General features: G+C 42.1%; 1 protein-coding gene and 2 long non-coding RNA genes across 13 annotated transcripts; 1 reads left to right on the top strand and 2 right to left on the bottom strand.

The window, feature by feature from the left end:
• Window positions 1-126,045: 126,045 nt before the first annotated feature.
• LOC122459734 lies at window positions 126,046-154,145 on the bottom strand. Its single transcript, XR_006280602.1, has 3 exons — window positions 154,100-154,145; window positions 141,176-141,323; window positions 126,046-130,652 (listed from the first exon to the last, which is right to left on the bottom strand). It is a non-coding gene; the product is annotated as an uncharacterized LOC122459734 (long non-coding RNA).
• A 6,547-nt stretch (window positions 154,146-160,692) lies between these two features.
• FAM53A (family with sequence similarity 53 member A) lies at window positions 160,693-255,905 on the bottom strand. 11 transcript variants are annotated; one of them, XM_043512664.1, is made up of 7 exons: window positions 255,419-255,526; window positions 252,214-252,266; window positions 226,078-226,326; window positions 216,340-216,394; window positions 212,700-213,502; window positions 184,220-184,327; window positions 160,693-161,909 (listed from the first exon to the last, which is right to left on the bottom strand). In XM_043512664.1, the coding sequence occupies exons 3-7, from the start codon at window positions 226,153-226,155 to the stop codon at window positions 161,568-161,570; spliced, it is 1,386 nt and encodes a 461-aa protein (XP_043368599.1). In that variant the 5' UTR covers window positions 226,156-226,326; window positions 252,214-252,266; window positions 255,419-255,526; the 3' UTR covers window positions 160,693-161,567. The 11 variants fall into 11 exon arrangements, with proteins under 11 accessions (XP_043368599.1, XP_043368602.1, XP_043368601.1 ...); XM_043512667.1 differs by lacking the exon at window positions 184,220-184,327 and adding an exon at window positions 250,276-250,377 and having other exon boundaries at window positions 255,419-255,522; XM_043512666.1 differs by lacking the exons at window positions 252,214-252,266; window positions 255,419-255,526 and adding an exon at window positions 255,667-255,905.
• Window positions 255,884-258,301, top strand: LOC122459733. The gene is made up of 2 exons (XR_006280601.1): window positions 255,884-255,970; window positions 256,709-258,301. It is a non-coding gene; the product is annotated as an uncharacterized LOC122459733 (long non-coding RNA).
• Window positions 258,302-288,358: the final 30,057 nt, after the last annotated feature.

The raw sequence follows: 288,358 nt of genomic DNA, 5'->3' as shown, positions 1-288,358 counted from the left end.
CATGAACAAGGCCAGCCATACTGCGTTTCCACAGCCACATCCTCTGCACCAGAGACTAAGGCAATGGTGACGTAGGAGCCACTATTGCACCTCAGCTCCACCTGGGGATCTCCCGACACCTGGAGAATCGTCAAATGGCTGAAGTGCCAGCTTTGGGGCAGTTTTGTGCTGGCAGAAGCGGGGCCGCAGGGTGGGGACCTTGCAAAGCTGCCCTAGTGCAGTGCCAGATGTGGCCCATTGTCTGTGAAGAGCCAGCAGTATGCTCAGCCTTGACCAAACACTAACCTTGGAGAGTCCCCGCCCGCAAGGAGTTTACAGGAACGCTAGCCTTTCGCTGCGGCTTGTGGTGACTAAGGCATTCTCCTCGCCCTTTTTGTCTTGTTACTCAGTGGTGCGGTGCGCTGTTTAAACATTAGTTATGGCCTGGAACCCCCCTGCCTAAGTGACTGCCTCGCTCCTTGTGAGCCACTGCCATTACTGGGGTCAGCAGGGTCACCTGAGCAGGCGCTTCCCCGGGAAAAAAGAGAGGGCTGCCTGCAAGGTGTTTTCCATTAGGGCCTCGTGCTTTTTGAATGGCCTTCCCCTGTGAGTCCATAACGGCCTGTGTCTGCTAACCTGCAGGTCGCACTTCAAGCCCCGGTTTTCTCCCTGGCGCTTAGGGAATTGGGGAATGGGCAAAACTAGGGTGCGTGGTGGTTGGGGCTGATTAAACTTTTGTTATATTTAGCTAGCCACTGGAGCCTGTTCATTTCCAGAGAAGTAATTGTGAGGAGTTTGTCAAGGGTGCCCAGCAGCTGGCCATGAAACATTCTTTCATTGAGCACAGTAAAAGTTTGAATAAATAAGAATAAAGGCTGTTAGCTTATACCCCAAAGTGGGCTGCCCTGCGCTAAGAGCTGGGGACCCCCAACCATGCAGTTTCTGATCATTTTGTAAAGTCTGTTAGGCGCTTGGAGATCTTTGAGTGAAAGTTGCTGTTTAAAGTGCCCCTTTTTATTATTATTTTTCAGGGTAATTGGAACTAGCACCAAGACCACGTCTCCCTCTATAACTAGAGGCAGCAGTTCCAATACCTGGGATGCTCTTGCTTTTTGCTGGAATGCAATAGCTGTGTATTTTCAGTGACGACCCCGTGTCTCTGGGAGCCAGTTCTACCAGCATTCCTTCCACTGTCCAAGTTGGATGCACTGCAGGGCCCAGCATACAATTTACTGTCTCTGTTCTTTTATCAGGTCTTTGCTCACTGTGGAATTTCAGCAGCAGAGCAAAGGTGACTGTACAGACTCATTTAGAAAGTCATTTAGTAAATATTTAGATCGGGGTGGCCAACCTGTGGCTCCAGAGCTACATGCGGCTCTTCAGAAGTTAATATGTGGCTCCTTGTATAGGACTGACTCTGGGGCTGGAGCTACAAGCGCCATCTTTCCAATGTGATGGGGGGTGCCCACTGCTTAACCCCGGCTCTGCCACAGGCCCTTCCTCCACTCCACCCCTCCCCTGAGCCTGCCATACCCGTGCTCCTCCCCCTTCTTGCCCCCCCCCAAGCCTCCTGCACGCCCCGAAACAGCTGATCAGGAGGTGCAGGGAAGGAGGGGGAGGCGCTGATCGGTGGGGCTGCCGATGGACGGGAGGTGCTGGGAGCAGGGGCGGGGGGGGGAGCTGATGGGGGGCTGCTGATATATTACTGTGGCTCTTTGACAATGTACATTGGTAAATTCTGGCTTCTTCTCAGGCTCAGGTTGGCCACCCCTGATTTAGATGGTTTTAATTAGTGTAAGGAGTCTCAGTGATAGGTACTGTACCTGTATAGCTACGAAGCTCCAATTCAGCAAAGCACTTAAGCACATGCTTAAATCCCATTGGCTTCACTTAAGCACATGTGCAAGTGTTTGCTCAATTGGGCCCTGAATAGATAGCGGCTGAACTGCTGGCCCTTCTGTGGTACAAATAAAACTCCCATGGCTTTAAACGGGAGCAGCATTCATGGAAGGAGCTCCTGTAGCCACTCTCCTTTTCTTGCCAAGTCTGATTAATGGTGATGGGCTGGGCCCCAGATCATTTTGTGTGGCTGCTAGAACTTGCTTGGTTCTTGTATGCCTGGACCTACTCCTTCACCTCTCATGCATCTCCTTCTCCCACGCAGTCTATACTCAAGCTATAACATGCTCAAAATGTTCTCCTCAGCTGCTTATGCAGCATCCGCGAGCAGCTGCTGATTCTAACATAAGGTGGCTAAGCCTGACTTAAAATTGACCTTATTCCTGGTGTAGATGCAGGGTAACGCTTTTAGCACCATTTTAGTTCATCATTTCTAGACTTGCAGGCGCCTACAACTTGACCAGTAAAATTGCGCCCAGCTTTTACCCTTCATCTGCACGAGCGGAAAGGTCAAGTTTAAATGGGGTTTAGCTAGCTCACATTAGTTAAGACCAACCTAACCTCAATCATTCTTCGTAGGCAAGACACAGCATGATGTGACCTTGGCCATGGCATTTAGCAACTCAGTTTCCTCCCCATAAAATTTGGTTAATAATTCCTAGGCACTCAGATGCCAAGGTGAGGAGCACTGTATAAGATGCATTTCAGCTGGGATTTTTCATTCTTTGCCCCCAGCTCTAGCATCTGCCTCAGGCAGATTAAAACTTTGCCTTGCTTTAAAGGAGCATTTCTGGTCTTGCAAAAACATAAGAGCAAGTGGTGCTAAATATTCATGCAATAAAGATAAGACACGCACACAACACACTACGCTTGCCAAGAGCTGGGGAATTCATGGAAACAGTCAATGCTTTTACAGTATTACTGGCGTGGAGTGAGGTAAGGCTAAAAATTAAATGGAGAGAACAGTCGTAACTTCTAGGCAAACACAATGAATGAACAATGAGGGGCTAGACACATATTAAAGGGCATAAATCTTTCATTCTTAGGCAGTCGAAGGACTTTGTTACCAAAGGATTAGCTTTATTGTTTTGGTTGGAATGGCAAGCAGATGGGGAGGTTACTGATGCAGATCCAGCTGCTGCAGGTGGTGAAAAACAGAGTGAACAGGATCCTACGCAGTGCAGCGGTGAAGGCTTTCTGATAATTAGGGATGACAACAACACTGGATAATGGAGCTACTGGCATGACACCATGTGGGTGAAAAAGAAAAGAGACACAAACATTACAGTTTTTACAAAAATGAAATAACAGCAAATGTACATCTTCATCTATCTGTCTCTCTCTAGCCCTCCTCCCACTGTATTCTTCACCCATCTTTTTTCAACTGTGTGTGTGGGTGCGTATGTGTGCGCGCATGCTGATCAGTGTTTTTTCACTCACTTAAACCAGATCTGAACTTGGCCCACAAGGGCTAGATCCTCAGGTCCACCCGAGCTGTGATCCACACAGGACAGAAGGGGGTGAGAGAAGCCAATGTGGTTTACATTAACTTTTGGATGCCCAGGCTTCTGGGGGCCAGCCGGGGATTGGTGCAGCCTGAGTTATAGACATCTCAGGGCTGCTCTGACTTACATTAGCAGTCATCTTCACAAGGTCAAAACTCAGACTTACAGTAGTGCAGATATTTCTGTCTATGGGAAATTAGGGGCGGTCATTGTCCCAACACTATTGCCCCTCAACACCACCCTCCACCCTGGCACTGGTGATGTATTCAGGGTACTACTTATTCCACATGTCTAGGAAGCATGAAAAGAAATGAGCTGCTCTGATCTTTCTGATGCTCACAGTCACATAACTGGTTCCATTTTACAGTCTCACAAATCATACAGGAGCCAGAAATCTTTCTTCATGCCTTTTGGAACATTAAAAGATTGCAGGACTTGGTTTCCAGCATTCCAAAGCCTAGGTAAGCTATGTAGGACTATCAGTTATTGGTAGGGACTCCAGATTCACCAAGTGAAGGCTGTAAAACTACAAGACGAAAAATTTTTAAAAAATAACCTTTCTGGTTGGCGATGATTGGCTTTATATGCTCTGTCTCAGCATGGACTAGTAAGGCAACTAATAAAACAAATCTTTTGCCCTTTGTGCCTCTTTTATCAGTTCTGTCTACTGTTAGTTCCCCAACTAGTGTGAGAAGACTCAGCCAACGAGTGGCTGCCCTCAACTGGGCAGGTGCAATCCCTGCGTACGCATTCTGCACATTATCACAGTCAAGGTCTAAGCAAGACCATCATGACCATAGGCAGACGTTCTGGCGGGTGAATCAATAAGGCACCTATTCTGGCCAAGGCAGTACGAACAGTACTAAGCTAATTTTAGCTAGCAGTGACAATATTTACTTATCTTATGCATCCTTTTGAGTCTCTGAGTAGTTTGGGGGGGTGGGACGACCGATTTGTGGTCTGACTCATTGATGTTTAGAGCTCTTTCTTTGAGGGAAACAAACTCAATGTAGAAAGTGATCAGTTTACCTGAGCTGGAACATTGTTTTTTTCTTCAAACATCACAGCAACGGTTGGGTGCTTTTTCACTTTACCAATAACCTCAGAAGCAGTTAGAAAACATTTTCCCTCTGAGTTTATGGAGAGACAGGGCTGTTAGCTCTGCAAAAGCATCACTGTTTACAATCATATCCTAGGGCTACAAGCTCTTCATATTACCCTAATCTTCCTGTCTGGTTCATCACTACCCAAGTCTTGGTACCACATCCAAGCAGCTCTCACAAGACTTTGATGTGCGATATTTCAGTGTGCGCACCTAAAGAGAAATGACAGAATCAATTAATTCCCCAAACTCTCCTAATGCTGAAAATCCAGCGCATTATATTTGCCAGTTGCACATGAGGCAATACCACATATAGTAACTGGAAGTCTTTATTAACTGCATGGCTCTCAAACAAACAGTGGGGGAAACGAGCCGAATCCTGCCCTCCCTTCTGAGCAGCAATGGCATGACCTCCAGTACCAGGCTTTAGACCCTAGTTATTTTTACTGATGCTACTGAAGGGCCAGCAAGGGCCATTTTATTCCCACATCTAGATGCTGATGCAAAGGGTCTTTTCATTCTCCTCTGGGACTGAGATTTGACCCTGTTCTTTGTTTATTCTTCTTTTGGGTTTGGTCAAAGGCTGTAAGATAGTGTTGATTTAAACTGGAAACACATGGATCACTTGGGCCTGATATTCTGTTTCCCAGAGGTTGGCTGGCTCTAACTTTTGAGCTCCATCCCTCCAAAAGGGGACAGTCAAACGTCGGGTTAGGAATTACCTAGACTCCCTGGAGCCACAGCCGCGCTGACTCAGCCTTTTATCTTTCTGACCTAGCTAAAGTGAATACCTTGCTGCTTAGGGCCTCAGCCTGCCACTCAGACAATGGCCTACACAGCCAGTGATGTTGTAATGTTAACAAAACATCAGTGTTGGCATTTACCCCCAGAGGTCCAGGTCCTAGAGGGTTTGTGTTTCCTGAGGCACACTCCCTCCCCCAGCACAGAGTGAGTCTCTTCCCAGTACCACCCCTTCATACACGCTCCCCTGGCTCTGAGGGACTAGCTCCTCCTCATCCCTCCCTTTGGGTGACTGTCTTCCAAGGGGAGCTAGACCAGACCAGTCGCCGTGCTTCCCCGCAAGTGCAGGGGACTTCTGTTGTGCCAAGTCCCTGAGGTGGGGGTGAAGTGGGAGTACCAACTCAGGAAGAAGAGTCATTTCCTCTTCTCTTCCACTATCATGGTTCTTATACCATTCCCTACCACAGAAAACTTCTGTTAGGGCTAGGCAAAACCTGGCCATGGGGAAAGGATGGGTCTTTCAGCTAAGGCCTTAAAAAGAGATGTCGTGTTTGCTCTGCATGCACACTAAAGATGCACTGCGGCTTTTCCTGTGGTCTGTAACTAACATTGCCCCTCTGCTGTCTGTGATTCGGCATGCAAGGTGCTGTATCGCTTCTTCTCTTCCACCCCACATGGCTCTGTATTTCAGAGACCTGTCAGATATGTTGCCTGTGAAGCACTTTGTGGACCTCTCAACAGTCCCAACTTTTGTGGCTTGTCCTCCTTTGACCCCCTCTCCCAGCTCAGAGACGATTTCCTGCACCGAGGGCCAGCTGGAGGCGTCCGGGATGTGGGGAGCAAAAGAGCAGGTTGGATGCTGCAGCGGGGGACACCAGGCAGCCAGCAGCCTGGTGGGCTGCTGCGGGGGGGGGGACCCCTGCAACCACCTTTAAATTATTCCAGCCTCCTTTGGCAAAATCCCTGTTCTCCAAAAGAACGTAGTATCTTCACTGGAGTTCATTCATTTCCTTTTACAAGAGGTACCTGACCAGAATATTCCTGACGATGTGCTCATGTAACATGCCAAATTTCTTCATATCTGATGCATTAAGTTCAGCTATATTTATCTGGCTTGCAAAAACTGTCATGTGATACAACCATCATATTTCCAATGGAAACCGCAGAGCAATTTTACTAGCGCTGTGTTAAGGCGTAGAGCTGTAAAATGAGATTAGTGCAATAGAAAGGTTTACTGTGTCCATGAGAAACCAGAGGGAAGCGTATCACAGGCAAGCAGTGCTAGATTAAAAGGCTCTTATCCAAAGGCATTGTGCCAAGGGGGTGTTGGCAGAGTAGTGTGTACCAACATTCCTGAGCCATTCCTGAGTTTTACCAGATTTCTGATCCAATCCTCCTCTCTGCCCAGCCACCTCTCCCCTCACCTGGGTCTTCCCACACACCCCAATGCAGTGATCTGCCTCATTCCATTAGTGCCTGTAAATCCTGTATATAGCACCAGGGAAATCCCAAGTTCAGAAGGTTATGTCTTCCTCTCTTTAGACACAGCTAATGCTATATTTATGCACCAAGGTGGAACTAGAGAGCTTTGTAGGCCGAAGAATCAGCCATAGGAGATGCAAGAATGACACTGTCATCTTTGCCAGTACCAAGCTGTTAACCAGGGACCTCCAGAGCTAAAAGCATGACCCTCTACATCCAGGTTGTGTAGCTAAAGATGTAACAAACTCCGACTCTGTGTGGATTAGGCACCTAGTGAGGGCTATAGCACACATTGACTGGTGGCTTACATCTGGATGCTCTGAGATGTTACTATTTCACCAAGCTGGCATGCAGAGAATAAGCTATTCCAAGCAGAGACTTCCAGCTGAAAGAGTGTGGCTCCTACTGGCTGATCCTGAGGATAATTGCTCATCAGCTCACTTGCTAGGTCTGCTTCCTATAGACCATGAGAGTCCCAGGTCCTATTTCAGTTGTGGCAATGAGCAGGGTGCATAGCTAGAAGTGTATCTAGCCACCAACTGAGGCACTCCGCTTATTGTCTTATAGTTAGAGGCAGCTGGGTAAGTGAACAGGGCTGTGAACTTTCCAGCTATCTGGAGCATGGTTTGAAATCATTCCAGCCATTTCAGATGATCTTTCCATTCTTGGTGGTACATAAACGCCTTCATATAAGTAAATACAGTATAGCGCCTCACTCTGCAGCATACGGATAAAGTCATGCACTGATCATTTTATTGTTGTAATTCCAAGCGGAAGGTGCCTGTATTGAAAAAATTCCATCCAAGGAAGCAAAATGTTTTCTCAGGAGATGCCCTCAGACACTATTTTTATTAAATGGTATCCTGATGCTAAATCAGAATTCCCTGGCCCCGGGACCATCACTGCAGTCTGATGTGTCTTCTCTTTACTTCAACCAAGAGGCCACTGATAAAAGCCAAGGATTTTCCTGCTCTAATGTCTGCAGAGCCCAACTGAGATTGGACGCTATTATACTAGCACTTACATACACATAATAAGTTACTGACCCTGCCCCAAAGAGCTTGCAGGCTAAACTAAAGAAGGATTATTATCAGCCCCATTTTACAGATGGGGAACAAGGCACACGGAACTTGCCCAAGGTCATAGGGGAAAGCTGTAGTAGAGCTAGGAATTAAATGCCGATCTCCTGCCTCCCCATTCTCTTCCTTAACCGCAAGACCATCTTTCCTCCCATAGTATATAGGCCCATCGAGCCATACATTTTAAGGGCAAATGTTACTCACTTACCTCTGCACTGAGCCCAATAACTTGTGTTTGACTAAAGCATGTACTCTAGAAACTCTTGAGCTGATGACAGCAAGAGAAGTTCCCTTGGTAGTTTGTTCGAATGGCTAATCGCCCTAATCTGAATGTGTCTGGCATTAACACCCAGCCATTGTTCTTGCTATACCTTTCTCTGCTAAATTAAAGAGCCCTTTCGTACTCCACATTTTCTCCCCTTCCTCTTCAGAGCAACTTTGTTTCTTGTCTCTAGAAGGAGCAATCAAGTTGAAGCATCTATGCCTTACTTGGTGTTACTCTTCTTCCTCCTGAGTCATGGGGATGTTTTTCTTTCACCTGGTGCCAGGTTTGTCAATATTTTATGTTTCCTTTGCCCTGCTGCAGCAGTTAGGAGGCAAAAGAAAATGGGAAAAGAAAGAAAGAAGTTTGTAAGTATAGCACTTTCTGCAGGCTTTTTCGAGGGGAATGGTAGCCATATGGCTAAAGCTTAAGAGCAGGAGTCAGAACTACTGAGACTGGCTGGACATCTCTGGAGTGCTGAACAGTTCCTGGCTGCCTGCCCCACCGGGTGACCGCACTGGGAGCTGCGCATCATAGTCTAACTCCACCTCTTCATCAATGAATACGTCCTCTTTCCACCTCCTCCAGCCAGGCGGAAGTATCCACGGGGCTGTTGGCAGTGGAGGTGGGGTCACCACTGAGGACAGTGTCCAACTCCTTATAGAGCTTGAAGGTCTTAGGTGCAACACCAAAGCAACAGTTTGCCTCCCTCGCCTTATGGTACGCCTGCCTCCGCTCCTTTATCTTTGCTCTGCAGTGCAGCGTGTCCCGATTGTAGCCCTTTTTGCACAAGCCTTGAGAAATGTGCCCAGCTCAAGCACAGCTGTGACTGCGCAGCCTCCTCTCCCCATATACTGAACAGATCCGGCAGCTCCGCAGTGGCCCAAGCGGGAGAGTATTTGCTGCGATAACCTGCCATGGTCACCTGGGAAGATGTGATGAGACCTCTCCAGGCTGAGCAACCAGGAAATGGAATTTCAAAAATTCCCGGGGCTTCTAAGGGGGAGGGGCAGATGGTTGTTTACCTGGATTCAGGGCAGTGTAGTTCATACTGCTGACCAGAGCGGTCAGGATGGGCATTGTGGGACACCTCCTGGAGGTTAATTAAAAGTGATAAAATCAAGTGTGGTGTCTAAACTGGCACTTTGTGGACAAACATTTTGAGGAAAAAGGCTTATGTATCTCATCAGGGTGGATGTATTTTGTTGCCAAAACAGGGCATTTTTTGCTGCCAAAAGTCACATTCTAGTGTGTACACGTTCACCATTTTGTCGACAAAAGCTGCCTTATGTCAGCAAAACTTTGTGGTGTAGACAAGGCCTAAGAAGCGCGCAGGTATCCAGAGGACTGATGGGCATATTTTCAAATGTTGGCATTATCCAGGCTGAGATGATTGTCTGTGGTTTGTGTCTACAGAGTCCAAGCCCCCAAAACTGGCTCTGTTCAACTGAAGAAAAGCCTTTTCTGTAACAGATCTTCAAATTTGTTCGGCTGAATAGATCGGACAAGAGCAGGGCGGGTGATGCAGTTCACCAGCCACGCCTAACTTCCTCTTTGAGTCGCTCACAACATTTCCAATGGGTGTTCACTTACAGCCTGTATCAATTCATTGTCCACTCTCCAGGGCAAATAACTACACTGGAATGACAGCACCTGAACCTCAGCCAATTGCTGAAAGAAGGGCCGCCAAGGATGTTAAGAAGTGGTGGAGGTGTCTTTGGCCAGTGCACCTAAAAGTGCCCTACACTCTCTTTGAGAAAACTGTTTTGTTTAGCTAAATCTTTAAGAACCATTTCTCACAGTGATGGGTGCTCTCCATCTTGATTAAGGAGCAGAAACATTAGCTAAGGTCAGTCTTTGCTAATGACTAGGGATGTGTAAGCTATGCAGCTAAACATGGTTGGTGCCCATGGACCAGTCAGCAGTAAGGAGCCACTGCTGGAAGTAGTCTCAGGCTGGGGCACCCGAACAACGGCTGTGGTGCTGTTGGCTGTAACTTCCTCCAGCAGGCAGGCTGAGGCTCATGGGCTTCAATAGAGTAACTACTCATTTATACTGGTGTGAGATCAGATTCAGACAGGTACAGCATAGCTGGGCTAAGCACACACTTAAGAGGGAGCCGTAATTGTCTACAAATGTTGGAAGAGTGTAAACTCCACAAAAGAATAATTTAGTGTGGTACAAGGGATCTAACTAGGAATCAGGGACATATTCTTCTCCGCGAGCTCTGGTATTTTTTTTTTTTTCACTCTGTGAAAATCAGATCAGATTTCTCTGGATTTCACATCTATATTGTGTATAGCAGTGCTTTGTTATCCTCACTATTAGCAGTCATTACAATTCAAGGTGACACAAATGATGAACTTATAGGCTTATGCAAAGCATGGAAACAGCACGAACAGCTTTTTTTGTTTGTTTGTTTACTCAGCACTTTAACATGTTCATTTTTCATTCCGGAGATCTTTCTGAACTCTTTGCTACTTGTAAATTATGGCAAGAGCTGTGTATCTGGGACAAAACTCAAAAGTCTTGGGGACAGATTTCTAAAAAGTCTCCTCCTTTTTGCCTCCATAAAATGGCAGGTGCAAACTGTGAGTCTTGGTTAAGGCAGTCAGAAAAGCAGTTCCTTAGACCTCAGTCCTCTTCCCCTTGAAATCAAGTGCAAAAGTCTCAGTGGTGCAGGTTCAGGCCTGCCAGACCAGTGATTCTGATTCAAAAGTCACAGTTTTCAGAGTAGCAGCCGTGTTAGTCTGTATTCGCAAAAAGAAAAGGAGTACTTGTGGCACCTTAGAGACTAACAAATTTATTTGAGCATAAGCTTTCGTGAGCTACAGCTCACTTCATCGGATGCATTTGGTGGAAAAAGTCACAGTTGTTTGTCTTCTCATCCTAGTCAGTGTGCTTTGAAGAGTCCTTGGTCTGGGTAGCTAGTGAAGTGAAAGTTGGCGGTCTTTCCAGACTAACTGACTTTAAACTAACCATGCTCTCAAGCACCAAGAAGATCTCCCACAGTCATGTGTGATTGTTACAAAACATACCAGGATTCAGCCTTGGGTTTTTTTATGCCAAATTTACCAGGACAATTATATATAATTAAAGATCATTTCAGTTTTTCCATTTATCCTCTCTGAACAAAACAATACATGGTTTGGCTGTGTACTGTTGGTATTTAAAATTAGTATGTCATGATGCATGAAATGTGTTTAAAGAAACAAAACAGGAAATCCTCCCTAGCATGCATGTTGCTGAGAAACCCTTCCTTGCATTAAGAGGCATTATAGATGTGGCCTTTTTTTTTTTTGCCCTTTCCTTTCCCAGAACCTTTTAATTCTAAATCAAACTAGGGATACAAGAGTAAGAGGGAAAAGGGCAGATAAGCCAAAGACCCTTGAAACCTGAATGGGAAAACAATGAAAATGTCCACAGATAAAGAATGTTCCCAAAGCCCTGAATATATTGTATTAGCTGGCAATACTATAACCTCTACAATCTTTACTGGATGAAAATAGGAAAGTAATGATTATAGGGTCACTAGGCTGAGTTCAGGAAGCACAATGGCAGCACTCAAAACAAAATTGAAAGGACACAGGAAGCAATTGCCCTAAAAGACGCATTTTGAATCTAATTTCTGCTTCTGTGGCTAGCTTGTTAACAGAATGATGAAAACCCTGCCTGCCATGAAAATATATTTACTATACGAGGGGAAAGCAGTTCTCTCTTGATTTTTGCCTTAAACATCAAGGGGAAAATTATATCAGATGCATGGTGACTTGGATAGAAAACAGAGATGCAATTGATAAGGTGCTTTGTGTTTCCAGTATGAGCAGACATGAGATGAAACCATGAAACACTAAAGGCAGCAACGGTGATATCTTAGCAATGAACAAAATCTCTCTCTATATATGTATATCTAAGACACCCACATGCTGTCCAGTGAGTGGGGTGAGGGCTGCAGAAGAACCTAAATAAATACAATCTAAACAAACAGAAGTGAAAATCAAGACACAGTGACAAAACTACATGTACAATAGATGTCAGTATACAGTTACCTAGAGAGGGTATTTTTTATTTTTACCTCTGTATTGATACTTCTTAATGATATAATATACTGCTGGAACTACGACAAATGTTTTGAAAACTAATTTTAACAGTTTAGAACAAATTATTAGAAAAAGTTTTTCCTCCTGTGTACAACTTGCTAAGGACAAATTTTCTCAAAAGCAGCCACTGGTTTGGGGTGCCCAATTCAGGCCATCTATTCCAGTCCAATTAGTTCTCTCAAGTTTAGCACCCCAGAAGTGGAGTCACCCAAAATTAGTGGCGACTCTCAGTGCATTATGGGAAGCTTTCAATCTGCTCTGAAGCAACAGATAGTAGCCACTGCTGGAGACAAGATACAGGACCTACTGGTCTTATATTCTATGCCAAACCTATCGTCCCATGTACATCACAATGATTCCTTTAAAAGTCTAAATCCTTTGAAGATGGGCTCTCTTCAGAGGGAGTAGCAGAACATAATGAAATGTTCATTAGCCACATGCTCACAAATTATAGGTAGATTTAATTGGTTTTGAAACAAACAATGGACCAAATTCAGAGCTGATGTATAAAGTGGTGTAAATTCCCTCACACCAACAGACTCCCTTATAGTCAGCTAGCCTAATTTGCATCCACTCAACCAATATGTAATGCGGACTAACAGTGTAACATACACAATGCATAGATAGAAATGATAAAAGAGGATGTTAGCTCAGGGGCCGCTTTATATTACACCACGTAATATTAGATCACTAAATTGGGCATGCTCTCTTATTAATATGAATGTCTTACACTTCTATTAAGGATCTCTACCTGATTTTTTACAAAAGGCAAGCAATAATTAAGCTTCACAGCACCATATAAGGTGGGAAAGCGAAGGAAGTTAAAAGAGGACACAGATAAACTAAGTGACTCACCTGAGGTCACAAGTCAGTGCCAGGAACTCTCTACTATCATTCTCTTGCTTTAACCACTTGACTACACCTCTCTTAGCACATCATTCCCAAGTTTCTACATTCAGTGCATATTTTTATTTTAAGCAGAGTGCGGATTTTGACAGGCCTGGCTATAAAAGTTGCTCTCAATAGCCAGAGATTCAAGCAAGCTGGTGAACATTCAGCCTGAACTTCACTTTACTTTCCCTTGCTATCAATATGAATCTGATATGACATTTTATTAAATGAGATGAGGATAATAAAAGGCACAGCATGTCAATAAATTTGCCCAGTATGTAATCAAATATGTACTTTAAACAGGTACAATTTAGTTTTATGGATCCATGAGAGTTAACTTTCATTTAACAAGGACAAGTATTCAACAAACTGCTTCTTTTACATGCATATGGGAGCCTCTGTTCATCTGCATTCTATAAAGCCTTGTTATTCTCTCTTGGTTATCAGATCTGTGATATCTAACAGAAAAGAAAATGTGTGTGATATCCGCCAGCTGGATTCCATCTGTCTTTTCTCCATGGGGATGCAGTTTCACAGTCTACATCCTATCTCACTGGCACACCCTCCCTACATGAGAAGCTAAGTGTAAAGTTTGGCTATGTTGATGGAAAAACAATATCTCTTTAGTGCATCACAACTATTTCCCTACCTACACAACAGTGGCATTCTTCTTGTTCTGGCATGCAAGATGTGTTGTTGCAATATATCACTAAACTTCCATTGAAAAAAGGAGCCTGGCAAAAGTTGTAAAGAGAGAGAGTGCACATGTCTGACCTGGACTTTGTGCATCTGTGGGGGGAAGGGAGGGGAGGGCAGGGGAGGGATGCACAAAAATATCAAAGGCCAGATCCTCAACTGGTGTAAATCACCCATGAGTTCAATGGAACCCCACTGATTTATGCCAGCTGAGGATCTGGCCCCATACTCTTGGTGGAAGAAAAAGCCTTACAAAATAAGAGCCTAAGTCTGCTCCCATTGAAGTCATGGGGAGCTTTTACATTCACTTCAGTCGACACTATAAGGGTCTGAGGCATTTCATAGACTCAGCCTCTCAGAGGATGGGACCTAGAATATAGCAACATTATTGCAAATCAGCCTGCCCAGTTTAAGTTATCTATATTGAGCAATACAGCGGTGCATAGACAATCCAGGAAGTTTTTGGAAAGCGTAGGGGACAATTTCCTGGTGCAAGTGCTAGGGGAGCCAACTAGGGGGAGCGCTTTTCTTGACCTGCTGCTCACAAACCGGGTAGAATTAGTGGGGGAAGCAAAAGTGGATGGGAATCTGGGAGGCAGTGACCATGAGTTGGTTGAGTTCAGGATCCTGACGCAGGGAAGAAAGGTAAGCAGCAGGATACGGACCCTGGACTTCAGGAAAGCAGACTTTGACTCCCTCAGGGAACAGATGGCCAGGATCCCCTGGGGGACTAACATGAAAGGGAAGGGAGTCCAGGAGAGCTGGCTGTATTTCAAGGAATCCCTGTTGAGGTTACAGGGACAAACCATCCCGATGAGTCGAAAGAATAGTAAATATGGCAGGCGACCAGCTTGGCTTAATGGTGAAATCCTAGCGGATCTTAAACATAAAAAAGAAGCTTACAAGAAGTGGAAGGTTGGACATATGACCAGGGAAGAGTATAAAAATATTGCTCGGGCATGTAGGAAAGATATCAGGAGGGCCAAATCGCACCTGGAGCTGCAGCTAGCAAGAGATGTCAAGAGTAACAAGAAGGGTTTCTTCAGGTATGTTGGCAACAAGAAGAAAGCCAAGGAAAGTGTGGGCCCCTTACTGAATGAGGGAGGCAAGCTAGTGACAGAGGATGTGGAAAAAGCTAATGTACTCAATGCTTTTTTTGCCTCTGTTTTCACTAACAAGGTCAGCTCCCAGACTGCTGTGCTGGGCAACACAAAATGGGGAAGAGATGGCCAGCCCTCTGTAGAGATAGAGGTGGTTAGGGACTATTTAGAAAAGCTGGACGTGCACAAGTCCATGGGGCCGGACGAATTGCATCCGAGAGTGCTGAAGGAATTGGCGGCTGTGATTGCAGAGCCCTTGGCCATTATCTTTGAAAACTCGTGGCGAACGGGGGAAGTCCCGGATGACTGGAAAAAGGCTAATGTAGTGCCCATCTTTAAAAAAGGGAAGAAGGAGGATCCTGGGAACTACAGGCCGGTCAGCCTCACCTCAGTCCCTGGAAAAATCATGGAGCAGGTCCTCAAAGAATCAATCCTGAAGCACTTAGAGGAGAGGAAAGTGATCAGGAACAGTCAGCATGGATTCACCAAGGGAAGGTCATGCCTGACTAATCTAATCGCCTTTTATGATGAGATTACTGGTTCTGTGGATGAAGGGAAAGCAGTGGATGTATTGTTTCTTGACTTTAGCAAAGCTTTTGACACGGTCTCCCACAGCATTCTTGTCAGCAAGTTAAGGAAGTATGGGCTGGATGAATGCACTATAAGGTGGGTAGAAAGCTGGCTAGATTGTCGGGCTCAACGGGTAGTGATCAATGGCTCCATGTCTAGTTGGCAGCCGGTGTCAAGTGGAGTGCCCCAGGGGTCGGTCCTGGGGCCCGTTTTGTTCAATATCTTCATAAATGATCTGGAGGATGGTGTGGATTGCACTCTCAGCAAATTTGCGGATGATACTAAACTGGGAGGAGTGGTAGATACGCTGGAGGGGAGGGATAGGATACAGAAGGACCTAGACAAATTGGAGGATTGGGCCAAAAGAAATCTAATGAGGTTCAATAAGGATAAATGCAGGGTCCTGCACTTAGGATGGAAGAATCCAATGCACCGCTACAGACTAGGGACCGAATGGCTCGGCAGCAGTTCTGCGGAAAAGGACCTAGGGGTGACAGTGGACGAGAAGCTGGATATGAGTCAGCAGTGTGCCCTTGTTGCCAAGAAGGCCAATGGCATTTTGGGTTGTATAAGTAGGGGCATAGCGAGCAGATCGAGGGACGTGATCGTTCCCCTCTATTCGACACTGGTGAGGCCTCATCTGGAGTACTGTGTCCAGTTTTGGGCCCCACACTACAGGAAGGATGTGGATAAATTGGAAAGAGTACAACGAAGGGCAACAAAAATGATTAGGGGTCTAGAGCACATGACTTATGAGGAGAGGCTGAGGGAGCTGGGATTGTTTAGTCTGCAGAAGAGAAGAATGAGGGGGGATTTGATAGCTGCTTTCAACTACCTGAAAGGGGGTTTCAAAGAGGATGGCTCTAGACTGTTCTCAATGGTAGCAGATGACAGAACGAGGAGTAATGGTCTCAAGTTGCAATGGGGGAGGTTTAGATTGGATATTAGGAAAAACTTTTTCACTAAGAGGGTGGTGAAACACTGGAATGCGTTACCTAGGGAGGTGGTAGAATCTCCTTCCTTAGAGGTTTTTAAGGTCAGGCTTGACAAAGCCCTGGCTGGGATGATTTAACTGGGACTTGGTCCTGCTTTGAGCAGGGGGTTGGACTAGATGACCTTCTGGGGTCCCTTCCAACCCTGATATTCTATGATTCTATGATTCTATCTCTACTTGCCAAAGTATGTGTTTCAGGTCCAGTACTTACACCATTTCCATTAGAGAACAAACTGTGTCACAGGGGAGCAGTAGACAATAGATTTTCACAGCAGAACTGGTGAAAATCCATACTTATCTGCCTACATCACTGTACTCCTCAAGCTGTAAACAAGGACTTTTCTGGTAAACAGGCTAAAGATTAGAGCTGATGCTGAAGACTGAGGCCTGATTCTCCTGGCATAAATCAAGAGTAAGATTACACTGGTGTGACAGACTAAAATGGGGCCTGAGATTTGGCCCTCCCTATGTGAAAGAACAAAGCTGATTACATTATAAGGACATTCAGCTACAGACTTTCCAAGTTTTGTTATAGTTCATAACACAAAGAACACTTGTATAATGTATTTCCTCTAAGGGATCTCAGTGAATTTTACAAACATAAAGCTTCACAACACTCCCATGACTTAGATATGTATTATTTTACACACTGTACTGATGAGGGTACTTGAGATATAGAGAAGATAAGTGAGAAATAGACAAAGTCACATCTCATATCAGTGGCTCAGCGAGGGATGGAATCCCATCGTCTCTGTCACTAGCACACTCAGATTTTCACGGTCCTGGTGCACATTTGTGCACATACATTTTTGCATACTTAACTTATGCACACAAGCACTGGATTTGAACCTGAATCTGGTATTTGCCTGTGCACATTATCACTTAGGTATCTAGTGAGCCAAATATAAGCATAAATATCTGATCTGTGCATAAATATTGAGTCTTTGTTGTATAAATTAGCCAGGCACCAATGGGCTTCCTAACTTTAAACGGTTGGTGCTTTGTTGCAAATATAGGAAGTCACACCCATCCAGAAGGCAGGAAGAGGTGTGATTGCTGTGACCAGTTCACTTTTTCCCACTCCACTACAAAGGCCAATGATATTATGTATTCATATACATATACACATACACATGCAAGGAGCGTGGTGAATAAACAGAAAGAATTGGAAGTCTTAGTACACAAGCTAAATTTAGACTTATGTAACCCTTCAGCCCGTCAGAGTTGGAAGCAACAAGGGCCGGGTTCAGTACCTAGGGGTTCCATTCCAATAACACAATGCAAAACCGGCTCGAGCCCCCACCCAGTGACCTGGGACAAATATATACCACCCCCGCTGGGCACCTCCAAGAGGCAATACTTCCCCTCTCGCAAGCACAGAGTCTGAGTGTAGCAAAACCTTTTAATAACAGAGAGAAACAATGTGGCATTATGTTGGGGAAATTCCACCAACAGAATTCCTAACACAACCCATGAGCAAAAAACCCACCCCAAGCAAATTGGGGCATGTCCTTTCCCTTTTGATCTTGAGTCCAGCAACCCAAAATCACCCAAGTCCCAAAAGTCCAACACCCCAAAAGTCTCTGTCCCTGGTCAGTGCAGCCCCAGAGTTTGAAAGTTTATCTGCAGAGTTTTAACTCCTGACCTAGGTGAAGATGGGGGAGGAGGGTTTAAGGGGCACCTTATGTGGTCCAAAGCCAATTGCCCCACCTCTCCATGGGGCTCTGCTCCACTCCACCAGCCATCCCATGAATCGCTCCGCTCTGCCATCCGCCTCCATGAGCTGCTCCAGGTATCCCACAAACTGCTCCGCTCCACCAGCCGCTCTGCTCTGCCAGCCATCCCATGAGCCACTCCCGCCACCCCACGAACTGCTCTGCTTCAAGAGCCGCTCTGCTCTGCCAGCCATCCCGCAAACTGCTCTACAATACATCTTCAGGCTCCCCCACTACTTAACACAACACTCAGTGATTTCAGCTCTTAGTAAGTTTAGCTCTTTTGTGATTTCAGCTTGTAGTAGGGGAGCCTCACTACTGGTACACCATTTGCCCAAAATGAATTCAGCTTAGCAGCCTGTAACTAAATTCCTAATAGAATCAAAATTAGCTGTGATAGTACATAGTAGAGAGAGGAGACAGTGCAGATAGCATGTAAGTCTATCACCCTGGGATCCATACCACCAGATACTAATACTAATACTTATCCTCAGCCTCCCCCCCCCCCCCCTTCAATAGGTTTTGGAACCCATGACCCTTGTCTAGCGAGTGCTGCATAGTTGATGGTGAGTCCCTCCATCATAACAAAAGGCCAAGTACAGGTCCACTGTCCTTGATTCACATAATCAGGATAATAACAGTTGATTCCTGCCCCAATAACAGAGAAACTGGGGCTCCTACAGCAGCCAAAGTGACCATCTAGGTGGGGTGGGTGTGCCTATGCAAATGAGATCAGCCCCTGAAGTTCTTTTCCACAACCCACCATGACTCGCCACCAGATGTCAGGGTAGAGCTCATCCTGACTCTGCTTACACTTAATTGGCATCACTGTGACTTGGTGGAATAAATCTCATGAAGAAAATATTGGAAGAGAGGGATATAACTTGTTCAGGAAGGGCAGGCATTGAAAAAAGGAAGGAGTGTTGCATTGTATATCAGGAAAGTATACACTTCTTCTGAGGTCCCAAAGGAGGTACAAGCAGGCCAGTTGAAAGTCTCTGGGTGAAGATAAAAAGGGGGGGAAGCAGGGGTGACATCATGGTAGGGGTCTACTACAGAGCACCAAATCAGAAGGACCTGGTGGATGAGGCATTTCGAAAACAAATAACAAATATTGAAAACACAAGTTCTGACCGCAATGGGAGACTTTAACTAACCAGATAGTTGTTGGAAAAGTAGTATGTCAAAATCAGGGCTAGATTACCCAATAGGCAGACTAAGCACGTGCTTAAGGCACCAGCAAAGCAGGGGGCATCAAAAAAAATGAGATTTTTTTTTGAAAAACTTTGATAGTTGATATTTCAAAAAAAGCATCAAATTAGTCATCATGGGAAAAATCAGAACTTTGTTAGACTTCCTTACACTCCACTCCACACTCTTCCCCCATTTTTCTGTTCTCTTTTTATTACTTATCCCCACCTAAACCAGGGGGCGTCCTACTAATGTAGATCGAAATAATGTGAGGAAATCAGATCCTGTCATATATTGCAATAAATTTATGTTTTATTATTGATATATTCTTCTGAGTTATACATACTTGTATCATACTTATCCAAGACAATATGTGATGAACTCATTGGTGTAATGAGTGACAAAGTTTGTTCAGCTATTGTGGATGAAATAAGTATTGCTGGGTACTTCAGTTAATCTGTCAACTCTACACCTGATCTTTCACATATTGATCAATTGAGTATTGTACTAAGATATGTGTCTCCCACAGATGGAAAACCAGTTGAATGATTTATAATATTCCTCAATTTGAAAAGCCACACTGGTGAAGAAATGACAAATCAAATACTGCATTATCTGCGCCAAGTTTGCAAAATAGATTTCTCAAAGTGCAGAGGTCAATCTTATGACAACGCTGCCAGCATGTCAGGGCATTATCAAGAAATGCAGAAGAAGCTTTTGGAACAGAACAAATATGCCATATTCATACCATGTGCTGCATACTCTCTCAATCTTGTTGGCTGCAGTGCTGTTGATTGTTGTCTGGTGGCAGTAAGTTTTTTCTCAACAGTCCAGTTACTTTATACATTATTCTCTGCCTCAACACACCGATGGGTAGTTCTTAAAACATATTTGGGCAATGATCGTGTGTTGAAATCTCTTTCTAATACTCACTGGGAGGCACATGCAGTGGCAACAAGGGCAATTCTGGAGTCCTACTCAAAGATTGTGGATTCATTAGTAAGTATAGCTGAAGACCAATCACAAAAGGGAGAAACTATACAAGAGGCAGAAAACATTGCAAACAAGATGCAAGAACTAGAGTTTGTGTTCAGGTTGACCATGTGGAATGAAATTTTACAACACTTTTACCACACAAGTCAAGCTCTCCAAGAAAAAGAATTGGATTTGAAAACATGTGCAGATCTCTGTCAATCATTAGCAGACCACTTACACACTTTGAGGAATGATTTCGAAAGATTTGAAGACATATCAAAAGATATTTTGCCTGATACTAACTACAAAGAAACCCAGTCCCACAAGCGAATCAGGAAAAAACAAGCAAATGACAGCAGTACAACAGAAACAGCATTGAATCCTAGAGACAAATTTCACATATCTACTTACTATGCTATAATTGATACACTTGAAGCTCATATGACGAGGAAAGGTGAAGTGTACAAAGAAGTATCAAGTAGATTTTCTTTTCTAAACAATATGGACTTATCTGAAGAACAATATTTGCAAGGTTCCCAAAAGCTAGTTGACTCATACGCTGTTGACTTGAACATGAATCTCTGTGGAGAAGTATGGCAGTTCCACTGTTATATGCGTGCAAAGTTTAATGAAACAGGAAAAATGAAATTCAGTCACATTGATCTTCATGACGCAATATTGAAAGATGGAATACAATATGTATTTCCAAATGTAGAGATCTCACTACGCATTTTTCTAACATTGATGATTACTAACTGCTCTGCAGAACACTCTTTTTCTCAGCTGAAAAGAATAAAAAACCCTCAGAGGACAACAATATGTCAGGACAGACTTGATTCACTTTCTTTATTGTGTATGGAAGTGAACATACTTCATTGAGTCAGCTTCGATGAACTTATCCAGAATTTTGCAATCAGAAAATCTAGAAAGAAGCTATTTTAATTTCAGCATACATGTAAGTTTTGTGTCATTTTGAAAAATAAAATGTTATTTTATGGTATAGTATTGTTTTTATTTTGAATTACATATGGGGGGGGGCACCCATTTCAGTGCTTAGGGCCTCTAAAGGTCTTAATCCGGCCCTGGTCAAAATATAAAATGTCCAATAAGTGCTTGGGAAATATTGCAGACAACTTCTTGCTTCAGAAGGTGGAGGAAGTAACCAGTGGGGAAACCATTTTGGATTTGATTCTGACCAACAGGAAGGAATTGGTTGTGAATCTGAATGTGGCAAGGAATCTGAGTGAAAATGATCATGAAATAATAGATTTCATGATTCTACAGCAACAAGGAACGAGAACTGCCGAATTAAGGACAATGGACTTCAAAAAACTAGATTTTAGCAAACTCAGAAAACTGGTAGATAAGGTCCCATGGGAAGAAAATCTAAGGGGAAAAGATGTTCAGGAGAGCTGGTAGCTTCTCAAAGAGACAATATTAAAGGCACAACAGCAAGCTATCCCAAGATGAAGAAAAGATAGAAAGAACAGTAAGAGGCCAATATAGTTCCATCAGGAGCTTTTTAATGGCCTGAAAATCAAAAAGAAATCCTACAAAAAGTAGAAACATGGACAAATTGCTAAGGATGAATGTAAAGGAAAGCGCAATCATGTAGGACAAGGCACAAAATGAGTTACACCTAGCAAGGACATGAAGGGCAATTAGAGGAGGAAGAGAAAGATGAAGGAAAGTGCAAGTCCACTACTCAGCGGGGAAGGAGATCTAACAACTGTTGACTTCAAGAAATCTGAAGTGTTTAGGGCCTATTTTGTTTCAGTCTTCATTTAAAAGGTTAATTGTGACCAAATGCTTAACACAATATTAACAACAAGGGGGTAAGAAAGGTAAGCCAGAATAAAGAAAGAACAGATTAAAGAATATTTAGATTACTTAGAAGTATTCAAGTCAGCAGGGCCTGATGAAGTTCACCCTAAGGTATTTAAGGAACTAGCTGCAGCAATCTTGGAATCATTAGCAATTATCTTCTAGAGCTCATGGAAGAAGGATGCGGTCCCAGACGGACTGGAGAAGGCCAAATGTGGTACCTATCATTAAAAAGGGGAACAAAGAGGTTCCAGGGAATTATAGACCAGTCAGACTAACCTTGATACCTGAAAGATACTGGAATAAATCATCAAACAATTTGTAATCACCTAGAGGATAATAGGATGATAAGTAATAGCCAACATGGATGTGTCAAGAACAAATCTTGCCAAATTAACCTACTTTCCTTCTTTGACAGGGTTCCTGGTCTAGGGGATAAGGGGAAGCAGTAGATGTGCTATATCTTGATTTTAGTAAGGCTTCTGACAGTCCCGCATGACATTCTCATAAGCAAATTTGGGAAATGTGATCTAGATGAAATTACTATAAGGTGGGTGTATAAATGATTGAAAGATTGTTCATGAACAGTAGTTATAAATATTATGCTGTCAAACTGGGAAGGTGTATTTAGTGGGGGGTCCTGTGAATGGTACTAGTCAACATTTTTAAGTAATAACTTGCATAATGGAGTAGAGAGTATGCTTATGAAATTGGCAGATAACACCAAGCTGGGAGGGGTTGCAAGCACTTTGGAGCACAGAACTAGAATTCAAAATAATTTTGACAAATTGGAGAATTGATCTGAAATCAACAAAACAAAATTAAATAAAGACAAGTGCAAAGTACTACAATTAGGAAGGAAAAATCAAATGCACCAATACAAAATGGGGAATAACTGGATAGGCAGCAGTATAGCAGAAATGAAAGTGTGGGGCATAGTTAATCCCAAATTGAATATGAGCTAACAAATGCAAAAAAGGCTAATATCATTCTGGGTTATATTAACAGGAGTATCATATGTATAACACGGGAGGTAATTGTCCCGCTTTGCTTGGTGCTGGCGAGGCCATAGCTGGACTGTCCAGATTTGGGCACCACAGTTTAAGAAAGATGTGGACAAATTGGAGAAAGTTCAGAGGAGAGCAAGAAAAATGATAACAGGTTTAGCACACACTACTTAAGAGAAAAAGTTAAAAAAACTGGGTATACTTAGTCTTTAGAAATGAAGACTGGGTGGCGGGGGAACCTAATAACAGTCTTCAAATATGTTAAGGGCTGTTATAAAAAGGATGGTGATCAATTGTTCTCCATGTCCACTGAAGGTAGGACAAGAAGTAATGGGTTTAATCTGCTGCAAGGGAGATTTAAATTAGATATTAGAGAAAATATTCTAACTACAAGGGTAGTTACATTTTGGAATAAGCATCCAAAGGAGGCTGTAGAAATCCCTCCCTTGGAGTTTTTTAAGAACAGGTTAAAAAAAACCTGTCAGGGATGATCTCTATATACTTTGCCCTACCTCAATGCAGGGGTCTGTACTAGATGACCCCGGCAGTCCCTTCTAACCCTATTTTTCTATGAGTCTATATTTAAAATTAGGTCCATATTTTTTAGAAATATATATAATATGTATAACTTCATATTTATTTATTTCAATGGCATCAAAGTAAGTGAGTTTTTTTCTGCCTCTTGCTAATAAATTCTTATGCTTCTGGGGAAAGAAGTTTCTAATTTACATTAGTGATACAGTGTGGGTTTGCTACCATTCCTATGGGGGCAGAGGATGGAAAATAAGATGTTGCCTTTTGGATAAGAGTCTAGCCTGCTTTCACACTTTTCACCTACCACACTAAATGTCTTCCTGAAAGTCTCAAAGGATACTTTGCTGGTTGTATCAGAATTTTCTATTACCTCTGATCTCTCTCTTTTAACTCTGCTATAATACAATAATATGGTATTTTGTGTGTCTATGGTTTTAACCAGGGAGCCGAGAAGAACCCTGTGACCCCAGGATCCGTTTCCCTGGAACACTGAGAGGACCTGAGTGATTAGACTTTGTAATTAGAATGAAATCACAACTTGCCCATGATTAATCATCCCTTGGTCACCGAGGGAGAGAGTGCAGCTCTGCAGCCATACTACCTTGTACTGCGATCATTTTATATCCTGCAAGCAAAGCAAGTTTAGCCTGGGTCAGAGCTTGGATGGGAGACCTTCAAGGTAAGAAAGGAACACTAAGAGGTGGTGCAGGATGTCTGCTAAGTGATTCCCCTTGAATCAGCACTGAATAATACCCCAGCATGGTATTAGAGAACACTGTGCTATATTTTGCATGAGGCCTAAAGACAAACTCCAGATCACTTGTGGCAGTTAAAGCATCTTCAGCATCTCTTCTATGAGTACAGGTGCTAAACACAGCATTGTGGCCAGGAAGTTACATTGGCCCAGATCCTCAAAGACATTTGGGCTCCTAACTTCCATTGATTTAATGGACGATAGGAGCCTATATATCTTTGAGGATCTGGAGCACTCTGCCTGCTTCAATCCCACACACACATTCAGCTGGGTAAAATATTTTTCACTTCCCACCTAAAAACTGTTACATGATGCTGATGTGAACTGTTAGAGAACTGGACCCGATCTTCATAAATGTTGAGCACCTCCCACTCCCATGGATTTCAGTTCAAGTCAGTGGTGGTCAGTATGTTGCAGGAAGCACTCAGCTGGCTTACTGCATACCACCTTACTGTTTATCACTCCTGAGGGTATTGTACTTCAGTAGTGGAAGAAGTGATCCTTATGCATCCTTTATAGTATAAGGATTAATTGGTTAATTCTTGTTAAGAGGTTTTTAAGTCTTCTAAAGAATAAAAGTGCAAAGTACATTTTATTAGTGTTCATTTTAATTGATGAATGTATTTATTGTAGACCCAATCTTCATTCATCCCTGGAGAAACAATAGCCTTCTTTGAGAAAAACTGTGTATGTGCTGAAGGTGAGGGAGGTCAATGGATAGAGCTCAAAAATGATTCCCACGGGACCTCATTCTCAGATGGGTAAAAATGCATAAATTCCCTCTGAATAAAAGAGGGCTCAGACAAGGATGGAAATCAAACTGACAAGCAGCCCAGATCGCTCATGAGCAGTCTAATCACATGACAGACTGAGCGGCAACTCCAAAGTTGCCAGCAGTGGATTCTGCAATGGAGCCTTATATTCCAGATGGCGGAAACTCTAGCTTGGATTTGAATCCTGTCATGATTACTAGCCAAGGGAGGAGGGTTACACCATATCGAAGGTTATAAACAGCAACCAGCCTGCAGCTGAATTTGTTTAACAGATATGTGCCGGCTTGTCGCCCTGGGGTCTGATTTCCAATCTTTATCTACAGAACAACCACAGTCTGGGCAGTGACAGTGCAAGTTTCCCCACATTGCCTCAGCCCTCGCTGTGGGGCAACCTCTTCTAGACTCAGAGAAATGTAGGGTTGGGAGGGACCTGGAGAAGTCATCAAATCCAGCCCCCTGCACTCAGGCAGGGCCAAGTAGACCTAGACCATCCATGACTGGTGTTTGTCTAACCTGTTCTTAGAAACCCCCAGAGACATGGTGGTGGATAAACAGTTAAACATGAGCTCCCAGTGTGAAGCTGTGACCAAAAGAACTGATGTGATCCTGAGATGCATAACGAGGGGAACATGGAGGAGGAGTTGAGAAGTTATTTTACCTCTATTTGCCACTAGTGCAACTACTGCTGGAATACTATGTCTAATTCTGGTGCCCAGATTCAAGAGGCATGTTGATAAATTGGAGGTTCAGCGAAGAGCCACATGAATGATTAAAGAATTAGAAACATGCCTTTGAGCCTTTCACTATAAGAGCTCAATTTATTTAGCTTCAGAAAGAGAAAGTTAAGTGGTGACTTGATTGCAGTCTATCAGTATCTACCTGGGAAACAAATATTTAATAATATACTCCTCAGTCTAGCAGAGAAAGATATAACATGATCCAATAGCTGGAAGTTGAAAGCAGACAAATTCAGACTGGACAGAAGGTGTAAATGTTTAGCTGTGAAAAGAATTAGCTGTTGGAACAATTTACCAAGGGTCATGGCAGATTCTTCATCACTGATAATTTCTTAGTCAGTATTCAGAGTAGCAACCGTGTTAGTCTGTATTCACAAAAAGAAAAGGAGTACTTGTGGCACCTTAGAGACTAACAAATTTATTTGAGCATAAGCTTTCGTGAGCTACAGCTCACTTCATCGGATGCATTTGGTGGAAAACCAAATGTTCCACCAAATGCATCCGATGAAATGAGCTGTAGCTCACGAAAGCTTATGCTCAAATAAATGTGTTAGTCTCTAAGGTGCCACAAGTACTCCTTTTCTTTTAGTTAGTATTGGATGTTTTTCTAAAAGCTATGATCTAGGAATTATTTTTGAGAAGTTCTATGGCCTTCTGTTATGCAGGAGGTCAGAGCAGACGTTCACTATGGTCCTTTCTGCACTTGAAATCTATGACTCTATGAAAAAGGGCACAAGTAGCCTTCCTCTCACCATCTACCTGGCCACAGAATTCCATCTTGCACTACCCACACTGGCTTTGCAGAGGGGCGCACACCATACCACAGCAGCCAAAGTCCTCCTAAGATTCAATTGATCCTAACAGTGCGACAATGATTTCAAGTTTCAGAGTAGCAGCCGTGTTAGTCTGTATTCGCAAAAAGAAAAGGAGTACTTGTGGCACCTTAGAGACTAACAAATTTATTAGAGCATAAGCTTTCGTGAGCTACAGCTCACTTCATCGGATGCATTCCGATTTCAAGATCTCACAGTGTAGCAGTGTCCATCTGTACCAACTCCTTCTACCACTTGCATCTTTAAGTCATTGTTCAACCCCTCCCTGTTTTCATTGGTTGCCTTTCTCTGAAAGGTAAAATCTAGAAACCCTTATTAAGTGCATTTGGTGAGAAATGAAATAACGGACGTTTTTGAAAAGATGTTTTGAGGATGTGGGGATTTATTTGAATTATTTTGTGCTGGGAGTTGGTGCAGCCTAGGGTTGGCTTGATGGCAGTGATGGAGTAGTCTAGAGTTGGCAGATGGGGTTACTCTTACAGAGTATATGATTTACATGGACAAAGGACATGATTTGAAACAGCCCAATGAAATCATTGTTAGAGCACATACTGTACACTAGTGAAAAGATTAAAAGTGCCTTCAGCACTTTTGGCTGGGGTAAATAAGAGCCCCAGTTGCTGGGATCATAGAGTTTGGCCTTGTTTAAAGTAATGCTTGAACTCTACATTGCTGTGGAAAGTTGCAAAGGCTAGATTAGCAATGACCATGTGAAAGAGGGAAAGTCTTCCAAATATTGCTCTGGTTTATTCCCCCCAAACAGAAAATGATTGCTTGTATTGAAAGCTACTTTTTTGTGGGCTCTATGGTGGAGAAGGAGGATGGTCTTGGTTGGCCCTAGCTCGGCACTCAAGAGACACATGTTCAGTTCCTGACATCTTATGTTACTTGGGCAAGCCAATTAGTCTCTCTGTACCTCAGTTCCCCATCTGTTAAATGGGGGTAATAACTCATAGATTTTTTTTAAGAAGGGATCATTAGATGATCTAGTCTGGTCTCCTGGGCCAAAACTAGAATGTTTTAGTTTAGAGATTCTCCAACCTTATCATGGTATGGAACAAATCTTAGTAATGTAGTCACATTACAGTAATATGTGAACATCTCACAATTTTTGAATGTACTTATCCTCACAATACCCCTATGAGCTAGGACAGCACCCTGTTTTAAGATGGGGAACAGAGACACCCTATAGAGAGACTAAAGGACAGCTCTCAATGGGAGTTGGGTGAGTAGGCGCTTTTGAAAAATCCCACTATTTGTATCTTTAAGTGTATAAATACTTTAAAAAATTTAGCCCTAAGGAACTTGACCAAGGTCACTGAAGTCTGTGGCAGAGCAAGGAACAGAAGCCAGGTGTCCCAAGCTAGCAACCTACTAACTGGGTCATCCTTGCTCACCTGCTACTTGTTTAGATGTTAAGCTTTTCAGGACAGGGACTGCTACTTATGTGTTTCAACAGTGCCCGGTACAGTGGAGCTCCGATCTCACCTAAGGTCTTTGGGCATTACCACAATACAGATAATAATGATTCCAGGTACCATGGTGCAGCCACTTAAAATGACAATTTCATAGGCCAAAAACCATGTGAAAGAGTGTTGTGTTCCCTATGACATCTTTTTTTCCAACCTCTTTTTAAACAGTTATAAAACATGCAATAAATAATTAGCATTAGATCCAAATTCAAACTTTGTATCTCAAGCCCAGCATTAATTAAAACACCCCAAAAACATAACCAGTTAATACTAAAGGTGCGATCCCCAAAACTCATGTTGATAAAAAGTTAATTTCTATTTCACTCAGGTAGCTCCTGATTCTTCAACCTTCACACACGTTGAAGAGCATTTACTCACAAGAGTAGTTACTGGGACTGCCCATGTGAGTAAAACTACTCAGTATGAGTGAGGGCTGCAGAACTGGGCCCACAGTAAGTGCATATGCAAAGCCAATAATGTTGACCATAACAAAACCACCAGCACACACAGCACTAAGAGCAGTGAGTGAAATTCACCCCTGGATAGAGGACCAACATGAGATCTATGCACCATGTAAGCTTCATTTCAAGGACTTACGTGTTGCATAAGCCTTGCACTCTGCTTGTGCTGGGGTGAATTTCACCTAGTAATGCTACCATAGACTGCCCACTTTCAAAGCTGTTCACGCTTGTTTAGTGTTTAATCCAGGCTATTACGCCATTACAGTCTTGTTCTTCTGAGTGCTTAAAAAAACCCAAAAAACTGTTTAAACAGGGTTTGAACTGGACTGTAATTCAGGCTCAAGATTCTGATGTTCAAGCGCTGAAGCCGAATGGCAAAACGCCAAGAACGCTTTCATAACTGGGTGGGTACTGAAATGCATGTGGGAAGCATGGCATGTTTAAAAAAGAAAGCAAGCAAATTGTATAGCCCACAAGACACTGTACAGCACAATGTTCTATACCACTTGCCAGTAGCCCCTGATTACATGTTCTCTCAGGTTCTCATACTATACATAGACCAGTCAAAGGTTCATCCCGCAGGATTGCAGACATGACAGATCCTGCTTGCAGGTACCAGCGGTATGTTCAGCTTCGGTTGATGCCCGTTCATGTTAGGTTTTTTAGGTTGGTTGCCCTTTGACTTGAAATGTGCAAGCAGGTGGCAGTGATGTTACTACCCTCCTTTCCTTCCTTCCTTCCTTCCTTGTAATGTTCTCTGTGGCAACAGCCTTCCATGCGTAACAAATAGAAGCGAATTTGTTGAGGGGAGAGCAGGTGGGGAAAAGAAGAGCAGAGACGTTTGTGAGCCAGCTCTTTATGACTTGGATTATTATACAATCTAAAATTCAGCTGTGAATTATGCACGCGGAGGTGCAACGAGCCAGGATGCGGCGGTGGGAGGATTTGAACAGCACAATAACAAGAAAATTCCACAGGAAAATGTGTCTTTGCATGAGGCCAGTTGAACACAAGAGACCTGTGGCACATGTCTGTGGTGGTGAATCTAGACTCAACAGAGTATAAAATGGTCCCTGCAGACTTCATTCTTTATTTAGGGTCATGGGAGCTCTTCATTAGCAGCACCTGCTAGGAATTTGTTGTTTCGGAATGAAAGCACCTGCATTTACAGCATCTTGAGCTCCAAAGAGTAACTAACCCCTCATCATAACAAGACATCACTTGTAAGTACAGATATATTTTAGAACAGTATTTTAAGGCATATATTCTTAAGGCCTAAGTCTCTTCTCACCTACACTAGTGTAAACCAGGAGTAACACCAATGAAGTTAATGGAGTGATACTGATGTAAAACTGACATAAGGGAGAATGATTTACAGATTTTAAGGCAAGAAGAGACTATTGATCATCTAATTTGACCCTCTGCATAACTCAGGGTATAGAATACCACCCACTAATTCCTGCATCAAACTCCTAATGGATTGGGCCTTGAGTACCATAGAGCCTGCCTTACTGTCCAGGACAGCTATGCTTCCCAGTGACATTACAGCTGAGACACCCAACTCTAGACCACTAATCACTGAGGGCAGAGTGTTGTCAGCAGCAGGACTGAGATGCTGGAACACTTTGCTAATAGAAATTGGACTACACCTAAGCCTGACAGTGTTTAGGACCAAGTGTGAGTCAGATACACCTTTTCCAGGAAGCTTTTCCCCCCAGGAACAGTGCCCATAACAACAAAAACTCCTCACAACTCAAACAGCAGAATTTTACATGCCTACATCCTTGTTCATGAGGGAAATAGAGAGAAAGGACACCAGATTGCTATGTCCCTAAGCCTAAAGGCTGCTCTAACTTGCACTGAAAAGTCAGAAATACCCCAAAAGGCCACCCAGGATCAGTGTAAGAACCTGTGTTGGTGAAAATGCCCCCTCATCATCTGGCCACACTCTCAAAAGCCTCTATGCTGAAAGGAGAAATAGTCAGTAGCACGGAGTACACTAATCTGACTGCACCTCAACCCAAGACTGGTCTGAGTGCTGCTTCAGCCTGTCCATCAGTAAGCTTTTAAGCAAACTAGATGCTCACTTTCCACTATACAGGATAGAATATTCCACTGATCTATGGTGTGACCTTGGGGAAGTCACTTATCTTCTGTATGCCTCAGGTCCCCCATTTGCACAATGAGGGAAACACTTCCTTATCACACAGAGATGATGTGAAAATATATGCATGTTTGTGAGATGCTCAGACAACATCTGGCCATTTATTTGGGTTCTTATGTGGCTCCCAACAATTTAGCAGCACAGTATTTGCAAGTATTTCTATCTTTAAACCCAAAACTCCTCTGTGAGGTAGAGGACTATCCCCATTTTACAGATGGGAACTGAGGCCCAGAGAGATTAAGGGACTGGCCCGAAGTTACTCAGGGAGTCTATGACAGAGTTGGGAATTAAACTCAAATCACCTGGGTCACAGTAAGGGCAGTAAACACAAGACAGTCGTTCCGCCTTCCATGCTATTGATTGCTACAGAAAAGCCTGTACACTGTAATACACATCTGTGCAATCTGCTTTAGAGAGAACCTAGCTAACACGGAGCTCAGTAAGGCAGCTCATCACCCTCCTGCAGGATTTTACTGGCTCCCTTCCTACAGAAACAGTATTTTAATGAGTATTGTGTCTTTGTAGTATTTATTTAAAGAGAAAGATGTCATCTGTCTTTAATCTATTTAAACCTGATTTCTCATTTAGCCCTCTAATCTGAAAAAAAGGAGCACATCCACTTTAATGCCGTGCCAAATAACTTCATTTAAACCTAGGTATCGCTGAACATGGGAGACATGCAGTGTGAGGGCAAGAGAATCCAGCAGCCCTCGAGTTTACATAGCATATAAGAGTTTAACCCTCTCCTCACACTCCACAGACCCGGAGATGTGTCATGAAATGCGAGGCACTATTTGTATTTGGGTTTAAACGACATTGCACTGCTCTTTTGGCTTGATTTTCTAATACTCCCCTCTGTTTGCTTGAGTAGAATACTGTGTTGCTTTGCTGGCATTGATTGTGACAGAGTGGAAAGGGATCGATGTGAGATCCTTATTAATCAGGAGAGCTGGGAAAAAATGTCAAATTATGAAACTTTTTCCACAAAAAGGACATGCTCCAAATAGCAGGCCAACAGTGGCATAGGCTCCATTAAGGACCCTACATCAATGTGCAAGATAGAAATACCTGGAAGCTTCTCTAAGTCATGTCAGGGATGGGGCTGGGCCTGAGAATCTGAGATCCAGAACTGGTTCCTTAAATCCCTCCCACTCTCTCCAGTGCTGGAGAATCAATCCAAGAATCAGAGTGATCTAGAATTGGAGGTAAAGAAATGCTCAGCTCGTACTAAATCAAGGGATATGAACATCCAAGGACAGAGAAATAATACAAGGGACCTGGTTGGAGATTAAAAACAGAAGAAAATATAACATAGTATGATTCAGTTTGGACAAGTACAAAGTTAATACCCCTAGGACACAAAGAGTGGAAGAGGGAACCTCAGAAAGGGATTAATCAGTCCAAAGCCTACCATGCATGGGGCAGAAAAGAGAAGGCAGGTCAGTTTGGGGTTGGTTAATCAGGGGTCTTATGTCAAGGTGCAATCATAAAATGATATTGTAGCTACTTTCTATTCAGCGTCAGCGTGACCAAGCCTGGACTATCACCCAAAATAATTCCCAAATCAAGATAAAAAATTATAATCAACTCTATTAATTTCATCTGCACACATTTGTTCTGCTGTGAGTCCCACAGTTCAATGACACTGTCTATGAATAGTATTTCCTTTTAGTGGTTTCAAATTTTCTACTTTTTACATTCAGTGAATGCCCCCTTATTCTTATGCTTCAAGAAGGGGAGAAATGAAGTCCTGGTTGACTTATCTTCTCTAGACCATTCCTTAGTGTATATATTTTTATCCAGTCCCCTCTTATTCATCAACTTTCTACTGGCAGGAATGTTTGTTGAAATAGCAACTGTGAAGCAAATACTGTGGAATAGTCTCCAAAAGCAAATTTGAAGTCTTAACTGCGAGATAATCAATGGGAGGGAAGCATAGAGTGTGTCATGCTCATTTGTGCTGTTTCACATCAGATTGTAAATTCTTTGGGGCTGGGGCTGTGTCTACCTGCGCGTTTGTAAAACACCTTGAACAATTAGTCCCCAATCCTTAGAGTGTTGTAGTAGCAGCCAAAGACCTCACATTTCTCTCATTCACGTCTATTTAGAGTGCAGGAAAGGGACTGTCTCTTACAATGGGTATGTCTATGTTGCACTTACAGGGCATGATGAAAGCTTGTGTAGAAATACCAGAGCTAGTTGTAATCTAGCCAGCTTGCCTACTGGAACAGAGAAGCCACAGCAGTGTGGGCATCAGCGTGAGCTATACAAGCCCACCAAGAACTCATGGAATTAGACCATGCTGAAGCCCTTGCTGCCATGACTTCACTGCTCCCTACCTGAACTAGCTAGATGAAAACCAGCTTCGGTATGTCTACACAAGCTGCAATCACACCTCATGACTGCAGAGTAGCCATGTCCTATGTGTCTGTAGAGCTCCTAGCACAGCACTGATCTCTGCTGAAAACTCTGGGTTCTGCTATCATACACATTTCATAAATAGTAAATAAATAATTTCAATATTAAAAATCCTATGGATTTTAATTCCATATGTTGTCCCTGGTGTTGTCCCATTGATGTTGCATTTATCTATGAACCAAACAAAAGCAATAACTAATAGGCTATGAATTTTAAAAAATGCATTTTTTTACGCTTCATTGAAACTAGCTGTTGACTTTTTAATTATTCCTGTCAAAAACCCATCATGTTTGCTTATGCCTTATCTCCCACAAAGACTAATTAAATATTTCAGTTGAGGTCTAACTGGATTTGACATCAGAAGCTCTCCTGATAATGACACTTTTTCAAATTCACAGCCACCACTGATTACAAAAATAAGGACAAAAAAACCCTAGCAGACCAGCATCCTGGACGTTCCACTTTCACCAAGTCTGATTTTTGTCATTTGGTTTCTTTCTATATCAAGTCAATAATATTCCAGCACAGATACATTTAGCCAGGTATAGTGGGGCTAGGAGGAATCTCTGTTGTTGCTTTTGGGTTTGTTTTTTTAACTTCTCCTCCTCCTCAAGAAGACCAGGTTTCAGAGTAGCAGCCGTGTTAGTCTGTATTCACAAAAAAGAAAAGGAGTACTTGTGGCATCTTAGAGACTAACAAATTTATTTGAGCATAAGCTTTCGTGAGCTACAGCTCATTTCATCGGATGCATTTGGTGGAAAATACAGTGGGGAGATTTATATAATTATAACATTCAACAACCAGTTGGAGAACATTTCAATCTCTCCGGTCACTCGATTACAGACCTGAGGGTGGCTATCCTTCAACAAAAAAACTTCAAAAACAGACTCCAAGGAGAGACTGCTGAATTGGAATTAATTTGCAAACTGGATACAATTAACTTAGGCTTGAACAGAGACTGGGAATGGATGAGTCATTACACAAAGTAAAACCATTTCCCCATGTTATCCCACCCCCCCCCCCCCACTGTTCCTCAGATGTTCTTGTTAACTGCTGGAAATGGCCTACCTTGCTTGTCACTATGAAAGGTTTTCCTCCTTTCCCCCCTCCTGCTGCTGGTGATGGCTCATCTTAAGTGATCACTCTCCTTACAGTGTGTAGGATAAAACCGATTGTTTCATGTTCTCTGTGTGTGTATATAAATCTCCCCACTGTATTTTCCACCAAATGCATCTGATGAAGTGAGCTGTAGCTCACCAAAGCTTATGCTCAAATAAATTTGTTAGTCTCTAAGGTACCACAAGTACTCCTTTTCTGTTTGCGAATACAGACTAACAGGGCTGCTACTCTGAAGACTCCAAGGAGAAACTGCTGAGCTTAAATTAATATGCAAACTAGATACCATTAACTTGGGTTTGAATAAAAGAAAAGGAGTACTTGTGGCACCTTAGAGACTAACAAATTTATTAGAGCATAAGCTTTCGTCGGCTGCTACTCTGAAACTTGGGTTTGAATAGAGACTGGGAGTGGCTGGGTCATTACACATATTGAATCTATTTCCCTAAGTATCCTCACACCTTCTTATCAACTGTCTAAATGGACCATCTTGATTATCACTACAAAAGTTTTTTTCTCCTGCTGATAATAGCTCACCTTAACTAATTAGCCTCTCACAGTTTGTATGGCAACTTCCACCTTATTTGTATATCTATATCTATATCTTCTTACTCTATGTTCCATTCTATGCATCTAATGAAGTGGGCTGTAGCCCACGAAAGCTTATGCTCTAATAAATTTGTTAGTCTCTAACAAGTACTCTTGTTCTTTTAGCAGTTCTACTGTCAGAGCTCCTCTCACATGAGATTTAATTTCACACAGCATTTTATATGTAATCTCTTCAAATGCAAGCGGACCTGGCTGGGTAGAAAAGATATTAAGGAATCAGTACGGAGGGCCCAATCCAGAACACCCTCTGGTGATCAATTCCTCTGGGATTAGCACACAGCAAAACCCATGAAAAATTAGGCTTCTGAGTACAGGGACCATCTTCTTGTTCTATATTTATACAGTGCCTAGCACAATGTGGTGCTGGCCTGGGACAGGGCTCCCAGGTGCTACCATAATACAAATAATACTAAAAATAATAATGAGAGCTGAGGGACTGATCCAGTCCTTACGAAATTCAATAGTAGCTTTTCCATTGACTTTCATGGGTATTGGATCAGGTCCTAATCGACATTCTAATGCAAAACAAGTTGTCTGAACTGTTTTCTCCTCTGCCGCAGAATGCACCTTCGGACAAGGAGTGTGCCCTTCTTAGAGGCTGGCAAAACTCAGTGCTTGAAAAATAATAAAAAGTGAAAAGGAAAACTCGTTTCAAAGAGCCTGACCAGCAAGCGGGTAAAAGAGAAAAATACATGCACGTTGGCTAATTGTTCCATTCTCCTTCACATCATTCTGTAACCTGTTAGGCCTCCTCCATATTATATCGAACTATGAAATGCAAGGAGCTTGGTGTAGTGCTTAGAGTCAACTCTAACAATCAAGATTCTTAGATTCGCTTTCTGACTTTCCCACGGATCGGCTGTAGGACCTGGAGTAAGTCATTTTGGCCAAAATTTTCAAATTGGATGCTTAAAGTTATGCACCAACATCAATAAATTCAAGTAGCCTAATACTCAGAAGTACTCACAGATTAAGAATTTTTAAGGCCAGCAGGGACCATTAAATCATCTAGCCTGACCCCCCGTATAACACAGGCCATTGAGTTTCACCCAATTACCCTGTATTGAGCTCAATAGATTGTGTTTGACTACAGTATATCTTCCAGGAAGGCAGTCAGTCTCAATAGAAACCATGAAGAGTTGGAGAATCCACCACTTCCCCTGGTAGTTTGTTCCAGCATTGTTAAAAATGTACCCCTTATTTCTAATTTGAATTTGTCTGGCTTCAAATTCCACCTATTAGTTTTTGTTATGCCTTTCTCCACTAGATTAGTACCCAATGTTTAACCCAGCTTTATCACCTGCTATTTTCTCCCCATTAAGGTACCTTTATATTGTCATCAAGTCACCTCTCAGTCTTCTTTTTGATAAATTTAAGTTGAAGAACAGAGTAGACAAACACCTGTGAGGGATGTTCGAGGTTTACTTAGTTGTGCCTCTGTGTGGGGAGGGTGGACTAGATGGTCTCTTGGGAGTCCCTTCCAGCCCTACATTTCTACAACTGCAAGGCATTTCTTCAGCCATCAAATTCTTTGTGTGGCTCTTTTCTGCACCCTCTCCAAATTTTCAACATCCTATTTCTAATGTGGACACTAGAACTTAATGTACTATTCTAGCATTGAAAATACCCGTGCTGTATCCTGAGGTAAAATCCACTCCCTGCTCCTACTCACTACTTCCATTTATACATCCAAGGATCACAGTGGCCCTTTTTGCCACAGCCTCACACTGGGAAGTCATGGTGAATTGAGTGTCCACTATGACCCCTACATCCTTTTCAGAGTCTCTGCTTCCCAGGATCCTGGATCCAGGATTCTGTAGGCATGGCTTGTGTACCTTGTTCCTAGATGTATGAATTTGCATTTAGCTGTATTAAAACACATTTTATTTGAATGGGCCCAGTTTACCAAGCAATCCAGATTGTTCTGTAGGACATTCTTGTCATCATTATTTAACATTCCATCCATTCCAATCTTGTCATCCACAGATTTTACAAGCAGTGCTTTTAAGTTTAGTTTCAGATCACTGATAAAACATTGACTACCATCAGGCCTAATATTGAGCCCTGTAGAATCATTATACAAATACTCTCCATTCAATGACAATTCCCCATTCACAACTACTTTTTGAGGTCTGTCAGTTAGCCAGTTCCTATTTTATCCAGAGCACCCGTAAGGCCTGGTCTACACTACAAAGTTTTACTGGCATAGATCTGTCATCTAGGAGTGTGAAAAAAAAAAATCACACACCCCAACCGACATAGCTATGCCTTAAAACTAAAAGATGGAGATGCAGCTATGCCAACAGAAAAGTGCTTCTGTAGGCTTAGCCAATATCGTTCAGGGAAGTTGTATAGCTACACTAGCAGAATAATTCCTTCTGTCAGCTTATGCTGGGTCTACATGAGGTAGCTATGCTGACATAGCTATTCCAGCCAAGGCTCTGTAAGATAGATGTGGCCCAGCTCTCACTGAATTCATTGGAAAATGGAATGCTCAGTTTGGTCCCCAGAACACTGTCAGAAGAAGTCTATTTACAGTGCTTGTCGCTATGGAAAACATAGACCTAATTAGTTTTTAACTTGATCATAAAGTTTGGCTGGCTGAGCCATGGGCTAATATCTTCAGGATTTTTCCCATTATTTTTATGGTGATTTTTTATTTATCAATCCCCTTTTTATATACATTTTATAATACTTGTAAAATAATTCTGTTACACACCTTAGCAATAGTACTAATACCACACCTCACTCACGTACACAGTTAAAACTGCATAACCACTGTCTAAAGAATACACACAAAAGTAACCCCAAGGTTTCCAGTACAATTTTGCTTGATGGACCCTGATATGGTTGCTTAAGACAGATTTTCTCTATATAATGGGCAATTTGTATTCCCCCTCCCCGTGCTCGTGGAAAGTGATTCTACCTGCTGGAGCCAGGGAGTGAATAAGGCCCATAGTGGCTATATTAAGCTGTACACACAGTTTATATGCCTAAAATGTATGTGCATGTGTACAATCAGAGACAAAGATATGCATACCTGCGTGGGCTTACACACACACATACACACATGGGGTCCTTCCCTGAGTCCCTTTGTCTACAGATTAATTCTTAAATGACGGCAATAGTTGTGCTCTTTAGTGATTCACTTTTCCACATTAATAAATCATAATCTAGACAGAGTCTCCCCAGGTTGCTTCATTTACACTGGACTGCTCATGACTGTCCATAAAACACAGCCTCTTTATAACACTATTCACAGAAACCACAGAAATAACATGTTAAAGTGAAGGGAGTTATATAGTGGAGATAGAAAAGGAGTACTTGTGGCACCTTAGAGACTAACAAATTTATTAGAGCATAAGCTTTCGTGAGCTACAGCTCACTTCATCGGATGCATTGGATGAAGTGAGCTGTAGCTCACGAAAGCTTATGCTCTAATAAATTTGTTAGTCTCTAAGGTGCCACAAGTACTCCTTTTCTTTTTGCGAATACAGACTAACACGGCTGCTACTCTGAAACCTGTCATAGTGGAGATAGTTTTACCAACTCTGACTCTAAATCAGGATGCTTAGCAATGATATGCAATGTCCATTTGCTTGTATTTTTTTGGTTAAACAAGTTACTTGGCCATATCTTCAGCTTATGTAAAACTGCCTAGTTCCCCTGATTTCAAATCAATTGACTTCAAAGCAGCTATGCTGATATGCACCTGCTAAGGATCTGGTCCACTGTCTTTCAGACTGGGAAATTATAATGATCACATATTTATGTAAATACATTTCATCGCACCAACATTTCATACACCTCACTGAAATGAAGTTACCTTTATGGAACCATACAATTGCTTAACAGTGCACATCACTCTCGGTAAAGTTTTAGGAGCAAAGAAACAGTGTCTTTTAAAACATCATTTATTACAACCCAAAGCAATTCAAGTTTTGGGTCTATTTGTGCAAATTTGCAAAAAGGTCCCCAGCTTACAGGTTATTTTCTTCAGGAAAGACAGAGACTGGATTTAAATTACTCAGATAATCTACTTTTGCTTTGTGGATGACAGAACTGTTGAGCAGTTGTCTTCCCATACATCTACATGCCATCTCTCCTTAGCAAAAGCCATATCGTGCCATCAATCTATACACAAAACTTGAAAGAGGACCATGGGCTAAATTCACTGCCCATTCGGATCACTCCTATCAGCTTCAACAAGACCCATATTTGAGTCTGAGTCTCAATGGTAGGATATGGCCCTACTGACCCACAGAGAAGTAGGTAGGGTTGCCAGGTGTCTGGTTTTCGACCAGAATACCCAGTGAAAAAGGGACCCTGGTAGCTCCAGTCAGCACCACTGACCAGGCCATTAAAAGTCCGGTCGGCAGTGCTGGAGGCAGGCTAGTCCCTACCTGTCCTGGCACCGCACTGCACCCTGGAAGCGGCCAGCAGATCCGGTTCCTAGGCAGAAGGGGCTACAGGGCTCCGGGCGCTGCCCCCACTCCAAGCACTGGCTCCACACTCCCACTGTCTGGGAACCACAGCCAATGGGGGCTGGGAGGTGCCTAAGGGTGAGAGCAGCGCATGGAGCCTCCTGGCCCCCATGCCTAGGAGCCAGATCTCCTGGCCACTTCTGGGGTGCAGCGCAGTGCCAGGACAGGCAGGGAGCCTGCCTTAGCCTCACTGTGCCACTTACCGAGAGCCACCCGAGGTAAGCCCATGCCCCGAACCCAAGCCCCGACCCCCTGCCCAGCCTGGAGTCCCCCCCAAACCTGCAGCCCCCTGTACCCCAAATCCCTCATCCCCGGCCCCAGCCCAGAGCCTGTAACCCCTCCTGCAACCCAACCCCCTGCCTCAACCCGCAGCCCCCTCCTGCACTCCGAATCCCTCAACCCCACTCCCCAGCCTGGAGCCCCCTCCTGCACCCCAAACGCCTCATCCCTGGCCCCACCCCAGAGCCTGCACCCCCAGCTGGAGCACTCACCACCTCCCACACCCGAACTCCCTGCCCTAGGCTGGAGCCCCCTCCCACACCCTGAACTCCTCATTTCTGGCCCCACCCCAGAGCCCACACCCCCAGTTAGAGCCTACACCCTTTCCTGAACCCCAGCCCTCTGCCCCAGTTCAGTGAAAGTGAGTGAGGGTGGAGGAGAGTGAGCCACTGTGGGAGGGGGAATGTAGCGAGCAGGGGGCAGGGCCTTGGGGAAGGGCATTCGGTTTTGTGTGATTGGCAACCCTAAAAGTAGGTTGGGTGATACTTATAGTACAGGATTCAATTCTGATTGAAGATAAAAGGAGCTTACAATCAACAGGTGATTAGGAAATTATTCGCATTCCAGGAGCATCCATGTTCACAAGTGGAGTGGAGTCAAATAGTCTAACCATGCCTCAGCCAATTATCTGAACTATATAGATACAAGAGCTCACAGAATATATCTTAAGGTTCAAAGAGTACTTGATCATAATGCTCATCATATAAACAAAGCTGATTTCAGCTCATCAGCAGGAGAGCAGGTAAAAGTAGAACTATGATCACTAATACTACTAATGCAGGAAAAAATATTTGCCATGTAATGTGGATATTAGGGACTCTGTGGTTATGTGAGTTTACTTAAGCCACGGAGATGTTTTATCTTCTCTTGATAGAATCCAGAACAATACAACAAAGAAAAATGGTGAAGTAAGCTAATAAACCAGCAAGGTCAAACACTTAGTATACAGGAGTGGGGACACAGAACAAATCCATTTATCTATTGCTGCTTTTTATTCTGATTAAATTATACTACAATGAATGAGCAGAAGACCCAATCCTGATGTGATTACGGTGTATGTCATAAATATAAAGAGAAGGGTAACCACCTTTCTGTATACAGTGCTATAAAATCCCTCCTGGCCAGAGGCAAAACCCTTTCACCTGTAAAGGGTTAAGAAGCTAAGGTAACCTCGCTGGCATCTGACCCAAAATGATTAATGAGGGGACAAGATACTTTCAAATCTTGGGGGGGTAAGGGGGAACAAAGGGTTCTGTCTATCTGTGTGATGCTTTTGCCGGGAACAGATCAGGAATGCAGCCTTCCAACTCCTGTTAAATTAGTAAGTAATCTAGCTAGAAAAATGTGTGAGATTTTCTTTTGTTTAATGGCTGTTGTACCAAGTTTAACCCAGGACCCTTTTGATCCAGAGGCAGCATTATACTCAGGAAGTAGGAATGGGCACACTCCCATGTGTGTACTGCCTTTTAAGATGAACAAAAAATTCCCCCACCTACACCGAAGTTCAACAGAACCGTGTTGTAACTGGATCCCCTGCCATGACTGTACTTCTAGCATTGACAGACCCACAGGAAACAGCAGAAGTGATACCCCTCCATCTGCCTTTTTGTTACTTGAGTTCACAACTCGGGCACTGTGTTGGCTTCCTGGCTTCTTCTGGATCTTCACAGAGCAGTAGTGGTTGAGTACTCACTTTCATCTGTGCCTGGCGAGGACACTGTGACCTTTCTCTCCTTACAGAGCCCTTATTCTTGTTACCTGTTACCTGCAGAGGGAATAAAAAGAAAATGGTACAGAGTTTAGGCATAGGCGTTTCTGGTTATCGGGGAATAAGGTACAGATTATCAAGGGGTGCGAAGTTCAGTTTAGGAGCGGGTGGCGTAAGGAATACATAATCTGCAATCTCTCCGATTGGGGGTAAAAGTTTAACGGGTCAAAGTACAGACATTGAGATATGGGGGTATGTTGTCCATATAATGGCTATGTTCAGGTGTGGAGTATAATGAGCGGGTACAATGATGAGGATGGATCTACCCTCATTTGATGGGATTTAATGTTCAGTGAGTTTATGGTTCCAGTTCATATGGTCCAATGAAAAAAAAAAAAAGTCTCTCGGTCCCTTTCCCATGGTTGATGCACGACGTTGTACGGGCTCACACCTCCTGGTACTGTCGGTGGCCGGTGATGTGTTCGATGTAGATGTCCCTGGACCATCGGATTGTGTCCGAGACCATGAGGCGCCGCATGAGCCGTGCGTACCGTCGACTATTACAATATGCCCTAGTTGCTAGGACTATAGCCAAAGGCTGCTCAAACTCCACCTGGTGCGGAATGTGGCAGCCCATCCCTTCCTCACATGGAGCATATTATGTCCACATTCCACAGACTGTGCTGGCTTCCAATTCACTTCTAGGTGCCTTTCAAACTGTGGGGTGTGATCCAATCCTTTTTGAATTTAAAGACCTGCCTTTCTCCATATGTTCTACCCCAGTAGTTGAAATCTGCTAACACCCAGGTGGCTTTAATTCTTGCATTTGATGCACCTGATACTTAATAATATGTAGGTAGGTAGATGAACTTTATCCCCAAAATTCCATTCTACAGTCACCCATAGCAGTAAAAGCAGCCGTGGAAAGTGTAGATGTTTTGGCTAAGACCAGATCCTCAGATGGTATAAATCAGCATAGCTCCACTAAAGTTTCTTTACACCAGCTGAGGATCTGGCCATTTGTGTGTAGCTAATATCTTCTAAAATGCTTTTTTCTGAAGGAAGACCCAAGAACCATTACCATCCAACCCCACTGTGATGGTACCTAGGGTACTCAGGATACCTAGAACTGCAAGCCGCCTTGTTACCCCCAGCCTCCAGCATGAAGGAATCTTTCTTGTGGTAACTAAGTGTTAGCTCCCTAACACCACCAGCCTATTAGAGCCTGTTAGATACTCGAGCATCCTCCTCTGGGCTATGCCAGCCCTGTCTTTGCCTTACAGCTCAACAATAGTTGTATGTTATGCCCTGAGTCCCTTTGAAGCATTCCCCTGTCCCTAGCTACTGTCAGAAATCCCAGATCCTCTGTCCCAAAAGGAGCAGTGTACCCCAGTTTACTAGTTTTACTTTAAATCACCACTCCTGTGTCACCACCCAGACAGCACTTGTAATGAAACAAAAGAAGGTTTGTTTAAGAAAGAACAGAGATTCAACTAAAAACAAGAAAGAGCAGCAGAAAAAAATGGTTACAATACAAAACAAAACCATAAAACGTGAACTAGAGTCTACAGTTATCAATAGTTACCTGTCCTGACTAGTAAAGTAGGTTTACTCTATTGCAGAGTTGGCAGGCTTCACAGGAACTAAGATCCAAACTTCCATGAAAAATACCCCCTCACACACACTTCATAAGATGTTTCCTTAAAGAATGGATCCAGAGTGCCTCTCCCTGCTCTGTGTTATACTGAAACAGTCTTTTGTCTTTATTCATAAGCAGGGTGAACCTCTGTCTGTTATAATGTTCCTTTTTTGCCTCCAAGTGATTTTGATTGTTTGCAGTGGTCTCTAATGGTTCTCCATGGATATTCTTTGTAAGGGCTAGACAACTGAGTCTTGCATTGCATTACCAGCTAACCAGAAAGGGGCTACAACTCAATTCTGCCTAAATGGGCCATCACCAAGATTTACTATCTCCCTGTGACTAACTTTTACATCCAGACCATAAAACATACTTTCAGCATAGTTACATTATTCCTTAAATATTACCTGTCCATACATCTCATAATGATTATGATTCTTGATAAGTTACGAGCTTTCCGTAGGTTCCTTACATGTTACCCCTTATGGATAAATAACATGCAAGACATATGTTTGGTGTAGTGAGTTTGCCAAGTCCGATACAAAATTTATTTGCAAAGAACAGGGGACCCTTTCCCCAGACGTGTCTCTGTGTCACACGTGCCAAGTTGCTATTTGTTGAGGGATTTTGCAGGCGCCGACATTCCCATGTGCCAGGGGGTTCTCGACCCCCCGGGCTCTGCCCCAGGCCCCATCCCTGCCCCACCTCTTCCTGTCCTGTTCCACCCTCTCCCCATAGCTCGCCACGTTCTTGCCCCTCTTCCCTCCCCTCGCCCACAGAGCCTCCTGCCCACCGTGAAACAGCTCATCACAGCAGGTGGGAGGCATGGGGAGGGAGGGGGAGGCACAGATTGGTGGGGCTCACTGGCAGTTGGGAGGTGCTGGGGGGGAGGGGAGGAGCTTATGGGGGGCTGCCAGTGGATGCTCAGCACCCACCAATTTTTCCCCGTGGGTGCTCCAGCCCCGGAGCACCCACGGAGTCGGCACCTATGAGGGAATGGCAAGGGTTTTTTTCAGTATTAAAAGTATTAAACACCCAACCTAATATTACACCCTTTGAAATCAATAGCAAAACTTCTATTACTTTAATGGAAGCAAGGTCAGACCCATAAACTGCAGCACACAGAGTTTCTATGGTACTGGCACAGCTGAACAAGCTCCCTGGCACAGCTCCCTTGTTTCCTCCCCCAGGAATTGTTTAACGCAGACAAGATTTTAATAGGTTGAACTCCGAGTGTCCATTCCTGGTTCCCACCCTAGCCTGTTACTCCACTCCCTTCAGCCTGATGCAGATAACTTAAGGCACTCAAGGAGAAAAGTGCTGCCCAGCAGTGCAAGCAGACAGAAGAACTGTCTTACATTAAAATGCTACCAGCTGAGAGGGAACAGGTAACTATCTCCAGCCAGAACAGGGGCCAAACTCATCCCTGGCATATGCAGGCCATTGGAACTGTACCTGTCTACAGCATCTTGGGCAGAGATGCCTGAGATTAAATTTGTATAAAAATTGATTGTGCACACATTGTTAAGCTTCTTTTATTTCTATTGCTGCTGAGAGCACAGGAGAGCAGTAACTCTAACAGGATATGACAGCGTTAAGTGTTTGGCTGGACAGACAGATCATGGCCAGGACAGAGAAAAGGGTTGTTCCTCTGTGTGTGTCACCTTGTAACTATAAGGAACAGGGCTGACCTTATGATTGGCAGGGCCTTAAGTCCCCCAGCTTTGCTCCATACTCAAAGCCAGTGACTGTAAACAACTGTTCCACACTGTAGTCATGGGCCCATTACAGGGGCTAGCATCTCTCTCTCCCCACAGTACATTCAGTTGACTTTTTGGGAAAGGGATGCCTTCTTCCCAAGTCCTCTACTCTCGGTAACCACTTATGCGACCCACCTCTAACTGCACCCACCCTCTCTCTCTTCTAGAGTGACCAGTCAGCAAGTGTGAAAAATCGGGACGGGGGTGGGGGGTAATAGAAGCCTATATAAGAAAAAGACCCAAAAATCGGGACTGTCCCTATAAAATCGGGACATCTGATCACCCTACTCTCTTCACTCAGAACAGCAGCATTCTGAACCAAACTCATGTACTTGGTGCTGCTTTTTATTCTCATGTTTTAATTACAGCAATAGGAAGCAAAAGTCACTGTGACACAGGTGGATAAGTTGGAGAGAAGTGACACTCTCTCTCTCTCTCTCCTTCCTCTCCCTTCCCTTTACCTATCTGTCCATTCTCTGATAATAGATGTAGAGCTGTATTATCCACATGTCAAATCTTGCCCCAATTAGCACTCCAGTGCAAGTGCATAGACTTCATTCTAGCCCATTTAAGTCAAAGTCAGGGCAGCAAATAGCCCTTATATCTGCAGCAAACAGAATGCAGCATGTGTTTAGAGTTGTTGGGTCAGAAGGCTAAAATAAAGTACCCCACTCAACCCTTGAGTTTATAGTCTATGAGTGATACTAAGAATAGGTCTGTGAACAACTGACTGGACTTAATTGCCTTGAGAAATACCAACAACTCCCCTTACAATTACCATATCTTGCAACTTCTCTGCATCAGCAGAAAAGTATCTACCACCTAAAGTGATTAAATGCTCCTCAGAAATGGCAAATCCTTTCCTGTGCAAGCCTTCAAATTCCTGCATGAACTAGAGTTTAAAATCAGCCCCCACCCATGTTTTTGTATTCAGTGTCTCCCACATGAAGCCCCTTCCTGACGTACTAAGATTTCATTTGCTGCTTGTGTTATTTGCTAATTGATTCCTGGCGCATCTAGTGGTTCCTCTGCTCTATTAGCAGTGACTATTCTGACTAAGATGTCCTTTGGTCTCTGCATGCATGGAAAATCCATCTTACGTTCAGAGTCTATTGAAAATTGCATGCGGAAATCCTTATCTGAGCTAATCTTAGGTTTGCATTTTCCAGCTTGGTAATAGCTGGTTAGGAAAATATTTCTATTCTCCATTGGACCATTCATGTATATGTACAAAAATATAATTCTTTTATAGGAACAACTGTATTCAGTAAATCATTTTGGGGTGAGATCTATGGCCCCAATCTTGAAAACATTCATGTGACCGGTCCCTCACACTTCAGTGTGACTACTCATAGGACTAAAAATAAGAACACGTGTAAGTACTTACAGGATCAGGGCCTTTCCAGGCAAACTATATTAAATCTTTTCAGCTGGTTATTGAGGCAATGGTAAATTAAGAAACAATAAGAAGTCAAACTATTTTCTAAACCCAATGGGCCAAATTCTGTCTTAACACTCGGTTTATGTAACTGCCCCTGAAGTCAACAAAGTTGAGCCAGTTGTAAACAGGGGAGAATTTTATTCATTATTTATTTTGTGGTATACATTGTGCATAGCCTCTGGCGCTAGGCACATGCACAACTTAATCACTGAACACTTATCTCCCAAAATAATTCACACTGGCTCCAGGTCTACACCAGATCACTCCCTGAACTACAAAAACTGATTCTGCCACTCAGCCCACTCACACCCAATTCAACCCTCCACTCAGAAAAAAAACTGGGTAAACAGGTAGGGTTTGTAACGTGCCACGAAGATCAATACACCAGTGACAGAGTAAGTTCCAGTCACAGGCCAATCCCTGAGGATACCACCCCCACCAGTGCCTGATGTACAAATTTGGGAGAGTCAGCTCAAACATCTTAGCAGATTTCAGCTACTGGGGTAGAACATATGGAGAAAGGCAGGTCTTTAAATTTGAAAAAGATTGAAGTAAACCCTGCAGTTTGAAAGGCACCTAGAAGTGAATTGGAAGCCAGCACAGTCTGTGGAATGTGGACATAATACGCTCCATGTGAGGAAGGGATGGGCTGCCACGTTCCGCACCAGGTGGAGTTTGAGCAGCCTTTGGCTATAGCCCTAGCAAGTAGGGCATATTGTAATAATTCCCTCTGCAGGTAACAGGTAACAAGAGTAAGGGCTCTGTAAGGAGAGAAAGTCACAATGTCCTCGCCAGGCACAGGTGAAAGTGAGCACTCAACCACTGCTGCTCTGTGAAGATCCAGAAGAAGCCAGGAAGCCAACACAGTGCCCAAGTTGTGAACTCAAGTAACAAAAAGGCAGGCACAACCCCTCAGAAGGAGAGGGTAATGCATCCGATGAAGTGAGCTGTAGCTCACGAAAGCTTATGCTCTAATAAATTTGTTAGTCTCTCAGGTGCCACAAGTACTCCTTTTCTTTTTGCGAATACAGACTAACACGGCTGCTACTCTGAAACCTCAGAAGGAGAGGTATCACTTCTACTGTTTCCTGCAGGGGTTTCCCATAGCAAGCCAAAGCAGTTCATTCCATTTAAAAAGTACACACATTTCAGAGATATCCCCAGTATTTAAAATAGGGAACAGCACTGGAACCAGTCATCTCCCCAGAACCAGAACTCATTTTTAAGGGCATTCGCAGCATATATGTGTGTGTGGAGACATGCCACTTTCAAATGGACAGTTGTGGCCCTACCTTATGTATGGAGCAGCTAAAAGCATGCCCCAATATTGAAATACATCTTTTATAATCGGCAACTTTGTGTGTAGTTCTCTCTCTCAGTTTCTATCGGCCTATCTACATAAATAATCAGAAATTTGAAATGTGTGTCTGACAGACCCCTCAGGCTATAATTTTACATCCAGCTGTTATTCTCATAGGAGTCTCAGTAAATCCAAGAAGAAACGGAGTACTTGTGGCACCTTAGAGACTAACAAATTTATTTGAGCATAAGCTTTCGTGAGCTACAGCTCACTTCATCGTTGTGCATTTGGTGGAAAATACAGTGGGGAGATTTATATACACACACAGAGAACATGAAACAATGGGTTTATCATACACACTGTAAGGAGAGTGATCACTTAAGATAAGCCATCACCAGCAGCGGGGGGGGGGGGGGCCGGAGGAGGAAAACCTTTCATGGTGACAAGCAAGGTAGGCCATTTCCAGCGGTTAACAAGAACATCTGAGGAACAGTGGGGGGTGGGGTGGGGTGGGGTGGGCGGAGAAATACCATGGGGAAATAGTTTTACTTTGTGTAATGACTCATCCATTCCCAATCTCTATTCAAGCCTAAATTAATTGTATCCAGTTTGCAAATTAATTCCAATTCAGCAGTCTCTCGTTGGAGTCTGTTTTTGAAGTTTTTTTGTTGAAGGAAAGCCACTCTCAGGTCTGTGGTTAGAGACAGTGAAGGCTGGAATAGACCCAGTGAAGAATGTGCCCATATGGTATAGTACTAAGTGATACATAAATGTATTGATTAGACAAGTTATCTACAGGATATCTTTATTCTGGATAGAAATATAAAGGCAGACAAGGAAAAAAAAGAAGAAATGATGTAAAATCAACATGCAGATAACAAAGGCCCTGAATTGGATATTCATTTCCATCTAAGTATATTATGGTCCAAAGCATCACATTGATCTCTCGAGAAAACTGGTTAATTCAGTTTAAAACTGTAGCTTGAATGCACTTCCTAAATAAACCTTGAACAAGATAATCATATGTTATCGCTATGACAACCAGAATAGAACATTTACAAACCCAAACAACACTATTCTTCCTACTAGAATATTAACACTAGCAAAAACCTGTTCTGATTTCTGGCATTTTCAATGTAAATTGGAGAAGAAACAATATGACCAAATGTTATAACTCATTAGGAAGTAAACCGGCACAAGATTTTGCAATTTTTCTTTAACTGCCTTAAACAAGTGTAGAGTGCGATTTGGTATAATGGTCTGCACCTGTACAAGAGACCGAAACTTCAGCATTCTAATACTGTCTCTGCCACTCCTTCACTGCATGATCCTGGGCAAATCATTTAATTTCACTGCACCTCAGTTTCCCCATCTATTAGGATAATACTTATCTTAATTAATTCATTAAAGTTTTTAAAGTGCTCTGGAGAAGAAAGTACTCTGAGGTTCAACATATTGTTGTTAGCAATGCAGTATGTAGTCTAAGTATAATATCTAGCTAGGCATTTATACTGCCGTTCATCACTGTGGATCTGAGCCCTAAAGGGATTCGCTGTGAAACACAAGCCGTCAACTGATTCCGAGTTCTCGAAGTGGAGTCCTTTAACAGATATACTAAATGGCAGCACATTACTATTAACCTGCAAACCTTAATTTAGCTTTCTGTAAGGTCTGACATTACTTTTAAAGTTCTTTTACTGACTTTTAAGACCGTCAGCGGGCTTTCCCTGTCATCCTCACCTAATCTAATTCCATTGTATACCCTCAGCTGTTCATTACACTGGCTGGCCAGTTCATTTGTCCTGTTTATAAGTTTACAACAACAGAAGCTAGAGCTTTCTCTAAAGATGCCAACTGCAGAATACACTTTCTGTTATTACCAATATGTGATAGTTTCAGTATTACAGGAGGAGCTGATAGCAACCTCTATATTAAGGATTCTTGCTATCTTTTCTTTAAGAAGCTCTCACACCTCCACTGTTTGCATCAGACCTTTGATATTCAGCAGGGAGAACATCCTCAAGCTAGGAAAGTGCCTGTTCTTTGTCCCTTGAAATTCTATTCAGCTTCTGATGGGTGTAAACTGTAAAACATCACCATTTTCCTTCCCTTGTTTGTGTTCCTCAGGAAAATTTTGGCAGCATGCCCCAATAATAACAGGACACACAAACATTCCAAAGTGCCAGGCACACACCATCACCCCAACAGCAGCAACCTGTGGCAACTCTGTATGGGAACAACTGGGAGTTGCCAGGACAGCTGTGGTGAAGGGAGAGGGAGAGCCAGTTTCTAGTAAAATAAAATAAAATAAAATAAAATAAGAAGTGCAAAAAGTTGCACTACTATCCTATTTCTCCTTCCCAGAAATAGGCAGAGCAGTCAAGCAAATATAAAATATTTCAGGGAATCCCCCTCCTTCCCGTTGTTGCCTCCCCTTTTGGCTGTCTGGGTAAGGTATCAAGGATGTTTAGAGTGATCATATGTCCCGTTTTGGCCAGGACAGTCCCTTTTTAAGCCGTGGCCATCCCAATCTTTTTGGCAAAACCGGGCATTGGTGCCTTTTGCTCTTGTCAACTGACCATCAGTTGGCAAGAGCAAAGTGGACAAAAGCTGTTTTGCCAAAAAAGTGGGGTGTAACCCCTGGTAGGGTGCAGAGGAACATGTTGGGGAGGGACGGGGGGGAAAGCGGAAATGCCTGCCTTGCACAGGAGGGAGGGCTTGGGAGAGTGGCTTGGGCCAGCCCCACACGGGCAGGCAACAGGGAGTCTTGGGCGGGCCCCACATGCAGGGGGGAGGGCTCGGGCTGGTCTCAAGCAGGCAGAGGGTAGAGGGGGACCTCAGGCCAGCCTGAAGCAGGTGAGTGGCAAGAGGGACTTGAGCCAGCCCCGTGCACGAGGGGGCGGGGAGGGAAGCCTTGGGCCAGCCCTGTGGAGGCGGGAGGCAGAAAGGGCTGAGGTGGCTCTGGGGAGGTGGGCTTTGGGCAGTGTCCCATGTTCCCATTGGGAAAATATGGTCACCCTAGCCAGTTGCTGAATATACACGTTCATTTGTTTATGAGCAGACTAGGCATTTCTTCCTAGAAGCAAAGACATCCTCTCTGCAGGATTATAGCCACACGTCTGAATTCATTAGCATCACAGACAAAATTCTGGAGTAAATTGTCAGCCTGGTGCCCAGGGATTTATTTGCAAAACTCCCATTGATGCAAATAGGGTAAACCTCCCTGCATTTTCAATGGGCTTAGATTTTCATTCATGGAGTTTTGGGCTTTCAGCTCTACCACTCCCAGGCAGCAAGCTTCTCAGGGTCAGGTCTAGTCAGTTCTTAACTGGGAGATATCCAAGGAAAACCCCAGGGTACTGCAGAATATGGTGTTAGAGATTCAATAAGGATCTTCCTTCTGAGTCGTTACAGAACCGATGACCCAGCATGACACGAAGGGGCACGTAGAGGAAGTGGGACACCGAACTGAGTTTTCAACTGTTTATGGTGCTTATTAAGAATCCTAACTGCACTTTCACAAAGCAAGGCTGTTAACCTTAGTATCCTGGCCATCTTCGAATTTGTTTGATTACTGAAATTGTGTAAAGCGATAAGCATCCTGCAGTTTTTCTCTTAGTCCGGAAACATACTGCAACTGTGTCTCATAACTTTCTCCAACCTCTGATACCCCAAAGCACAGATCTATGGGTAATCTTGGATCTCGCCAAAAATGTAACCCTTCTGCCAAGTGGACCCTTCCCAGGTGAACCAGGGCCGAGTTCAATATCTGGGTGTTCCTTTTCAACAATACGACACAGAACCAGTTTGAGCCCCCACCCAGTAGCCTGGGAAAATTACACACCACTCCTGCTTTCAGAGTAGCAGCCGTGTTAGTCTGTTTTCGCAAAAAGAAAAGCAGTACTTGTGGCACCTTAGAGACTAACAAATTTATTTGAGCATAAGCTTTCTTGAGCTACAATTCACTTCATTGGATGCATTCAGTGGAAAATACAGAGGGTGCCTCTGAGAGGCAATACTTCCCCACTCACAGGCACAGAGTCTGAGCGTAGAAAAGAAACTTTTACTAAAAGGAGAGAAGTGACTCAGCGTTAATCTGGAAAACACAATTGACTCAATTGTGTGTCCTAGGCCCTACACTGCTAACAATTAATGCATATTCTCCTTAAGTGGAGGCAGTGTGGTCATACAAGTAGAATATAGACTGTCAGGAGACCTAGAGTCTATGCCCAACTCTGCTGCTAACTTGCTTTGTGATCTTGAGCTAGTCATTTAACCTCTCTGTGACTCTCTCTCCTCCCATCCTTTGTCTTTGTCTATTTAGATTGTAAGCTTTTGGGGGCACGGACTGTCTCTCACTGTGTGTTTATACAGCTCCTAGAACAACAGGGTGCCAGTCCCTGCTGGGGCCTCTAGATGTTATTGTAGTAATAATATTTCATGTAGTAGGAGCCCAGACTTTCAGAGAAAGGGGCTATGACTTCATTCCCTGTAGTTGTTGTGAAATTCCTTATGTGGCCACATATTACTTACATGTGAGAAATGGTTTGCTGGTTATTGGGCATTATGACAGCTCAAAGTAGGCTGGCACAACTGATACCTCGGAGGTGCTGTACCTATGGGTGCTGGGGGTGCTGCTGCACCCCCTCGCATGAAGCAGTAATAACAAACCCAAATACATTGTTTTCATCATCAGCACTCCCAACATTAAAATTGTTCCAGCACCCCGCCCGCACTGCCATTTCCCATGTGTTTGCAGGTACCAGCATTTCTCCTAGGTGATTCAGTTCATTTTTGGTTTATATATTCTCTTTTACACACACTTGTACTCAAGAGCAGATATGGGTCAAAAACAAACACAGCACGTATTGGTGCCCCTCTCTAAACTCCAAAGTGCCTGCTGTACTGGGCATTAACATTCAGATAGTTTGCTTATCCAATCTATTTTTGAACAGCTTGACACTCCAGTTTGAACACCAAGATCCTTATAACCGTTACTCCAGGAGGAGCATCCTAGCCATTGTCCATCACTAATAAGCAGATGGCAGGCTTCATCCCACAAGGGTTTGTTACTATCGTGACATGAAAGCATGGCAGTCATTAGGACACCTGCGTGGAGAATGGATTTTTGGAAGACACCTGTGAGCAGCTATCAGAATGAGATATTTCCATTACCAACTCATCACTTCTCGAGGAAGATCATTACACATTATACTTCAAGCTCAGGTATTTGCTAAATGCAGAAAATACCCAGGAAGTTAAACACTTTGATCTCAAAATACTTGTAAGTAAGGTGTTATTAAAGGGTGAAGGAAATGTTTAAAATGGATCTAGGGAAACAGCTGTTTGGCTTCTTCCCTCAGCTATCACTAAATCAGTCACTAGCCTAACTTAGCAGTTAGTACAGGTGATGTTCCAGAAGGCTAATCCTATTTTTGCATTATTTTTCCTACATAAATCTATTTTGCTTGCACAGTTTTTAGACATTGGTACAAACTTTATATTCTTTACCACTGCATCATGGCCCTTTGTGCAGGTATAAGGGGTTCTGCATATCAGTTAACAAGGAATCAGACAGGCTGCTGCCATCCTGGAGAGTATGTGTCATTAGCTGATTAGAAACTTGAATCTGGGGGACATTTATTCCTGCCCTTTTACAAAAAATTTAAAAACCTTTTATTCATTCATCAGTACTTGATGGAACATTAGCCATGGTTAAAATATAGATTTCTTTTCAAGGACTTTTTTCAATTGTTCAATTTTTATTTTAGTTGTCTTCATACCATTTTCTGATTGTAATACCCGGGCTATTGTCAGCCAAATCCATCTAGCATACACTCCTGAATGTTGCAAAACATTACATGCCCAAGCTACTAACCCAATAGCCTGGGGCCAGCTTTCACCTTACATAACAGGGGAGTAGCCATACCAAAATGGCTCGTTATGGCTAATTGATGACAGTTAAAGCAGGATTAGATCTGCTCTGGTTTAAGGGATAATTCAGAATTGGGGCTTGAACAACAATCCAAAACGCAGCTTTTGGAATAATAAAACAACCTAATTTAGGACCTGAAGTCATTTCTTTGTCTTTATGTTATGAGCCCCAACATTCATTTGTTCCAGCAAACCCCTACTGCAAGGTACCTAATTAGCCAGCGCTCTCTCTTCTAGCTATTACTTCCTACCAAGTAGCAGAAGCAGATGCTTTAAGGGCCTGTTCACGGGCACAAATGACTGCTTGGAGCCCTGTGCACAGAATAAACTGGAGTTACTTTCACAACACCTGTGAGATATGAACGTACCTGCTGCAATATAATTAAGCATACCAACCTCAACATATGGTTTTACATAACATTCATGCAAATGAAAGTCAGATGTGAGTCAGTGCCATGTACTTCTGATCATAAAAATGCTTTTGTCATGAGGGCTGACAATAGAAAGTCTACACACATGAAAAGTAACTTAGCTGTTTAATAACCCTGTGACTCCAAGAGAAGGCAAAACATTTATGCTGCCATGGGTCTAATTTGAGGATATTTAGCTTTTGCTACACATTTCGCAGACAAATTGAGATTTTACCCAGCACAAATGAGTTGCTAACCTTCAATGTAGGACCTTTGTGTTGTACAGTCTACTGATGAATCAAAAGTTTTGCTAAAAGGTAGTCACCGTCTAACTTCATAGTTTGGCTTATATATTGTGGAAATAGCGCTCTGTAATACTTTTGTCAATCTTGTATTCCTACACTAAGCTGCTTGCTATAAAGGTACAGGATAACTTGAGTCATGTAAGTTACATTTCCTATAAAATATTGTGCAGTGCAAATTAATTAGTTTGTTACTACTTGCACACTATAGCATATAAACCAGATGGGTTAAACCCTCCAAACTGACCCCTTGATCCCTCTAATTTAGGGGTCAGATTTGGGAATCTGGAGCAATTTCTGTTGTGTTAGGATTGCTGCAGAACCTAAACAGCAGGGAGCTAATTTTCATTACAGATTTGTGGGAGGGAAATACTGCAAGGACACTGTGCTCATTACTTGTCCTGCCTACCCAGAACAAGGGTAGCAGACTGTACCACATTATCTTTTTTATCTGTACCATGCACAAAATCCACTATTTCAGTCATTGCACATTAGGCAACAGATCTGATTATCTTGTCCAGAATATTTGGTGATATTACATTTGATAGAAGTAAAATTAATTTGAGCCACCATGTAAGTACAGGTTTCAGAGTAGCAGCCGTGTTAGTCTGTATTCGCAAAAGAAAAGGAGTACTTGTGGCACCTTAGAGACTAACAAATTTATTTGAGCATAAGCTTTCATGAGCTACAGCTCACTTTGTGCATGGTACAGATAAAAATCCTTAATAAAGTACACACATGCCTCACATATCATTAGTTAACTCGAATTATCGATCTGTACTTTATCACACTGTCTCAGTACTTTGGTTTCCAGTTTGTATGTTCCACACAGCCAATTTCATGGAACTGGGAAAAGTATTGGATATTTATATGAATATCAAGCACATCCAGAGTTATAATAGGCAGGATGAAAAAGAAAACTAGAATTTTGCATGGGATATAAATCCTCAAGATGCAGGGCATAATCCAACCTCTAGCCGGGGGTATTAGGAAGATGCTTTCCTTGCAAACATGTTATTTCTTAACTGCCTACTGTAGAGTGACTTACACCTTCTTCTGGCACATCTGTGCTGGCCACTGTCAGAGACAGAATTCTGGACTAGATGGACCTTGGGTCTGGTCTAGCCTGGCAACTCCTATGTTCCTACAAGTGTTTCTGTTTAGAGAACAATTTCCCTTTCCTTCTCCCTACCCCCCAAGAAAAAAAATGGAGGGAATCAGAATAAACTTCTTTCAGGGCGTGGCTGCCTTGTCGTGCCCCTTCTGGTTAAATGTGGTGTGGCTGGCACTTCCTGCTTCAGTTTCCTTCCACAGACACTAGTCTGTGGTGAAGAAGGGGCTTAGCCCTCTGGCCAACTCACAAACAACCCTAATCCCTTCCAGAGTAGCGAAAGTCCAAACTAAAAAGTCCCGAACAAACTAAAGGTGCTTCTGCGCTTGGGGGCTTCTCTTTAGACCGCTCTCTGGGACCTGCTTCCTGCACCTTCCTGGGCTACTTTTGTGAGTCTTTCTCGATTCTAAGCTAGAGTGCTAGCTAGGATTGCCACTTTTGAAATGCAAAAAAAAAAAAAGGCACATCTCCCCCACCACAAGGCAAGCCTGCAACAACCCCAACCGCTAGGCAACTCGGCAACTCCCCACTCCAACAGCCACTTATAGTATCTAGAGAGATAACATATACAGATAAGATTGATAACATCGCAGGTCTCCTCACTCTCATGCAGGGGTGAAAGTAAGTTAGAGGACTTACTGGTATGCCGGAATCCTGAGCAGTGGGCGTGGCCTCAACTGGAAGGGGCGTGGCCTCAACCGGAAGAGGCAGGACCTTAAATCCCAGGCCCTTTAAATCTTGATGTGGTAGTGGTGGCTGGGAGTCCAGGGCCCTCTAAATCACCCCCGAGCTACCAGCTGCAGAGGTGGCTGGGAGCCCCGGGCCTTGGGAGCGATTTAAAGGGCCAAGGGCTCCAGCTGCCACTACTGCAGCAGAACCCTGGGCCCTTTAAATCACTGAGGCGCCCTGGGGGCTCCCGGCTGCCACTGTTACCCCGGGGCTCTGGGCTCTGGCAGAGCTTTAAAGGGTCTGGGGCTCCGCTGTGGTAGCAGCTGCCGGAGCCCCGAGCCCTTTAAATCCCCGCCTGAGCCCTGCTGCCCGAGCCCTGGGATAGCAGTGGCCGGGCTCCATCGGGGATTTAAAGGACCCTGGGGCTCCAGCCGCCGCAACCTCCCCAGCCCTTTAAATGCCCACCGGAGCCCCACTGCCACTACCCCAGGGCTTTGGCAGCAGGGCTCTGGTGGGGATTTAAAGGGCCGGGGCAGTAGGTGGGTTGGCTGGAGGTGGTGGAGCTCTTTAAATCCCCACCAGAGCCCCCCCATCCCTACCCCAGGGCTCGGGCAGCAGGGCTCAGGCAGGAATTTAAAGGGCTTGGGGCTCCAGCCGCCGCTACCACCCCAGCCCTTCAAATCCTGTCCAGAGCTCCACCACCGCTACCCCAGAGCTTCGGTAGCAGGGCTCAAGCGGGGATTTAAAGGGCCACGGGAGGGTAGCGGGGGCTGGAGCTCCGCGGCCCTTTAAATCCCTGCCAGAGCCCCGCCAGTACCGCTACCCCAGGGCTTTAAATTGCCCTCTCTTACCAGTAGGCCGTACCGGGGTGTACTGGCTTACTTTCACCTCTGCTCTCATGTGACTCAAACCCTCTCTCACACATACGGTGCATTTGCATGTTGGTGGACAGAAAGTTGCTGTATTTTCAAAAGTTTTGATCTGTTATCGCTTCAACTGTGGAATTGGAACCACTGCAGCATCTTTAGCTGGACACAGAAATTTTAACATTAGCTATCCCAGTGTATTGTGATAATAATACTAATCTTTAGACCCATGTAAAAAAACCTGCAGATTAAATTATTTTTCTGGCAACTGGCAAATCCATAAAAAAAACAGGCCAGGCCAGTCAAATACTGGTCAGATGGTAACCATAGTGTTAGCCCCAAGTTGGTTCCTCTGCCATAGTCTTTCCCCTGTAGACCCTGGCTAAGGCCCTCCACAGGAAAGAGGGAAGGAGCAAGCCAGCTCCCTGTAGCTCCAATTCTCAACTTATCTCACTCTCAGTCCTTTTATAAGGCCCTGGTGTCCATTAAGCTATCACCTGACCCCCTCCTTAGTCCTGTCCCGTCAGGTTTGGAAAGCATTTAATTAACTGTGGCACAAGTGTGGCTGGCCCCCTTTCCCCTTAAAGGAGCCATGACAATGCCTATGACAATGCTCCTCGTACAAGAGCAAAGCAATATGCAAAAGGCCTCTGGGCTTTAACCAGCCTTCAGGAGCAGATGGTGTAAACTACCATCATGATACCATTCCCCAAACTCAAAGGCATTACATCCTGTAATGAGAGGCATTTCAGACCTCATCTTAATATCTAGGCTCTGAATCCCTACTCAAATTTCCCAGGGGTGTCGTCACTTAGTAGCAGGAGCTAAGTCATTGCCTTGACTATGGAAACCCCCACACCTACTTACTTGTTTATCTCCCCCGAAAGCAGGACTTGTGTGAGTAAACAGTCCAACAGGGATACAAATACAAAATTCAGTCCAAAAGCTGAAGTCTGCTCCTCCTTAGTACATAGGCACAGGCACTGGCCATATGACAGGGTTGTCAGTCCTCCAGGACTGCCCTGGAGTCTCCAGGAATTAAAGATTATTCTTTAATTAAATATTATGTAATGTGAAGAAACCTCCAGGAATACATCCAACCAAAATAGGCAACCCTAATTGCACTTGCCACTTCCCACTGTCTCCCTTAGTAGTCAGGAGCCTGATCAGAGGCACCGTCAAAGCATAGTGCAAGACCCAACTCTTTACACAGGCTTTGCCCCATTAATAAGACTATACGAACCATCTAGGTAGCCTCAACTCAGGAAACAGCCCAGAATAAGGAATGTAGAAATTGCCATAACAAAATCAGACCAGTGCTTCATCTAGTCTCTACAATGGCCAGTACCAGTTGCTTTAGAGGAAGATACAAGCACCCCCCGATGAGTAGTTATGGAATAGCCCACCCATAAGGGAACATTCTCCCTAATCCCATCAATAAGAGGTTGGTTTAAGCCCTGAAGCAATAGGATTTTATCCCTGCCAAATTATTTGTTTAATAATCCTGTCCAATGTAATTGTGGATGTTCCATATAAATGTCTAATCCTTAACTTAATCCTACTATGCCTTTAGCCTCAGTGATATCTTGTAGCAACAAGTTCCACAGGGTCATGATGAAGCAGTGTGTAAAAATTTCCTTTCATTTGTTTTAATTATGCTTCCTTTCAATTTCACCAAATACCCCCATGCCCATTGTTTATGAGAAATGGAGAAGGAGCAGTGCTGCAAGTAAGAAGAACCTGGAAGTGGAACAGACTGACAAGCCTACCAGCTGAAGCACCTTCAAAGCAGACAGACAGTAGGCTAGAAGAAGCATTAAAGGCAGGGCCAGATTAACTCATAGGCTAATAAGGGTATAGCCTTAGGCCCTCCTATTTTTAGGCCCTACTGTAGGCCCTCCATTCCATATTGAAGTACCAGCTGAGCGACGGTAGCGAGACCATCGGGAAATTTTTTTGTCTCATTGGATATTGCTTTGTACAAATTAATCCATCAAGATTGTGAATTCAATTTATGATGGTTGTGATTTTGTCTTTGTGGGTTACGTAAGTATTTGTGGGCCCAAGCAATACTGAACTTTGTACACAGTAAGCCTACACTGGACAATAGAAACCATGCTGAAGAAAGGAAGATGGCAGAAATTGAAGGAGGCCAAAGAAAGACGGCAAAGACAAGATGTATTGCTGAAAGGTACTCCTTCTCTCCTAGCTTTTTTTTCTCCTACTAAGACTGGTGGCGAGGAAGTTCAGGTGAATACCAGCCCAAGTGAACCTGCTGCATCTGCACCTGATGAAAAGGAGCAGCCTCCTGTGACTTCTCTAACTGCAGTCTCACCCCACTCCTCTGGAGACTTTCCCAGCGGTAGTAATACAAAAATATCTTTCTCCAGTGATCCAGGCAAGTGGGACATGACTTCTCAAGATCTCATTGCATACTGTACTGAGAAGGGCCCACAGAAATGCCAGAATCTAGATGTTGACTTTTCATTGACAAAGCGAGAGTACACCAATCAGAATCGTTATCTGACCAAATCAATGTTTGAATATGTGAAGCCTAACAAACAGATTGGCAAGTGAGAATGGCTCATCTATTCACCTTCTAAGAAAAAAGTGTACTGTTTTTATTGCCACCTGTTTTCTGATACCAAAAGGTGGGGAATGTTCTGCAAAGGCTTAAATAATTGGAAGAATACTGCATACGTTACTAATCATGCAATGAGTGAGCAGAATACATTGTCAGTTAGCAGCTACCATGCCCAAAAGAAAGTTAGCAGCAGAACTGATACGCAAATGGAAAACCAGTTTTTGGAAGCTCGTGCTTATTGGAAAAACGTTCTCAGATGTGTAGTTAAAACCATAGTTTTTCTTGCTGAGCATGGTCTGCCATTCCATGGCTCAGATGAGACTGTTAGATTGAAACACAATGGCAATTACCTTGGTGTTCTAGAGCTAATCGCTAAGTTTAACCCTTTCTTAGTTCAGCACATCAATGAACACACAAATCATGGAAAAGGTCATACAACATATCCATCAAAGACTATTTGTGATTAATTCATTGCACAGCTGGCAAAGAAGATGCTATCAGCCATTGTAGATGAGATCAAAGATGAGGAGTATTTTTCAGTGTCCGTTGACTCAGCACTGGATGTGTCATATGTAGATTAGCTGACTGTCATCTTGTGTTATATGGTACCCAGAGGACCAGTTGAGCATTTCATGACCTTCATAAACATCACCAACCACAAAGGGAAGAAACTAGCCTTGTACCTACTCGATTTCCTCACCGAAGATGGGATTGACATCAGACTTTGTCATGGCCAAAGCTATGATTATGCAAGTAATATGAATGGCAAATATTCAGGGATACAGGCAAAGATAAAAGAGCACAATGCTTTATTTGATTACATACCATGTGCTGCACACTCACTCAACCACAGTCTGCTGTGGATTGTTGTGTTGAAACAGTTTCTTTTTTTGGATTTGTCCGAGAATTGTACATTTTTTTCTCTGCATCAATCAATTGTTGGATGATTCTTAGAGATTCACTACCAAAGAGATGTACAGTGCCCATACCACTATCAGGGACATAGTGGAGTGCCAACACTGAAGCTGTGAATGCAGTTGTTCTGGGATACCCAACATCCTTGAAGTGCTAGAGAGCATCAAGGATGATGAATCTCAAAAATTAGCATCAAGAAAAGATGTGAAGATCCTGAGTGATGCAATGCGCACTTTGGAAACTGGTATTTTGTGTGAGGTCTGGAATGATATACTTCAGCCATTCAGCAGGTGCAGTCTAAGCTTGCAAAGTGCTCAAATTGACCTTTCCACTGGTCTATACCTAATGAGGAGTCTTGAAACTGTTCTTCAATGAATATGGGATAGTTTTGATGAGTATGAAATTCAGGGGGCTGCAAGGACAGATAACCATGAGTATAAGTCAGCCAAGTGCTGCAAAAGACAGAAGACATGCAATAATGCAACTGCCCACACATTCAGTAACAAGGATGTTAATAGCGTTAATACCTTCATCACAATCGTCACAAGCATTAATACCTTCAGCATTAATACCTTCATCACAATCATCAGCAAACTGAAGAGTTCATTAGAACATCGGATTGAGACTTATGAAAATATTGACAAACCCTTTTGTGTACTAACAAATTTTTTGCCTAACATTTCAAATTCTGAAGTCAGCGAAGGTATCAAATGTCTGTTTCAGAAGTACCCAGATGATCTCCCAGTAGATTTTACTAAAGAATTTCTTCAGTTTGTTGAAGTCACATCACTCTCAGATGCAGAAAGAAAAGATGACAAAAGCAAATCTATTTGGATGTACAGAGTTATCATTGAATCCAATGTGATAGAATGTTTCCCGAATGTTGAAACTGCATTATGGCTGTATTATGATCACTAACTGTAGTGGAGAAGGTTCCTTCTCTCTTCTAATAAGGGTGAAAAATGTCCTCCGATCCACCATGACTCAGAGCATCTCAGTGCCTGAGCACTGAGAATGAAATCGTCAGGTCTTTGAATTACGATGACATCATTCATGACTTTACCACAGCTAAAGCTCGGGGGCGGGAAATTGTTTGTTTGAAGAATTGAGTTTAGTGAGAACAGAATACATGTGTTAATTTTATATAAATAAATAATATGTAAATATATATGTAGATAAATATTTGATGACTTCATAATTTTTTGCAATATGTAATTCATACTTAGGTCCTTCCCTCCCATTAGCCTGGGCCCCTCAGAACTGTAATCCGGCCCTGATTAAAAGGAACAGAATAATAAGTCATCCTGTAGAATGCTGGGGTTCCGTCTGGGTGATCTAAATAATTGTTTTGACCCTGCTATTTATGGACTAAATCCTGAATGGGCAGAACAAATGCAACTCCTGATGGAAGGCTCTCAGCACCTCTCAAGATCTGGATTGCTAAATCCTGTCCCTACCTGCAAAGAGAACGACAAAATTCCCATTGACTTTGGTTAAGGCAGGATTTCACTTCTGACCAACATGTATGAAAATTCAGAGACTGAGATTCTGGAAAACAACTCTGCCTTGAAAAACATACAAGCCCTCTGATGTTCAATTTGAATATTCTTTTTGGTCAGTTTAATCAAGAAGAAATTTACTTTCAGTGATCACCAGTAAAACCAACTGAGTGTGCATTACTCACAGTTCTTCAAGAGTTACCCTCGTTAGGCTGTGAGTACTGTGTTTCCTCATTCAAATCCATCTGTCTTCCAAGCACTGACATATTTACTTATAGACCAAGACCAAGGGTAATATTAGACAAGGAGTAAAGGGATACCTGGAAGTTGTATTGCTTCCAGTTTTGATTTGATCTCACTCCATTGTGTGTTTTGTTATGGCCCACTGGACGGCTCTCTAATCGCTGGGAACAAATAGAGAGGGTGGGGCAATTACTTTCTTTCCTGCCACTAACTAAAGCAACACATTTAGTAGAGTTTAGTCCGAGCCATGATACTTAGATCTGGATCTAAACTTCCCCAAATCTGAATGTGTTTGGATCTTGGGTTTTCAGGTGCAGCCCTTTGCTACTTTTAGAGTTGGCTGAGGGCAACAAAGGGTTAATCCATCATGGATTTTTATAACGAAAATGGCTTGAGCTGTAAAAAAAAAACCTATGGGAAATGATATTGTTTCATTACAAAAAAAAATTGTTTTTCCATCCCTTTCTGTTCAACAGATACAATTGTTCAAAATAATAATGAGCTATAAGATTGCATGACAGTATGAGCTTCCTCTTTATTAACAGACAAAATGTTCTTTTTCCAGCAGGAAGAAAACAGTTGTGCCCCAAGTGAGATATCACTGCCCCCCACAGAAGGATGTACTCTACTCTGGTGCCACGGAAAGACCTGACAGTGATTTAAATACACACAGAACACTTGCAGGGTGTTTTTGGTTGGTTGGTTGGTTGGTTTGGGTTTTGTCTTTTTTAAAGGAAAAGCAATAATTAGTGACATGAAAGGCAAGTGAGGGCGTGAAACAGAAAATCAAGGGCTGTTGTGGATCTTGAAAGTCACTCGTAGCCCACTGGTCAGTGTATGTTATACATCCTCCTCTGTGCCTGATCCTCAAAGGATGTGATTCTCTAATGGCACCCAGCTACAGAGGCTGGCTCTTTACCTCAGGCTGTAGCAACTCATGTTTAGGCCGTGGAGGGACTTGGTTTGATGCCTAGTGCTCAGGGCCGGCTCTAGGTTTTTCCCGCCCCAAGCAAAAAATTTGCTGCCCCAAGCTCTGAGAGCGCAACTGCCCAAGCAGCAGTGTGGTGGCAGCAGCTCAGGCTAACTGCCTGAATATGTGCCCAAGGGGTTAGGAAGGATTGTACTCACAGATGGCTCAGCCAGCTCACGTAGATCTAACAGCATGAGGAATCACATCTCCCAGCTGCCATGTAGACATGCCCTCAGAGGCCATGCAAGGACACCCAGGGCCGGACTTTGCCCTCGCTTACACTGGTGTCTCTCCATTGACTTTAATGGAGTTACCCCTGCATAAATGAAAGAAGGCTTAGAGTACAGCCTCTCTTCCTCCCTGACATTAGAAAGCATGTTGTGGGACACACAGACCTGGGGAGGGTTCACAGTAAGATCTGCAAAGAACAACAGCTCCTGGAAGCATTTTATTCAAGTAGAGGTTTCACCTGGTGTGTTGCTAACGCATGGACCTGAAAGATGCTGTATGGAGTCTCAGCTGCAGTAATGTGCTCCAGAAACACACAGCATGCACACCCTCACACAAGTCTAGATGCCTAATGGGGAAGTCCATTATTAATTATTATTTGTATTCTTTACATATACAATGCCATAGGTGTGTATGACAGACAGATACAAAACATGGCCCCTGCCCTAAGTCACCTAGGGCCAGATTTTCAAAGGTATTTGGGCACCTTAAGATGCAGATAGATGCTAGTAGGTGAGTTAGGTGCCAAACTCCCATTAATTTTCAATGGGAGTTAGGCACCTAACCTAGGTACTTCTGCAAAGCCCATTTAAGTCTATGAGAGTCTTATGATGGACTTCAATGAGCTTTAGAGCCAAACTCTGCCCTGGTAAATCTATTGCGACTCCTCTTTTGACTTCAGTGGGCTTCACTCCTATATACACCGGGACTGAATTTGGCTCACTGTTAATTTACAATATAGGGAGAATTGTCTCCACAATTTGAGAGAAGATTTTCCCCTTTCCTCTGTGGAAGGAGGTCACTCCATAGCACTTGTCACAATCTCCCTCCTGTCACAATCTACTTTAAGCACTGATTTTTTCCTTCACGTTTGTTCTCTCTTTTAAAGAGATCCATTATTAGAGATCTTCTCCAACTCCTGATACGATTTTTAAGAGCAGGTTAAACAAACACCTTTCAGGGATGGTCTAGATAATACTTAGTCCTGCCATGAGTGAAGAGGACTGGACTAGATGATCTCTCAAGGTCCCTTCCAGTTCTATGATTCTATGAGTCTTGTTATGCTCTGCCTACCAGACCCATAAAAACTCCCTTTGTATAAATAATGTAAATTAACAATCCTAACAATAATAACTTAATTACATTCATGTGTGTGTGTATTGTCTTTCAACGGAAGGAATCCAAAGCACTTTACAGACCCATCACTGAAATGCAGCAATTTGTGAAACACAACAGCTAACCGTGCAGAGCACCAATAGTCTAGGATACAAAGTGAAAGTTACCAAAGCCATTTGGCAGGGGAGATTTTAAGTGAGCTAAATTGTGAAAGGTGCTGTGGGTTCTTTAATGACCAAAAGTGCCAAGGACTTTTATTTTTAATTTCATCTGAAAAACTAACTCAGCCAGTGAGGTGTCCCTTAGCACCACGCTGGAGGTCACGGCTACAGGGGAGAAAAGCACCTAGTGAAGCATCAATACCACTTGCTACAGCCAGCTGGGTTTTCCTGCTAGTGTGACCAAGTCTAGCCACCACACTTCCCTTAACTCATGAGATCTGACTGAGCCACATAACCTAAGCTGTATCTGTATTTCTTACAGAAAACGGTGGACATTTCACTGTCATATACATTGTTTTGGTTTTTTGCCTTTTGCTTCAGTATTCCTGGCTCAAATTTTCAAAGCAACCTTGAGGATTTAGACACATTCATGCTCAAATTGGAAGATGTGTCTAAATCCTTCCATACCAGATGTACAGTGGTTAATTTGTAATGGCAAGAAGCCCACAATGGCAAGTTCCCATGTCCTGTCCAAGAGGCGATGGCAATCTCTGATTGCAAACATGAACCTATGAACCTCAAGTAACATTTGAGTCTCAGACTAAACTTTATAAGTTTAGTTTCATAATGATAATATCTTCCTCTGTGTTTTTTTCCATTGCTCAATTAACTATTGTTTAGCCCAGCATGAGTTTATTCATAAGTAAGTTCATTAATAGATCCAAGCTTTGGACTAATTTCAGACCATATGATACAATGGCATTAATCTTTCTGACTAACATCATTAATATCATTTACCCTTTAAATGCTCCCATTATGTCCCCCAGACTAGTATAAAACTTTGTAGCATGGTACTGAATGGATTCATCCAGCTAAAGCAACTATAATTCATGTCTGCATAATTTTGCTGTTATTTGCCTCTTATTTATTTACATCACTTGTCGGCCATTTTCAGGATTTTTTCTGTGAGCATATATGCCCTCTTTTACAGTAAAATGAGCAGCAAAGGGTAAATCCTGCAGTCCTTAACCAGGCTAACCTCCCTCTGAAGTCAAAGGGAGCTTGACCAGAGTAAGGACTGTAGGAACAGGCCCCACAATAGTAAGATATTAAGTTGTGTGCTCTCTACTCAATTTAAGGATGCTGCATTAATTAACACTTTTTTCTTTTTCTTTTCTTTTTTTTAACCAAACAAGAGCTGGATCCAAAGCTCATTGAAGTCAGTGGAACTATTCCCAGTGAATTCAGTGGGCTTTGGATCAGGGGCCAATTGAACCCAATTGCAGTATCTTTTGATTGCCTACCACTGATCCTGCCCACCTTACGAAGACAAAATTTCCATCTTCCTCCCATTGAAGATTCTGAACTTTCCAGGGTTGGGGAAATGGTGTTGCTGAGCCTTTAACATTATAAACTGAAAAGAATCGGAAATAGGGCTTTCCAGCCCTGGCATGCTCTCCTTTCTCCATTGACTAAGTACACCTGTGACATTCTAGTGGGGATTATATACTATTTTGTATTCCCTTAGTGTGGCCCAGTGAAATAAGCATTGGGCTTGGACCCTGAAAACCTGGATTCTGTTCCTTGATTATGCTAAGTGATGAGGGGCAAGTCATTCCGTCTCGCTTTGTGCCCCAGTTTCTCTATCTGTAAGATGGTAACTCAATGACATTTACCTCTGTTGTAAAACACGTTGAAATCTATAGCGAAAAAATGTTATGTAGAAGCAAGGTATTTTAAACAAAGATTCCACATACAGTGAAAAATTAGTATGTGCATGGAGCAGAGTAGTAGGGCATTTGGGTTTGATTTGTAACTTGCTCCTGTTTTGTTCATGGCGGTGAGCAGGCACCAGAGTTATGAAGAAGTTCAGATAACAACACTGGATTTGGATGAAATTTGGCAAAATATTTCATTTTAGTGCACGAGCACCCACACTATGCTAGGATTTTTCAAATCACAGAGACGGCCTTGGTCCTTGTCCAGAAGCCCATAGACTGTATTAGTGTGTCCATTCACAACATAGGGTCAGATTTTCAAAAGAACATGGGCAGATTTACAAATGTTTGGGACCCACAGTTGGGGCCAGATTTTTGAAAGAGCTCAGCTCCAAATTGTAAAATTAGAGCCATATTTCTGATGTTGCTTTGCACTCAGACACTCTCATTGTGACACTTCTGGCCAGATTTTCCAAGGACCCCAACCTGGGCATAATTCTCATATAGTTTGGATATAATCCAAATTGTACACATCTGAAATCCAAGCGGGAGAATTTCTTTTCTTACATTAAAAAAAATCTCCAAATACCACCTTTTTCTGCATTCTCACTCCTGGCTATGTAAGTTTTTTGAGGCCACATTGTTTTAGTTTTGCTTTAAATGGTTGGTGCATTTCTTTGTGTGGCCCAGAGACCTTTGGGAATGTGAGTTCCCATATTACTAAAGAGAGAGAGAGAGAAATTATTTCACCAAAAGGGATCTTTGCTGACTCTCTTGCAGGGAAAATAATGGGTCAGATTCACTCCTGCAGCCTAAGGAGGATGCTAATTGCACCCCTTCTGCACCTCCTGAAGTAGCTGTGTCTGATGGAGGGTTCATCCCAGTGGGGCTGTTCTGCCAGGAAAATGCAGCTTTAACATTCAGCTAGGGTTTCAAAGGAGCCTTCTCTGCAAATGCAACTCAGGAGAGGCGCTGAATCAGGGCGTCACCCTCTCTGCTCCTGATTCAGGCCAACCTATGAACCAGCTGGCTCATGGCCCCATGGCAGTGCAGGAGTTGCAGGAAGCTCACACTGCTGTACTCTTATTCCTAGGTGGCTTCTCTCCCAGGACAATCTCACCAGAGAACAGGCCCCAGTACATAGTGTTCCCAGTGGACTCTACCAGGTGAGAACCAGATGACGCAGTATAAATGTAAAACTGTGCTGCATGGGGCATAATTATGTGGGTGAACGGGCACAGCCTCTTAACCATCTCATCATTAGGGGCAATTCTAGTACCCAAACCCTGTGCTCAAGGTAAGGGAGAGTCTTCTGGTTAAGGCACAAGAATGAACATAAACAAACCTGGTTTCTATTCCCAGCTCTCTCACAAACTCCCTCTGGGACCTTGGGGAAGTCACTTGGGCCCAGCTTCTCAAACGTATTTATGCTCCTAACTTCTACTGACTTAATCTCTCTGTGCCTCAGTTCTCATCTATACAATGGGGATAACAGTACTTTATTTCTCCCATCCCTGACTGTCCTGTCTATTTAATTCTATGGGATAGGGATTATTTTTGGCTATGTGTTTGTACAGAGCCTAGCCCAGAAGAGTCTCTGATTTTGGTTGGGACCTGTAGGCACAAATGCAATGCACATAAATAATAACAATATTAAATTGTGCAGGACATGAATTCTTCATAGTTCATGTGTTCTAGCTGCATAGTTCATGTGTTCTAGCTCCAGGCACATCAGGACTTCTACCTAGTGATATTTACGTAGCATTCAGCGTTGTGGATGATACTGGCACATCAAAGTGAGAGAAGGACTTGGCAGGTTTTAAGCATGCCGACGAGTACCAGTTAGGAATATTACAACATTCTTTCCCATTAAAGTTCAGCCACACCTCAGCCCTAGGCCACACTGAACCTCCCCATACTGAAAACACACACTGCCTAGGAAGATGCCCCACAGCTCTCAAACAATGTGTCTGGTTTAAATATTCCTTTAGCTCCTTTCCCCAAATTTTCCTCTAAAGGTTCAAGTCTCTCTGTGTCTCTGACTCCTCTGCCCATCTGTCTCTCTCTCTCTCCCCATCTTCCTTCCCACAGTCGTGGGAACAGACCTCATCACTTGAGAAAAATGCCCTTTTCATACCCCCTGCTGTTGCTTGAAGCAGACAAAAAAAAAAGAAACCCGAAGCCTTTTGAGCAGAGAATCCTTGTCAGAACAAGAAATAATACTGACCTCAGTGAAGTCTGCAAATACTGCCAGAGAGGTGCTGCAGGCTCTGTGTGCTTTTTCCAGATACCTGCATGATTACAATACAGTACAGGAATATCATTTCCCCTCCATTTACATTTACTACAATGGCTTTGGACCACACATTATAAAAAATGAAGTTCTGGCCCTTGGCTTTCATTACATGGCTCATTACTGCTCTAACGCTATCCACTCAAGACAGAAGAAAGAGCAATTTGTCTCCCTTCTAAATAGCTCCCCAGCCTTCTCCCGCCCCATTACAAATTTACCCTTTTTTAAAAAACATAACACCACCACTGTATGACATTCAGAACCCTCCACTCATGGGTGGTCTGTGATAATGAAGGTGGAATATCTGGGAACGACATTTGAACATGCTTTGCTCCTAATTGAGTTTTTCCAACATTTGGCATAATTGTTGCTACCAATTAGTCCCCTTTATTGTTAGCTGGAGGGAAATGATGCTTCTTCAGTCCTCTGACAGAGGTATACTGTATGCACTACTACGTGTACTCAAATGTTGTGAGAGAAAAACTACCCCCCGCCTCAAAAATGATGGGCTGGAACCCCATTGTGAGACAAATATTTCCCAAGGAAATGCACTGGAAGCCTCATGGGGTCTACATTTCAAATACAAAAGAAGTAGACAGATTTTAAAAAATAAAAATATCAGAAAAGTACCGAGGACAGTGTAGAGACTGTAGAGTGTGGAGGAGTCAGCAAGATTCAAAGAGGGGGTGGTCATTTATCTGGATAACAAGAATACCCATTTATCACACTTAATTATATCAGATTCTGGAAAGGATATTGAACTTCACTTTTCAGGCCGCAAGCCAATCTCTAGCTATTAGAGAACAGGATAAGACCTAATGTGGGAGGCAGAATATCCCACATCAGCCTATTGTAGGAATCTTACACTGGCCTCTAAAGCACCAGACACGCCCGGGAACAGTGAGTGGGGGAGAAACTCAGCCAGTGGACCCTCAACGATTTTCTTTTCCCATTCCCCCTCCAGCATGTTTTTCCCCAGGGAAGGGGGCCATCTAGCCAGGCCATCTGTCTAGTTTTAAACTGGACAGTCCTGCTTTTCTAAGGTTCCCCCCCCCCAAACACACCCCATCCAGGACTGAGACAAAACCAGATGTGGTTTTGTCTGGTATTGGATGGGGGATGTCACTTTGATGAGTGCGCTGCCCTGCCCCCAATGGCATGACCTCACTCACTCTTCAAAATGGAGTCCCTGTATGGAGCGACGTCATGCATATGTGCTGGCGGGCACACTCCCACCCATTCCCAGAAGTACCAGAATGCCCAGTATTCTGGGAATGCATGCATGACCACCGTAGGGCCGTCCGGCCCGTGGCATGAAAGGCCCCTTGCAAAGGATAAATCAGGCAGAAACCAGGCCAGATAAGGCAATCTGGGGCTGTAGGCACATCACAAAACAGCTCCACCTGCACAGTTCTGTCCCTGGCCCTGCTCTTTACTTAGAATGGCAGTGGTATTGGGACCCCTTCTCTCCACCAGGAGCAGCAGCAAGAGCCCTCTCTTTCCTGCTGGAGAGGCAAAGTGGCAGGAGGGGCTGAGGGGAGCAGCATGTACTCTAGCTGCTGGGGCATATCACTTGGGTGAGTAGCTTGGGCCTGCTGTACTCTTCTCATGTCACGCACAAAGCACCCTGATGGGATGGTATCTGGGAGCCTCCCAGACCAGTGGTTCTCAGAGTTAACACTGTGTTGAGATGTGTGGTGCACTTATATCTACTCAGAGCTGTTGTTTCAGGCTCTCTGCAAACTCAGACATCTCTGCATCAGTTACACTCAGATCATGTTTTCAATCTATTCTTTGCAACCATGATGGCTAAAAACTTACGCTTTTTTTAAATGAAAGCTGAGAATCTGATGTAATCACGTAACACCAGGCACTGAGGCACCAGGCACTGGCCTATATTGCCTTTGCCTTAATTCAGTCCTGTTACAAAGTTTCTTTCAGTGGTGTGCAAAAAGTTATTACTGCATTAGAGCAAGGGCTAACATGAGTATAGCTCGGAGAGCCTTGCAGCAAAAACATATAATAGACCAAGACTAACGAGGGAGCCGTCCTGTGTAGGGAATTGGGAGCAATCACTCAGGACATTAGAGACTTACAGAACTAAGCCCCAAGGGAACAAACACACTATCTAAGCAAAATTAAATTATATACATTAGGCGAGAAATTCTCTGGACCAGCCTAAATCTGAGACAGAGATGAATTAGGCCCTTGCAAATATTCCACAATACAAGTGACCTGGTGACACTGAATATATATACAAATTCCTACATGCTTTTGGAGAAGGGCAGCTCCCTCCCACCATGGGTAATGCCTCTATCGTCTTGCTAAAGAAAGCAGTAGAACCTCTCATATGCAGTAAAGCTACAGACCAATATCATCAGTAACCCTATGACAAAAAACTGTGACTGTAAGGTGCTGGCAGAGTTAGTTACCAGTGGGATCCAGGTTAAGTTATCTAGAACATCCACACTAAGGAGACTGTGAAACGGAAACACCAGAAAAATGCTACAGGCCACATCCTCATCTGGTGAGAGATGCACTGAAGCATATGAAGCTACGTCACTTTTACACCAGCTGAGGATCTGGCCTTAATATTACATGGCAAATAAAGCTGTGTTCAGTTGCTATGGCAAATTCTATGACTGATGTGGGAACAGCACTGGATAAAATGAAGCAGGGCCCTCCAGCATAGGGAAGACTTTTCTAAAACGGGCAAAAGTGTTCTTTAATACTCCTACAGCTGGAACAGAGATAAGGATGGTGAGCAGGACACTTCAAAGAGAAACATAACAAAGGTGTCCCTCGGCCACAATAACTCACAGACCACCCAGGCACACAGGGGACTCATTTGGGGGAGACAGAGGCTGAAGAAAGGTCAGAGGTTGATGATCAACTGTTAACAACATTAAAAATTTCCAAACAACCCATTTGGCATGCAGTAGAATGTGGGCATGTCAGAATTGATGCCCTTACACTATAAATATGGTAAAACAAAACTGAAAGGGTTAAGATTTATTTGGAGAAATTCACACTTTCAGATAGCTGAGGGTCAGGTTACACCCACCTGTTAATAAAATATATAGCCCTAGTGCAGGCCCCTTACGGACCCAGCTCAGAAGGATTGGAAGAGACGTGTCTCTCCTTCCACTGTCAATATGGAGATGAGCAGTGGATTCTCAGCTATGGAGCATCAATGGTCTGCAGAGCAGTCCCTGGTGATACACATTGTGTTGGCTAGTCACATGGCGCTGGCTCATGCTCTTTGTTTCCAGATAAAACATAATTGAAGGGAGGAGGAGATCAAGTGAAGACCAAAAGAAGGCAGTGTGATTCACTTGTATTCAATCACACTAAATGGAGCTAAAAATTGGCAATATAACAACCTGCCACTAGCAGTCGCAAGACGGTAGGTGCTGCACATAAATACACTCCCTGTCTCCAAAAGCTTACAAGGTAAGTACTAATATCCTCATTTTATAGCTTGGGAGCAGAGGCAGAGAGAGTTAAAGTGACTTTCGCAGGACCACACAGGCAATCTGTGGAAGCACGGGGAAGGGAACTGAGGTCATCCAAGTTGCAGTCCAGTGTCTTAACCACAAGACCATATTTCCTTTCAGATATGTAAACACTTTAAAAGATATTTTCCTACTAATGCTTTTCCACATAAGCAATGATCATAGGATATTTTGGGAGGCGAGGTGGCCTATGTAATTGCAGATGGACAGTGATCTGCATGATTGCAAATCAGAGAGGAAGTGTCCACAGGACAATCTCTCCACTGAGATGTGGTCCACACTGTGGAAACTATTGATGACTTCAAGGCAATAAGGGGTATGTTTCCTATAGTGTGGCCAAAAGACTGCAATGAACTCCTGATGCATTTCATCTGAAAGTCTAAGAGATCTAGGTTTAGAATTTTAAAGATGTAGCTTGATACAGACAGGGTTTCCTAAGATGGAACCTTCTTACTTGGCCTTTCACATTCATTACCAGCTACAATGGGTCTTCAAAAAGGATAACCAAGATTCATTATGGTTCCAGGTAGAAAAGTCTTTTTCAGAGACCACAGTATTGTAAATGGACCAGCATCTGTTACAACAAAGATTTAGTGACCTTAACAGGCTATAAAATCCTGAAGAAAACCTGTAAAAAGTGGGGAGAGTGTGTCTCAAATTATCTAAAGACCCTATTATGATTTTCCATAAAGTTCCAATGGTCCAAGTTCCAAGACCAATGGTCCATCTAGTCCAGGGGTTCTCAAACTGAGGGTCGGGACCCCTCAGGGGGTCACAAGGTTATTATATGGGGGGTCACGAGCTGTCAGCCTCAGTATTGTAAATGGACCAGCATCTGTTACAACAAAGATTTAGTGACCTTAACAGGCTATAAAATCCTGAAGAAAACCTGTAAAAAGTGGGGAGAGTGTGTCTCAAATTATCTAAAGACCCTATTATGATTTTCCATAAAGTTCCAATGGTCCAAGTTCCAAGACCAATGGTCCATCTAGTCCAGGGGTTCTCAAACTGAGGGTCGGGACCCCTCAAGGGGTCACAAGGTTATTATATGGGGGGTCGCGAGCTGTCAGCCTCCACCCCAAACCCTGCTTTGCTCCAGTATTTATAATGGTGTTAAATATATTTTAAAGTGCTTTTAATTTATAAAGGGGGGGGGGTCGCACTCAGAAGCTTGCTATGTGAAAGGGGTCACCAGTACAAAAGTTTGAGAACCACTGGTCTAGTCAATTATTCTGTTTTCAAGAGCAGGCAGCACCATGTGCTTCTGAGGAAGGGGAAAGTAACTTTACAGTATGCAGACATAGGATAATATGCCCACCATAACGCTCTCTTTCTAACCACTAATCGTTAGAGACTGTCTTAGCCCCAGGTGCAAGAGGTTTTATATTCCTTCCAAAACTCTTGTTTTGATAGCATTAATACAATACCTCTGCATATACTTGTTATCTGTATAAAACGTCCAGTCCCAATTTGAATCTGACTAATGCTTTGCCTCCGTCTAACTAAACGTCATGTGTAAAATATAAGGAGAAATAGGAAATATTTCCAATACCTTCAAAGCAGAACCAGATCCAGGAAAATAGGATCCTCTATGGATATATCTGGGGTGATGACGAGGTGATGCTTCCAAGAAATAAGAGGCAAAAAGGCCTAAATAGCCTATTTGGAGGCAGTAATCGCCTGCAGAACATTAAATTCTCTGGGATGAGGAACTGAGGGACAATTCTGAACAGAATATTGGTCTCATATATGCAAAACCAGCCTTTTTGTTCTCAAATAGCTTAAATTGAAGATTGTTAACATAATTTTTCTCTGATTTCAGGGATGTTGGCCAAATTTGCAGAAGAGAGTTCCAGGAAATGTTGGAAATGTAGAAGAGGCCCTGAATCATTAGTGTACATATGATGGAAACACTCTAAAAACCAGGGCGGGGTGGGGGAAATTAGACCAGATTGTCTGCTGATGTAAATTTGTATCATTTTATTGTAGTCAATGGAGCTAGGCCAGTTTACACCAGTTGAAGATCTGACCTGCTCATTACAGATTTCTGAACTGTTGGAGATGGAGATAGATACAGGCTCAGAGTTAGGATTACTGATTGTAAAAAATGAGGAGATGGTGGCAAAATGGAGGAAAATGGATAAGAAACCTTAAGACCTGATGCTAACATCCATACAGTATATTTTATAAAGAAATTATCAGCCAAATTCAGTTCCTTCACAGCAGAAATAGCTCACATTTCTGCTGGACATGCTGGAAAAGGGACCTTGGTTTTACACTTCTCCTTATGAGGTAGTATAGGGCAGTCATGATGAAGTATGGGAAAATGTATATGAATAAAAAAGTGAACTCAATCCCAGATGTCAAATTAAAGTAGAAGCTGGTTCGTGATGCTTAAAGCTAAATACCAAGTCATTGGATACTGTTGGATTTGAAATGTATGTAATGAGTCGCAAAAAAGTCACTGTATATAATACAAACAATGTGTAACTGTTCTCTCTCCTCTCAACAGAAGCATATATTAAATACCAAACCATGCTGTAGAATTAAAGCTGCATTTAAAAATCCCATGAAATATTGGGCTTTTTAATTGTACTTTCTTACTTTCACTTTTAATGTCAGAGAGCCAGTATTGCAGTACCATACATTTGGAATTCAGGTCGATATGCTTGGTTCTTTTTCCAATGAACTCAAATGCAAAACTTTCATTAGCTTCAATGGGAGTAAGGTTTGTACCCTCTTGTTTTTAATTTACGACCGTCTTTTTGTAACAATAGAGCCAAATCCTGCTTGCCTTACTTATCCCAGGAGTCCCAAAGAACAATGACCTTAGTAAGGTTATAGGTATGAGTAACACAGCTGGGGCTTAGCCAATAGTTCTCCTAATTTACCTTCTTTAAAAAGAGGCAAAATGCTTTGTGATTTGCTGGAAACATAGATGGGCCACAAACAAAACTCCAGATCCAGACTTCCTTACTTTTTGGAGAAGTTCAGATACAAAGTTCAGGTTGAACCAAAACCTCAGCTCTGAGCAGCCTTAAACTTTGTGGAAGTTTGGATCCACCCATTTTTGTTAGAAAGCATGCTCCTTCTCACAAAGTGCTAATATCACCAGCAAACCAAGATGAGCTGCAAATAGCCACACTAAAGATCCCTCCTGCACTACCTGAGCAAATGAATCACCCCATAACTCATCTGCCTTTAAGATGGAACAGGATATTTATCTTAAAATGAAAAAAGGCCTAACTTGGGAAAATTAAACTTTAAAATTAAATTTAACCTTAAAAATAGCTTGCCCATGGTTTGCCGATTGGTGTGATTGTTGTCAGAGTGAACATTGTAGAGGCTCACTGAGCCACAGCTTCTTCCAGTGTAAACATATCTGCTGGCCGGACATGTCCCACTCTGGGTTCTGTAGCAGGTGACAGGCAGCTCATTACAACGTGAGCGTGAGCATGAGCTCCTAGGAAGTCAGCTTCCTGGGTGTAATTATTGGAAATGGATTAGCCAAGAAAGATACCATGCAGAGGCACAGATTTAACAGCATTTATTCACCACAACAGAAGACTACGGTGGCCCCAGCACCGAGTTCAGTTCATTATAAACTCGCTTCATTCCCTACTGCATTGTATCTTCGGGTTCCCCTGTGCAGAGTCCTGCTCAGTCAGGTGCATCCACACTCACTCTCAGTCATGGAACCCCATCCTGCAAACCCTTACTCATAGGACTACCCCCACTGAAGTCAATGGGATTATTCTGACTGTTATTGATTATTTGTATTGCAATAGTGTTTAGGAGCCCCAGGCATAGAGCAGGACCCCCCATTGTGCTAGGAGCTGTACACACACAGAACCAGATGACAGCCCCTGACCCAAAGAGCTTGCAGTCTAATTAAGGATTATTCACAAGATTAAGGATTTGCAGGACTGGGGTCATCAGTGCAGTAGACCAAGTCTCTATTCTCCTAGCTCCTTTGATGGGCCCAATCATTGGAGGCACCGAGTTCCTGGAAGGTATTGAGCACCTTCCTCTCCCAGAGACTTCAGTGGTAGTTGAGGGCACATAGCGTCACCCAGAATATGTTCAAGAACAGATCTGCAAGGGGCCATATGGTGCTAGGCAGAGGAACTATTCCTTCAGGAGAATCTGCATTCCAAGTAATCACATCAATAATAATAACTAACAATATGTAGAGCTTTTCATGTTCAAAGCACTTTACTAACATTGGCCACCAGCTCCTGCTCCCTTTGAAGTCAAAGGCTGACTGTGATTGGTGCAGGGTCAGGCCTGTTATCTAATGGATCCCCAGAACAGCCCTATGAAGTGGGTAGGTATAACTGTCCCCAATTTGCACACAAGGAAAGCTCAGGCAGTGAGGTTAAGTGGTTTGCCCAAGACCTCAGAGAGAGGGAGGAATGGTCAGAACTGGGATCAGAATGTCTTTATTTATGATTCTTATTTCATAATGGACTGTGGACTCCTAACAAGGGGCCTGATCCAAAGCTCAGTAAAGTCAATGGAAACACCCCCATTGGGCTTTGGATGAGGCCCAAGCTACACAAAACTGGCCTGTCTGATAATGGCTCTTATTGATCATGTCAGGTGGCAGCCAGTATCCTTACTCACATGTCTCACTGCCAGATTATTCTCAAGAACTGACCCAGTGTGATGGGACTCAAGATTGCCTGTAATTACAGCACATGAATGTGCTATGTAATATCATTCTTTCTAATACCCAGAGCTCTCAGGACCACCAATCCCTTTTTTTAAGAGGAATCTAACTTTTTGGAAAACAACAGAGCGGTATAATGCATTACGTGAGGTTCATAGTAACAAGAAACCAGTGGAAGTTAATGACCAATCAATCCACTTAACTCTGCTAAAGTAGTAAACCATGAGAGGAGGTATAAATTTGTCAAGCTGAGTTTGCAGTACTAAAATATCATGCAAAAATCAATTACTACCCCAATTAGATCATTAGGTGTCAACAGCTTTGTTCCTTCTGATAGGGAACATTGGGGATACCACCTTAATTATTTCCCCGGCTATTTGAATGGAGCAGAATTTTGCATCTGTTACAATTAATATGAGTGCAGGTAGGAAAGAGAAAACTTCATTGGGAATGAAACCAAAGCCACCCTAAAGCACATAAATCCTCCACGTTAACTCTGCCACATGATTGACTTCAATGGGAGTTAGGGATGTACTGAAGGGTCAAGTCCCATGTATCATTGACCTTTCTAAGTGATATTGTGGCCTCCACAGACTGTGCTGGCCAATGTACCTCGTGTTAATATCTATCTACGCACACTGCCCATGACCTTTGCAGACCCACTCACTTCATCTCTGTGGAGCAGTCAGAGGGTGAGCCATGCTGCTGAAAAAGGCGTGAAACCAAACTCCTGCCCTTGGCCTGTAAGTTCTCCAGCCACTTGGGATTGTTATAGAGAGCTCTCCTACCTGATGGCCCACTTCTTTCTTTCTTTTAATGGTGTGATACAGATGCATCCCAGGAAAGGAGGGGAGGGGAGAGCGTCCTTTGAGGGAGGCCAGGGACAGTGAGACATGAATTATAGACGAGGAGAGGGCAGGAGGAAGATGGAATTTTTAAAATACAGCCAGACAAAACAAGAACCACCAGAGGAGGAAGAGGGTGAGAGCTTTCTCATCTCACAGAACAGTATCATGGGCTGGAGCCTCAGCTGATGTAAGATGGCATCACACCAGACAAATCAATGGGCCAGACCTTCAGCTAGTCTAAATCAGCAGAACTTTATTGACTTCACTGGAGTCGCTCCTGATCGGCACCAGCAGGAGTCAGAGGAGAATCAGGATCTAACACTTCTGCTTTTATACTGCACCTTTTGCCCCCAACTCTTGTTCGTTCTTCAAGGCAGAAATCGGGGGCCTGATTCTCTTCTGCTTTGTGCCTGTATAGCTACGCATAGCTGGTCACAGGATGACCCCAGGTGCTAGGCAGTGGAGAATCCCTTTGCTTTCAGAGATGAGTGCAAAGTACCTAACCCACTGTTCCCAGTATTGAAAGAGCAATGATACACAGAGCCCTGCGCAGATACAAAAATGTGTATCCACCTCTGATCTGCAAAAATTGTCTGCAGATATCAGTGTATTTGCAGGACTCTAAACAGCTGCACAGGTCACCACGCAGCAGTGACGCAGGCCTGTGCCAAGCCCCGGACCCCCAACCGCCCCCCACTTCTCCCCAGAGACCACCTGCCCCACTGCCTGCTCTGGCCCCACCATGCCTCCTTCCCCACTCTGGGTAGGAAGACTACAACCCTGGGCACTCGTGTGCAGTGAGGTGGAGGGCTTGGACACCCCTATGCAGCTGTGGGGGCTGTAATGCAGGCAGACCCGGCCTTGGCAGAAAGCAGTGTTAACTACTCCCTGTTCATAGCATGGGCTCTTGCCACATGCTAGTGTAAATTACACCACCACACCTCTTTCAAAATGGCAGTTGGATCACTCCCTTCTGGGAATTGTAGTTTACCTCCTCTGTCCAAGCCAGCTGGGGACTACAACTCCCAGAATGCCCAGAGGGCTACCCCCCACTGCTATGTGATTCAGAGAGCTGAGCTGGACCCTGCAGGCTGGGTGACAGCTGTTCCGTTCTGGTGAGTCTGTGCAGCAGAGCCCTGCATGGATACACAATTTGTATCCACATCTGAGCTGCTAGCCACAAAAATGGTCCACAGATATAAAGCAGATACCTGCAGATTTGCAAGACTCTAATGGTACAGCAGTAAAGGCGTGCATGGCATTTTGCAGACATAGAAGACAGCGAAATGGAAGGCCCCGTGTTTAGCGAATAGCATAGAACTTGGGAGATCCACACTTGGGCTCCTGCTCCACCACAGAATTCCTGTGTGATGCTGACCAAATCACTTTGGCCCAGATTTTCAAAAGTATTCAGGCATCCAAAGATGCAGATAGGCAATAGGATTTCCCCATTGAAAGTCAATGGGAATAAGGCACCTACCACACTTAGGGACTTCTGAGAATCCCAACAGGCATCTTGCATATTTAGTCACCTAATACTTTTGAAAATCTTCCCCTTATCCTCTCTGTGCCTCAATCCCCTATCTATAAAACGGGGAGAATAGCACGCCCTTACCTCACAGAGGTGTTGTAAGGATGAATACATTAAAGTTTGTCAGGTACTCAGATACTACAGTGACAAGGGGGTGTAAGTACCTTAGAGAGAGATAACACAATAAATACCAACACCTAATGCCCCTGCTCTACTTGCACTACATTGATAACATCTTCATCGTCTGGGCCCATGGAAAAGAAGCCCTTGAGGAATTTCACCATGATTTCAACAATTTCCATCCCACCATCAACCTCAGCTTAGACCAATCCACACAAGCAGTCCATTTCCTGGACACTATTGTGCTATTAAGTGATGGTCACATAAACACCACCCTATCCCAGAAACCTACTGACCGCTATACTTACCTACATGCTTCCAGCTTCCATCCAGGACACACCACACGATCCATTGTCTACAGCCAAGCTCTAAAATACAGTCGCATTTGCTCCAATCCCTCAGACAGAGACAAACACCTACAAGATCTCTATCAAGCATTCTTAAAACTACAATACCCACCTGCTGAAGTGAAAAAACAGATTGACAGAGCCAGAAGAGTATCCAGAAGTCACATACTACAGCACAGGCCCAACAAAGAAAATAACAGAACGCCACTAGCCACCTTCAGCCCCCAACTAAAACCTCTCCAGCGCATCATCAAAGATCTACAACCTATCCTGAAAAATGATCCCTCACTCTCACAGATCGTGGGAGACAGACCAGTCCTCACTTACAGACAGCCCCCAACCTGAAGCACATACTCTTCAGCAACCACACACCACACAACAAAAACACTAACCCAGGAACCTATTCTTGCAACAAAGCCCAATGCCAACTCTGTCCACATATTTATTCAAATGACACCATCATAGGATCTAATCACATTAGCCATGCCATCAGGGGCTCATTCACCTGCACATCTACCAATGTGATATATGCCATCATGTGCCAGCAAAGCACCTCTGCCATGTACATTGGCCAAACTGGACAGTCTCTACGCAAAAGAATAAATGGACACAAATCTGACATCAGGAATGGTAACATTCAAAACCAGTAGGAGAACATTTCAACCTCTCTGGCCACTCAGTAACAGATTTAAAGGTGGCAATTTTGCAACAGAAAAACTTCAAAACAAACTCCAATGAGAAACTGCTGAGCTTGAATTAATATGCAAACTAGATGCCATTGACTTGGGTTTTAATAGAGACTGGGAGTGGCTGGGTCATTACACATATTGAATCTATTTCCTTAAGTTAAGTATTCTCACACCTTCTTGTCAACTATCTAAATGGGCCATCTTGATTATCACTACAAAAGTTTTTTTCTCCTGCTGATAATAGTTCATCTTAATTATTAATTAATTAATCAAGTTGCAATGGGGGAGGTTTAGATTGGATATTAGGAAAAACTTTTTCACTAAGAGGGTGGTGAAACACTGGAATGCGTTACCTAGGGAGGTGGTAGAATCTCCTTCCTTAGAGGTTTTTAAGGTCAGGCTTGACAAAGCCCTGGCTAGGATGATTTAACTGGGACTTGGTCCTGCTTTGAGCAGGGGGTTGGACTAGATGACCTTCTGGGGTCCCTTCCAACCCTGATATTCTATGATTCTATGATTCTATGATTTAGCCTCTAACTCCATCTTTTCATGTTCTCTGTATGTATCTATCTATCTTTTTACTCTATGTTCCATTCTATGCATCCGGTGAAGTGGGCTGTAGCCCACGAAAGCTTATGCTCAAATAAATTCTTTAGTCTCTAAGGTGCCACAAGTCCCCCTGTTCTTTTTGCGGATACAGACTAACGCAGCTGCTACTCTGAAACACAAATATTGTCACACCTGTTTTTCTAGATGGGTAAACTGAGGCTTGGAAGGGTAGAATGACTTGTCCAAGGGTACCCAGACACTCAGTAGCAGGAATATATCCCAGGAATTCTGACTCCTACTTTCTTGTCGTAGCCACCAGGCTATCTGTGTCTAAAAAAGAAAAGTGGATATTCAAAGTGCAGCCAAAAATCCTATTCTGCTCTGCTTCCTGGTAAGCATTTGCTGTCCTCCTGTTTGTGGTTATTTATATCTGCAGCTCTGTCATTCACTGCAGGTGGTTCTGTTTAACACCTCCATGTAAGGAGAGTGCTAAGGTCCAGCAGGACCTTTCTGTAGTAATGATCCTCTTAACCTACTAATGTAATCTCCATAATTTAGTGCCATTGTATCCCTACCCCCAGCATTAAAATTTAATCCCGATCCCACCACCCACTGCTGGAGACATCTGCTGCAATCACATGTGATACGTTTGGTGTTATTTGGCATTAAGAAGCTCAGTCCATGCAGTGGTCCATGCTATGTTGTTTTGGGAATAGGGAACGGCACAAAAGGTCTGTGCACAGATCAATTTCAAAATCACCCTTTTAATTTGCCTTTTAGAATGTCTATTATCGCAATGTAGTTCAATGAAGCACTAAGATTTTTCCATCGCCCGAGGATGCAACTGGCACAGCACTTTCCTTGATGATCAACCTTGTTAGCTCCGAGACCTATTATTTTGGCACCCTCATTGGATTGCAAGAAGAAAGGCAAAGGGAGTTCTTGGAAGTAAAGACCCTGCCGCTGTTCAGGTTTGAATAAAGAGAGTCACAGCTCCCCAAGGCTCCTCTCCCTCTCTTTTTCCTTTCTTAGGCCACATAAATAGAAGAGTAACATCACCCAGAAAGCTGTCTAAATCAAGCAGCAATCAAAACACCAAAGCTTCTGCAACACATGCAGAGACAGGCACATTAATAAATGTACGCTGCTCTATGCACACTTCTTTAATCGTACTCAACAAGCTATTTCCTTGTCTTCACCAGGCCTATGTCCTCTATTGCATAATACCTGAAGCAATAATTTTCCTTTGGAATGAGAAGCTGGGGGATGATTTTTTATCCACACAATAGATCCCCGATGGGAAAATACTTAGAGGCACCAATAAGGAATGCTTTGGGTTCCATTGGGCAAAGTTCTGAGCTGGTGTAAGGCGATCCAAGTCCACTAAAGTCAATGGAGCTTCACTTGCTTATCTGAGCTCTGAATTTGGCCCAATATTCTTAGGGCCTGATTCTGATAGGTTCTACTTGATTTGCGAAAGAGTTTCCCCTCAAGTGGTCCCATGGAAATCAGCCATGAGTAGGGGGATCCGAGTCTGGCCCTTCATTTGCAAACAGTCCTAGATTTGTGATGGGAATTCTAAATTCCACCTTCTCATCCTCGCTTTCCAAAGCCTTCACAGCTCTGCTTCTCCCTACCTATCTGTGCTTGTTTCTTTTCACATCTCTTGCTCTCCAACTCCACCAACGCTGACAGTTTTGACAAGCCACCAGCCAAGCCCACACCAGTCTTCGCACATTCTCCCATGTTGCATGGAATAACCCCAAGGGCCAAACTGATCCAAAATGGCAACTGCCCACTTAGCCTCCATGTCCCATCTCTTCTTTTATGCCTACAAGAAAGGAAAGGTTGAAGGGGAACGCCAGGCACAGCTGAGGTGTTCGATTCATTGTTTAAAAACGTACAAAATGTGTATAATTTATTAAAATTATTCAAATTATAGTTTTTTGTGTTCCACTGTCCCCAGTTCCATAGGCTGCATGTGTTAGTAGATTGTAAATTCTTCAGAGCAAGCAACTTCTCGTGAGTTCAGACAGCACATAGAACATTGGGGCCCAGGTTGTTATAGCCATTTGTATTACAAAAAGAAAAGGAGGACTTGTGGCACTTAGAGACTAACAAATTTATTTTAGCATAAGCTTTCGTGAGCTACAGCTCACTTCATTGGATGCATTCAGTAGAAAATACAGTGAATGCATCTGATGAAGTGAGCTGTAGCTCACGAAAGCTTATGCTCAAATAAATTTGTTAGTCTCTAAGGTGCCACAAGTACTCCTTTTCTTTTTGCGAATACAGACTAACACAGCTGCTACTCTGAAATTTGTATTACAGTAGCTCCTAGAGACTCCAGCCAAGATTAGGAGTCTCTTATGCTAGGTTCTGTACCTATATATAGTAACAGGCAATCTCTGACCCAATAGCATGCAATCAAACTAGACAAAAGGTGGGAGAAATGATCATCTCCATTTTACGCCTGAGACATAGATAGATTGAGTGAGTTGCCCAACCTCACATAGGAGCCCTGTGGTAATCCAGGAATCAAACCCATATCCCCTCATTTCCAGGCCAATCCCTTAACCACAGGGATTTCCCCGTGCTTCACCTGGAGCAAAGGAAGTCAATAGAAAGCACGATTGTTGCATTGATGAGCCCCACTTGTAAATTCATTAGTGTCTGTGATGTGCAACCACAAAAAGCCAGAACCCAAAGTCCTGGGTGATAGTCTGACCATATTCCAGGCCCAGCCATTTTTTCCGTTATATTTTTTAACCCAAATATTGCACAGAAGATTGTTCCCTTCAGCTTTCCCCCAGTAAAGGGCAGTCGGTAACTGCAATGTCCCAGGAGCAGAGCAGGAATTCTAATCCTGCTCACCCTTTGTTCTGGGGAAGCAGTACGTTGCTTCACACTATGTCATGGAGCGGCATACTCCCCCAGTGCACCCAGTCAACTGTGACGGCCAGAATAGGGAGAGGGTTGAAGTCAAGGCTCCTCCCACTCCCTGCTCCTCTCAGACCCCTCCCCACCCACTTGCTCTCAGTAAAAAGAGGGAAGTGAGCATCAACTGCCTTCTTCTCTCCTGCCGAAGTCATAACTGAGCAGGGCAGTAAGGGAGGCCTTACTCCCCCGCATAGGCAAGTAAGAACCACGACGTCCTGACCCCTAACATTTAGCACACCGTGGGGAGTAAAAGTACCTGCTTTTCTTGTCTCTGTCCACAACAGCAACTTGTTGCATTGTCAACCTACTTCAAAAGAAAATGTTGGACCTCATCTTCAAGATTATTTCACATCAAGCTGCTGTTCCCAAACCACAGAAAGGCAGTCTCTTTTTTATGTTGGGTCTTTAAATCCTTTTCCTCTGCAGCACACAAGAACAAAAGTATCTCAAATTCACCGTTGGGGAAACCAGAACTCATGTGATGTTAGCAAAATAAAACTTTAAAAATGGGTATACTGCACACACACACAATTTTTCAGTATGGAAAGATAGTGACAGCAATCCCAGGGCAGAAACAATTTCTGTGCCAATAAGTTATGTGGGTTTTACCCACCTTTTTGAGTCTGTTCTGCTAATGCCTAAGGATTCCAGTTCTGCAATTTTTACTCAGATTGAATAGCATTTTCCTGAGCAAGCAGTGCCATTTAACACTCTGGGAAAATTCACATGAGTAAGTGCTACTCAGCATGAATGAGATTTGCAGGATCAGATCCTTAAAAAAGTATGTAGTCCCATGCTAGCAATTTGCAGGGTCTGGGTAATTCATGGTGCTTGTGTTCCATCAGCATTATAGACACACACACACACACCTCATGATACTCACTGAAATTTATACAGAGCCTTTCTTGCTATAGATCCCAAAGCATTCAGAAAACTTTGCAAACTGATTGCAAATTATATATACAGGACTCACTTCATCCTCTGCTGAAATACAGCTGCCATTCACTGGCGTGGAAGAGGGCAACCTTTAAATAGCACATAGCAACACTACCCAACAGTTGAGAATAGAGAGTAAATGATACCTTAGCCAATGGACACCAGAAGAGGGGCTTTTGATGGAAAGTAATTATCCTATTTTTATTTAGCAAGGCCATCATAGGATAATATCATCTAATTTTATTAAAAGACTCCAAGGATGTAAAGTGACCACAAGTGGTCAGGATCTCGCTTTTAGGTCTCATCTAACAGCACCTCACACAGCGCAGCAGCCCCTAGCACCATGCGGGCAAATTGTTTAATGATGCTAAGGGAAGAATGCTGTCCATTGACTTACCAGTACCACTTCCTGCAACATTCTGAGTTTTCACCAATGTGTCATGAGTTTAGGGAAATGCCTCCCTGCTGCTGAAACCTTGAGGTGTTGGGGGAAAAGATCAGCAAAGAAAATTGTTCTCCTCTTTATATATGTCTCTTAGAACCACACAATGGATGCTGATAGTCTGCTTTCCCTATGCAATACGTGGACCCTATATGCAATATTGCCAACTCCCAAAGTTCACAAATCACAAGTCAGGCCCCATAAGTCATGGGATTCACCCAGAATTGAGAGGGTTTTTTTAAAGATCAAATTGTGGGTTTGGTTTGTCTCTTGATTTTTTACTTCTGCAGCCCACCCCTAAGCCCAGTGTATGAGAGACAGTAAGTGCTGCCCACCCTCCCAGCTTTACAGAGCAAGGTGATTTTGGCCCCTGCCTACAAGTGTTTTCGCTGGCTATCTGAGAGTGCAGAGCTTCCAGCTTCTCCCCAAACTTCTGATTGAATCAAATCTGTGTCCTCCCACCCCTCTGCATCTACCAACCCAGTGATGAATTATGCAGCTATCCCAGCCCCTAGCTCTGTTGCTCCTGCAGCTCCAGGTTATGTATCCCCTTCTCTCGTCCAAGGCCTGGTGTTGCAGGGATGAGGATGGGGTTGGGAAGGGGAAGGGGAGAGGAGGAGACAGCAGATTTATCCATTGCGCACAGAAAGGGAGGGGAGAGGAGAAAGCAGAGGAGCCGAGAGCTGCTGGGATCTTTTGATTCTCTCCTCCCCCCTCCAGTGAAAGTGGTTATCCACTGCTCCTTCTCCCTCTTTTCTGCTCAAAAACTACTCTCAGCTTCTGAGGAAAGGCGGGAGAGTTGAGCCAGTCCTGACTGGCTGCTCTTCCCCAGGAGGCGGGCAAGTGGGGCTGCAGCATTTCATTTCATCCGGAAGCTCATCTCCAGCCCTGACCCAAAATCGCAACCCTACTAGCGTGGAAATTGAGAGTGTTGGCAAGGCTGTGAATGCTGCTTTTAACCTGTGATCTTCAAGCTCTGTATACACATAAATGCATTAGGTATTACCATTATCTCAATCACGACTAAAGCTCGACAGAGAGATTGATGACAATGTCAAAACACATGTGACTCCATCGACATCTGGATTTGGTTCACCAGGCCACAAAGTCCTTTGCACTGATATCACCCGACTCAAATCAATGTGCAAAATATTTTTCTTCAAATCAATAATTGTTGCCCTAAAATTTTCAAGCAGTTATTGATCTGGGGTGCCTCGGAGCTGAGCAGGTGGTCTCTCAAAATCAGTCCCCTTGAGATGTCAGAAACCTGGTACTCATTAACTAAGGAAATGAAAATCAACAATTACTTTCACAACTTCAGGCCACTGTGTATTAATCCATTTCACAGAGGGGCAGACAGGTCCGAGGAGACTGAGTGATTTCCCAGGTGTGACACAGGAAGTCTGTGGCAGAGTTGGGCACAGAACCCAGAAGTCCATACTCACCGCCCCTGTCATAAATATAAAGGGAAGGGTAAAAACCTTTAAAATCCCTCCTGGCCAGAGGAAAAACCCTTTCACCTGTAAAGGGTTAAGAAGCTAGGATAACCTTGCTGACACCTGACCACAATGACCAATGAGGAGACAAGATACTTTCAAAGCTGGAGTGAGGGAGAAACAAAAGGTCTGTGTCTCTCTGGGTGATGCTTTGGCCGGGGACAGAACAGGAATGGAGTCTTAGAACTTAGTAAGTAATCTAGCTAGATATGCGTTAGATTATGATTTCTTTAAATGGCTGAGAAAATAAGCTGTGCTGAATGAATGGATATTCCTGGTTTTGCCTAGAGGGATTCTCTATGTTTCGAATCTAATTACCCTGTAAGGTATTTACCATCCTGATTTTATAGAGGTGATTCTTTTTACTTTTTCTTCTATTAAAATTCTTCTTTTAAGAAACTGAATGTTTTTTTCATTGTTCTTAAGATCCAAGGGTTTGGGTCTGTGGTCACCTATGCAAATTGGTGAGGATTTTTATCAAACCTTCCCCAGAAAAAAAAGGGATAAGATTTGGGAGGATTTTGGGGGGAAGGATGTTTCCAAATGAACTCTTTCCCAGTAACCGTTTGGTAGACATTTGGTGGTGGCAGCGAAAGTCCAAGGGCAAAAGGTAAAATAGTTTGTACCTTGGGGAAGTTTTAACCTAAGCTAGTAAAAGTAAGCTTAGGCGGTTTTCATGCAGGTTCCCACATCTGTACCCTAGCGTTCAGAGTGGGGAAGGAACCTTGACATGGTGACAGAGGTGGGATTAACTTGAAATCATTTTGAGATCAATTTGAAATTTTTTGATCCAGAAGCACAGATTCGAAAAGGAATTTTTTTTTTCTTTTGGGCTGCTGAAAAGCAGGGTTTTGGCTGAAAGTAGTTAGAGGGTTTTTTTCCTGCTTTGGGGCCAGAGCAGAGACAAAAGGGAATTGTCTTTTGTGAGCTGGAGTCTTCTCTACCTAAAGACAGGGTAGTTAACCTCCTGCAGGGAAATTCACAAGTCTTCACAGACCTGAAGTTGTTTTTTACCTAAGAGCAACTAGAGGGGTTTTCTGCCTATTTGGCTGGAGACAAAGGTGTTAGTTTTGTTTTTTTAGGATTTTGATTTTTTGAACAAGAAGCACAAATCTTAAAAAGGTAATATTTTTTTTCCTTTGGTCTGCTGAAAAGCAGGTTTTGGGCTGGAAGCAGTTAGAGGTGTTCTTTTATTTTTATTTTATTTTATTTTTTTTTTGCTTTTGGGCCAGAGCAGAGACAAAAGGGAATTGTCTTTTGTAAACTGGAGTTTTCTCTACTTAAAGGCCGGGTAGTTAACCTCCTGCAGGGAAATTCACCAGTCTTCACAGACCTGAAGAAGATTTTTTTTTTAACCTAAGAGCAACTAGAGGGGTTTTCTGACTATTTGCATGGAGACAAAGGTGTTAGGGTTTTTTTTTTCCTTTTTTTGTTTTTGTTTTGTTTTTGTTTTTTAATGTTGTTGTTGGGGTTTTTTTAGGATTTTTCTGAAGGCTGACAATCACTATCGGAGAATATAGGTATCATATTATAGCACAGCAAAATTTTACAAGCCAAGTTGTTTGTTTGTTTGTTTGTTTTTTCTAACTTTCGGGTGTAAAGTTAGTTAAAAACAGAGAGACAAAGATGACAGAAACCAAGACACAACACAAATTGGAGTTAGCCAGACTGGAGGCAGCGAAAGAGGCAGAAAAAGCCCTAGAAGCTGCCCATAGGAGAGAAATGGAGGCAAAGGACAAAGAAATGGAGGTAGCGAAAGAGGCAGAACAACACCAAGAGGCTGCCCAGAGGAGAGCAATGGAGGCAAAGGAAAAAGAAATGGAGGCAAGGGCCAAAGTACTGGAGGAGAAGGAAAAAGAGAGGAAGCATGTGGAGGAGGAGAAGGAAAAAGAGAGGAAGCATGCACTGGAGATGGAGAAGGCAAAGGCTCAGCAGAATATACCAACAAACCCTAGCAATCCTTCTCCAGGTACCACTTCCCATCCCAGAAAGTTCCCCACCTACAAGGCAGGCAATGATTCCGAGGCTTTCTTAGAAAACTTTGAAAGGACCTGCCTTGGGTACAGCATCTCTATGGACCAATACATGGTAGAGCTAGGCTGCAGCTCAGTGGACCCTTAGCTGAGGTGGTGGCTGAAATGCCTAAGGAACACATGAACCAGTATGAACTGTTTAAAACCAAGGCGAGAGTCAGAATGGGGCTAACACCTGAGCATTCCCATCAGCGATTCAGAGCCCTAAGGTGGAAACCAGACGTGTCATTTACCCGACATGCCTACCACATTGTGAAACATTCGGCTGCCTGGATATCAGGAGCAATCTTAAATCTTAAATGTTAAATCTCCAGAAGCTTTGCCCTTCCTAATGCAAATGGAGCAGTTCTTAGAGGATGTTCCTGAGGAAATAGAAAGATACATCCTAGATGGGAAGCCCAAAACTGTAATCGAGACGCAGGAGATTGGAACCAAATGGGTGGAGGTGGCAGAGAAGAAAAAAACTGGTCGCAGTTGGAGCAGATACCAGAAGGGACAACCTCAGACCACCCCCTACTACCGGGGGCTGCCCAAGGTCCCAATTACCCCCCGAGGAACCCTCCAGCCACCTTATCGTCCTGCCACACCATTCTCCAGCAACCCACCTCGCCCCAGTGACCCATCAGCTGGACGATGTTTTAAATGTAACGGGGCATGTAGAGGCCGGGGCATGTAGAGGTCAACTGTAGAGGCTGGGGCATGTAGAGCCGGGGCATGTAGAGGCCAACTGCCCCAAGAACCCCAACAGATTACAGTTCATTGCACTGGAATCACACCAGAGGTCGTCAGGCCCAGATACCTCCCAGATACCCTCGGAGCGGAGGGAAACTGTGAGTGTGAGTGGGAAGAAGGTCACAGCGTGGAGGGACACCGGAGCACAAGTGTCAGTTATCCATGCTTCCTTAGTGGACCCCAGTTTAATCAACCCAGAGATCCAAGTGATGATTCAACCCTTCAAGTCCAACTCTTTCAATTTGCCTGCAGCCAAGTTGCCTGTCCAGTACAAGGACTGGTCAGGAATGTGGACTTTTGCGGTCTATGATGATTATCCCATCCCCATGCTGTTGGGGAAAGACTTGGCCAATCATGTGAAGCAAGCCAAGAGGGTGGGAATGGTCACCCACTGCCAGGCTAAACAAGCCATCACACCTAGCTCTGTTCTGGAAACTTCTACCAGGACCTGGTCAGAGGTGATGAACCCAGCCCCTAGGCCAATGTCTGCAACAGCAGTAGTGGATCCAGTCCCAGAGACCCAGACAGAGCCAGGACCGGAACCGGCAGAACAACTAGCACCAGACCCATTGTCAGCATTGAATTCAGTACTTGCAACCCCAACACCAGAGGGCCCCACCGAACCTGAACCGGCAGCAGCCGATAACCATACACAAGAGGCTCAGCCGGAGCCTGAACCCCAACATAGTGCACCAGCAGAGAGTGGTTCACAATCAACAGAAACAGTCCCATCCCCTACATCGCTTCCAGAGGGACCAAGCCTAGGTCCACAATCCAATGAGGAACTGATGTCTCCAGCATCAAGGGAACAGTTCCAGACCGAACAGGAAGCAGATGAAAGCCTCCAGAAAGCTTGGTTGTTGGCACGGAGCAACCCATCACTTCTCAGCTCTTCTAATCGATGCAGGTTTGTTGTAGAAAGAGGACTTTTATACAAGGAAATTCTTTCTGGTGGACACCAGGAAAACGGGCATCCTCAGAGACAGTTGGTAGTTCCAACTCAGTACCGGGCCACACTCTTGAGCTTAGCCCATGTTCATCCTAGTGGCCATGCTGGGGTGAACAGGACCAAAAACCGTTTGGGGAGGTCATTCCACTGGAAGGGAATAGGCAAGGATGTTTCTACCTATGTCCGGTCTTGTGAGGTATGCCAAAGAGTGGGAAAACCCCAAGACCAGGTCAAAGTCCCTCTCCAGCCACTCCCCATCATTAAAGTTCCATTTCAGTGAGTAGCTGTGGATATTCTGTGTCCTTTTCCGAAAAAGACACCCAGAGGAAAGCAGTACATACTAACTTTCATGGATTTTGCCACCCGATGGCCGGAAGCAGTAGCTCTAAGCAACACCAGGGCTAAAAGTGTGTGCCAGGCACTAGCAGACATTTTTGCCAGGGTAGGATGCCCCTCCGACATCCTCACAGATGCAGGAACTAATTTCCTATGGAAAGCCTTTGGGAAGCTCATGGGGTAAATCACTTGGTTGCTACTCCTTACCACCATCAAACAAATGGCATGGTGGAGAAGTTTAGTGGAACTTTGGGGGCCATGATACGTAAATTCATAAATGAGCACTCCAATGATTGGGACCTAGTGTTGCAGCAGTTGCTCTTTGCCTATAGAGCTGTACCACATCCTCGTTTAGGGTTTTCACCATTTGAACTTGTATATGGCCGCGAGGTTAAGGGGCCATTACAGTTGGTGAAGCAGCAATGGGAGGGATTTACACCTTCTCCAGGATCTAACATTCTGGACTTTGTAAGCAACCTACAAAACACCCTCCGAACCTCTCTAGCCCTTGCTAAAGAAAACCTACAGGATGCTCAAAAAGAGCAAAAAGCCTGGTATGATAAACATGCCAGAGAGCGTTCCTTCAAAGTAGGAGACCAGGTCATGGTCTTAAAGGCGCTCCAGGCCCATAAAATGGAAGCAACGTGGGAAGGGCCATTCACGATCCAGGAGCGCCTGGGAGCTGTTAATTATCTCATAGCATTCCACACCTCCAACTGAAAGCCTAACGTATACCATATTAATTCTCTAAAGCCCTTTTATTCCAGAGAATTAAAGGTTTGTCATTTTACAGCCCAGGGAGGAGATGACGCTAAGTGGCCTGAAGGTGTCTACTACGAAGGGAAAAGTGCTAGTGGCATGGAAGAGGTGAACCTCCATGACCCTTGGGTGTATGCAGCGACAGCAGATCCAGGAGCTGTGCACTAACTATGCACCGACATTTTTAGCCACCCCAGGGCTGACTGAACGGACATACCACTCCATTGACACAGGTAATGCTCACCCAATTAAAATCCAACCTTACCGGGTGTCTCCTCAAGCTAAAACTGCTATAGAACGGGAGATCCAGGATATGTTACAGATGGGTGTAATCCGCCCCTCTGGCAGTGCATGGGCATCTCCAGTGGTTCAAGTTCCCAAACCAGATGGGAAGATACGTTTCTGCGTGGACTACCGTAAACTAAATGCTGTAATTTGTCCAGACAACTATCCAATGCCACACACAGATGAACTATAAGAGAAACTGGGACGGGCCCAGTTCATCTCTACCTTGGACTTAACCAAGGAGTACTGGCAGGTACAGCTAAATGAATCCGCCAAGGAAAGGTCAGCCTTCACCACACATGTCGGGTTGTATGAATTTAATGTACTCCCTTTCGGGCTGCAGAATGCACCTGCCACCTTCCAAAGACTTGTAGATGGTCTCCTAGCGGGATTAGGAGAATATGCAGTCGCCTACCTTGACAATGTGGCCATATTTTCGGATTCCTGGGCAGAACACCTGGAACATCTACAAAAAGTCTTTGAGCGCATAAGGGAGGCAGGACTAACTGTTAAGGCTAAGAAGTGTCAAATAGGCCTAAACAGAGTGACTTACCTTGGACACCAGGTGGGTCAAGGAACTATAAACCCCCTACAGGCCAAAGTGGATGCTATCCAAAAGTTGCCTGTCCCAAGGTCAAAGAAACAGGTTCAATCCTTCTTAGGCTTGGCCGGTTATTACAGCGATTTGTACCGCAGAACAGCCAAATCACCGCCCCACTGACAGACCTAACCAAAAAGAAACAGCCAAATGCCGTTCAGTGGACCGAAGAGTGTCAGAAGGCCTTTAACCAGCTTAAAGCGACACTCATGTCTGACCCTGTACTAAGGGCCCCAGACTTTGACAAACCGTTCCTAGTAACCACTGATGCATCCGAGGGTGGTGTGGGAGCAGTTTTAATGCAGGAAGGACCAGATCAAGAATTTCACCTGTAGTGTTTCTCAGCAAGAAGCTGTCTGAGAGGGAAAGCAACTGGTCAGTCAGTGAAAAAGAATGTTACACCATTGTCTACGCTCTAGAAAAGCTACGCCCATATGTTTGGGGACGGCGTTTCCACCTGCAAACCGACCAGGCTGCGCTACAGTGGCTTCATACCGCCACAGGAAATAACAAAAAACTTATTCGGTGGAGTTTAGCTCTCCAAGATTTTGATTTCAACATCCAACATATCTCAGGAGCTTCTAACAAAGTGGCTGATGCACTCTCCCGTGAAAGTTTCCCAGAATCAACTGGTTAAAATCGTCCTTGAGATGTGAAAAATATTGTTAGTCCTTATATACTTGATAGTATTTTTAGAGGTGCATGTGTCTTATTAAGTCTGTTTTTTCCTAGAGCTCCAGGAAGAAATCCCAGCCAGCGTTTCACCCTATCTGTGATTTGGGGGGCATGTCATAAATATAAAGGGAAGGGTAAACACCTTTAAAATCCCTCCTGGCCAGAGGAAAAACCCTTTCACCTGTAAAGGGTTAAGAAGCTAGGATAACATCATAGATTCATAGATACTAAGGTCAGAAGGGACCATTCTGATCATCTAGTCCGACCTCCTGCACAGCTCAGGCCACAGAATCTCACCCACCCACTCCTATGAAAAACCTCACCTATGTCTGAGCTATTGAAGTCCTTAAATCATGGTTCAAAGACTTCAAGGAGCAGAGAAGCCTCCCTCAAGTCACCCATGCCCCATGCTACAGAGGAAAGCGAAAAACCTTCAGGGCCTCTCCAATCTGCTCTGGAGGAAAATTCCTTCCCGACCCCAAATATGGCGATCAGCTAAACCCTGAGCATATGGGCAAGATTCACCAGCCAGATACTACAGAAAATTCTTTCCTGGGTAACTCAGATCCCATCCATCTAATATCCCATCTCAGGGGATTAGTCCTATTTACCCTGAATATTTAAAGATCAATCACTTACCAAAATCACATTATCCCATCATACCATCTCCTCCATAAACTTATCGAGTAGAATCTTAAAACCAGATAGATCTTTTGCCCCCACTGCTTCCCTTGGAAGGCTATTCCAAAACTTCACTCCTCTGATGGTTAAAAACCTTCGTCTGATTTCAAGTCTAAACTTCCTGATGGCCAATTTATACCCATTTGTTCTTGTGTCCACATTGGTGCTGAGCTTAAACATCGCTGTCACCTGACCACAATGACCAATGAGGAGACAAGATACTTTCAAAGCTGGGGGGGGGGGGGACAAAGGATCTGTGTCTGTCTGTGTGATGCTTTGGCCGGGGACAGAACAGGAATGGAGTCTTAGAACTTAGTAAGTAATCTAGCTAGATATGCGTTAGATTATGATTTCTTTAAATGGTTGAGAAAATAAGCTGTGCTGAATGGAATGGATATTCCTGGTTTTGTGTTTTTTTGTAACTTAAGGTTTTGCCTAGGGGGATTCTCTATGTTTTTAATCTAATTACCCTGTAAGGTATTTATCATCCTGATTTTACAGAGGCGATTCTTTTTACTTTTTCTTCTATTAAAATTCTTCTTTTAAGAAACTGAATGTTTTTTTCATTGTTCTTAAGATCCAAGGGTTTGGATCTGTGGTCACCTATGCAAATTGGTGAGGATTTTTATCAAACCTTCCCCAGAAAAAGGGGGGTAAGATTTGGGAGGATTTTGGGGGGAAAGACATTTCCAAACAAACTCTTTCCCAGTAACCGGTGTTAGACATTTGGTGGTGGCAGCAAAAGTCCAAGGGCAAAAGGTAAAATAGTTTGTACCTTGGGGAAGTTTTAACCTAAGCTAGTAAAAGTAAGCTTAGGGGGCTTTTCATGCAAGTCCCCACATCTGTACCCTAGCGTTCAGAGTGGGGAAGGAATCTGGACAGCCCCCTACTCTAATGAGTAGATACCACTTGTTAGGTGAAAACCTGGTTTTTATAACACTCTCTCACACCTATACTTTTGGGTGTGGGTGTGGGTGAGAGACAGGGTAAATTATAAAATTACAAATGTATTTTCATGATGACATATGTGTCTCTGATCTATCTTAAACTCTTCTTTTTTCTATTTTACAGAGACCTAGCCTTTTTTTAACCTTAACGGTTTGAATTAGTGTAAACTCAGAAGCATTCCCTGAAGTTAGCCTCCTGCCACGAGCAATTAGATTGGGTATTGAGATCAGCTGGATTGATTGATTTATTCAGTGTGTGGCTGATAAAAGCCCTCTTTGCTTGCCCCATTGCCCTATGCGACCTTGGTTGAACTAGCATGGCCCCAGTGGCTACCATATCAGATTGTGTGAATGCAATCTAAATTCAGTAAGCAGGCCTAATGAATGCTCCTTGTCTTTATTTGACTCACAGAAGATGCATGTTGACCTAAGTAGTAAATCTCCTCACTACATAGGAATTATGCAGGCCAGTTTTTTACCAAATGGATAAAGCCCAAGATACCTAATACTCTAGGGAAAACATGTCTTGGTGTCAAATTAAAGCAATGACAGGTCTGAAACAAAAGCAAACTTCCTTCTGGAAGAGTCAAGCACTACTGTTACCTCCTGAAGCTTTTAAAAGTACCTTCAGGTTATTGATAGAACTGATTAGTTTAAAATAGCTTGCCCATTCCTTTTCCTGCTTTAACTCATGCTCAAATGCTAAACAGTCGACAACTGTTGCTGCTGTTTCCCTCCCTGACAAACCACAGCCACAAGCAGCTTTCCTTAGGATATTTTTCTATTAGCTTTTTAGTAGTAAAACAATGCAGCCTACTTGCTAACTGCCTTCCGGGTCCTAATGAATTCCCAATTTTAAAGGGGCTTGATTAGAAATACCTTTTATTTGTTTAATCCTGTGGCCGTGGGACATTCCTTGACATCCGAATACCACACGGATTGGTGCAACATAAACTAGCAGATCAGCAGATTAGATACAAACTCCTAAGGCTTCAATGGAAGTTTGCCAATGTTAAACTACAGATACCTGGACCTGTAACTGGGTACCCTTTTATCACATAGATGAGTTGTACATTTAAATGATTGCTTTAATATGCTGGCATATATAGCAATAGTAAGGCTGAAGCTAGATTCCCACTTTAATCCTCATTTTTAAACAGCCACACATGAAGGCCCTAGTTCTCCAACAAGGCATTTTGCTTACCTTCATGAGCCTGAATAGTGTCATTGCCATCAGTGGGACTACTCAGGTGCATAAAATAAAGCAAGGGCTTAAGTCTTTGCAGAATCAAGGCCTAATTCCTCCAAAATTACAGAGCTCTTCTTCATGTCTGGGAAAAGTACTCAGAGCTAAATATAAGGTGGAACAGATTGTTTAGCATAAGTAGTTATCATATATTTCAAGGGACCATTCAAGGTGAAGTGGCCTATTTCCCTGACCTGAGACGAGCTTGAATGCTTCTCTCTCTTACTAACAGAAGTTGGACCAACAAAAGATATTATCTCATCTACCTTCTCTCTCATATATCCTGGGACCAACATGGCTACAATACTGCATTAAATAGAAACTGATTTCCTCTTCACTTTCTAGGCTTTGTTGCAGTAACTGCTGAGTGGAGCTGGAGGTAGCAGGCGAGAAGTAGAGTGTAGCGAACTGGGGGGAGGAGTGCAAATGAGAGAGGGGTGCCAGGAGGGCATGGGAACAATGAAGGGAGGCATGGACAGAGATATTCAGGAGATCAGAGTGGGACATGGATAGGATCACGGGCCAGAGAGACAGATAGGGGCATGGAAAGGGGTTCAAGGTATTAGGGAGCTCAGAGAGATGCAGGGTTCATGAAGGTATAGGGAGAAGACAGGAGATGCAAAGGACAGGAGGAGGAGGAACTCAAGTGTTTGTTTGCAGACTTTGCAACATTTGGTGTTTATTAATTTGTAGAATTTTTGTTTAGAAAGTGTAATATTTGGGTGGGATGCAAATTGGATCCCATTGTAAAACCTACTTTCAGCCTTTAACTCTTCTTAAACTAAGGTTTCTTTTTAAGACTATTAACATTATATGCATATGTGCGCTTGTAGCCACATACACGCTGCAAACCTTTTTCTACAACAAAGAATCAAATGCACAGAATGTATCAGAGTCAGACCGACTTTTGGGGAATAAAAGCACCCCAAATGGATGGTCATTAGAATAGAAACAAAAGGAGAAATTGTACACTGACCCTGAACTTATTTTAGGGGGGAGGGAGGGAGAGGGAAAAATAAAAAGGATAAATCCCTCATTTTTCCAGCATAAAAACCTGTGTTGTTTTCTGTAGCAAAGAGGTCTTAGATCTTTGTCTTTCCACTGATAGTGAGGCATTCAGCTTTAACAAAACATAGGAATATGTTTTCCCATGGTATCCCAGACCTTTTACTATTCAATAGCAGAAAAAATGAATTAATATTGTTCTGTAAACCGCTGGTTTCACGAACAGAGAGGACTTAAGGATTTTCTTCTTTAAAAATGTTTTACTTTGCATGTCTTAACTGTATCAATCCAGCCCCAAATCCTGGAAAATAATCCCTGCGGGGGTCCATGTGCATCTGAAATATACAGACACACCAACTGAAAAACATCAGTATGAAATTATTTCATTGAGTGAGATAAATCGAGAGAGACTCTTGTATGATCCTTTCTGGCTAACTGCTGGGATATGCTGTAATGTGCGCGTTCTCTCTATTATACATGCCCTTGGTTTCTCAGGCTGCTTTGAAATACAAAAAGAAAGTTGGTAATCATACACTGACAGATGGCTCGTTGGTGACTTACTCTTTATTTATAGGGAGGCAACCGCAATTCATCAGCTTTTTTTTTTTTTTTTAGCTACATCATGGTGAACCTCCAAGTCCAAATCTATTTCTAAGAAATATTGTGCAGTAAAGTTCTATTAATAGTGAGCTGTGGGATGGCTGGAAACTTATTTTTCAACAGCAGACTCCACAGTTTGATACACTTTCCTCCAGTTTCTTTTCACTCTTAAATGGCATATCTTCCTAGAATTTGTCCTCATGGATTCTATATTATAATGTTACATAGGCACTGCCTCTAGTTAATGCTTTTTCTAATTCCTCCCTCTTCAGTGGGTTATTTTAACTCCACTTGTTTAATGTAATTTACTTTACAAGTATCAGCAAGTGACAGTTTTCTTTACTATAAATGTAAATATTGTTTTGGTTTGTTTACACTGGGGCAATCCTCCTTAGTTATGGTTGCATAACCCTACTCAAGCATGTGTTTAAAGGTAAAGTCATATGTAATCATACTGAATGGAACTGAACATCGAACAGGATTGCATACATGCTTAAAATCAAACATGTGCTTAAGGCCCAGCTTTTTAAAGGTATTTAGGCATTGCTGCGCTCAGCATCACACCTAACTGATTTAGGAGTCCAAATCTCATTTTCAAAAGGGATCTAGGCACTTAGGAATCTAAATCCCTTTGGAAAATGAGATTAAGGCTCCTAAATCAGTTAAGCATTGCGACTCTGAGTGCAGCAATGCCTAAATACCTTTAAAAAGCTGGGCCTAATTGCTTTACTGGACAGAGGCTTGTATTTCAGCTGCAAGAGTGGTCCTCTACAACAAAGTAAGTGTGTGCCACAATCAAGCTTATTCTTAGTGCTCCAGTTCCTTTCACCCCTTTCGTATTTATCTGGAGCTCGGGAACAGTAATTTCTTCCAGATTCCCTAATAACATGAAAGGCTGTTATTCACAGTGATGGAAATTCTTTGTTTCTCCTTCCTGAGACAGCATTTTACCAAGCTAAGAGCCTTAAAGTGGGTGGCCTAAAACAGAACTGAGCAGCACTAAATCTAAGGACATATAGTGCGAGGCCCTATTCTTCTTTCAGAAACATGGGGGGATGCATCCATTGACGGTTTTCCTTTAGCACTTGTTCTGCATATCTATAACTAATTTCCTTTTCCTTCTCTCTTTTCTTTGCCAGCACAAGAAGCCCCGAGGTGCTACAGTTACTAGAGTTAGTTGGAGGAGGGAAAGAGGGCTATTTTCATGGGTTTTTAAAAAAAAAGTTCTACTTTTTTTTTTTTTAAGTTTTCAAAATTTGAAACATTTTTGAAACATCTCTCCAGTTTATCAAAAATGGGGAATTTTTTCAAAAGTTTAAAATTTCATACCTAATCCTGCTCTTATAGTTACTAAGTTTTAATGCTCTTTAATGTCTGTCTCTCTCTCTCTTCTCTCTTTCTGTCATTGTCACACACACACACACACACACACACCACACACACACACACACACACACACACACACAAATCTGGATCCAAACTCCCCCAAAGTTTTGAGCAGTTTGGACTGGGATTTCAGTTTGGTCCATTATGGGTCTGTGAAGTTCAGAACCAGAACAAAGCTTATCCAAAATTTGAGTGGAAGTGTAAATCTGGGGGCTTGGTTCAGGCCCATCTCCGGCTCACCCAATATTAAGTGCAATATGTGAGTGTCACTTATAAACTAATGCGTCTTTCACCAGATTAGCATTACCACAATATCTGTCTTGGAGATCAAGTACACAGGGGAAAGCTGGAGGAAGAACATCCTCTTCTTACAGATGTTTTGGATGTATTGTATTGTTGTCCTTCTCTCCAGGAGGATTATATTGACTTCCTCAGATGCACACTAGATTTTAGCAAACAGGATCTCTGCTGTCAACAACTGCCTTGCAAAAAGGCCTTTTTCTGACAGCTGAGTCAATGTAGTAGATAAGTTAGTTAGTTCTTGTGGAAGACACTGGACTGACACCAGTGGAAACAAAAGCCCCTCTATTTATTCATAGATACTAAGGTCAGAAGGGACCATTCTGATCATCTAGTCCGACCTCCTGCACAACGCAGGCCACACAATCTCACCGAGCCACTCCTATGAAAAACCTCACCTATGTCTGAGTTATTGAAGTCCTTAAATCATGGTTTAAAGACTTCAAGGAGCAGAGAAGCCTCCCTCACGTCACCCATGCTACAGAGGAAGGCGAAAAACCTCCAGGGCCTCTCCAATCTGCCCTGGAGGAAAAATGCCATATTTGGGGTCGGGAAGGAAATCAGCTAACCCTGAGCATATGGGCAAGATTCCACAGCCAGATACTACAGAAAATTCTTTCCTGGGCAACTCAGATCCCATCCATCTAATATCCCATCTCAGGGGAGTAGGCCTATTTACCCTGAATATTTAAGATCAATTACTTACCAAAATCCCATTATCCCATCATACCATCTCCTCCATAAACTTATCAAGTAGAATCTTAAAGCCAGATAGATCTTTTGCCCCCACTGCTTCGCTTGGAAGGCTATTCCAAAACTTCACTCCTCTGATGGTTAGTAACCTTCATCTAATTTCAAGTCTAAACTTCCTGGTGGCCAGTTTATACCCATTTGTTCTTGTGTCCACATTGGTGCTGAGCTGAAATAATTCCTCTCCCTCTCCTGTATTTATCCCTCTGATATATTTATAGAGAGCAATCATATCTCCCCTCAACCTCCTTTTAGTTAGGCTAAACAAGCCAAGCTCCTTAAGTCTCCTTTCATAAGACAAGTTTTCCATTCCTCGGATCATCCTAGTAGCCCTTCTCTGTACCTGCTCCAGTTTGAATTCATCCTTTTTAAACATGGGAGACCAGAACTGCACACAGTATTCTAGGTGAGGTCTCACCAGTGCCTTGTATAATGGTACTAAAACCTCCTTATCCCTACTGGAAATACCTCTCCTGATGCATCCCAAATGATTATTATTACATTATCATCCAGAGAATGAGCACTGCACAAGGAGAGGCAGAACAAGCTCCCCCACCCAGTCCCATCAAGGTGCTCCAGTAATGCTATTCCAAGCCTTGGCCATCTATGAGGGTGCATGTGAGGTGGACACTGTCAGGGTTCCTTCCCCATTCTGAACTCTGGGGTACTGATGTGAGGACCCGCATGAAAGACCCCATAAGCTTATTCTTACCAGCTTAGGTTAAAACTTTCCCAAGGCACAGATTCCTTTCTCGCCTTGGGATCGCTGCCACTACCAAGTGATTTAACAAACAATCAGGGAAAGGGCCACTTGGAGTCCTATTCCCCCAAAATATTCCCCCAAGCCTACACCCCCTTTTCTGGGGGAAGGCTTGAGCATATATCCTCGCCAATTGGCTACAAAGGGACTACAGATCCAAACCCCTGGGTCTTAGAACAATGGAAAAATTAGTCAGGTTCTTAAAAGAAGGATTTTTTTAGAGAGAAAAAGGTAAAAGAATCATCTCTGTAAACTTAGGCTGGTAGTTAACCTTACAGAGTAGCAGAAAATTCAAAGAGCACAGAGGAACCCCCCTCTAGCCTTAGTTTCAAAGTTACAACAAAACAGGGATAAACCTCCCTCTAGCAAAGGGAAAATTCACAAGTTGAGAAAACAAAGGTAAAGTAATACACCTTGCCTGGCTGTTACTTACAAGTTTGAAATATGAGGGACTTGTTTTAGAAAGTTTTGGAGAACATGGATTGATGTCTGGTCCCTCATAGTCCCAAGAGCGAATGGCCACAGAAACAAAGAACCCAAAACAAAACCTCTCCCCACCCACCCGATTTGAAAGTATCTTTTGTCCCCATTGGTTCCTTTGGTCAGGTGTCAACCAGGTTACTTGAGCTTCTTAACCCCTTACAGGAAAGGAGGAATTTAGGCTACTCCTATGGTTATGACAGACACTTATTAGGAACTGGTCTGAGACCACCTACTCATGTCACAGTGGCCTCTGGACAACCATTAGATGGAAAGCATGTGTAGCTATAGTTAGAAGCATGACTCTGTAAGGATGGCACCTTCTTATTCAACCTAAGAGGCCAGAACTTCACCTAGCACCATTGGCACTGGTGGTGCCAATTTACTCCAATTGAGGAACTGGCCCAATGCATCTGTCCAGTGTGTGGCTTCAAGTCATATCTGTGTCAAACAAGTTATTATTGCTGATAGCACTGTTAAGGGAGGGGGGGCACTCTTAGCAGTGCAAAGAGACAGCAGATTGGATTGGATTCTGCCTAATGCTTGGTCAGCAAAGTTATTAATGATGTTGTAGGCTGACATTGTCAAAGATGCTTAAAGGATTTGGACATTTAATTCCCATTAAAATGAATGGAAATTGGGTGTCCAAATCTTTTTGGTGGCTTTGGAAATTTCAACCCTGATGACAATTCTTTATTAGCATATGATGGTGTGAGAGGCAGAAAGAACACAGAGCACAGGCAGAAGCTCCAGTGTGATGGTGAAAGAAGAAGCAGAACAAGAATCTGAGATCATAATTTTAACTGAGTCACTTTTCTGACTACAATAGTCTGAATTTTCATTTAGATTAAGGCCCCTTTACACAGCTCTGGCATGTAAAGGAGCTTTCTTTACCCTGCCAGAGTGGCATAAATTGACTTTAATATAAATGAGGATCATGCTGAATCACTCTAAAGCCAGCTGCTCCTTTAGCATAGTATCTGTCTCCATATTAATTGATAGGCAGTCTGTGCCCTGTGATTTATAATAAAAGGGAATGAGGGGCTCTGAACAAATCCAAAGAAAAGCTATTGATTTGCAAATAGTTTAAAAGAACATTCTGGGGTCACAGGATGACCCCTTTTCAGCTCTGACATTTTATATCAGGAAGAATCCTATTGAGTGGGGAGTTTTCACCCTAAACAGTGTTTTGTCTCAGTGTTTCATAAATAAGTTGAATAGCTTAATTGACTGACACTCACCACATTTTCTCAGCTTCCTCAGACTCAGGAGTACACTGCTATTTCCTGTCATAAATAATCTGAACTTTTAATCAGCTGCCAGGGACAAAAAGGAACTGAAAATTCTTCATACAAGTGCTGCAATCTGGCCGATAAGGAACTGTGGCTTGTTAAAAAATAGCAGGTATTTGATATCACCAGGTATTAATTTTCTTCCTGTAGTAGCAATAGCCATTTCAGACCAGGATGACCCCAAAACAACACATACCCAGGGGAGCTCACAGGGATCAAGAGACCAGTTTGGTCCAGCAGATGGTACTCAGATGGATAGTGTTAGAGATGGAGGGTGTGAAGCACACAAGTAAAATGAATGTTCTGCTGAGCCATCTCACTAACTAACTAGGGAATGACATCACTATAAAGGAGAAGATTTGGGAGTATCAAGAAGGATTCTGATAAGATCTAATGTAAATTCAGGGTCTCTCTGTTGGCTTTGTTGGAATCGCTTACAGATGAGCACCAGGAGAGCTGAGCAAGGGTGCTGGAACAATTTGTATAGTGGGGGTGCTGAGAGCCATTGAACCAAACTGTAAACTCTGTATATGATGTAAACCACTTCAAGCCAGGGAGTGCAGCAGCACCCCCTGCGCCCTTAGTTCCTGCACCTATGGAACTGAGATCAGAATTTAGCTTGTATTTGCAAATAATATCCATGTCTAGAGAAAGTGAGCATGTGTGCACTGGCTACTGAACTTTTTTTTAATCAATGAGTAAGAGGAATGATTTTTCTGAGAGAAGAGCAACTGAGAAACCTCTGTTAACCCTTCAAGTGCTACTCTCATGGCATGGCCAAGGTCATGCTTTATGTAGACAATGCCCATGGCAGCTGAAAAGTTAATGAGGTTTAGCACAACTTTCACTTATTCTTGTTCCAGTTTCTGCTTCCCGCTCTCTCAGCAGAAAGAGGTTTGAAGAGACAGACAAACAGATCTCCCATTCATTTATAAATCTAAGCCACAGCTCAGCAGAGTGGTCTAGTGGTTAGAACAGGTGAATGGAAGTCAAAGCACCTGGATTATCTTCTCAGCATTCCACTGTCTTGCTATGAGATCTTTTATATAGGTATAGTAGAATATGGTTGTTTTTCTTCCAAAGCAAGAGAAAGCAGTTAAATTTGTTTTTTGGCTTTGATTCAGTCTCCCTCAAAAGAAATCTCTCCAAAGATGACCACCATATGCATACTCATCTGTAATTAATAAACATTTGGAAGGATGCTTTCTCATTCACTATATAAAATTATAGATGCCCTTATTCCCGAGACATTTGCAAGCCTTGTCTTGTCAGAATTGAATTTACTACAGCTGATTACCCTGAGAATGCACTGACCTTCTTAGCTCCTGCTGTGGGATTTTTTTTTCCTCATGGCAGATAATATGGGGAGCAGAAATTGGGGACTCGGTGGTGGGATTATGTGATGCTAATGAGACAAAGCTTATTGTTGATGTTAGCAGTTATTAAAAAAAAAAGTACATTATCCAGGACCGACAGACATCAGTTCATTGTGCCAGGAAAGAAAGAATACATTTTGACAGTAGTAGCATCTATTTAAAATCTGGATCACATCTGGGGTCTCTCTGATGTGCATATCTGATCAATGAGCATTATGGCTGTTCAGTTCCCAGACAAGTTAGAAGAAATTCATTGTACTTTTGAAGTCTGCTCCTCTTTTGTCTGTTGCAAAATGAATAAGATTTTGTCACTCGATTTGTCTGTTGCAAAATGAATAAGATTTTGTCACTGGACCTATTTTACTAGTGAAAAAAAGTATGATAATTAAAATAACTAGCTGGCTTCATATCTGAAGACATGAATAACTCTGAAATACTGGACATTTGCGTAGTGCGCTCATGTTATATGCCTCAGCCATTCATTGTTTTCTAGTTGATAAAATACTAAAGCTCCGGTCCAGCAAACACCCTAAGCCTGCTTAAAGTCAATGGCAACACATTGCTTAACATTAAATGTGTGCATAAATGCTTGAGGGACTGGGGCCTAAGTAATCTCCTGCAAGATCTGCTCCCAAGTTTATAGCTGAAGCTATGTTTATAATTTGCCATCAAGATGTAGCAAGAGCTCTTGTAATTTGAACAATAATGGTTCCAGTACCTTGGGTGCCAAGACAAGACAGCAAACATGCCCATATATTTGCATTGCTGTTTATTTTCAGCATCTCAACCCCCATTCGTACATGCATGTGGCCTGACTATGCCACCAATAATCAGCCTTACATAAAAATGAGTAAAAGAAATTTAGACTGAAGATCAGGAATTGTTTCCTAATATGGTGAGAGCCACCACAACCTATGGTAAGTTCTCCCAAAGGTTATCCTCACTGTTAAAAATGTGCACCTTATTTCTAGTTTGAAGTTGTCTAGCTTCCACTTCCAGCCATTGGACCTCAGCAGTAGAGCTGGGCAGAGAATGGAAATCCTCTGTGAAACCGAATTACAACTTTTCAAATTCTGGTTTTGTTCTGATTCAGAATGAAAACCAAACATTTCAAGGGAGGTTGTGGAATCCCCATCATTGCAGGTTTTTTAAGACCAGGTTAGACAAACACACATTGGGATTGATAATTAAATTAATAGGCAGCAGGTTTAAAACAAACCTAAGCAAGTACTTCTTCACACAATGCACAGTCAGCCTGTGGAACTCATTGGCAGGGGATTTTGGGAAAGTCAAAAGTATAGCTGGGTTCAAAAGAGAAGTAGATAAATTCATGGCTATTAGCCAAGATGATCAGGGATGCAACCCCATGCTCTGGGTGAATCTAAGCCTCTTACTGTCCGAAGATGGGAATGGACAACGGGATGGATCACTCGATAACCGCCCTGTTCTGTTCATTCCCTCTTGGACACCTGGCATTGGCCACTGTCAGAAGATAGGGTACTGGGCTAGATGGATCCTTGGTCTGACCCAGTATGGCTATTCTTATGTTCTTACAGCCCTACATTTTATGATTCTATAAAGAAGAGATTTAAGTAGGCAATATGGGAGGAAAAGAACCAAGAGAAGTCCCCAGAAACAGATAAGTATTTTATATGAATGGGGGAGTGGGGTATAGGCATTGCAGTGGAAACAGGAGAACAAGTTCAGACAAGACATCCCTAGATCAGTCTTTACCATAACTGCCTCTGACTTCCCAGGCTTCCTCCTGGCTCAGAACCCATTGGCTCCAGACCTCTCAGGCTTCTCTTAGTCTTTAGCCCAGGAAAGGAAATACCCAGCTACCTTTCATCTGGGTCTCTACCCTGGCTCTCCTTCTCATTGCCCTGTGCTCCTTCCTTTATGAAGACCCAGCTCCATCCAATCTGGGAGTGATTACCATTTCAGAGATAATTTGGCAGTAAATAGGTCATTTGAAGTAAAAAAAACAACTAAATAAATTTAATAATACTTCTCTGGGAGTATTTAATAATACTTCTCTTTAATAATACTTCTCTAATTCTGAAATTTCTTCTGACTTTCCCCTTCCACTGGCCTTCAGAGGCCAGGTGCAAAATTCTGATCTCAGTTATACCAGTGTAAATCTAGACCAACTCCACTGAACATCAGAGGCAGAAAAGGGAAAGGAAGGAGAATCAATGAGGAGGTGATTCCCTTAGATTTCAAAAGGAACTGATGGTCAAGAATGGCTTTTCCAAGGACAGTGACAGTGGGGTGAAAGGGTCAGTGTCAGTAGAGTTTCTCCAGCTTTATACCAGAGCAACTGAGATATGAGTTATGTCAGCAGAGAATGTGGCCCACTATCTCACAGTTAAATTGCAGCAGATATCCCTGTAACTCTAAGAGCCCCTCAATGCCCACTGGCAGAGAGCCCACCATACTGTAACTCATATCAGGCCTGACTCACTCATTGCCCTCACCCCCAGCACCCTGTTGTCATAATCTGTACCTGAAAGGTGTCGTGTAAGGTATCATATATAAACTGGTGACATACTCGTCCCAAAAATCATTGCATGAGGTATGTGTAGGTTATGTACAGAGTTATATGTGTGTGCAGAAAATATGTTCTTAAAATGTGTTTGGGAGGCAGCGCTTATACCCAACTTGCTCGATAATGATCTAAAGCAGTGCGAATTGACACATGTTCCTTTTCATCATCTGAGTCAGATGCCACCAGCAGAAGTTTATTTTCTTTTTTGGTGGTGGGTTCTGTAGTTTCTGCATCGAAATGTTGCTCTTTTAAGACTTTTGAAAGCATGCTCCATACCTCGTCCCTCTCAGATTTTGGAAGGCACTTCAGATTCTTAAACTTTAGGTAGATTGCTGTAGCTATTTTTAGAAATCTAACATTGGTACTTTCTTTGTGTTTTGTCAAATCTGCAGTGACGGTGTTCGTAAATGAAACAACATGTGCTGGGTCATCTTCCGAGACTGCTATAATATAAAATATATGGCAGAATGCAGATAAAACAGAACAGGAGACATTACAATTCTCCCCAAGGAGTTCAGTCACAAATTTAATTAACGAACTATTTTTTTTAAAGAACATCATCAGCATAGAAGCATGTCCCCCAGAATGGTGGCTGACGCACGAAGGGGCATATGAATGTTTAGCATATCTGGCATGTAAATACCTTGCAACGCCGGCTACAAAAGTGCCATACGAAAGCTTAGTCTCACTTTCAGGTGACATTGTAAATAAGAAGCAGGCAGCAGTATCTCCCATAAATGTAAACAAACTTGTTTGTCTTATCGATTGACTGAACAAGACATAGGACTGACTGGACTTGCAGGCTCTGAATTTTACATTGTTTTGTTTCTGAGTGCAGTTATGTAACAAAAAAAAATCTACATTTGTAAATTACACTTTCATGATAGAGATTGTACTACAGTCTTGTGTCATAAATATAAAGGGAAGGGTAACCACCTGTCTGTATACAGTGCAATAAAATCCCTCTTGGCCAGAGGCAAAACCCTTTCACCTGTAAAGGGTTAAGAAGCTAAGGTAACCTCGCTGGCACCTGACCCAAAATGACCAATGAGGGGACAAAATACTTTCAAATCTGGAGGGGGGAACAAAGGGTCTGTCTGTCTATTTGCTGGGAACAGATCAGGAATGCAGCCTTCCAACTCCTGTTAACTTAGTAAGTAATCTAGCTAGAAAATGCATTAGATTTCCTTTTGTTTAATGGCTGGTAAAATAAGCTGTGCTGGAGGGAATGTATATTCCTGTTTTTGTGTCTTTTTGTAACTTAAGGTTTTGCCTAGAGGAATTCTCTATGTTTTGAATCTGATTACCCAGTAAGGTATTTACCATCCTGATTTTACAGAGGTGATTCTTTTACCTTTTCTTTAATTAAAATTCTTCTTTTAAGAACCTGATTGATTTTTCATTGTTTTTAAGATCCAAGGGTTTGGGTCTGTGTTCACCTGTACAAATTGGTGAGGATTATTATCAAGCCTTCCCCAGGAAAGGGGGTGTAGGACTTGGCGGAAGACATCTCCAAGTGGTCTCTTTCCCTGTTCTTTATTTAAAACGCTTAGTGGTGGCTGTATACTGTTCAAGGACAAGGCAATGTTTATACCTTGGGGAAGTTTTTAACCTAAGTTGGTAAGAATAAGCTTACGGGGTGTTTCATGCAGGTCCCCACATCTGTACCCTAGAGTTCAGAATGGGGAAGGAACCTTGACAACTTGTATGAGGTGAATTGAAAAATACTATTTCTTTTGTTTATCATTTTTACAGTGCAAATATTTATAATAAAAACTGATATAAAGTGAGCACTGTACACTTTGTATTCTGTGTTGTAATAGAAATCAATATATTTGAAAATGCAGAAAAACATCCAAAAATATTTAACAAATTTCAATTGGTATTCTATTGTTTAACAAGGCGATTAATCGCGATTAATTTTTTTAATCGCAGTTAATTTTGTTGAATTAATCACGTGAGTTAACTGCGATTAATTGACAACCCTAGTTTGTGCCCATTACTAGGACAGAGAAAAGCCATTCAGGAGTAGCCCCAAAACAAGACTGACTTGGGGTCTACTAGAAATGATGCATCTCCTGTAATAATGTATGTCAAAGTTGAAGGACGTTGATTTTGACTCCCTTAAGAAGAGCTACTTGGATCACTTTTAAGGAAGATGCTGGGCTAGCTCCTTGTCTGGTGTAAATCAGTACAGTTCCACTGACTGCACTGTAGTTATGTTGCTTTACATCAGCTGAGGATCTGGTCCACTCTTTCCTCCCACCATTGTGCAGTGCTCCATGTGCCAAAGCCAGCCAGACTCATTTGCAAACTGATTCCAGACACTATTATGTCTGTCTGGTCCATGTTTTTTCCCTGTCTGACAATGCTTGCATTCCATCACTCCTTCCCCACCCCCAACACCCACTCCCCATGCATATTACAGCAGATTCTGCACATACAAGAATTGCAGTACAAACAGCCCTTCAAACACACAACACCTGTTCTGAAGGCAACAGGCAGTGACAAGTATAACTACAATACCTGCTGAAGTTTCAGCATGCCAGTCATCCAGTTATGCTATTATTTGAAAGAGACTTCATTTCACCGCTACCCCTTTACTTTGAAAAGACAGTCACATTTTCTTGTTATGTTGACTTTTGATTAAAGAAAGGGAAACCAAGATAAGAGATATGAAGGCCTTCTTGGCAGCCTCCCTACTGCCAGCTGCTCCTCCTTACTCCATGGAAGGGAATAGATGAATACACAATGAGCTTATTTGTAACTTCTGTGTTTTCAGTTGCAAGCTGAGGATGTTTCTCTGCAGGAGAACATCAGCACTCCAAAACCCAGGAAGTGGCACTGAAATGCCCCAGAAACCACAGCCAAGCAAGTATGATCATAAACAAGCTGTGCATGAGGGGACTTCCCTGTATCATATAGCAACATATAACCCAAGCTTCAGTTCATTTTCAATTTCAGTTTCTTTTTTGACATAACAAGGATTCAATGGTCACCAAAGTTGGCATAGTAAAACAAGTCTCCATGGTTTGGTTTCACAGACATAATGTGGTTTTTGTGCTCTGTGGGGATTTTGTGTCATTGACCATTTTTAATTTGTGGGTGGTTTTCACTTATTGTAAGCAGAGCTGTTAGAATCCTGAGAAACAATATTTGTTGAACGATGTTTTTAATGAACATTGCCGGTCAAATTGCCAATGTGTTTCCAGAAGACTCCAAAACTAGAACAGCACATCAGTTAGCAATTATTTGTGGGGTTCATGGCTGAAAGAGGAATTCCCCCCAACAAAAAAAGGCCATATCTTATATCCAGATCAGCTCTGATAAATTTCCCCAAGTGTTAAAGCCAAAATGATATAATTAGTTTGGAGATTTTTATTAATGAAAATTAAAACAGAGCTGGTGGGAAAAAGACCAATTGCTTTTTGCTTGGATATTGTAAAATTTTGTTTTTCCCCTAAGTTGCCTGAGAAAATGTGTTCAGTTTTTCTTTTTAATGAAAAACTGATTTTCTTTGTTTTTTGGTTAGAATGTTCCATTGTCAATTACTGTTTGTTTGGTTTTCAGTTTCCAGTTGTGTTAACTAAGAACAGGATGATGCAAAAAAAATTCTGCAAAACATGTGTGTTTTGATTGAAAAGCCACATTTCACTGAAAAATCTTGCCATGAAACATTTTTGACCCGCTTCAGATTCACATGAGCCTACAGAAGTGGTGTGTGAAATTGCTTGTACAATGCCTAGCACAACGGGTTCCTGGTTCATGACTTGGATTCCTAGATGCTACCACAATACAAATAATAAATAATAATAATAGTAATATAATATAAATAACTTGCTGCTTTTGCTGGCTGAACATTGGAATCTAGACTGAAAACTGTGAGCACTCCCATTTGACCCAAACAGCTGCAATGAGACATGGCCCTGCAGTTATAGCAGATCAGAAGAGAAAGCCGGCCCTTAGAAAGAAGAGCCTTGCTAAGGACCTGCGGTGGATCTCATTGGCCCAGCTTCTTGTACAGGTTATGGATCCAGAGGACATCCAATGATGGCCACTGAATTCACTCATTTTTAAAATAGTGGGCCAGAAATTCAGCTGGTATAAATCAATGTAACTGCACTGAACTCAAACAACATTGATTTCCACCAGTTGAGGACTCGACGTAGTGTCTTTTACATAATTTTTTTCATGTGGCACATATCTTCCAAGAAAACCAAAGCTGTGTGTCACTCTAGATACTGCATAATACAGCTGCAGAAACACACTGACATGTACAACAGCCTCTTGGATAACAATACAGAAGGACCTGAGGCCCAATCTTGTTCCCACTGAATACTTTTGTTAAAGTGCCAGTACTCTTCTTGTTAGCTCACCCTCCACCCCTTTGAGGACTTACATTGGGGAAAATTTTGTGATTTGCATCAAAAAGTAGGATGAGAGGAAAGGGGTATATCTTTGTCCTTTTGGTTGTGGGTTTTGTTTCCTTAATTCCTAAAGGGATGGATTTTTAAAAATCTGCTAACGTGTGAAATTTATTTGTGTTTAAATGCAAGGAGAAGTATTTTGAACTACAGAGGCAAAAGTGTTCAGAAAAGTTTATGAGACCTATATTTAGCCTTTTTGTCTACAATCATAGTAGGTTATATCTGAGTCATTCATTGCCAGAGTGAACATATCAGCTATTTCAAGCAGCTCCAGAAGGTTAATGAACAATAGCCTCCCTGCAGTATAATTTGGGATAAGGTTCAGACTTCTGAGTCAGCAGCTGCTTGTGCTCTAGTTAGAGGGTATGTGATCTCTGTGAGATAGGCCCCGTGCTTGCACTTACAGTAACATGTCAGCAGTACAGCAGGGAAAGGTGATCATTCCAGCCTTGACAGTGCTCTACAGCTCTGTTAATCATAGGTCCCTGTGCAGACAAAACTACATGGACTTCTGGGCTGTTGCTCAAGCCTACATGCTGCCTTCAGCACCATGCACATGTAAGGTGCTGTATAAATAAGGCTGCACATGCTAGGCCCCAGGGAAAATTGTGGAAGGGAGGCAAAGCTTAAAGCCTCAGAGGGTGTTGGTGTAAAAGCCAGGATTAGAAAGCAGCAGCACCTTGCTTCTTCCACTCTTCTCAGGCCCTGAGAGCATGCCACTCTCTGTTCACTGTATATGGCTGTGAACATTCATGCTGTTAACTCCCAAGTGCCATACAAGTTTCAGAGTAGCAGCCGTGTTAGTCTGTATTCACAAAAAGAAAAAGAGTACTTGTGACACCTTAGAGACTAACAAATTTATTTGAACATAAGCTTTCGAAGTGAAGTGCCATACAAGATTCCCTGCAGTAGCTACAGAAATCAATTAGAAAGTGCCAGTGTGCGAAGAGATGCCACCAAAGATAAGCCTGTAAGGGGAACTCCCAGGAAAATTCCACCCCACTATAAACTACTGTATCTGCTCAGTGGTGTAGCTTCTGTCCCCACTTAAATGTAACTGAGGGAAGAATCTGTTTCACTCCTAACTCCCCCACTCCACAGATTTCAATACTCTTACAGTAAATAGCACCTTACTCCACCGCCTGCAGGGGGACTACATGTGGAGAAAGATGCTAGCAGTCTGAGCAACGTGATCAGAACTGGACTCTAATTTTTTTTCTGTGATTAGCATTTATTGTTACAGTAGCACCTAGAAACCCCAACCACATTTGGGACTCCATTGCACAAGGCTCTGTGCAAACATAGAGAGAGAGGCAGCCCCTGCCCTGAAAAGCTCACAATTTAAATAGAGAAAACAGGTGGGAGGGAACTGGGACCCAGATTTTACTACCCTTACACATACTAAATAGTACCTTACTCCTTGAATTCAATGGAACAACTGAAGGAGTAAGGTGCTACCCAGTAAGATAAAGGGTAGTAGAAACTGACCCTGTATTAAGGCTTACCATTTACCTTAGTTCTCAGCCTTGACCCCTTTTTGCAGTTAGATATTCTAGGACTGTCACAAGAAATGGCACATAATACCCATCATACATTCATCACACAATATATTTTTAAATAATTCAATTCCTTCAGCAATATGCAGCATTTAGCCAATTAGATCGCTCTGCTTGTCTTAAAGAGGATGAAGTCACCATTTAAGTAGATCCTTGATAAAAATAGAAAATCATAAAATCCCAAGAGCTATTTTGGTCAAACCTCTGACTTTAAATGGAGTGGGTGATAGAAGAGATCACTGGCTCCATTACAAGTAAAAGCCCCATTTAGAGCAGATAGATGAGCTGACTCAAAGAGCTTAGTTTCCGTTTTAACATGGAGCTTTATTAATCTTCTTTTACAGTAAATACTCTCAACAAGGTCTAAAACGCCTCATCGTGTGTTAATATCCCAAAGCTACTTACAAGATAATCAATTAACCCCTGACCTTCTCTGTCTTCTTCCTGTTCTGTTATAACCATTAACTCTGTCTATATTTGTGCGTCAATCAGAATACAAACATTTGTGTATGAAAACGCAGCCACAGAACACATTTTGTATCACAAAGCTAGTGTCACTTTGGAAGTGTGTTAACAGTGAGTTGGATTACAGAATCGTGCCTCTGAAACCTGTCTGTATCAGTATGTATTATAGCCCCTCCCCCCAGAGTATCCAAGCCACAGTAATGATTTCTTTTTCCTCACAACACCCCGCGGAGGTAGGGAAGTATTATCATCTCCCCTTTACAGGTGGGCCACTGAAGCACAGCTAGATTCAGCCCATTCACTCAGGAAGTCTGAGACACATCCATGGAGAGAACCCAGATGCCTGTGCAGTGCCAAGACCACACAACGTGAAAGTGATGAGGAAGTTTGCTAGAATGTCCTCTCTTTGGAGATATGTCTCCCACAGGAATAAGATTTATGATAGCAGAGGGCTGTTGAATCTAGTCAAGGCATTACATGATCCAGTGGCTGGAAGCTGCAAGTAGACAAGTTCAGACTGGAAGTAAGATGCACATTTTTAATAGTGAGGCCTAAGTAACATTATGTACCTAGGGATGTGCTAGATTCTCCAACCTTGAAGTTTTTAACTCAAGAGGGTGTCATCCAAAAGATAAGCTGTAACTTAACCAGACATTACAAGCTTGATTTAGAGTGAAATTCTATGGCCTGTGTTATGCAGAGGTCAAACTAGATGATCATAGTGGTTTCTTCTGGCCTTAAAATCTATGCATCTATGACAAATAATTGGCTATCCCCAGAACTTTATATAGATAGTTTTTGCTCTAAGCAGTTTAACTGGTGTCAGCATATAAATCCTTTTACTTCTGTTGTGGGTCCTGGTAGGCCTCACTGTTCCATACATACCGCCTTGCAGTCTTTTATCTTCAAGAGAATGTCCTGCTTGGTAAGATACTGGCCTGAGCCTCTTTCTCCAATCACCTTCTTACCAGACCACAGCAAGTATTAGATCCGTAGTTGGATTGGCAGCCAGTTGGGTATCAGCTGCAAAATCCTTCGTGACAGAGCACCTCCCAAATTACCCACAGCATGCTTACAAGGTCACAGCTCTTGGGAGAAATGTTAAAAAAAGAATTTCGTAATGCTGCTGTGCTCATGTCATCCTGACAAGCCAAGTGCACTCAGGTCAGGTCAGTACTTGCACCACACAGTTCCTAGCAGCACCTGGGATGCGGGTCTGGTGATTAAGGCTACGTTTGTGTCACAGAGGTCATGGAAGTCACTGAATCCCTGACTTCCAGAGACTTCCATGACATTCTTTGCTTCAGACCCAGGGGCTGCAGGACCCTGGAGCTGACAGCCAGTGGGGTCCTGCAGGGTTCCAGCAACAGGCGACAGCAGTGACCAGCGACAGGGGGCCCTCTCCAAAGTTCCAGCAACAGGTGACAGATGCCTAAGGGGACCCTCCTCAGAGTTCCAGCGATGGGCAACAGCTTCGCATGGGGTCCGGGGGGGGGAGAGGGACGCCTTGGGTGAGCGGCTGGGGGTGCCCTATTTTCTCTTTGGGAAATATGGTCACCCTGCAACTCCCAACCACCGTGGGCGGAGGGGGAACCTCACAGGTCCCAGCTACCCCAGTGGTGGGGAAAACCCTGGAGCCGCAGCAGCAAAAGTCACAGACAGGTCACGGCTTCCGTGAATTTTTGTTTATTGCCCGTGACCTGTCTGTGACTTTTACTAAAAATAACCATGACAAAAATCTTAGCCTTACTAGTGATTTAGTTGATGATGCCCTTCTCTGAGAGTCACTAGTGTCACCAATGTCCCATGAGATTAAACCTAAAATTGCAGTCCATGACTTGTAACGGGGTTAACCCAGCTGTCTTGATCGGATTCCTATTCTGCCTACCTCACCAACATTCTCTCTGCCATCTCAGTTAGAATATTACCTTCTTTGTCTATACTATTGTGTGTGATTTAAAACAGTCACTATGTTTCACCTCCGAGAGGGGTATACTGCAGTGGCGGGGTTAGTGATGCCTCTTTAAAATCTGAAAAGCCTCTGGGATCTTTTGAGATACAAGGTACAATATAAGTACCAGAATTGGCCCAGAAGGCAGCTTTCAGAGCTGGTACAGAAAAGAGTTTGGGGATGACACCGAGTCAGAGCCGGGGTTCTGGCTTAGATTCGACATAGCAGCAGTCTCACGCCCAGTCCTTATGAAATTTCAGCTGTTGAGATGAGATCGCCGTTATTTTGGGCTGAAGTCTCTCTGTTCTCGAGAGAATGTGGCCATGTGTAGACTGAAGCCAGGAAACAGTTTGGGCTCTGACCCATTTGGACACTTTCATTTGAATTCGTAACTCCCCCTCCAAGAAATTCAGTGGGAGTTGCCAGTCCTGGGTCTGCCAAATGGCTGTGAAATTGCCCTCCTGACAGGCTGGAAGTTCTCCCTCTCCGATTTCCATGTTTTTGAATGTGTGAGTTTTAAAATGCAGTAAAGTGAGGGACTGATTGCTTTAAGCTACACATAGGATGAAGTTCCATTCCCCTGCCTTGTCCATAGCCATGCCTGACCTAACGCTCAGTGGGGAATGCCACCACACCGCGGTGTGGGGTGAGAGGCTGTGCATCGTGCAGCATACTCCACTTAGACTTTAGCTGTGGGCATGTGTTTGGGGGCATTTGTGGGTGGGAACAGTGGGGGCATGGGCCAGTGGGTCTGTCGACCACATGAATCCACCCAGGTCCCATGTTGGAGTGATGGGAGCCACTTCTGTAGCTGGAGTACATCATGGTCTAGATGTGCAGGTGCACCACATCCTTCTTCCAGGTTGGAAGGGAAGATCCCACCTCCCCCAGCATGCAGCCTTTGTACAGGGTGCACAAACGTCACCCATAATGTGAGCAGAGGCCAGTGCACCTCAGGCCCGACCTACAGCATTTTGTGCTATTCCATTCCTGGTCTGAGATGGCCAAAACACTGTGAAGGTTAGTGCTTTAACCAATGCTAGAAGCACCTAGCCCTCACCCCATGTTATGCTACAGAGCTAGCAGAGAGCAAGGGCTCTGATTCACTGGCACTGGAGTGCTGGAAGAGTAAATGAGAAATTGTTCTATACAAGCTGTGGCTTTCACATCAGCAGACCACATAATGGGACTGTAACAAACGAGAGCTCTTTGAGCAGCGTCGGGAACTGCAGGGATCCCAAGTTAATGTAGTTACCATTCAGTTATAAATAGCGTCCGTGGGTGGAAGCTTCTGGTTTAAGTTTTGTTCAAGAACAAAACATTCTGAAAATCTGTCGCCTTTATTCCGTGCAATTCTTTCTATTGCTCCCTGAAAAGCCATGCACGTGGGCGGTGCCTGGTTGCCAGCCCTGGAGGATGACGTCCTCTCTTCATCGAGGGGGCGAAGTGGGTTACACATCCCACTCTGTAGCCGATCTACAGAGCATAATTGGCTGCTACTGCTCCCAAGCTCTGGCTAATGGGTTTAGTCCTGTTGCTCAAGCTGTAGGGGGCTCTCTTTTGGAGCTAAAGGTCCTGGTTCTGTCCTCACTTGCAGGGCCAGCCTTAGGGAAAATGGCACTCTGGGCACACTTGTATTTTGGTGCCCCTGGCCCCTGTTGCTCTCCCAGGTTCCCCACCATCCCCCCAGGCTCCTGCTGCCTCCCCATCCATCCCCACATCGCTCCTGGCCCCCGCTGCCTCCTCAGGCTCCCCACGCCTCCCCCTTCATCCCCAGGTCCCACTGCTTCCCTCCCCCATTGCCCCAAGCTCCCTTCCATAGTCTCACACTTCAGGCCTGCCCCACTCCTTGCCTCTTGACCACAGCGTGCGCCCCCCCCACACACCATGATGCCCACCTGCAAGGCAGCCCTGCTCACTTGTAACCACCCAACTAGGGGCCTGTGATAAATGATAGCTCATATGGTGATTTGAACTGCTGGGGAGCTCAGATGCTTGGGGCAAGCTTCCCTGGGCACAAAGACCCTGGTCTGCAGAAGAATCCTCTCTACTGAGACTGCCAAAAAAGGTGCTAAGTGTGGAAGAGGTTTTGTGATGTGGGCATATGTCCATTGGGATTCAAAACTAGTGAAGCAACTAGTTATTATTTATGGTAGACCCCAGGATGTGCTAGATTCCAGACATTCAAGCAATGATAGTCCCTGACCAAGGAGCTCATAGTATGAGTTTCATCTAAGCTGATTTGGACTCCCCTTCCTCACATTTCCTGTGTAATCTCAGAATGATACAATTTGACACGTGTGTCTCAACTCGGATTTTGGTGTTTTCCTGGTTTACAAAGCACTGCTGACTAAACTACATTGCTAGGACCCATAAAACATGCTAATTCTGAAGTAATGCTAAAACGCACTGGGTTTATTTTGAGCTTTGACTGTGTGGGATGGGTTTCAGAAGAAATCAAAACTTAACAGAGCAAAACCGTGCAAACTGAAAGCAATGAGAAAAACTTCCCCAAAGCCACATCCACCATTACTGTTGAGCTTTGCACAGCTGTAACTGAAAACACCCACATGGTTCACCCAGGCCACTGAGCCGTTGTTACAGCTTTGAGTATTTAACAACCTAATCCCCATTTGAACAAATGGCCTAGCAATGGTGATCTAAAACACTCATACAGCTGACATTAGCTGAATGCCTCACAGTCTTTCAATGTATTTAAACTATGTCTGTTCACACCACCTGTGAGAGGTTCCCTATTATCCTCACTTTACAAATAGGAAGCTGAGGCACACAGAGACTAAGTGACTTGCTCAAGGTCGCATAAGTTGTCTGTGGCAGAACAGGGAACTGAACTCAGTCTTTCATGTCCCAGGCTAGCACCCTAACTACTAGAGCATTCTTCCTCTTTTGACAATCTCTGTATCTCATTACTTATTCCCTGATCCAATTCTTGTTTCTCAGTAGCCTTTTCGATCGATGGAACATACGAAAAATTTAAATCCAAGGAAAGAGCCTTCTGAAGATGGCCAGTCCCTACCCCTTCCACCTAGGAGGGGTGAGGTCTCAGCCCCACAGATGGCTCTTAGGGGCATAGTCTGGCCCATTGCTATTCCAGTGCAGTTTGCCATCAGGTCACATGAAGTGTTTTTCATGGGGATGCTAATATAAGGGATTTGAGAACATGGTGGAGAAGACTCCTGGACAGTGCAAATGCAGTAGGCATGGTTCCTCTAAGTGCTGCAGAGTCAAGCAGGAGGGAGCATTTGATGAGCTGAAAATTCATTCCTCATCACATCTATTGTCTTTGGCAAGAAAATAAATATTCTAATAAGTAGCAATGAGATGGCAAAGCTGCATCCATTAGCCAGTCCCTCCTTCAGTGGGTTCTCAATTCTTCCAAACAGCAAGGTCCAAGAAAGCGGCCACTGGTGTACATTTCAGCCATTGTAACGTTGTGGGATCTTTATCCACGCAAGCCGAGGGAGATGGTGATCCATACTAAGCTTGCTGGAGCACAGCGATCCTCTTCATTCCGAATGGGGACTAGAAAGGAACTTTATGACTTTATTCACACAGTTTCCAAACAATCAGTTGTGTTTGTACAGGCTTTTTTTAAATTTTATTTTAAATTTTGACACATATTTCAGCTGCAATTACAGAGTGTGCCCAGCAGGTGGCATTTATTCAGTTGTTAAAATCTGGAAATCTACATACAGTAAAAAGAGAGATTAGGTGCATCTGGACTGTGTGTCCTGAGAACTTACTAAACAAGGCAGCACTTTGTTACAATAACTCTAAGGAGTCTTAATTCCACGTGGAGCTCTTAAGTGCAGCAAAGAAAACAAAAAGTGTTTTAAGACAAAAGGAAAACAAGAAAAGGGCTGAGCAGAGATTATCTTTACTTTTTAGTCCTACCATGGATCTTTTGTGCTTGTGAAAAAATTTTCTTAGGGCCATAGATAAGCCAAAACCAGAACCCCAGAACCAGGCAGCCCTGAACTTTGGGAAAGCGTGTCTAGAACTAACCTTTGCACCTGGGCTCATTTTTGCCAATGTGTTGCTCCAGCAACATGGCACTTTGAGAACAAAAAGTAAAACCTCTAATCACAACCACCCCCGCAAAAATGCACTATTAATGTATAGGGCCCAAATTGCCATTGCATTGAAGCTGAAAGAAGCTGTATGCCTAAAGCCTGGCTCCCAAAGAAAAGGGGCCTGATCCCTCAGAGGTGCAAGTCACCCATAATTTTACTGAGTCAGTGGAATTGTGGTTTCACAGCATCTGGGATGTGAGCCTTTTTCTCACAACAGTGAGCAGTTACTCACATGAGAAGGTCCACCAAAGTCAACTGGGATGAGTATTATTCCCCAATGTGAGTAAAGGGCTTGCAATTCTGGCCCTATGAATTTTCTTTAAGAACCGCAGTTTGAAAAATTCTGGCCCATGACACTCAGACATGCTGACTCAGCAGGGCAGTATTTATGGATGGTTTGTTGTGTGAAAGACTGTATGTTTCTCATGTGCAAAGTAAAACCGTGCCCTTTCAGTCTGAATCACTTGGATGTTAGAACTCTTCTAGAGTCAGGACATTTACACCAATGTAGTTCAACAAGGGGGGAAAAAATCACACGGCTGCACGTTCCTTCTTATACTGGAATGAACGCATCTCTACTAGGGGTTGCACTTGTGTAGCTACACTGCTAAAAATCCCGGAATAAACAGGGCCATAGATTAAAGACATCAGTAACTACCAAGCCATTCAATTATAATTTGCAATTTTTACCAATCTGTGCCGGATCAAGAACAGAACACTAGCAGTGAAGAAGCTCATTTGAAAATAATAATGGCCATACTGAGTCAGAGCAATGGTCTATCTAGTCCCGTGTCCTGTCTTCTGACAATGACCAGTGCTAAAATGCTTCAGAGAAAATAGGACAATTATCAAGTGATCCATCACTTGTCATCCAGTCCCAGCTTCTGGCAGTCATAGGTTTAGGGACACCCAGAGCATGGGGTTGGCATCTATGACCATCATGGCTAATAGCCATTGCTGTCCTATCCTCCAGGAACTTTTTTTTTTCAACCTACTTATATTTAATTGGCCTTCACAATATCCCCTGGCAATGAGTTCCACAGGTTAACTGTGCGCTGTCTGAAGAAGTACTTCCTTGAGTTTGTTTTAAACCTGCCACCTATTCATTTCATTGGATGACCCCTAGTTCTTGTATTATATGAAGGGGTAGATATTTATTATTTACTTATTTACTTTCTCCACACCATTCATGATTGTATAGACTTCTGTCCTATTCCCCCCCTTAGTAATCTCTTTTCTAAAATGAACAGTCCCAATCTTTCTAATCTCTCCTCATGTGGAAGCTGTTCCATACCCCTGATAATTTTTGTTGCCCTTCTCTGTATTTCTTCCAATGCTAATATATCTTTTTTGAGATGAACCGACCAGAACTGCATGGAGTATTCCAAGTATGGGCGTATCATGCATTTATATATTGCTTTATAATATTGTCTGTCTTATTATCTCATTAAATGACACTGAATGAAATTCTGTCTAGCCCATGTACTGCTGAAGCCCTCACAGCTTGCTTTGGGGTCTGGCACACTAGTTGTCTGTCACATGCCCAACCAAGGTTTTACTGACCCAGCCCCTAAGTAAGGTATATTTGTACAATCTTGTTCATAGGTCTCTTTCAGTCTTTCCTAAAATATTTTTAAATATGTCTCTTTGCATACACAAAAGCTCACACATTTGCATTCAAAGCAGACAATAACACATGCAGTTACCTGGTATAAGGGCTCATGTTCAGACTTGAGAGCAAGGATATGGATACTGCAGCACAGTAAAGAGATCCACTGAAAATGTGGCCCTTAGTGACATGCATCCATTTTTCAGTAGATCTCAGCCTTTAAATTTGCACCTGCCAGTCTTGAGTGCAGAGATTTGCCCCCTCAAATCTGCACATGCAAGCAGCACTCATACACCCAAACCAAGCTGCCTAACACAAGAACATCTGAATTTGCACATGCCAGTGCCATGCAAAACTGGGGGTTGCACATGCAAATGACTGCAGCCTGAAAATTGCAGAGGCACACCTAGAAATGTAACCCTTGCAGAGTTAGTCAAGGTAGAGAAACAAGAGGTTAAAAGTTGGAATTCCAAACTACCAGAGCATCTTAAGCTCCTTACGCCACATACTACACCTGGCACCATATTTCATTTTTAATGGCCACCCAGTTCTCTCCACCCAAATCTTATGGGCCAAAGACGCCTTGAGGACACACTAGCACTCATAAACCCTTGTGAGATTGGGGAGGTACAGAAACAAATCCTGTTGCTTTCTTGGTTATTTCAAAAGGGTTCCTCAAGTTCCACTTGTCACACCAAGCTGAAGTAGCCAGGCTTGGTGCAAGGTAAGTTCCATGGGAGAATCTATTTCCCAGCTGCTATGTCAACATTGATATTGCCAGCAGGCCTTGCTCCTGACTTCTGCAAACCTGCTCTGTGAGGAGCAATGGCCTGTGGATCTGCATAAAAATGGGTGCATCAGCTGCTCCTCAGGTTTGTGGAGTCGCCCCTCCTGGAAAGGCTCTTCCAGATCCTTCCCTTCCCCATATGGTAGAATCACACTGGCAGGGCCCTCTGCGGCTTCAGAGAAAGGGACAGACTTTGGCCCAATGTGTTGCAATAGCAGGTAGAGGATATCCACCATTGCCCTCCAAGCACCATCGCCTGCCAGCAGCGTCTTGGTAATTGTGAAGATGTCACTCAACTTTAGAAAAAAATAGACAAAAATGATGGTATCCAGACAAAAGACACACAAGAAATGAGCTCTGGTACTGGATTGGCATGCATTCTATCCGACTACCCAGCCTGCCGCCGGAACAGGGGCGATGAATGATGACACCAAAGGAAGTGCAGCAGTTGGACCCAGAAATGCTACTTATCATGCCAATCACAGAGACAGGCAGCCCCCGCCATGCTTGCAAAACAACAGTAGTCGCTCCAGGAGCCAAGCTGTGTGACGCTCACCTTGCCCAAAAATCTTTTTATTTAAAGATGATTGATTAAAAAGTGCCAATCTCACCTCTGGGCACACGAGCAAGGATGCTTTTGTGCAATTCCTATTAGGGCAAGTGACTGTAAAAAATGGGACTGGGGACTCCAATGTGTTTATTGTCCCTCTGTGACTTCCAGATCAAATGTGTTCAATCAACAGGTGAAACCATCTTCTTCCTCACTGCCAGCCCTGCAAACTCATCTTGGGATCTGAAGTCAGCTACATTCTGTCTGGCTTGTGCTTCACCACCTGTAACCCTGGCCCCACTGAGACCTAATTACAGCTGTAATTAAGATGCAAGTCAGGGGGTAGTCCTCTACTTGTGTTTACAGATGTGCACACACTTACACCTACTGGTGTAATTACACCCCAGCTAAGTCAGGATTACTGTTGACAAAAATGCATGAACCAGAAAGAACCCAGCTTGACTTTCAGATCCCAAGATGAGTTTGCAAGGAAAGCAAACAACAAGGTCTCTTTTTACTTATAAACTTGGTGTATTTGATCTAGATTCAATGACAGACAGGGAAACCCTGCAATGCCATTTTCAGAGAGTCACCCCATAACCTCAGCTGTGAAGAACACAATGCCATCCACAGCCTCAGAAACAACTCTGACATCATAATCAAAAAGGCTGACAAAGGAGGTGCTGTAGTCATCATGAATAGGTCGGAGTATGAACAAGAGGCTACTAGGCAGCTCTCCAACACCACTTTCTACAAGCCATTACCCTCTGATCCCACTGAGAGTTACCAAAAGAAACTACAGCATTTGCTCAAGAAACTCCCTGAAAAAGCACAAGAACAAATCTGCACAGACACACCCCTAGAACCCCGACCTGGGTTATTGTATCTGCTACCCAAGATCCATAAACCTGGAAATCCTGGACGCCCCATCATCTCAGGCATTGGCACGCTGACAGCAGGATTGTCTGGCTATGTAGACTCCCTCCTCAGGCCCTACGTTACCAGCACTCCCAGCTATCTTCGAGACACCACTGACTTCCTGAGGAAACTACAATCCATTGGTGATCTTCCTAAAAACACCATCCTAGCCACTATGGATGTAGAAGTCTTCTACACCAACATTCCACATAAAGATGGACTACAAGCTATCAGGAACAGTATCCCTGCTAATGTCACGGCTAACCTGGTGGCTGAACTTTGTGACTTTGTCCTCACCCATAACTATTTCACATTTGGGGACAATGTATACCTTCAAATCAGCGGCACTGCGATGGGTACCCGCATGGCCCCACAGTATGCCAACATTTTTATGGCTGACTTAGAACAACACTTCCTCAGCTCTCGTCCCCTAATGCCCCTACTCTACTTGCGCTACATTGATGACATCTTCATCATCTGGACCCATGGAAAAGAAGCCCTTGAGGAATTCCACCATGATTTCAACAATTTCCATCCCACCATCAACGTCAGCCTGGACCAGTCCACACAAGAGATCCACTTCCTGGACACTATGGTGCTAATAAGCGATGGTCACATAAACACCACCCTATATCAGAAGCCTACTGACCGCTATTCCTACCTACATGCCTCTAGCTTTCATCCAGATCACACCACACGATCCATTCTCTACAGCCAAGCTCTACGATATAACCGCATTTGCTCCAACCCCTCAGACAGAGACAAACACCTACAAGATCTCTATCATGCATTCCTACAACTACAATACCCACCTGCTGAAGTGAAGAAACAGATTGACAGAGCCAGAAGAGTACCCAGAAGTCACCTACTACAGGACAGGCCCAACAAAGAAAATAACAGAACGCCACAATGCCATCACCTTCAGCCCCCAACTAAAACCTCTCCAACGCATCATCAAGGATCTACAACCTATCCTGAAGGATGACCCATCACTCTCACAGATCTTGGGAGACAGACCAGTCCTTGCTTACAGACAGCCCCCCAATCTGAAGCAAATACTCACCAGCAACCACACACCACACAACAGAACCACTAACCCAGGAACCTATCCTTGCAACAAAGCCCATTGACAACTCTGTCCACATATCTATTCAGGGGACACCATCATAGGGCCTAATCACATCAGCCACACTATCAGAGGCTCGTTCACTTGCACATCAACCAATGTGATATATGCCATCATGTGGCAGCAATGCCCCTCTGCCATGTATATTGGTCAAACTGGACAGTCTCTACGTAAAAGAATAAATGGACACAAATCAGACGTCAAGAATTATAACATTCAAAAACCAATTGGAGAACACTTCAATCTTTCCGGTCACTCGATTACAGACCTGAGAGTGGCTATTCTTCAACAAAAAAATTTCAAAAAACAGACTCCAACGAGAGACTGCGGAATTGGAATTAATCTGCAAACTGGATACAATTAACTTAGGCTTGAATAGAGACTGGGAATGGATGAGTCATTACACAAAGTAAAACTATTTCCCCATGTTGTTTCTCCCCCACCCCCCCCCCCCACTGTTTCTCAGATGTTCTTGTTAACTGCTGGAAATAGCCTACCTTGCTTGTCACTATGAAAGGTTTTCCTCCCTCCCACCCTGCTGCTGGTGATGGCTCATCTTAAGTGATCACTCTCCTTACAGTGTGTATGATAAAACCCATTGTTTCATGTTCTCTGTGTGTGTATATCAATCTCCCCTCTGTATTTTCCACCAAATGCATCCGATGAAGTGAGCTGTAGCTCACGAAAGCTTATGCTCAAATAAATTTGTTAGTCTCTAAGGTGCCACAAGTACTCCTTTACATTTCAGTGCATATCACCAAATTACAAATCTACAACTTGACAAAGTCACCCCAAATTATTTTAAGTAACTGAACCAGGAAGAACCCAGCTTCACTCAGCAATCCAAAGAGACTGAGTACCATGTGCAATTGGCACAAGTTTTTCATCCACTGTCAACAATGACCTAACCCAGTAACTTTCTAGCTAATTTCCAACTATATCCAAATGTGTCCATTACAACCCATGGCTACATATAGAAACACACCATTAGCTAACCTCATGCATGTGACATGGAAAATAAACTCCCAGCCTTTGTGTAATGCTCCTATGCTACCCAGTTACCTCCTCTGGCATCACTCTTCTTGCGCGGTTGATGAACAGGTCTGGGTTGAACCTTGGCTGAGTGATTTCTTTCTTCTTTTGTATGGTTTGGGTAGGTAGCAATGATACAAATGTATATCTAAGTTTGATAGCCAGCACATTGCCACAGCAGTGAGCTGGTGAATGTCCTTCAGGCCCCTGGCAAAAAAAATGAATGGCAACCTCAGATATGATGTGTTCCATCATTTGTACCTGGTGATCACAGTCATATACAGGTATTTGTCTCATTTTCCATTTAAAGAGGGTTTGTCCACATCTTCCATGAGATGTCCTGATGCAATTCAATCTGCAGTCTCTCCAACATAAATCAAAACCCGGTGGTTCCTCAGCAGGGTCAGTGATGAGCTGTGTGTTTTGAGTGGTCGAAATGCTCCATGTGACTCTTCATAGAGCCTCAGCATCGAAGTTGGGTGTAAGGGTCTTGATACGGTTCTATAGAGGTTCTCGGGATTTTAATCTCGTCTTTAGCAGGTTGTGCAGGTCATCATTCAGCAGGATCCTCACGTTTGCATTGACATGGTTAAGAAAGCGAGATGTCTGAGCAGTTCTTCTCATCTGTGGAGACTGGATGTGCGATAGTACTGGGAGCCAGTCAACTGGAGTCAATTTGAGCATCCCTGAAACTGTGCGCCTAGCATTCTTGAGTTGAGTGTCAAGAAGTTGAGTGCGACTGCTCTGAGACCACACTGGCACACAATATTCAGCTGCAGAATATGCCAAGGCAATTGTTGTGGTTTGTAAGGTCCGTGGACTGGAGCCCCATGATGTTCCAGCCAATTTTCTGATAAGCACGACATGAGACCTGACCTTATCATGTGTCTTCTCGAGGTGTTGTTGAAAGGTTTTCCTCCTTCCCCCCCCCTTCCTGCTGGTAATAGCTCATCTTAAGTGATCACTCTCCTTAAGTGTGTATGATAAAACCCATTGTTTCATGTTCTCTGTGTGTGTATATAAATCTCCCCACTGTATTTTCCACCGAATGCATCCGATGAAGTGAGCTGTAGCTCACGAAAGCTTATGCTCAAATAAATTTGTTAGTCTCTAAGGTGCCACAAGTACTCCTTTTCTTTTTGTTGAAAGGTCAAACTCCAGTCCAGTGTAACGCTAAAATACCTTGGGTTAGCCTCGTGGCTGACGCTCTCACCACAGAACTGCACATCGAGTTTGGTGTTATCCATTTTATTGTTCTGATGGAAAGCGGTTACCATGGATTTTTGGGGGGTTAGGCCTAAGTTTCCAGCTTTGGAAATAATCAGTAATTGTGCTAAGATCTCAGGTTAGGCTGCAGTTGATGATATGAACGCTTGTATGCTGAACAGTTAGGGAAATGTCATCCGCATCCCTGAATTTCCTTGATTCTGTCGCTGGTATATCCACGGTGCATAGATTAAAAAGTATCAGGGCCAGGACTGAGCCCTGAGGGATGCCCGACTTAAGAGGTCTTGGTTTACTGCTCTGGCCATTCAGGTGTACCTTAAAGCAACGGTCCCCACTCATTGCCACCAAGAGGCAGATCATTCGCCAGCAGTGAATGACATGGGAGATCTTGAGGAAGAGGCCCAGTGTTATATGCCCAGGACAGATCAACAAGGGTGATCCCTATTTTCAATTCACGTTGGAATCCTGCCTCAATGTGGCCAGTAAGTGAAGTTACTTGGTCACAGCAGTTCCTCTTCAGGAGAAATCCCACCTTTCTCTGCTGGGAGGATGTCTTCGATGGTATCAGTAGCGCTCTTTCCATGAGCTTGCTGGTGGTTGAAAGGAGAGGAGCAAGACAACAACCTTCACATAGTGCTTCTCTTAAATGTTGATGTTTTTCGTGCTCTGTGTTTTGTGCAAATTCACTAACATACCAATGTCGTCAATGGGCCATTGGGCGTCGTATTACCAACCTCCCAGTGAATGTAGCAGTGATTCTACTTCCTCACACTGCCCTTTTCAATGATTTCTTTCACTTGTCCTGATACACAATCACTTGGTGGTGCCTCTTCCTGCATGCCTTCCTGGCAAAAGTGCCAGGGTGCTGCTTAGAAGGGAAAAAATTCTAACCACTGTCTAATCCTGATCCGGCCACCTCATATATGGAGACTCGCAAGGAATAACAGAAACACACAGTATATCAGACTGAGTAATTGTATTGAACAAAAGGTGAACATTAATTAACAATGCAAACGAATACTTTTAGGGTCATAAGTGCCTAACCCCGTGACTTAGAGCAGAGAAAAATAATGTCCTGTCGGTACACATACTGTGTTGGGGCCCTGGCTGGCTGGTGAGGTTGGTGTATTTGATAGTAGTGGAGAGCAAAGTATCCCACCACTTTAGGACACAGTCAGTGGATAGGTATCTTCCAGACAATGGCTCTGACTACTTACCTAAGGGTTGATGCACTCAAACGCTGTGACTTGGATGATCCTCCGGTTCAGATCATGGCCTGGTTCCCTCAGCAGCTGTAGGAGGGGGCTGATGGGGTCAAGGTCCACACTACCCCATGCTGGGCTTATAGAATTTTGCATTACAAAAAGTGGAAAAGAGCTTCTGCCTCTGAGGTACCTCTCCCCACAGAGGTACTCAGGGAACAGGCACAGACCCGATCCAAAATAACTCTAAATGTCCTAAATCCCTATTTCTTCTTCTATAAAAGCCTAACTGTAGATCAAAACACGCAGGAGATCCTGATCTAGCAGCAAGAAGCATTTCTTCCCATGTGGTAACTGCTTTAGCTAGAGAGCTAAGGAACTAATCTAGTCCTTAACTAGTTGGGAGCTTTCCCAGCTGAAACCTATAGACTGAGAGCTACCATCAACAGGAACTAGAACAAGTTTAGGAACATTGTTGCCAGCGACCCAGAGGCCAGTTTTCAGGGTAACCCTGCATGCTGTCATGGGACTCTTTAGCTCACCAAAAAACACATTTTCCCTTCTGTAGCTAGCTCCTCTCTATGTACGTGGCTTCTCTCTCCTCACAACATGGCTTCTCAGGGGCTGCCCTGTCATGAGACCCTTCCTCATAAGTTAGGCTTATTCCGTTCCCTAGGCTTAACCCATCAATCATCCTTGTTTTAATCCTTCTCTCTCTCTCTCTTCCTCCTTTAAGCAAGCGGTCTGGTGGCCATCCAAGCACAGGCGGCAAAAACTCCCTCAAAGCCGGCAGAACTAGCTTCTCCCCTTTCTCCCACTTGATTGCCTCGTATCTGGGACTCTAAGTCTGCCCAAGACCCCGCTGTGTCCCAGGGACAGCGTCTCTCTGCCTCAGTTACTAGCAGGCACCTAGGAACCAAGGAAAGCTCCACGGGGGTTCCATTTGCAAACAACGTTGTGTGGCGAGGGTGGAGGCAGGGTGCTCACTCACTGTGTTAACTGATGGCTCTTTCTATCAAAATTTATCAAAGAAGTCACAGATCCACGTGTTAAGCCACAGCTGGAACAGCCAGACTTCTTTATATGGTCATGAACAGGCAAGTGGAGGGGTGTCAAAATGACCAGCCCAGTTTACTATCTGGGGCTCATGACAGAGTCAAGATGTTGCAGAATTCCATTTTCATTTTTTTCAAGTAAGTTTCTGGCCCTTCTCGTAGCAAAGATAACCTTCCAAGTGTGAACAGAATTAAGGCTGTCCAATGGGGAGAAGCAATGGTTCAGAGCTACGAACTCCCCCATTCATCTCAAAGCGGGGCTGACTCTGAAACCCAATAGTGACACTTAAGGGTCAGATTTTCGAAAAGACAGCTAGGTAAACGATCATGCAAAATACATGCTTCATTTTCACATATAATTACACATGCATACTGCCAAACAGACAAGGGGAAGAAATGGTGGGAATCAAACAAAAGACAGCAACAGTTTTCCCCACTGAGTGATGCTAAATGCAATAACTTTACTAAACCTTGAGTTGCTCCACAAATCTACCATGGATCTTGGTACAAATCTCTCACATTATCAGTAAAAGAGTGAAATGGATTCAATGGGAGTTTAAAATCAATCTATCTGTAATATGTAGACAGGAGGAAGGACTAAGAGAATGTGCCAGTTTTTGTGTTGTGTTCCAAAGATATAAATTCCAGATTTATCTGCATGCACTCCAGCTGCATTCACTGTGTTAGGTGTAGCTGCATTGAATGGAAGCAGGATTAGGTGGAATAGTTTGGCAGAGCTGTGGCTATGATGTGAAGAAAAGTGCTCAAGTAACTTGAAGGATCAAGTTTGCCTTATTTTATTGCCGAGTTTTGTGGGTTGTGACTGCAGATGTGCACAGGAGTGTCTTCCTGCCATGGGGACTATCAGCAGTCTGGCGGCATACATGACAGTGGTCTCTAGGGCTCAGGGAAAGAATGGTAACATTTTGCATTTCTGGGGTGGTTTGAGTGGAGTATGCTCCGTGGTTGAATGCAGGCCAGGTGTAGGCATCTGCTGTTTGCCATGCCTGACCTAAACCCAAATTTGCCTCAGCAAGAGAAGGTGTTAGACGTTACCCTACTATGCTTATGTGCTCTGTTATCAAAGTGTTCCAACAGCATCTGTAAGGGTAGAGTGGTAGGGAGTGTGTGTTCCCGGTAGGTTGGGGCATCGTTCAAAGAGGACAGAGTTAAGGCTGCATTACAGGGGTGACATGTACCTTAACTTTGTACCTGCTGGCTTCCAGAGGTTTAAGTTAGCCATTCTCCACATTCGGGAAGGGCACAGGGCACCACTGGGCAACCTTAACTCTGGGTTAATGAAGTTTTTGAGGCATTTAACAATACGCATAGACAGCAAATTCCCTGCTGCAGATCTCTAGTCTTCCAACATCATTTGGCATAACAAGTGCCTCAACTTCACCCGCAATTCTGTTCACTGTAATGGCCCCCTTGCCACTCAGATTTGCACAATGGCTCTCAGGCTCACGGACAAATGGAGCGTCTGAACATTTTGGAGGCGACAGAAGGGGGCTCCTCTTTCTGTCTGCACGTTTTGTGCTGACAGCCCAGCCAACAGCAGGAGTCTCACATCCTACACTGAACTAGCTATGCCCTACACTACACCATCTCACTATACTTTTTGCCACATACATGCATCAGCTCGTTGTGGCAGGCCCTGTAGCCCCCTATGCACCAGAGGGTGGGACAGCTTCAAAAAGATACACTTGAGGAAGAATGACACGTTCTAGCCAATAAAGGTACGCGCCCACAACAGCTCATTACAGCAACTGCACGCTGTCCTGAAATTGGAGCCCTTACAAGTAGTTAGATAACTGATATGGTCCATTAGATTGGCAGGCCGGCAGGCCTGAGTGCCAGGAAAACCATCCATGCTCAAAAGGAACACTGTTAGCAGTACTGAAGAGGGATGCAACAGAAGAAAATAAACAATAGTGGAGTCAGTTGGTGTAATTGGCCAGCAGACTAAGATAAATTTATTCCAGCTTGTGAATACGGCTGCTGAGCATGATTCACTGAGTAAATCATATGGCCCTGAATACTGGGCAGGCAGGAATGAAATGAAGTACGAGACAAAGGCCAGTCTGCCTTTTAAAGTGCCTGAGTGAAAAACCACCACCCTGCTCAGTCCTTCGGGTTTCAGTTGCCTGGTTTCTCTGATGTCACAAGCTTACCAGTTTCCCAGACAGCCATTAAGTCTTCCAGGGAGACCCAAACCTGAGTTAATGTAAACAATAAATCAAATTTTAAAAAATGTTCTTAAAACCCCACAACTCATTCAAGTCCTCTTTATAAATAAGAAAGCCAGAGGGGAAAAAAAGGTGAAAGTTCATTTTTTGTTTCCTTTAAGATTAGCCCATGACTTGCTTTTAGAACAGTTTCTTGCTTGAATGTTAATGACAATGGTTCCATTGTCATTAACAGTCAAGCAAGAAAGCGGGTTACCTATGTAACTGGTAGCAGAATTTGTCTCAACAGGTTATTTTCACCCTTATATTGTTACTCTGTATAATAAACATTTACCTTCAATGTGGGCCTAATAAAACGGGGCCAAAGTCATCCTTCATGCAATGCCGTATTATGGCATTGGAGCTGAAAGTTTGGAAGATGGGTCTCTGCGGGGGAAGGAGAATCTGGAAGGAGGAGGAGTGAGGCTGTAGGAGCGATGAGCTGCCCATAGAGAGAGTCAGGACGCTTTCCCCAGTAGCCCAGATTATATTCTAGTCAAATGAATGTTTGGTTATTTGTGATGCAAATACGGCAGCTGGACCTTGCAGGGACTAGAGGGAAAGATATTCTCCCTTTTCCCATCATGCCTTGGGAGTTTTCAGAATAAATAATGCAGCTTTAAGGCAGATCAGTGTTCTGTGTCAGCAGCGGACCATCATGGTCTCACTAAAAATCTCAGTTAAACTGAGGCCAATTTTTGACCACAGCCAAGCCCACGTGTTTCTCACAAAGGCAGATTCAGAAAGTGGGAGGCACAATGGCAACTCAGTTGTCTCTCAAAGGGGCAGGCACGTCTCTGCACAAGCTCATACTTTACAAAGTGCACAGAGCCCCCCACCCCCTTACCTACTATTGCAACAGAAGTCTCTAGGGGTTCTGCAATAGATGAGGTATGATTTCCTCTCACTATCCTGAATCCACTGGGCTTTTCTATGGGTTCTCCTTTGGGATCCTAATAAGAAATAAAAAAAGGAGTACTTGTGGCACCTTAGAGACTAACAAATTTATTTGAGCTTAAGCTTTCGTGAGCTACAGCTCACTTCATCGGATGCATTCGGTGGAAAATACAGTGGGGAGATTTATGTACACACACACAGAACATGAAACAATGGGTTTTATCATACACACTGTAAGGAAAGTGATCACTTAAGATGAGCTATTACCAGCAGGAGCAGGGGGGAAGGAGGAAAACTTTTCATGGTGACAAGCAAGGTGGGCCATTTCCAGCAGTTAACAAGAATGTCTGAGGAACAGTGGAGGTTGGGGGTGGGGGTGGAGGGGAGAAATAACATGGGGAAATAATTTTACTTTGTGTAATGACTCATCCACTCCCAGTCTCTATTCAAGCCTAAGTTAATTGTATCCAGTTTGCAAATTAATTCCAATTCAGCAGTCTCTCGCTGGAGTCTGTTTTTGAAGTTTTTTTGTTGAAGGATAGCCATTCTCAGGTCTGTAATCGAGTGACCGGAGAGATTGAAGTGTTCTCCGACTGGTTTTTTGAATGTTATAATTCTTGATGTCAGATTTGTGTCCATTTATTCTTTTACGTAGAGACTGTCCAGTTTGACCAATGTACATGGCAGAGGGGCATTGCTGGCACATGATGGCATATATCACATTGGTAGATGTGCAGGTGAACAAGCCTCTGATAGTGTGGCTGATGTGATTAGGCCCTATGATGGTGTCCCCTGAATAGATATGTGGACGGAGTTGTCAACGGGCTTTGTTGCAAGGATAGGTTCCTGGATTAGTGGTTCTGTTGTGTGGTGTGTGGTTGCTGGTGAGTATTTGCTTCAGGTTGGGGGGCTGTCTGTAAGCAAGGACTGGCCTGTCTCCCAAGATCTGTGAGAGTGATGGATCATCCTTCAGGATAGGTTGTAGATCCTTGATGATGCATTGGAGAGGTTTTATAGGGGGCTGAAGGTGATGGCTAGTGGCATTCTGTTATTTTCTTTGTTGGGCCTGTCCTGTAGTAGGTGACTTCTGGGTACTCTTCTGGCTCTGTCAATCTGTTTCTTCACTTCAGCAGGTGGATATTGTAGTTGTAAGAATGCATGATAGAGATCTTGTAGGTGTTTTTCTCTGTCTGAGGGTTGGAGTAAATGCGGTTATATCGTAGAGCTTGGCTGTAGACAATGGATCGTGTGGTGTGATCTGGATGAAAGCTAGAGGCATGTAGGTAGGAATAGCGGTCAGTAGGCTTCTGATATAGGATGGTGTTTATGTGACCATCGCTTATTAGCACCGTAGTGTCCAGGAAGTGGATCTCTTGTATGGACTGGTCCAGGCTGAGGTTGATAGTGGGATGGAAATTGTTGAAATCATGGTGGAATTCCTCAAGGGCTTCTTTTCCATGGGTCCAGATGATGAAGATGTCATCAATGTAGCGCAAATAGAGTAGGGGCATTAGGGGACGAGAGCTGAGGAAGCGTTGTTCTAAGTCAGCCATAAAAATGTTGGCATACTGTGGGGCCATGCGGGTACCCATCACAGTGCTGCTGATTTGAAGGTATACAGTGTCCCCAAATGTGAAATAGTTATGGGTGAGGACAAAGTCACAAAGTTCAGCCACCAGGTTAGCCGTGACATTATCGGGGATACTGTTCCTGACGGCTTGTAGTCCATCTGTGTGTGGAATGTTGGTGTAGAGGGCTTCTACATCCATAGTGGCTAGGATGGTGTTTTTAGGAAGATCACCAATGGATTGTAGTTTCCTCAGGAAGTCAGTGGTGTCTCGAAGATAGCTGGGAGTGCTGGTAACGTAGGGCCTGAGGAGGGAGTCTACATAGCCAGACAATCCTGCTGTCAGGGTACCAATGCCTGAGATGATGGGGCGTCCAGGATTTCCAGGTTTATGGATCTTGGGTAGCAGATAGAATACCCCAGGTCAGGGTTCCAGGGGTGTGTCTGTGCGGATTTGTTCTTGTGCTTTTTCAGGGAGTTTCTTGAGCAAATGCTGTAGTTTCTCTTGGTAACCTTCAGTGGGATCAGAGGGTAATGGCTTGTAGAAAGTGGTGTTGGAGAGCTGCCTAGTAGCCTCTTGTTCATAATCCGACCTATTCATGATGATGACAGCACCTTCTTTGTCGAGCCTTTTTGATTATGATGTCAGAGTTGTTTCTGAGGCTGTGGATGGCACCGCTGCTACTCTGAAACCTGTAATAAGAAATATTTTTCTATGGTGTTGCTCAAAACTAATTCATTGACATCGCATGGCTAATGGATGAGGCCAACATTAGAAAAATAGAGTAGAAAAATTGTAATCATAACCCAACATTTCCTTCTTTCTGCCATTACACCATCTTGCCTTTATTGAGAACTAAGGAAATATACTTCCACTGTGTCTCTGCAAAATACAGGTTAGAGAACTCTCCAAGAACTTGCCTTAAATGATAAAGATACTAGAATTTCTTTCAGACTTGGGAGGCAGGCCAGCCCTGGCTTACAGAGTGCCCCCCCCCCAACCTGAAGCAAATACTCACCAGCAACTACACACCACACCACAGAATCACTAACCGAGGAACCAATCCCTGTAACAAACCTCATTGCCTACTCTGTCCCCCTATCTATTCTAGCAACACCATCAGAGGACCCAACCACATAAGCCACACCATCAGGGACTCATTCACCTGCACATCTACTAAATGTGATATATGCCACCATGTGCCAGCAATGCCCCTCTGCCATGTACATTGACCAAACTGGACAGTCTCTACGTAAAAGAATAAATGGACACAAATCAGACGTCAGGAATGGTAACATACAAAGCCAGTAGGAGAATACTTCAATCTCCCTGGACATTCCATAACAGATTTAAAAGTAGCCATACTTCAACAAAAAAACTTCAAAAACAGACTTCAAAGAGAAACTGCAGAACTAAAATTCATTTGCAAATTTAACACCATTAATTTGGGCTTGAATAGGGACTGGGAGTGGCTGGCTCACTACAAAAGCAACTTTCCCTCTCTTGGTATTGACACCTCCTCATCAATTATTCAGAGTGGACCCCATCCACCCTGACTGAATTGGCCCTGTCAACACTGGTTCACCACTTGTAAGGTAACTCCCTTCTCTTCATGTATAATAATGCCTGCATCTGTAATTTTCACTCCATACATCTGAAGAAGTGAATTTTTTACCCACAAAAGCTTATGCCCAAATAAATCTGTTAGTCTTTAAGGTGCCACCGGACTCGTTGTTTTTGTGGATACAGACTAACACAGCTACCCCCGATATTATAATTTCTTTATGTCAGTTATAATAGTTACATTATTTTTTCCTTATTAGTTATAAAAGGAATATTTTGGCTAGATTTTCAAACAGGAGTTCAACTTCCATTTAGGCACGAAAATAAGTGGCCTGATTTTTGAAAGAGCTCAGAAAGCTGGGTACAGAGATCTTTGGAAAAATCAGGTCAGAAGAGTCACTATGGGAGTTGCTGGGTGCTAAGCACTTTTGAAAAATCTTGCTACTATTTGGGGTACTTGGAAATCCCACTCGTGTATAAATAATAAATCTCCTAAAGAGCAGTTGTACAGAGCTTGAAAAATACATTGGATAAATCAGATAGTTACTGATGGTGGTGATCAGCAAAATTAACCTTGGTTGGTCCTAGTTTTATAAGAAGGCAAACACATATATGGAGTACCATGACAGATTGCATAGATTTATAGATCCTAAGGTCAAAAAGGACCTTTAGTCTGATTGTTGAAGGTCAGTATGTAGCTCATTGCATTCTTGTGGTACAAAACATGCATTAGTTTGTAAGATCACCACCAACTATCCAAGACCTAGATGCTGGGGGTGAATTCAGTATCAGATGACAGCATTAACAAATTAAACTGATTTTTTTCCTTTAAGTTTGCCCCTTTAAAATGATTTTTTTTTTTGGTAAAGATAACAGCTTGTGTTTAATATATCTCATGAATGACACTGATGGACTGAATCATGCTGTGTTTGATGATGACAGGGTGTGCTAATGAGCATTCACTGCACCTACAAAGTGACTTTCATCTAAAGATCGCCGAGTGCTGTGCTAACATGAATTAAGACCCACAAACACCCTGGGAGGTATGAAAATATCAATTGCCCTATTTCACAGATGGGTTAACTGTTGCATAGAGCTAGTTTATGGTGGATCTAAAACTAGAACTGGGAAGTCATAAGGTATGTTTATCCTGAAGGAAAAAAAAAAGTGTGTTCTTAACTTAGGTGAACTAACTCCTGTTAGCTAACTTGGATTAAAACAGCAGTGAAGAGATGGCAACTTGGCTTTTCATTTGGGTTAACAGCTTGAGTTCAAGCATATACAGCAGCCTAAGGTTGAACTCAAGCTGCTAATCAGGGTTAAAAGCAGAGTTGCTGGCTCTTTACTGTTATTTTCACTTAAGTTGGTTATGTAAGAACAGAAAAACGGCCATATTGGGTCAGACCAATGATCCATGTAGCCTAGTATCCTCTCTCTGACAGTGGCCAGTGCCAGGTGCTTCAGAGGGAATGAACAGGACAGGGCAATTTTGAGTGACCCATCCCTAGTTATCCAGTCTCGGCTTCTGGCAGTTAGCTATTCTGAGTTAGGAGCACACCTTTGTTTTGCAGTGTAGATATATCCATGAAGTCATTTGCCTCCTTAAGAACTAGACCACATTCCCTCATCATGAGACATTATTTAATGCAATGCAATGGAATCATTTTAGTTTGATGTGTGAGGCATGTCATTCCAAGCTTTAGCAGCCTTATTAAATGCATATTTGGAGTCTGCAGGCATCCTTTTATTGACGTATCACTTAAATCAGCCTCTGGACTAGATGACTAATATACCGCCAACATTTTAAAAAGGCTCCAGAGGTGATTCTGGGAAGTACAGGCCAGTAAGCCTATCTTCAGCACTGGGAAAATTGGATGAAACTATATTAAAGAACAGAATTATCAGACACATAGATTAAACACAGTATGTTAGGAAAGAGTCAACACAGCTTTTGTAAAGGGAAATCATGCCTCACCAATCTATGAGAATTCTTTGAGGGGGTCAACAAGCATGTGGACAAGGACAATCCAGTAGATATGGTGTACTTGGACTTTGAGAAGGCCTTTGACAAGGTCCCACACTAAAAGCTCGTAAGCAGTCATGGGATAAGAGGAAGTTCCTCTCATGGATCAGTAATTGGTTAAAAGATAGGAAACAAAGGATAGGAATAAATGGTCAATTTTCACAATGGAAAGAAGTAAATAATGTGTTTCCCCTAGAATCTGGGACCTGTACTGCTTAACATATTCATAAGTGACCTGGAAAAAAGGGTAAACAGTGAGCTGGCAAAATTTGTGGACAATACAAAATTACTCAAAATAGTTCAGTCCAAAGCTGAGTGTGAAGAGTTACAAAGGGATCTCATAAAATTGGGTGATGGAGTGACAAAATGGCAGATGAAATTCAATGTAGATGAGTGCAAAGTAACACGCCCTGAAAAAAATTATCTCAAGTATACGTACAGAATGATGGGGTCTAAATAAGCCGTTACCAATCTGGAAAGCAAGCTCGGAGTCTTTGCAGTTAGTTCTCTGAAAACATCCGCTCAATGTGCCGGGGCAGTCACAAAAGTGAAAAGAATGTTAGGAACTATTAGGAAAGAAGACAGAAAATATCATAATGCCACTATATAAATCCACAATAAACCTACAGCTTGAATACTGTGTGCTGTTTTGGTTGCCCCATCTCAAAAAAATATATATTAGTCATACCAATAACTATCAATATAAATAGCATTTTCCAAAACATTAACAATTTATCAAAAACACTTGTAAAAACCAGTAACACATTACCAAAACACATTTACAACATAACCTGGGGTTATGTATGCCCTAATTTATCTTCAACTTGCCTCTGAATTGTGTCACTTTACTTTACTCATATTTTACCAGGCCTCCCTTGACAATTGTCAAAGAAATAGATTTTGGGGCCTACTTACATATCAACAATTCTATAACATAAGCAAGCATCCTCTCTGTAGGCTACAGATAATGAGAGCCATATAAGCACCTAGACAAAGATAGAGTGAGATAGTGGTTTAAAGATAGGTGTCATACAGAAGATACCACAACCTCAGGCCTCCACTAATAGCCTCCGATAATTACATGCATTGAACATGAGCAACAGAGCATATTCTACAGAGGTGCTGAAGAAAATTAGGAGAATGTGCAAAAAATCAATGTAAACAAACAATCACTCTTTTAAAGTTCCCAAATGTGTGCTAGGCATTTAGCAGAGAAATATAAATAATATTTGTTTTATGTATTGGCATCTTTTTGATGCGCTGACTTTTTTTTTTTAATTGATTTGCAATTCTTCATGCCACAAGCTGGATAAATAAATATGGTTCTTATCTTTTTAAAAAACTGGATTTCAGGAAATGTGACCCTTTGGCAAACCATATACATACAAACCATGATCGGAGCAATATTGCCTGTGAATTGTACAGACAGAAAGCCTTTGATGAAATAGCCAAAAGATGTGAAAGTTCCTTTACTGTTCTGCTTTTTATGCCCCTTCAATGCAATGTGGTAAAGCTTTATATGTCTATGCAAAGTTCCCTTTCCCTCCTCCCCCACTCGATCGTGAAGAAAAAAATACGAGATTAGCTTTCTGCTCATCCAGCAACTAAGTGTGCAGCCCACAAAATGGCACACTGATGAGCTCAGCATAAAATTGGTCCTAGCCACAAAATTCAGATCCAGCCGCAAAGTCTGAGGAATGTTTAGATCCAGGTTTTTGGCTTGGCGCCAGCTGCAATATATTTCTATAGTGCCTTCCATCCCCAGGAGCCCACCAAAGTGCTTAAAAAATGAACACGATATCCATACTCTAAATAAGGATCCTATTTATTTAAATGGGAACTGCTGGAGGCTCAGAACCCTTTTAAAAGCCAGCTGACAGAGGCACTAATTCAGTATAGTGCTTAAACACATACTTAAGTCAACCCTTTAATTTTAAGCATGTGCCTAAACCCCCTTGATTTCATGTGTCTGTATAACTGACTGCAGTGGGACTTGCTGAATTAGAGCTTTGTTCAATAGCCTATATCAGGATTTAGGAATCTGACTTTAAGTTCCTATCTGTGAAAATCTTGACCTTCAATTATTGGAGATCTCCCTTAGGTTGTACTATAGTAGTTGTAGATCCTTTGTCCTCTTTAATATAATGTCTCCTAGTGCAAAGTAGCTCCGCACAGGGCCCAGTGTCTATACAGCACCGTCAAGCCCTAAATAATCACCAGTATTTCAAGAAATGACTTACCATTTGTTTCTGAATAGCTGAAATTTAATATTCTCATTTGAGGGTTTAGCGATAATCCATTGATAAGGGGAACACCACACCAGAGCTCCCAAAGGTGACTCAGCCACCAGTGGATCATATTCCAGCTGGATGGCAACTTTTGTCTCTCTCTGTTGCTGTTCCATTATTAAAACTCTTGAAGCAAAACAGAGATGTTCTATGAATCTGCCTCTTAAGGAACTCTCTAAATAAATTTACTGAATAGGCTTTTGTGCCAGACTTATTTCCAAGTTTTATCTCCCAGAGGGAGTCCAAGTTCTTCGTTCCACTTTTTCCTCAATAAGGATCAGAGTGGCAGAGAGCCGGTATCAATTAGCAACATTGGCCACCAAAGTGTAGGCAGATAAATTCCACCAGAGGAGTGGTGTTGTGCTCAGACATGGTTCTAACAAAATGTATCATTTTCAAACAGAATGAGAGACTGAACTCTTGTTTTGTTTTTTGTTTGTGTTTGGTGGAAGGCGAATGAAGTAATTGCTCCTGTCTTGGTTAAGTCTAGAATGTACCTGATAAGTAGCTCCTAGAGGCTGTTACTTGAAGCTTTTTTCCCCCTTCTGCAGTGTGAATTGTCCCACAAAGGGAGTTGAAGGGAAGATAAACTAGGTTTGTCATGTTTATCACTCTTTGTAGGACAACCACAAGGAAATGAAGACGGGACAGATTCTGATGGTAACTAGCCAGATTACAGGCCAGGAACATCAGAGAGAAGAGAACCTCCTAGAGATACAACCAATTCACAGGCCCCAAAAGCACACATCCTTTACTCCTTCCACATGCTAACCCTCCTGTGGACAGCCATCTGCAATTATATCTCACAAGCACTGGACAACCCCTTACTCCTTCTGTTAGGTTCTGCCTGCTCAGCCTTGATAAGGATGGAGGGGGACCATCCAGTCTTAAAGAATGTATCCTCACAGCTCTTAGTTATACATTAGGAAGGTACAGCTCCACATCTTCCCCCAGTCTGAGAGTCTAAATCAAATTTAATATCTACCTTCAAAACTGAAAAAATCACCCTCTCTAGAATAAGCAGGGTGGATTTGTTCTCCCAGTCCCAGAAGATGCTGCAAGGCATTTTCATGTCACCAAAACCCCTATATGATCCCTTTTTACTGCTTGTTCTCACCTCACAGCCTCATCGGTCTTCACTGGGAAGCAGGCTGAGAAAGAAAGGGAGTTCCTTCTCCTTTTCTGTCTCTCACTATTCCTGCTTTTTGCTCTTCCTCTTCCTCCACAGTTTCCAATCCAGACAACTCAATACGATGTTAGTTGAACAGGGTTAACTTGCACCCCAACACAATTATACACTCACTTATAGAAATTGTATTGACTTCCCAGATAATAAAAACTTTAGGTCAAACTGAGACTCTAAAATGTTTCCTTTGAAACTCCCCTGCCTACTGCTGCTGGCTTATATCAACTGGTGTCTTTCTAGAGATTTTGTCCAATATGCTCGTCCCATTTGCGTCAACAGTGTGCTCTTGTTGCCAAGAAGGCTAAAGGCATATTGGGCTGCATTAGTAGGAGCATTGCCAGCAGATCGAGGGAAGTGACTATTCCCCCTCTATTCAACACTGGTGAGGTGACATCTGGAGTATTGCGCTCAGTTTTGGGGCCCCCACTACAGAAAGGACGTGGACAAATTAGAGAGAGTCCAGCAGAGGGCAACAAAAATGATTAGGGGGCTGGGGCACATGACTTATGAGAAGAGGCTGAGGGAATTGAGCTTATTTAGTCTGCAGAAGAGAAAAGCAAGGGGGAATTTGACAGCAGCCTTCAACTACTTGAAGGAGGGTTCCAAAGAGGATGGAGTTCAGCTGTTCTCAGTGGTGGCAGATGACAGAACAAGGAGCAATGGTCTCAAGTTGTAGTGGGGGAGGTCTAGATTGTATATTAGGAAACACTATTTCACTAGGAGGGTGGTGAAGTACTGGAATGGGTTACCTAGGGAGGTGGTGGAGGAATCTCCATCCTTAGAGGGTTTTAAGGCCTCGCTGGGATGATTTAGTTGGGGCTGGTCCTGCTTTGAGCAGGGGTTGGACTAGATGGCCTCCTGAGGTCTTTTCCAACCCTAATCTTCTATGATATCATTTTGGGGAGAGGAGGAAGGGGGAAACACCACCAAAATCTCCCCCTCCAACAAAACTGTCTCTTAACAAACACACTAGTAAATACACTTTACCTGAGTACAGAAAATGGAGTTCCTCCAAATGTTGATGACCATGGACATTTTCAGACTATGGTGCATACATTACAGCTCTCAGCCTCCGTAAGCAATCCAGCCATCACTGACCCAATCAGTCAAAAGAAACTCCTTGCCCAGTAGCACTCTAAAAACAAACACAGGTATTTCAAGTTAGGGCAAATGCGAAACTCCAAGGCAACTGATGGATTCTAATATCTGATATATCTTCTAATATTCTATCCCGATAGGGAAATTAACTTCATAATCAAATTTAATCCCCATCTCTCGGGAATAATGGTCTTGCACAGATGTAACTGAGGGCACCATTTGGGCAGCAAAATCTTTATTGCTGGAGATGATACACAAGCCAGGAAGAACCCAGCTTGACTTTCAGTCCTAAAGGCGAGTTTTAAGAGTTTTAGAAAAAACAGCTTTTAATTGGTGAACTGGTCATATTTAACGTGGAATCAGTGAGACATAATAAACTTTGGACCCCACAATGGCACAGTTCAGAACAGAACTGCATTTTAAGGTCAAATAGAGAGAAGGATGGTTTCATGGTTAAGACACTAGCCTAAGGCTCAGGACAGAGATCCAAGTTCAGTGCTTGACTCTGCCACAGATTCTTTGTGTGACCTTGGGCAAGTCAGTTAGCCTCTCTGTGCCCTGCTTCCCCAGCTGTATACGGGGTGCAATCACATTGCTAAATCACCCAGGTCTTGTGAGGATAAAGTTAGTTTGTAAGTTATTTAGATACTAAAGTGATGGAGGGCACTTCTGAGCCAAATCTGTGCTGCACTGAGATAGCAGGAGAGGCATGTGCTTTGGGAATGATTTTTGAGCCAAACCTACCATTCCTCCTCATGGTAGCCAAGCCCCGTGATAGGAGCTGGGTCCAGAAAAACCACTTTCCAGGAGAGGAAAGTTGCCTTGACCTTCAGAACAACTCCACTTCCTTCTGCCGAATGTGCTGAGTTGCCCGAAGTCTATATCCTGCCCAACCAGTGACATGGGTAGATCACAGACTCTACCTGGGAATGGCCCACACCTCTGTTGGCATGACTTAGAAAGACAAGTAGTATCCACATAGCTTATCACCACTCTTCCGTAGGAGTGGAAGGTGTCCAGCACTTAGCAAGACTAGGTCCCAACAAGGACCATATTTATTTTTACACTGGTTTTTTACAACTCTTTGTATTTTTAATTTTTGCAAGGAGGAGGGTAAGCACCAGCAGTACTGATGGAGAACTTTGTTCCACAGAGGAAGAACTAGCAACATGGAAGAGGAACATATGCTAGAGTAGGATTAATGTTCAAATGAATCCCCTATTGTGAGTTAACAGGTTTCAGAGTAGCAGCCCTGATAGTCTGTATTCGCAAAAAGAACAGGAGTACTTGTGGCACCTTAGAGACTAACAAATTTATTTGAGCATAAGCTTTCGTGAGCTACAGCTCACTTCATCATGAGTTAAGTTGTAAGTTTTTCTTTAAGCGATGAATCAGCATAATAATCCATCTGTAACATTAGATGTGTCTGCTTGTATTACAGCAAAGGGCCATCTGCCCATTGGAATAAACGTTCAAAATGCTGCTGGGACCACAGCGATGGTCTCTTAATGAAAGGCGGTCAGCAATTAGCCCTTCAAGGAATCATACCCATGGGGTTCTGTAGCATGGATGGTCTCCAAACCTGCACTCAACAAGTGTTGGATATTTTTTTTAACTGTCTATGGGAGGCTCTCTGTGTGAGGGGGGGTTGTTTTTTTAAGGGGGAGGGAATATGTTCCAATTCCTGCAACAGCAGGAGCCAACTCAAGTTGTAATCAACATATGGCCATTGTAAGCTGGGTAGCCATGAATCAGAAGGGCAAACTACTCATCATTTCCAGAATGCCCCTCTGAATCACAGCCACCTGCTTAGGAGGCCAGGCTGCAGCAAAGCCACTGGCCACGTGATTCCATCTGTTTAATCAGTGTGCTATAGATTTGGAGAAGCTGACTAACTTTGCCTCTATCTATTTTCTTTTCTCTCTTTTTTTTTTTTCTCTAATTGGAGTTTGCTTTATGCCGAGATCCTCAGCCGAAAGGGCGGACACCACAGAGACAATGGAGCACAACTAGGCCAGAGCTGGAGTTCGTTAAACTGAAAGCGGCTTTCTTCCCTTGCTAAAGCTGAACTGCTTAAAGGGAACAGATGAAGCAAGTATCCAATTGCATCATGGAAGTGGGGGAAAGCCTCAGCCTGTGTTGTTAACTGGGCTCTCCTGAAAGCAGCGTTTTGCAGCCCTGAAAGGAAGATCAAACGTACATAGCACATTCCCTCGAGTAAGAAACTGTCATACAGCTTCCTTCTTTCAGGGGAAAAAATATCCGTCCCAACCATCAACCCTCTGTGCTAGTTTGCGTTAGGATATATTGAACTGAGTGAGCAGCCCAAATGAAATCAAAAATAAAAGTGGACCATGAACACATGCATAAAATCCATTTCAATGATGTTCTGGTTCTTGTGGCACCTTAGAGACTAACAAATTTATTAGAGCATAAGCTTTCGTGAGCTACAGCTCACTTTATCGGATGCATTCGATGAAGTGAGCTGTAGCTCATGAAAGCTTATGCTCTAATAAATTTGTTAGTCTCTAAGGTGCCACAAGTACTCCTTTTCTTTTTGCGAATACAGACTAACACGGCTGCTACTCTGAAATCTGAGTTCTGGTTCTTGTTTCACAAAGCAACAGCAACCAGAATATTCAAAGTTGAGGCTGACGTATGGTTTCCTAATTCAAGTCACACAACCTTATTATGCAAAAATTTAGTTTCTTTTCTAATTAATTCCTGTTTTACTTTTTCTTTAAAAAATAGTGGCTCTAAAACAAATATTTACTTGAGAGATCTGAACAGCTTTTACCAGCCAGTTAAGGTGTACTAGGAAACACATGATGTTGCCAATAGACTAAAATGTCTCCAGAGGAATTAGGTAAATATTTAGATAGGTGCTTACAACATGCATGAAAAATCACTGGTAAAATTCTTTAACAACAAGGGTTAATGAAAGCCTTAAGAGTTTTCATATTCCTTTGCTGAAGAAATAGATGGGGATGGGTGGAGAGAGAAAATAGATATCAAAATAAATGACAAGTTAAAAAGCATTCGCTCTGAATCAGGCAAAACAGGGACTTGAAGGGGAATAAGCTATACTCGTATAAGGCCCCTTTATCCTGGTATAATTGTGTGTAGAACAGCCCTAAACTTCTATCGTTAACCACCTTACAGGTCATTAATATTGAGCTATAAAGCAACATCAAACCGGATCACAAACGTATGTATACTGATTAGCTGCATCTGAGTTCTGTGACAGTTATTAGTAATAGTTTTTCAGGACCTCAAACTTAATCTCCTCCATTAGTTTACCAAAAAAAAAAAAAAAATTGAATAGTCTTCGAAATTCATGGCCACAACTGGGACATTTTCCAGAGGTAAAAATATTCAGAATGTTGTATAACAAATTCACACACTGTCTTCTTGTTTCAGGGAAGACCCAGACTTATCTCTTGTTGTAAAGATGGAATTCTTCTTGTTCCTTAACCAGTCTTTTTTTCTTATTATTATAATTATTATTATTGTTATTATTATTGTTATTATTAAAGCCCTAATCTTGCAACTTGTTGAATCAGGACCTACATTTCTGCTTTTCGTCTGGAATGTGGCAGAATTAGACTTTAACAAGGGCTAATTATCGTTGCCAAAAATCTATTATTATGCATATTCAGAAAGGTTTTTGGCAAGTTTACTAACAGGAATATTACATTTTTGATAGATATTTATTTTAATTTGCAAATGTGCTGACCCCAAGCTCTGGGTGCATAGGCAAACATCAGTCTAAATCACCATTCTAAACCCTAAAAACAATTTTAGAAAACCCCTCTCCCAATACCACTGGTACAACGCATATGCACTATAGACAGTGAGCGTCACATAATTCCATGCTTAAAATTTTAAAACACACGTCGGATGATTTAAAAATGCTTTTAATTTACATTCAGACCAGATGTGAAAATGTGTTGAGCACATACAGTTTCCCTGCACTACAGTGGGGACTGCAGGTCCTCCTGATCTCTGGGGGTTGGCTCTGGGACAATTTATAAGCGCACATTGTACCAAAGCAAACTGGATTTAAGAAGATGTGCTTACAGGCTGACAATTAACTTGTATAGCTTCAGCACAGAGCAGATTGTTCAGCTGAATTGCACCCTTTACAGCATTGAAAATATGGCAGTGCATGCATTGTACAACTGCTGGTTATGCTTCAGATCTGCCCAGCTCACAGGTCTCCAAACAGTGGGGCGTGCCCCCTACATGGGCGCTGAGGAACATTTGCGGGGGCATGGCAACTCCAGGCCAACCCCCACAGGGTAGGAGGGAGTGCCACCCAGCCCTGATCCGCTCCCAGCTCCTGCCCCAGCTCCCGACCCCGCGCCTGGCCCTATCCCCAGCCTCAGCTCTGCATCTAGCAGAGGGCCTGCTCCCACCCTAAGCCTCGGCCCCTACCTGTGGCTCCATCCCCGGCCCCGCTCTCAGACCCAGGGCCATGCTTAGGCATACGCAGCATACACAGCTGCAAAAATTTGGGGCACACCTGGGCTGCGGGGCCCCGGCCAGTTCCGCTTGTGCTGTGCTCTGACTCCGCTGTCCTACCCAGAGGCAGGCTGGCCGGGGCTGTGTGCAGTTTTCACCCGGGGCCTTCCTCGCTGCACATGTGCAGAGTGAATCAGGACAACAATCAGCAGCAGGGGTGGGAAATTAAAAAAAAAAGGTGTGGGGGGGAACACATGTAAAAGAAGGCCCTTGGCCCCTCCTTCTTGCACACTGCTCACTCCCTTCAGCCCACCCGCTGGCCGGAGGGTTTCTCTCTGGGAGATCAACAAGGTAGGAGTTGGCGTGGGGCTGTGGGTGCACAGAGGGAGCCGTGCGTGCTAGAGACTGGAATCTCCTCTCAAAGCTGGGTGTGTGGCGTGGCCCCTGGCCAGAGCTTCCATCACCCCCCCCCCCCCATGCAGATTGAGACACAGGCCAACAAGGCACGTGCCCAGAGCCGCCCTCCCCGCCCCCGTGGCCAATATGGGACCCCCGAGAAAAATGGGCATCCAAGTAGACAGCCCAAGCCACGGGGTGGAAGAAACCCCATGCTCGCCTAGGTGCCCTGGCAGAAGCCGCGCCGGGAAGGATGGCGCCAGGAGGGTTCTGAGGGTCCACAGGTGGTGGGGGGGTGGGGGCTGTGTCCCCTCGACACACTGGGGTCAGTGGCACCGGCTGGGGACCACCTTCAGTGGAGCCCCCACCTTCCCCTCCCCTGTCCCTCAATATCCCCCCTCAGGGCATATTGCATAGGGCCCCATAAATCCTAAGGATGGCCCTGCCCAGAACCAGACCCACCCCCAGCCTCCTTATCCTGTCCATGTCCCCTGCCCCAGCCACGGCCCTGTTCTTGGCCCCGGGGTGGGAGGGGGGAATAGAGGCACATGGACAAGGGTAGAGTGGGGATGTCCCTCAAAAGTTTGGGGACTACTGGTCTAGGTATCTGTATGATTCCCATCACCACAATCGCAGAGCCTCAACTACATGTAGGCATTACTCTCCCCATTGTGCTGATGGAGCTCTAGCGCAGAGAGATTAACTGACTTGTTTAAAGGTTGCAAAGGGAATCAGCAGCAGACTTGTGAATTGAACCCAGGCCACCCAAACCCCACTCCAGCACCTTAACCCCAAGGCCAGCTTTCCCCTTACCCTGTATAAAAATAGTGGTCTTATTCCTTCAGCCTTGCAAACGAGTTCAAGAGTTTCTCCATTCATTACATTTTCCTTCCTACAAACTTCAAGCCATTGTAAATAATGCTTAGCATTTGGCCTCCTACATTACTGAATGCATTCTCTCTCTTCTTTCCTGCACAATACAATTTAGCATTTAAGAAAGTGACAGTTCCATGACGAATTGTAGTTCAGTGTTTGCCTGCATGGGCAGATTTCAACACAGCCAAAAGTCACAACCCTTGACATAACTTTCAGGTTTCAGCCAAGTGAATTATCATTCATATTAATAAATTATTTTGCCAGCCCACACTCCACCTTCAGCCTAAAAAGGAAAATGTAACCATTCCAATGAATCCTCAGCAGTATAATTTTCACTGCTGCAAGCATGTTATGCCATCGTCCTGTTCTACTGAAGTCCATTACACAGATCCCAGCTGCTTGCGGCATGAATTTTAAGTGTCACAAAGTCCTTGGTTGTCAAGATCTGCTATATGGTAATGATGGGCTGTGCATTTCACAAACATGCAGATGTTATAATTAGGAGAGATAAGCATGCATCGCTACCCCTCCTCTCCCACTGAAGTCAAAGGGAATTTTGCCATTGGCTTCCAGAGGAGCAGGATTAAGTCCATAGAGCAGTTACCACTATTTCTGGCCACAACTGTGTTAAGGAAATGAATACATGAATAAACTTTCATTCATTAAGGTCAAAGTAAAGGTGGGCTGGAAGACAGTAAATCCAGACCAATGGTTCTGGATGATCCAACACCTTATAGATAAATTAAATGGAAGTTATCTTTAAAAAAATTTAAGTGCATCAGAAACAGGAAGTCTGCCAAACAATCAGTGAGGCCACTAGAAGATGATGGTGCTGAAGGAGCACTCAAGGAAGACAAAGCCATTGCAGGGAAGCTAAATGAATTCTTTGCACCAGTCTTCACTGCAGAGAATGTGATGGAGATACTCACACCTCGGGCGACCTGATGTCCCGACATTATCAGGATCATGCCAATATTTGGGGTTTTGTCTTATATAGGCAACTATTACCCCCCCCCACACACACACACACCTTGAAAATAAGTGTCCCAATTTTTCACACTTGCTATCTGATCACCTTACCCATACCTGAGCCATTCTTTAGATGACAGATCTGAGGAAGTGTCCCCAGACTGAGGTGTCAATAGAGGTGGTTTTGGAACAAATTGATAATTTAGATAGTAATAAGCAACCAGGACCAGATAGTATTCACCCAAGAGTTCTGAAGGAACTCAAATATGAAATTGTAGAATGACTAACTGTGGTACATAACTGATCACTTAAATTAGCCTTGTACCAGATGACTGGGTGATAATTACTGTAACACTGATTTTTAAAAAAAAAAAGGTTCCAGAGGTGATCTGGCAATTACAGGCTGGTAAACCTAACTTCAGTATCAGGCAAATTGGTTGAAACTATAGTAAAGAACAGAATTATCAGATACATAGATGAACATGATATGTTGGGGAAGAGTCAACACGACTTTTGTAAAGGGAAATCATGCCTAACCAATCTATGAGAATTCTTTGAGGGTGTCAACAAGTATGTGAACAAGGGGGATACAGTGTACTTAGACTTTAGGAAGGCCTTTGACAAGATCCCACTCCAAAGGCTTTTAAGCAAAGTAAGCAGTCATGAGATAAGAGGGATAGTTCCTCTCAGAGATCAGTAATTAGCTAAAGGATAGGAAACAAAGAGTAAGAATTAATGGTGAATTTTCACAATGGAGAGAGGTAAAGAGTGGGATCCCTCAAGGATCTGTACTGGGACCAGTCGTATTCAACATATTCATAAATTATCTGGAAAAGGCGGTGAACAGTGAGGTCAAAAAAATTGCAGAAGATACAAAATTAATCAAAGTCCAAGGCTGACTGTGAGGAGTTACAAAGGGATCTCACAAAACTGGGTGACTAAGCAACAAAATGGCAGATGAAATTCAATGTGGATCAATGCAAAGGAATGCACAATGGAAAACATAATCCCAACTATACATACAACATGATGGGGTCTAAATTAGCTGTTACCACTCATGAAAGATCTTGGACTCACTGTGGATAGTTCTCTGAAAACTCAATGTGCAGCTGCAGTCACAAAAGCTAACAATGTTAGGAACCATTAGGAAAGGGACAGATAATAAGATAGAAAGCATCATAAAGCCACTTTATAATTCCATGGTACACCCACACCTAGTTCTGGTTGCCCCATCTTAAAAAAAGATACGTTGGAGTTGGGAAACGAACAGAGAATGGCAACAAAATGTCTAAGGGTATGGAACAGCTTCCATATGAGGAGACATTCAAAAGACTGGGACTGGTCATCTTAGAAAAGGAAGGACTAAGGGGGGATATGTTAGAGGTCTATAAAATCATGAGTGGTGTGGGAAAAAAGTGTTATTTACCCCTTCACATGACACAACCACCAGGGGTCACCCAATGAAATTAATAGGCAGCGGTTTTAAAACTAACATAAGGAAGTACTTCTTCATACAACGCATAGTCAACCTGTGGAACTCCTTGCCAGGATATGTTGTGAAGGCCAAGACTAACAGGATTCAAAAAAGAACTAGATCAGTTCATGGAGGATAGGTCCATCAATGGCTATTAATCAGGATGGACGGGGACACAATCCCATGCTCTGGGCATCTCTAAACCTCTGACTGCCAGAAGCTAGGACTGGATGACAGGGAATGGATTACTTGATAATTGCCCTGTTCTGTTCATTCCCTCTGAAGCATCTGACCACTGTCAGAAGACAGGATACCAGGCTAGATGGACATTGATCTGACCCAATGTGGCCATTCTTATGTTTTATTGATAGCACAGGGATAGGGGACACCAAACTGCAAAGTTCCCACATAGCTTTGCTCCAATCTACAACCCTGACCTCATTTCTTATTGCATCACCCTGTGCCCCTTTTTTCCTCCAGTGATACCCACCTTGAAGCACCTGGCTTCTCCTATAACCCATCTCCCTGTGACTATATTTAGTGTCGCATGCAGCACCTAAAAGGCTGTGGACACTTATCAAATATTAAAAATGGGGAGCGTGGAGGAAGGAGATGAACAAATTTAATGGAGGTCAAGCAAAAGAGGCCTATAGCACATCCATGACCAACTATATTTATTTGAAATGGTTTTAGAAAGTGAACATCACTTAGGGGTCTCAGGATGTATTGAAAAACCTCTTCCATAGAAACTTAAACACATGAAATGCCCAGGATCTGTACTGCTGGATAGGAGAACAGGGTCCTCACTCTCGTATGGGTCATGATTGCAGAGCTTGCATTCTTAACACCAGGTAGTGAGGAAGGAAATGCTTTGCAGGTACATGTCTGAGCACTGACATCCTTCTCCAGAGAATTCTGGAGCCACACTCATGGGCTCTTAAAGGTGACTGGCAAAGAATTTTTTTCAACACTAGACTTGTACCTCCTTTAGTTTCTTTCTCATGTTTACAAAAGGCCTGGAAGGAAGATGTGCATGTGTGTGTTAATGCAGTTTCTTTCTGTCTTTTTCTGACAAAGGGGACTGACAAAGAGTGCTATTCGCAGACGCAGCATACCCTCTTAATGAATTTGCCACCCAATTGTCTTGCCCAAACTAAAACAACATCTGCACTTTTATATTTCAGCCAGGCAGCACCCAAATCCAGAACATAAATCAAAAATCAGTGGACAGAGACACACACAGCATAGTGAAAGTAGCTTAAACTGGCAGAGGATGAAACAATGGTGCAATGTGAGTCCATTAATTGTGCACTCAACTTGTGTTCTGACCGTTTGTACCAACACCATGATTCTTTTGGTTGTGGATTATTTTTCTCGACACAGTGAAAGGATTTTCTGACAACATACATTTTTAAGGAGCGTGGAGATGATACAACATTTTTGCTTTAAACAGTTTACAAACTTTGTGTTTACATCATTGGGTGGGCTGATGGTAAGTTAAGGCAAACGGCAAGCCCCATCCAGAGACATCTATCATATAGTTTGCAGCTCTACATGTAGCACTGCTAATAAGGAGTCTGAAGTTACAAAGCACAGCTTAATATTTCAGTTGGTAGCCCAGCTGGCTTCCTGTCTCACCACACATTTGCATAATTATCATTGGGGGAAAGAGAAGAGTGGGGAACTGAGCAGCCTCCTAATGGAACAGCTGGCCATTCTGAAAATGGATTATATAATTCTATTGTCCTGATGTCTGGCTTGCTTAGTTTGCATATTAAAGATTTCCCCACCCAGGCTTATAGTTTGCTACAGAGCAGCAGTGCCACTCGCATCTCTCACATTTAAGGCTGTCTTAAGCCATTCAGTTTGCTCTTGACACTTGCTATACAAACTCCTGGGTTGTGAAAAACAACAACAAATCAATCAGGGTAGAGACCTTAACCTTATGGAGATTAAAAGGAATGTGTGAAAGTTCAGCTTGATATTATCATTTGCAAATTAATTTAAGAACAGGCATCATAATGAATACTGAAACGTGTCACAATCTGGCATCATACAAAATCAGAGTGAAAACACCCATTCCTTTCCACTCTGGCTGTGTGTGTTGTTACAGCCTATACTAATGTTTTTTATAGTTAATGTGTGAAATAAACACAAGCCTGGAGGAGTTCAAGGTCTAGATAACTGCAAACGATTTTGTGTATGTGTACAAATCAGATCACGCCCACAAATCTTTCCCCCATAAAGTTAAAATCATATTCCTTCCCCCAAGAGTAACAATTAATTTTTTAAGAAAAGGTTTTTTTTTATTTTGCTGAGTATTAAGGATAGAACCTCATGATCACCCCAGTCAGAGCCAGATTTGCACAAGTGTGAACCTTATCAATAGTTATTTTTCATGTGTGCAAGAACTTCAAGGTGTCACCTTATGTTTGCAGTAGCTCCCATAATGTATTAGGTGCTTTCCATTCTAATGAAAGAGAGCATACACGGGATTTACTCCCATTAGAATTTCTCTCTATCTCTGTTGCTTTCTTCATAGGCTGCCTGTATTTGCTTCTGCCTCCCCTCCTCGTTTGCCCTAAACAGACTGCAAATTCAATGACATTTGAACTCATGGATTTGTTATTAGACTTAGCAAGTTTGTCAATTCCATTATACATCATATTAGGCAATGAAGGTAGCGCTACCTATAGTTAAGGTTAACCACTACTTTCATTATAAGATCTTCTTTTCAGTTGCTTATAACTTTGCCAAACAAATCATTCAGGCTGTAATTTTCTAATGCTGATTGTTTGCTTCTGGCTGATTCCCCCCTGCCTCCCACCCACCTGTTGTATAGGAAATTTTTGGCTAAAACAATTCAATCATCTCTCAAAATGTGGTTCAGGAAAAAATACATTGTTTTACCCATGTTAAGCAAAAACCTCTTATAACCATTTTAGCTGAGAAGTTTTAGCATCTGCATGCTTTAGAGCAGGCACTTTTGTATGTACCTTTTGTTGTCCCTATGAAATCACATCCAAATTTGCCCATTTTTTAAGACTCTGAAAAAAATCTCAGTTTACACTTGCTCAGCAGAGACTTTTGAGAGTTTGGCAAGCTAAATTCTCTGAAGACTCCATCTACACTGGGCAGGCTCCAGGCCCCCGTGACAGCTTCAAGGTGCCAACTAGATTACAAATACACCATGCCCACAGAGCAACTAAACATGTTCCAGTTCGGGGCAGGATTTTCTCTTCAATTACTGGATGCTCTTAGGAAGTATTGTGGCCTGGAAGAGGAGGGAGCAGCCTGCCTGGAATTTAGAGGAGTGAGGAACATGTGGGGGGGGAGAGGCAGGGGAGATAGACAGAGGGGAGCAGAAAGTTGGGGTGGGGGAGAATAGGAATTAGCAGCCAGAGGGGACAGCAGCAAGGGAGGGTACAGAGGCAGAAGGGCCTGTAACCACTATCAGGCATGCCCTTACAGAACCTGCCGTTGAAGCCATTATTCCTGAGTCTAAACATTCCATATTGTCTACCAAATAGTTGTGAATGCCACTGTCAAAGTCTCTTGTTCCCTTTCTAGTAGCAAATTCATATAGAAGATAACAGCTTACAACTGCTACTAGTTACTTCATTAGCTGAAGTGATAGAGGACTGTACTGTGGATCTAAAGGCCCCGACCCCGCTGCTTCTGCTGAGTGTGTGTGTGTGTGTGTGTGGGGAGGGGGTTCAATTTGTTCCATATAACAAAAATTGAAAAAACAAAAATGTTTTTAATGTAGAAAATTACATTAAAGATTGCACTAAAAGAACATTAAGGTTGTAAAGTCATATACTTAGAAGTTAAGAAATGCCAGATGTATGTGCAATCTAAATTGAGCCCCCTTGTGCATATGCATTATGATACAGTAATTACAAGATCACATTTTAATCACATACTATATTTTTCAGTGAGACCCCTGCCACACACGGTGCCTGGGATAGACCTGTTCTGGGGATGAATTAGGGCTGTGCAATTAATAAGGTTGTTGTCTGCAGTATATCTGCCTCATTTAGTGCAAAAGCTGGAAGGTGGATGGTGAATGAAGCAGGGATCTGGGGAACTGCAGAAAGAGAAAGTATGCTTATCATTAAGGCTGCTGAACGACATCCTGGAAAACTGGATTCTATCCCTGCCTCTGCCACAGAGTTCCTTTGTCATACTGGGCATGTCATTTAAACCATTTCCACAGGTAATCAGTGTGTGCCTTATCTTCTGATTTGCAGAAGCAATGAACCCTTGCAACTGTAGTCATTGGGAGCTGTGATCTGAACATATAAAGTGCTGTAAAATACTAAGTACTCTGAAAAAAATCAGGCCCTAGGCTTCTTAAATTGGGCACCTAAAATAGCAGATACTGTGGACAATTTTGTTTTTAATCTCTATGTCTTGATTCCCCATGGGTAAAATGGTAATAATACCCCCTCTCGTCTCTAGGGTGTTGTGAAGATGAATTTATTTATACTTGCGAAGAACTAAGATACTATGATGGGGCACCATAGATTAATTTCCTCATGGGCTTTTCTATCTGCATTCATTTGTCTGCTGTAAGTAATGTATGGGGCTACATGCTGAAAGAAGAGAAAAAAGAAATATTGCATAGTTACCCATTCAGTGAACACGCTCCATCCTTTGCACTGAATGAGGCAGGGGTCGTGGGGAAAAAATAGTATAAGATTATGTAACTAAAGACTGTGTCAAAATGAATTTGCCCAACGGGAACAAATCTTGCATGTTTAATCTTAAATCTGGCATTTCTTAACTTTTGAATGCTTCACTTTGAAACTTTCAGTTCCTTTAACATAATTTGAGAGGTTATATACACTGCTACAAACATGTACACATACATGTCACACCACATTGGTATTTGTATGGATTTAGCCTTATTAAATGAAATATTCTAAAAAAAAAATTATAAAAGAATCACTCGTTTGGGAAATGTTAAACTTGACTGTAAGAGTATATAGGTCTATGCCAATTGTTTAAAGTAGCTTGACAAAATTTTTTTTTTTTAAATAATTTCAATGGATACTATCCATGTTTATTTTGATCAATTTAAATTTTCACAAGTGCACAAAATTATGGGCTTTAAGCAGGTTTTGTTAGATTATTTTATCCATTTGAATTTCACAGTTGAGGGAAATCATGAGCAGGAAGGTCATAATATTTATTTAACAGCAGCAGACATTGAGATTCAGAAAGTAAAAGCTTTGTAACCGTTAAAACACAAATGATCAAAATCCTATCAACAATTGAAATGCACTTTTTCATCAATGTGCGTTTATGGGGAAATCGAAGTTTACCAATGTTTACTGTAAAAAAATTAATTCTTCCAAGCCTATTTATAACCCATAAACTCTGCATTATTTTTTACCATTTCCTACACAATTTTAGCACTTTCAGAGAGACCACACTAACCAGATGAACCTAGCTAGTAAAGACAGTAAGAGATGCACCTAGAGGCTAAAATGACTTGTGTCAAAACCCACTTGAAAAAATGTGTCAGAACAGGCTATTGGACTATAGTATAAATGCTCCTTTGACAGTTCATTTTCAGTTTGCACTGTTGCAGCATTGCTGGTCCCAGGATATTAGGGAGAGGTGGTGGATGAGATAATATCTTTTATTGGACCAACTTCTGTTGGTGAAAGAGAAACTTTTGAGCTACAAAGCTCTTCTTCAGGTCATTTTCAGTGCATTTTGGTCCATCAGCTACACACTTGCTATTCAACTAAAATATGTTGAAAGCTCAATGATGCTACCAAGCAGATGACCTACAGGCAAAATTTCAACTGGTGTAAGTTGTCATAGGTCCATTCAATGGAGGTATGACAATTTACACCAGCTGAGGATCTAACCCTGGAAAATAGAGAGGCCTTTGGGTTCTCACTCTTTAGGCAGTGCAGCTTTGGTACATCACAGTGTTAACTTAAGGATCTGATAGGGGTTGAGTGACTATTGCATGGGGCAGTTTAGGAAGTTATATTCACCAGAAGATGAAAAGGCTTTTGACTAGCAAAGTGCAGTTCTCTCCTGGGTCTCCTCTTATCTTACTGGGTGCTCCTTCAAGGTCTCATTCAGGAGCTGCTCCTCTCCTGCATTTTCCTGCTTCTCTTTTTCTTTCTCTCACTCACGCTCATACACTCCCTCTCTCTCCTGTGGCAATCCTAGCTGCCATGAATAGAGAAACCAAAAAAATCACATGAAGAGATTGTAAGGTTGGGATTGTTTACCTTAGAAAGGAGACTAACATTGGTATATAAAATACAAATGGTCTAAAGAAGGTAGATCAAAAGCTTCTGTTCCCTGGGTCTCAAAACACAAGAGCAAGGAGACATTCGAGGGAACTGAAAAATAGACAACTCAATACTCAAGGAAGCACTTGTTCACACAAAGCGTACTTCACTGACACATGATGTTGCCGAGGCCAAGAACTCAGCAAGATTCAAAGAGGGATCAGGTAGAGACCCATTTCCTTGCTATGCCCTTAGAGAACACAGTAGCTGTCGGTATCTGGCTTTGATATCTAACGGCATAGATAGCAAATGTTTGCTGCTGTTAACCAAAGAGTTCGTATTCAGTGCCAGAAATATGTATGCACCGACCATTTAACTGCAGTATTGCCAACTCCAAAGGTTCAAAAATCATGCGTCAGACCCTTAAAAATCATGACACTGGCTCCCAAATCATGAGGTTTTTCCTGATTAAATATATATATAGTGTTTGTCTGGATTTTTGAACTCCCTCTGCCACACCACACCTCAGCATCAGAGACAATTAGTGCTGCTGAATCCCTCAAATTTATTAAGGTGATTTTGGCCACCACTGTAGGAGCTCTCACCACCACATCTGCCCATCTCCTTGCTCAGCAATTAATTCTGCATGCCTCTGCCCCCACCCCCGCCATCTGCCACCTCCCAATCCCCCATCAGTTCTGTCTCCCCAGCTCCCACTGGTTCAGGTCCAAAGGCATAAGGAATATAGAAGCCCAAACTATCCTCCACTCTAGACTGCAAAGGGGGAGACTGTACAATCTCTAGATTGGAAAGCCTATGGTCCCAAAGTGCGCTCCTGGGAACCTGCTACCCATGCCCCTGACTTAGTTTCAGTAAGACAAACCAGGCTTGGTGCCAAACCAGAGGAAAGGTGCCCCTGATTGGGGTGTAATGTAAGAAACTGCAGGACTAGAACCCAGGTCTGTGCAGCTTGAGGCAGTGAATGCTCCCAACATTGCCAGTGGAAGGCCACATGTAGCCACATCAAAGGAGCCCTGTGGAGATTGGGTGTTACTTCCTGCAATGCCTAAAGTAGCCAGATTGACAGCACCCCGCAGCCTTGGATGGGCCCACTGCTTACTATTTAACCCTAGAAGATGCTGCAGAAAATCATCTGGGCAACCCCATAAGACTTCTGGCTTGCTGTGGCTCCAGACCTCACCTTGTTTTGTTCTGATCCCAGACTGACTTCAACCCTGACTCCCAACTCCAGCCTGGTGACTACTGAAATTTGAACTCTGACCCTGACCCTTGGCTGCTGATTTTAACCCCTGCAACTACCCAGATTCCTGCTCGCCAGCCACCGCCTAGGGGCTGCCCCTTATCTCCGCAACACCAGCCCAGTAGTAACCACGCTGTCTTGGCTAAACCTACTTTTATTATAAGTGCTCACAAGTTCAATGTGATTTACAGCAGTGGTGGTTTAAGATAAAAATGGGGTACACTGCACCTCTGGGGGGCAAAGGATTGGGAATTAGCCCAACTCAGAGGCTGGCTATCAAAGAGGAATGATTCAAAAGGACTCAGGGATTGGGGTGCATTAATTGTTAACCTACAAAGCAACGTTAAGGGCTGGTATGTCCCAGAGGAGAGTGGTTGTGGTTGAAAGCTGGTGGTGTTAGAGAGCGCGGACACTCAGCCAGGCACAGGCAAGACTCCCTCACCTTGGAGACAGGAGGCAACTCAGTCTTGGGTTCCCCGAGGACTGTCAATAGTGTATAAGTGTGGAAGTCAGACAATCAAATCCCATAATTTGGGGTGGGGGAGGGGGAGAGAGTTGCAAAAGCTTGCAACACCAACTGTTTTTTCAGGCTGCATCTATCATTTGGGTGCATACCAGAGCCCCATAGAACCTCCTGGCAACAGCAGAGTGAGAACTCAGTTGATTGTTTTGGTTTCACCTGGGACTGCACAACAGCAGCTTACTTGGTCTGCTGTAAGGACAGAGTCTGCCTCAGTTTCCTGACAGGACAGTTGAGGATTTGATGTTTGGGTCCTCCACAATGCAGACCTTCCCTTTTGGGGTAAAGAAAGTACCAAACACATGGATCACTCCTTCATCAGCCCTCCCTGGACTCAACAGGCCTTTTTGCCCTGGTGCCTGGGTTTCCACCACCACCTCTCTAGCGGTTACTACCCAGAAGTCTGGACCCTCCTTCTACTCTGTCCTCAAGTTCCGGGCAACATTATTTCCTAAACCCAAGGCTGCCCTTCTCAATGGTTTCCCAGAGCCATTTCTGTGGTGGCTGTTGCTCTTGAGGCTCTCTTCTCTGGCCTAGCTCCTGGCCTCCTTTGGCCCTTTCCTAGCTTCTTCCATCCAGGGTTCTGCCAGAGAACCAGTGAAAGAAAGGAACCACAGCCAATCTTTCATCTTATTCTGTTCCTACCAGCTCTTCCTCCTACAGAAGACAGGTTACTTCATATCTCCCCCAAAAGACCCGCGTCTCAGCCTGGGACCAAGCACAGCTGAGAGCTGAAATCTGAACCCTCTAAAGGGCATAGCTGAACCTGTGACAGACTGCAGGTAGTTGGCATACAATGCTGTATGTCTTCCTTTTTGAAAACTCCCTACTACACTTGTCCATTGTGGGTTATTAGGGACGTTTCCCTGTTCAACTGGAAAACTTGAATGCAATATATAAATGTGGCAAGTTCATTGTCTAATAAGCTCTTTTGGGGCAGGCACTATAGTTTTGTGCATTATACAAAGGCAGAATCACTGCCTGAAGTGACCATAAAATTGCAATAATTCCTAGCTCTCACATGGGATTATATTAGTATATAGACCTATACATGTTCCTCTTTCAACAGGTTTCTTTTCCCCATGATTGTGCAATTTTTCTAACACAGCTGTTCAACTCATTGTCACCCTCTAATAAAAACCCAAGCTGAAAAGTAGGTGGCTACTACAACATTTATTTTTCCATGAAATTTGTTCTTTATCCAAGAGTGGCCCTAACTTCTTCCATATTCTCTTAAATAAAGACTGTTTAGCACTTCTGTGGTGCTTCCTGCCCCCAGAGCGCTGCATGTTGCTTAGTCACAGCACACCTGTGAGAGGGGAATTAAGGCTTGCTTGGGGGGAAACTAAGGCACAGAGCATTGACTTGCTCAGACCACGGATTTGAGATTAGAAAACTGGAGTTCCTGGTGTATGGTCCTCTGCTTGGAGCAGGTCTTTCAAACTTTGTTTCTCTAATAAATGTAAGGTACTTTTTTCCTTTTTACATCGATAATTTGTTCACAAACATAAAAAATTTTCCCTGCTGAGCTTCTCCCCTGAACTCCTTCTGTACCCATGTCTCAAAAGACATTTCTCCTTTTATTTTCACTTTTTAGGCTCTCCTTTTATGGGTTAAAGAGCCCCTGCTGTCACCACACCAATCTCCTTAAAACTATAAAACTTCAGGGAATGAGAAGTGTGTGTTAAAATGGAAACATTAGATTTTAACTATTTCCCCATGTTTATCCCTTCCCCCCCACTGTTCCTCAGACGTTCTTGTCAACTGCTGGAAATGGCCCATTTTGATCATCACTACAAAAAGTTCCCCCCCCATCCTGCTGGTAATAGCTCACCTTAAGTGATCACTCTGGTTACAGTGTGTATGGTAACACCCATTGTTTCATGTTCTTGTGTATATAAATCTCCCCACAGTATTTTCCACTGAATGCATACGATGAAGTGAGCTGTAGCTCACGAAAGCTTATGCTCAAATAAATTGGTTAGTCTCTAAGGTGCCACAAGTCCTCCTTTTCTTTTTATTAGATTTTAAGTGATTCCAGCCATCCTACTGCCCGTGGCTATCACTCTGCAAAAGTGAATTCAAATTTACTTGCCTTTATTGCTCCATTTAAAAAAAAACAAAAAAACGGAGAACATGGTTATACTGCAACCACTAGTACCTGATTTTCAACCAAGGCATTTCTGGGACCCTAACTGTGGCTTACTATTCCACTGGCACATCCTCTACATTTCCAGGGAGATTGGATGCTCTTAAGGCACCGTATCCTGGTACTTCAAAAAACAATTACTTTTGAGTAGCTGCGGTTCTTTGAAATGGTGTGTGTGTGTGTGTGTGTGTGTGTGTGTGTGTGTGTATTCCTCCATTGTGTGCAGCACGCTTCATGGGCGCAAGATTTCACTTTCTTTGTACAACAATGTGCAAAAACAGGTCCTTTCCTGTATACATTACAGCTTTCTAAACCTGTATTTGTTTTAATTTTTTTTTTTTACGCACCCACATTTGCTAGAGCAGCAAGGTTGTCATTTGGCATGCATTGTGTATACAAAGTGACTTTCACTTCTTGATTACCCATGCTTCTTTCATTTTGTATAGACACCCTAGACATCTCAGTGGGTTAGCTATTTGGAACCCAATCCTGTGGAGTGCTGTGGCACTCAATGACGCACAGGATTAGGCTCTGTGTCAGTGTTCTTTCCCCCACCACATTCACTCATGTACTCATTTTCCCGTATACCACTAAGGCTGCTTAAAACAACCTCTAGCAGAAGGGACTGAAATCTCCATTGAAATGGATTGGCACTGCTGCAGAAACCGCAGTGGATTCAGCTTTATTTAAAATCAGTCCTACACCATCCAGTCCCTGAACTATTCCACAACTAATTTCTACCTTCCCCAACTCCATCTAATTTAAGTGTCCCCAAACTAATCCTCCTTGTTTGTGGAAAATTCCTTCACTTTAACCACATTATTAATTGTGCTGTTGTAATGGTCAGCAACGATATAGTATTACATTTTAAAGAGAGTGGTGAAAAGACACTTCATTACCCTATGAAACCCCACAAAAATATTCTGGATAGATAAGAATCTAAAACTACTTCCCCCATGTTAAAGAGATGCCACGCTACAGTATCTGCCAAAGACTTCATAGATCAACCAATAAAATTCATAAACACATGCAAATGCAAAGCAAAATGTCATTTTATTTAATTCAAGGACTAGTTTCCTTCTAGTATTGCTGAAGGGATCACCTCCTAGGGAATTGATCATTACAAAGTCCCTGTTTAAAAGTTCAAGTGCTCTTGTACATTCTTTTGAACCACAGAAAACATAATAATGACCAAGAAGGTGGGCATCTACTTGCACTTTTAACCCACCTAAATTAGCATTGCTTCTGGCTGGAAAACAATTCAAGTAGTAAAATCATGGAAAAATGTTAACCTTTAAGGTCACTACTACATTTTGATCAAAAAGTCTTGAATGTAAGAAAAACCATTTGTACATGTTATGAAGTTTTATAACCACTCACTGTATAAGGAGACAGTTAAGTATTTTGGACCAGTTGTCAACCAGATACTTAAGTGTTCAGATCTCCAGATATCCAATCGTTTATGACTAGTTTACTTATGCAACTCACTTTTCACATTAAGCTCTTTAACAAATGGAACATATACCCACACCAGAATCACTGTAGACAGATTTAGTTTTATAGAATGCCCTTCTGAAAATTCATTTCAAAATAGAGATGCTTTCTCCAGAACTGTAAAAGCCATAAAAATGCAAAATATCTGTTAGGAAATTTGTAATCAAAGTTACTCCTTAATGTTCAAAATAACATTTAACCTCCAGTTGTCTTTTGCTGTTGTTCATATACTGATCAATAGACTATAAACAGGTAACAATGGTTCTTTTTTTCCCCTCACCTGAAACATTTCTTCTAACACAGGCCCAAAACAGGCAATACAGAGATTCAGGGACATGGATTATGCATTGCAAAGGTAATCCACTAATCATTTTAAATTTAGAACAACTCTGATTCTAGTACATAACTTTGAGCCTCAGTTGTTTTCAATCTGCTCTAGATCCAAGTCCCCGCAGTCTAGCGGAAAGATGCCCTCTTCAGTGCTTTCACAATCACTTGTGTCCTCATCACTTTCACACACTGCAGCTGCCTTCTTATAATCCCTTACACTGAAGCCAACTTGGCATGGCCCATGATGCCTTACTTCATCCAGTTGCTCTTTCACTGGACTGGAACCAGGGGTGGTGATGTTCATAAAGTCATGTGAATCACATGGGGATGACACAATTGTCTTCATTTGTGTGTCGTCGTCGTCGTCATCGTCATCATCATCTTCTTCATAATCAAGGGAGCAAAGACTCTTTGAATTTTTTAAAGTCTGTAATTAAAAAAAAATATATTAACCAAAAGCAATAGAAAAGACGTACATCCTGCCCACCCCTTCAAATGTTTAGGGAAAGTGGTTAAGGAGAGAATTTACAGCAACTCTGCAAATGGGATCCATTTGGGAAATAAATAAGTTATTTACTGTGCAGTAACTGCAGTTCTCAGATGTTTTGTTCACATAGATCTCACTTATGACTAGCTAGCAATTTCCAGCTTAATATGAGAGTCTGATGTCCTAGCTACTGCTAGCCAAATAAGGATTTCTGAACCACTGTTCCCAATTTGGCATCTGATCTAGTCATCAAATCCAGGACACGATGTTTGGTAAAGACATGAGCGGAGCTCCAAGTGCAGATGACCCATACAGAAATATTTCTTAGACATGCTGAGGAGGTTGCCTGGTCTCTAGCTGAGTGGGCCCTGATGACTGAGGGAAGGCCATATCTACTAGTTACTAGAAGATAACGTACTGAGTGATCCATTTGAATCTCTGGGAAGGATGATCTAATCTTTTACAGTCTTCCTTAATGTCACAAACATTGATTTCCTGAATGGCTTTACTCAACCTAAATAATAAAGGCAGGCTCTGGAAGTATCTAAACTAAAGAACTTGGTTTATCCCAGGCTTAAGTGGTGCTTGGGGAAAGAGAATAAGAGGCTAATGATTTGGTTTAAGTAAAAATCAGCAGCACACTGCTCTCTCCCAAAGAGAGTAGACACTGATTGTGTCCCTCAGTTAAGAGAGAGTCCATCACATGAAAGGCCTGGCTTGAACCTGGAGGGGTTTAGTCTTGGTCTTAAGATGGAAAGGCACCTCAGCACCAAGTAGAAGAAAAAATACATTTTAAAGAAGGAGCAGCAAAGAAAGTTGGTCAGTAAGCTAAGCAAAGTAACTGAATGATTCTAGATTGATTCTATGAAGGGTACTTCGGGGGATTGCACACAGGTTGCTGAGCTCTAGTGAAGTGAGAGGTGGTAGAAGCTGCTCTGCCCCATACACCCTCACGTAGGGGGAGGGATGCAGAACAAGAGAGGGGGGAAATGCGCACAGATATGGCCCCAAAGAGCACTGGTGTCGAAAGGTTCTGATCTCCCATGCATGAGGCATGCACACACACCATAAGTTGGATCCACATGGACAAAGACTAAGGACCCCTCTAAATTTTCAGTGTTTTTACAGTTCAGCTTTCATTCTTCATTAAAAACCCGGTTTTTAAAACATCAATCTATTCACTGATGAGTAATCATCAATATTATACAGTATATTATGCTAATTCCTCGTTGAGAATTTTATACAATTTCTTTCTCACTGTACACACAGTCATTATGTTACCAGTGTCTGGCACAGGATGCCTTTTAGAAAGAACTTTACATATGTAAAGAGCTTTCCAGACATTTACTAACTAGCCCTCGCACCACCACTGAGGAAGGAAGGTAGATATTCTTTCCTCATTTTACAAGTAGGGAAAGAGGCACAGAGGGGAAGTGACTTTCCCAAGACCATATAAATCACTGAACTTGGGTGCTCCCCTCACATTCAACCCCCTGCTCACTACTCTAATTCACGTCACTTCCTAGATATGCATAACTTGAATCCAGCACATTCAGGGATTAAAGCACACCGGACCCTCGTTAGAAAGTGGGATTTGGGATCCATGCACGGTACTGTGTTAACGTGGGGACCGTGTTAAAATGAATTGCAATTAAAGTAATTAAATTTGGGATCCATGGCCGCAACCACGTTATATGCGAATTCGTGCTATACAAACGCACGTTCTAGGAAGGGTCCGGCGTATTCAATTGGGGCATGTGGGGGGGAGTAGAAATCAGATAATATGTGAGATGTTAGAATGATTTTACAGCACAACTTGGATGAAAGTCAGTGGATTATAGTACTACTACGATGAACATGCTTCACTGACTTTGTACTCTTATACAGGACCTCAATGAGATTTTGCTGCACAGTAGAGACCACTGAACTTCTATTACTGTATCTCACAGCAACCTGCACCAAATCATATTGCTACCATGGAACAAATCTTCAAGAGTAGGCTTCTAATTGCTACCATTATTTGTACAGTGGGCTTGATTCATTTTTCTCTGGCTGGAGTAAGTCTGGCATAACTCTGCCGCAGTCAACAACGTTACACTGGTTGAACAGCAATGTTATTAGAATTCGGAGGTGGAGTGCTCTCCGATACAAAAAGATTCTCTCTCCACATTGTTTTATAGAGTCACAGGTTTTAAAGCCAGAAGGGACCATTGTAATCTTTTAGGCTAACCTCTTGCATAAGACAGCTCATAGGAATTCCATGAATTAATTCCTGCTTCAAGTCCGATAGCTGTGGCTGAACTAGAGCATCTCTGGGAAAAACATCAATTTTTATTTAAAGATTTCCAGTGACGATGATAACAACTAGTCTCTTATCTAGGGCTTTTCATCGGTAGATTGAGAATAACTCTTGGTAAATTGCTCCAGTGGTTAATCATCATCACTGTTGCAAATTTCTGCCTCTTATTTCTAGTATGAATTGGTCTAGCTTCAACTTCCAGCCCTCAGATCTTATCTTTGTCTGCGAGGCTGAAGAGCTCTCATCAAATTTCTGTTTCTTATGTTGATACTTATAAGCAGATCATGTGTATTTTTACATATCTATATGAAATTTCTATGATTCACTCTCAGGTCCTTAATTGATCCATAGCAATCTATATACATACAGTTACTGAAAACAAACATTTTTATATCCTGTATATGAAGAGGGAATATGGGGGTTCATTCATATTGACACCTGATTTTAAAAGAGCAAATTTCAATAATTCAATACAGCCGGGTTTCTCAACCTTTTTCTTTCTGAGGATCCCAACGTGCTATAAAAACTCCAAGGCCCACCTGTGCCACAATAACTGGTTTTCTGCCTATAAAAGCCAGGGACGGTGTTAGCTGGTAGCAAGCCGGGCAATTGCCTGAGGCCCCATGCCACAGAGGCCCCTGCAAAGCTAAATTGCTTTGGCTTCAGCCCCAGGTGGCGGAACTCAGGGCCCTGGATTCAGCTTTCTACCTTGGGTCCCAGCAAATCTAATGTTGGCCCTGCTTGGCGGCCCCCCCTGAAACCTGCTTGCAGCCCCCACAGGGGGCCCCGGGCTGAGAATTACTGCAATACAGCAAGGAAATGGTATTAAGGATACTTGAATCCTACTTGTAGCCTATTGCTTTCAAATGGTGAAAACATTTCCTGAAATCTATCTCCAGACCGAGGGGAAAAAAGTATGTTCTAGGTAGCCCTTTAAGTCTTAAGGTAGATACTGGTTACTGCTCCTCTTCAAACAAGGAAACAAACTTATTTATGCTTTTGGAACGGGATTCTTGAACCCCTGAATTGTCCTCCAGTCAGCTTTATTCAAGTTACTACTACAGATTAATCAAAACTAAGTACAGCTGTCTTTCCACGTTTGTGTACATAAAACAGAAAATTGCCGGTTAGCTATACTCACTGAAACCACTTGAATGGGAACTTTTGGCTGGTTTCAACACAACAGCAAGTTCATTCAGCTAGTTCTTTGTTCACCCACTTGTCACAACCCCAAACTAAAAATAGATGGATTTATTATCTCAAGCACAATCCCACTACTTTTCACAAAGCAAAAAAGGTAGATCCTGAAATGCATTCAAACCCCTCTAACTAAAGCTTTACATGTTACACCAGTACAGTACCACACCTTTCAAGCACAATCATGCTCAGTGGGGAGTCAGTGAGTACTTGCTCAATGGTCCTCATTTTATAAAGGATGCTGGACTAACAAAACAAAAGAACCCACAGTTGGCAATGGATGGAACTCAATCAGCCAAAAGTATTCTTTTGTGTAAAGAAAGAAAAGAAGCTCAAAGAGAGTTTTAGAAGGAGTAGGGTTATAAAATGTCTGAATATTAAAACTCTGTGTAGGAAACAATGTTGGGGGAAGGAAATAAAAAAATATCCCTAGACCCTTGCTTTCAAACCAAATAAGCAAGTTAGGCCCACAGGAATTTGAAAGCAAGCTGATGTGTGCATGTGCTTCTGAATCTCTGGTTCAGAAATTTCACAGGAAGTCACTATACACTTCTGAAGTTTTTTGTTTTAATAAGTGATTTCACTGGCGCATTTTGCTACAGGACTTTACACACATTCAATTTAGCCATGTCCTTAGCGATGTTTAAAGACCCACAGCGTATAATAGAAATGTGTTTGTTACAGTCCATTCTCCCCGAAAGGCTAAATATAGTTTTTCATAAATCCCACATGTACTTAGTGTTGCCAATTCTCACCACTATCTTGCAAGATGTGGTGCTTTTCTTAAAGCCCCTGCTCTTGGAGCATTGTGATTACATGAGAATCTCAACTTTCATTCTAAAAAAAGTAGCTGGTTTCTAGCTCTCATTGGAATGGAGGGAAGCTTGAAAACAAACTCTAAAGGCTCAAAAACTAGGAGGTAAATTAAGAGACTCCCCTTGCTCTCCCCCAATTATTTTTTAATCTCATGGTATTTTGTGGCCTGATTTATGATTGCTTGGAATTGGCAATGCTGCTTTTTCCAAGCTATCCTCTCCTCTCTATGAAAGGCACCATTTTAACAAATTATTATAGAAATTATTGATACAGCACTTAGACAATATCATTGTGGCCCCAGGAAGCTCACAATTTAAGTTTAGCCATAAAGCTACACAACACCCAGCAGGCTTGTGCTCAACTGCACAGATCTTGTCTTGCGAGGACTGTGGAAAAAAGTGTTCTTTAATTGTCAGCCTTTCCTTAAGAACAAACTTCCACAGGGAAGCAAACTGAATCCCACTACCTTTACATCAATATTTCCATAAGCCACCACAGAAGGAATCCAGCATCTCTCTAAAAGTCAAGCTTGTGTCGGGAAAGTGTTCCACTTTCATGAAGTAGTTTATGCACTTAATTACAATGATGGTAATTACTAATGAATGCAACTGAGATGCCTATAAATTATCGTAAGCCACTTTTATCATACATTTCACATTACTACAAAATGTATTCTTTAAAAAGTTTCCATTTAAAAAAAAATCAAGATCAGAGATATGCAAGTATTAGTAATTTATGTTGTGGTAGCACCCAGAGACCTCCATCATGCTGGGGCTCTGTACCAGTTTCTGTCTATTCTGACAGACAAAACATAGTAGGTTGCAATTCGTGCCCCAAAGTGTTTACAAAGATCTTTGAATTTTCCAATGATTTCAAACATTTCAAGAAATATTTAATCCCATATCATCCCATCACTGCAGCTTTTACTTTATGCACAGTAGAAGCAATTTTAGCTCATACCAAATAAAAGCAGATATACTAATTTAACAGCTACACCATATTGAACAGAATGATCGTGCAAAAACCGTATGCACACAGGAGGCCTGATTCTCCACTCTTACACCTGCACATTTATTGAAGCATATGAGGTTGCACTAACAACAGTGGAGAATAATGTTTTGACTCAAACATATCATCATCAGTGATGCACTCACAAAATGGTTGGCACTGTACAAAACAAATACAAGAGGCATTTTTGACCCTACAGTCTAGCAGAAAGGTGGAACCATCCACATAAAGTGCAGAAAACAAGGAGAGGAAAAAATACAAACAAGGTTATCCATTGCAGTGTTGAATGTTTGGAACCTACTAACATTTCTGTTAATTTAAATTCCAAGAAAGTGATTTATAGCATCTGAAGATTCATTCCAGGCTCAAAACTTAAAATTAAAGACTCAGATGGAAATGCATTTTCTCAAGTTTAAAACTTATAAAAAATTGTTTGGGCATAAAACTGCCACTTTGATTTGTAAGAGAAAGTTACCATATATACTCATTCATTAACCCGTTCATTTATAAGCTGACCCCCCAAGATGGATAGGTAAAAATAGTAAAAAAAAAAGCTATATGACCCTTTCATAAGCCAACCCTATATTTCAGGGGTTGGCAAACTTTGGCTCCCAGCCCGTCAGGATAAGCCGTTGGCAGGTTGGGACGTTTTGTTTACCTGGAGCGTTCACAGGAGCAGAACCCCTCAACTCCCTGTGGCCGCGGTTCGCGCCACTTCCCGCAGCTCCCATTGCCTGGGAACGGCAAACCGTGGCCACAGGGAGCCGAGGGGCTCCATGCCTGAAGACACTCCAGGTAAACAAAATGACAATGTATTAGATATTCAATTCAATGATTTTATAGAGTTTAAAATCATCAAATTTTGGTGTAGACCCATTTATAAGCTGACCCCCGCTCTTTGATGCGACACATTTTTACCAAAAATATTCGGCTTATGAACGAGTATATATGGTACTTATTAGTAACTTGAGGTTCTTCGAGATGTGCGGTCCCTATCTGTATTCCACTGTGGTGACACATGCACTCTATAAGGAGATAGAAGGCAGGATAGACCAACCACCTTTCCAGTTCCTTCATCACAAGAAGCTCTTCAGAGAAGATCTGAAGCAGACGAGAAGGTGGGCAGGTAGTGGAATACAGATCTGGACCACACATCTCAAAGACCCTCCATTTATTACCAGGTAAGTAACTTTCTCTTTTGCTTCAAGTGCTGGTCCCTATCTGCATTTCACTGTGGATGACTGGACAAGCAGTACTCAAATAGGAGGAGGTGCAAGGTCATAGATGGCAGAGCAGAACAAAGGACTGCTGTTCCAAAAGATGCACTGGCAGAGAAGTACTGTACCAAGGCATAGTGTCTAGCAAATGTGTGAACTGAGTGCTACAGAGCTGCCTTATAAATATCAAGTAGAGGCACCTCTTGAAGCAACACCATAGATGTTGCTTGCACTCTTGTGGAAAGAGCTTTTATCCAATGAATATGGGAAGGTTAGACAGCTGATGGAGAAAAACAGAGCCTGAGATCAATTTTGAGATTCTTTGAGAGGATACAGGCTGACCTCTGACCCTTTCCATTATGGCAACAAATAATCTAGGGGATTTCCTGATTGTTTTTGTTCTCTGCAGGTAAAAGGCTAAGGTTCACCAAATGTTGAGAGAACGGAACCTTTTTATTTTTCCTGAGCACGTGTGAAGTTTTGGGAAGAACACAGGTAAGTGAATAGACTGGTTCAGGTAAAAATCAGACTACTATGGAGGTGAATTTAGGGTGTCAACGTAACAAAAAACTTTGTGCTTATGGATTATAGTGTAAGGAGGATCTGCCATCAACGCTTCAAGCTCACCAACCCTGCTGGCTGAGATGATGGCTATCAGGAATGCAACCCTCTTATATAGGAGAGATGTGGAACAAGAAGCTAAATGTTCAAAAGGACGCTTAGTTAGTACGGAGAGAACAAAGTTCAAGTCCCACTGAGGAGCACTCCCACTCACAATCAACTGCAAAGCGCCTGATGAGACTGTCTGCTAGCACGTTTTGCTTTCCTGGGAAGTAGACAGCCGACAGCGTAATCTGGTGGTCAATGGACGAGTTCCACAGACTGACCTTTCTGCACACAGGGGGACAGATCTCACTCGTCCCTGTTTGTTGATGTAGAAAACAGGTCATGATGTTGTCTGACATTTTTAGGGCATGGTGACCTTGAATGAACAGGAGAAAGGTTTTACAAGCCCTTCAAACTGCTTGTAGTTCTAGAATATTGATTGCATCCTCTACTCTCAAGGTGTCCAGGTGCCTTATGCTGTATGGTTGTCCAGGTCAGCTCCAAAACCCAACAGGCATGTGTTAATTATTGTTCTTTCTTATGTGGAGGCGATGAAGGGAACGCTGATGCAAGCGTGGTGGGGATTCTTCCACCATGACAGGGATATCGCACTACTTTGGTGGGAACAGTCACTATGGTGCTCGTGGACTGTTGGTTTGGCAAGTACACAGTTTGAAGCCACAATCATAGGCAATGAAGGTGGAGTCTTGCAAAAAGGTGTGACCTAACGGCATGAGGCCACATGGCCTAGGAGTGAAAGAGGTTTTGAAAGGCACTCTGGGGGTGGTTATGATCTAGTCCAGGGTAACGTTCATAGCCTGAAACCTGTCTCTCGGCAAGTAAGCCCTTGCCATGAAAGGTGTTGCTGAACATTTACAGTAGTGCTTGGGGGACAAACAGAAAAAGGATGAATAGATTCTGAATGTCCCTACAGCCTGGTCCGTGAGACTCTACTGCATCTGGAAGAGTTGCAAGATGACCCAATGCATGTGTCCCCACTCATACCTACCCTATGGCCTGGGTGCATTTGAATATAGGGAACCAGGCTGGAACTCTTCCAATTGGAGTAGTCCCAAACTTGCCACGGGAAATAATCTAAAAGGAACTGACAACAACATTTCTCCTTGCTACTATTCTGTCACCCAGAGAATCCGGGTACTGTTCCAGTCTGATTGTCTGACATCTTCCAAATGCCATGTGAGACCTTTGTGATGGCCCACTGCAACCCAAGATGACTTGGAAAGAGCAACAAGGAGCCAGGAAGGCCTGGCAACGAACAGCCTTAGCAGCTGGCAAGCTGGCAGCTCAACAGAGCCACCTTGGGACAACACTTCTTGACAGTGAATCAATGGAACCACCAACTAGGACCTTTGATTTGGTTCAGGAACGAGATGACACCATTAGAAAGGCACACAATTGGCATGTGATGATTAACAGAATCATTGCACAGGAGAGTCAGGACTCCCAATTTCCCCACTTCGAACTACAAAATTATTTACTTTGCGAAGTGGAGAAGAATTTCCAGACAGGTGAGATACACCACTAGTTTGGGATGCTGGAAACCACCATCTCTGGTATCTCATACGAAATGTCTGGGTTCAACCCCTATAGGACAAGACAAAAGCCCTGACAAAGATCCAGTTACCACCAAGAAGCAAGTGTGGGCTTTCCTGGGTCTAGCCACGTAGTGCCAAAGGTTCATGCCCCATTTCATGACACTTGCTGCATCACTGACAGACTTCAAGAAAGCCAATGCATCTCAAGCAGTCCAGGGGACAACTCAGTGTAACAAGGCCTCTACCACAATAAGGATAACCTCAGTCAACAGCCTGTGTGACAGTATTTGGACTTCTCACTCATGTTTATATTACAAATGGATACTTCCACAGTTGGACCGGGAGCAATACTGTCAAAAAACATTCAGGGAGTGGAATATCCTATACTGTGTATAACCCTGAAGCTGCAGCCACAGGAGAGAAAATACTCCACCACCAAGAGCATGCTGGGCCATCAAATGGACTGCAGCGGCCTTACAATATTATCTTTTAGGGCTTTCTTTGAGCTAGTAACAGACCATGCAGCCCTTAAATGGTTGCAAGTGAGGAAGGACATGAATACATTACTCAGTGGTATCCAGCCACATTCACAGCTCTAGAATGTGGACTTCTTTTCCTGGGACTAATGTTCTTGCAGAAGGAAAGAGATCAGAGTCGTGGGCCTGTTCTGCAGGGGAGGTGTGTGACTGAGTACATCAGGCCTTCTCTGCCCCTCAGTTCCCCACCCAAGGAAAATTCAGTCAGACTGGACCACCACCAAGACAGTCCTCCAGAGGCCTGGAAGGGCCAAGAAAAAAAAATGCTGACCAATCAAGAACCAGCAGGCCAGTTAAGAAGGCATGCCTGCTGTTTCAGGGACAGAGCTGGGTAAGACTGGAAGAGAGCTCCTCAAGGCTAACCCAGACCCATACCAGGGCCTTGCCCTAAGCATGGTAATTAATTGCTTGCCTTTTACCACCTTGTGCCCCCCCCCCCCGTCTAAACGGACACACGGCCAAGTCTTGAGTTGCCATTTTGTCATTTGATTGTTTTGAGACCGACATCAAGCTTATGGCACAGAATACTCTGCTCCAAACCTTGCAGACGAAGGTGGGGAGTGTCCATAGAACCATATATGGCCCAGAAGAGGGCAATGCAGAGCAGACCCACTTCCCACAGCGGCCCATGATAGCCACTGCTACTTTTTACTGCTCCCCACCTGACCAAAGACTTCACCTTCTGCAGAGCTCCTAAAATGATGGACAAGCCAAAAAGCTGGAATGTTATTAAACTATTTATATTTGGTACTGGGTCCTAACTATGCCGAGTGCTGTGTAAACTTAGAAATGAGACAACCCCTACCATGACGGGCTCTGACAGAAGAAAAATGGCCTTTTTTTTTTTTTTTTTAAAGATTTCTGTTGCAAACAAATTTATGCATCTTTGCATAAAGAAAAATTATGCAGTCATTTGCTCAGTCACAAAAATCACATAAGGAAAACTGTTCATATCCCCCCCCCCACGCCCTTCTAAGTTTATTGGGGGGTTTGCCCCTCTCCCATCTGATTTAGTAATTCACATCTTTCACTTCAAGCATGAGAGTTTTCACATTTATCATTTAAGACGCAACCTCATGAAGATCATATTTCCAGTTTCACAGATACAAAGGAAGTGTTTGTAGTGCTTACTATTGTTAGCATTACACTTACAACATGTATCTTTAAAACTCATATAAATTGACCTGTCTATCTGTGTTTTGGTTTTTGTTTTTTGAATGGGTATCTTGACACAAAGGAGTATATACACATTGTTCTGCATGAGGGAGTTATGCTGACAAGTCCCTCTACACAGAGATAAGAATACACTCTAGATTGCTCAGGTTGACATTTCTGAACAGTATATGGATACTGATCAACAACAAGAGAATGACTGCTTGCAGCTATAGCAGGTAACAGTATTGGTCTTTTGGATCCAAAACCAACACTGCCATAATTTTTCACTGGAGTTGTATTATGTATGTTTTTGGCTACCTATTCAGAAAGATAAAACTTTCAAAGAACATACAACACATTTCCCCTGCCCCCCCGCTTCTCTCACCCTCAAAGTGCAGTACATTTTAGTGAATATAACTTAGCTCATAATATAAGAATAGCTAGCTCGCTAAGAGGACACTTTCAATGAAGTAGTATTTTACTGGACACTAATGAATCTTTAACAAACTATTTCTAAATAAAAAGGACAAAAAAATTATAAACTTATAAATAATTTGTCAAAACTGTTTTTCATGTTCACACTGAACATTGTGCCAGATTTGGACCCTATTTAGCACTGGTGTAAATCCATTGCCTTTGTCTTCTGACATGAGGACAGAATTTGATCCCTTAGGTCTATGAACATTGCCAAATGGTATTATTTCTTATCACTTACATTTGTCATCTTGACTTTTATGCAGGACTATGCATCTTCTACTATACCTGACACATTTAGCAACACTAATGGTCTCATGCATTCATAGCTGCAACCATCCCATTCATGCTCAGAAGTCCATAGACTCACATCCCTACGCGTTATTAAAATTATCATTTTGTACTTTTTTGCAGAGTTTACTGAAGGGTGAGGTATATAACAAACCAGTAAAGCTAGCATTGGTGTGAATATTAAATTGACATACATCTGTTGGAAAGATTTATACCAGTTTACAAAAGTAAACTTTGAATTTTAAACTTCAAACTGCACTCATTAGTTACTGACAGATGTCAGCCTCACTTACATTATTAGGTTGTGTTGGCATTCTATTATAACCAGCATGTTAAAGGGTTTTATAATTAGGCCATAAAATTCACTCCCAGCTGGAAAAAAAAAAGGTCTCAGCCTGGAAGCAATTTCATCCCCTTTACTTTTTTTTGGGTACAAAAAGAAAATCAGATTTATATATTCTTGATATATAAGCATTAAAAAGCAAAGATGCTAGGAATGTTTTGCTCACCTTAAATTACAAAAAAAAAAAAGGACATTTCAAAATGAATTCTTATTGCCTGTTAATCCAAACTACAGATGCACCAGGACTACTGATTATTTCCAGAGGGAAGTTAAACTGAGCAAGTTACATTTGTCTGCGTGAAGGGAAAAATGCCCAATGGACATGTCCAGTATGTTCACTATATCTAGCATCTATAAACTAAAATATAATAGCTGTTATATCTAATATTAATGCTTTCTGACAAGGGCTGTTCTGAGACAACTTAGTTAACATGAAGCCACAAAGACACGCTGCTACTCTGAAAACTGGCATTTCAGTATCAGGTCAACCTGTGCTTTTTAAAGAGGTTAAGAACAATGTTGTTCGGAGATGTCTTTTCTTGGTTCAGAAGTCACAGGGTGCTGAGGGCGCTTGGCACCTGACAGAGTAGGATGTTTGGATACAGATTCCCTTGCCAAGGTTCACAAATCAAGGCAAGTCGTCATTTATCCTTTGTGCTAGCCAAATGGATACCATACTTGTTCATGGTGGGCTGGGGGAAAGGAGGACGGCAGGCAGGCTCTTTTAGGTAAGACTTTACAATAAAGATCCTGCTTGTTTTGAGTGAACATTAGAATTCCTAAGGCATTTCTCTAAATGGCAAGAGTTTGTCTCAGTCACCTACTGAAGTGCAGTGTGCTGTGCACCAGCTGTCCAACCCCATGATTCCTCCCTTTGGTTTGTAAAGTACTTTTGGAGTCTTTGGATGAAAGACTGTACATAAAATGTTAAATATCACATATTTCATGTTTTTAAAAGGCTGTAAATAGTCCATGCTACCAAATTTCATGCATTAATACAGGAAATTTCTTTACTTTCTTTTATTGTGGAAAACAATGCAACATGAAAGAACATTTTAGTGATTTCATTATCCTAACTCAAACAAAAGGAAACAAATTTTATTAGTAAAAGCAAACTTATTTAAAAGTAGGAAGTCACTTATTTGAATGCCAGTTTTTCACCATTCCAGTTTGCAACATATGACTGCAAACAGAATTATCTATCAATCACCCTCAGAAATGTAAATAGCTCATTCTGTTTATTCTCAAAACACTTTGATATATCTGATTAAGGCCAATGCCAATGCTTAGAGTTATTTTTTTGAAATAGCTAGGTTACTTTCAAATAGTAAAATCTGACTATATCAATGGGTTACAAATATTTAAAAGGAGTAGCTTTTATTGGTGTAAAAAAGTGTCTTTCAGGTTTGTACATTTTGAAGAAAAGGAATGTATAATTATGAATAAACTAGTATTCCCCATTCTAAAAATCCAGTGGATGAAATCAAAGTCTAATAAAGGAGGCTGGCATAGGCTAAATTAAGCTGAGTATCTTCCGGTACATTTGAGACATCTGTTTACCCAAGTGCCAGTATCTGTGTACAACAGAAAATGGTCTGTGCAATGCAAGTCTAGCAGAAAGACAGACAACGTGACAGTTAAACTGATTCAGTGAGGTATTTCCCTACAGGATGTATTTTTATAATAGCTCTAGGCTTTGCAACGCTTGTGTTTTGTTTTTTTGCACTTTCTGAAGAAATTGCTCAGACAGTGACTTCAGTCAAAAGCAAGTAAAGTACACCTCCTACAGTACAGTTTTACACTGAATACCTTCTAATGTACAAAAAAAGACGAAAAAAAAGACAGCCTCAAAATGAATGAAGCTCTTTCATTCTGGAAATGAACAACTGCAATACCACACCACACCCAATACTTCATTCATAACTTAAAGAATTCCACTGAATTATTAACTCAGTAAGTGGTACAATTAACTCATTTCTCTCGAGTTTCTAAGGATCTTAATAATTGATCTTCATTCTGGCCAAATTACTTTAGAAATCAGAAAGTGGTTTTCCATATTAATGAGGGAAACTTGCTGAATAACTTCTTTAATCCCAGATTCGGGGGGGGGGGGAGAGAGAAATCAATAATTCTCTCTGCCACCTCCTCAGCCCCAGACGGACAGAACCAGGATCATCAACATAGCCCTTTGGGTACAAGCTTGGAAACATCAACTGAAAATCTCATAGCTGACATATTGTACCATGATTCTTGATACATTGTCAATTAATCTTATTCTAACAATGTTCTAAATCTAAATTGCCAATGTTCTAAATCTTATTCATCCTTCAATGAATCAAGTTAAGAATTGATACATGCCAAACAGGCTTGGCATGAACTTGTTTATCACTGACTAATTTAAAAAGCCCACACAGCTGCCTGCAAGCTTACATGGGAGTTTATGGATAGCTCCTTTTCACATAAAGGTCAAATGCAGCTGGTCTGGTACTCATTAGCTATTTCAACAATGAATTCTTACTTGTACTTATAGCAACTTGCCAAAGAGGAACAGTAAATCTGCATCAGATATTAAGCTTTATCCTCTTATGAGCACACTTCCAGAACAAAAGTACTGTAAGTTTAAGTACTGCTTTTCAGGGCTGATAGAGGACTACATGGTGTTGAACACTTATGAGAAGGCCAGCTATCTTTAAGACATGTGTTATACCCATGACATTTGTAAAAGGAAAAATAGTATCCTTACTGAGATTCCCTTTCCTCACTGTCCCCAGATCATACGCTATTGGATTGTCCTTTGCAGTCAGAGCACAGGGAGGCCTGCAACACAGAGGCTTCACTTCATTAAATGCCATTTTGGGCCTAATTTCACATTGTGATCCACTCTGCTGATGCAAAGAAAGCAAAGCGCCAGATGCTCTCTGTGCCTGCCACCTCAGTAGTGCTTCATTCACGATTGCAAAAAACTTCAAGCCCCCATTCAAAACTAAGTACCCCCAGCCTGGTCTCTCCTGTCAGAGGACAAAGTGCTGGCTTGTCTTCAGCTCACTTTTGATGCTTGATTATCATCTCCTAGCCTGGCCTACTGCTATCTCCTTTCCTTCTTCCCAAGCCTGCTGGAATTTGAACTTTAAATGGATGTCCTCCCTGGTAACAATAGATAAAAAAGGGGCCTTTGATTGTTCATGCGTCGCTGAAAAGAAAGACCCGAGATTCATCCTGGCTGCAACCTAGCAGGATCTCATCAAGCACAGCTCCCATTCCATTCCAATATGACGCTTTAGCCTGTAGCTACTCATTCAAGCTCACCGTGTCTGTTTCCATTCAAAAAGGATGAATTCTTCAGGTTTCCCCGTTAAGAAATTAAATGTTGATCCTGTGAATGAAGGGCAACACCAAGCTTGGAAAGCAGCCAAAAGGCTCTAACACTCAGTAGTTTGGAGTTAATTCAGTACTTACTGCTTTCCAGCAGGATTTATAGTTGCATTATTTTTAAAGAAAAAATTGCATAATCATGTTTAGGGCTTGGTAATAAACTATATTTGGAGCCATCTGTTTTTCTAGTTGCTTGTTCCCAAGTTAGAATTTACTTTTATTTGGCTCTTTATGACTGACCCACTTAAATTGCTCCAGTTACCGGACCCGAGAGCAAGACGCAGGTTAGCTATACACAGAATATGTGATGCAATCAAATCTTTCCCAATCACCTTTTAGAAAATACCACTTAAAAGAAAGCAGACTGAAGATAATCCTGAGTTGGTGCAAACCAGACTGTCTTCAATTAAAAAAATCTGCACAAGTTTGTAAGTAACAACGGGCAATACATTTCATACAAATAAATGTTACTATCTGGAAAATACAAAATGCTCATTAACTGCATTAAACCATCTGAAAAACGTTTACTCCTGGCAGTGTTTTTCTGAGAGAGAGTTGCCAAGTTTCAACCTCATTAAACCCACAGATATTCTGTAACAAGTACATTCTGTCAGGCCACACTACCGTTATAGAGAGGGAAATGGAAAGTGGAAGCAGCTGCTGCAGGCAACTTGCCCCAGCAGAGGAGATGGTTCAAACAGCAGCTGCCAGCCAGGCAAGAGCCCCCCCCCAACCCACCAAATTAACTCTTCAAACTCACATTTATATTCTGTTCTTAGCGTGGGACACAACACTGGTGGCCTCCTCAGCATGACAAGAGGGATAAGAGTGAAGGGGTTGCTGATTTCTCAAATTCTGATTCAAGTAATGCTTTGGATACTTGCATACTGATTAAGTTCTCAGAAACACATTGAGTAGGAGCAGCAGTACATTCATCTTGACCCATATGACACATCCAAGTTTCCTTTCTAACCAAAATAGCAGCAAAAATATTTAAAGGCTTTGCTCTTAATTATGTCAGATTTAAAAAATTCTACTTAAAGCAAGGGAGAAAAAAGTTGTTAGTATTGAACAAATGTTCTTCTTACCCCTTTTGTGTGGGGGCAGCAGTGTTAAGGTTATTGGGTTTACTGGACTTGCAGCATAGTTATGGGTGATGTTCCTAGAAAATAGGGGTTATGCTGAAAAAGCAAAAATGATCGCTATTATGTAATATTAACTCACTTATGTACTTGGAACACGTGATATAAATCACACGTATAGGCGCATGTGAATGCACACGCAATCTCTTTAGTGAACTCTAGACCTAGAAATAAAATTCTAAGGATTTCAAATCAACTCTTCAAGCAATCCATATTATTGAAATCAAGTTCACTTGGCCCTGAGTTGGGTTTTAATCACTTTCTGGAAGAGAGCACAACTAGCATACACCAAGTGAACTGTTGTGTGTGTGTGTGTGTGTGTGTGTGTTAAACACTCCAACCGGAATAAGTTTTGTATGTCACAACAGTCAATTAAAGGTATACCTTGCAACCACCGTTTTTATTTAATTTTTTTTTAAAATAAAACTCAGCAATTGGCAACATGAATTATAACTCCCAAAGGCTACTGCACGACCTGCATGTGCATTTACAGAATGTGAATTACTGAAGAATGTGATGGCTGATGAAGGTTCCTGCCTGCAGCCAGAGGGTTTGAGACTCACTGATTTTATTAGCAAACTGTTAGTTTCCAAACTTCAAGTGGCTGAGGACACTATCTCCAGCTTTCTGCTCAACACACCTAACCCCTGTAACCTGGTGCAACCACACACTTATTTATGGATTTTTAAGGACACTCACTGATTACTACAGGAACATGCCCTATCAGGAAAAGTTGGAGGAAACATGCTAACAAATACAGCAGAACCCCAGAGTTATGAACACCTCAGGAATGGAGGTTGTTTGTGACTTTGAAACGTTCATAACTCTGAACAAAACGCTATGGTTGTTCTTTCAAAAGTTTACAACTGAATATTGACTTAATAAAGCTTTGAAACTTTACTATGAGAAGAAAAAATGCTTCTTTTAACTATCTTAATTTCAATGAAATAAGCAAAGAAACAGTTCCTTTATCTTGTCAATTTTTTTAACCCTCCCCCCCCTTTTTTTTTTTAGTAGTTTACATTTAACACAGTACAGTACTTGCTTTTTTTTTTTTCCCCCGTCTCTGCTGCTGCCTGATTTCATACTTCTGGTTCCCAATGAAGTGTATAGTTGACTGGTCAGTTCATAACTTTGGTATTCATAACTGAGGTTCTACTGTACCTGTGCCATAAAGCTCGAGAGTGTTTTGAAGTAGACAGGATTACTTGGACACAGAAGAATTGAAGTTTTCCAAAAAGCAATTGGGGAAAGGTGACCATGAGAAAGCCCAAATGAATAAGGAGCTAGCTGTCCGGCAGCCAGCTGACCCTTTTAAAGGGCTAAAATACCTGGTTAGGAACAGATGGCCAGTGGAAAGGAAAGCCTATCTGAAGGAAAGGCATTCCAAGATAGAGGGCTTGACTCCTATATCCAGACTTCAGTGAGGCTGGAACCCTGGTATAAAGGAAGTCAGGAAGTTGGAAAAAGTCTGCAAATAGCACTCAAGTGTGATTTTGGTTTGGTTTTTTGTGGGGGGCAAAAGGAAGGAAGTGGAGAAGAGACAGTACTCTATGGAAACAGTCTGATCTACACATCAAGCACTGAACCATTTTCAGCCAATACCCATGAAACAGTAACACCTACTATGTCAAAACCGCCCAAGTTCTGCTACAGCTACACAACCCTGAACATTGCCTTTCATCCCAAAAGATAATGAAGTGCTTCACAAAAGCTACATGCATCTATCTTCCCCCCCCTGCAGTAGAGTGCAGGTGCAGCACCCATACAGGGGTGCGAAGGAAGTTCAAAGGGGCACAGCGGGACCAGGGCCAGCCCCCATGGCAGGGTGGAGAGGGAGTGCCACCCAGTCCCACTCTGCTTCTAGCTCTGCTCTGGCCCTGCCCCCAGCCACGGTCCCAGCTCCGTCTCCTGACCACAGCTCCACACCCAGTCCCAGCCCCGCCTCTAGCTTTGGCCCCACCCCTAGCCTCAATCCTCTTACCCCTGTCCACATCTCCCCACCTTCCTGGACCTGGAGTGGGGGAGGGGGTACAGACAGAGGTAAGGGGAGGTGCAACCCTGAAAAATTTGGGAACCACTGAATTTGAGGGAGGTGGCAAATCTTACACAGAGACATGAGGTCAGTGTCCACAGAACAGGCAGAAGTTCTCTTTCTAAGGTCAAAAGACCCACTCAGCAGGAGTGCATGAAACTCAATCTTATTCTGCCAGTGTTCATCCTGTTGGGAGGTGAATCTTTGTAACAAGCAACTACGAGTGCTGAGTGGGGGGGGGGGGGTAGAAAAGTTATTATAGACTAGTTACTAGGATACTTTAAAAGTCTGAATTTTCACTAGCTACCTGACCAGGATAAATAACCCACCAGATTTATAAAGTGCACCTGGTCTTTTAGGTTTTAAAAAAAATTCTAGAAAGGACCAAATCACATGCATGTTTGTAACTATTACAACTATTTATCTTATAAATCCTTTTAGCCCAAAACAGGACATTTTATAATGCTCGTTATCATGAACATTTGTTAATGCACATTGAATCTATTTTCCCCCCACTAAACACTAACAATATGCTGTTGACACAAACTATTTTACTTGGGGGGGGGGGGGGGGGGAGAGGAGAGAGAATACAACAGACATGGGTCAGAAAAATGTGTAATTTAATTTTTTTTTAAAAACACATTCATACCATCCTGTTTCATGGGATTAATTGTTAGACTGAGCATACCAGACTTGGCCTCCTGCATCAAACTGGAGTTTAAAGTGAGGTCACCTATTTTGATTTGTTCAATGTTTAATAACTTCTAATTTGGATGTGTGTTAGTATTTATTAAAGCAGCAACGGATACTAGACACTGGGAAATTGATATGAAAATGATGTATGAACAGCCCCACAGTTATTAAGTGTGTATCTTAAGGCCTCTTCTACACTTTATCACTGTATTCTGTACCTGACATGTTCTTGACATCTTACGTTAGAGAAGTTTTAGCAACTTCATAGTTAAATTTGCCTTTAGTTTCAGTCAAAGCGGGGTTAAAATCCCTTAGATGAAAAGTTGTGCACATCAGTTATACCACTTACTTTTAAGGTTTTACCTTAAACTTGTCTTTACTGACAAACTTGAAAACTTAAGTCTCAAATACGACAATTTTATTTGAACTTAGTATTACTAATAACTAATTTTATACCAGAGATCCAAATCAAAATTTAAATAGTCAAGTAAGCGTATGTGAGATCTCATTACCCTGCAGAGTTCTTGATTCCAGCCTCCACAGATTTACGAACTCTTGCAAGGCAGTATGAATTTTTCAGGGACAGAGTGGTAGCAGCCCAGGCACTCTGGGGAAATTAGCATCTCTTCAGGGTACTGGAATCTATTGAGCTCCTTACAGTTTTCTTGCTAAGCCACTTAAGCAAGAAGACAGTTTGCTTGTAGAAGCAGGAAACCTTAAGCAGCTCAATAGTAACAGACAACTTGGGTTCAACAAAACCAGTGAAGATGCTGCTACTTTCTCTGTGGAGTTTCCCAGCTGTATGGGAGGTATATCTGGTGTTTATCAGAGGGAATGTGGGAAAAGGGCTTTCAATTCTGCTTTAAAACATCAAGGCACTTTCAGTGGGCTGGAAGATTCAAGGATTTAAAAACTAAAAATTCCACACTCCAGCAGAGCACAGGTATCTTGAGCTCATTATAGATTCGTTAAATCCTGCTCCACCCCCAGCTATATAAAAGCTCTTAACTGGTGTTCTGGTTCAGACTTTGGGGTGTTTGTGTAATGAGTGTGTGGGGGGGGGAATTTTGACATTCTAATAATATTAAATACTAATAATTGCAAAGATAATGGAATATAGCTTTTATACACAAAAGCTACCATGGCTAATTATTTCCATAATTCTTGATGTTTAGGGTTGAGTTCTCTTTTTAAATTAAATTTTTAAATTATAACCTTGATACACTACATTTAAAGTACATCATCATCCACTTGTGCAATCTTAAATTTGTGTGATAATAAATAAGAATTTTTAATTTCTATTTAGACATGCTGTACAGTGGGATCAACACCAACAAGCACATCCGGATTTCAAAAAGGAATGGGGAAACTAGTTTACACATAGACCTATAAAACATGAGAGAATAACTTTCAAAGTCTGAAGTAGCACAAGACGGTTAAGCCACAAGACACCTGTGACACTAATATTGTGATACTTTCCAAATATGTACCGAAGACTCCAAATTTTCAGATTATGCTAGTTAGACCCTAGAATAAGAGATAAAAAGCCTGAAAAAAATTCACTTTTTACCTCTACCCCAAACCCACCTAATCTAAAAAAAGTCTTTAAAGGAATCTAATCTTCTATAATGCAATTGGCACTAAAGAAAAACTATTTGTTTTTAAAAAGGTTAAAACTTATGTTTTTAAATGAAACAAAAAGTTGTGCCACAAGTACTACTAGACATTAAGTAAAAATGTTTATCAGTATCATGCCATAGGTCTCTTGTCCTCTCACTGCAAAGATCTTCCACCTTTACCATCAATAGGTGTCAAGAAGACTGGCAGGGTGCATAGTGATCAATGTAAAACAAGAAATTAACTTTGATACTAGTTTAATGAGAAAAGTTAAGGACAAATAAAGCCATGTACTAAATCAGTGAAACAGAATAGAATAACTAATTCTAAACGCTTTCCCAAAACATGGCTCTCTAAGGGTAAGTCTACACTACAGAGACTATACTGGTTTAGCAATCCAGCATAGCCCAGTACTGTAGCTACAGCCTACACCACCTCCCTGAATGAAATTAGCTATGGCAGCAGAAGTTGGCTTCCATTGATAGCAGCATTTACACTGGAGGTTATGCCAGCACAGCTATGTCAATCAGGGGTATGTTTTTCAATCTCCTCCTGCTCCCTTCCCACACGTACCTCAACATAGCTATGCCGATATAATTTTTCCAGTGTAGAACAGGCCTAAGTCTTCTTTAGAGGAAAGAGAATGAACAAGTTATAGACAATTCTCAACTTCATTAAATTCTGTCCAAGTAAGGGCAGCATGATCAGGTCCCACAGCATAATCGCCTCTGAATTTCTTTAGCCTACAGAGCTTAATACTTTGTCTTTTAGGAAAGAAAATTCACGAGAGAGAAGAGGGATTAGGTCAATTTTTACAGCTGTACTATGTCAACAAGTAAGATGGGCTGAATTCTAGGAAATAAACATTTAGCACAAATGGCAGACAGTATTCCAATGCTGTACAAATACTTAAAACAGTATACTACTTGTATTCCTTAAACAGACCAAGAGGGGTTTATTTCTTAAAGCATTACAATTTACATACAATGCCAAACAGGAACACAGTCATTTGGAAGCAAGGCAGATCCAATAGTGGAAAAAATTAAGGGTTTAAAACCCTTACAAAACCTCAGAATACTTTCAACTGTGCTTGCAATTCAAGAAATACACATTTCTGATTACTGTTTCTACTGGACCAGTATCATAGTCACCATTTGTCATTATCAAAGCTTGCAGAAGTTAATGAGTTTTGGAAACTAAGAATTCCAAAGCTCCTGAAATGCTCTTTCACTTAGATTCCAAAGTTATAAGAGTTATTCAGCTATGTTGATACTGTACAGGTGGAATGAATGTTTGATTAAGTGCTTCCCAGGTCTCTTGCACACTCCGACATTAGTATGCGAGACTCTCTCCTACACAAAACACTAACATTCTTAAGGGATCAGTATTTCAAACACCTGGACACAATTGGCAGTAATAAGAAACACAAAGAGTACCCAGTATACCCAATACCGGAAAAGCCTTAACTGAATTTATTTGCTTCCATGATTTTCTGTCAGACTCTTGGATACTGGAGACCAGAGAAAGGAGTGTTCAATATTCCTAGTCTCATTCTTTTATTCCACTCCCTATCCATCATCACATCTACCAGGGGTATATTGAACAGATCGATTCTTCTAGCCAATGACACTTGCTCCTTAATTTGTAGAATTTTAATCAAAGTGGTCCAAAGTAACAAGTTCTGCAGAAGCACTGAGGAGGGAAGCTTCCCCCCCCGCCCCCCGTTTTTCTTCTATTGGGAAGAACGGAGATAACTAACAGTTTACATGGTCAAGCTGACCGGAATAGTTATTCCAGAATAGGCGCCCAGGTGGAGTGTCTTATTCAAGAAGAAGAAAGTCCACACTGGGAACTGCTCCAGAATAGCTACTGTGCTTTAAATTCACACCCTACCTTTTTATGGAATAATTTCTCCATGTAGGCAAGCTCTAACTCATTCTTCCAAATTATATGTGGAGCCCCGTTAAGACTTGTCTGCTTAAAACAGGAGGGTGTCAAAGTCTGAATGTGAATAAGGGAAATGAAAAAAGGTTCTAAGTCTTATTTAACCATTTTGCAAAATCTTCCATGAGAAAGAATGCTGATGCTGTTTTTAACATAATCACAACTGAGGGAGTTTCCCTTTGAGTGAGAGAAGCTTGGCAGGTCTGAAGATACCTTTTGTTGGTTTGCTCTGTGTACCTTGCATTAATTAAGCAGAATCTAATTAAATGCAAGTCTGGTTCAGAAGAGCTCAACAGCATCCCCCAGGTAGAATCAAGGATGCTTCAAGACCAAGAGAGAGAGAGGGAGATAGGGACACAAGGCTGCAAAAGAGCAACATGAGTGCTTTTGCTTCTCTAGGGTAAGAACTAGTATTAGCTTGATACATTTATTTTACAAAAAGGAATGGTCTGGTATATTTAGATTTCTAGAACAAAATTCATGTGCACTGAAAGGGATATAGCAATTTATGTCAAGGCAATTTCCATCAGGAATTTAAATTAGTTTTACAAAGCCCCAACCTAATGAAAAAATTTGTACTACTGAAATGTAGATTAATTTTAATTTAGTTCAATTTAAATTTTAAAAACAGACTATAATTCAGTTCAACTGTCTCATTTCAGTTTCATTACTAGTAAGGTATCTTATTTAACTTCTGCAAAATTGTTGTCGGCAAAGAACAAAAAATATTAAAAATGAAGGCCTCGGTCCTTTTTTTTTTTTTAAATAAATATAGCTGATTTGCTGTAGATAGAACCCAGTTCCATCTCCCACAAGCTTAAAAAAAAAAAAATCTGTGCTCCATCTTCTTTCGATGCCAAAAAAGGAGACTTAAAAAAAAAAAAAAAAAAAACCCTTTTAATGAATCTGAGATTCAAGGTACTGTTGAGAAGAAGCTTAGGCAAAGAGGCAAGTTTTACATTTTGCTCTGAATGTGGCAAGTGTAGTGGCCATGCTTTTTTCTTCTAGTAGCAAGTTTCAAATTCTTGGTCCACTAACAAAACCTTTTTGTAAGTAAGGGTCAGAATATTAGCATAGCAACTTTTAAAAAATGTTTAACAGGAGTTTATAGTGGAAAGTCTGACTTAACTGTAATAGCTTTTGAGATTATAAAACCATATGTTTGAGGCAGTGTCAAAATCTTAGCTGTGAATAAAAAAAGCTGCTTTCTGTATCATTCAATTTTACAATTAAAAAGCAAATGCCAGTTCAGTCAGTAATATCAGGATGCAACCATAAGCACACTTTGAAACAAACCAAGACAACTGACACAGAACAATGACACTGAATAATATACTTTATGTAAAATCATCTGTTCATTTAAAATAACTAGAAATTAAAATTTCAGCTCAGACCGCCTTGTAACACACTACAGAGAGTTAAGAGTTGTGCCATTCAGGAGCTGTGTTTTGGTTTCAACTACACTGTTATGGTTACAGACTTAATGTCCAAGGTCCCTGGTGTCTGATTATAGTAACAGACATCTTTTTTCATCTGTGTTGGCTAACGCAAAATATTTACTAGAGCTATTTTGTTTTGATACATTAAAGATAGGCTTCACCTATCTACCAGCCTGAGTATTCAGACTTTTCTGAAAGTTAGGTAAACTACATAACAGCTGTTTGCATGGCACAGCAAACCTAAAAATTTAATAGTGTAGTCTCCAACTCTTGGAACACTGCAAAACAGCAGCAAGATGGACAAAGGATAATGGGAAACCAAGGCAGAGAAGTTAACTGATTTACTCAAGGTCAATGGCTGAGCTGGAAAGAAAACTCAAGTTTTCTGATTTCCTAATCCATTATCCTAAAAGCAATATTTAGACAAACATCTGGGTCATATTATTTTAATTAATTGTATTACAGTGATGGCTATGAGCTCTGGCCAGGATTACGGCCCCTATGTGCTAGGCACTGTACAAACACTTGACCTGTAAGGCAGATTCCTCATAGCCCTATTTTAGGAATCTGCCGCCTGCTGCTCCATGATTCATTGACCTCTCAAAAGAATTGTTCCTAAGACAGAACACATTTCCTGTAAGCTAACCAACAACTCAATTTAAATTACCTAAGCCCCGATCAGTAAGGAAGTTAGCCGAAGGCCTCATATTGTTTTAGCTTCTGTCTCATTTCTATAGGCTGTGTTACATGCCTTGAAAGATCCTATTTAAGACACAATACAAGTTTAGAGAACAGAGAAAGACAAGGACCCAAAGACCTGAAGAAAAGCTGTATTTCAGGCTAACTTTGGGTCCCTGCTCTCACATCAAGAGAAGTGAGCCCCACCATCTAGCTACAGAAGTATCTATGTTAAAATGTTGTTTATTTAATTTACTCCTCTTGACTTCTTTTACGAGCTTCAGACTATGTCTGCTGTGAAAAAAGTTCCCTATAAGTCCGTTGTGTATGCAGTGTTGTTGTAGCCATGTTGGTCCCAGTATATTACAGAGACAAGGCGGGAAAGGTAATATCTTTCATTGGACCCAACTTCTGTTGGTGACAGACTAGCTTTCGAGCTTACTCGAACCTGAAGATGACCTTTGTGCAAGCTCAAAAACTTGTTTCTCTCACCAACAGAAATTGGTCCAATAAAAGATATTACCTCACATACCATGTCCCTGTAAGTCCAGCATTTTGTCCAAGTATTTGAAGGAAAGATCTTATAAGAATCCTATTCATTTGACTCATGTGTTTGGTTAATGAAAAGAAGCCATGCTTCCAGAATAACTTAAAAAATACAATAAATAAATAATAATAGAATAATAATGAATGGTTAAACACCAACTTTGTGCTCAGTGCTGTTAACACCCACACCCTGTCCATGCTCTGATGAACTTCAAATCTAAACAGACAAAGATCAAAGAGGGATGGACTCAACACTCTTGCTTATAAAATACAATTGGGCCTTAGGAAAAAACTCATTGGTGGAGCCATCCAGAAAAACAGAAATATTAACAAAAGTTGTAAAACTAGGACCAGACTTCAAGAAATAAAGCAATATTTGAAACTACAGAATAACTCCTTGTTCTGAGTCCTAAAACAAAGCCACAAACCACTGTAGTTTTGGTTTTTGTTTTTTTTTAAATCTTGATATACACAATGAGCTGCATAAATAACTCTACACCTACTATAGTTCCCTCTTGCCTTTCCATTCCTATGTCTGTAACAGAATATGGGACAATGCGAGTGACCTGGGGAAAGGAAAAAAAAAAAAAAAAAAAAAAAAAAAAAAAAAAGAGCTTTATTCCTCCAAGCAATCTTGTTCTTTCTATAGTTCTCTCAAGAACTCACTTCAGCTATCCTTTCACCACTTTTGCTGTCATATCTAGCCTCAATCCCAGAGCGTAGATAATTTGTATTAATAATCATAATATAGTGATGGTCCAGTAGTCCCAGTTAGGACTGGGGCCCAACTGTACTAGGCTCTGCACAAAAACATGTAGAAAGACATCTGCCCAGAGGAACATTCAGCGCACACAATGTTTAAAAATAGCTCCAAGAAAACCACATGCATGCCCAACAAGTTACTGAAAATGGGATGCATATATTGTTGTAAAACATGAATGCTCCCTCCCCAAACAGGAACAATTGGCTGGTACATCAATCTTAATGGGACACCATCTCAAACTGTGTAAAAAGGCAAGCATGAGAAGAACTGTGTTGATAGCTTGAAGCTTTCTTCCCTTCTTTCAAGCTGGGACAAATTTGAATCTTGCAAACAAAAATAATGGGAACAATATTAAACAAGTTAGCCACACATTTAGACAGCCCCAGTCTCGCTTCTTAGTTCCAGGACAGATCACAATCAATGACATTTGTAGCAGAAGTTCTCAAACAGACACTGGGGAATATCATCTTGGGAATGTCTGTACAAAGGGTAACCTCTCCCCTGTTACAGAGTTGTGGGAATTAAGAGGTGGTTCAGAGCTGCCAGGCATGAGGAGTGGGCCGTGGGGACTGAGGCACCTAGTCTCAGCAGCTAGTTCTAGACTCTTTAAGGAAATAAGGGCCATCCTTTTCCTCCCTTCTTAAGAAGCCAGCTTGGGAAAGACCAAAGGGATGGGATGGGATGGTTGGACAACTCGTTCCTCCAAAGTTAAAATGATGCATTTTGGTGGGAGAAGAGATGAGAGGTATCAGTGCTCAAATAGTACTGTATTTTTGGAGCAGGGAAGGCACATTCCTCTGAATGGCTCTAACTCGCTGCCGCCTCCCCCCTACCAAAAGGGGCTGCAACAGATTTCCCCCTGCTGCTCCATGAGGCTTGACAAGGAAGATTCAGCGCTTCTACAGCTGAGGAACACGACGCAGCAGTGCAGAAAGAGTGCTGCTGGGGGAGCCAGAAAATTGACATTCGCAAAGATTAATCCCACTAATTATGGTCCATTCATATTGAAACTCTTGGATTGGGATTGGAGTTCCTCCTCCAACCATTTGGTATTTCCATTTTAAGTAGTACATCCAAAGAGCCACAGCATTAGGGAATGGGTGGCCTAATGAGGCTCAGAGTTATATATGCTGTAATCCACAGCTACCTTCACCTTTAATACAGAATGACAGACCATTAGGATCTGTAGCATTCATGGTTCAAATGTCTCCAAATTTAAGATTAGGGCAGCTACAGCAAACTGCTCCATTTAGGTGCATCCTTCAGGTTCCTGGTAAATTACCAACATGGCCCTCCGTTACGTAGAGTTTGGAGCCGCTCCCGGTTTGCCTTATAAGTCTCAAATGTGGATTTAGAGGATAAACTTATTTCTGCTGTTATTTATGGGTAATACTGCTATTTATTTATTTACATACTGCAGATTCTTATCAAAATTGGACTTACACACAGTTCTGAATACAACTGTACAATGAGATTTGAAAGAATGGAGAATCTCAGTGCGATGCATAATCTTCCTGCATTACAAAATACACAAATCCTTCCGCAATGTATCTACTGAAAATGTGGGGGGATGACCCCATTGTGTAGAGTAGTAGCCGAAACCAAAGAGTCCATGTTCAGGAACATTAAGACAATATTTCCTGTAAGATATACCAAAGTGAAAAAGGACTTTCATTATAATGAACACAGTCCAAATTCAAAGCACCCCAAATTGGTCACTTCTTTTGCTTGACAGACAGAATACAAGTTTGAAGCTTTTTTCCTGATTAGGTCACACATTCTTCTGCTCTCAGACAAATTACTGTGACGTTCCATCATTACAGAAAAAAGGGGAACTTTTCATTCACCATTAGTCTAGTTGGAGTACAGACACGTCAATCAGACAAGAAAGCAGAATTTAGTAACCTGACAGCTGCTTTCATTACTACCAAGGACCTTTAACAAAACCTAAAGTGGCTGGTGCTATTTCATGGATCTGTAATTAACTCCCAAGCTCCTCGCCCCACCCTTGTAGAAGAATAAGATCCAGGATAACAAGAACAGTCATAAGACTGCAGTTACATAAATGGAAGCCATTTAAAACCCAGAGATGTCTTAATCATGTCAGTTTCACACTACTGTTGCTTGTAGAAATTCTGAACAGCAGCAAAGGCAGGCACTGGAGTTACTCATGAGAGGAGCACAAAACAATTTAAGACAAAGGCTGGGGAGGGCAAAATAGCAGAGACACTTCTCCATTCCCCAATCCTCAGCCTTCCATGCAGCAGCTAGCAGTCTCTGGATGGTGTAGAGGGATATAATACTCCTGTCTCCCTTCTCGCTGCTTGAAAGTGGTGGAGCTTCCAGTCTGGCAGGAAAATACTATTGAGAGGCTGGTAAGAAAAAATGGAGTCCCCCCTTCAAGCCCCTGTACCCTCTTGCTACCCATCAACAGGTCTCCACACCTTGCTGGTCAGATTCCTCCTCCATTGGGTCTTTCATATTACTTTGACTAGACATACCCCTCCAGGTGGTAGATATATTTTGCAAACGCTGACTAAAGTATATCAAGGATATCACTGTCCCAATTTGATTAAAAAATTCTACGGAACCTGGAACGAGGAGAGAAATTAACCTAATCTTTCTGGAAACCATTTGCCTACTCGAAGAGATTACAGGCATAATCCACAACCAGCACTTCGCTTCAATACATGGCCAAAGAGATTGCATTTTGGACAATTTAAATTAAAATCCACCATACTGGTAACTAATTAATGAAGAAAGTTCTCCCTGTCACAGTGGAGAGGAGACTATAAGATTTAAAGCGACTCCTAAAAAGGTAAAGAAAACCAAAAAAAATGAGTAATACACTAAGGACCAAATTCTCACTTATGCTAAAGCCATTTTACACCACTGTTGTGTCAAAGTGGCTGGATTCAAGACTGAACCGGCCAGGCGAAGATTCCCTGTGTACTGTATAGGGGAAACTTCTCCTATAAAGTAAAGCTAGCAGAGCAGTCTCCTGAAACAGCAGTCCCCTCCCAAGCACCACAACACAGGGCCAGTTCAGGGAAAGAAGGAACGAAGGTAGCGCACAACTCTGCTCTGTCTAATCCTCCACTGGTGTAAGGTCCAACTTCCAATGGGGCTAATCCAGCTCAGTATCAGGAAATCCCCAAATAGCTGCCTGCACCATCACTCTCCGGCTTCTCTAAGTAGCTTGGACACTACACAGAAATAAGCCCTTCAACTTTCACAGCAGTCAAACAAAAATCTGCAAGACAATACAATGCAGCAAGGATCAACGTACATTTAAATAAAAAGAAAGACAAAACTACCACCTAAGAAGCAGAACTTCTAATGGAAGAAGGAGTGGCATCTCATTTAAAATGATTTAATGTAACAACCGCCCTGATCTCAGTTGACGATACCACTGAGTGGGAATTACTTTGTGTTTTAAATCCAGATCCATTCTCTCCCTCTGAGTAGGGAAAACATTCAACAATAAAAACACCAGTACAAAAATTATGCATGTGCATTTTGTGTGTGCGCACGCACGCATGCACACACATGGTGTGGAATTAAAGAATGACTGGAAGGAAAAAGGAATTGAATAACTATTTTTAGAATAAATGTATTGATTTAACAACGCATGCATTTCTGCACAGGTTAGTTTACCACTTTTTAAGAAGCACAATACATTCCTAGCTAAGTAGTACATAAGTTTCTGCCAGTCTAAACCCAACAGTCAACATTACACAAATGTGTTGAGTCACAGGAGGGTCTACCTCTTAGTTTAAATATTTAAACGATATGAGACTAAAACACTAGAAAAGAAGTGAAGTGCCTATATTCTTTGGGATTCTTTGGTCAAAAACAAAAAGCAAAACCTACTAAGTTAATTAATTCTTTGAACATTCAAGAGCCAAATTTTTCTTCGAAAGAAGTCTTCCAATGCTTTTCACTTTAACAAAGTTAAGACAGGAAAAATAAAAGTGTCCAAATTCAGCCATGAACATGAAGGCACAAAACTCTCCAAGTGCTCTCTATGCATACCATCAGACTAGCTCCCAGGCAACATGATGTGCAAAAAGGTACGAAAAATCTGTTTGAAAGTAACTAGGTTACAGGCTACAGGCCAATTCATAGCTAACTTTGATCTGCTCAGTCGAGTAGGCTATGGAATGCAATTTTAAGGGCTTGTCTACACAGAGAGCTTCTCCCATCAGCACAGGTACTCCACCTGCCTGAGAGGCAGTAGCTATGTTGACAGGAGAAGCCCCTCCTGTTCACATAGCACTGTCTACACCGAATGTTAGGTCACTATAACCAGTTGTTGCAGGGGTGTGCATTTTCCACACCCCTGAGCTACATAGTTATACCAACGTAAGTCTGACCAAGACAAGATGACATATTTCATATTGAAACATATTGACAGCAAAACCAGTAAGGTATGAAATTCAGTAGGATTACAGAGGAATGAACATCTGTATCAACCTTCATTAGAAGGTCTATTACCACTACAAACTGAATACAGAACAGTTCACTTCTACATTGGGGACTGGCCCTGCTTTGAGCAGGGGGTTGGACTAGATGACCTTCTGAGGTCCCTTCCAACTCTGATATTCTATGATCAATACCATGAAAGCTATGACTATGGAGACCAGACTTTTGAGGGAGAAGGAACAAACAATTATTTGTTCTACGCAGAAGACTCAGCTTACCCAAGCTCCAGTGCACCACAGATTTTACTCAGTGGGATGTGGGGAAAGACTGATTTTTTGGTGGGGGTGGGAGCGCACTACGAGCTAATCCCACTATATGTAATTTTTTTTTTTTAAACCATGTCCTTGAGCCTGGGGAGGTGGAGCTACTGGAAGAACTGATAAAAATTCCAGCAGTGAATCTACACAGAATTTAAATACACTAAAATTGTGTGGCTCTTGCAAATTGGATTTTGTTTGACCTCATGGCAAAATAATTTTAAAAAACCCTGACAAGTGGGAACTGACAAACTTTCGATAAATCAGGGTGTGGAATGTTTACTGACAAGCACAACACTGTAGTTGAGGGTCAACTCCCTAACATGACAAGTTGCCATCAGTCATACTGGTAGTTTTGAGCAGTAACAGTGAAATGGACTAGAGTCTTATTAGTTTTATATTATTTCTGCTTGGCAAAGCTATTGTATGAGCAGCAGAGATACTGAAGCTGTGTATGGACTCAGGAAGACAGCATTTAGTGATTGTGCTGAACGTAAACCAATTATGGGGCTGAAGCTTTTTTCTCCTAAATGAAATAGTAAATTCTGTGAGGACTTAAGATTCTGGTGGCTGGTATGGAGGAGTTTAGTATTCACTACTGGTAAGTGGAATTTTCAAGACTTGCTGAACTCACCAGTATTATTGATAAAGTTTTGAAAATGGTTTAAAATAGGATTAAATCCAAGTAATCAGACTAGTTAAATTAGAGTTACATTCTCTGACTCATCATGACAGGTTTACAGCAATATTCAACTACAGTGCGCTATATGTATGCTAGTGCACTATACACAACTGGCCTCCCAAACTGAAGTAATAAATATTAGAGCTTCTGCAGATTAGTTCATCTTGAATCCTTGCTGACTGAGAACATAAGCCATTAATAAAAATTTAGAGACTAAACAGGATATCCTGTGAAAGAAATTCAAGTTGCCTGTAAAGCGGGACAATTTGTCATTTTAGACTTTATGTAGGTAATTTGGATTTATAATTTCAACTAACAATTTTCCTAAGACAGCCCGAAAAAACCATACCATGCAGTTAATAAAGCTTAGTGGGTAGTGAAAGTAGTAATGAAAAATTATCTCCCCTCTGTCGTCTCTTCTCCAAACTAAACCAACCCAATTTTTTTCAATCTTTCCTCAAAGGTCATGTTTTCCAGACCTTTAATAATTTTTGTTGATCTCCTCTAGACTGTCTTCAATTTGTCCACATCCTTCCTGAAATGTGGCACCCAGAACTGGACACAATACTCCAGTTGAGGCCTAATCAGTGCAGAGTAAAGCAGAAGAATTACTCTCATGTTTGTTTACAACACTCCTGCTAATATATCACAGAATGATTTTTGCTTTTTTTGAAACACTGTTGACTCATATTTAGCTTGTGATCCACTATGACCTCCAGATCCCTTTCCGTAGTATTCCTTCCTAGGCACTCATTTCTTATTTTGTATGTGTTCAACTGATTGTTCCTTCCTATGTGGCGTACTCTGCATTTGACCTTATTGAATTTCATCCTGTGACATTGTACCTGAAAATAGCACCCTGTAACCCCCACATGCACCACGTGTATAAGGCTATGATATTTTGTACAAAGAATGCCTTGGAAGTTATCCTATGAAAAGTTATGATTTACTGAAACTCATTGTTTTGTCAAAATATGTATATCCTTATTGTATATGGAGTTATGAGATTTTGCTATATGCTTGTTACTGAAATATGTTGAGAGTCTGGAAGATGCCCACAGCTAGCCCTAAACTGGCAACAAAGTGGGTGACCCACACCCAAACAGGTATTAAGCGACAATCACCAGCCATTGACCAGCAGAGGAATCGTAAACAAGAGATTTAAGATTCAGTAAGAGTTGCTCAAGCCCTACGCAATGGAGATTGCTTAACTCTGTGATTCAGCAAGATATCAGGACATGTGATGCTTGACTCCATGTTTGAGTCAATATTTTTCTGGGCACTGGAACAGAGTATAAAATAAGGGATAGTGGAATCCTGAGTCCACCTCTCTCCACCCCCATCCATTCCAAAGGCAACAAGAACGTTTGGAAGAAAAGACTTGGAACTGGGGAGATTGGTCCCAAGCTGAGCAGGGAATTCAACCTGTGTATTAGAACGGTGAACTGCTTACATCTAGTGGGATGAGGAAAAACTGCTTGATTCAAATCTTGCTTAGTCAGATAAAGCTTAGGATTTAGACTGATTTTACCTTTTATTTCTTATGTAACCAACTCTGACCTCTATGCCTAATACTCGTATAATTACTTAAAATCTATTTTATTTTAACGTTTTATCTTTACCAGTGAGTTTGTCTAAAAGTGTTTGGGGAATCTGCTCTGATTATAAAGTCTAGTGGCATGTCCGCTATCCTTTGATGAAGTGGCGAACTAATTAACGAGCTTGCACTGTTGAAGAGAAGGTCTTGAGCAGTGTCAGAAGGTACATTTCTGGGCTGCAAGGCTGGGGGATTTGCAGGCGTCTCCCTGTATATAGTTCATAAAAGAAACTGAGAGCCTGCATGTAACTTTGGGTGTGCCTTCACATGCTAATGGCTGTGAGAGAGTGAAGCCTGAAGGGGCTGCTTGTCTCTAATACAGAATTGTGAAAGGTATCCTGATCCTGAGAGTTAAAGGAGACACAGCGGTTCCCCAGTTCACCCACCGGGGTGTCACACATCTTGTTTACAAAAAAATGTAATGCCTGCTTTGTACAGGATTTGTGTTCTGATTTTTTCTTTATTTTTGTTTCAGAGTAGCAGCCATGTTAGTCTGTATTCGCAAAAAGAAAAGGAGTACTTGTGGCACCTTAGAGACTAACAAATTTATTTGAGCATAAGCTTTCGTGAGCTGTAGGTCACTTCATCAGATATATCAAATAAATCTGTTAGTCTCTAAGGTGCCACAAGTACTCCTTTTCTTTCTTTATTCTGCTAGTCTTCATTAGAGCTGTGCCAGTCTAGAGAACTTGTCATTTTCCATTATAAAACCTTACTTTCAGGGGTGCAAAACCACCAAAAATATTATCTATCCCCAATTTCTGGAACATTAGGTTTCAGAAAGAGCTATGGATGACAAAAATATTTACACTTTTTTAAAAAAAAAAGGCGTAAGCAGTTTCCTCCCCACTACCCCAATCAAACTCAATGTCTTCCCCCCCCCCCCCCCAAGTCAAATGTTTTCAGCATTGGGTTCAAAAGAACAAACTGAGGCAGATTAGATGACTCACTGTTGTACATGGCCAAGCCACAAGCCTGCCACAAACAAAAACACAACATTGGGATGGAGGACAAACACAGACTCTGATTGTTTGGGACAGAGGAAAGTATACCCCTCTCTTGCAACTCCAAATGATTTGATACAGAATGGTATTACCAATTCAAAACAGATGACACACCATGAAACAGTGGAGGTGTATTGGGGTGATATTCCAAAATTTTAAATCTGAACTCTGAATTATGGGAGTAAAAACAAGCACTTTTGGACATGATATAAATAATAAATTAAAGGATCTTGGACCAGCAATGAGATCTGAAGTGTCTACACTGAAAATATAAGGGCCCTTTTAACATGCACTTTGAGGGTGGAGGAGGCATGGGGGAAAGAAAAGAATTACATCTCTCAGTTAAAGTCAATTTGCATGGTAATCCATAAACTACTGTACTTTTAGACAACACAAACAGCAAGCACTACATTATACTTCTAAAATGCCCAAGAATTTTCAGTTATGTCTAGTATGATTTTCACATAAAACTCTTAAGTTTTGGTCCTCTACTAGAGAGAGTAAGGACACACTAAACCAAACCAAAATGCTTAGTAGTTCTCATTACATCTCTGTCTTCAATGAAGTAGGTAAATAGCATCAGAATGTTTAATAAAAAGTTAGAGGAAAAGGTGTGGACAGAAGTTAGGAACACAGTAAAGAACCTCTTGGGTAATATGAACACGTTCAAATGAGGAGGAATAAACCTACATCCTCTAAAGTTCAGAATGGTTCCAACAGAAAAACCTCATGGCATTCAAAGCTGAATTACAGCACTGTTAGAGCAAGGAGATTCTTGAGGGGGGAAGGCGTATGACTTACAAAAAAAAATGGAAATCCAGCAGTACAGTTCAAAGATTTCTCACACGCCTCTAGACATGGCTAGCAAAGAGACTGAACAAAACAAAGTATACCTTAGTAGCAAAGTTACAAGTTATTCACAAGTACAGAAGCTTGTAGAAAAGGCCATTTATACTTTTCAACTCTGGGGTCTCTCTGGCTTGTTGCTCTTGACTCATCAGTTGAAAGCAACAGAGGAGGAGAGATACTTAGGTGTGTGGGTCGATCACAGGAGGATTATGAGCCGCCAATGTGATGTGGCTGCGAAAAAGGCTAATGCAATTTTAGGATGTATTGGGCGAGGCATTTCCAGTAGAGATAGAGAAGTGTTAAAATGCCATTGTAAGATCTCATTAGCAATACTGTGTTGAGTTCTGGTCAACCATGTTCAAGAAAGATGAATTTAAACTGCAACAGGTGCAGAGAAGAGCTACTAGGATGATCAAGGGAATGGAGGGCCTATATTATGAGAGGAGACTTGGAAAACAAACAAAAAAGAAGGCTGAGAGAGGATACGATTGTTCTCTATAGATAGACTAGGGGATAAATACTAGGGAGAAGGAAAAGCTATTTAAGCTAAAGAACCATGTTGGCCTAACAACAAATGGAATAAACTGGAGCTCACTCCCAGTTTCTCTCTTATGTTCCCAAAAATTCATGCTTCAGTGTTTCAACCAGCCACCCAAAAGGGATTTTCCCCCTCCCACTAATTTTGTTTTTTTAAAAATCTTTCCTCTGAAGCATCAGGGGTGGCCATGGCTAGAGATGGAATATTGGAAGAGGAGGGCCAGATGGCACAGAGCGCACGCACACACACACGGTTGGCTGTTCTTCCTCAGATGCTTAGGGTTTAACCAGATTGCCATTTGTGGGATTGGGAAGGAATTTTCGCCATGTCAGATTAGGGGAAAGGAGGGAGAGGTCATCTTCCTCTGCAGCATGTGGATGCAGGTAACTTTCCAGGATTATCTGGCTATATATCACTTAATCATTTCCTTGCCACTGGTGCCCTTCGGTCCCTCCTATTCTCCTCCTGTGGCACATAAGTCTAATATCCTGTAATACTTTGGTCTCATTTCGGTTGCTGGATTTACTGTTTGGGTGCTGGGTGGTGTTGGTGGCCCATGATATTCAGGACATCAGACAAGATAATCTGGTGGTCCCTTCTGACCACCACTGATTTGGAGACTTCTAAAAAAGATTCTCTTGATATCTCAAGTTACCAGTTTATCATTTCAGACTAAACTGTATATTGAAGTGCCATTTCCATATTCTAACATATGAGAATGTTTACATGGTATTTACATGTAACTATTGCCCCTGAGGAAATGATCTGTGGTTATTTTAATAAACTGGACTCCTTTCCTCCTCCCTAAGGATTTTCCACAACACACTCCCAGCCCCAGAGCTCAGCATCAAGCTCAAACACTTGAGTTTAGATGCTCTGCATCGTTAAACAAAATAGCACTCCTGTGGTAGTTGTGGTGTTTGATTAACTTTCGGCATCCAGAGAGGCAAGGCAAAGCATGGCATGAAAAGTTTTAAGCTACCAAACACTTCTACAAATACTGGGGCACTTAACACTAATATGAGAGGGACTGTTTTTGTACATCTTGTACAGTGCTTAACACCTCTATCAGCAAATTTTTAGTAAGAGTAGCAATAGGATGTTGCTAGTAAAATTACCACACAGTATTCTCAGCTAGAACTTTAGCACTTCATATGCAAGAAGTCTTCAGAAAACCTGCCTATGAAAATTAAAACATACCTGTTTTCAGCAACCGCAACACTATTCTCAAGTAACAAGAGCTACACACATTATGGATAAGCCATTCGTTTGATGTTATGTTAATAGAATTACTCTTTAGATACCATTAAATGTTCATTAAAGCTGTATTCTATAGTACATTTCCACCTTTCACATCACATATATGCATTCAACTTGTTCAGATTTGCCAGGGTAGAAAAAAAATGCAAAAAAACTAAAAAAATCCAAGCTTATGGAACTGAACTAGTACAGCTAGATAATAGCCCAAAGCCCAATGGGAAATACAGATTTCCAACAAGGTCAAACAGCTGCTCTGAAAATTATCTGAACTATTTGTTAGAAAGTACAAAAGCCTACTTCTCAAAAATAGTCTAACACTTGTACTAGATCATCAGTACTTATTTCCTTCTTCTATAAAAGAAACTGCTCTAGCTAAGGTACACAGAAAGACAGAAGTCTTTGCTGAAGAAAGTTTAAAAGAGCAGTGTGGTTAGAGGTAGATGTGTTTTAGTTCACACCAGTGTTTGCAATGCAAATCATTTAAAAGTCAAGTTGCTTCATAACTAACACAGCCAAACTGGAAGTGCACAAGCTCATACAAAGAAAGATAGGGTTTCCTTCCCCAAATCAGTAATCAACGTTAGCTTTTATAAGTCACGTTCCTGCTAACAGTTTAAAAACAACCTGAAGCGTGACAGGAAAATTCACTATATAACTGAACTCATGATATTTTTTAAGAAACTAATACTAAGCACACGAATATTTTAGCTCATTAAAAGTGAAGTCAGCTTGATCAAGACAAGTCAAGGAACAGATCAGTATCTTAATTTTGTATTTCTTCACAGCAGATAAGACCAATTTACTTTTACGTGAAAACTTTTTACTGCTACAAGCACCTTTTACAGTGACCAGAAAAACAAAAAACATTGTGTTTGCATGTGATTTTCATTATTTTGTTTTACACATTAGAAAGGTCTGTTTTGCCTACCTGTTTTACTGGTGGTCTAGGACCAAAGAACCAGTGACATGACACCATAAGTGGCAAGAGATGAGAACCCAAGCAGTTGAGAGGGGATGGGCAGTCTAAACTGCCTAACTCTAAAATTTCTGACAGAGGCTATGTCTACACAGCAACTAGACACGCACGGCTGGCCAGCCAACTCGAGCTGTGGGGCTGTTTCATTGCTGTGTAGACTTCTAGGGTCAGGCTGGCTCCCAGGCTGTAGGACCCTGCAAGGTTTATAATAAGACACATGCAAATAGCCACCCACATGCACTCCACATTAGCGACCAAGTTAACATACAATACAGCTAACTTTATTTAAAAAAAAAGTGAACATAGGAGGCAAAGCTAGTCATAATACACTGACTAGATATCAGCAAACTGAACAGGGTCATTGTATCCCACAAGTTAACTGGATTACATTCTGCCCTTCAGAAGAATTTGGTCTCATCTTCCAACCCTATTCGGTTTATAATCACTGATATAGCACTTGCAATGCTAATCATTTGAAAAATGCATTATAAAAAGGTAGGTTAGCATTACTTCCCCTCCCATTATTCAGATGGGGAGCCAAGAGAGGTTAAGGATTTGGACCAGAAGTCACATTTTCCAAATCCTAGCCCTGGATCCAAATCAATCCCCTTGTTCACAGCAGTTTTCTTCCATCCGCTCCCCTACTTTATTTGCAAGTGGGTTCTATATAGTTACAGTAGTTTGCAACTACCTTTGATCTCATTTTCTTGATCAGGATCCTAGCCTGAACCAAAAAAAAAAATACCAAAAATCATCTAGATATATAGCTATATACTGTAAATATGGCAAATCCTTATTTTTAAATTTACAAGTTTGGCAGAGATCAAAGCAATTGTTCTTACAGAGCTGCTGCACTCAGTCTTTGTAAATATAAATCCCATGTGAACAGACAAGAAAAATGGAAGTCTTCTGCAAAGAAATTTATATATTCATATTTTCGATGGAGGCTGGAAGACAAATTGGAATGAAAGTGGTGGAATTTATTAACTATTCAAAGCACTGCAAAATTTCACTTAAAAATGTTTAGGCCCTATGGCTCTAAATGAGCTTTGAGCACCAAGTTGTGGCCACTACCACAGCTGAGCTTTGACCTTGCAAGAGTTCTCAGAACATCTCTTCAGCATGCTTGATATCTGGGCAGATCACTGCCCTTGTATTAACCAAAAGGGAAAGGGGACTAGCCCAACATGACATGACCCCCGAAGTCCCATCTCATAGTTACGCTCCCTATGTTTGAGTTTGGAGATATAATTGCAGTACAGAATATTTTTTAAAGCTGCAATAGTGTATAGATTCTTGTGAAGTAGAATATATATTTTTGGGAGAAGGGAAGATAACTTATCCATGAAATTCAGTGCAATTATGCATGTATGACAGACGCGTACCACCAATATTGGCAGCTTTTTGCTATTATGGATATACCTTGTGACAAGAGTTAAAAATTAAAAAAAGATTCAGGGACATTGTTTGAGATCTTCATTTTTGCTAAAGTAATTTACGCCACAGTACTGCTAATAATTCAATCATACATAACCCAAAGATCACAAAAAAGGACCAACATGACCTCATTTTAAGAGCCACAATACATACCAGGAGAGGAAAGTAAGGTTCAGCTAGCTATTTAATTACTAAATACTACACTGTTGAGCAAAGCATTCCTCTTCCACTCTAACAAGACAGATCAGAAGCCAAAATAAAAAAATTATTCATACCCCAGCGTAACGTGAGTCATTCAAAGGATGTGGCAAGATATATTAATCTAAAATATATCTCCTAAATAGAGATGAAGTCTCATTGGAAACAAAATGAGAAGTTATTGGGGAAAACTTAATTTACAGGAAAAAAAATATTTTTTACACAAACACATCTAGAAGCATAGGTATGCTTGGAAGAATTACATTTTTATCACCAGTAAATGTCAATTTCACCATATGCACCCGAACCAACAAAAAACATTTCCACCAATAATAAATTTTATAGGAGGTGAAGAAAAAAAATGCTGATTAAGAACTTAGTTTGATTTAAGGATACTTATTTTGTATATTGTGACATTTGATGTTGACAATTTTCATTTTAACAGTTATAAAGCTTTAACTTTTTTAATCTGAATGTCTGTCATGATTGTCTGACCCTTGCTGTCGGAACTCTCCCCCCCTCCCCCCCAATATCTGACAACTGTGAAAATTAAAAATCGATTAAAATTAAAAAAGTGCTTTAAAGCAAACATCGATATCAGTCAAAATTATAAAGAAATAAAACTGAATTCTGCCACACCTAAACATAGGTTTGCACTACAAATACTATGACTATACCTCCCTCATAAGACCACCTCCTACAGTAAGGGGGCTCCTTTCCCCATCTTCCAGACTGCTCCCTAGACAAAGGCCATTTGCTCAATGTGGTTAGTCTATGAGCAGGTTTAATAAGATCATTAAAAATCACAATTGATATTATTGCATCCCTCCTGCAAACTCTGTTCTGCTAATGATGGCAGACTTGATGTTCCATTCATCCCTTTCTCCAACAAGTATTTGACTTTTTTCTGCCACCCCTCTGTGCTTGGAAGGCCCTTCTTCCCATTTCGGTCCACCAAGACATTACCCCTTTCTCATACAGGCCTCAGCAGCAAAGCACTTAGACTTACAGTAAGCCTATTCTTATGCTAAAGTCAAACGGACTTCATAAGGACTCAAACATATTCTTAGTGCTTTGCTGACTTGGAGCCTTAAATCCCCTCTGAAAACTCACTTATTCCACAACAGTGTTAATATTCACTGCTATCTATCTTTATTTTCAGTTTTTACTTCATCGGGACTTTGTATGGGCACAGGAGGTACATACAAGTAATTCCAAGTGCAGTATGGAGACCATAGTTTGTTTCTTGCTTAAAAGGCTCTTATAAAACTTCAGCAAGGGAGCAGAAAGCTCTTAAAAAAAACACCCTTTTTTTTTTTAAGTTTTGTTTTTTAATTTCAAGACCTATTATTTGAAAGACATCCAGTTTGATCATTTTTTCAAAATTAGTCATTTCCACAAATTCTAGTTATAGTAACTTTTAGAGAGAGTTAAAGGTCTAAAACAAAAACAAAACAAAAAACCTCACATAGTACTTACTGATCGAACACTGTATTCAGTATCAATTCTTAAAAAAAAAAAAAAAAAAAAAAAAAGATATCCATCCACCCCATACCAAAAAAACCCATGCAGTATCTTAGTTGGAACGTATCCCAGGAAGCATACCAGCATTCCACACATACTAAAATTTAAAGCTATGGAGACAGATACAATAGTCTTTGTATTCTTATCTATCTCAAAATGCCTGCTGTACTGTATATGAATAAGGAGTGGCAAAATGTTTTCAGGAATAAGTTTCACCCTTAATAAAGATGCCCAAACAAAATCTTTACCTTGGAGTTAAAGTTTAGTTGTGTTTTAAAAATGGTAAAGGTGTTATTTTGCACAAGAGTATATTGCACTTGTAACTGTCATTTACTTCAACCAATTTAACATCAAGTTTAAAAAAAAAATCCTCAACAAAATCTTCATTATTGTTTGAGTCCTAAATGTTCAAGACTGAAAGAGAATTCCTAAACTTCTCTGGAAGATATAAGAAGCTGAAAAGAAGAGCACACGCCAGTTTGAATGTGTTATGTATGTTTATGTTGTGGGTCAACATTTCCTTATTAAAAGATTGTAATTTCATCAGGTACCATGGTGACTGGCACCATGTAAGAACCTAGACAGATTTCTAAATACTATTCCCCATTTCAAATTGAAAAGGGATCTTGAATATTTCAATGAGTTAATGCTGCAGAAAATTTTTGGACAGTAAGAAAAATTCTGTAGCCACTTGGTATTTTACAGACATTTTTATTTAAATTTTTTATTTTCTATTCTATTCCTTATTGGAAATAAACCTGGTGGGTCTGTTATGTGGAGGTGTGGGTATGATGGGAACGGACCTATATATCTATAACTAGGGTTCCAAGAAATGTTTTATTTTTCAGGATTTTTTCCTCTTATCTACTACAAATGTGTTTTATTTCTTTTACTACACACTTACATTAATGTATCTCAAATAACCATATATAATAAGTATCTAAATCCAACATTTTCTTATAGTATATCATTTCATTAAGCATATTACTCTTAAGACACTCACCAACCGCAGCTCAGTTAACCCATCTCCCATCCCAAATACCCCAAACAGCTCCTTAGGGTTCCCTCTTGAAATTTACCAAGTACTGAAGTCCACGGATAACTTCCACTTCCCATCCCACTCAGTGGCACAAACCCCACAGGAAATCAGAGATCTCCCAACCACTACTGCTTCCTACTCCTGTCATAGAATATCAGGGTTGGAAGGGACCTCAGGAGGTCATCTAGTCCAACCCCCTGCTCAAAGCAGGACCAACACAAACTAAATCATCCCAGCCAGGGCTTTGTCAGTCCCCGCATCACGTCCTCAGGGAACTCATCCACCCTTTTTTAAAAAAGTATATAAATATATTCCTCCCACAATGAGCCTCATCCCCCAGTCCCATTAGCCCCATAAACTGCACCCCTGCCACCCCATTGAACCCCCATTATTCCCAGGAATCCCTCCCCCTTTATATAGTCTCCCTCTCCAATTCAATCCCCAGAAATCCCAACTCTACTGCCCTTAAATATTCTTCTTACCACACTGAGGGCATGTCTATGCTACCCGCCGGATCGGCGGGCAGCGATCGATCCAGCGGGGGTCGATTTATCGTGTCTAGACTAGACACACTAAATCGACCCGTGAGCACTCTGTCAACTCTTGTACTCCAGCGCCGCGAGAGGCGCAGGCGGAGTTGACAGGGGAGCAGCGGCAGTCGACTCACTGCAGCGAAGACACCACGGTGAGTAGGTCTAAGTACATTGACTTCAGCTACGGTATTCACATAGCTGAAGGTGCGTAACTTTGATCAATTTCCGCCCCCTCCCCCCCCCCGAGCCTGAACCTCAGCCCCTCATTAGCCTTCAGGAGCCCTCCGCATCCCCCTTTTATATATTCCCCTTCCCCACTGAATCCCAACCCCCTCCCACTAGCCTCCTCTAGGGGTAAATAGGCCCTGGGGAGGGACTTTCAGAGTGAGCCTATCACACCACCAGGAGTGGGAGACCGGGCCTAACTCTACGGGACAGGAGTTGCAGAAGTGACTGCTGGGGGAGCAGGGTTTTTTTTTTTTTTTTTAATTCCTTTTCATTTTGTGTTATTTCACATTTGTGAAATACATGGGGCTCCATCTAAGACGTAAATGTTTAAGTACACCATGTAGGTATTTTTCAGTGAATCAATAGGCTGTGTTTTTCAGCTGAATCAGGCATTCAGTCTCTGGAAAGTTCCATCAGTCAATTTTTTCTTCTTTAAATGACTAGTGTGGGAAATTTTTTAGGACTTTGTCTAGCATTTGTCAGACCACGCTAACTCACCTATCAGGGCTTTAACACTGGGACCTTTAAATAGACTTAGATCTGACTATGTGTAAGATTTTTCTTTTTTTAATTCTACTTTTGCCAAAGAGGCCACCTTACGAACCAATTGTTGGTTCTGTTCTACATGAAATGCAGCATCTAACAAAAAAAAAAAAAAAAATACCTCATCTGACAACCCCCATCTGGGGGTGGGGGAACTTGGCAAGCCAGTGGAGAACAGCATCCATTTCAGGTATAGGCATCATCAATACTTATCATTTACTACTAGCCTCTCTGTCACACAGGGAAATGAATGCAGAGAACCTGTGGAGATTAGAAGGTCTGCAACAGCCCAAAGGAGACACAGAAACAGACACAGACGCATCAAATGAGCAGGATGACTTTTTTCTTGCAGCAGCTAAAGGGACCAGGAATCCTCACCACAATGCAGAAATGCAGTTTAGCTCATGATAATGCCACTATCCTAACAAGGCAACTTGAATCAATTCAAGTACCAGTATTTATTTTTGCCAATATTTTAAGTATTGCCCCCTTCTTTGTCCAGGAGGTCTGGGCTGACCATCGTTGTGCATAATTGTTCAGACAGTGTGCCCTTCTTCAGTGCCCACCACAGATATTAACTTGTCTGGTGGTGCATATGCAGAGCACATTATGTTATACTGAAGTCACTAAGCAATCCCCTTGCAGCTCAGCAAGGATTCCCACCTCAGGTAAAAACAAGCAAAAATGCAGGTGTGTGCATATAGCTTTTATTCACAATACACACAATCACAGCAGTGGATCTTCTGTGGAGAGAACTGGCTGTATAGTTTGGAAGGCCTCCATCGGAGTAGAAGGAAAATCAACCTCCTTGGGGACAAGCTAGCTAGAGTAGTCAGGAGGGTGTTACTCTAACAAAGAGGACGGTAAAAAGGAAGAAAGATACGAGATCTCAATTAACAAAACTGGAATTCTGAGAACCCAATTAATCAAGGAACCAAAGGATATCAAAAGAACTGAATATACGCCAGTGCTAGGCACCTGCATAACAGACCACAGAAACTGGATTACTCATTTAGCAGCATAAATGTGGTCTAGTTGGTATTACTGAAACCTGGTCTGATGATTCGCATGACTGGAACCTTGACATGAATGGTTGTAACCTATTTATGAAGGATCAGGTGGCAAAAGGAGAGTGACACTGTCAAAAATAGCATTACCTGTTTCCAAGTCACTGATAACTCTGAAGAAAATTATCTCAAATGCTTATGGATAAACATCTTAATCAGTAAAGCACAATATGGGGTACTGGTGTCTGCTACAGAGCCCCAAATCACACTGTGGAACAAGATGACTAGCTCCTTATGCACCTATTTAAAACATGTAGAAAAGAAAAAAAAAAGCTGTGTGATCTTGGGGAATTATAATTAGAGTGATATGCTTGGGGTCTCAGGTTGCCAATACTAAAATATCTTGGATTTCCTAAATATTATAGATGACAATTTCCTAACCCAAAAAGTGCTGCAATCAACACGGGGGAATTCTATATTAGACCTTGTATTGACAGATAAAGAGGAAATAATTGCAGAACTAAAAATTAATGATACTGTAGGTACAAGTAATCATGACAAGATCACATTTATAATGTGCAAACAGAATAAAGTCCAGACCAGTGTACACACACAGTTCTTTGAAAGGGGCAATTTCAAAAGGTGAAAATTATGAGCAAAATTAGCTGGGAGAAAATTTAAAATCAGGAAAAAGTGTGAATGACAACTAAATAGTTTAAGAACACTCTTAGATCTATCAAAAGCCACAATCTTCCAATGGAGAAAGGCAGCCATATTGGTTAAAAAAATGACCTTGTTTAGAGACAAAGTGAAGGAAGATATAAAAATAATATATTAACAAATGGAAGAAAGGAGAAGTTGATGGTAGGAATTGTAGAAAACTGACAATGGAATCAAAGGAGCACAAAGAGAAATATATGGCCAGCAGAACTGAGGACAAGAAGATATTAGGAACAAAAACAAACAAACAAAAAACCCCTAACGGTGTTATTGGTCCATTACTAGATGGAAATGGTAGAATTATCAATAGAAATAATGCAGAAAAGGCAGAAGTGTTCAATAAATATTTGTTCTGCATTTGGAAAAAAAACAAATGTAATGATATCATAACACTTTTTCCTATTCCACTAGTATCTCAGGAGGATGTTAGCCAACAGCCACTAAAGTTAGACATTTTCTAAAAATCAGGAGATCCAAGATCTTTCAGCCAAGTTTTTTTTTTTTTTTGAAGAGCTGGCTGAGGAGCTCACTAGATCATTCATGTTAATTTTCATTAGGTCTTGGAACACTGGAGAAGTTTCAGAAGACTGGAAGAAAGCTAATATTTTGACAATATTTAAAAAGGATAAACAGGATAACCAGTAATTATAGGCCTGGCAGCCTGACATTTATCCCAGCAAGATAAGGATTCAATTAATAAAGAATTAACAGAGGGCAATACAATTAACAAAATCAGCATGGGTTTACAGAAACTAGATCCTCTCATATAACTTGATCTTTTAAAAATGAGATTACAAGATTGACTGAGAAATAGTGCTGACCTAATATACTTAAGACTTCTGTATGGTGTTGACTTGGTACTGCATGACATTTTGATTATAAAGCTAGAGCAATATAAATTAACATGATCCATGTTAATGGATTAAAAATTGGCTAAGTCTCAAAATGTAGTTGTAAATGAGGAATTGTCATTGAGTGGGTTTGTTTTCATTTGGGCCCTGCAAGGATCGGTTCTTGGCCATACACTATTTAACATTTTGTCAATGACCTGGAAGAAAACAAAACCACTGAGAAAGTTTGCAGATGACAAAAATTGGGGAAGTGGTAAATAACTAAAAGTACAGATTACAGATACAGAGCAATCTGAATCGCTTGGTAAGATGGGCACAAGCAAATAGTGTGTGTTTTAATACAACTAGATAAACATACATCTAGGAACAAAGAAAGCAGGCCATACTTACAAGACTTTTTCCACTGAAGCAGTGACCCAAAAAAAAAAGAAGATATGGGAAAGGTGGTGGATTCATTTGCATATGAGCTCCCAGTGTGATGCTGTGGCCAAAAGGACTAATGTAATTCTTGGATGCATAAACAAGGGAATCTTATGCAGCAGTAGAGAGGTTACTTTACCTTTGTATTCAGCACTGTGACAGGGTACTGAGTAAGGAGAGCTTAATCAGCCCCAAATAAAGGGGGATGGATTGGGGCTGGTTGAAGAGCCCTGGGCTTGCCTGGCAACGAGAAACAGTTGCCAACCTAATTAGCCAGAGGCTATAAAGGCTGGCAGGAAGGAAGCTAGAGGAGGGAGAAGTGGGGAAGAGAAAGGCCAGGCACAGAGAGGGATGGGACCCTCAAGTCTGCGGTTGGCCAGGCCTGCTGCTGGCAAAGTTTGACTGTGAAAAACCTATACAAAGATAATAAGGTGGTGGTGGGAAACAGCCATAAATAAAGAGCACTGGTGTTTGCAACAACCTGGGAAGTCCCTAACTGATTTGCAAGGGAAGCAGGGGCAGAAACCAGAGAGGCCCAGCTTATGCCTCGCTACAAGCACCAGCACAACTGCTGCAAGAATACTGTGTCCCATTTTGGTTTTCATAATTCAGAAGATGTTGATAAACTGGAGAAAGTTCAGAGAAGAGACAAGAATGACTAAAGGGTTAAAAGACATGCCTTATTGTGATAAATAGATTGAGCTCCTTGAATCCAACTTAAAGAGACAAGTAAGGGTGACTTCATTACATGGGGAAACAAATATTTGATAATGGGCTCTTCAATCTAGCAGAGAAAGGTATAATATAATCCAACGGCTGGAAGGTGAAGCTAGACAAATTCAGACTGGAAATAATGCATATTTTTAATATTTTAATTAACCATTAGAACTATTTACCAATGGTCATGGCAGATTATCACTGGAAGTTTTTATATCAAGATTGGACGTTTTTCTAAAAGAGATGCTCTACAAACTATTTTGGGGAAGTTGTAGCCTTTGTTATACAAAGGAGGACAGACTAGATCATCACAAAGGTGCCTTTTGGCCTTGGAATCTAACTCAACTACAGCTGTTCCAATTTAAACATCCTGCAAAGATTGCGTCATTTCACCTGAAGTCTAAATCTTTGCTGTGCGTGCCCTCAGGGTGTGGAACTCATTCCCACATTGAGCTTGCTATTACTCTCAAACTTTAAGCACATCTGAAAACATGCCCTTTTTGAAAGGTTATGGGGATTATTTAGTTAGGATTATGGTCAGAAAATGACCATTTTATTTTGTACCCATCACGACTGTTTTCAATTACTTCTGCGCTGTGTTCGTAGGGGAAAGCTGAAGGGTTACTTTATCATTACGATTATGTGTATTTCTTTCATGAACAAAGAAGGAAGACTGGATCTACACTCAAGATCATCCGACTTGATTTTTTTAAAACTAGTTAGAAGATCATATTTATATATAGCATTAAGTCTACACATCACTTTCAGAGGTAGGCACATTTCTTCAGATGAAAGGCTTATGGTTTAAGGTAGATGAGACACAGGACAACAGTTCTTCCAATGAATGGTGATAGAAGGAAGGATTCAGATTAGATTTTGAAGGACTGTGGGAGGGAGGGAGAGAAAAAAATACGACTGTGCTTGGTGGACAGGAAGAGTAGACTTCTAAGTACAAGGAACAGCAAGAATAAAGACATTAAACAGGGTGCAAGAGAAGAGATACAAGAAGGAGCATCAACTAAGAGGTGGGGGAGTGGAAGAAAATGAACTGTAGAGGCTGAATGCATCCGATGAAGTGAGCTGTAGCTCACAAAAGTTTATACTCAAATAAATTTGTTAGTCTCTGAAGTGCCACAAGTAATCCTTTTCTTTTTGTAGAGGCTTGGAGGCTAGATTATATAGGTCTTTGGAGAAAGAGGTGCTCAAAATTTTATGCTTAAAATGCAGTGGTGAAGCAGTCTTGGTTTTTGTACAATTATAGATTGTGTATTTATAGCAAACAAACAAGTGGTTTAATTTGCAGGGATAGTGCAATAGTGTTAACCCTGTGTAAGAGTACATAGACTGTACTAGCAGAAAATAGACCTTCATACTCTATACCATACAAAGTTTCAATAAATTAAAGCACACATTTCTCAGGGTTTCTTCCTTCCAAAAGACTGCTACACCACATATGTATGTGAATATTATATGCTAAAAACCAGTCATTCAAAATTAGAAATAAATCAATAGTGGACAAAGTTAACCAAACCACTAGCAGTAAAAATGCAAATTGGCTTCAGTTTCTGAAATATTCTTATTTTAGACAACTTAAGCAGGTGCTTGCTTTTATTTTGACAGACTTTATATAGACTACTATGAGAAACTGACTAAAACCAAGATTGCCCCTTCAGGCGAATCAAAAACTACCCAAAATGAAGCTTTTTGCAAATAATTTCCCCCAAATCCTACAGCCTATTAGAGGAATGAAATAAATTGTATTTTAATGAGTTAGAATTAATTTACAGTGAGCTTTTTTGGTAAATAAAGCTAATTCCATAATCTGTTTCAGACTTCTGCCAATGGTTAGCACAGGAAGATCTTAGATGACTGATCAATCAAGACTCACTTGCAATAAGCCTAACTGCATATTTTAGATGAAGTTAAAATTAATAAAAACACTGCTGATCTCACAATCTATTGATATTTTGTGAATAAGGAGTCCTTAAAAACCAGAAAGACGTGTAACCATTGCGAGTTCAACAAAGAGCATTTCTTGGCTCCAATCCCGCATCAAGCCTTGCATAGATACTGCTTGGCACGTGCTGCAGGATCAAAGGCCCATGATCTCATTTCAAATCCATGTTCTGTATAAATTTTAACTATCAGTTTTCAAAACTACTTCACATGACAGAGAACCAATAAAATCAATATCAAAAGAAGAGCGTTGACTCACATAATACAAAAATATATTAGTCAAGTTCTTATCAAAGAGAATCTTCAATTTATCTGGGGGGATAAATAAAAGGGCTAGCTTAAGATGTTGACATTATAGTTAACGAAGGTTTGCTGAAAAAATTCACTTAGTAAACTAGAAATTTACTACGATGAACCTTGGAATTTTTTTTTTTTTAAAATAGTGTTTACTTTCATTAAAGGTTCACACACTACGTACCTTTTAAATGGGCTAAGATCACATAACTGCAACTCTCTTTCCCCACCCATATAAAATTCATATTATGATTCTTATGAACAAAACAGTAGTAAAACTAAAACTACCCATCCGACCAAAGGTCGGATCATCCCAGGAAACACCAGTTTCAGAAGACTATAAGATTTACTGTCTGCTAAAGGAAGAGGCGGAGTCAATTTTATTCATATCTGGCTATCCTACTCCTGCTACAGTACCTAAAGTTACCTAATTGTTCTTTTATTTCTCACCGATCTTAGAGGTTAATCTGGGCTCAGACACTCTGGGAACAAATACTACCTTTCTGAAACCAAGAAAGTTTGCCTCTTTCATATTTGATCTCCCAAATTAATTTTGTTTACCACAATACAATAAAGGTAAGAATAAGTCCAGTTGAAAGACATCCAACAGTTAAAAGTTCATCCCACAGCACTTTACCAGAACTTCCCTATGTCCTCATCTAAAATTCACCAATAACCACAGATTTCCAGGGTCCCACTCCATTCAACTTGTTCCTTTGAAAGATTAGGTAGTTCTTACACTAACATCAAAACACAGTATTTCTCATCTTATCTTTCATCATCATCTTTTTACACTGTCTCCCTCACCAGGCTATCATTAGGATAGCTCTCCTTTGAAGAGGAAGGCAGGTTACATGAATCTCTCCAAGGCTGGTGCCAATGAAGTTATGGAAGATGTGTTAAAGGGTGTGGATGATGCTGTGATGCTATGCTATGCTGTGATGCTATGATGACACCACAAAGCCAGATTTCTCTCTATGGCCCAAGCGATAGTACTTGATATTGCTCCCATGAATACCAAACAATGGGATTCTATTTTTAAGTACAGCACAAGCTTAAATCTACATCAGCAATGCCTAGTTATGGAAATGTTAACCCATGTACAAAAAGTCTACACTTCCCCCAGCTCATGATTATGCAGATAATGAAAAAAAAATGGTTACTCATTCAAAGAAAATTCTCATGCCCAGTTGAGTAGGGAAATAGAATTTTGCACAGCTGGTCTAAAGAATGCATTTTTCTAGTACTGTGGGACAATGTTTGGAGAAGCCCTGTGAGGATACATCTGTTTCCACTGTTGTCTCTATTAGCCGTTTCTTTAATTGCATTCACCTACAGGTTTTGTTGATGCACATTTATCTATGCTGTTGTAATCGGCCAATATATGTTCTGACTCATTTTTTCTTTGTCTTACAGAGGTATTAGAGCCTTAAGGGATAACTTAAAGCAGAACACATTTGCACCACAACAGAATGTTTTATTACTGCACTAATCCCATCTCATGGGAACAGACTTACTTAACTGACTACTTTTCCCTCCACTTCCTCCCTGAAGTTGCTGTGGCATTTCAGAAGCAGCCCAAGTTTTTTTTTCTGCTCCAACCCTGTTAAAAAAGTGTTTTTATGCAACCCTTTGTACAGTATGTAGAAACAGGCTGCAGTGCACAAGCTGGGTCCTAGTAGTAGAGGGTTATAGATAGCTACAAGGCATGAAGTTAGCGAGTGGCAGAAGCCTAGTTGTATTGCTGTAATTACAAAAGCCAATATTAACATGCCACTTTATTGGACTTTACACCCACAGAAGAGTTTGATTTAACCAACTATTTTCTAGGAATAGCCTGCATGCAATAATTCATTTCTACACTCTACTGAAGAAAGTAAAATCTCACCCGTGTCATTTTAAAAAAGTCTAAAGATGGACGATTCCACCGTACATCCTCCTCCCGTCTGCGCTTTAGCCGGCTTTTCTTTTCATTCAGGACACAAGGCTGTGAGCGGCATCTCAGCAAGCCCTGACGCCGGCTGAGCTCTGGTGTGGAGGTGGGAGTGCTGTTGGCTGAAGGCAAGAGGTTTCCAGTCTCGGTGATGTGCTCCTGTGAGAGGGAGAGGCGACGCCTCGGGTTAAAGTCACAAGGTCCTCCAGAATTCCAACGGATACTTGAACTTGTGCTTCCCTCACTACTGTCCACAAAGCCACTGCTCGCAGAGGAAGGTCGGGGTACTGGAGATGTATTGAAGCTGGTGATAGTGAAGACATTATTTAAGGACAGAACATTTTGTGGCAAGCTGATACTTGTGCTTCTCTGTAAGTTTGCACTCCCATGACTGTTGCAGCGCTGCAAGGTGGCACTGCCACCGCTGTTGCATCGTCTCTTTGATACAGGAGTCCAGACTTTTGAACTGCCAGGTTTCCATGGTGACCGACAGCGAGCCAATTCATCTGGCTCAGAGAGTGACCTGCAGTGTCGTTTGGTAGGCGGCGCCAGTGGCTGTCCCGAGTTTTCATTAAGGTTTAGTTCACTTATCCATCCTGACACCATAGATGTGCTGGAGGATTCCTGCTGCCATTGCAGACTCACGTTGTTAGCTGTGCCTCTACTGAATGGGCACACTGGGAAAGGGTAAGCTGAATTTTTGATCGCGTCAGCTTGGATTGGACAACCCCCATTTAAAGCTTTCCAAGGGCTCTCTTCTAAAGAAGAAAAATGTAAGGGAAGAGAAAAAAATAGGACACAGTTAGCTTACATTAATAGAGATTATTTGGGTAAAAACGAGTAAGTTGGAAGTCCTAGTTCTCTTAGCTGTGAAGGTGACACTTAACTCCGCATCTTCATCAAAACCCAACCCTCTAACATGAGCTAGTTTTGAAGGGGAAGATTACTACTGGAGAACTCAGGGATTTCAGAGTAAAAACAAACAAAAAAAAATAGGGTGCACAAATTCTCTTGAAGTCTTCCTGAAATAACATTACAACTCTATAGCCTAATACCCAACCTTCGTACTTCAGTATAGCTACTGTGAAAATGTGAATTACTTCTACACATTATTAGCTCCAAGTCATTTACAAAGCACAGCACACCATTTTGTAAGTTAAAACTTGCACAATAGAATGTTGATATTAATAAGCATTAGTGGCAAATTTACCTGCTGCTCCAGAGTCTACAAAAAATATATTGCCATTAAGACCAGTAGCACTGAACCACCATAAATAAGGTTGAGCTGGTTCAACAAACCTTGTGAAAAATCCAGCAGGTTGGAGGTTGTTTTTTTGTTTGTTTGTTTGCTTAACACAGATTAAAATCTAGCAGATAACTATGACCATTTTAAGCCTACAGGGACCACAGATAATTTTGTTTTTTTTCCATAATGGAGATATACTGCATACGTAAAGCCAAATAATTATAGGTTTGTAGTGTTTTTTTCTTTCAAGACACCACATTATGGAAATCCAAGGCTTATGTGATGTGTGTTCATTCTTTTAATGTGACTAAAGCTTAAAAATAAAGTATTGAGAACTCTTATTTTAGGAACTGTTAGTTAAGATTGTTTTTGGATAGTGGAACATTTGTCCCTCCCACTCATATCATGACACAAAGCCTCTGAAAGCCTTAAGTTAAGGGGAATGGTGGCCTTTATTTTACACTTTTTTAAAAACCTTATACAAATTTTACTGTGAACAGACAGCCCACAGCGTACAACTTATGATCTGAAGTGGCAATGCTGGGGTTGGAAAAAAAAAAAAAGTCTGCCAGCCAAGCCTCACTCTTTTGTGAAGCTTTTCTTTGAGAACATTTTGCACATTTTACAGCTGTTCCCCTACATTAGAGGGTGATGCACAAGAGGAACTACAACAGAGGTCTAGGATTTGCAAATTGAAAGGCAACTCATTGTCCTGCTGGCCAGTTAACAGCTCTTCATGCTTGGCTAGAAAATTTGCTAATTTAAACCAATTAGCCAAGTAAATTTCACTCCTCCTGGGGGTCTGGTAATAAAGAATGAATTAAAAGTTTTGGGACACCCAAAGGTCTTTCCGAAGTAAGTTTTTAAAGCCTGTAATAAGAAGAAGAAGTTTTTATCTTCATTGCTCTAATGTACTTTAGTGTAGAGTATTACTTTTAAAGCTGGAGATAAAAATTCTTCTAGGTTCACTGATTAATAATATTTTACATATGGATCTTGAAGATGATCAGGAATGCAAACCCATATTCACAGGTGACTCTAAACCTCTGACTTCCAAAAGCCTGGAAGGGAAGATGGGATGGATTACTCCCACTTCCCTATTCTATATGCTCCCCCTGAAGCTGTGATACTGGCCCCTGTTGGGAGACAAGATACTGGGCTAGATAGACCACACGTTTTACCCAGTATGAAAGTTTTTATATTTCCACTGCAGCTTTTTTAAGTACCAACAGGCGAAAGTTGATTTGTTAAAATGCTTTGAGGGTTGCAAACCCAAGTTGCTACAAGTCCAGGCAGCTGGCCTATGCAAATATATATTAGAATTCCTTTGTCCTCCTTCCTCCGGTCTTTCAGATGGGTACAGTCATATGTGTTTTGCCTTAAACTGTAAGCTCTTCAGGGCAGGAACCATCCTTAATTCAGTGTGAATAAAGCACCCTAATAGAGTGAGGCCCTGATCCTGCCTGGGACTTTGAGACACGACTGTAATGCAAATTTTGTTAGCATCTAGTTTTAAGATCTCTTAAAAAGGCTGGTTCATGTTTAAAAAAAAAAAAACCACACCAGAAAACTGCTCAAAGTCACTGATGGTTTTACAGTAAGTGTGCTCAGACTAGTGTTTGTATGATGCTGTTGTAAGATTGTGTGACTGCTGTCCCCTTGAGAACCTCAAAGAAACAAAGATCAGTGTCTCAGAAGAGAATCCTACTGAGTAAGTGAAATGTACCACCCCTTATAAAGAAATTAAGCGGATGTAAAATTTCAACTTTTCCCATCATCAATAAGTCAAAGATATAAAAAAACCCCACAACATGGCAGTAAGAATGAAGAAACATAGAACAGTGACCAGATACCCCAGGACAAAAACACACACACACACACACACAGGTTTTCCTACATCCTACAAAGACATTGGACATGAACTTTGATTGTTTGCATCACGTTAACAGATATTTGAGAGCGAATATATGGTTTATTCTATATTGCAAAGCCCTATTTTTATATGAATATGTATAAAGAAGTTAAAAGTGTGGTTTTCTGCTATGAAGAAAGCTTGAAGAGAAAGCCTTGACAGGACAAAACGGTGGTTTCTCTGCATTTGTACATCACAACAGATATTGAACAACAAACATGTAACAAGGGGTTTTACCATGCAAAGCAGATCACAAATACAAAAATTAACAACCAGTGATTCCCAGTATTGTTCCAAGACCTGCATAAGCCAGGAGGCTGTATAACAGCATGCTCCAATCTCCACCTTATTTCAGTAGAAAGACTGCTTACTATACCAATTACCTCAGTAAAATACTGCTACGATTTCAGGGGGAAAAAAACAAAAAACAAACTTACCATTGATTTCGAAAGGGAACAAGCTGCCACTTTTGTTCAGCTTCTCAGATGAGTACTGAAATTAATCAGAAAAAAAATTTCAACACCATACAACTGCACATGGTGTGAAAGGTAGTGAGCATAAGCCTTAAGGAAAATTTAAAATATTTTAAAATATAGATCTAGATATATAGCGAAACTGGGAATAAGTAATGGAATGACCATGTTTCTGGTTGTGAGTCTTAAAAAACTCTAGTCTAAGTTACTGGTAATTAAAAAAAACTAAGTTTTCAATTTTTGGTACAGGGTTATACAAGAATCCAAAATATCTTTCTAAAAGCTTTAAAGTGTTTTCTGGGTTGAAATATGAACCAAATAAAGTAATTCCAAAGTTGAATGAATCTATTCCCAATTCCCAAAAAAAGAATAGAGAGCTTTGGATCCACACCTAAAATTTATTAAACAAAACAGCAGGAAATTGAAATTTAAGAAGCTGTTGTCTGAATTTTCATGCTCCTATGGTATTGCAAATTCAGCATACCTGAACAGCTTTACTAAAGCCATTCTAGTCTTTTAGGTAAACACAAATTTAGACCCAATACATACATAACTAAGGACTGGATAAACATATTATGGCATTTATAGGAAAAAAATATTTGTTGCCCTTTAAGAGTGTGTTTTACTATGTTTTACTGATCTTTTAGCAGATCTTCTGTGGATTTTGCCCTTTAAAAAGTAGACTTTTGACAATAAAATTGAATGGTTGCCAAAGAATAGCCACAGTTTTTCATACAAATCATTGCAAATATTGATCAGATACATCATGTTAATGCGACTTCTAGGCATGGTTACTATATGTGCATTCTATAAAGTCGTTGGAAACACAAGTCTACTACATAGTAAGGAGAGTTTGTACACTCTGCTTGTCTTCACTACCGGGGAGATCGATGCTGCTGCTATTAATGCAAAGTGAAGACTCACTAAATCGATGGCAGAATGCTCTCTGGTCGACTCCGGTACTCCAGCTCTGCGAGAGGAGTAAGGTAAGTTGACTGGAGAGCGTCTCCCATCAATGCAGCGCAATGAAGACACCACGGTAAGTCGACCTAAGCTACATCAACTCCAGTTATGTTATTCACATAGCTAGAGTAACGTAACATATAGGTTGACTTACCCCAATAGTGTAAACAAGGCCTCAGTGTTTTTCCTCCCAGTTATCATAAATTTAGATGGAAAAGTGATTAGATTTGTCTCATATGTAGTATAGCTTGATATCGAGCCTCCTAATAACTAAAAGGCAAATTAATAACCTTATTAAAACTCAGATTGTTGTAGAGTTTTTCTGGGGATGGGGAGGAAGGACTGATTTTAAAAAACATGCCCTTTTTAAAAAAAGCTTTTTTTGGACCTCATTTTCAGTATTAAGCCAAAAAAAGATAGTATTGTTCAGAGACTTCCTTCCAGATACAAGTTCAGTTTTAAGTAAACATCCTTGGGCAATGGAGCATTTTTGCTGTTTGCCACAAAGTGCAACTGGCAGCTTTAAAACCTTGAACTTCAGATTCACAACTAAGATACTGAGTAGTGAAAGGACAGTTTGCTTTCTTTAAAAAAATCCTACCCCACAAAAATGTCTGCATGTCTTATAGACTTTTGTCTATGCTTTTTATCCTATATTTTCTATATCTGCAGATGCATTTGCAACTAGCTACTTAATAAAGCACAATCTTTTTCCAGAAACAGCAAGAGTCTTAGGATACCAGGACTAATTTAGGTTTCAAAGTTTTAATCTTGAGACTGGTAAGGAGCATTATTTCATTCATGTTCATCTTGTAAAACTGAATTTTCCCAGTTACATAATCTATAACTATTAATATGCAATATAATCATTTGTGCTAAACTAGGAGCGAGGCACTCTTCTGTTCCATCTACTAATCTGAGACAGAAACTCACACTATTATTGTTTTGAGGAGCAAGTGTGGAGAGAGTGACCATGACAAATTTAAAGAGACATTTAAATAGGTTAAAGATCTCCCCTCCCCTCCAAATTCAGATTACCGTAGGCATTTCAAGTATACTTACAACTGACAACTGTGTGCTAGAGAAAATTACAGAAGCAAGTTTTTGGGAAAACCATAGCTCCAGGGAGGAGGGTGTACATACACAGTTTATATCATATTATATAATGAAAACCAAGGTATACTTCCTGAGTTTCCATCAGCTACAATTATACCTTGTCTTTTGCTTTAAACTGGAAACAGTATCATCTGTATGCCTTGCAGTGGGACTGACTAGAATCCCACTGGAAAACTAGAAACAATTTAAGGTCCCATTTGGAGAAAATGTCAAAACCTGTGTCTCAAACCATCCCTTGAAAAATGACAAGTCAGTGGAATGTTCCTTCCATTTATACAAGTACAGTATTTGCATTTTAGGGCAGATTCCAAAATTTTATTTTGTGAAGCACAGTGCTATGGAAATTCAAACTATTAAAACACGAAAACAAGAATACTTAAATCTTAAAACACTGTACATCTTCAACCACAAAAAAGGTAAAGGACTGAGAGGTAAGTAAACCTTTAAACAGCCTTTTTTTAAAAATGACTCATTAAGAAACCCTAAAAACCTGGATCAGTTGGACTAAGGGCTCAAATTTGGACCACATATTTAGAAGGGCCAAAAAACCAGTAGCAAATCACAGAATTGATTCCAAATTTCTTGCATGGGTCATCATTAACTGAATGCCCAGATGCTTCCAGAGAGATCTGGAAAGAATACATTTATTTTTTAAAATATTTGCAGTTAGTGTGACCAGACAGCAAGTTTGAAAATCGGGACGGGATGGGGGGTTTATAGGCATCTGTATAAGAAAAGACCCAAAAATCAGGACTGTTCCTATAAAATCGGGACATCTGGTGACCCTATTTGTAGGCCAGTTATTTGATCAGCTTCGTGTTCTAACTAATTGTAAACCAAGCAATCTTAACCAGTCTATTAGATCTTTACCAGTTACAATGCAATTAAGAGTTGGAAAAAAACATCTAATACAAATGTCTGGAGAACATGGTAATCACTCTTACACAGTACAATACAGGTCAGAGGCCCTATCTAATAGTCATAGCTACCTCCATCAGTCCTTTCTTTCTCTCCGCAGCAAACAACTCTTCATAAATGGGGGGAAATGGTTAGACTGATTAAGCATTCACTTCAGACATCACAAATCACAGGTAAAATTACCTTTTTACATAAATTACTTGCATTAGTAATTATTGTAACAGATACTCATTCTTTCCAGACCAGGCTTCAATAATATTTTTTTTCCTCCCCCCCCCCCCCAACATACCATCTAGGAAAGGGAGAAGAAACCACTGGGTCCTTCGTGCATGCACTTAGATACCACCATGATAAGACCTTTACTGTATGAGCCTTCAAATGCCCATGCACCATCAATGTATCAAGGGATGTTTAATTAAGCCATCTCCCAAATCTAGCCTTCAAATCTTTCCACTGATGGTTGGGTCCAGGGGACCCTTCAATTGCAAATTTTTCTATACAAACGAGCTTAAGTAGTACTGGCTCATTTAAAAGCCTTCTACCTTGGTTATATGTCAATATCCTAAAACTTGAAGTCATAGGTATTACTATTCAGCATTTCCTTCCTTCCTTCCCATACCAAAGCTCACTTCCATGAAAAAAAGTTATTAAAAAAAAAAAAAAGGCAGCCCCAACATGAAAACCATCAGACCAAAAGCAGTAGTACCAGCAGACAAAACCTCTGGCGATTCTTACCAGCTTGGATAAACTTATTCTGTACGTCAGCCACATCTACTCAAGGAAAGTTTACAAAGCTCACTAGCTATACCCTCAACCCAAGGGGATTGCAGAGTATTTTCAGCACGTTCTGTAGATATACTTTCATATCAGCCAGAAATCAGTCTAATTTATAGCTCCAGATATAAAGATCACAGAGCCCCCTTTCTGACTCTCTAGCATGATCCCTGGTTTTATGGCTTCCTCTTCCTAAAGGACAAAAGACAATAAGACATCAATAATACTAGCTCTCCTTTTGGCTCTTAAATCCATGGTCTTCCCAGCTACTGGAAGAGCTATCTAGTCTTCTCTTGAGTATTCCACTCACCAATCATCTCCTACCTCGGGATCCAATTCTTCATATCCAGCAGGCCCAAAGTCCTCTTGAAACATGTGACCTTACCTTTAGAAGTGTTAGGCATTGAAAACTATTTCTGTACGCAAATCAGAGAGTCTCTGAACCAGAATATTTCAGAATATTAGTTAAAAATTAAATGGCCAGAATGTCATGACTAAATGAAATATCTATCACCTTTTCCAGAAGAGCATCAATTTTGCAAGTCAAATGCACTATTTGTTTTACATGCCCCGCCCAAAAAAAAGAAAAATATTTAAAGCAACTTGGCCAGCACTATTGGACTATTAACACTACTACACGATGGTCTTGGTGGCGGCACAGGAAGAGCATAACTTTTCACAGTGACCTCCAGAAGACTGCTACATGGGTTTCTTTCATCTGCAAGTAACACTAGACAGATGTTTCTTCATCTGTCTATGCTATTTTCAAAAGTCAACTCTGGCAGCTCTCTCAATCTCATCTGCCTCTTGTTTTTCTTTTCCCCTCTCCCCCTTTCCTTTCTTTGTTCCTACTGCTTGCTTTGTCCTATCAGTCTTCTACTCTGATATGCTGAGCCTGACAACAGAACTTTCTTTCCCATCTGTAAAGTGGTATTGTATGTAGCACATAATCAGGAGGAGCAACTCTTGTCCGTTATGTTAGTGCCCTGGAGCCACCTACTGAAAACTATCAGTCTTCAGAAATAGTCTCTTGGTACCCATAGCACTCAAACTATCTTTCTAGGTTCTTCATCATCAAGAATGCCTTTAAAAGAGTTCCTTCTCTCAGAGAAGCCATCCTGATCTGAGATTACCAGAGAGCGTGAGAGAAAAAATTTCTCAGTAATGAAAGATAAGCAGTCAAACAAACACTAATTATGGGTTTTGGTGTCCCAGAAACAGGTTCTTGTAGCACCCAGATAGGATAAACAAAGATTCACGATGGAACTTCAAGTCCAAGCCATAGCACTTACTAAAACTACATCAGTGGTCTTTTTTTTTTTTTTTTTTTTTTTTTACACTGATAGGGGTGCGCGATCAAAAAAAGTTTGGAGACCACTGAACTACATAGACAGGTCATGTAGTTGTCCTCCAAGACCCCTTGAAGGGAACTCCTCTAGACAAATGTGCCTTAACATGACGCAGAAGAGTGAGGTCCACTGAAGAAACAAAGAAATTTAGACAGAATGAATGATTTACATTGTTCTCTTGGACACAGCCTGAATTATATTTGTGTCAGTGTCATAATGAAATTCAAAAAGGCTCTAGTCTACTTCAGAGAAAAAAAGGCCCTTTCCATTTCTAATTTAAGACCTCAATGAGAAAGGACATTGGCAGGAAGAGGCAAGAATACCAGCAGCATGATCGTGGTAGAATGTCACAGGTGATTCAAATCTTGTTTTAAATTGGCAAGCAGGAAACCTTGATTTAAATCAATTTTAACTGTTTTACATTTACACTTTTTTTTGCTATTTGTCTAAAGAAAGGTTGATTTTTACTGGTTGGTAACGATTAAAACATGGTGATTTAGAACCAATTATAACATTTTACTCTAAGTTTGGTGATTTTTTTCTTTTGGTAACCAAGGATATATTTTGTATCGCTATGGTTTATTTAAGCAATTTATTCTGATGTTTAACTTACTTTTTTTTTAATACAATGTTTGAAAATGGTAAACGATACGTTAGGACTGTATAGGAAGCCTGGGCACTTAATTATATAATGATTCATTTTTTACTTGTGATTTGTGTCAAACCCTTTTGGATGGAAATTCAATTAACATGCACAAGAGCAGCATTATAATTTTTTTTAGCTAAATGAAGCATCTTAAATAGCTGGATACATAAGAAAGTTTATTAAATGTGTTTTTCATTTAAAGCTAGCTGATTTATTAAAGAAAGTATTACCTGTAGTTAGTGAACTGATTATTTCTCGCCACTATGTTCAAGATTTTTGAACTAGTAGTTCTCATCTTTTCACACCTAGTTTTTTTTTTTTTTGCAGATTGAAAATGGAAAAAAAGTTTTCCCACTTTTTCAATTCCCAATTGGTTTCTTAATTTGTGATGAACTAGGTCATTGACCTGAACTAGCTGAATGAACTGAAATGACGAAAATATTCTTCTGCACCAGCAGAACAGGTAACTGCTGTCAAACTAGGTTAGCACTTCAACAATTTCTGGTGATAGGTGCTTAAGCCAGTGATTTCCACCAGTACAATGGTTTGACTTTCTTTCAAACTTGGTAGCAAATATATACTACTAAATACTTTTTTAAAATTTAATTAGGGATCTGAATTAATTGCAGTTAACTCAAGCGATTAACGCAAAACAAATTAGATTTAAAAAGTTAGTTGTGATTAATCATATCTTTAATTGCACTGTTAAACAGCAATAGAATACCAAGTTAAATTTATTATAAATATTTTTGGATCTTTTTCTACATTTTCAAATATATGTATTTTAATTACAACACAGAATACAAAGGTACAGTGCTCACATTACTACAAGTATTTGCAGTGTAAATAAGTATTTTTCAATTCACCTCAATTACTGTAGTGCAATCTATCATGAAAGTGCAATTTACAAATGTAGATTTTTTTTTAACCTAACTGCACTCAGAAATAAAATAATGTAAAAGCCTACAGGTCAATTAAGTCCTATTCTTGTTCAGCCAATTGCCAAGACAAACAAGTTTCTTTACATTTACAGGAGCTAATGCTACCCACTTCTTATTTACAATGTCACATTACAGGAAAAAAAAAATGCAAACAGAGCACCTTAAAAAAAAAAAAGGTCATCTGAACATTTCTTGAAGTTGCTTCAAGGAAGCAGACAACTACCAATCTCCATGGAGTAGAGAAGTTTCAGGTGGAAGGGAGACCTGAGAAGTGGAAATGGGTCAAACCTTTAATCTTTTCAATGTACATCTTGGCCAATGTTGTTCACTCGAGGTTCTAGATATACTGGCAGACGGTCAAGATACCACCTGCAGATTAGTCTCTCTTGTCTATTAAAATCTAGCAGGGATACATTGGGCCCATAATGGGTGAAGCTGATCAGCACCTTTTTCAGATACAGTAAAACATACTAAGTGAAAACAAGTGGTTGCTTACAAGTAGAGCGACCATATTTCCCTATGCTGAATATGAGACACCTGGTAAGATTACTTATATTCAAGCGAGTTCAACTGCAATCAATCAGAATTATGCATTACAAACATTCAAACCAATATCAAGTGACTGAGCCCATTATAAACAAATACTGCATAGTTGGATTCTTTTTATTTACCTTATCTTTAAGATTCACACAGGTAGGGGCGACACACACCCCTACCACCCCCCCCACACACACAGGAAAAAGTCACACACTCACACTCACTCCTGTACACTGCTCTTACAACTAACTCAACCCTCCCTGCCCGGTGCTCTCCACCCTCCATGCCTAGCTGGGCCCCTGGGACAGACCTGCCCCTCCTGGTACCTGATGCCACATCTTCCAGAGGCTACAAGTCCCAAGGCTACCCAGGGTCACATGTCCTTTCCACAATTTCTGCCAGGGTTCACACCAGAACGTGGCCAGCAGCAGCTTTGTGGGAAGGAAGGGACGGGAGGTGCTTATAGGACAGGGGGCAGGGATAACCTAGCCCGTCTTTGCAGAACTCATCCTCTTCCCCCTCTCCCTCCCCAGTGTGGCTGGAAGCAGCTTGATTCTGTTTTATCACCTGCAAGGCGTAAGCTGATTTACAAAACCAAGTTTTGCTTAGGGGAACCATCCAGATGTCTAAGTGCCAAAACTGAATAGCCGTGATTACTGTAACCCTAGTTCATCCTCCCCATTTTCCCTAGTTCAAACTTGTTAAATGATCCCTCTACAAAGAGCTCCACCATTACCTAATATACAAGGCTTGTGAACGGTGCTAGATTCATAGCACTGTTATCCACAGACCAGATACAGCCCTTGTATAGATTATGCTTCTCTACTCAACCCCCCAAGTATATCCCTACCCCTAAATCTCTAGTGAGTACACTAGTAACAATTTTTAGAGTAGCAGCCATGTTAGTCTGTATCCACAAAAAGAAAAAGGAGTACTTGTGGCACCTTACAGACTAACAAATTTATGCTTATGCTCAAATAAATTTGTTAATCTCTAAGGTGCCACAAGTACTCCTTTTCTTTTTACTAGTAAAAGTGAAAAGCTAGCTCAGTCTCCGAACTCATACAACCCTTAGTGTTTCTGATGAAATTGTCCATGGCAATCACCTTCTAGAATTTATTTCTCACAGAGCAAAGCATCATCAAATGATAGCTATTAGCCAAGGAGTCAAACCAATATGCTAAAAGTGAAAGGGTGTAGCTGATTGCTCCCACTCAAAGACATGCCATTCATTATTCAACACAAAGCTGTTCTGCACTTTTTTTTTTTTTTTTTTTTTTTAAAGTTTGCTGCTTTATAATCCCTGCAGTAGAACTAGGTGAATAAATGAAGCCCGCAATTTGCTGTCAGAAAAGCATGTATATCTTTGCAGACAAAACATTCTAGCATATCATATCTTCTCAAGGCCCATCACAAGCACATATCCCTGCCTTCTAACTAGTATTCATATTTCTTGAGGATGCCTCATTTATTCAGAGAACTAACAAAATTTAAGTGGCAAACTTTTACAGAAATTCAAAAAATAAGATTCTCTTGATCTACAATGCAACACTTACCCATCCTTGGTTCCCTCTAACCTCAAGTAAATTACAAACAAAACATACATTAAGAGAACCTTAAGGTGATAAAGTCAAGCATTCAAATGTTAGGAAACGAAAGAATTACGGCTGCCCGTGAAACCGTGTACTACAAAGGAATTCTCCCTTTTTCACCACAAAAAAGCAGTAATTACGTATTTTAATACATAGCTAGATGATCAAGCAATAGCATTCATGCCATTCAAATTAAATGGTAGAAAAGTTACTTATACTCTACTCTTTCCCATTCTCTGGTCTACTTAAGCATTAAAGGTATAGTGATCTGAACATTAGAATAAGAGTCATTAACCCAAAGTTCCTCTCCATCTGTAACCTTGGACCAGGTAATGTGTCTGTTTCTCCCTTTTACACAGTAGATACAGGGGTCACCATTTTAAAAAACAAAACACTTGCTCACAGTAAGTGGATTACAGTATCAAATACCAGTCCCCCTCTTCCCCCTGTGTAAAATAAAGATCTCATAAAAAGTAGATGCTAGCAAATGTTTTCAACATGGTAACCACTGACTCCACAGCACTGGGAGTATTTGTTAGTTAATGCCTGTAAAATGCTTACCTGACAAGTAGTATCAATTGCCACACAAGAAAGCCTTTTCTCTTTTTATAAATATATTGATTTTGGCTGAAAGAATTTCACTTTTATATGACTGAAGTTCAAACATTACTATCTGAGCACCTGAACCCCAAACACTTAAGTGTCACTCCCCTCCTGCATTTAGGAACTCTCACCCATTGTCCCAACATAAATCCATAATTTCATTTAAATTCTCCATTGTTGGTTTTGGTGTGTATTTTATGAAAGCTGCTTCTTTGCTACCTGCTGCTTCAACAAGCTTATACAGTAGTTTGACATATCCTTACCAGGTGAATATTGTATGTTTTACACGTTAGATCATCCAAGCTCTGGTTCTGCAGCTGTTCCGTTATTAGTGTGACCATGGTAGTTGTCCCTTTGCCTTTGCTCACACTGGGAAGTGTTGGAGGCTCCTCTGTGTCCCGTTTCAGTATTTGTGAGCCATTTCTGGTTCCGTTTTGAATCTCAAGATTTATGCTTCCATCTTACTGCCAAAGTTTATATCCAAAGGCCTTCAGGGTATCATGTCTGCTTTTCTGTAAAGTTAGAGGAGGGGAGGGGGAAGGGAGTCAGCTTTGTACCCATTAAATTCTTTACAATAACTGGATTTATACATAAGGACCTTTCACATATAGCCAAAGATGTTAGTACCCCCAAATTTATCTTGCATTTTTTCCCCCTTGCCTCACAGATTACAGGTCTCATTTCACAAAGTATGGCTCCTACTGGAGTTATACCGATCGCTGACAATTACCACCACAAAGGCGGAAGTCACATCTCAGTAATTTTGCTTGTCAGCCCTTTTTTTCTCCCTTCCCACAAGACATTCTATACAGCAACCATTATGCTCTATCGACAGACTCCTTTTTTTCCATTAAAAAAAATCACTAAAGCAAACTTAGTGGCAGGTGTGTAGAAAAGCAAGTTTATATAAGAGGAAGGACAAACAAATGTCGAATCTTGTTTCGTAAAACAGGAAAGATCTTCAGGCTATTCAACATAATGAATATTATGTTGCCCAAATAGGCAAATATTTTTATATAAACAGAACAGCAGTAGAGGGTTGGGTTTTTTTTTTTAATATATTTTCTGCTTTCCTATATTTCTAGGTAGATATGAATATTGACCAATAATGCTTATAAAAATTTAACTATTACAATTACTGATTTTTAGCTAAAATTGGATCTTAGCATTATAAAACAAAGCTGACTGGAAAGGTAAACATGCATTATAAATACAAATTTTAAATCGAAGAGAACATTTCCTTGGTGAACAATAAAGAGAAACCAACAGTAAGCTCATTGCTGTGCATGCTGTGCCCTGGTCATCCCTTACCTACCTTTATTTTTGCTATCTCTATGATCATCATTGCCCAGAAAGTAACCTCTCTTTCATCACTCTTTTTCAAAGATCATTAGCTGCCTACTTACATCAACAGTCTCACCATCAAAGCCACCCCCATCATCTTTGCTCATTTTCTCTAACCCTGGCACTTCTCAATGCAATGATATAAATCTCTCTTCTTTTTTGGGTTTTCCACCTTCTACCTTGGATCCCTCTGACTTCCAAACTCACTTCTACCTTGGTCTCAGCAATAATTTCTCTATGCCCAACCCTCAGTGAACTGTTGTCCCATATTTTAGCTCACTTATTTCAGACTGTCAGCTTTTAAGTGTAGGGACACATCACATTGCCTTTGTAAACACATCATGTAAATTGATATCAATCATTTTTATTTGGTACTAAGTCAGACTGATTCACTTTAAACCATGAGCTTTCTGAAGCATCAGGAAGAGATGCTACACTTGCATTTAAACAAAACTGGATCGGAGAGCTATTTATACCCAAGCAGCACGTATTCAGAGATGCAAGTCAAATGTAAAGTAACCAAAGACTGTTTACTGTTCAGAAATGTTTTGCAATGTTGGGAATGGCCAAACAGGAAGAGACCCAACAAATTAAGAGAGGCACCAAACCAACAAGTTTTGTTTACATTCAATAGGATATTTTTTTTTAAAAAACTTTTATATTTGAATTTGTGATAAAGAGACAAGGTGGGTCAGATAATGTCTTTTATTGGACCAACTTCTATTGGTGAGAGAAATAAGCTTACACAGAGCTCTTCTTCAGGTCTGGGAAATGTACTCAGAGCATCACTGCTAAATACAAAATGGAACAGATTGTTTACCATACATGGTTAACACAAATTTCAATCTGTTCCATCTTGTGACACTGTGGGTATGTTTCCCAGACCTGAAGAAGAACTCTGTGTAAGCTCAGGTTTCAGAGTAGCAACCGTGTTAGTCTGTATTCGCAAAAAGAAAAGGAGTACTTGTGGCACCTTAGAGACTAACATTTATTTGAGCATAAGCTTTCATGAGCTACAGCTCACTTCATCGGATGCATCTGTGTAAGCTCGAAAGCTTGTCTCTCTCACTAACAGAAGTTGATCCAATAAAAGAAAATACCGCACTACCTTGTCTCTAATATCCTGGGACCGACACAGCAACAACACTGCATACAATTTGTGATAAAAACAGATTAATCTAAGTAATATTGGAAAATAAGTGATTTTGTAAATGTATATTACAAACATACCTCAAGATTTTGTATATGTATTTTAAATATGTCCAGTATTTTCTACCTATACTAATCAGTTTCTTAAATAACTGCTAATAATAAGCCAGAGGTTATTTGGGTACATGATTCAAGTTAAAACCATCTAAAACATAGGTATTACCCATACAATACTGCTTGATTATGTTTAAAACTGTAACCTAGAAGTACATCCTGAGAATATAATTTCATATTCTAGCCCTACACAACAGCAAATTTCTTTGGAAAATTGATGGGATAATATAAATATGCTGCTGTCACTCTTCCTGCCCCTCACTCCACTCATTTTACTTTCCATGAAGTAGGTATTGTCTGTCTTATCCTAAACACCTGAATGCTTCCTAGGAGCACTGCAGCTTCATTGATCTGTTTCTACAGAAATGTAAGCTAAAAGTACAATGCTGTCTTCCTTTATAGGCACCCAAGACTCAAAACATTTGCCAATGCCTCTACTGAAATCCAATCAAATCTCTGAATCAGAAATTGAAAAACTCCTACAGAGCACCGATGCACTCATCACTAAGAAGGGTGCGTTGTTTTTTAAACCAAAGTAAAGTATCTGCCATACCATACAACACAACATAAGGCTGCTTTCATGTTCTGGTGTTCTTATAGATGCATGCACATAGCCAAATTCTGCTGTTCTGCACAGGCAATCTATCCGATTTCACTGGAAGTAAGTGGGCATAACCAAGAAAAGGAGTCTGACTCAAAGTCTAGAAAGCTGTAGCATTTTATCTGAAGTTGGGCTTTGCCATTTACTATGAGGCATCAATTCAGACAGAGGCGTAAGATAATTTCATTTTGACATATTAATGCAAAGGCTTTCAGATTAAGAAATCATAGGACAATTACTACAGAAGGGCAACCACCAACTCCTGCTATGAGCTTTTCAGCTGTAGAATCATTTACTTCCTTTCCCTTTTCTTCTGTAATTAGAGTCATGCAAAAAAAACTTACAAAATCTTCTGCTTAGAAAGGACATGTAGGCAAATCCAATCAAACTAGCAGAGAAAAAAGGTTTCAGAGTAGCAGCCGTGTTAGTCTGTATTAGCAAAAAAGAAAAGGAGTACTTGTGGCACCTTAGAGACTAACAAATTTATTTGAGCATAAGCTTTCGTGAACTACAGCTCACTTCATCGGATGCATTCGGTGCATTTTTCCACCGAATGCATCCGATGAAGTGAGCTGTAGCTCACGAAAGCTTATGCTCAAATAAATTTGTTAGTCTCTAAGGTGCCACAAGTACTCCTTTTCTTTTTTAGAGAAAAAAAGTAGTGACTGATACAAATGAACATTTACAAAATGGATATAGAAAGTACCAGCTAGAACAAGACTATATACTAAAGGCTTTTCTTTGCATCATATTGTAGAAACTTAAACCTTAGTTCAATTAATGCATCATATTATGCAAAGTAAGTGGAGGGAATAAGGCTATTGGATACTAATTTTTAATCAATTGGACATTCCAGACCATGACTTATACCCAGGAAAAGAATTCTTGACCCAGCAGGGCAAACTATTTCAAACTCAGATTAAGAAACCAGCCATCAGAAGCCATCACCTTTATTAGTTCCAGACAATCACAAAGATGGATAAGTTACTGTTTTTTTTAAGTGGAGACTCATTAAGGCAATTTTCTGTTACTATGCAACTTGCACTATTTATATTTTCCTCCATAGGAACTGTCATTACAAGACAACCACAAACATAGATATAAATCTATTTTGTATCTTCCCTCCTTCCTCCACCCACCCACCATACACCCCTTCACCCAAAGCTGATCCTATTGAGAAATTCAAAGTGAGACTTTAAAGAGACACCTATGCTCAATACAGTTATGTGTGAGGAGTTACTAAGTTTACCAAAGCTGTGGAAGATAGAGTATGTACTACAAAGATAATAAATTACATTAGTCAGACTACTTCATTTAACTCTCTACTAGATTTCAGCTCCTGCCACTCCTGTTGGGAAATCTCAGCTTTCAGCACTAGGTAATCACAGAGTGAGAGACTGAAGTAGACAGCTCAGTGTGGCTACAACAGCACTCCGACCACTGCTAAAGATTAAAGTTTTCTTATAAAACTATCTATTTGAGGTAACCTGCATGTTACCTGACGTGTTCTCACACATAAGCATCCACAGTTCTTTATACTGTTCATAAATTAGAGCGGGTTGTTCCACCAAACTGAGGCTTCAACAATTTTTCCTTCCCCCTTTCAATTCAGAGCCCCCCCTTTGCTGGACACACTACTGCAGCACAGCGCTCTGATCCCCGTCTGCTCTGCCACTTCTGATAATGGCCACTCTGAGTCAGGATGCTAATGCCTCAGAAAAAACTAATTGTCCAACTTACCGATGGAGTAGTTTCTTCTTAACCTTGACAGTTAGTAGTTAGTTTATGCCATTAAGTAGGAGTGTTTCTCTCTCTAAAAGAAAAGTCCTCCTAAAACATTACTGTAGATGGTCTCAATTTATACTGATAGACCATCTATCTAAAATTAATAAGTTTTTTAATCCTACTAAAATCAGCCTCTATATCTTGAGGCAGCAAGCTCCACTGGTTATTATGAGTTCACTTAAAAAACCCCACCCATTTCCTCACATCTGTTTCAAATTTTATGCTTTTAAAACATCTCTAGATGTGCCCCCCAACCTATTGTTAAGCCATCGGTAACTACAGTCCTGGTTGGTGGAGGATAAGAAATTCCATATATTGTTCTGATCTGCCCACCACTCGAGGGACTTCAGGACTGCTGAAGGTACTCAGATCAGGCTGTTCAAAGATTGATGATTTTGGAGACAGATCAATTTCAGCCATCCTTGCAGAGTACGGAGGCGCAATCTCACATGTTGAACCACATAAGTACATGAAACCATGTGGGCTAGCAATGTCAAGCATACCCAAACAGTGGTTGAGAGGTGAAGATCTGAGACATGGCTATAGGCAGCAAATTGTCTGAAATGACAGAGAGAGAGAGAGAGAGAGAGAGAGAGAGAGAGAAAGAAAGGCCCTCGAACTCAGTCTAGTAGGGCCCCAAAGAACTCCATTTTTTGTTTTGAAATTAATGTGGACTTTCCTTTGTTCAAAATCAGTCCCAGACAATCCAAGAGACGTAATATGAACTGGACTTGATGGTGAACTTGGTCTTTGGACTTGCCTCTCGCTAGCCAATCATCCAGATAAGGGAAGATGTGAATCCCTGTTCTCCTGACAGACTGCTGTTACAGTCAGGAATTTGGTAGATACACACGAGGTTGAGGGCAGGCCAAAAAGGGAGTACTGTGTATAGATAATGTAGTGGTGGGTCAACAAATCTCAAACTTCCTGGGGCTTCACATAACTGCTACATGAAAGTAGGGTTCTTGAAGATAGAGGGCAGCAAGCAAGTCATTGTGGTCCAATGCAGGAAGAATTAGAGCTAGAGTTTCCATGTGGAATTTCATATTTGATACAATGTTGAGACTTCAAAAAGGTCAAGAATAGGTCTCTCCTCCCTTGAACTTGCGAATCAGGAAACAACGTGAGTAGAATCCCGTTCGCAAATGATGAAGGGAAACATTTTCTATGGTTCCCAAACTTCAGTCTTAAATCTGATGAAGAAGGAGTAACTTATGAGAAGTGTCCCTCAAACGGGATGGTGCGAAGGAGGAGATGGTTTAGGAACTGGATGGCATATCCTGATCCCACAGGTCTCAGAACGCATTTGACTGTGGTTATTGTTTCCCAAGCCTTGTAGTTGTGGGATAGCTTGTCCCCAAACAGGAAGATATGGTCAGGGAAGTTGTTGACAAGTAATATGCTGACCTCAAGAGAAGATTTAAATTGACTACTAGCTCAAAGCTAATGAAGGATAGTATAGTTGGTTCCCTGAGGGCCTTCTCCTCTGTGACTTGGTTTCCTTTTGGAGACATCTTATTGCCTAACAAGAGAAACTGGCTGTCTGAAATACTCCTGGGAGTATTGATGGTACTGTTACCATTGTTGCTGTCCACTCTTAATAGCAGGGGTATAAACTCCCAATGTGCACTAAGTGGTTCAACTGCCCTTAAAAGAATGCAGTGTTCCACTATTTTTCTTTTTGGAAAACAAGAACAGGCCATCAAAAGGCTTGTATATTTTGTTGGACTATGAGAGCTACCCCAGAGTTCAGTAACCAAGAAGCTTTACTCATTGTTACAGCTGAGGCCATAATCCTGAAGGAAGCATCTGCTACATTAAGTGCTGATTGCGGTGACATCTTACCTGCCAACCTGGACATCCTGTTCCAATTTACAAAATCATATTTAGACAACACCTGCTGATTAGCAGCATGCATCTGTAATGAGGTAAAATAAATCTCTCACCATTAAATCTAATCTTTGTCTTTAGGTGTTGCCTTGTACCTTCCTTTTCAAACTCATTTGCAGCCATTACAACAAGACTTAGGGTCTCAATGGAAGTAGAAATGCTGAAATCATTGCATAGGTAAACAGTACCACTTATCCATATGCCCTGCTGTGGGAAATAAGGAAGTGGAGGTACACCACAAGGACTTTACAAGCTCCAAAAGAGCTACCCTCTCCAGGGATGAAGAATGTCTACCAATCCATGGGTATTCTCCGGGACAAACGCAGCTTGGATACCCAAGGCATCTCAAGGGTCCCATGGAGGCCTCTGCTGAAATGAGCATGGTATAGGACACTGGGCCTAGAACAGCTCTTCCTATTGGAACTGTGCCAGTCCTGGTACCCACAGTAGATACCCCAGAGAACTAGAAGGCTTCCAACATTGGTTTTTGGAAGGAGGCAGAGACAGACAACAACTCTGAGCCTGAGGAACCATTCAAATAATTTGCAAACAAGGCAGGTGCTACCCTGCACGAGCCAGAAACCATTCAGACTGCCTTACACCATGTAACCTAGGGGTTCTCAAACTGGGGGTCGGGACTCCATGGGGGTCATGAGGTTATTACATGGGGGGGTCATGAGCTGTCAGCCTTCACCCCCAAGCCCCACTTTGCCTCCTGCATTTAAAATGGTGTTAAATGTATAAAAAAGTGGTTTTAATTTACAAGGGGGGGGAGGTCGCACTCAGAGGCTTGCTATGTGAAAGGGGTCACCAGTGCAGAAGTTTGAGAACCACGGATGTAGCCCAATAAGTACATTTAGGTGACCACTCATTGAAAAAACCTGACCTGAAACGTATGGTACTGGCCACTGTCAGACAGAACACAATCAGATGAACCTCAGATCCAATATGTAAATTCTTATATTACTGCTGTTCTCTTCCTTAAAATCTATGAACACACTAGTGACTTTTCAAGTCTACTTACAGCATCTAGATGCTACTACACTTGAAGAGGATAAATCCAGCTCCATATGTGCCTGCTATTGACATTAGCCACAGAAAACCTGGAGAAATAGCTTTTGAGGTTATTTCTCTGCCTTTATTCTCTGAATAAAGGTTTCTCCCACCTAGTATTACTGAACTAAACTGGTTTCAGAGTAGCAGCCGTGTTAGTCTGTATTCGCAAAAAGAAAAGGTGCCACAAGTACTCCTTTTCTTTTTTGAACTAAACTGGTGCATAACTACACTATATCCTTTAATATGGTGCTAAAGTCTGCTCTAGTAAGGCTTTCATACATTGCTTTTACCATTATTAGAATTAGCTTTACCAGTTTGGAACTCAAGGAGTTTGGGCAGCGACTACTGATCCATTCTGTTAAGTCTCTGCATACACACATTTCAAGAAAAATAAAGAGTCCTAGGCAGTTTACTGAAATATTTTAGTTGCCTGCTATGTTTTGGGGGTTTTAAAAAGTACTTGGCTAGACAGCCATCAGCTAATTTTAACTATTAAAAACTCTTCTTCAGAATTACATGAATCAGATAACAGCTAATTAAGTTTAGGAACAAGCTATCATAGGAGCAGATTTATTTAATTTCATCTCAACGCACCCTCTTTTTATGAGCATGTGCCATTTAAACAGAATGAAGTAACTGTTCAAACAATGTAAGTCTCTCTAATAAGACACAAAACAAAGATTCCTGGGGGAAAACTGACATGAAACTCAATTCATTAGGAATAAGAATGTCTACACATTAAACACTGACAGAATAATAGTGCCCCAAGCCCCTGAAGGTTTTACTGTACTCTTCAGAGAGGCTAGTGCTTGGGGACCTGAAGGAGAGTACAAAGATGTAGGCCAGCTGGCTATGCCACTCTGATGACCCTTCACTGCACTCAAGTGGTGGGAGGTAGAAAAAAATCTTGACAACAGACTAAGGCCAGTGACACCACACTGCTGGTCCCATCCCTCAAAGAGTTTTCTAGATGTTCTTTCTTCAGAAAAGTTTGTTTTAATTGACATTTAGAATAGAAAGTGCAAAGTACAAGATAAAACAGTGCATAGTGAAACCAGAGGGCAAGCTAGCTGAGCCGTATACATGGTAATCCACATCTGTAACCTGTTAATTATTTTTTTTTTTTTTAGAAGTGAAAGGGGTGTGGGTATGTGTAGAGGGAAGAAGCAGGGAGGGGAAAGGGAGAAACAAGTGGATAAAAATTTAGCCCTTCAAAAGGCTTCTAAATAAAGGCCCACAAAAGAGGCTAAAAAGGAATCTTATTAACTGCAGAGTGACAAGTCCTCTTATAGTTTAAGAGTGGTTAAGAGACAAGAAGCAGATCCAGCCCCCCAGATCCAGCACCCCAAAACCCCTCCTGCTCCAAGTCCACTCCCACACCCAAACTCCCTCCAAGAGCCTGTGTCACGCACACCCTCCCATGCCCCAAACCTGCACTCAAATTCCCTCCCTCTTAGTTAACTGGAACTTTTCACTTACAGGAAACATAAGGAAGTACTTCTTCATACATCACAGTCAACCTGTAGAACTTGTTGTCAGGGGATGCTACGAAGGCCAAAAGTATAAGTGGGTTAAGAATTAGATAAGTTCATGGGGGATAGGTCCACCAATGGCTATTAGCACAAAGTGATCAGGGACATAACCTCGTGCTCTTGTTATCCCTAAAACTCTGACTGCCAGAAGCTGGAATTGGATGACAGGGGATGGACAACTTGACCAATGCCTAGTTTTGTTCATTTCCTCCGAAACATCTGGCCCTGACCTGTCAGAAGACAGGATACTCGGCTAGATGGACCATTGGTCTGACCATTCTTATGAAACATATAATAAAATGCATTTACCAAGCACCTCTGACCACCTCACCTACTCTGCCCACTGACCCTTCTCCCAAGGATGATTCTAATATTCCACACTTCTCAAAAGCTTCAAACAGCTGTTCTTGTTGTATAAATAAGCATTCCTGAGAAGTTCTCTCTCCCTAAAAGTGAAATTTGCCTGCTTACGACCTCAGGCCAGGTGGAAAATGTTCAACTTAAGGTCTGAAACTTCATGACCTTCTGTGGCTCTAAAAAGGAGCTTTATACATCTCTAATCATTGAAGCGCCCATAATATTTGACTGCATGTCAAAGAAAGCTATTCAGTGATTTTGTAAGTTTTAAAAATCTGTTATTTCCCCTTCAGTCCTGTACAGTCAGACCTCTGCATTTAAGGCACTTGGCTTTATGGATAGAGAGATTAAAAATTTCACTGGAATCATTTCAAGACTTATTTCTACAGTAGTTAAATATTGTACATTGGTGGTTTTGTCAGCCTCATTCTTCAGGGCAAATCTGAAATTTTCCCTCCCACGGTATAGTATTATTCAATTTAATGCATGAAATAAAGTTTACACATCCTCCTCTGAAGAATCCAGATTTAGCTTCTACTTCTAGAAAGAGGATCGTAGCCTGGTATCTTCACAGTCAATATGGTAATCCTTATGTTTAACGTATCACTTTGTCACCAGAGGGTTTTTTTTGTTTATTTTAAACATACACATGTTAAAGTGTCTCCCAAACTTCCGCAATATATTTAACAGAAAAGCCAACAAGAGAAAAATTATGGGAGAACAAATGGATATAGGATTAGTTATGCAAGTGAACTCTACAGGCCACGTGTGTTATTTAAAAAGGCTTTCTGCTGTATCATCTATCTTGAAAGTGCACAAAACTGATACAGGATATAGCGCAAAATAGACAAGACAGTTCCCTTCTGCGGCCCAAACTTACTCTCAATCAAGACTAAACATATGTAGTTTACTACTAACAGTAAACTTTCAAAAAGAAAATGTTAACTCAGGAAATAGGGAAAACACTTTTTAGGTATTTAAAAAGAGACCCTGCAAGTCCCAAAATTTAGGCTATTAAGTTTAAAAACCTAACTGAACTATTTTCAGAGTAGCAGCCGTGTTAGTCTGTATTCGCAAAAAGAAAAGGAGTACTTGTGGCAGTCTCTAAGGTGCCACAAGTACTCCTTTTCTTTTAACAGAAGTATGGTTTTTACTATTGTATGCTTGTGAATTTTGTTTAGATTTAAACATTTGTCTGTAGCATTTGTAATCCCAATCACCACAGCATAATGCTAGAGCAAGGGAACCAAAAAGTGAAATGACTCCCCCTTGTCATTCCCTTTGGGAAATGCAATGTACAGGGTAGAAGCAGTATAAGTACTGAAGTGCACTTTCTGTTTTAATCCCAGAAGTTATTTGTAATATAGTTAAGGACAGAACTTTCCAAGTTTATTTTAACTACTCTCCTGTAAATAAAAAAAATTCAGCTGAGCAAAGTGGTCTATATTTCCAGTTAAATGAAGTTATGGTTTAATTGATGTTTAGTGCACGTAATAGGTTAAATGGTTAAACAATGTTCAAGTTGAACATGCAGCCACAACTCTGCCCTCCCTCCTCCACGCTATCTGCTTTGTAACTGATGTCAAACTCAATGCTTATGTACACGGTACTTTCTGGATGCAAAAACTAAATTTCTTATTCTTCCACAAGTACACTAATTTCATTGGTACAATGGTCATACATCTTTCCTTACAGATTTTATTTAAATTATCAAATTCTTTTCTCTATAACATTCATTTTGCCATCAGTTTTCCTTTGCAGACATACTAAATAAAAGTTACTGTTTGAGGCTGTCTTGAGAAAAACGTGTTCAGTTGTGGTCTTTTACCATTTCATATGTAGCCTGCTTTCATTTTTCATGCAATTTATCCTCCACTTGACTAAAAGCTTAAAATACTACTTCCACCAAAATATATTTTAAAATATATGCAATAAACTGAGTGAGAATATACAGGTGAGCATATCGATGCTATTAATTTGAGAATTAAAACAGTTACCAATCCTGCAAGTTGATCTCTAATGGTGGACCCATATACCCAAGTAGAGCCAAAACAGTAAAGAGAACTCAGCACAGATAAGCTAGATTCATAGATACTAAGGTCAGAAGGGACCACTCTGATCATCTAGTCCGACCTCCTGCACAGCGCAGGCCACAGAATGTCACCCACCACTCCTATGAAAAACCTCACCCATGTCTGAGCTATTGAAGTCCTCAAATCATGGTTCAAAACTTCAAGGAGCAGAGAAGCCTCCCTCCAGTCAACCATGCCCCATGCTACAGAGGAAGGCAAAAAAACCTCCAGGGCCTCTCCAATCTGTCCTGGAGGAAAACTCCCTCCCGACCCCAAACATGGCAATCAGCCAAACCCTGAGCACATGGGCAAGATTCACCAGCCAGATACCCAGGAAAGAGTTTTCTATAGTAAATCAGATCCCATCCATCTAATATCCCATCTCAGGGGATTTGGCCTATTTACCCTGAATATTTAAAGATCAATTACTTACCAAAATCCCATTATCCCATCATACCATCTCCTCCATAAACTTATCGAGTAGAATCTTAAAACCAGATAGATCTTTTGCCCCCACTGCTTCCCTTGGAAGGTTATTCCAAAACTTCACTCCTCTGATGGTTAAAAACCTTCGTCTGATTTCAAGTCTAAACTTCCTGGTGGCCAGTTTATACCCATTTGTTCTTGCGTCCACATTGGTGCTGAGCTTAAATAATTCCTCTCCCTCTCCTATATTTATCCCTCTGATATATTTATAGAGAGCAATCATATCTCCCCTCAACCTTCTTTTAGTTAGGCTAAACAAGCCAAGTTCCTTAAGTCTCCTTTCATAAGACAAGTTTTCCATTCCTCGGATCATCCTAGTAGCCCTTCTCTGTACCTGCTCCAGTTTGAATTCATCCTTTTTAAACATGGGAGACCAGAACTGCACACTGTATTCTAGGTGAGGTCTCACCAGTGCCTTGTATAATGGTACTAAAACCTCCTTAGCCCTACTGGAAATGCCTCTCCTGATGCATCCCAAAACCGCATTAGCTTTTTTCACAGCCATATCACATTGACAGCTCATAGTCATCCTATGATCAACCAATACTCCAAGGTCCTTCTCCTCTTCCGTTACTTCTAATTGATGCGTCCCCAACTTATAGCTAAAATTCTTGTTATTAATCCCTAACTGCATAACCTTACACTTCTCACTATTAAATTTCATCCTATTACTATTACTCCAGTTTACAAGGTCATCCAGATCCTCCTGTATAATATCCCGATCCTTCTCCGAATTGGCAATACCTCCCAGCTTTGTATCATCTGCAAACTTTATTAGCACACTCCCACTTTTTGTGCCAAGGTCAGTAACAAAAAGATTAAATAAGATTGGTCCCAAAACCGATCCCTGAGGAACTCCACTGGTAACCTCCCTCCAACCTGACAGTTCGCCTTTCAGTAGGACCCGTTGCAGTCTCCCCTTTAACCAATTCCTTATCCACCTTTTGATGTTCATATTGATCCCCATCTTCTCCAATTTAACTAATAATTCCCCATGTGGCACGGTATCAAATGCCTTACTGAAATCTAGGTAAATTAGATCCACTGCATTTCCTTTATCTAAAAAATCTGTTACCTTTTCAAAAAAGGAGATTAGATTGGTTTGGCACGATCTACCTTTTGTAAAACCATGTTGTATTTTGTCCCATTTACCATTGACTTCAATGTCCTTAACTAATTTCTCCTTCAAAATTTTTTCTAGGACCTTGCATACTACAGATGTCAAACTAACTGGCCTGTAGTTACCCGGATCACTTTTTTTTCCTTTCTTAAAAATAGGAACTATATTAGCAATTCTCCAATCATTCGGTACTATTCCTGAGTTTACAGATAAATTAAAAATTCTTGCTAATGGGCTTGCAATTTCAGGTGCCAATTCCTTTAATATTCTTGGATGAAGATTATCTGGGCCCCCCGATTTAGTCCCATTAAGCTGTTTCAGTTTCGCTTCTACCTCTGATATGGTAATATCTACCTCTATATCCTCCTTCCCATTTGTCATGCTACCATTATCCCCAAGATCCTCTTTAGCCTTATTAAAGACTGAGGCAAAGTATTTGTTTAGATATTGGGCCATGCCTAGATTATCTTTAACCTCCGCTCCATCCTCAGTGTTAAGCGGCCCCACTTCTTCCTTCTTAGTTTTCTTCTTATTTATATGGCTATAGAACCTTTTACTATTGGTTTTAATTCCCTTTGCAAGGTCCAACTCTACTCGACTTTTAGCCTCTCTCACTTTATCCCTACATCTTCTGACCTCAATTAGGTAGCTTTCCTTGCTGATCCCTCCCATCTTCCACTCCCTGTATGCTTTCTGCTTCTTCATAATCACCTCTCTAAGATGCTTGCTCATCCAGCTTGGTCTACAACTCCTTCCTATGAATTTTTTCCCCTTTCTTGGGATACAGGCTTCCGATAGCTTCTGCAGTTTTAATTTAAAGTAATCCCAGGCCTCCTCTGCCATTAGATCCATAAGTTCTTCAGTCCAATCCACTTCCCTAACTAATTTCCTTAATTTTTGAAAGTCAGCCCTTTTGAAATCAAAAACCCTAGTTTTTGACCCATATAGGCAGACCTTGCCTATGCGATCAGGTCTTTACACTTCAAGTTCTTTTGGGCACAGATCCCATCCTCCTGCGTGTAGTATCTAGCACAAAAGGTAATGCACATGTTGTCTGGGACCTCTGAACACTATTGCAGTGTATGAACAAGTTAATAAGGACTAGCCAGGTTTTTACTAAGGACCTAGATGAAAGGTCCTGTTTTTATGGAGAGGACTACTTTTTTGGGGAGAGAGGAGGGAGGCAAAGAGCTATTTTTCTATTCCTCACTGATCTGCCAACAATATGGTGTCTTTAGACAGTGACAGATGAGCCCCTTCCAGTCGATGGACAAGAAAACTGTACTGGGGAGGGAAGAGGGAGAGAAGATAACCAGTATTACTGATTAGAAGGAAAGCCTTACGATGTCCTCCCACTTTGCTTAACATCCAGAAAAATCACATTTGTAGATGAGGTGTTCAAGATGCCCCTTAAAACAACCCACATTCAGCCAGGATAAGGGCTTGTTAGTTACAAACTGCTACATATGTGCACGTGCATGGAAGGATAGATGATCAGCAAAAGCAGATAAACAGGAGAAAGATGCAAGATGAAGCAGCCCACCGCAACCCAAGACCTACACTTCCTATCATACATCCTTCAGCAAGTGACTTCTCTTTCTAGAGTCCCACCATATTGCCTCTTGGCATGTCAACTGTACTAATTTCATGTACAGCTTACACCACCAACCCAAGGAAATTGGAGCATCTGCTGTGAGGAATGGGAGGACAGTCAACCCCCACGTATGTTCGTACACACACACGTACACACACACAGAGCACTATCCCTTGGGTCCAGCTGCCATTTGTTAGAGAGATTTTCAGACCCAAAAACATCTGCCTAGGAACAGCAGGGAGAAGTCACCGCTTGCAGGAAGCTGCCCGAGGTGAGTGCCCCCCCAGGTCCAGCACCTGAAAACACCCTTCCAGTTAGAAACCTAGTATCCTGCCAAATCAAGTATCCATTCAACTGTATTTACCGAAGCTGATTGGCTGGCAAAATACTTATGTAAGTTTAGTCAAAGAAATCAAATTTCCACTCCACTCTTGTTTTTAGAGAAACATGCCCTGTAAAGGAAACTTGACCATGATGGTTATACAAAGGATTCCAGACGTCTGAGTAGTGGCTGAAAATAGTTTCTACTTTTCTATTTCAACACACTTTTACAATAATCCACTTGCTCTGTAAAAAGCCATATGCTGAAGCTGCATCCCTTTTCATTCTTGCATCTGGGTTGTGGGGGTAACAGAAGCTGTTGCATAGGCAAGCAATTGGTGGACTGACATGGATGAGGTAGAAAAGATAGCATGGATCAATGAAATATGGAGAAATAAGGAGGTTGGGGACAATAGGTGGATACGGGATATACTCCAGGAAAGGAACAACAATGAAAACGTTGCTAAAGGATGGAACGTACGTTGCCCCCCTTCCCGAGGGCCCCCAGGCAGTGGGGGTCAGGCTTTGGCTTCAGCCTCAGCCCTAGGCCCCAAAATGTCTACACCGGTCTTGGTGACCCCATTAAAATGGGGTTGTGACCCACAGTTTGAGAACCCCTAAAATAAAGGGATTTTATCCTTGCTGTAAATGAGGAGCTCAAGGCAAACTTAACTAGAGTCACTACTATAAATCCAAATATTTCAGTACCTCAATGCACTCTAACAGTCTCCCATGAGCCTGTCGCAAACCATCCATTAATTTCAATGGGAAAATTAGGGCCACAGTTATTGGTTTAGTTCCAGAAACCAGATTCAGAAATGCAGCCTGAGTTGGCTGTAATTCCATCAACCCACCATTACCATTATTTCCGGTTCCCCAAATGGCTAGTAACATTTATTAAAATAAAATAAATCACCCTCTTGCCTTTCAAATGAAAACTTAAGTCATAAAATATTTAGCCTGATATTTTCATATGAGGACATACTTTATTGCATTACCAAAAATCACAGATGGCACACTTAATTTACATCTGTATGTGAGAAAGTATCAGTTTAACAACTTCCATGGCACTAAGAAATTTGATACCAACATACTGAGATTTTTGTTTCAATACAATAAAAGCCATACATATTCCCCAAGATAAATCTACATAGATGCATCTGATACATCTAGTAGCTCTGGAACCAGCGCTTCAATCAGTGATGCAATATTTTACTCTCTGGCATAGGTTTGGGAAAAAGTCTCCTCACAATAAAATAAAAATACATACATTACAGCCAAGAGGTTGGGTATGTGACTTCCAACTCTGGAAGTTAGCTGAACTAGATATTACAGAATGCTAGTGATGTAGCCCCATTTTACAGACTGAGACTTGGAGGAGCTTAAATTATGTTCAAGGGCTAAAAAAAAGTCTGTGGTTTCTGTTCCCAACTCTGGCACATCTTTAGAGTCCCCCCTTTTCTTTAAGTGCAAGAAAATAGCTCCTCAGTTTCATCATCTTTTGTCTTGCAGTAAGAATTTCCACACAACAATGGCGATATTTAATAAAAACAAGTGCTATGCACTTCTTGAATGATACATTTTAGAGGAAGCCTAGTATTTTTAAGGTGTAGGATTATTAATTTTTCAGTTAGTGCCTTATTTTTCAAAGCTCTTATCTGACTTGTCATAAGTGCCAAGTTTCTGAATAGATTTGCGTCACAAGGGACTAAAAGGTAGAGTACCCATCAATGGTTAAATCTTACCACTTAGTAGTTCAGAGAAACAAGGTGGGTGAGACAATATCTTTTATTAGAAGTTCAGCAGTGTCCTGTCCAAATATTAAATGGGACTATCTAATGCACAGTACTGGTGGGGGAAGAGGGAGAAGGCGGCACATACGCAGACGTCCAGATGTGCTCTGCCACAAGTACTGAGCAATACAGCAGGCCGATATTTTCACATTTGTTTCTGAGCAGTAGTTCTACCATTATACCTCTCAAATGCTTTTCATTCTAAGGAATAGAGAGTCTAAGTTATATACATGCCACACAAGTCTGGTCTCTCCTCCCTTTTGTTGTTGGAGGTTTACATCCGAAACAAGGCATTGTGAAACCAAGTTTACAGAAAGTTTTAGATTCATTTTACACTAAAAGAAATTAATCCAACATCATTTGAACCAATGTATGCAAGTAGCCATGTAAACTTTTCGTTCTTCTCTCTTCCTTCACCCCACCTTTTTAACTTGCCTCACTCAAGTCTTGCCTCAAATTGGACTGAAAGCACTGATGCACAGGAACTGTCTTTTCCTAGGTATAGCACCTACTACAGTGGTGATCTGATCCTAGTCGGGGCTTCCAGCACTAATACAATACAAATACATGATTAAAACAACTACCGGCAATAGAATTGTGTTAGACTTGGGCTAAGTCTCTAACAAACTTTGGCAGGTGAATTATGCAGTTCTTATGAATCTAGAGACTCAAATCACCCTAAATATATTGTTTTCACAAATAGCAGGAAGCAGCGTACAAAGGCGTGTAATAGAACTTATAAGAACTTGTAGTAATTTTAGAGAAAAAAAGTAAGCCGCCCCCGCAAAATATGTTATGAAGGTAGATCTATGTTTTGGAAATGTTATATCACATCACACATTATATGAAGGCAAACAATTCACTAAAATGGTGTAAGAAGAGCCTGTGGCTCAATTGGGCCATCCACATCTTTCATATGGAGTTATGGCCTATGGAGGCTACAGGACCCGGCTCCATGTAGCCTCAAGCAGACTTGCTGCTCAAACTAAGACAGAGCTGTACATGTTGTATCCCACAGTTCTCACTTGAACCTCCATATTTAGCAGGATGGATACAAACTGCTCCATTTTATGCAGATTAGGGATAGCTCTTGAGCTCTGAAGTTGCCAATGTAGCAGACCTTAGCTGAACAAAAGGAGACCCATGATGTGAAATATTATGGTTCCACCTATCCAAAATTTAAAAAGTTCAAAGTTAACAGAAAACTTGAAGGCAGAAAGCCATTATACACTTCACAATCAAACTGGGAAATAAAAAGTTAAAAAGCATAACCTATAAGAGAAAAAAGCCCCATCATCTTGAGGGATTGTGGAGAGGTAGAGAAAATGGGAGGGGGGGAGGAGAAAGTGGGAGGAAAAAAAAACAAATAACTTTCAGCAAAAACAGTTAAATAGAATATTTAATACGAATACTAAATGAATGCAAAATTAAAGCTATGGTTTTACAAACCCAAAGTCAGGCACAGTTCAAAAGTATGGCCTCCCACAGTAACTTTGCTTCATTGCATTTTGTATTAATGTGCATGGCTACATACATGTATTAAATTAATAAAAATACTAATACCAATACAAAATACACAAATATAATGCAACAAATTTAAAGTTTCTGTGAGAACCATAATGTTAAACTAGCTGATTTTCTGTGTGATTAAAATCATAATCTGACCACCGCATTATGAGTTCTTGAAGCTCATTTCTTTGTACAAAAGAAGGAATTTAGGGCAGATATATTTCCGTATCAAGTTTCTTCAAAAACTCCTCAGACAGTAGGCTAAATAAGGACAAATAAAGCTGTCTGAGATGCAGACTTCTAATTTCAGGATACAAATTAGAAGTCTTACTAGTGAAATCATGTATAGAGTCCATTTTTCCACACCCATGCTTGGATAAATAATCCCAAAGTTTTGGTTTTGAGAAGTACAATATCAGCTGTGTTCAAAGAGTGGAGCCACAAGACCGCCAGTTAGCATCCACAGGACTGATCACTTTTAAATTATACAGATCAGCTGCTGAAGTTCCAGTTGTGATAAGAGTTAATAAATCAGTAAGACTGTCAACCTAATAAACAAAAAAGAATCATAGAAGTGTAGGCCTGGAAGAGACCTCAATAGGTCATTTAGTCCAGACCCCTGCATCAATGCAGGACAAAGTAATAACTAGACCAACAGTTCTCAGAACTGTGGATCGGGACCCCAAAATATGTAACAATCTAATTTTAATGGGGTCACCACGGCTGGCATTAGACTTGCTGGGGCCCAGGGCCAAAGCCTAAGCCTGAGCCCCACCACCTGGGGCAGAAGCCGAAGCCAGAGGGCTTCAACCCTGCGTGGTGGGGCACAGGTTACAGTGCCTTTGGGCTTCAGCCCCTCTGCCCCAGGCAGCGGGGCTCAGGCTTTGGCCTCCCTTCCTGGGGCGGTGGGGTTCAGGTGGGCTCATGCTTCAGCCCCCCCCTCCCCGGGGTTATGTAATAATTTTTGTTGTCGGAAGAGGGTGGAGGTGCAATGAAGTAGACCATTCCTGACCAGTGTTTGTCTAACGCAGGGGTCTCAAACTCAAATGACCACGAGGGCCACATGAGGATTAATGCATTGGCCCGAGGGCCGCATCACTGACACCCCCAACCTCGCTGCTCCTGGCCCCATTCCAATCCTTCCATGAGGCCCCGCCCCTGCCCCAGCCCCATTCCAACCACTTCCCCGAAGTGCTGCTCTTGCCACTCCTCCAGGTACCTCCCCTGAAGCTCCCATTGGCTGTGGTTCCCTGTTCCCGGCCAAAAGGAGCTGCAAGGGGCGGTGCCTGGAAGTAAGAGCAATACACATAGCCCTCTACCCTCCCCCCCCACCCCAGGGGCCAAAGGGACATGGTTCTGGCCACTTCAGGGAGCGGTGCGGGGCTCGCAGGCTGTAGTTTGCCCACCTCTGGCCTGGAGGTAGGCAGAGGGGCATGGGGAAATTGATAGGCCGCACAAAAGAACTCTGCTGCATGTTTGAAACCCCTGGTCTAACCGGTTCTTAAAAAACCTCTGACTACAGAGATTCCACCATCTCCCCAGCAATTTGTTCCAATGCTTAACTACCCTCACAGTTAGGAAGTTTTTCCTAATGTTCAACCTATACCTCCTTTGCTGCAATTTAAACCCATTGCTTCTTGTCCTATCCTCAGAGGTTAACGACAAAAATCTTTTATGCACTTGTAAACTTATGTCCCCTCTTCAAGTCTTCTTGTCTCCATACTAACAAACCTTTTTTTTTTTTAATCTTCCCTAATCAGTCACGTATTCTAGACCCTGAATCATTTTTGTTGTTCTCCGCTGGACTTTCTCCAGTTTGTTCACATCTTTCCTGAAACGTGGCACCCAGTACTGGACACACTACTCCAGATGAACCCTTATGAGCACAAAGTAGAATGAAAACTACTTTTCATGGCTTGCTTACAACACTCCTGCTAATATATCCCAGAATGTTTGTCCCCCCCTTTTTTTTGGGCAAGTGTTACACCAGGGGTCCCCCAAACATTTTCTGTCACACCCCCTTACCCATAATAGAACCGTGTCCCACTCCCTCCCCTAGAACCATGGTCGGAAGCAGGGCTACAACCAGGGCAGAGCGAGGCTGGGTGGTGCCCCCAAATCACTGAAGATCCTCCTGGTTAAGACATGGTGGTCTCTTGCCCTACTTCCTATCTTTCCTACACTGTGGGATAGTTTGCTTTTGTGATCTTCATACCTTCTGAAAAACTGCCAACTCTCTCAAACTGCTTTTCCCCTTAGACTTGCGTCCCATGGGATCTTACCTACCAACTACCTTAGCTTGCTAAAGTCTGCCTTTTTGAAATCCATTATCTTTATTTTGCAGTTTTCCCTATCATTCCTTAGAATCATGGATCACTTTTGCCCAAACTGGCCAGCACTTTCAACTTCTCAACCAGTTCCTCCCTATTTGTCAAAATCAAATCTAAAACAGCCTCTCCCCTAGTTGCTTTCTCCACCTTCTGAAATAAAAAAGTATCCAATGCATTCCAGGGACTTGTTGGATAATCTGTGCCCTGCTGTGTTATTTTCCCCAACAGATGTCTGGGTAGTTGAAGCCCCCACCACCACCAAGTCCTGCCCTTGTCGTCTAAATTGGTATTTTTAAGAGCGAGGTAAATGTTTTCAAAAAAGCCAGACGTTCTTCAGAGAAAAGCTATTCTATATTATATCCTGCCTTCCCACTACATAAACTTTGAGAAACAATGCATATCCTTCAAAAAAATTGCTGTAGTCAATTTCTCCATCAACCCTCCCCTGCTCAGTTTGGCTCCAACATGTAAAACTCAATCAGTTCAGAAACAGCCTGATAACTTTCTGCTATGCTACATAACTGTTCCATTGGTATGAATAGTGGCAATGATGTTTTATCGTTTTCGTGAAAACTTTTTTGCAAAACTAGCATCTAGTATTTGTTTGCGGTTGCCAGTTAAGTAATACAGTATGATTAATTTTTGTACTCTTAAGCCCTGATCCTACAACTGGATCTGTACAAGCAGAACCCTCTGTTCATATGAAGCCCAACTGAAATCAACAGGATTGGGTGCAGGGATCTGCTTCCACACATCTAGCTGCAGAATCAGAGCCTTAGACAACTTGTTTAAATTATATGCCCAATACAAGGCAGTTTAGACCTAGAGTTTAGCAGGTTTAACAAAAAAGGCTTTATGAAACTTAAAGCAAGTGATGTTGACATATAAAGCAGTTATTTCAATATAAGTATCCCTTTTCAATGGTTACAACTGTAGGGTCTTATCAGTAGGGTAGCAGTTCCCAAAGTGGGGTCACAGCAATCCCATGGGTGAGGTCATACAGTACAGATGACACCATTTTGTCAAGCAAAATGGCATCCTCCATGTTGTATGACCTTTCATGTCTGGTGTCAGTGGGTGAGGTCATGCTACATGGAGGACGCCATTTTTAAATGGCGCCCTCCATGCTGTCAGGAATCAATACATCTGAACATAGTGTCATGCAGGGAAAGTGTTTGGGAACTGTTGCATTAGAGCATAACAACCATATGGTAAAACTGATGAGCTTATTTCATTGTTTGAAGTGAGATATGAACAAAGTTCAAATAGTGAAAAATAAATTTGGTAAATTCAGTTTTAGTCATCCAACAAAAAGGTATTAAAAAGGAATTTTTAAGAGTATAATTTAATCTATTATATCCTTTAATATCACAGCTGAAAATGCTATTGATAATGTAAATAAATACATTCCGCCTGCCTGAGCCACATAACTCCCTCTTTTACAAATGAAAGTCAGGACAACTATGCTTTCATACATCAGTCTTTCCCAATGTAAAACAAACATATAAACAGTTAAATTAAGAACTAAAGAATGACGAAGATCTTTTTAATGTATACATTAAAATCTATTTTTTCCCCAATATTTGCACTGTTTTAGTATTTCATGCAACTTGTTTTCATTGTCCAGAATAGTTCATTTCACTTGATTCATAGTTATTTTCCATCTTTTGGGTTTTCTTGCATTAGCATAATGCCACAATATTTGATTTGAACACTGTAGATCTTCTTTTAAAAAATTCCAGTGGATTGCCTAAAAAAGCGCACACACTTCTTATTGGGCTTATGCTCAGTAAATTTGCTTTTTTTTTTTTTTTTTTAAGCCCACCCCCAAATTTTTTTTTTCCTGCTAAATTTGACTTTCAGAGTCCCTCTACCAAAGTTTTAGAATTAAGAAAGAAAACAACCTCATTGGCTTTAAGATTAATAGAATTTTATATATTTTAAAAAAATATGGACTGCATCAATGATCTGGAAAAAGGGGTAAACAGTGAGGTAGCAAAATTTGCAGATGATACAAAATTTAAGATAATTAAGTCCAAAGCAGACTGAGGAATTACAAAAGAATCGCACAAAACTAGGTGACCAGGCAAAAACAAGACACATGAAATTCAATGTTAATAAATGCAAAGTAATGCACACTGGAAAACTTAATTCCAACTATACATACAAAATAATAGGCTCTAAATTAGCAGTTAAAACGCAAGAAAGATTTGGAGTCATTGTAGATAGTTTTCTGAAAACATCCACTCAATGTACAGCACTGGTACGCCAACACCTGGAATACTGTGTGCAGTCTGTTAGCACCATCTCAAAAAAGATAGATTAGAATGGGAAAAGGTTCAAAGAAGGGGTCAACAAAAGTGATTAAAGGTATGAAACAGCTTCCATATGAGGAGAGATTAAAAACACTGGGACTGTTCATCTTTGAAAAGAGAGGACTAAGGAGAGATATGATACAGGTCTATAGAATTATGATTGGTGTGGAGAGTGAAGAAGAAAGTGTTATTTAATCCTTCATATAACACAAGAACTAGGGGTCACATGATGAAATTAATAGGCAGCAGGTTTAAAATAAACTAATGGAAGTACTTCTTCACACAATGAACAGTCAACCTGTGGAATGCCTTGTGAAGTCCTAAAATATAACTGGGTTCAAAGAAGAACTAGGTAAGTTCATGGAGGATAGGTCCATCAATGGCTACTAGCCAAGATGGTCAGGGATACAACCCTGGGTGTCCCTAACCTCTAACTGCCAGAAGCAGGGAGTGGATGACAGGGCATGGATCATGGAAATTGCCCTGTTCTGTTCATCCCCTCTTAAGTGCTTGGTATTGACTGCTGTTGGAAGACAGGACACTGGGCTAAATCAATCATTGGTCTGACTCAGTATGGCCACTCTTATATTCTTATGCAATATTTTTTCTTTTATAATATAAAAGATGAAAGAATACTTAATAAACATTGTCAGCCAAGATGTTTCAGAGTAGCAGCCGTGTTAGTCTGTATTCGCAAAAAGAAAAGGAGTACTTGTTGCACCTTAGAGACTAAAAAATTTGAGCATAAGCTTTCATGAGCTCCAGCTCATTTCATCGGATGCTAAGATGTTAACTACATAAGCCTCAAGACATGTCCAAAAAAGTTGTCAGTACAAATCACTGCTTCTCAGGTATGTATCCACTTTACTAATATAGTCCACTGATCCACTAATAGCAACCACTACAGATATGCAGTATTAGGAGATACATATTCAGCTACCACAAGATTATTTTTGCTCCGTTTCCTCACATAAATAACTTTGATTTTTCTCCCCATAATTAGCACAGACTGTATCTTGTACCAAATGACTCCCCCATAATCTCCCCAACAAAAGATGCACCCCTTTTTTGTTTTACAATATAATATACATACTGTCATTTAATGCCTCTTTAGATGCTATGATGTTAAACTGTTTCCTTCAACTGGATAAACAGCAATGGTCTTGGCCACACTGTAAAGATGATACAGGTGTGCCTGTGAAAATGTAGAAGCTAGATATTAAATAGGAGGGAGACAAGAGGCAGGAGCCATTTACATAGTCTTCCATGATAGATTTCTGATATTTTTGGATTATCCCATTGTATCTCTGCATAAAATGGATTGGAGGCATTGTGAAAATATTTACATCAAAAGTCGTAATAATTTCTTACAGCAAACACTGGACAAAATCTATTGCCATAAAAAGAGCATGATAAATTACATCTTTATAACCAAAGACTTCTAAAGAGAATATTTTAGATACTAAAAAATTGTTCATAGAAACATAAGAAAATTCAGGTTAAACTTTTAAAAACTATGAAATACTATCATTCATATTCCTTAATGGAGAAAATCTGAACTTACTATAAACTAAAGCCCAAACAGAAGAATTCTTCTATGTTTTAAGTGTTCTCATCACCTCCCTCAAACATGCAAAGAATGCAGAGAACAACTGTGTTTGTTAAAGTCTTAAAGTAAATGAAAATATAAACCCACCATTACCTACCTTTAAAATGGTCTGACAGGAGACTTATCTTTCTATTAAAAAAAAAAAAAATAGAAAGCAAAACACAGATTCCTAAAATACAACTAAGTGGAATCATAAAATTTATTGCAGGAACAAAAATCAGGGTTGGAAAGTTTTAAGTACATGTTTCTAAAGGGAATAATCTATCAAACCACAGGAGGTGACCAGAACTGCCATCATCATTGCTGTTAACACAAAGAAATGTGTTTTGGGGGTTGCCCGGGGAGGGGGGGGAACAAATACCCAACAATGGATACCAGACTCCAGAGGAATTCTTGGGGATGGGGCGGGGGGGTTATCCCACACAAAAGACACAATTTTGGTTTAAAAAATTAAGTACTAATGTTACTATGACAACTTTAATTACTACATTAAGCTTTCCAATCATGTCAACTAAACTTCCCATAAATCCTAACATACAAACTGGATTTCTAAAAAATGTAATGTAGAAAAAATGAAAGCATTATTCATAACACTTCTCTCTTCCCATCCAAATCATAATACTTTGCACAAAACTTGCATTCAAAGAGAAGAAAAGTAGAATATTGGAATTCAATATAGTTTTTGCAACTTGTAGTAAGTGAGCTATATTATATTAAATATTTAAGATATGGGGTGTTGCAGGTTGAGCTAGACACAAACTGCTGGTTTTCTGCAATTGAGGCCTACAGAATACAGTCTGGTTACTCCAACATAACATTTTGTAAAGGTTTACCACCATATGGCTCACCCAGCCATCACTGAGCAAAGTATTAACAAAATAATTATAGCCAGATATTTTATGTTTATGTCTAATACACAGAATGCACATATATTCTAGTGAAAACTCTAGTTGAGCAGAAGTTTGTATTTCACAACACAGAACAGAACAACCAACAACACAGTTTAGACAAAACACATGTAATATAAAACAGCAGCAAACCTATTTTAAAAGTCATTAAAGCAACATATAGTCATTTTAAACAGACTAGTTTTTATTTAAAAAAAATCAGATTTAAGGTACTGTAAATTGCTGTTATATGCCTACGCTTCGCCCCATGCATATGTCCTCCCCATAAGCAAATCTCTAAGGTACATTCCAATTCAAAAATGTACAGGGATAAACAAAAAGTCCTCGTTGGCTTGATCATGCACTCATCCCTGAAAAGCTTCAATAATCATTTAAACTTTTAATACGATCCTAAATTTAATCCCATGCTTCATTAAGGAGACTTTTGGAATTTTATGCTCTGAACACCGAGAATCTAATTCACAGCACACATATACAAAGTATAATTAAGACATCTTCAAAACATTTTACTTACCAAACACTCTCAAAGACTTGTGCTATTTTTATAAGATTAATCACATTTTAAAGCTGCAAAACACAAAAATTCAGCGCAATGTAACAGTGAAGCCTGCAACAACAGCTCACACGAGCTAATTTTAATGAAAGCACAGTGGACCAGAAAACAGATTTGACCAGCTGGCTAAACTCATCCTGAGGCCTACAACTCAGCATGCATATTTAAAAAAACAAAACCAAATCTATCTGTTCTGATTTCCCATGAACAGTTCAGGCTCCTCTCCATCAGAGGACCTAAAGAACTGTTACTACTATAAAACATTCTATTTTTCAAAGAGTTATTTATTGGAACAGTTAGAAAAGATATGATATGACGTAAATAAAAAGAGGGTTTTATTTTTACAACTCAGCCAAGATTTAGAAAAAAAGATATACGTGATACTAAAATAGAGAGCCATCTCCAGAAAAGTTCCCCCTGATCGTAAAGTTACCCCTTTAAAGTGTGCAAGGTTTCCAGTACAATTTTATTTAACCTTTAAATATCTCCTCTCCTAGGCAACTGATTTTTGCTGGTCACTTGGGCGATTGCAGAGAACGAACTTCACTGCACTTAAAAAACCTCACCGTTTAGAAAAAAAGATACGGCCAATGTGAGTTTGTCATAATAATCTTACACTTACATCACATCTTTTATCCCAACGGATCTTGAAATGCTTTAAGCTATACATACATCAGAATTAGTTGACCAACCACAAAGGTTTGCTATAAAAAAAACCAACATTTTGGAATGAACTGCAAGAAGTCTAATACTGATATTGTTGAAGATGTGTAGCTATATTAACATAACTTGGTTCATTTGCATATGCCTCAACTACTGAAGGAGTAATTATTTAGCTCTTAAAATATTTCGGGATGTATATTTTATGACATAATACAAAATCATGTGCTAAGAGCTAGTGTTTACATGAACCTCAAAGAAATTTCTCTTTGCAAAATTCATATACAAATATATATATGCATTTATATACGGGCCAGAGAATTCTTTGCCTAGAGGAGCAGCTTTATCTTCTAACCTATAAAACCTAATTTTAATTTAAGCAGCAATTATTGATGTTACTACATTTTTATTCTGCCAAAAACAAGTTTGTTTCCACTCCAACTAGAAAACAAATGTAAACAGCTGAAAGGGTGTTGGGGAGCAAACATTTATTATGAGCCTGCATTACCTGTCACCAAATACAAACATTAAAAATTATTTTGACTAAAACTTGTCAATAGAGACAAGAGGTTATTATGTTAAATACAACTCCCTTATAAATATTGTCACCAATTTACAGCCATGAGTGAGGAATCACACCTCCTCAAGCAAGTAGTGCTCAGTATATACAATAACAGAAAACCATTAAACAGGTAATAGACGATCTCCCCCACTTCCACACAAGCACTAAGCCACCTTTCAGTGTACATACACACAATCCCACCTCCTATCCTATATAATCAGCACTACACAAGTCCCTCCTTCCCCCTCACACTTGGGATCACATGAGTACAGAGCACCCCTCCTTCCACCAACAGAATAGGCCCCTTTGGCCAGTCCTTTCGCCCAGCACTTGTATGCTCTCCGCAAGAGAGATCCACTAAGGCAGAGGGACCAAGTAGGTGCCTGGCTACCCTGAGCTCGCTGCTCATCAGCCAATATCCAAGCCCTTGTGCCCACAAAGCCATGCCCAGCCCCTCCATTACCCCTTGTGAAAGATATCTGAGTGGCCACTCCCTCAGCTGATCCCCCAAACAGCCAGTACCTGTGCCCAACCCCGCTGCCTGCCTGTTCCCACAGCTCGGCTCCTAGTTGTGCTCGACCCTTCCCCCTCCAGCTGTACCTATGCCCAGCCCCACTGCCTGTGTCCCGTCAGCACCACACACACAGGGCCAGCTGGTACCTGTGAAGGCTTGGCTAACAACCCCCCACCCCAGTACATGGGCCCAACCCTGCAAGCTACTCCACATACAGCCAGTACCTGCACCTGAGTCCCGCTAGCTTCCCCCCCCAATCATACACACAGCGAGTACATGTGCCCTGCCACCCCCGCCCCCAGACTTATGCCTGTCCCTGCAACCATAGCCTCCTTGCCCAGGGACCTGTGCCCGGCCCCGCAGCTCGCCCCCCCCCCACCCACGGACCTGTGCCCGGCCCCGCAGCTCGCCCCCCCCCCACCCACGGACCTGTGCCCGGCCCCGCAGCTCGCCCCCCCCCACCCACGGACCTGTGCCCGGCCCCGCAGCTCGCCCCCCCCCACCCACGGACCTGTGCCCGGCCCCGCAGCTCGCCCCCCCCACCCACGGACCTGTGCCCGGCCCCGCAGCTCGCCCCCCCCCCACCCACGGACCTGTGCCCGGCCCCGCAGCTCGCCCCCCCACCCACGGACCTGTGCCCGGCCCCGCAGCTCGCCCCCCCCCACCCACGGACCTGTGCCCGGCCCGCAGCTCGCCCCCCCCCCACCCACGGACCTGTGCCCGGCCCCGCAGCTCGCCCCCCCCCACCCACGGACCTGTGCCCGGCCCCGCAGCTCCCCCCCCCCCACCAGGACCTGTGCCCGGCCCCGCAGCTCGCCCCCCCCCCACCCACGGACCTGTGCCGGCCCCGCAGCTCGCCCCCCCCCCACCCACGGACCTGTGCCCGGCCCCGCAGCTCGCCCCACCCCACCCACGGACCTGTGCCCGGCCCCGCAGCTCGCCCCCCCCCCCCCCCACGGACCTGTGCCCGGCCCCGCAGCTCGCCCCCCCCCCACCCACGGACCTGTGCCCGGCCCCGCAGCTCGCCCCCCCCCCCCACCCACGGACCTGTGCCGGCCCCGCAGCTCGCCCCCCCCCCACCCACGGACCTGTGCCCGGCCCCGCAGCTCGCCCCCCCCCCACCCACGGACCTGTGCCCGGCCCCGCAGCTCGCCCCCCCCCCCACCCACGGACCTGTGCCCGGCCCCGCAGCTCGCCCCCCCCCCACCCACGGACCTGTGCCCGGCCCCGCAGCTCGCCCCCCCCCACCCACGGACCTGTGCCCGGCCCCGCAGCTCGCCCCCCCCCCACCGCCCAGGGACCTGCGCCCGCCCCGCAAGTACCTGCGCCCAGCACCTTCCCCCAACACAGCTGGTACCTGAGACCTCCCACACCCGGCCGGCATCTGTACTTGGCCCCATTCCCTCCCCGGCTAGTACCGACGCCGCTACCTGTCCCGCCGCTCTGCCTCCCGGGCTCACGCTCATTCCCCGTGCCCGGCCCCGCTGCCCCACCAGGTACCTGCCCTCCAAGGCCAGCGCGGGCCGCCTCCCTCCGCATATGTGAACAACGCTCCTCAATGGCAATTGAACAAAACACAGCGAGCTCCGCCCCCTCCAGAAACGATCCTCCCATTGGTCGGCTCTGCAAGCCGCTGACCTCTCACCCAACCCGCCATAGGGCCACACGGCACACTCACCCCGCCCACAGGGGACGGACTAGACACGGGAGCTCTTCACAGCAGCGACGGCCCAGTCAATGGGCCTTTCCGGACTACAACTCCCGGAAGGCATAGCGGCCTCCCCGCACCCCTGAGGAGCACCCATGCGCATGCGCTCACGCAAGGCGGGGGCGGAGAAAGGCGTCCGTTAAGGAAGTAATGCGCATGCTCTAGCCGAGATAAATGTCTCCAGATGAAACCGCAAAGGAACAGCCTCCACCGAGCCTTTGCTCTTCTTGCACGTGTATTATAAATCACTAGTCTGAGATTAGAAGTGGACGCGGTACGTCGGTGTGCGCATGCGCAGTGGTAATGGGGGGGGGGAGGGTTAGCGATCCGAGCCTTGCTGGGAAGTGGGCATGCGCGCTTCAGGGAGCGTGGGGTGAGGCCTGGTACCTGTCCTGTCCCTGCCCTCAGTACTTCGAGGGATTGGAGTGGCCGCCGCAGGGCTTGCGCCTCAGAGATGGGGAGGGGCTGAGAGACACCCACCCCGCAGCCCGTGGGCTCAGACAGGCTGGGGAAGGGCACTTAAGACACACACAGCCCCAGTGCCCGTGGCCCCGGAGAGGCTGGCGAGGCCGGGGGAGACCCGGGCACACCCAGTGCCCGTGGCCCCGGAGAGGCTGGCGAGGCCGGGGGAGACCCGGGCACACCCAGTGCCCATGGCCCCGGAGAGGCTGGCGAGGCCGGGGGAGACCCGGGCACACCCAGTGCCCATGGCCCCGGAGAGGCTGGCGAGGCCGGGGGAGACCCGGGCACACCCAGTGCCCGTGGCCCCGGAGAGGCTGGCGAGGCCGGGGGAGACCCGGGCACACCCAGTGCCCGGCGATGCAAATCCAGGCCCATTCTAGATGGTGAAAGGGACCTGGACCCTTTGCTGGCACTGCCTTCATAGAGAGCAGCCTTCTGTCCCTTCTAAAGTACAGCAAAGGCCCAGCTCAGCCTCAGGAAACCTTTATAGCTCCTCTGGTGTCAGAGCTCCCATTTTTGAGTGATTAGCTAAGAACTGCTTCCATTACAGCTGGACCTCAGCCACTTGCTCTTCAGACAAGGTCACACGCTTGATAGGAGATCTTCTAACTGCAAAACCAGGATTATATGTGGATAGCAGAAGGATTTCATCCTATAGGGTCCATCTGTAGCAGTTGATACTGCTGACCGTGGTCTGTAACTTTACTTCTCACCTCAGAGATGTAGCAGAGGTTGACAGGAAAGACTGAAAAGTCTCCATTCTTTTCTTTATGAATGCTCACACAGATGGATGAAGAACACTAATCTCCATGAGAACCATTGTGGGAAATTGTGAGTCACTGTGCCCTCAAATAGCATCAATATTCAGACTGGATGACATTGACATTCTCCCCTCATTACAAGATTTTTTTTAAAAAAAAACTTAATATTCCTGATATATTCTCCATAACTGGAATTTAATTTGACTTCCTGCATAGATGTGCACACTTACTTTGTGCTGTACTGCACTGTTACAGTTGCACTGCTCTCTGGTTCTCTTATTCCCACAGTTTCCAGCCCTCTGGCTTCCAGGAAGACCTTAGGGGAGGTCCAGGGGAATTGTGGGAGAAGGCATCAAATGCTTCTGGAAAACTCCCATCATTTGACATCCCCATTTTCTAGTCTTTTTTCCAACTGGAGGACAGGATGGACTGTTTGTTTCTTATTATACAAGAAAGGTTTCTATTGGAATGTTTGAAAAGCAGTTCCAAAGCAGCTACAATAGGAAATGAAGGGTGTTTGTTTGGACAGCACTAATACTGAGCCCAACAGGACAGAGACTCTCTCTTACGTGTCTGCATTTATACCTACCATTACCACAATAATGAATTACAACTACCATTAATAGAATCATAAATTAAAATCCTTTTAATAGATTTTTTGCCACTTCTACCTTCCACCCTTCAGTGCTTGTAGATAGTTATAGTAATATAATGTTACAACACTACCCTCCTCCCAATCTTGCCTACATATTGATTGTATCTGACTACATTGTAAATTTGTGATGCATCATGACACTGCAGTGGCACAAGGGCCAAACTTAAGATTCCAATGCAGAATCGGAGCCCAAAATCATCACTGTATTTGTCCACAGGAAACCCGTTTCATACTGCTTATTTTTCATGCGTTTAATTCTAGCACTAGCATATGGCCAAATCAGAATTCATTTACCCCCTAACACTATTTCAGTATTTCCTTTGTCAGGTTTTGCTTTTCTTCTTTGCAAGCCCTATGACACCCAGTTTGTTGAATTTATCCTCTGTATTTTTAATGTCTCTTCATGTTGGCATTAAAGCCTTCCCAACCAATTGTGTCAGGGCACCCTTCCCATACCATCGCAGTATAATAAATTATCTTTGAAACAAAATGACTTTTGTACATTACCTCTTCAGGCACTAGTTTACTTCCAAGATTTTCTGAAAAGATTACCTACAGTACCCAGGTCTCTCCTTCAGCTCCTAATGCTGGTCCTTGAAATACTTTTTGGTTGTATTCATTTTGCTTCTGGCCTTATCCATTCTAAACACATGAGAAATTGTATTCCATCTGTTTTCATGATCCTATCCATGACCCTGTTTGGCAGTGATAAAGCCATATCCTGCAATCACTTTTGTACATAGAACTCTCTATTGAAGACAACTGATCCCTGGGGCAGTTCACTATTAAACCTTTTCCACACTCGGAATTGGCCATTTAGTCATACATGTAATCAGTTTTTAACACTTTATAATTTTACCTTTCATGCCATAGTTACCAATTTTCCTTAATAGATTCTTTTGAGGGACTTTGTGAAAAGGCTTTTGACAAAGTCTCTAATCAAATTATATCGTTGGGGTTTCATTTACTTATTAGTTTAACTCTTTCAAATCATCCTAACAAACTTGAGGGACATTATGTATCCTTAGTGCTGCCACGCTGCTTTGTTCCTATCATGTTATAGGGAACAAAGGTCTTTGCAGTAATGATTTTTCAACTCTTTTTTCCCCCGGGTACTGCAGTAAGGGTCACCGTCTATACCTCTTAGATCTTCTGTCTCCTGTAACTTTCACAAGTCCTTACCCTTATTTGCTCCCACTCCCTCCGCTGACATCTTTCTGCAGCTCTCCCTGTCTCTTTCCCCTGTCACAGGTAGAAAAGGCTGCCAGTCTATTTTTCATTACCTCTGATGGGCCCACTCTATCTAGCAAATGAGCAGGTGGGGATCTAAGCCACAAGCAGATAATTGTACCAGGTGGCATACTCCTCCAGTCACCTAATGGCTTCCTGTTCTGTTTGATGTGAGGCACCAACAAGTGGACAAGCAGTGTGGAAGCTGCCTAAGTAGCATAGGCACTGACTTTTCCTTTTCCCCAGGGGTGCTCAACCCCCACTTTGCCCAAGGCCCTGCCCCCTCCACCCCTTTCCCCACCCACCCGCTGCTCTCTGCATTTCAAGCCTTTTGGCGGCAGCACCGCCCCCCCATCAGCTGTTTGGCAGCAACACAGTCACCCCCCCCATCAGCGATTGGGCCACAGCAGTGGCACCCCCCACACACATCAGCTGATCAGCAGGTGTAGGGAATAGTGGGTGCTGAGCACCCACTTTTTTCCCCCCTCGTGGGTCCTCCAGTCCTGGAGCACCCACGGAGTCAGTGCCTATGCTAAGTAGCACTCCCAAGCTAGTTTTTGGGACCCCTGCTAATGTGGAAGTGGGGAGTTAAGAATCATATCCCCAGTCTGAAACAGGGCAAGTGGCAACTTTAAAAAGTGGTATCAAGTGTTTAGCTATGGTCTCTCTCCAGCTTCTATACCAACAAGAGTAAAGGCCCAGCAAAGATCTGGATTATAGTTGAGATCTTAGAAAATGTGGACTCAAAGTTCCTCTGCTACAAGGTTCAGTAGTAATCCTCTAGCACTATACAGAGCTACTGTATGAGATGACTATTCTAAAATACCATTTTCTGAATTACTTTATTGTATCCCACCATATACTCCCAAGTACTGGATTAAATGAGAGTATATTTTGTTTATACAGATAGATACCAGCTTAACAAACATCAGCTGGGATGGTGTAGGTATACTTCATCCTGCCTCAGTGCAGGGGGCTGGACTAGATGAATTCTTGAAGTCCCTTCCAGCCCTACATTTTGAAGATTCTATAATATATATTAAAAATATCAATCTGTACATTTTGGGCTCAGTCATCCCTTGACCTGTATGCCCATGCAGGAGCATTAGATGGAGTTTAAAATTCCCGTAACACCCCTGTGCAAGCCACCTAGCTCTTGGGTCCAGTTGTACAGTGGTATGCAAGTGTTTCTCCCTCCTTTGCTGAAAGAGGGGAGTGAGAGCCTGGGCTTTGCCTCCTGCCGACTGGTGTGCTGGAGGAGGGCTGAGTTAGGGTTAGAATGTGAGGGAGCAATTTGCTGCCAGTATAGGCCAGCAGAAAATTACCCCCACACTAACCCTCCTTCCCCACCCCTGAGCAAGGAGGGAAGCACCCAGGACATTGTGCCAATCTAACCCATAGATTTTTATATATCCTCTGGGTTCATCATGGATTCTAATCTTATCTTTAAAAAAAAAAAGTGGTGCTGGAACAGTTTTTCAAGTGGGGTGCTGAGCTGTGCCACCCCCCCCCCGTGCCCATGCCCCTCACTGCCCCCTAGAGCTGGTGCCAGGAGCAGGGCCATAGCTTCAGGGTGGGGCAGGTGCGGACAGGGGTAAGGGGGCTGAGGCTGGGGGCAGGGGTGGAGCCCCAGGCACGGGGCTGGCAGCTGGGACCCTGGGCCTGGGGCCAAAAGCGGAACCCCGGACACAGGGCCAGCAGCCAGGACCCTGCATGCAGACCAGAAGCTGAAGCCCTGGGCCTGGGGCAGGCAGCTGAGACCCCGTGAAAAACCAGGGGGGTACTATCACACACCTACTTCCCGCAAACAAGAGAGAAGCAGTAAAGTGAATGAGATGCCATATTTATCCACAGTGCAGAATTATGTTAAATTTCAGCTACGCATTTTGCATTAACTAAAAAATATTTTGCACCATACAATGATGCAGTAATCACATTTTAAAGTGTTTAGTCATTAACTTTACTAATCCAAAAGCAGCTGGGCATATGCATAACTGCTCCACACTGTTTCTTCTGTATCTTAAGATCTGAGAGATTAATACAGGTTAGCAGTCTAGAATTTTGCTAGCAAATTTCAGTTAAGTTACATAACATTATATTCCTCTTCCTGCCAGAATCATTATTAGCCATTCATCTGTTCCCCTATAAAATATTTATGATACAAGTGAGGCCTCTGTTTTCATAGACCGGTGAAATTTATGAAGCCCTGTCAGAAAGATTCCAGATCCAGTAAAACCCTAGCTAATCCTCTTGTATCAGGGACAGTTTGCAACCCCCCCTTAGCAGGCAAGCAATCAACCTGGATGCCATCTCCTAGCCCATGGAGTCCAGAGCCAGATTTAGGGGCAGGCAACCTAGGCGATTGCCTGGGGTGCCAGGTTTGGGGGGCGCCAGGCTCAGGGTGCTTTTTTTGTTTTTAGCAACAAAAGGGAAAATAAAATGTTTGAGGTAAAATGTTTCAGGTACTGATGTTAGTACATTTCAGTTATCCTTAAAATTAAAAAGTTTGTAAGCTTACAGGAAACAATTTTTTTTATTTGCTTATATATGGCATGAATAAATACAGATTTACAGATCCTAGTGTGCAAATGTATCATCTTATATGATGGGTAAATCATGCATGCAAATCATGCATCTAAGTTGTGAAATGGGCTACAAATGCAATAAGAAAATTAAAAGGAGTACTTGTGGCACCTTAGAGACTAACAAATTTATTAGAGCATAAGCTTTCGTGAGCTACAGCTCCGATGAAGTGAGCTGTAGCTCACGAAAGCTTATGCTCTAATAAATTTGTTAGTCTCTAAGGTTCCACAAGTACTCCTTTTCTTTTTGCGAATACAGACTAACACGGCTGCTACTCTGAAATAAGAAAATTAAGTATTCAAAAGTTTAACAAATGAGGGGGGGAGCTGAAAACGCTCTTCCTGTGGGGCACCATTTGGTTTAAGGCCAGATCTGATGGAGTCTTCTTGGTGATGGGTGAAGAAAGAAACCAAACTGGCTCTGTAGTCCTACTTAGAGCAGGATCTGCAATATCCCTCATATTCTAGTGGGATATGGGAGGTAGAGGGGGGATTTTTAGCATGGCCTAATTTATCAAACTGGCTTTTCACTCTTCCCCACCCAAGTTTATTTGTTTGGCAATCCTACAGCTAAATGTCTGATTCTGATGGTATGGGGAAGTCCTGACCCAACTGTGTTTGCCTTTTGGTGGGTTCTAATGCTAGCTCTGACTGTTCTAACAGACTAAGATTTGCTTGTTTGTAAACTGCTTTCCCTTACTGATTGTTCTTTGGGGGAGTTGTGGTGAGTAGGATGAAGCAATAAGAATGCTAAACAAAAATCTGAAACTGAGAAACAAGCCAGTTTGCAAAGGTCATCTAAATATAAAGAAGAAACATAGGGCCAAAATTTTGCCCGAAAAGATAATGTCAGGTGCAAATGCCTTGTGTGTTCAGGCAGAATTTGGCTAGAATAAATTTTGATCCCAGAGGATCTGGAAGGAGGTAGAAAGATTAATTTGTTGCAAGCAACTCAGTTTTTGGAGACTCCTTTGGCAGTTTGAGGGTGGTGGGGGGATGTGTGACATGAGCCATAGGTAAATAAACTTAGGTACAACTACCCAGGGCATGCTTTCCCAAAACATCACTGACATTTTTCACCACTATCCAAGATGGAATTATGTCAAACTACCAACAGCCATTTCTCCTCTTGATTTTTATTAGCTAAAATATTTTTTAAAATGAAACAGTATTTTCCAACTTTCTGGTCTCCTGTTCTATAACTAGGTTCCCATAAATCTATTGAGCACAAAAGAAATGGACTAAATTATATTAGCATCCCTATGCAGCATCATTTTGGATGGGTGGGGTACTCTCACAGGATGGGAATTGTCTTGAATCATACAACTATGCCTTTTCTTTTGTTCTGTCTGGGAATCTGAGAACTGTGGTGAACATGATGTGCTGTGGCAAGGAGCTTTAAGTCAGGCCTCAGTAACTTATATCTGTTCCCAGGAACCAAAGTCCCTTCAAACTTGAAACTTTACTGGAAATAAAGACATTTTATTAACAAATATTGTAGGCCAGTAATCTATTTATTTCACTTTATCTGATGCAAAATATTCATAGTATTACTATCATCTGATAAAGGAAGAAACCATTATCTTTTATGATGATATTCAAAATGATGATTACAGGCCAAGTTTTCACACAATCCTCAACTCAGTTGTCTAATTGTGAGTATAGTAATGCATGCCCAAAATACTAAGCATACAATCCTTCACCTAGAGTTTTGCATGCAAAAATCTCTTTTCTATGCTCACACTGCACCTTCTCCCTTCACACCTTATCCCTGAGTAATCTCATCCACAAACACATATTCAGCTACCATCTCTATGCTGAGGACTCACAGATCTCTCTCTCTCTCTCTCTCCAGACCTGTCTCCTTCTGTCCAAACTAGCAGCTCAGCCTGTTTCTCCGACATCTCCTTTTGGATGTCTAGCTGTCAGAACTCAATCTCTCCCCGCTACCTCCTTTCTCAATCACTGTGGAGAACACCACCATCCTGTCCGTCACTCAGGTCTATAATCGGGAAGTCATCTTCAACTCCCTTTCAGGCTATGTATAAATCCTGCCAATTCTTTCTGCGTAATATCTTCAAGATCAGACCTTTCCTATACATCCATACAGCTAAAATCCTCATCCAGATGCTCATCAACTCAGTTACTGCAACAGCAATCTCTCTGACAAATTCCATCTTGCCCTGCTCAGATCCTTTCAGAATGCTGCTACAAAGATCATTTTCCTGGCCTGCTGTTTTGACCATGTCCTCTTTTTGCATCCTTTTACTGGCTCCTCGTCTCAGTCACAACAAATGTAGGTTACTTGTCTTTGCTTTCAAGCGCCTTCACCGCCAATCCCACACTAACTTTTATCTTTCATTCGCTGCCTAGACATAAACTCCCCTCTCTACTCGTCCAGTGATATCAGTCCCATCACCCACTAGTTAAATTTTCAAACAAGCTTTGTGCTTTCCTGTACGCTGTCCTTCATGTTTGGGAGAAGTTTCCTGTAAACATCTGCAAAGCCTCTCATTATCCTCCTTCAGAACTTCCTCAGAACTCTTTCACCATGATGACAATGGTTAGACCACTGGTCCAATGATACCACTACCTATCATGCTGACCAGTAGTGTTTCATTGTTTTCTTGTGCTCCCCCATGTATGTCTGTATCCATCTGTTTCTTGTCTTCCACTTAGTTTGTTCTTTGCTCACCTTTTTGTTGTGTGTATGTATGCACACAGCACAATGGAGTCCCAGTCCATGAGTAAGAATCCTAGGCATTACAATAATAATCTGTGCCTGCAAAAAAGTATAATTACATGTCTAAGTATTCAGCTTACTGCAAATATGCAAATCAGAGGTTACATGCAAAAAACTGGATGCAGAAAAATATTGCACATGCAACCCACACACCTCTTGGATGTGGTGTTCTGTCCCATCTAGTGGCACTGAGACCACTTAGAGATTAGTGAGTTTGATCTAGAGCCTTAGCTAAGAACTATATAGGGTTTAGTTCATGTGGTAGAAGCTCATGCACTAAGCTCCAGAAATCCCAGGTTTGATCCTCTCTGGGGTTGGTTAGTGTTACACGCACACAATTTTAGAGACCACTACAAAAATAAATAGTGCTTGGATGTCTGAAGTGAATCATCATAGATTTTCTTTGTCTGAGGAGTGAGGAGCAATTTCTGAATGTATATTTTCTGCCCCAGTTAATTTTGAACTTTTAAACAAAAATGTTGATTTATATCAAGAAAAAAAAAGTATCTCAACACCAAATTGAGAATGTGGCAGTCTGATGTTTGCTGTATAAGTATTTTTTAGTCCTATATGTATGTATACATAATATATTAAGAATAAAAAGCAAATCTCAAAACAATGGCATAAAGCTCTGCCTTGGGTTTTTTCCCCATGGTTACTAGTCTTATACAAATTAAAAGCACATTAGCCTTTCTGAAAATAAATCAGACTGCAGTTCAACCTTTTCTCTTTGGAGCCTTAGTTTGCAGATAGCCATGGCATTCCACTGGCTAAGCCACTTGAGTGAATTTCCTGATTTTGCTTGGTTGCTTAATTTCCTGTTGGGCTCACATTTTGCCTAATTCAAGACAAAAAGACCCCTCTTAATAGGATGAATGATTGAAACTGCAGAGCTGGACGTAGTAATTTGATTTCAGTTCAGACTTCAGTATGTGCCTCTCTGAATAGAGTTAGAGTTTCAGAGAACTACATATAAGTGACTCCAAACATTGCCTTAATTCAGCATTTTTCCCCTTATTAAACTACAATCCTGTTTATCCAGATATCTGCAATTTAAACACATTTTCACTTTTCTAGATTCAGATTTTAATTTGTGCCAAAGACAAGCATCTTCCATTCCACAGCAATCCACCATAAGCCTTTAAAAACTGGTTGTCATGGATCAGGCCCACAGTCACTCCTGCACACCCCCAGGCTCAGGACTGCACAGCCTAGTGGCCAGAGTCAATTGCTGTCAGGATGGGCCACCACCTCAGGGTGGGCAGCAGGCAGGATAGGGGGACCCAGGCCCTCCCTCTCTACAGGGTCCCAACCAAGGGCCCCAATAGTGGCAGGGTTGCCTGCAACCAGCTTGGCAGGATCCAGCCAAAACACACCAAATTAGCCTCTAATTGTCCAACCAACTCCCCACAAAGTCTCCTTCAGTTACTTCCTACCTACTTCCCCCAGTTCCTTCTCCCTCAGACACATCCAGGGGTTGAGGGTTGCTGTCGGCTAGCTGGCCTCCACATCATGAAGTGCCCACAGCCCTTCAGCAGGGGGCTAACCACACCACACCACACCACACCACACCACACCACACCACACCACACCACACCACACCACACCACACCACACCACACCACACCACACCACACCACACCCTCCTTCCCCTACAACAGTCAACCCAGACCAAGCCAGGCTGCTCCCTCTTATAATGGTGTTGCACTTCGAGCATGCCCAGTAGGACCAGGGGGCGTGGTTTCCTTAGCCCACAGTGAGGGATTAACCCCCGCAGTCCTAGTGCAGGGCATGCATGCCCCATCACACTGGTAAATAAGAAAATAAGGAACTGGAAGCATTTTAGTGAGTAATATATATGGAATATTAACACATACTGCTAGAAAGCCTTTGGACTAAAGCTGCATTATTTGCATCATTATTGCAGTCTTTAGCCTCTCATTCAGCTGTTCAACACATGGAAGTGTGACTATGGTAAAGCAGTACTTTGTCTAAAACAAATATAGAGGGAAGAGTTATGGGCATATACAATTCACATAACGTCTGTTCTGATTGTTCTACATCTCTTAGGTTTCCGTATTGCGCCATGATATTTATGTGCTGCACAAATTTATTAAACTATAAAAGCCTGGAACAAAACTGTGTTTTTCTCTGTGTTCCTCCCCAGCAGAAGAGCATGACTTGTCTGCATCAGGCTTTTTGCAGATCAGTTCAGGGAAGACTATCAAAAAAGATGTATTTTACACCTTGATCTAAATACCATCAACATGGGGCTCGGTCTGATCTTTTCTGGCAAGCTGTTCCACAGCTGGAGGCCTGCTGCTGAGAATGCTCTGTTCCCAGAGCCCAAGTGTCAGAACCTGGATCTATTCAGCTGCATCATCTTTATGGAGCACAGTTGTTCGGGGGGATCATGGAGGCTAAGGTGGTCTTTTAGGACCAGTACTTTGTACTCTGCATTAATGCTGTATATGGAGGCGAGGGTTAAGGCCACTCTGAAAACTAAGCATACTCAGACTGAGCTTAATGCTTGTGCAAGTTAATGAAAGTGCTGTGTCTTCTTCCTGGCAAAGCTGAACGTGCTTATTAAGCATTATGCTTGTGTCATGCCTTTTCTTTGTCTGTCTCTGAGCTCTTGTAAGCTCCTTGGAGCAGGTACTGTCTTTAGAGGTATGTCCCGGTCATGGTTGAGAATATTGTTAGTGCTTAAATAAAGTTAGTTTTTAAAGGAACTAAGATCAAGGACTAAGTCCTTGGAGTCAATGAAAGAAGGCTCAGACCCAAGTATATCACTTGGGAAGTGAATAGAAGGCTCTCTATTTGGGAGGACTGTATTCTGCCCTTGAAGAAGGATGGACTCTACCGAATAAGTCGTTTCCATCTCAAACTATTGTAACCCACACACTTCTTAGTGTGGTGTTCTAGCTCCTCTAGTGGCACTGAGACCACTTAGAGAAAGAGAGATTAATGAATGTGCTCTACAGCTTTAGCTAAGGCCCAGTTAGCTTTTAGCTCATGCAGTAGAGGCTCATACACTAAGCTCCAGAGGCCCCAGGTTTGCACTACTATGGGACAGACCCTGTGAACTTTATGTTGACAAACGTAACATTTAAAATTACCTATAGGACCAAATTAATATCTGGTGTAACTCCATGTGGCCTATGTTGTTTTTGAACTCATATGCCCTTCTAAGGCCATGTCTACACTAGCAAGCTTACAGCGGCACAGCTGTACTGATGCAGCTGCACTGACGTAAGATTGCTCGTGTAGCCATGCTATGCCGACGGGAGAAAGCTCTCCCATTGACATAATAAAACCACCTAAATGAGCAGTAGTAGCTATGTTGGTGGGAGAAGCTCTCCCACCGACATAGCACTGTGTACATTACCATTTTTTTCTGATGAAACTTATGTCATTCAGGGGTGTGTTTTTTCACATCCCTGAGCCACATAAGTTTTGCTGACAAATGGTAATGTAGACATGCCTAAGTCTTGAAAAATCTGCTTCCCACAACAAGGGCTGTCACATTGATTTTAGTACTCTGCTAGGCAGCCCTACAGTAATAATCCCAAGGCACTGGCTTCCTTCATGAGCAAGGACACTCATGTGTATGTGAATGTTATACTACCCTGTCTGGTCTTGTAAGCAGGAAGAGGGCAGAGCAGTACAGAGAACAGGATTCTCTTTTAGTTCAAAACCCCAGCTTGCTCAGAAAAGTGAAGCACGCAGAGGGAGTATCAAACAGGCACAAAAGCCCCATAAAACTATAACGAACTGGGTAATTCTGAATTTTGGCCTTGAATTTCACTCTGTACAACTGTGTATTTTTAAAGGTATTTAATGTAAATAGGACAAATAATATGTAACTAATTTGGGCGATTTATATAGACATTTTAAACTAGTTAATAGCAGATCTTCATTCACAGCTGTCTTAAATTAAACCTTTCGCATTCAACATAACTGAAGGGGGATTACAGAAGATGTGGACATTGTTAACGCCAAACATTGCACATACACAGAATGAGACCTGCAAATGATAGTTACTTTGTGATCCCACATTGAGCACCACAAAGGCAGCAATGGATCAAACTCTTTCCCCTTATCACTTTGTGTAGATTTGCTTCTTTGTGTTTTGTTTTAATGATAAGGGAACTTGGATCCTCTGAAAGGTCTTAGATGTCTTTTGTATGCATTTGTCAGGGCCAGCGAGAAGCTGAACTACTGTGCCAATTGTTCCCTGCTTGTCTGCACCACCACTTATGTTGGTCTGACTTATGTCACTCAGGGATGTGAATAAGCCGCCCCCAAGCGACATAAGTGACACCAACCTAAGCATCAGTGTGGACAGTGCTATGCTGGCTAGAGAGCTTGTCCTGCCAACAAAGCTACTGCCTCTCGCGGAGGTGGATTTATTATGCCAATAGTAGAGCTCACTCCCATCGGCATAGAAAGTCTTCTCCATATGCGCTATAGTGACGCAGCTGCCTCAGTGCATCTGCGCCGTTGTAGCGCTTCTCATGTAGACTAACCTTAAAATGACAGAGGTTCAGACAGCTGTTGAGAGGTTTACTCAGAACAAGAGCTGTGACCACTTTTGCTTTCTACCAGTACTCTGAGGGAGTGCTCGACCCCTGCTCCACCTCCACTGCACCTCTTCCCCACGGCCTTACCCCCATCCTACCTCTTCCGCCCCATTGCATCTCCTTCCCTGAGCGCACCCCACCCTCACTCACTCCCCTCCTCCTCCCCGTGCCTCCTGGCCGCCACTGAATAGCTGATCTGTGGGAGGTACTGGGAGGGAGGGGAAGGAGCTGATTGGTGGGGCCCGCTAGCAGGCAGGAGGCATTGGGTTGGAGCGGGAGGAGCTGACTGGTGGGGCCCACCAGTGGCGCACCCACGGAGTTGGCACCTATGCTTTACAGATTAGCAGTAGTGTTCTGAGTGATCTGGTCTCTGGTTACAGCTAACAGCACATTCTCAACCAGCCTTGCAAGACTCTACTGACTGGCCTGAGGAAAGTGGAATATCATTTTTCCATCCCCTTATTGTCATCACGATAAAGGGTGGTCAAGTCGTTTTTGTGCCTGAGCTGGTAAGTTTTCAAGGCTGCTCTCACACCCAGTGTCAGGTAGTTAAAACCATATGGGCAACAAACAACTTAATCCACTGTTCTCATCCACTCCAGCGTCCATAGGGACTTGTCCTAATAAAACCATGCGTTGAGTATCTGATTGTACACATGTGGGGGCTGTGCTCATCGCCAGCCTGCAGCTACTGTCACAAGTAATTAAGGGAAGGCTCAGAAACCACCCACATCTGTCTCAATTTTTTTTTGTTTGGTATGCAAGCAAAAGGTCAGCTGTTGTGCAATGCTTTAAGCCCAGACGTCCTACTCAGAAGATCACGCTGTAATGCTCCATGGTTGCACAGACACCATGGTAGTCACCTAACCGCGTGGCATAGGGAACAGAACTCGACTGTCTGCTGTAGTAAACGCAGGCCCCAACTGGATGGGCAGCTTCAGTAGTTAATCTTGTAGAGGGAACATGAAAAGACAGGTGAGCAGGTCTGTCATTTCATGTAGTAGGGAGCAGTGGTTCCCAGCCACCCAGCCCAGGACATTATACTATGGGCCAAAATGTTTAAATATGGCTGCCTAAAATTAGGCACGTACCTCCCTATTTATGCCCCTAAATTAAAGTGGTCTGGTCTTCAAAGGTGCTGAGCACCCACAATACCAAATATGAGATGTGGATGCTGAGCACCTTTGAAAATCAGAGCCTTTGTGTTTAGGTGCCTAGAGCCTTGCTCCTGTCATTGGACCCACATGAATGGACTTCTTGCCTCCACATGCAGCCCCACTAACCAGTGGTCTGCCTCTGTGGATCTGATTACAGATCAGAGCCTAAATATGGCCATGGACATTAACTCCAGGTGCTCCCCAAGTTTTGAAATGTTGGTCATAGTTCTCTGCCAGATTCATTTGCACGAAGGTGCAGTACTTTGGCATGGACATTTGACTGATGGATTGCTTATCTGGCACTGACGTGTGGAAAGTTTGAAGAATGCTATAATCCACTGCCTCTTTTTTCAGGAACTAGCCAGAAGGCCTTTAGTTTCTTCTAGCCTTCCATTTTTTAGGCACCATGCAATACCATTACCACCAGGGCGTTTCATGGGAAAGTTTGCTTTTTATTGGTTACATGTTGCAACTTGCACATGTTTGTCTATATCTAGAAAAAACATCCTTTCAAAATGACAGATGTGAAAAGCAGCATGCTGTGAAAACATGCAGCATTAGAAGTTATAATGAAAATCTCTCAGGAGCCAGTTAAACAAACTTAGGGCCAAATGTCCGCACCCCCTACCACTTGGTTTGCCAAACCCCCTCCCTACCTTAATTCAAACCCCTGCCAATGATTCACCTTTTCCACCTCCATCCTTGTGGGCATTGTGGTAACATTTTAAAAGCCAAAACACCAGTTTTATCTCTCCTGGTGGTTCCTGAGCATCTATGATTTGTCTTTTAAGACTGTAAGCTCTTGGGGCAGGAACTTGTTTCGTGTTTTGTACAGGGCCAAGCATGTTTTCAGTGCATAGTGATAAAATAGAATCATAACTCCTGGTCCCACTGGAGCCAGTACTGAACTCCTGTCAGTTTCAGTAAGGCCAACATTTGGTCCTTAGCAAATAGTAGCAATGGCACTAATTACTGGCTTATTGTGGGTGTTCCTTTGATTTGAATCTGCTGATTTCATTATCATTCCTGTATCATCAGGTCTTCCACCCAAAGGGAAAAGGAGCTAAGGTTTTAAGAGAAAGTTTTGAAACTCTCTGTTTATTCTGTGATGGCACCCGCTGACTAACAGATATTAAAATTTAATATATCCAAAGGACCTTCACAGGGCAGTACAGTCAGCTTTATTGATATTTATATTAGTATAATTATTAAATGTATTTCACTCGGATTCTAATTTAGAGTCTCAGGGTTTGTCACATAAATTAGATATGTCCAAAGTGAGCACTACGTGACTATAAGAGGTGTAGCGTGCATTAATTCCGTGATCATAGTGTCACAACTATAAAATGAAAATATGATGAGGGAGTTCATAGAAACGTAGGGCTGAAAGGGACCTCGAGAGTCAAGTCCTGCTCCCTGCAGTGACAGGATCAAGTAAGCCTAGACCATCCCTGACAGATATTTGTTCAACCTGTTCTGAAAATGGGGATTTACACAACCTCCCTTGGGAGTCTATTCCAGAGCTTAGCTACCCTTAGAGTTAGAAAGTTTTTCCTAATATCTAACCTAAATCTCCGTAGGTGCAGATTAAGCCCATTACTTCTTGTCCTGCCTTCAGTGGACATGGAGAACAATTAATCACCATTGTCTTTATAACAACCCTTAACACATGTGAAGACTGCTATCAGGGCCCTCCTCAGTTTTCTTTTCTCACAACTAAATGCGTCTAGTTTAGGTCAAAATTTCTAAACCTTTTATCATTTTTCTTGCTTTCCTCTAGACTCTCTCCAATTTATCCACATCTTTTCTAAAGTGTGGCACCCAGAACTGGACACAGTACTCTACCTGGAGGCTTCCCCGGTGCCGAATGGGACAATTACCTGCTCTATCTTACATGACATTCATGTTAATACATCCCAGCATATTAGCCTTTTTCGCAACTGCATCACATGATTGACTCATGTTCCATTTGTGATCCACTATAACCTCCAGAGCCTTTTCAGCAGTATTGCCATCTAGCTAGCTAGTCCCCGTTTTGCAGTTGTGCATTTGACTTTCCCTTCTTATCGAAGCACTTTGCCTTGTCTTTATTGAATTTAATTTAGCAGATTTCAAACCAATTCTCTAATTTGTCTAGGTCATTTTGAATTCTAATCTGTCTTCTGAAGTGATTGCCACACCTCTCAATTTGGTGTCCTCCTCAAATTTTATACGCATAAAGTTATTAAAAAGATCTTGGCATTTAAAATATTAAAATGTATAGTCTGCAAAGTGATATGTCCCCTGAACAAAGTGTAGGCTGTTAATCCAAATTTTAAATGTTCATATACAAGTACTATGCTGTCCATTAATTTAGAAGAAAATCTTAAGAAATGGCTTAACTTGCACACTGAAGCCCTGATTTTGTGCCCATTGACTTCAAAGGTGAAGTATCAGGCCCTGAATTAGAGCGCGCATATAGTAAGATTAAGCCCAGACCAGAACACTGGCTCCAAATCTTTCACCTTACGAAGTCTGGGAAAGTTTAGATCTAGATCTGGTCAGGAACATTGTGCCTCTGACCTGATCCTGTAATGTGGCATATATGGTACATGAGATAAATTGCCCTGAACACCTGCTCCAATCTTTGCCACTTAAGATCAGTTGAAGCATGCAGGGACATAGACCAGCACCTCCATGAATAAGTGGTCAATCAGGTCTTTATCAACACCTGGACTGAACTGTGATGCCAGTGATAGGAATTCCAGATTGGCATTGGACATTCAGGGCTAAGTTTTCAAAGGGCCTCTACCTTTGCACAGGTAGTCTGACACACATCAGCACTTATGTACATTCTTGAACTGTGTGCAGATAGCTAGAATAAGGCCTCTGCACCACTTAAAACTCATTGGCACCTTAAATGGTGCCCACTTCTTGCACCAGCTCTCTGCCCAGGACGGAATGATGAAATATACACATCTAAGCAGGATTGGTGTGTACAGCTTGGTTAGATATCCCTCTGTCCACTTTGTGTACACAGATCATCACTACTCATGCAAATTCTCAGTTGCATGCTCAGGGTTGTTGTGTGTGTTGTTTTTTTTTGTTTGTTTGTTTTTGTTTGTTTGTTTTGGGGGGGTTGGAAAGTACCAGTAGTCCTCCAGTCCCTTGACATTTCCCCTATTTTCCATGATTGGTTAAAAAAATAACATTGGTATTCAGAGTGCACCTGAGCTAGTTCCCTTAAGACTCATTCGGTATAAATTATCCAGGGCTGTTGATTTGAAAATGTCTAGTTTTAGCAGAAGCTGCCCTACATCCTCCTTTGTTATAGATGATAATCCTTCTGCTGCATCCACATAATCATATGAGATGAATACATCCCCCTACTTCATTCTAAATATAGAACAGAAACATCTATTGAACATTGCTGCCTTTTCTACATCACTATTTATAGTTTTACCCTCTGCATCTAACAATGAATCTATATCTGACCTAGGTCTCTGTTGGTTCGTTCCTAATATATATATTTTTAAATGCCTTGATGTCTTTCAGCCTATAGGCCATTGATATTTCATAGCTTTCTTTATTTTCCCTTATCAGACACCTATATTTTTTAACTTGTAACTTATATTCATTGCCATTTACTTCCCCTCTACCCATTTATATTCATTTTAAATTTTTGATCACTGCTTCCACATCTCATTTTAACCTGGATGGTCCAGCATAACTTTTTTTTGTGTCTGCGGAATCGTGGCTTTTGGGGCATCCCAGAGGATAATTTATGTAGAATTAAAGATATAGGACTAGGCCATTGTCATTTAGGCTTTAAAGACATGCCTTGCCTTGTTTTTCTTCTTCTTCCTTTGCAAAACATACTAAGAAAGTAATTTTTTAGGCCAGATGTTCAGAAGTGCTGAGCAGCCCCAATTCCAGGTTAAGCCCCAATTCCAGGGAGCTGGAGGTGCTCAGCACCTCTGAAAAACAAGCCCTCATCTCTTTTTTTTTTGTAATAAACTGACTACAGGAAAAATATTGTGGAAACTTTATACAGGAATTTTCCTGTATGTTTGGATCATGATCATGTTGCATTAAGAAATAAGAACATTGCACAGGATGAACACAGCCTAAAGCCATGATGTTTTGGATCAGTGTGTTGTTTTAACAGTCTGCGTTACAAACATGAGGAACAGTAAAGAGTCTGCATGAGAGAAGCGAAGAACTAAAAGTACTTTCTGTCTGGTGAAAAGTGTACATTCAAAATAATATGTCTGTTTACCTACAAGCACACTGCAGAGTCTGTTACAATACCAATCCAGAAGGAAAACCAGAGACATTTGAGTGGGAAATGAGTTCTATTCTTAGACAAGAGGCCCTGCACAAGGCTTGTGACCTAATGAAGTCCCACTCTAGAGATGAAATCCTGGCCTCATTGAAGTCAATGGTAGTTTTGCCATTGACTTCACTGGGGGCAGGATTTCACATCAAAGGCTTAAGTGGGACTTAAATGGTGCATAGACATGACCCAGGGCTCTCTTGTTGCCAACTGGCAGAGGATACAGGATGCATATGGGTTACAGGGATCCTCTGGGTCTGGTATCTATATTCTAGTTTACCAAAGCACATCATTTAACGTCTCTACTGAAAGCCGGTGTCACAGTGGTCATCATAATCATTGCGCTATGTATGTATAGATAATATATAATGTGACAGGGTCGGGCCAGATGGCTACAGGAGAGTAATAGAAGGCTGATATATTAGCCCCAGGCTAAGTAGCTCCCTTTTCCCTGGGTAAGGTAACAGGGAAGGTTCCAGAACAATCAGGAACTTTCTGGAGACAATTAAGACAGGCTGATTAGAACACCTGCAGCCAATCAAGAAGCTGCTAGAATCAATTAAGGCAAGCTAATCAGGGCACCTGGGTTTTAAAAAGGAGCTCACTTCAGTTTGTGGTGTGCATGTGAGGAGCTGGGAGAAAGAGGCACTAGGAGCTGAGAGTGAGAACGCAGACTGTTAGAGGACTGAGGTGTACAAGCATTATCAGACACCAGGAGGAAGATCCTATGGTGAGGATAAAGAAGGTGTTGGGAGGCGGCTATGGGGAAGTAGCCCAGGGAGTTGTAGCTGTCACACAGCTGTTCCAGGCACTCTAGATGGCTGCATTCCACAGGGCCTTGGGCTGGAACCCGGAGAAGAGGATGGGCCCGGGTTCCCCCCAAATCTTCCCAGCTCCTGGTCAGACACAGGAGGAGTCGACCTGGACTGTGAATTCAGAAAAACGGCCAAGCTGAGGGCTGCCATGAAGCTCCAAGATGAGCAAATCCCCCAATAAGCACAAGAGCCACCAAGGAAGAGCAGGAAATTTGTCACAATAAGGAATTATGTATATATAGTAAAAATTATGTTCTTAATGTCTGTGACTTGGGGCTGGTCACCAAAAGGTGAGAAACAGGTTTCTTTCAGGCAAGAGATGTTTATCAGTTTGCCTCAATGTACACAGAGAATTGTATACTTCACAATGAACTCCTATTTAGTCTGAGCAAAATGCTACCCAAGTGATTACAAAGTCTCCAGGGAAGGCTATTGACAGGAAAACCAAGCAGTGGGGCTGAAAGTGAAGACAGTGGATTTTGGGGGACTATAATTGTGGGTACTCAGATTCAATCTGTAGCTTTCATCTAGGAAGTAAGCTGTGTGTGGGCTTGCTTCATGAATGGACGATATCACAGCCAGGCCTGAATGTAATATGCTGGAAAGATTTTGGGGGAGCTTTTGCTTTGTATGACATGAAAATATCTTGGTGGTTAAGTTTAGGCTCTACTGTGCATGTTATGATTTTGTTTTATATGTTACCCTTTGTTTCCAATATTTCTGCTTGCTATCACTTGAATCTCTGTTCTTTGTTAAATAAACTTATACTTGGTGTAACTGTGCCTTTGGGACCAGAGGATCTGGGAATCTCAGAGTCTCCAGTGATCAGGGCATGCTAGGGAGACATTCAGAGGACTGGGAGGATGGGCTGCACCTCTGGCTGACATGCACAGAGAGAGCAAGACCTGCAGAGGCCTAAAGGATAATGCTTGTGTTGCCAGAGGTTGGTGGAATTGGGGACCTGACTCATAGCAGGCACAGCCATGGCTCCCTCACACTCAGTGCAGGTGGTAGCAAAGTGCCTCACAATCCTGGGTGCCACCAGGAAGCAGCCCGAGAAGGCTTGGGCCAGTCCTGTGCCCAGGGGTGAGTAGAAGTACCTGAAATGATGGGGAACCCACTGGAAGAGACAGAGCCTTGCTCATTCAGGCAATGAGAGCATCTGGATTAGAACATGAAAATAAACAAAGAGACTAAAGTAAATAACTTGTACTGGAAAAATCATCCAAAATGAAATTAACATATTAGTCACACATAAAAATCCATTTATTGCACCTCTCTTGTAACGAAATGGCAGAAAACCATTGGTATATTTCATCATGGCAGCCATGTGAGGATGGGTATTAATCTACATCCTGCTAATGATTCATGCTCAGCATTATTTTATACTTCAGTGGGAGTTGTGTACACAGAGCTGATGGTGTAATTTTACCTTTCAGATTTAATGAAGTAAAGAAACTTTAAAGAAAGTTAAGCTGTAAAATGTGAGAAGGAATAAAGCTTCAGATGCCCTCTGAAGGGAGCGACAGCTCCGGCTCAGAGCACAGCAGCAATAGAAGCTACAAGGATCCTACAAAAGCTATCAACACTCAGATTTTCATGAGTAATTTCTGATGGGCTATTAGACTGAAGACAAAGTTGACTACTGGCATGCATGGATGGTGGAAACCTTGAAGACCCCACAGCTGATTCTCCAGTGAGTTGTAATGATTCGAGACAAATGTGAAATGAAGGGTATGACACATTATGAAGTACTCGGAAGCTTTGAAAATCCAGATCCTCTGTCCTCAGGTTTTATAAGGAAAAAAGATTAATGAAATTGTACTGAAGTTCTGTTGCATTAAATAAGGAGAATTCATTGAAGGGAAATAGACCATTGATAAATGAGTTGGTTGAGTGTTATCAGACTGTTTTTTTCATTTGGAATATTTAGCTCATGAGTAAAGCTGGTACAGAGAGATAAAAGAACTAGCCATTGTACCTGGCCAATTCCCTCAGTGGGAAACTGAATCACTATGTAAGTTTGATGAGGGCTTAATTTAAGCACCAAAATATGGGGAAAAGGGGGTGGGAGTGTTGTGAGGACCTACTGAAAGGCAATCAAGCAAAAAAGAAAAGCTATCATACTAGAAAAGAGTTCTTGGGTTTTAGCCTGGGGATTGTTACTAGAATGGAGAGAATGTAAGAATGGCATACTGGGTCAGATCAATGGTCCATCTAGCCCAGTGTCCTGTCTTTTGACAGTGGCTGGTACCAGATGCTTCAGAGGGAATGAACAGAACAGAGCAATTATCAAGTGATCCATTCTGAGTTGTCTAGACCCAGCTTCTGGCAGTCAGAGATTTAGGGACATCCAGAGCATGGGGTTGCATCCTTGACCATCTTGGCTATTAGCCATTGATGGGCCTATCCTCCATGACCTTATCTAATACTTTTTTAATCCAGTTATACTTTTGGCCTTCACAACATCCTCTGGCAACAAGTTCCACAGGTTGACTGCATGTTGTATGAAGTACTTCCTTATGTTTGTTTTAAACTTGCTGCCTATTAATTTCATTGGGTGACTCCTGGTTCTTGTGTTATATGAAGGCATAAATAACACTTCCTTATTCACTTTCTTCAGACCATTCATGATTTTATATATCTCTCTACAATATCACCTTCTTAGTAGCCTCTTTTCTAAACTGAATAGTCCCAGTCTATTTAATCTCTTCTCATACAGAAACTATTCCATATCCCTGATCATTTTTGTTGCCCTTCTCTGTACTTTTTTCAATTCTTGTATATCTTTTTTTGAAATGCAGGAACAAGAACTGCACATACCATTCAATATGTGGATGCACCATAGATTTATATAGTGGCATTATGGTATTTACTATTTTATCTATCCCTTTCCTAATGATTCCTAACATTGTTAGCTTTTTTGATTACCACTTCCCATTGAGCAGCTGTTTTCAGAGAACAATCCACAATGACCCAAAGATCTCTTTCCTGTGTGGTAACAGCTAATTTATACCCCATCATTTTGTATTTATAATTGGGATTATGTTTTCCAACCTGTGTTACTTTGCATTTATCAACACTAAAATTCATCGGCCATCTTGTCACCAAGTCCTGTGGGATCCCTTTGTAACTCTTCACAGTCAGCTTTGGACTTAACTCTTGAAAAATTTTGTACTGTCTGCAGACTTTGCCACCTCACTGTTTACCCCTTTTCCTGGATCGTTTATGAATATATCGAATACCACTGGTACCAGTACAGATCCTATTTACCTTTCTCCACCGTGGAAAGTGATCTTTTATTCCTACTCTTTGTTTTCTATCTTTTTAAACAGTTACCGATCCATGAAAGGACCTTCCCCTTATCCCATGACTGCTCACTTTGCTTAAGAACTTTTGGTGAGAGACCTTGTCAAAGGCTTTCTCAAAATCCAACTACATTATATCCACTCAATCTCCTTTTCCACATTTGTTGATCCCCTCAAAGAATTCTAATAGATTGATGAGGTAACATTTCCCTTTACAAAAGCCATGTTGACTTTTCCCCGACATAACGTGTACATCTGTGTCAGATAATTCTGTTCTTTACTAGAGTTTTAACCAATTTGCCTGGTACTAAAAGTAGGCTTATCAGCCTGCAATTGCCAGGATCACCTTTGGAGCCTTTTAAAAAAATTGGTGTTACGTGAGCTGCCCTCCTGTCATCTGGTACAGAGTCTGTCTTCAGAGATAGGTTACATACCACAGAAAGAAGGAAGGTCTCTGTGGGTTAATATGTTGGTCAGAGGTGTGTTGGAAATATTCCTTGAATTGGAGACGTCGAAAATAGGATTCTAGGTCACCACAGAACTGTATCATGTTCGTGGAGGTGGAAGGGCAAAAGGAGAGGCCCTGAGATAGGACAGATTCTTCTGCTGGGTTAAGAGTATAGTTGGATAGATTAACAATATTGCTGTCAACTTGATGAAAAAACTCGTACAGATACAGACAGACATCATCTTCCTTTCCAAATGCAAACATATGGACATCATACCAAAGAGACTGAAGGTAAAAAATCCATTACAATCTACATACCACACAGACTATGCTGACAGCTTGTGCCACACACTCTCAGAGAAATTGCGGAACCACCTGATCAACATCCTCTATAGCAAACAGGGAAAGATTAAGCCGACCCAAGGAATATTTCCAACACACCTCTGACCAACATATTAACCCACAGAGACCTTCCTACCAACACTACAAAAAGAAGGATTCTGGATGGACTCCTCCTGAAGGTCGAAACAGAAGACTGGACTTCTACATAGAGTGCTTCCACCGACGTGCACGGGCTGAAATTGTGGAAAAGCAACATCACTTGCCCCATAACCTCAGCCATGCAGAACACAATGCCATCCACAGCCTCAGAAACAACTCTGACATCATAATCAAAACGGCTGACAAAGGAAGTGCTGTCGTCATCATGAATAGGTCGGAATATGAACAAGAGGCTACTAGGCAGCTCTCCAACACCACTTTCTACAAGCCATTATCCTCTGATCCCACTGAAGGTTACCAAAAGAAACGACAGCATTTGCTCAAGAAACTCCCTGAAAAAGCACAAGAACAAATCCGCACAGACACACCCCTAGAACCCCGACCTGGGGTATTCTATCTGCTACCCAAAATCCATAAACCTGGAAATCCTGGATGCCCCATCATCTCAGGCATTGGCACCCTGACAGCAGGATTGTCTGGCTATGTAGACTCCCTCCTCAGGCCCTTCGTTACCAGCACTCCCAGCTATCTTCGAGACACCACTGACTTCCTGAGGAAACTACAGTCCATTGGTGATCTTCCTAAAAACACCATCCTAGCCACTATGGATGTAGAAGCCCTCTACACCAACATTCCACACAAAGATGGGCTACAAGCCGTCAGGAACAGTATCCTCGCTAATGTCACGGCTAACCTGGTGGCTGAACTTTGTGACTTTCTCCTCACCCATAACTATTGCACATTTGGGGACAATGTATACCTTCAAATCAGTGGCATTGTGATGGGTACCCGCATGGCCCCACAGTATGCCAACATTTTTATGGCTGACTTAGAACAACGCTTCCTCAGCTCTCGTCCCCTAATGCCCCTACTCTACTTGCGCTACATAGATGACATCTTCATCTGGACCCATGGAAAAGAAGCCCTTGAGGAATTCCACCATGATTTCAACAATTTCCATCCCACCATCAACCTCAGCCTGGACCAGTCCACACAAGAGATCCACTTCCTGGACACTACGGTGCTAATACGCTATGGTCACATAAACACCACCATATATCGGAAACCTACTGACCGCTATTCCTACCTACATGCCTCTAGCTTTCATCCAGATCATACCACACAATCCATTGTCTACAGCCAAACTCTACGATATAACCGCATTTACTCCAACCCCTCAGACAAAGACAAACACCTACAAGATCTCTATCATGCATTCTTACAACTACACTACCCACCTGCTGAAGTGAAGAAACAGATTGACAGAGCCAGAAGAGTACCCAGAAGTCACCTACTACAGGACATGCCCAACGAAGAAAATAACAGAACATCACTAGCCATCACCTTCAGCCCCCAACTAAAACCTCTCCAACGCATCATCAAGGATCTACAACCTATCCTGAAGGACGACCCATCACTCTTACAGATCTTGGGAGACAGACCAGTCCTTGCTTACAGACAGCCCCCCAACCTGTAGCAAATACTCACCAGCAACCACACACCGCACAACAGAACCACTAACCCAGGTACCTATCCTTGCAACAAAGCCCGTTGCCAACTCTGTCCACATATCTATTCAGGGGACACCATCATAGGGCCTAATCACATCAGCCACACTATCAGAGGCTTGTTCACCTGCGCATCTACCAATGTGATATATGCCATCATGTGCCAGCAATGCCCCTCTGCCATGTACATTGGTCAAACTGGACAGTCTCTACGTAAAAGAATAAATGGACACAAATCAGACGTCAAGAATTATAACATTCAAAAACCAGTCGGAGAACACTTCAATCTCTCTGGTCACTCGATTACAGACCTGAGGGTGGCTATCCTTCAACAAAAAAACTTCAAAAACAGACTCCAACGAGAGACTGCTGAATTGGAATTAATTTGCAAACTGGATACAATTAACTTAGGCTTGAATAGAGACTGGGAATGGATGAGTCATTACACAAAGTAAAACTATTTCCCCATGTTATTTCTCCCCCCCCACCCCACCCCCCACTGTTCCTCAGATGTTCTTGTTAACTGCTGGAAATAGCCTACCTTGCTTGTCATCATGAAAGGTTTTCCTCCTTTCCCCCCCCCCCCACCCCGCTGCTGGTGATGGCTCATCTTAAGTGATCACTCTCCTTACAGTGTGTATGATAAAACCGATTGTTTCATGTTCTCTGTGTGTATATAAATCTCCCCACTGTATTTTCCACCAAATGCATCCAATGAAGTGAGCTGTAGCTCACGAAAGCTTATGCTCAAATAAATTTGTTAGTCTCTCAGGTGCCACAAGTACTCCTTTTCTTTTTGCGAATACAGACTAACACGGCTGCTACTCTGATACCACAATTAGTAGTTCTGCAACTTCATATTTGAGTTCCTTCCAAACTCTTGGATGAATACTGTCTGGTTCTGGTGATTTATTATTGTCTAATTTATCAATGTGTTCCAAAACCTGCTCTATTGACACCTCAATCTGGGACAGTCCCTCAGATCTGTTACCTAAAAAGAATGACTCAGGTGTGGGAATCTCCCTCACATCCTCTTCAATGAAGACGAATGCAAAGATGCATTTAGCTTCTCCACAATGGCCTTGTCTTCCCTGGGTGCTCCTTTAGCACCTCAATCATTCAGTGACCCCACTGATAGTTTGGCAAGCTTCCTGCTTCTCACGTACTTTTTTTAAAAAAAAGTTTGCTGTTAGTTTGGGTGTCTCTTACTAGTTGCTCTTCAAATTCTTTTCTGACCTGCCTAATTATACTTGTGCATGTGACTTGCCAGAATTTATGTTCCTTTCTGTTTTCCTCAGTACGATCCGACTTTCAATTTTTTAAAGATGTCTTTTTGTCTCAAACCACCCCCTTTTATTACCCTATTTCACCAGGGTGGCATTTGTTTGGTTCTCTTACTTTTTTTAAATTTAGGGTATACATATAGTTTGAGCCACTATTATGGGGTTTTTAAAAAGTTTCTATGCAGTTTGCATATATTTAATCTTCTTGTTCCTTTTACTTTCTGTTTAACTAGCCTCCTCATTTTTGTGTAGTTTCCATTTCTGAAGTTAAATGCTACTGTGGTGGGTCTCTTTGGTATTGTCCTCCACTACAAGGATGTTAAATTTCATTATATTATGGTCACTGTTACCGAGTGATTCAGCTACATTCACCTCTTGGACCAGATCCTGTGCTCCACTAAATCAAGAATTGCCTCTCCCCTTATGTATTCCAGGAGAAGCTGCTCCAAGAAACAGTCATTTATGATGTCAAGAAACTTTATCTCTGTATCCCATCCTGAGGTGACATGTATCCAGCCAATATGGGGATAGTTGAAATCCCCCATTATTATTGGGTTTTCTGTTTTTGCCTCTCTCATCTCCCTAAGAATTTCATAGTCACCATCACCATCCTGATCAGATGGGCGGTAGTACATTTCTGCTGCTATACTCTTATTATTCAAGCATGGGGTTTCTATCCATAGAGATTCTATGGTACTGTTTCATTCATTTAAGAGTTTTACTATATTTGATTCTATGCTTTCTTTCACATATAGTGCCACTCTCCCACCAGCACAACCTACTCTGCCATTCCTATATATTTTGTAATCTGGTATTATTGTGTTTCATTGCTTATCATCATTCCACCAAGTTTCTGTGATGCCTATGATATGAATATCCTCATTTAATACCAGGCAGTCAAGTTCACCCATTTTAATATTTAAACTTCTTGTATTTATATATGAGCACTTATAAAATTTGTCAATATTTAGTTGTCTGTCTCCATGTGATGTAATTGAATGGGACTCTTTTTCATTTGATTGTTTCTCTTCAGCTCCTCCCTCCACTTTATCAACTTCTATCCTCTCCTCTTTACTAAGATATAGATTCATAGATACTAAGGTCAGAAGGGACCACTCTGATCATCTAGTCCGACCTCCTGCACAGCGCAGGCCACAGAATGTCACCCACCACTCCTATGAAAAACCTCACCCATGTCTGAGCTATTGAAGTCCTCAAATCATGATTCAAAACTTCAAGGAGCAGAGAAGCCTCCCTCCAGTCAACCATGCCCCATGCTACAGAGGAAGGCAAAAAAACCTCCAGGGCCTCTCCAATCTGCCCTGGAGGAAAACTCCCTCCCGACCCCAAACATGGCAATCAGCCAAACCCTGAGCACATGGGCAAGATTCACCAGCCAGATACCCAGGAAAGAGTTTTCTATAGTAACTCAGATCCCATCCATCTAATATCCCATCTCAGGGGATTTGGCCTATTTACCCTGAATATTTAAAGATCAATTACTTACCAAAATCCCATTATCCCATCATACCATCTCCTCCATAAACTTATCGAGTAGAATCTTAAAACCAGATAGATCTTTTGCCCCCACTGCTTCCCTTGGAAGGCTATTCCAAAACTTCACTCCTCTGATGGTTAAAAACCTTTGTCTGATTTCAAGTCTAAACTTCCTGGTGGCCAGTTTATACCCATTTGTTCTTGTGTCCACATTGGTGCTGAGCTTAAATATTCCTCTCCCTCTCCTATATTTATCCCTCTGATATATTTATAGAGAGCAATCATATCTCCCCTCAACCTTCTTTTAGTTAGGCTAAACAAGCCAAGCTCCTTAAGTCTCCTTTCATAAGACAAGTTTTCCATTCCTCGGATCATCCTAGTAGCCCTTCTCTGTACCTGCTCCAGTTTGAATTCATCCTTTTTAAACATGGGAGACCAGAACTGCACACAGTATTCTAGGTGAGGTCTCACCAGTGCCTTGTATAACGGTACTAAAACCTCTTTATCCCTACTGGAAATGCCTCTCCTGATGCATCCCAAAACCGCATTAGCTTTTTTCACAGCCATATCACATTGACAGCTCATAGTCATCCTATGATCAACCAATACTCCAAGGTCCTTCTCCTCTTCCGTTACTTCTAATTGATGCGTCCCCAACTTATAACTAAAATTCTTGTTATTAATCTCTAAATGCATTAATAAAATTAATCTCTAAATGCATAACCTTACACTTCTCACTATTAAATTTCATCCTATTACTCCAGTTTACAAGGTCATCCAGATCCTCCTGTATAATATCCCGATCCTTCTCCGAATTGGCAATACCTCCCAGCTTTGTATCAGGGAGGGATATCAAGTATCCCCTTTAATAAATCCTCCCCTAAGGGATATGTGTGTCTGAACCATGTGCTCTCCCCTACGTGTCGACTTTCCCCCAGCCCTTAGTTTAAAATCTCCTCTATCACCTTTTTAATTTTACATGCCAGCAATCTGGTTCTGTTTTGGGCTAGGTGGAGCCCATCCCTCCAAATTAGGCTCCTCCTTTCCCAAAAGTCTTCCCAGTTCCTAATAAACCTAAATCCCTCCTCCCTACATAACTGTCTCATCATCCATGTGTTGAGACCCTGCAGTTCTGCCTGTCTAACAGCCCCTGCACGTAGAACTGGAAGCATTTCAGAGAATCACAGGTTTCAGAGTAGCAGCCGTGTTAGTCTGTATTCGCAAAAAGAAAAGGAGTACTTGTGGCACCTTAGAGACTAACAAATTTATTAGAGCATAAGCTTTCGTGAGCTACAGCTCACTTCATCGGATGCATTTGGTGGAAAAAACAGAGGAGAGATTTATATACACACACACACAGAGAACATGAAACAATGGGTTTATCATACACACTGTAAGGAGAGTGATCACTTAAGATAAGCCATCACCAACAGCGGGGGGGGGGGGAAGGAGGAAAACCTTTCATGGTGACAAGCAGGTAGGCTAATTCCAGCAGTTAACAAGAATATCAGAGGAACAGTGGGGGGTGGGGTGGGAGGGAGAAATACCATGGGGAAATAGTTTTACTTTGTGTAATGACTCATCCATTCCCAGTCTCTATTCAAGCCTAAGTTAATTGTATCCAGTTTGCAAATTAATTCCAATTCAGCAGTCTCTCGTTGGAGTCTGTTTTTGAAGCTTTTTTGTTGAAGTATAGCCACTCTTAGGTCTGTGATCGAGTGACCAGAGAGATTGAAGTGTTCTCCAACTGGTTTTTGAATGTTATAATTCTTGACGTCTGATTTGTGTCTATTCATTCTTTTACGTAGAGACTGTCCAGTTTGGCCAATGTACATGGCAGAGGGGCATAGCTGGCACATGATGGCATATATCACATTGGTAGATGCACAGGTGAACGAGCCTCTGATGGTGTGGCTGATGTGATTAGGCCCTATGATGGTATCCCCTGAATAGATATGTGGACAGAGTTGGCAACGGGCTTTGTTGCAAGGATAGGTTCCTGGGTTAGTGGTTCTGTTGTGTGGTGTGTGGTTGCTGGTGAGTATTTGCTTCAGATTGGGGGGCTGTCTGTAAGCAAGGACTGGTCTGTCTCCCAAGATCTGAGAGAGCGATGGCTCGTCCTTCAGGATAGGTTGTAGATCCTTGATGATGCGTTGGAGGGGTTTTAGTTGGGGGCTGAAGGTGATGGCTAGTGGCGTTCTGTTGTTTTCTTTGTTGGGCCTGTCCTGTAGTAGGTGACTTCTGGGTACTCTTCTGGCTCTGTCAATCTGTTTCTTCACTTCAGCAGGTGGGTACTGTAGTTGTAGGAATGCATGATAGAGATCTTGTAGGTGTTTGTCTCTGTCTGAGGGGTTGGAGCAAATGCGGTTATATCGTAGCGCTTGGCTGTAGACAATGGATCGAGTGGTATGATCTGGATGAAAGCTAGAGGCATGTAGGTAGGAATAGCGGTCAGTAGGTTTCCGATATAGGGTGGTGTTTATGTGACCATCGCTTATTAGCACCGTAGTGTCCAGGAAGTGGATCTCTTGTGTGGACTGGTCCAGGCTGAGGTTGATGGTGGGATGGAAATTGTTGAAATCATGGTGGAATTCCTCAAGAGCTTCTTTTCCATGGGTCCAGATGATGAAGATGTCATCAATGTAGCGCAAGTAGAGTAGGGGCATTAGGGAACGAGAGCTGAGGAAGCGTTGTTCTAAGTCAGCCATAAAAATGTTGGCATACTGTGGGGCCATGCGGGTACCCATCGCAGTGCCGCTGATTTGAAGGTATACATTGTCACCAAATGTGAAATAGTTATGGGTCAGGACAAAGTCACAAAGTTCTGCCACCAGGTTAGCCGTGACAGTATCGGGGATACTGTTCCTGACGGCTTGTAGTCCATCTTTGTGTGGAATGTTGGTGTAGAGGGCTTCTACATCCATAGTGGCTAGGATGGTGTTTTTAGGAAGATCACCAATGGACTGTAGTTTCCTCAGGAAATCGGTGGTGTCTCGAAGATAGCTGGGGATGAGTCATTACACAAAGTAAAACTATTTCCCCATGGTATTTCTCCCTCCCACCCCACCCCCCACTGTTCCTCTGATATTCTTGTTAACTGCTGGAATTAGCCTACCTGCTTGTCACCATGAAAGGTTTTCCTCCTTCCCCCCCCCTGCTGCTGGTGATGGCTTATCTTAAGTGATCACTCTCCTTACAGTGTGTATGATAAACCCATTGTTTCATGTTCTCTGTGTGTGTGTATATAAATCTCTCCTCTGTTTTTTCCACCAAATGCATCCGATGAAGTGAGCTGTAGCTCACGAAAGCTTATGCTCTAATAAATTTGTTAGTCTCTAAGGTGCCACAAGTACTCCTTTTCTATTTCAGAGAATGTTACCATGGACTTCAATCTCTTACCTAGCAGCCTACATTTGGCTTCCAGGGCCTCTCTCCTACTTTTCCCTATGCCACTGGTACCAGCAGCTCCTGCCCAGCACAGCACATAAGTCGGTCTAGATGTCTCAAGAGGTCCACAACTTTCACACCCAGCAGGCGATTTACCATGCAGTTCTCCCAGCCATCACAAACCCAGCTATCTATATTTCTAATAATGGAATCCCCCTGTCTGTTTCTAATAACAAGGGTCCCCTCTTGCGGACCTCAGTGCAAGAGAATACGGTGACATCATGTGGGTCCCAACTGTGGGATCATTTCCCTCCACTCCAGTTTGATGTTCTCCTTCCCCTAGACTTCCATCCTACTCAACAGCACAGAGGCTGTCAGAGCAGGGGTGGGATTGGAAAAGTCTCATTTATGTACCTCTCCCTCTCCCTTAGCTCCTCCAGTTCAGCCACTTTGGTCTCCAAAGCCCATACTCAGGCTGTGAGGGCCATGTGCTGCTTGCAATGAATGCACACGTATACCACCTGCCCACAAGACAGGTAATCACACGTTTCATACAGTGAAATAAACAGGATAAGCCTCACTCTGCTGCTGAACTTCTGCCTGCATTATTTTTATGTTTGCAGGGTTTTTTATATTTTTGTTGTTTGTGTGTGTGGGGGGGGGGGGGGAGGGGGGTTGGGAGGTGTGGGGGGAAGGGAAGGTTACTGGCCTCAGTTTAGAGAATGTTTATTAGATGTATCTAGGTCTCAAGCCCTCTCTAAACTCCCTGGCAAAACTCCATTGTTTGTTGCTCCTGTTTGCTAGATCCCAGTTGCTTACGAGCTGGCTTTTGAAACCCCTGTTCTACCTGAGCCCCACCCCTTTATCAAGAGATCCTAAAGGGATTAGGGATGAAAGGATGGCTGTTTTAGGATAGAGCCTCATTAGAAAGCTCTTGGCCTTTCCTAGTAGGCTGCTAGGCTCAGCACACAGTCTCCCCAACAGACCACACTATAAACGTCAATCAAGAAACTTTTGTTCTACAGGGCTCGATTTTCAGCAATGCCAAGGCATAGGCAAAGGTGGCGCTTCATCCCCCCATCTTGGGCTTTGCCGAGCGCAAACCAGTCCTGCACTACTCTAACATATGCTGCCTGAAGCTATTCCACTGGCGAGGCTACCTCCTCTCCTCTCCAGCACACTCCCCGAAATCCCCCCATATCTGGGGGTTGGAGGGAGAGTGAGTAGCATAAAGCCAGCTTTACACCACTGTGGGATTGCCCTAGGAATGGACTCCCCAGCTGTCCCTTTATGCTAGCTCTGAACTGTTATGCACCATTGGACTTGGGCCTACATCCACAACCTAGGATGAGGAGCTGATCTTGCAAGGTGCTGCCTTAGGAACCGAACTCCTCCTAGGCTCATTCCCCAATAGGCAGGTGTAGCCA

Source organism: Dermochelys coriacea, chromosome 4 (assembly GCF_009764565.3).
Source record: "Dermochelys coriacea isolate rDerCor1 chromosome 4, rDerCor1.pri.v4, whole genome shotgun sequence".
Taxonomy (NCBI): Eukaryota; Metazoa; Chordata; order Testudines; family Dermochelyidae; genus Dermochelys; species Dermochelys coriacea.
The sequence above is the reverse complement of the archived record's forward strand: the minus strand, read 5'-3'. Positions and strand labels throughout refer to the sequence as shown.

Bases quoted from the DNA above. Each gene is read 5' to 3' on its own strand.
- FAM53A (XM_043512666.1), bottom strand. From the start codon at position 226,155: ATGGTCACACTAATAACGGAACAGCTGCAGAACCAGAGCTTGGATGAT. The intron at 216,395-226,077 runs GTAAGGATATGT...GATTAATTTCAG, and splicing joins AAACATACAATATTCACCTG to TACTCATCTGAGAAGCTGAA. The intron at 184,328-212,699 runs GTGAGATTTTAC...ATTCACATTCAG, and splicing joins ACTTTTTTAAAATGACACGG to ACTTTGACACCCTCCTGTTT.